This window comes from Urocitellus parryii, chromosome 12 (assembly GCF_045843805.1).
Source record: "Urocitellus parryii isolate mUroPar1 chromosome 12, mUroPar1.hap1, whole genome shotgun sequence".
Lineage (NCBI taxonomy): Eukaryota > Metazoa > Chordata > Mammalia > Rodentia > Sciuridae > Urocitellus > Urocitellus parryii.
The window spans coordinates 22,310,751-22,599,108 of record NC_135542.1 but is presented as its reverse complement, the minus strand read 5'-3'; positions in this window follow the sequence as shown (position 1 = coordinate 22,599,108).

The window sequence follows — 288,358 nt, the reverse complement described above, 5'->3', positions numbered from 1 at the left end:
ATCTTTAACTTCCACATTCTGCTGAGTTGTCAACTGTGCCAGAGAATCTAGTACAGTTATTTTTTTTTCTTTTTTGCTCAGGTAAGCTCAGCCTGTCTTTCGTCTACTTCTATCATGGTAGTTTTGTCTTCTATTAAAAGTCCAATGTTCTTTTTGCCTTTCTAATAGGCTTTTTCCTGGGACAGGATTTTGCACAGTTGGCTTTTAGCAGGATGACTGGCCGACTGTTATAGGTCCAGGCAGATTTGATTCGCACAGTGAGCTCCTGGTTTTGAGCAAGGAGAAGTACCGGTGACTGTAGAAGCAGGGCAAGAAATAAGAAATAAATGCAGGAGAATGGCACTCTTTACATTTCTTTGAATTTTTAGCTCTTGCTCTCTCCTGTTCCTGTTTTGAGTCACAGACTCAGCAGTTTCCAGCACCCAGAATCATATTTGAGGCCAAACACTAGGCCAGTAAGAATCAGAAGAAGCTGAGGAGGGTTCCTGGGGTGACAAAGTCAAGAGCATAAACCAAGGTGAGACAGCCACTTCCTATAACCAGGTGGGGAGTATCCAAGAGAATGAAGAAAGCTGAGAGGCCAAGTTAGAAATAAAGGAGGGAACGGTAACATGCTGGATTTATAAAAGCAAAAGTTACTGGTTGAGGAGTAATGGGTGACTCTTATTGCCCCCTGGACTCAGTCACTATGCATAGAATATATATTGATTTTTAATAGATTATATTGAACATCTAAGAATAATTAAGATTATCGATATAGACATATTATTATGAGACATGTTAACCTACAGGTCACTAATGCCTCAATGAAGCATACCACCATAGGCAAGACAACTGGACATGTAACTGGGTGGTAACTGTAGGCAGATGGGACATGTTTCTGGCTCTATGAGCTAAGCTGGATTCTTTGAATCAGCCATAGCCTTCACCCCTGTGCCACCTATAAACCTAGATGCAAGAAGACATCTTCTCTCTCCTTGGTTCTTTCCTGCTGTGTTACTTGAGTAATTTATCTTCCAAAGACTTAGTTTTCTATTTCAGAGAGTATTCTTTAAGTGTATGTCCTACAAATAACAAAAATTAGTTAACACATAAGTGAATTGTCAATAAGATGGGAATGTTTGTTCAAAGAACATGCGAGGGCTACCTCTATAGAGTCATTTAAGAATGAAGTTAATCGGGGCTGGGGTTGTAGCTCAGTGGTAGAGTGCTCACCTAGCAGGTGCGAGGCCCTGGGTTCAATCCTCAGCACCCCATAAAAATAAATACAAGGGCTAGGATTGTGGCTCAGAGGCAGAGTGCTCACCTAGCATGTAGTGAAGCACTGGGTTCAATCCTCAACACCACATAAAAATAAAATAAAGATATTGTGTCCACCTATAACTAGAAAATAAATGTTTTAAAAAAAGAATGAAGTTAATCAATAATAATGTATTAACATTGAGTCACTAATTATAAAACTACCGTAATAATACATACAAGATGCTTATAAGTGGAGAAACAGGGATAGTAAATAGCATAAACACAGATGTATTCTCTTAGGAATAATCTTGGATGATCTACTATATGATACTGCTGTATGACACTGGAAAGATATGCCCCCAACTTTTGCGTCTTTTGCAGCATTTTAAAGTTTTTGACACATTTTCTTAAGATTTTTCTCTTTGACACACTACCAAGCATGCTATTAAAACCTTACATCATGGAAACTATAATCAGTGATGCGATTCCATTCATAATGTGTTTTTTTTTTTAATCTTCACATCTTGCTGATGAGGGGAGACTGTAGGTCTTCTGTCCCTACTGTTCTTATGTTGTGGAGGAAGGAACTGAGAATCTAAGTGCCTTGTTCAAGGTCAAACAGGTGTTACATGGCAGCAAAGGGGCTTAGACCCACCCCCACCTGACGCCTGAATCAAGATACACGTCATGGCACAAAATAACAACTGAGCAACATGCATGCACACACGAAAGACCCAGTTCCTGACATCAATATGTTTTGATCCTTAGACATCAGATCTAAGGAATAAGAATAGAGGTTACCAAACGTTATCAGGATAGTGCAGTGTGTGGGCTGAAGGCTAGAATGCTCAGGAGAAAAGCTTTCTTCTGAACGCAGAACTCTTCAACCAAACTTTGAAAGACAGATAGCATTTGGAGAGGGAAAGAAAAGAAAATTATGGCTAGAAAAGTCTTAGCCATAGGGATTTAGTTAATCTTTAGAAATATCCCCCAAACCTCTTTGGAACCACTTGCTGATTTAGTCCACTGGTGACTTAGCACTTCTCTATTTTACAACCGTTTCCTAAATTGTCTCAATTTTCGTAACAACACAAATTTCCAGCCTTTTGAAGAAGAAACCGCTTTTGCCTTTCTACGTTCGTATTTGTCACGATACAAAAGCATTTGCTTCCAATTTGGGTAATGTCATTCTTCCCAGGCTCCCGAATGGAGATAAGAACGTCTGTCTCTAGTATGAAATCCAAATCCTAAGCTTATTTAGAAATTTAGTACCAAGCTTTACTCTAATCTTCCCTAAATACCAAAATGTAGTTGAAAATATTTTTAGACCACCAAGTTCATATCCCTTAAGTTCTGCTCCAATTTTTCATGTTGTCCAACATGGTCAAATTATTTTATGGTGTTGAATATGAACAGCCTAGAATTCATTTATAGCATAAGCTTTCTGGACATAGCAAGGATGTGTCGGCTGGAGATGTGGCCCAGTGCACAGTGCCCAAGTGGGATATAGGAAGCCCTGGGTTCAATCCTTAGAACTAGGATAAAAAAGTGTATGTACAGAGAGATGTGGTTTGAGCCCCAAAGTCCCATACTATATCATCATCGGGATATCAAATCCAAACAATTTTTTGAGGGTAGTTTATTTATTAGTGTGTCATGAACCATTTATATTAGAATTTGGGGGGAGAATCTTATGCTTTAGGGGAAAATTGACTTAATTTTTTAAAGTGATGTCTAAATAAAAAAGAATGAGATGTAGTAAAGAAGAATTGAGCTGCTAAAATACTTCCCTGGGCATGGATGTACAATTTTATTTTATTTAAAAAAATTCTGTAACCTACTTCTTTCTATGTCTTATTCCTATAGATCTGTGTTCTCAGGGAATTTCTAATGTGTCCTTAATTGTTAATCCAGGTGTGTTAGTCAGCTTTTTCATCACAGTGACCCTAAAACCTGAGATGAACAACTTAAAGGATGAGGAGTTCATTTTGGACTCATGGTTGGCTGGCTGCATTGCCTTGGGCCTGAGGTGAGGCAGAGCATCTTGGTGGAAGGATGTGGAAGAAGAAAGCAGCTGAGTTCATGGAGCCAGAAACGAAATAGAAATCCCAAGGGCATGTCCCCAGGGATCTATGCCATGCCCCATCGGCCTACAGTTACCACCCAGTAATACATTTAAATTATGAATGCACGAAATGGAGTAATCCACCCATTGGGTTACAGTTCTCATAATCTGATCATTTCATTTCTGAACATTTCTGCAATGCCACATGAGCTATTTACGGGAGATCTCATATCCAAACCATAATACCAGGTGCCAACTGACACGGGTTAATCCCTTACAAAAACAAGTGAACTTATATGTTAACTTTAAGGACACAAAACCTTAAATTCAAACAAATGAATATACAATTGATTGAAATTACATGTGGTGGGGCTAACATTGTGTAATATGGGGTTTTGCCCAGTGCTCCATCAAATTAAATTATTAAATGAATACATACCCTATTGATATCTATGGCCAGCTGTGCTGCAGAGATGTTAACATGTGAAATTCGAATTCAATGTAACCAGCAGCCTTATGTTTAGAAAAGATTAAAGTAGAGCTTTAGAGCAAGACTTTGAAATAAGCTTAGACTTTGGACTTTGAACAGAATACAAAATTACTGTTTAGAAATAGAAATGCTCTTAACTTGGAAACATTGCTTTTTATTGTAAAAGAAAAAAGATAGAAAAGAGAGAGGGAGAGACAAGAATAAGAAGACATATACCCTTGCTCTGATGTAAAGAAAATGACTACCACAGTAAAGTTCAGAGTATTAGTGTGTTGGGAAAGGTGTAGTAATTAAGCACAAAGCATTCCTGGGAAGAATGTGAAAGTAATCTAGCAGATTTGCTGATTCAAGTATCTTATTAAGAGCTGCCTGTAGCCTTTAATGATTCACTTGTAGTGTTTATCTAATTTCAATGATGAGACAGTTATTATAATTCTTGCTGATAAATAAAATAGGATTGAGGTTAGAAAACATTTACAAAAGAGAAGTAAGCAAACCATAACTCAACATTTGGTGAATGATAAACATAACTTCCCCAATTGTAGGACTGCTAATTCATACTTATTTGGATTTTGAAGGTTGTACCTACCTGCAAAAGTTAAGAACAGATACACCTATGAGCTTATTTGTTGGTCAGGATCATATTTGAATCTCTGTTTGTAAGAGAACACTTTGTAATTTGATTTCCAGATAATAAGTAGAAGTTCAAATAAAACTGGGGACTGGGACAGTCCCATGAGGATTTCTCTAGGAAGAAGACAATTATCTTCTACTTTCCCAAATACTATTTCTTATGATTTCTAATTAAGTTTATATATGACATGTCTTGAAAACCTCTGTCTCTTCATTCCCAAAAGTATGTTTCTAAAGATGTTAAATTACGGGTTTAGTGCAATAAATCAAGGTCAAGTCATTTTAGAAATAATTGTTAAAATTAAGTTGTATCAGTTACCTATTTCTGATCAGTTATCGATCTCTAATGTGTAGTGGTATAAGACAACAAATTATGTATTTGCTTCTAGTTTATGAATCAGCAATTTCTGCTCATCTTGTCTGTGGCCATTCTGCATCGCAGCCATCTGTTGGCTTGACTGGGACTGAGTGGTCTAAGATGGCCTTGTTCATCTCTCTGGTGGTTGGTGCTGGAGAGCAGCTGGGCCTGTATCCACATGACCTTTCCTCCTCAAGGAGATCAGCCCAAATTTTCATCTGGTATCAAAAGATTCCAAGAGGGTAAGAGGGGAAGATCAATAAAACTTGCATATCATTTTAAATATGTTTAATTAAAATACCTATCAAGAATCAAGGTCCTATTCTTTCTTTATTTTTTGGTACTGGGAATTGAATGCAGGGATGCTAAACCACTGAGCCACATCCCAAGCCTTTTAATTTTTATTTTGAGAAAGGGTCTTGCTAAATTGATGAGGCTGGTTTTGAAATCATGATCCTAGTGCCAAGTCACTGAGATTATTAAGTTCCTACTCTTTTTTTCCCCCAGAGCTCTGTAGCTACACACAATAGTTGGGTTCATCTTCACAAACTCCTATTTACAAACCCTTGCAAATTGTTGGGGAAAATGTAAATTGGTATAGTCTTTATAGAAAAAAGTATGGAGGTTCCTCAAAAAATCAAAAATACAACTCCCATATGATCCAACAATCAAACTACTGGAGATATATATATAGAGAGAGAGAGAGAGAGAGGATAATGAAATAATTATGTCAGAGAAATCTGAATTCCCATGTTCATTGCAGCATTATTCACAATAGCTAAGATATGGATAATCAACCCAAGTCTCCATTGAAGAATGGATTAATAAAGAAAATGTGGTATATGTATATAATGAGATGGTATTTGACCTTAAGAATGATGAAAATTCCACATAAATACAGTTATACTAGGCAAAGGTGCCAAAAACATACATTGGAGAAAAGGTAGCCTTTTCAACAAATAGTGCTGGGAAAACTGAAAATCCATATGTAGTAGAATGAAATTTGACCTGTCTCTCACCTTACACAAAAGTCAACTCAAATAAATCAAAGACCTAGGCAATTGCCAAAAGAAAATGCAGGCCCAACACTCTAATATGTTGAAACAGAAACCAACTTTCTTAATAAGACTCCTAAAATACAAGATATAAATCCCAAAATTTGATGAATGGCATCAAATTAAAAAGCTTCATCACAACAAAGGAAACAATTAAGAGCATGAAAAGAGAGCTTACAGTATGGGAGAATCTTTGCCCTCTGCTCCTCAGATAGGGTATTAATATATAGTATGTAAAAAGCATTAAAAAATAACCCAATTAAATGGACAAAATAACTCAACAGACAATTCTCAAAAGAAGAAATACAAATGGTCAACTAATATATGAAAAAAAAAACGTTCGACATTTCTACAAGTTAAGGAAATGCAAATCAAAACTACACTGATATTTTATCTCACCCCAATCAGGAAGGCAATTATCAAGAATACAAATAACAATAAGTGTTGGCAAGAATATGGGGGAAAAGATACTCATACACTTCTGGTAGAACTACAAATTAGTGCAACCACTCTGGAAAGCACTATGGAGATTCCTTGAAAAGCTAGAAATGAAACTACTACATGCCTGTATCTCTCCTTGGTATACATCCCAAATCTCTACAAATCGAGTGTTACAGAGATGCAACCACATCAATGTTTATAGCAGCATAATTCACAATAGCCAAGCTATGGAATCAAGCTAGGTGCCCTTCAACAGATGAATGGATAAGGAAAATGTCACACACACACACACACACAAACACACATACATACTGGATTATTACTTAGTCATAGAGAAGAATGAAATTATGGCATTTGCTGTTAAATGAATGGAGCTGGACGCTGTCATGTTAAGTGAAATAAGCCAGTCCCCCAAAAGTCAAAGGTTGAATGTTTTCTCCGATACATGCAAACTAGTCCAAAATAATGAGAGAGAGAGAGAGAGAGAGAGAGAGAGAGAGAGAGAGAGAGAGAGAGAGAGAGAGAAGGGGAAAGAGAAAGGGCTGGGAATTCCATCAAAATAGATGAAAGCTTAGTGGAGTAGACAAAGGGAATCGAGGAGAAGGGAACAGGGATGGAATAAGGAAAGAAGAGTGGAATGAATCTGACCTAACCACAGTGAATCTCACCATCATGTATGGCCATAAGACACAAGTTAAAAAAATGTTTAAATAAATAGCAGAAAAATCAGTAGGGTGGAAGGAAGGGAACAGGGGGTGGAAGGAAGGGACTGAATTAGAACAAATTATTTTCTATGCTTTATACTAAGACAAAATGAATCCTAATGTTATGGATAATTAAAAGACTCTATTAAAAGAAAATGATGAAAATTCTGTTATGTGTGACAACATGTGTGTGTCTGGAAGACTTTATTTTGAAATAAACCAGGTACAGAAAGACAAAATACTATATGATTTCACTCATCATTGGAAATTAAAAAGTCATAGAAACAGAGAGTAAATTGGTGTTAACCAGTGGCTGGAGTGGAGATATTAGGGGAAAAATACACACACACACACACACAAAAAAAAAAAAATACACACACCCTGGCTCTGGATGTTATTTGCTGAAAGACTTAAGACAAATGAAGAGATTTTTAGTCTTAGTTTCCTCATTTGTAAAATGCAGTAAATAAAACATATTCCAAAGTGTAGTTATAAGTATAAAATGAAATACACTCATAGACTGGTTAGCCTAAAGCAACCAAGTGTAAATGGAAGCTGCTACTATCATACTAATAATCATTTGAACCTAGAGGTGTGACCCCAATTCTCTCCATTTTTTCATGCCATTCTTTTAGAATAGGTGGCTTATCCTTGCTCTCTCATCCCTTTACACTTTAGCTTCCCCTCTATAACTTAACACTTTGTGTTCTAAATCTCTATGAAAGTCACTTTCTCAAAATTCATCACATGTTAAATGTCTAAGTCCCAGAACTAACCTTGGGGTATGGACAAGGAAGTAAATATTTCAGAATCTCAAGTCATCCATAAATGAGGCTTAATGAAAGACAATGTGAGGGACTCTCAGAATGAGATAGATGATAGTTTAGCAAATAAACAACTGACTACAAGATGAAACTGATTAGTCCTGCGTTACAGAATCCAAGATGAAACTGATTGCCTGGAATTTCTAGCAAAAACTCCAAGTCCACAACCCAAGGCCAGGAGTTAGTGCCAAATGAAAATAGATGGAGCACTAAAATAGGTTCATAGCAAATGACATCCTGAACACTACGTATTGCACACAAAACTCTTCACATACATGGTTTGGCATATGCCTGTTGGGTTGGGAGCATTTCCTTAAGGCAGAGAAACTGAGACAGGCACAGATCTTTTCTGCTAGTTTGATTAAGGCAATTGCTTTCTGTATGCTCCCAGTGGAAGGTTTTATCTTGGTCTGGAATGTGCTGGAAAAAAGTCTTTAACTGCCTGGGTGTACCTTAGATCTAGAATCCTTCTTCTCCCATTGCCAAACCTTAAGCAAGGTCTATTTTGTTGTTGCTATTACTATTAGACAGAAGAACACCAGAAGGAGTGTAAAATCATGATAGATTTCCTGCAGGGAGGGGATGTGAAATAGTGTGTGCATGTATGTTGAGTGTGTATGTGAATATGTATGTAGTATGTATGTATATGAAGTTGGGCATCTTGAGAGAAAAATGAAAAAGGTCTATGATTTCTTTTCTTAGTTCCTGGGATTAGACAAGAAATTGCCCGCGGGGATGTGTTCAAGTGTCTTCACCTTATAACTTACCTAAACCCCCTTCTACATTTTCTGTCTTTTATAATTCTCGACTAGAGTGGGATTGATGTGAAATAACCATACAATTTTTTTTCAGCAAACATCCAAGCATCTTCAGTAGTGGTGACATGATTTTGCAAAGTTGGTCATAATAATATCATTTTCATGTATAAGACCACATTTGTAATATGACTGTGTGTCACGAATCCTACTCATTTTATCATCTTAACTAGCCTGTGAAGGCTAGGGTACAGAGTTATACACTGGGATGGAATAAACAATAAATAAATGAGTTGAACCAAGAGACTGGGCACTTTGTGTAGGTTAAGGGAGATGGAATGAGATAAGAGAAAATCCTACCCGTGAAGATGGGATTTGCAGATTGGAGTAGTGATCCAGGTGAGATCATGGAGATAAAGGCAAATCAGAGAGCACAGGAGAAGAGAGGAGAAGAGAGGAGAGAACGATGCTGATATAAAATAAACAGCAGTGGAAAGGTGAAGAGAGTAGATTGCTGAGAGCCACAGCCAAGTCTGTATGGACCCTGGCATTTTGCCAACAGTATTGATTGACAGGCAAGGCGTTAATATCCGCCTCTGCCGCTACTTTTGAGTTCTAGCGCTATTTTTGAGTTCTCGCGCTATTTTTTAGTTCTCATGGGATTTCCCGGGAGAGATATTTCCGGCTGGGGGTTCCTGGAGGAGCCTCGTGGCTTTTCGGGAGGATTCCCCAGGAGCGTGTGTGAGGTTTTTTCTTGCAGTAGAAAAAATAAAATTTGTTCCTGCTTCAGTGGCTCGTGATTTGTGCCCAGCCAGACTGCGGCAGTAGATGAAGTGAGGATTCCTCATAATACGAGGTTACCTTAGAGTTCTATCTACTGCCATCCTAAAAGCACTCTCTGTGTTGATGACTCCAAAATTGGCATTTCCACTGAGATCAAGAACCACACTTCCAAACACTAGATTCTGGTTTAAAATAGTTCCAGTTGGCAGCTTTTGTCACAGCATCTCTCAACTTTCTTTGGAAGTGTGTATGTATAAAATCCATAAAAATAAAAAAACCCAAAAACTCTTAATAGTAACATCCAATAGCTGAAAACAGCAATAATGAAAGAGTTCAGGGAGAATTTCTACTTGAGTTCAAAGCCACTAGAGCATTGGCTTGTTGAATGTAAATACCAACATGCAATGGATTTCAGAGATCTAGAAAAATCATTGTATCTGCTCTTATGAAAAAAGTAGAACGTATCCCCTATAAATAGCCTCTTTAGGAACCCCAAATTTAAGACAACTGAAGAACATGGTGACTGTCCTTAAACACTTATGTTCTCCTTTTTTTGGAGGGAGTAACCACTGACCAACACCCCTAGCCCCCCCTTTTTTAAAAATTCTATTTTGAGTTAGGGTCTTGCTAAGTTGCTGAGGCTGGCTTTGAACTTGCCTCCTGAGCTGCTGAGATTACAGGTGCACACCACTGTGCTCAGCACCTTTTGGCTTTGATGTTGCCAATATATGTCATTACGTTTTTCTATGTTTATTTAGAAAAAAACAAGGCAAGGTTTTTGATGGCACAGCATATCCTGAAAGTAATTGTTGCATAAGTAAAATACTTCAAAAAGAGAACAAGAGAGCAAGTATCCTAGTGGCAATGTGAATGGGAGGTGGTGGTGGCTTCAATTTAACATTAGCAAGCCAGGGACTTGATAGAAGAGCCCACCCAAATCTGGCTAGATCAATAAATGCATGGCAGGCATTGGAAACTGGTCTTACAATAATGACTACAACCCTGTCTTAGTGTTTTGGGTCTGGGAAGAGGCTGTTCCTAGACAAAGTACGGTACTCTATCTTTTGCCAAATGTAAGGAGCAAGGGACAGTCCTGAAAGCGTATGTCAAAGCATAATGTATCATGAGGTAAAGCTTCTATGTTCCCCAAGACTTAGGGAAAAATAAACTCTGGAGAATGTTGCTCTGGAGAAATCAAAATATTCAGAAGGCTGCTTGGTTTCCTCACATGCAGGTGAGAAGGCATGATTATATAAATATCTTCCAAGCCAGTTTTCATTTTTCTCTTTTGATATAATTTAACATTTGTGTATCTCACCCAGTTTTCTTCTCATCAACGTTCCTGCCTTTGCTTCTCATCTGGTAGTTGTCCTACTTGAGCTCGTTCTCTTTCTATAGTTAACTCTGCCAATAAAACAACTAATTAAACCATCTAGAGTGGATGAAATTCTCCATTTGCATGTGTTTCAAAGTATAATTCCTTTTATAATAAAAATTGTGCTCTCATTTCTCCTAGGGTCCTGTATCAGCACCCTATGTGTTTTTAATCCAATTATCTCTACTTACTCACATCTCTATCATTGTAAATGGTGCTACTCTTTTCCTAGTTACTTTAAAACACACAAGATGAAATGTTAGACCCTTCTTTGATTATCCTCTATGCCATTCACTTGATTCTTTTATTAAGTATTGTTAAGCTGTTGTAAAAACAATTATTTCTTCCATCCATGTATTTGGATATCTCATGAGCAGGTAGTTGAGCTTTTAATACTCTTCATATTATCATGTCATTAGAGGCAAAAACCTCTTTTTTTGTTTTACTTATTTTTTCCCTCTGTTGAATATATTCTGTTTTCTTTATCCTACTTATTAGCATGAGTTATATATACTTGCTCTAAAATGTTTGATTTCTTAATATGCTTACAGTCACATAAAATATGCTGTATTGTGTATATAAATTTAACATATGTAAGTAATCATGACCTGCAGAACTCATTTTGCTTATTAGCTTTTTGACTCCATACTATTTTTAAGATCCTCTCTCCCCATGTGGAGTGGAGCATAAATATTCTTTCATTCTCTTTAGTTATCTCCCTACAGTGGGTGTGTGTTTTTGTTGCTTTAGCAATTACAAAGCATTTCATACACATAATCCTATTTAACTCTTACCTGAACTTACCATAGAAGAGGTTGAATAGGGATTGCTGGGTTCATTTGCACAAATGAGGAAATTAAGCCTTAGGATGGTCAAATATCTTAACTATTCATACATGACAGAGTTGGCATCAAGACTCATATTTAAACTCATCTCCCCCCACCCCCAGCTAAACTAGGGTATTTCCTGAGGAAATCCAGTTGTGCCCTAAACTTTGCTCCCAAAGGCAACCTCAAAATGTGCTCCATGGTGCATTTCTTCAAGGTGGATTTTGCATGGTGTCTTTCTGAATTCTTAAATCTAATCAGCATACAGATAAAACAATACCTTCAGGTAGGGAGGGGTGGTAGAAATTCAAGCCCTTAAGCCCTTCTGAATTCTCGATCTAATCAGTGTGCATAGGTAGAACAATCAACACCTTTATAGAGGCAAGGGAAATTTAAACCCTGAAAATAATTCTATTCCTTTTCATAATTCAAGAATTATGAAAAATTCTTAGGGATCCTCTTGCCTACTTTTACTGAATGCCTAATTATTTCCTAGCAAAGAAAGCAAACATTTAAGTAATTTAAGTTCCAAGGATACCAACAAACATCAAAAGTCCTGATTGTATGTTCTGCATGCAGCTATGTGTCAGGCAGCAAGTTGAGGAACCAATCTCTGAAAAACAAAGTAGAAGAACATCATAAGGGTAGGAGCTGCCAGAGGAGAAGAGAGAGGCTGGGAGAAAGAGGAGAGTCAGATGTCAGCTTTGGCCCAGCCACTGGGCCCAGCATCAGCACCAGCCAAGCTGCATGATGGGGATGCAGAGATGCTCACAGCCAAGAGCCAGACAGACAGGAGACAGAACAGGAGCCAGTGCTCCTTACTGGATGCAGGGAAGACTTCACAAGGAAGAAGGAAGGAAGCTACATACGCAAAAGCCTAAAGATCTGGAAAACCACTAGGGCTTAGGGCGATCACAGTGGGCTAGCTTGGCTGAAGCAGCGTGAGTCTGCAGGAATAGAGAAATGATAAAGAACCAACAAGCAGGAATGAGAGGCTAAGAGCTTGAATGTTCTTCAAGTGGAGGGACAGCTCACTCTCGACCACAGAGAACCCCACCCCCACCCAACACACACATTCAGCTGGTTATTGATCCAGGTCTCCATCAAAGCACATTGTTCAGAGCATGACGTGTTCAATGAGCATTTGCAGTTGTAGCCCACATAGCTCAGTTACTAGATACTTGACTTTTCCTTCCGATATATTTTTTTCACATCTCTATAAAAGGGAAACACAGTCTTTAGCATTCCTTCTTAGAATGGTTTTTCTCTTCACACCTGCTTTCACTGTATCTTGCAGCTTTTTCTCAAATCTTTTTTCCAAACTCTGCCAACAGTTCCTCCTCAGTTCTATCTGCATGACCCTTGTCATTCAGTCGGTGCCCCCATACGTGTCCGCTCTGTCCTGCACCACACCTGGAGTCCTAGGCCATTCCTACTGCTATAACAAAATGCCCAAGACTGGTAACCTATAAATAATGGAAATGTATTTCAAACCGTTTTGGAGTCTGGGAAGTCGAAGATCAAGACACTGGCGTTCAGTGTCTGATGAGGGCCTTCTTGCTGCTTTCACACTGTGAAAAGTGAAGGATAAAAGGCTGTGAATGCTTTTATCTACCACTAAATCCATGCATGAGGTCAGAACTCTCATGGTTTAATCATCTCCTGTTTTAGTCAGCTTTTTTGCTGCTATGACCAAAAGACCTGACTATAACAATTTTAGAGGAGGAAAAGCTTACTTGATGTTCACAGTTTCAGAGGTATCAGCCTTAGATGGTCAACTCCATTGCTTGTGCCTGAGGTGAGGCAGAACTTCATGGTGGGAGGGTGTGAGTGGGGAAAGCAGCTCAGGACATGGGGCAATACAGAAACAGAGAGCTCTCACTTACCAGGGACAAAATATATTCCCCCAAGGCATACATGTGCCCAAAGCCCCAATTCCTCCAGCCACACCCTACCTGTGTCTGCTTAACCCCCAGTTAATCCATTCAAGTCTATTAATGTGCTGATCAGATAAAGTCTCTTGTAACTTCATTATTTTACCTCTAAGTTTTCTGTCATTGTCTCATCCAGAGTTTTTTTTTTTTTTTTTTTTTTAGGTATCATACCTAAACTATAACATCTCCTAAATGCTCCATCTCTTTTTCTTTTTAATATTTTTAGTTGAAGATGGACCCAGCACTTTTATTTTTAGTTTAGTTTATCATGTGGTGCTAAGGATCAAACCCAGTAGCTCACACGTGCTAGGCAAGTTCTCTACCACTGAGCTACAACCCCAGCCCTCCACCTCTTAATAGTATCACGTTAGTGGTGACAGTGCAACCTATGAATTCTGTGCAACACATTCAGACCATAGCACCTGCCCAGCACTAGAGTACTCTTCAGGAAGCAAAGTGGGAGAAATTAAGCAGACAAGGCCAGAATGTTCTTTAGTTGGCTAGATGCGTGCGTGCAAAGTTTCTTCTTACCATGCTGGCTGTAAACAGAAGAGCTCCTTGTTCCACTGGCATTTGAGGGTCTCTTGTCATTTTTTTAATTATTTATACACTGCAGATTATCTGCTACCTATAGGTGGCTAACTCAGTAGTAGGATTTGGAGTGACAAAGAGGCAGAGGGTGACCAGGATACTTCAAATTTAAAAACAAGTAGCATTATGTTTTTTTTTTTTTTTTAAAAAAAAACTATGTAATCTCATTTAATCCTTATAATGACTTGTGAGGCCAAAGCCTAGTCTCTGTTCACAAAAGTTTAAATGAAATTGGAGGAGATAAATCCAACCATAAATGATCATAATAGAGGTCCAAAGTAAAAGACTAAAAAATAATTAAAATGTATCTATAGCTGCAGTGGGAAAAAGGAGTGGTGCTTTGGTTCACATGTATGTGTATTCCAAAATTCATATGTTGAAACTTGTCAATGTAAGAGGCATTAAGCGGTGGGGACTTTGGAAGATGACTAATTCACAAGGGTAGAGCTCTCATAGATAGGATTAGTGACTTTGTAAAGGAGGTGCAAGGGAGCCTCCTTTTTAGTTCCTTCCATCATGTGAGGACAGAGTTTGTTTTCTTGGAGGATGCAACAGTCAAGGTATCATCTTGGAAGCAGAGCTGAGATGGGGCCTCACCAGACACTGAAACTCCTGCTGCCTTTATTTGGATTTCCTCAGCCTCTGTAACCATGAGCAATAAATTTACACCATTTACAAAGCACCCAATGTAAGATATTTTGCTACAGCAGGAACAAATTGAAACATATGGAAAGGAATTCTGTTTGGTGTAGAACCTGGCATTAGGGAAGAGTTGGAACTGAGCCTGAATCTAGAGCAATGATCTTGATAGGGGAGAGGCATTTCAAGCAACAGAACAAGAACAAAGGAACAAAGCCAGGAATCAGCTGGAGACATGGTGCAGTGGGGGTGAGATACAAAGCAATGAGTTGGGTACTGCTTATAAAGGACTGGAACATCACACTAAGGAGTTGGACTTAGCAGACACCTTTATTTAACTCATTCTGTCAGGACATGTGACGATGATGCATTTCTTCCCTGAAAATTCATAAAATGATAACATGTCTCTTAGCTTTTGCCTGGTTCCTGGGTGCACTCCTGCCCTCTGGACATTTTATACTCTAATGATGGGGGAGTTCGATGCTGCAATTGATTAGAGCAGTGTGGCTCAGTTGGCTAAGAACCTCTGGAGGGGAATTCTCTGGGGACTTAAGGTGAAGGAGAAGGGGTTTAGGGTTACAGAAGGAGAGAGTTGAGGCTGGAGGGGTGAGAAGGGAGCAGCAAGCAGAGCATTCCTGGACCTGGACAGTAGGGTGAACCAGAGGCCAGAAGAAGTGCTGAGAAGGGAAAGGTAGGCCCTTTGAAAACTCTGTAAAACTAGTGCAAAGGCACCATTTCCAAATTCGGATAGGTCCCAGAGCACTGGTGTTCTGGGATGTTCACTGCCGTGCCTAGCTGCCATCTGACATTTCCAGCAAGTCTATGAGGTAGGCATCATCAGCCCACTTTACATATGAGAAAACAGGCTCAGAGAGGTGCCAGGTTTCCTGGGGCTGTGCATAGTCAGGGGCTGCTAGATCACAGAGCTTCTTCATCAACTGCAGTGGATTTCAAAGAATCTGAAACTCTCCACTGATGACTCCATATGACAAATGATTCCTTAGAAGGCTTCTGAGCACAGGTATTGTCAGTGATTAGCACTTAAAAATGATAAAGCCCAGCAGTTGGAGAGGGACAAATTTATTTCTCCATTCACAGGAAGGCAAATGCTTCCTCCTTGTGACCTGCTTTCTCATTTGATTGGCGACCCTTTTAAAGATCCCAGAGGTTTAAATATGGAAGAAACAACAGTTTACTTCAACCCAATAAAATGCTCCCATTACTTCCTGTAGTCTCTAGCCCTTGAAATGGAGGCCCTTCCAGTCTTTCCTACTCAGTGTTCCCCTGGCCACCCCTTGCTGGGGCAGGTGAGCAGGGGGGTGAGCTAGGGCGGGGCTTTTAACTGTGTGAACAGGAAGGAGGAATCCCAGGGCGCCCCAGGGAGCCTGAGCAATGAGGAACCTTCCTCACCCAGGGCTCTACTTAAAAGGCACAAAATGTGCCAAGGAAACTCTAGAGCCTTGTTTTTGTTTGTTTGTTGTGTATTTTACACACCGGGAAGTAATAACTAAGTTCTCACTTCTGAGCCCAAGTCTGTCTGGTCTAATAAACCTGAAGCCCCCTTAGCAATTGCGTACCCACCCCGAATTGTCTTTGGGGACGCAGTTCCCCGAAGCAGATGCTATTTCCAGGCCCCTGCTCGTTCTATTCGAGAACAGAGGCCACCAGGCACACCCTGGCAGGCTCCAGGCCTCGCTGTCCCTGGGTGCTCTACCCGGAGCAGAGGGGCCCGGGATGCTGCAACCCTGCAACCCGCTCAGCTGCGCTTCCGCGCGGCCTCAGGCGCCCCCTGCAGGCCTCCCATCCAACTGCAGGGGACTCGAGACCAGGGAGGCTGGGTCCCGGGAACCTGAGAACCTGGAGCCAGGTCTCACTTCTGGGCTAACAGGTAACCACCTCCAGGTGGTCCCCGCGCACTGCGGAAAGGAGAGATCTGAGAGCAGGAGTGACACAGAGGATGCTCAAGCGCCTGGCATTCCTGGGCTCTGCAATTTCACGTTAGAGAATTGGATATCCTGAGAAATTCCGGTGCCTTGGTGAAGAGGGTGCTTTTGGAGTTAACTGAGCAAGATCACCCAAAGCACAATGTTCATTAACTCTAGATAAGGGTCCTTTTCTGCAAAACAGAGACCTCACAGGCCAGATGTGACGATTATATGAGAAAGTGGAATTAAGCAGCTCTTGATGAAGTAAATTCAATTTCCTTCTCAAATTAAGGAATTGGGGCAAATTATCTTATTTTTCCCTCAAAATATTAAGTCAGTAAGCTTAGCCAAAGATAGTGAGCAGTACATGAATTTCTTTTCCACACTGAGGAGTCCAAGGAAGCAGGAAGCAACGAGGTGTTGGACTTCTTTCAGACATTACATCTCCTAATTATTTCTAACTTTTTTACACTGGTATGATTTATAATAAATTTGTCCTTTAATTACAGTTACTTCTGTATAGTTACCAGCTGAACATAAAAACTAAAAACTGATAAATAGCACTTACAACATTCAGTAATTTTTATACAGTGAATTCTCCGTGATAGAATTCATCGAGACTGTGTTTAAAGCCTTATGAAAGCAGAGTATCTATAAGTTAGCACAACGTACAGATTGAGGGTTTAATTTTGCACAATTTTAGGGCTTAATTATGAGTGGCCTGGGGATATCCAAGCCCAGAAACAGACATTAAAATTGGTTCTGGGCCAACAAATATTCCTTGATTATTTAGTGAAAGCAGATACAAACAGCCTGGAGGGACCTGCCTCAACCCAGGTCTCATGAGAATCTCAATACAAAGTTCTACAGGAGAACAAAATAATGAATGAAAACAAGCACACCATGAGCAAGAATCAGCAAGTACAATCAACAATGGAATTAGAAAATGGGATTAGATGGTCCAGAGCAATAACTGAACAAACCATTCCACATTTAAAATTTTAAAACATAAAGAAGAAACACAAGCAATAAAAAAATTGAAAAATTGATTATAACTTTTGAATGTGAAAAATATAGTTGGTGTGGTTTGTATGTGAAATGTCCCCCAAGAGCTCACGTGAGAGACAATTTAAGAAGGTTTAGAGGAAAATTATTGGGTTACTGCCCTACATAATCAGTGAATTAATCCCTGATGGGATTAGCCGGGCAGTAACTGGAGGCAGGTGGGGTGGGCCCTGGGAAGTGGTTCATTGGGGGTGTGGCTCTGGGGTGTATATTTGTCTTTGGTGTATCTGTCTCTCTGCTTTCTGGTCATGATATGAGCTGCTGTCCTCTGCCACACTCTTCTGTCATGATGTTCAGCCTCGTCTGGAGCCAGCCTTCTATGGACTAAGACCTCTGAAACTGTGAGCCCTCAAATAAACTTTTCCTCCCCTACAGTTGTTCTGGTGGGGTCATTTAGTCCCAGCAGCAAAAACGCTGACTGAAACAATAGTCATGTACAAATGTTCATAGGCAATGAGTGGATCAAACCCTAGAAAGAGAGAAAAACTGGATGACAGATGGGAGAAAATTACACAGAATAATCACAAAGGGTAGTAGGAAGGAAATCAGGAAAAGAGAAAAAGAGGCAGGGACAAACCAAGAGGAATGTCTTGCACATCTACCAGACTTCCACAAAGAGACACTCTAATGGTGTAGGACATTCAGAATTGATGACAATGATAAAGTTTCAGATTTGTGAAACATAGTAAGTCCTAAGTTAGGTAAAAGAATCCATACCTAGATACATTCTAGAAAGTGCATAAAACATTAAGGAAGAAGGGTGATCTCAACAACCGGAAAGGGAAGACAGATGATCTATACAGGAATGACAAAATAACACAATTCTCAGTTGCTGCAAAGGAAGCCAAGCTGGGATAATATCTCCCAAGTCTGACAGAAAATGATTATCAATGCATTATTGTACAATCACAGAAACTATCATTAAAGAATAAGTATTTTTAAGTGATTTTTTTTTCAAATTACTAAATTAACAATACCATTTTCAGACCACCATTAACATCAGGCTGCTATTAATGGTCTCTCAGTGCAAGAATTTCTATAGGACAGACTTCAGGAGAAGGAAAACGATGCCCCATGAACTGAGAGCCAAGGAAGAATGGTAAGTCAGGAGTGTAGTGGACATGGGGGTAAATCCAGCCCTCGTGGGTGAACACAGTACAGTTCGCGTAGGAATGAAGATGCTGGGTGGTGGCAGCAGCAGGAAGGAATGGGGTAGTTAAAGCTTCTGAGGTTTCTGTGTGTTTTCAGTCTTAAAAGTGAAACATGCACATCAGCAGTGTGAATACTAACATATAAGAATATCTCTGTGTAATACTAGAGGGGATTGCAAATAAAAACATAATTAACCCAAAAGAAGGAGGAAGGGGAAGGAGAAGAAAGCACACAAAAACAAACAATACAAAAATGGATAGGGGGCTGGGGTTGTGGCTCAGTGGTAGAGTGCTTGCCTTGCACATGTGTGGCACTGGGTTCGATCCTTAGCACCACATAAAAATGAATAAATAAAGTAAATATATTGTGTCCATGTGTAGCTAAAAATATTTTTAAAAAATGAATAGGAATGAATGCAAACAATGTCAGTAATAACACACGTAAACAGACTCAATTCTCCATTTATAGTGAACAAATTCTTTTTTTTTTCTATTCTTTTTTTTTTAATGTTGGTTGTTCAAAACATTACATAGTTCTTGATATATCATATTTCACATTTTGATTCAAGCGGGTTATGAATGACATACAAGAGGAAGTGAGGGGAAAGGGAAAAACAGTACAAGGGGGCGGAATGAATTACAGTAGTGGGGGTAGAGAGAGAAGAGGAGAGGGGAGGGGAGGGGAGGGGGAATAGTAGAGGATAGGAAAGGCAGCAGAATACAACAGACATGAGTTTATCAATATGTAAAGCAATGAAGTGTAACTGATGTGAACAAATTCTTACACCGCTTGTTTACCATCTCCCCACTACTAAGCAGGTAAGTGCTGTGGAGGTGATTTTATGTGTCAATTTGGCTGGACCATGGTGCCCAGATAAGTGGTAAACAATATTCAGGATGTTTCTGAGAAGGCCTTTTTGGATGAAATTAACATATAAACATTGAAATTGGTAAACTTTGAGCAAAGCAGATTGCCTTCTTTAACAGCAAATTAGTTGCTTTCATTCAATCCATTGAGGACCAGAATAAAACAGATAACTGGGAATCCTCAGCTTTTGCCTAACTTAGCAGGGGGGAAAAAGGCCTTCTCACTGTTAGAAAGACCCTAAGGGGAGCTTTTATTCAATGAGCTTGTTGTGAGGTGAGATGGTGGGTGGAGGCTGCATGGAACAATAGGGTGGAGTTTCAAAACTTACTCTACTGCTTTCTGGTATTCTTCCTCTGATTAAAGCAACCAGTGCTTCATTGACAGCAGCGTCAATGGAGACATGTTGAAAACATCTGCATTGTGATGGTAGATAAGTAATGTGTAGAGGAGGTTTGTGAACATCACATTTTACTTCATTATCATTGGAGCTCTGGTGAAGCCTACTAATTAATGGTAGGGTAGAAGAGGAGAAGTTTACTAGAAAAAAGGGGCGAATTGAATGACTTGTCTCTCATATATATTTAATTGAAGAATTTCTCCCTGGATATTTGTACTAAAACATATAAAACACATAAAAAAGTCAAAACACGTTAGTTAACAGGAGATTATTCTGATCCATGCAGTAAAGGGCAATTGAAAGCATTGTTTCTAAATTGATTGCACCACATACATTTAAATCCAGCATATTGCTCTGCACTCCTTTCATGGTCTTGCAATTTGTATTACATTTGATCCTACAGGACTTGACATTTTGGGTTTCATAGAAAATAGGAACTGGGATCATTGGGATCAACCTGAACATGCTGGAAACTAAGGAGAGGCTGAATGTAATAACATTCACTCCATGAATTGGAGTGAATAGTGGAACCAGGATGAACTGTTTGTTGGAAAATAGACAGCAAATTTTGGGCAAACTGGTCAGCAACAATTTCCAACTAACAATAGCTGGTTGATGGACGGTATCTAAGATACCACAAACTCATATTTCCTTCTCCTGAGAATGGCCACAATGATACTTGATTATGTGACTAAAGCAAGACATTACAATCTTCAAGTACTGACCTGCACACCAAGCTGTACCAAATGGAATTCAAAGTAATGCTTCCACACTTCCAGACAAAAATTGTAGATATCGACCATAGCGGGGCTGAAATTCCAGTAAGAGCAGAAGTTTCAATTGAAGAATTCGACTTTCAGGGACAAATGGTTCAACTAATCTGCAAACAGCTCCTATAACACAAAGGAAAAACTACACCGATTCTCCGAGGTGTAGGACAGTGATGCTGAACAAAGGACAGGGCCCTGCAGGTCTGGTCCCCATCCCCACCATTCTCATCTCATCTTCCTACCTTACCTACCCCAGATCCACTGGCGTCCTAGCTGTCTCCTTAAAATGCTGATCATGCTTGGCATAGTCTTCCAGATACCGGCTCGCTGCCTGCCCTTCAGAGCTCTCCCCTGCAAGACTCTATCACAAAGGCTTGCCTCATGGTCCTGCCTAAGATGCCCCACCACTCTCATCCTTATTGATTTTTTTCCCATAGTCATCAGATTTTATTGATTCTGTGCATCTGATAGGAAAGTGGCAGCTGATTATTACAAAGTTGGGCAGTAAGCCTTATGATCCAATTTGTATTTTGTGACTTAAGTGTATGTCATACCACAAAAATAGAAGAGCAAGGAAACACTATGAGGCATTAAAAAACAGCTTAAAACTTTCAATGGTTCCACCATTGCCCACAGTGGCTTTGCATCAGATTGGTCCACAGAGCTTTGAACTTTTCCCCTTGAATACAGTGGTGCATTATGTCTTCCCTGCTAGTGTGTGAGCTCCCATGATTTTCATCTCTTCAGATACTTTGCTCTGATTTACTTCTTTATGACATACTTAATCCTTTATTTTCTTCCAGTTAAAATATAAGTCTCATGAGAGTAGGGGCTTTGTCTCTTCTTTATTGCTACATACCCAAAAGTCACAGTGTAAGGATATAAATGAGCAAATAAAATGAGCTAAAAGCAGGGTGCCTGGGTTTCAGCCTTCCACACTGTGCTAACACAGACAAGTCTGTTGATTATTTTTGCATTTCATTTTTCTCACTTGTGAGGGATGATATCAGTAGTTGTGAAGATTTGTAGAAGACACTACTATTTATGAACCCTTTGGCATGCATTGCTGCTAGTAATTTACATACATTATCTAACTCCATAGCAATGAGATAAATGGATTCCCATTTTACAGGTTAAGAAATCATGCTTGAAATAGTTGGTAACTCTTTAAAAATTCAGTATTATAGAGATATGTGAATAAATATTAAAGACATAACTCATCCAGAGAAAAGTTATATTTTGTGCAATCAAACTAGTAATGAAATTAATGAAGAACCTTTAACAAATGATCCTATAATTTTTTACATAAAAAATACTGCACAGTCAGCTGGGGTTGTGGTGCAGTGGCAGAGCACTTACCTAGCATGTATGAGGCATTGGGTTCAATTCTCCCAGCACTGCATATAAATAAATAAATAAATAAAGATCCATTGACAACTAAAAAAACCCCTACTGTTTGCCCTATGAATTCATGGACTCTGCATCTGTGGACCCCACCAACAGCAGATCAAAATTATTAGGAAAATACAAAGTGTCTGTGCTATGCAGAATTTTTTCTTATCATTTCCTAAACAATACTGCATAACATGTATATTTCATAGCATTTACATACCAAGGCATCTGAGAAGATTTAAGTACAGGGAGGATTTTAAAGGACTTGACTGGTGAGTTTTGGTATCCATAGGGTAGGGGTGTCTTGAAATCAATCAGAAGGAAACTGTGCATTTAGGTCAATTTTTTTCATTTTTATAACTTTTAGGTATGGACAAGGAACAAACATATCATTCGGATATATTATCATTGACACTGATTACTTAAAAGTTCAGATTTTTTTTGGCTGGGCTTGAGGCTCAGTGGCAGGTTCGAAGGAGTGACTCCTTAGAGGGCAATGTGAGTGCCCATTGGGAGGTAACCAGGGGAGAGCTGAAACCATTCTGCTGAATGAAGAAAGTAATAAAAAGTAACTGCATTACTTCATGTCAGTCACTGGCACTGTTTCTAGGGGTGGAAAAGGGGATTTATTTGGCAAGTCTTGTATCTCAGAGGTAAACAGGAATCTGGGGTCATTAAGGTGTGCATGATTTCCTATGGTGACATCACTACCCATGGCATTAGCTGTGGGGCCTTGGGCAAGCTCCTGAACTGAGCTTCTTTACCTGTAGTGTAGGCTGTTCTGTGCCCAAGGTTCCTGGGCACCTGGCAAATTAAGAGCAAAAACTGAGAGGGGTGTGCGAGAAACTCCTGCTTTCCTTCCACCCCTGACTCCTGCCTGGAAGAAAAAATTGTTCTCTAAAATCGTGTGTGTGTGTGTGTGTGTGTGTGTGTGTGTGTGTGTGTGTGTGGCGGGGGGGGGGGGGGGGACAAAAGAACTGTTTTGCAATAATTTCCTATATTAAAAAATGCCCGAGGGTGGTAAATTAACTCATCTGCATACTTACTGTGATCATAGACCGCCTCCTGGAAGTAAATGCGACAGGATGTAATATGCTGATTTCTGTGGGTAAGGATTATGATTTTCATTTTTGGACGCTGCAATCCCATGCAGATGCAATGGCAGAATTTGGCCACCTGGGGGAGTCAGTCACCCTCAAATGTTAAGCCAGGGCGGCTGAGAATCTGGTGCAGAGGCTGCGCTCTGGAGAATCTGGCTGGTCCCTGAAAAAGCCTTTTCTGAAATAGTTAAACTAAGTTCTCCTTTAACATTAGCTGGCCCCATATAGGGACGGCAGAGCCATATGGTTGGGTCTGAAGGAGGCCGTGATCTCCTCCACTTAGAGGTGCGGCTTTGTGACAAGCCACAGCGTCTCTGGCTTTCTTTGTTGGATTAAGTGGGCTTTTCCTTGCTGCACACAGATCACTAGAAACAAGAGTGAAAGGGGAAATGCCCTAGCACAGGGAAGGTGCCCATCACAAACTCCTTGAGTGGACACCTGCTGAGAAGTGACCTTGCAGACCTGCTGCCCCTGAGCCCTGAGCAAGAGGACTGGGGAGGGCTGGCAGCCGGAGGTGCAGGGTGCATTCTCTGCTCTTGGGTGTGAGGAGGAGGAGGAGGATGATGGCTTTTCCATGGACTATGATTAGTACAGAGGACCCTTAGGCATGAAGGTTTGCCCCAAGAGAACAAATGTCAGGGGAGAGGCCCTAATAACAAGAGGAAGTGGGGGATGGGGAGGGAATATCCTAGGACCTGGACCCAATGCCCACTTTAGTGCAGAGGTGTGTTCTGAAGGCTCTGTCAGGTCCTCTGAGGTCTGCCATGCCCGTAGCCGCTCACATTTCAGCCCTACAAAACAACCTGCATCAGGTGAGTGTCACGTAAGAACATCAATGGCAGTGGGTGGTGAACAGAGAACAGTGACAGTTACCAGGACCATAATAGTAGCCATTTCAGTAAAAATGAAAAACAAAACAAACAACAGATACCCCTACACATTCCACAAATGCTTGCTCTGCCGGCCACCCTCCCTGGCTCAGTATACTAACGGTATTGATCCCGAGAAGGAAAGGGCAGGAATGAGTCACCCGGTGCACCCCTAGGTGCTGCAAGAGAGAAACAGACCATGCCTGCTTCCCAATTGGAGGTTCCCTCTGCCACAGACCAGCCTGCAGCCAGGGAAGGGGAAGCTGTGAACGGCCGCTTGACTTTTGCCAATATGAAACTTTTTTTTTCAAATCAAACTGGACTTTGAACAAGCAAATCTTTTTGAGAAGTTGTAGAATGTGTCCAAGTACCAGGAAGGGCTAAAAAGAACCACTTGAGAGGATATGGTTGAAGTCAGTGACTGGAGGAAAAAATATCATTGTCAGAGTATTTTAGGTTTTCTGGGCCACATAATCTGTGTTGTAAATACCCCACTTTGCCTATGCACCCTGTGGTATTGGGGATTGGATTGAACCCAGAGTCACTCTACCATTGGGCTTTACATCCCTAGCCTTTTTTTTTTTTTTTTTTTTTTGACAGGGTCTTCTAAGTAACCCCGGCTGGCCTCGAATTTATGATCCTCTTTAGCCTCCCAACTCACTGGGATTATAGGCATGTGCCCCTGCCCCTGGCTCTGCCTGTACACCTTGAAAGAGAATAGATCATGCAGAGGAGAGGCTGTGGTTTTGTTCTAAATAATTGAAGGGCAGTGATATTTGAATTTCATGTAATTTCCATATGTGAGTAAGTAGTATTCTTCTTCTGATTGTTTTCCCCAACCCTTCTTAGCTTGCAGCTGTCTGTCTTAAATTGTTCCCTTTAGGATTATGTTGGTCAATAAATATAGCCTTGGGTGTTCCCTGGGGAGAAATTTCTCTTAAAATCCCCACCAATGGGAGGGCAGAATGTAAAGGCTCTTAGAACTCCTCCAACTCCCAGCTCCACACCGACTGGGCTCTCAGCAGGCAAAAGGGGCCGACTGCAGATGCCCTACCTGGGCATTTTGGCTCAGTTTTGTTCTTCCTGTTCTCTCTCTTTGTTGTGAAATTCTCAGAAGATAGCATTATCCCAGTGATGACTAACTGTGGTATCCCACAGAGACTGTGCGAATCCATACAAGTATCACCTATCAGAGGGAGAACAGCTCATCTGCATCAAGCAATGTTTTACAGAAGAGAATGAGGAGGCCCAAGAGGCAAGCGATTAACCCCAGACCATGCAGAAGTCCGGGTGTGATTATGGGAGCTGGTGTGTCATAGGGTTCACTTGACTATATCGCTGTGGCATTGAAACTTACATGTTTTCTTCTTTTTCCCAAACTTCTCCTCTCTGACCTTCTCCTCTCTGATCTTCTTTTCCCTAAACTTCTCCCTGATCTTCTTTTCCCTGATCTTCTTCCTGATCTCTCTTTCCTAATCTCATTTTTTCCCGAATCACCTCAATAAAAGCCCCTTGTTCCTGCTGATGGGCAGAATCATAGCCTTTGGGACAGGAGTCCCCCGTGTTTCTCCTCTGCTAACAAAGCAATGTACGTTCTTTTTCCTTTTTCTCAAAACTGTGTCCTTGTTATTGGATTGACATCAGGGACAAGGACCGAGCTTTCTGCAGCAGGCCTGCTTTTGTGAGCCCTCTGTGGCTCAGCACCCAGCTAGGTGCTGTGGAGACAGAGGGAAGGGTTTTCTGAGACCTTCTATTCGCCAGGTGTAAATGGAGACTATTCTTACAATCACTGTCCTCAAGGGGGATACTGCCCACTCTCCCTTTTCACACCTGAGCAGATTCTGCAGGTTTTGTTTAGTTACTTATTAAAATCAGTTCAGTCCACTTCAAAATGCTGACCTCAAATGTGATTCAAACCTGCTCTCCTTGGCCACTCTAAGTCCCTCCCATGCTCAAAGGGCTTAGGAAGGAGTGTGGTCCTCCTTGTCTCTCTGCCTCTCTCTTTTCCTTCTCCCCAGTGCAGCTGGACTCCATTAGTGTGTGGGATCAGGGGTGGGGGCAGAAGGCAGTGGTGTGCTGGCTCTCTGGGGGGAAAATGCCCTGATTTGTAGTGCTTTCAGATTTCTATGTGGCAATGGACCCATCATGACTGATTATCAACATGGAGTCCTTGACTGGGGAGTCAGGAAGAGGTGAGCAGTAACACACTCTTGCCTGTTGGTGGGAGCTGGTTGAGCTGAGTGTGCACAGGTAGTCTTCTCTGCTGTTATTGCTACTCTGGCTGGCACCAATGGCTCCTAGTGTCCTCTGGGATGGCTCCTTGGTGGGCTCCCAGGGCCTCCCCAATGCTTTGTCCCTACATGTGAGAGTCCTGACTCTTCTGCTCCTCCCCAGCTCCTGCCACCAGTGCCTAGTGAGGCCTCTTACTGATGGGTCCCTGTGCCTGGTGGACAATCTGCCAGACCTGACCCAAGGAAGGGTATCCATATCTCCTGCGACATATCTCAAGAAGGGGAAGATGTCAGTGTCTTGCACTTTTTGAATTTTATTTTTTTCCTATTACACCAAGAGCATACCAAGGGTGGAAACTGCACTTCTCATCTTTGTATTTCTGCTTCTTCTCTCCACTCCTCTGTATCTTGCCTCTTTGATGTTTTGGGGAATACACACACACACACACACACACACACACACATTATAGGAGCTTATGGGTGACTACTGAAATATGGCATTGACCTGCTGTCTCTGAATCCAGGTGTATCACAGAATTGAGGTGTGGAGGGTCTCATTATGGTACCTCAGCCAACTGAGGGGTGAAGGACTTCCAGGAGAGGGGTGTTTGTTTCAGTGCTAGAGTCATGTCGAGAATGGATGATTAATCCAGGAGCCAAGACTCAGCTTCCCTGTGTTAATTTGTCTGGCTGCTACCTACATGGGCTCTCCTACAGGGGAAAGTGAACTTTATGGATAACTTTATAAATGTGTGTTACTCAACATGGGATTTTTAGAGAAAGTTGGATTCCTTCAGGAGAGAGGATAAATCTTTAGTATACATACGCATATAAGTAATACATACATACACAAATATATACGTATGTCTGTGTGTGTGCACAGTTACATGTTCTTTTTCATATACGTCCGTCACATGCTAAAAGAATAATTGCCAGAGCAATGATTTCACGGAGCCATCAGAGACATCATATGAGTTTCAAAATTCATATATATCCCCACATGTATTGGAATGTAAAAAAATATGAAAAATTAAATTACATGTGAATTAAGGGACATTAAATGAATGAATTAACAATGACTCCAAGTTTGAAATACCCTAATCTGTGGTGTAGATGGTCACTGGTTTTCAGATTTATTTTATTTTTTATTAAAATATCTTTTATTTTAGAGTTGGACATAATGCTGGTCACTGGTTTTCAGATTTATTTTATTTTTTATTAAAATATCTTTTATTTTAGAGTTGGACATAATGCTGGGACTTGTTACATATTTTCACTTGCACAGAACATAATATAATTTGGCCACTATCAATCCCCATTATTTTCAGGTTTGAGTGAGATGTATTACTAGATAAATCTGTGCTTGAGGAAGAAAAGGAAGAAAGAGCCTTTATTCTTTTGGATGCTGCTGCTGCTGATGATGGTAATTTTTTTCATACTTGTCTCTCCAGAGGGACAGCTCTGTTCTAGAGGCTGGCTGAGTGAATGCTTGGGGATATGAATGTTTGTGGTATTTATTTATTTTATTTTATATAGAAGGAGTTGGTGGACTGCTAGAAACTGTTCTCTGAGTGCTAGACTGCTTCAAGGACACAGGACTTGTACTTCTCTGACAACTGAGAATTCTCCAGTCTCTGAGAATTAAGTGACAGATACTTTTCAGCCAGGAATGAGCTCTGATCTGTAAAGCTCTCGACCCCTCAGTGAGCGAACAGGGATCACAGAGTTAGGGAACCAGGTAACTTGGGAAGGGTGCTCAGAGGATAGGTTGGACAGCTTGAAAAGGGAAAACTAGGATTGCAAACACTGCTGGGGTGTCTACAGGCTGAGATGCATGGATGGATGTGTGGAAACTTTAATCTTGCTCTGGAGTAAGGTGAACTGGGGCCTGTGAGAAGCTACCTGGACTCCAATGGAACCACTAGGCAAGGATTCTACCTTGACTGAGCTCATCAAGCTTTCCACATGACATACTGATACCAGTTTCAAAGGCTTGGGGATTGAGTTCTATTAGGAGAAAGATGAGGAAAAGCATTTGTGGCATGTGCAGAATCTGTGGCACCATCTAAAGGCAAAGTCCAATACCCCATTCATAATGGGGGCGCTCTTAGGAATAAAGTAGGTTGCAGCTTTCTTCCTGGTCAAGTTGAAGTTGGGTGCTATGGGCTGCTCTGGGCTCTGGCTCTAGAGAACCTTGGTTTTAGCATTTATCTTTAGTCAGCACAGAGCACAGAGGTATTCTGTCCAGACAATCTCAGCCTCAGACCCCTGACATCAGGTCATATGAATGAAGGAGGTGGCATGGCTGATAGTCAGGGCATATCGGGAGGCAAGAGGCTAGACTCAGAGCGGTCACAAACAATGCTGCTCCATGTTGCCAAAACAAGGAGTTAAAGAGAGCTTGGCAGAGAGCTCGCAAGACTCAGACATGTTGGTAGCAACAGGAAAAAGAAATAAACCTTTCCAGTATCTGATTTGCTCAAATTCCTGGTTGCAAGTAATTGAAAAATAGCTGACAAATTTAATCAAAGGGTAATTTCTTGGGCACTCACAGAATCCATGAGAGTTAAGACGATCACCCTTGGGAATTGGCATGAATCAAAGGCAGTCTGAAAGGCACGAAGCCAAGAGCAAAAATGTAGCGACTCTATCAAACCTGTTGCCACAGACATGGCCATCACCACTCTGACCACTTGCCCATGTTACACCCCATGTTCCATTAGGAAGCCCCAGGAGAGAATGGCTGACCTGCCAGACACAGTCTTCAAGTCTTCGTTCCTTTTTTGTCTTCTTTCTTATGAGTTAAATCACTTCCTTTTCTTGACATTCTCCAATATCTACACATTTCTTTCTCTTCTTTCCCCCCTCTGATCAACCTTGTATATTCAGTGAATATGGAAAAGAAGTATTACTCTTAAAGCCAGGACTAAATACTTAGGATAAAGGAGCTGACCAAAAAAGTCTGTGCATTTCAGTTGGATTCTAGATGGAATAAACTTTTTCTACTCTGATAAGAAGGGGTTTGTATTTATGATATCTTTTGTTATATATGTTAGGTCCTTTTGGACTCTATTTTGAAAATTAGCATCTGCCTACCCAGGGTATAGGGGTTTCCTGTTAAGCCCACCCCAAAAGAGTCCCTAACTACCAAAGCCACAGCAAAGATGTCAAGTAACAATCACAGGAACAGACGGGTTATTTTTTTTAACTATTCCATTGTACTATATAGTTAAGAAGTTTTTTCAGCAGGCTGCTGTACCTTGTAGAAGGGCATTCTGGCAGGTATTGTCTATCAATGAACCTTTGCACCAGCTACCCTAACAATATAGAACCACCAAAGATTTTAACCTAAACATGGTTTCTGGATGGTAGGTAGCACATCTGAGAAAAAAAAATCTTTTGGTACATGAAGCCCTTCAACTACGCCTCATGGATAGATATCTTGGATGTGTGAGTTGAAATTTTCTTTAGGATGAATATGAGGCTCCCTTAGGCTCTTGGAAGGGACCACATTGAGAGGCAACAGGGTCTCCAAGGTGTCTGGGAACCTCTGTGTTTGCTCTTGTCCTGATTCCACAAGTGTCTGAGGTAGAGCTGAATCTATGGGTAACTTTGCAAACCAATTTTTGCTAAGCACAGCCAGTCTTTGAAATTCCTGTTATATCTGGTCAATTGATCTGACTCACCATTTGGTGAAAATTTCCCACTGACTGTGAACTTTTCAATGTAGGCACCATGTGTGGGTAATATGTAGTGAGATAATATTTCAAAACACTGATCAGAGCTCCCCCTTCCATATTTTTGGTACAATCTTCCCCCTAGTGAGAGGGAGGCATCCAGTTGCCTCAGGGAGAATGGAATTCCTGCCAAAAGGGGAATGCAAAGAGTAAGAAATGTCAGAGCTTTCACTTTTGGCTTGCAAAGTAGACTAGCCCATTTCGATGACTTTGAAAGAAAGGGATTAATTATTGAAGAGCAAAGTTCTGGTACCAATAACAGATGGGAAAGAGAATGGTTGAGGAATCAAGTTTTCCTACACAGAGCTTGCCCTGAGACAGTGAGCAGACCCGTGGGATTTAGGTCTGGTGGATTGTTGGAGGTTCTTGGAAGGGAAGGAAAATGGAATTACAGGTAAGTTTGGAAGGATCCCAAAGCAAAGCTTACAATTTCATTTTTATAACCATGTAGAGATATTTGCTTCCAGCATGCATTTGAGCCAAGAGTAGCTGAGTGAGCTGTTTGGAAGAAAGACACTAAGCAGAACTAATTTATAGGGTGCCCATGCAGTGCAGGGAAAAAGGCTGAATTCCAGAACCTTGCAGATGTATTTAAGAAGTGCTGTAAGTGGGGTGATGGACCAAAAGCAAAGGGTCAGGTCTGAGAGGGAACAGAATGCCTTCAATAAGCTACTGAGTGTCTGGAGAACTCATAGTGATGATTGACAGTGTGGGTTGTGGGAAGCCATTGTAAGGATTAAGTATTATCCCTGAGCACAGAGGATCCAAGGGCTCTCAGCAACAGGAGCCGCTGTGACTATTTCTCACCCTGAATCCTTATGTTAAAGTGCTAAGCACAAGAAACCCTCTAGACATTTCCTAAGCAGGACACCTGGCCTCTCCTATTTATTACCTGCTCACCTGGGCTCCCAGATTTTCCTTCCTGTGAGAAGAAAAATAAAACTAATTTTTTTTTAACAAAATTAGTTTTGTAATTTTGAAAGACTGATTTCTAGTGAGAGGATCAGAGTCTTCAGGAAAACTAACCCTAACCCTAACCCTAACCCTAACTCTAACCCTAACTCCTAATCTTGTTAGGAAGGCGGAGAGGGGAGAAGAGAGAAGAAAACATTTTTTAAAAAGATAAACTTAGAGCAACAAGGGCTATATTCAGAAGATGAAGGGGTTACACCAGCCTAAAGAGAGAGAGAGAGAGAGAGAGAGAGAGAGAGAGAGAGAGAGAGAGAGAGAGAATCTAAAGGGAAATAAAATAAGGACACACCAGCTAAGGTGATTTCTCAGAAAAAAAATATTATCTTTGCTAAGACCAGAGGATGAGTAGGGGTTACTTGGCAAGAACTGGGAAAGAACCAGGCTGAGTTCCTGAGGCTGAACTTGGTCCTTGACGGTATACTTGGTGTATTGCACACTCAGTGTGAATTCTTTTGAAATACCTCTTTTTTTCAGTCAAGGGTTATATGTTTTCTCTCTTATGTGGATGCTAGAGAGTTACAAGGAAAAGAAAGGTGAGGGGTCTCATGAAAACCGAAGAGAGATCAGTAGAATAGAGGAAAGGAAGCTGTGGAAGGAGGAGGAGAGGGAAAGGGGAAATAATGGGGAATGATATGGGCCAAATTATATTGTGTGCAACAAATCCAACCATTGTGTACAACTTCAATGTACCAATGAAAAAATGTATAAAAATCCCCTCTCTCTTCAACAAAATTATTTAGTAATAATCATAAGATAAAATGAAACAATGGCCCTAAAATGCAGATAATGAAAATTTGCTTTTATTTATCATATATATCATTGTGTGTGTTTGTGTGTGTGTGTGTGTATGTGTGTGTACGGTGTCATGGGAGAACTTTCATTTTTTCTCCCATGAACCTTCAATTTTTTCAGTTTTATAGAAAACTGTAAATAAATATGATTTGGAGTGCAGCTTAGTGATAAGAGTGCATGCTTAGCATGAGCAAGGCCCTGGTTTAAATTCCTAGCATTATGTACACACACACAAAATGTAAATTAAAATATATATTACAATAACACAGAAAAGTAATCAAATGACAATTTAAGTTCATAAATGTATTTTCTAAAAAAATGGTAAAAACTTGCACCTACTTATATAGGTCTGTGACTGAATGCATAATTACATGACAGTTTCTCTTTTTGAGATTTAAGCTCTCCATATTCATCAATGACCAGATCAAAACTGGTTTTTCTTTGAACTCCCATTCAACACTCAGTGTAGCCAGGTTTGTCAATACATCTTCACTCAGAGGTGATCAAAGTATATTTTTATTTTGTTTAAAATTGTGTTTCTTTGACTAAAATGCCATTGGTATTTTAAACCTACTGGCAAGAGAAGTTGGTATTTGGATGCTCTCTCCTCACACTAGACTATAGAATATAACATATATCCACAGATTACACTGTGGCAGGAGTCAAAAACTAGAGAGCAAGAATGACTCTAAACTGTCACAAGATTACTCTTCTTTTTTGTACTGGGGATTGAACCCAGGCACTCTTAACCACTGAGTCCCATCCCCAGCCCTTCTTATTTTTAAATTTGAGACAAGGTGTTTTAGTCAGCTTTTCTGCTGCTGGTATTAAAGGACCCAACCAGAACAATTGTAAAGGAGGAAAAGTTTATTTGGAGGGCTCACAGTTTCAGAGGGCTCAGTCCATAGAGCCTGTCTCCATTCCCCTGGGCTTGAGATGAGGCTGAACATCATGGCAGAGTGTGTGGCAGAAGGTAGCAGCTCACATTATGGTGATCAAGGAGCACAGAGAGAGACTCCACTTGCCAGATACAAATATATACCAAAAGCCACGCCCCAATTCCCACCTCCTCCAGCCACACCCTACCACCTCAGTTACCACGCAGTTAATTCCTATCAGGGGATTAAATCACTGATTGGGTTAAGACTCTTACAACCCACTCATTTCTCCTCTGAACCTTCCTGCATTGTCTCACAAGAAAGCTTTTGGGGGACACCTCACATCCAAACCATAACACAGTTTCTTGCTAAATTGTTTAGGGTCTCACTAAATTGACAGGCTGGCCACTAAATTGCAGTCCTCCTGCTTCAGCCTCCCAAATTGCTGGGATTACAGGTGTGAGCCACGTGACTCAGCCAAAATTAATTTTGACATGCAGAGTAATATACAGATATTCTTCTCCTCAAATACAAGCTTTGTGTCCTTAAGCCACTTATTAAATTTCTCATTTAATATCAAGCTGTCCTCTTAAAGAAAACGAAGAGATCAATGTTTCCCACATTTCCCTAATAACAGGAATCCCATATGGCATTTAATAAATTATAAATTCCAGGCCCCTCCCCAGGAGACCATGATTAGATGGGTCCAGGGTGGGTGCACTCTACTATACTGAGCTACACCCACAGCCCCTCTCCTGCTTTTTTTCAGACAAGTTCTAAGTGCTGAGGCTGACCGCAAATTTGCAATCCTCCTGCTCAGCCTCCAGAATAGCTGGGATTACATTCATGCATCACTATGCCCACCCAAACAATTCTTCTGGTCTGGAAGTTTGGCAAACATTGGAGTAGATTTTTCTCTGGATGTAAATAGAGCCATGCCACTAGAGACTGGGTCTTAACATTTCTTGAGGGGCCTGAGAATTTGCATTTCTCACAAATTCCTTGAGTTAAGGAACTCCATCTAAGCTTAACTCTCAGAGTTACAGCCTACTGATTAGATCCTTACTCTCTGCTTTATTTTTATACCACTCTCTGATATAATATTTGCATCTTTGTCAATACAGATAAAAATTATTTTTTTGTTCATTGCTGTATTACCATTAAGACCCTGGGTGCTATATAGTATAACAAATGCAGAAATAAAGTTGTTGAATCAATGAATGTTTCCCCAGTGAGGCAATATCTTCTGAGATTGACTGTTTCCCACTGTCTAGTAGATATTTCTACTTGAATGCCTCACGGGAACTTTAAACTTAATAAACCCCGGATTGAGCTCACCATGTCCCCCATGTTAGCCCAAACCCTGTCAGCAGCCAGCTCTCTAACTTCTTCTAAGACACTAATCCCCTTCTTGAGGGTGTCACTCAAATGACCTAATTGCTTCCCTTAAGCTCTACTTGCTAATACCATCACAATGAGATTAGAGTTTCAACCTATGAATTTTGGGTAAATGTAAACATTCAGTCCACTGCAATTAGTATGCAGTTCTAGAAGAGGACAGTGAAAAGAACATGAAGCATCTCCTAACATCTGGGAATAGATCTGACACTGCAGGCCCCATGTTAAGACAAAAGGGTTGGAAAACTGGATACCTAGAATTAAGCCATCGTATCCCCTCCTTCTTTTTTTGGGGGGGGGGGTAGTAGGGATTGAACCCAGAGTCACTTTACCATTGAACCACATCCCCATTTTTTTTTCTCCATTTTGAGACAGGGTCTCACTAAGTTGCTGAGGCTGGCCTCAAACTTGTGATCCTCCTGCCTCAGCCTCCAGCATATCTGGAATCACAGATGTGCACCCCTGAGATGGACAGTCCCCCTCTTTTAAATGATCTTTGCTATCTATGGCCTCTGTTGGCAGAAGTACACTTGCTGTGGGAGTGACATGGGGCTAGGAGGTAGCAGCAGCAGCAGTTTCTCCCCCATCTGGGTTGACCTATTTTCCCTTCTGGTCTTCAGAGACCTCCTTCTTAGAATGAGACCTCTCCTGTCATGGATGGAGGCCTCTTGGAAACAGATTCTGAAATGAAGTTTAGCAGGTGAGTTGATCTATCAGGGAGTGTTCTCATGGTCATTAACTAAGGAAGGGAGAAGAGGTCCGTGGGTGGAGGGAGAAGCTGAGCTGCAGTACCTTCCCAACAAAGGCCTCTGAGACACCACAGAGAACTCTGGCTCCAGGATGACCCCCCCGAGTTATCCCAAGTCTCCAAGTCAGGCCAGTGTTAATGCTCTGGGTCCATCAACAATAGGACGCCACCCACCACTGAAGGAAGTGTGGCCTTGGGGAGGCAGTTTCCCTCACTGAGGCAACCCCCTGGGGGCTAACAGCTGAGGGACGGCCAATCCCAGCAGCTGGGGGAATAACCAACCAGTATAGCATCACACCAACCAGTACAGCTCCCAAAGTTGTGAATGTCCAGCTGAACTTAAAACTTCAGTTCAAACGACTGGTGTCCCTTTCCATCCACTTCCCATGGTTACTAGTTCCTATTTGTGCATCTCATTTATCTTTCTCTCTCTCTCTCTCTCTCTCTCTCTCTCTCTTTTTTTGTAGTTATAGATAGACAGCACACCTTTATGTCATTTGTTTATTTTTACATAGTGCTGAGGATTGAACCCAGTGCCTCACACATGCTAGACAAGCGCTCTGCCACTGAGCCACAGTCCCAGCCCCCCAATACTTTTTTAATGATTTATTTTGAGATGGTCTCGCTAAGCTTAGGGCCTTGGTAAATTGCTGAGGCTGGCTTTGAACTTGCAATCCTCCTGCCTCAGCTTCTTGAGCTGCTGGGGTCACAGCCACTGCGCCTGGCTGTTGCTCATTTGATTTCAGAATAACCAGACTCTCTTCCACAATGATTGAAATGCAAAGAGGAGAGGTATTGTCTGGAAAGATGAGCCATCGTACTGGAGAGAAGGGTAAAAATAAGGGGACATTCTGCAAGATTGGTCCCATTGTTATGCTGGTTGGTCTGCAGTAGGGAAGACATCCATCCAGTGGATCCAGCAGGGTTAGGAAGGGGGTAAGAGGGAGCCATATTTATTCCGGGTCAGATTTAAAGGTCATGCTTGCACAGTTTCTCATCCAGCCACTACATGACTCTCTTAGACACGTTGAGATATTATTGGGGGAAAGCAAAAAAAGTGCCCTTACACTTTGACCAGTCCATTGTTCCAGATGGTTCTCAGAGTCCCACTGTTCTAACCACAAGGCCTCTGGTACAAGCTCAGAGATGAGAAAGAGAAAGAAAATATCTTTTTAAAATGATGATAATATCCCCAGTCTCTGCTCACCCTAGAGGCTTATTTTGAAAATCATAGTGATTTAACTTGTTAGCAGTTTAATTCACTTTTAAAAGATTAACCAGACTAATTATTCATCAGATTTCACCATCTTTGTCAGCCTCAATAAGGATCTTTTGTTACAATGATTAATGTGTTTTAATTGCAGCTTCTCTCAGAGCAATAATTCGATCGCACAGTATTTGCCGAATCTATGGAAATCTTGGAAATGCTTTGACAGTTGAGCTATTCTTGGGAAATGAAAGTAAAGGAATATATGTAACTAACAAAAAAGTGTTTTATAGCATATCATTAATATGGATTTTTCGCTCTCTGACAGATCTTGCTCTACTCCAGTCCACGAAGCTGCTTGCTGGGTAGTCAATTTCCCATCCAGAAGCATCAGGAGGTAGAGATCAATTAACCCAGGTGACCAGTCTTTCTCCAGTTGGTGTCCTCAGATGCACACTAGTCATAGTAATAATCATAGCAACTATACACAAGTCACAGGGAAAGCTCATCAATTAGCCAGGGTCCATAAATAATCATCCAATTAAGGGGCTGGATTTTGTGTTGTCCACTCTATTTTCTATATCCTTGTTTAAATCGGTGGCTGCTGTCCAATTTGAGGATTTTTACATCAAACGGGTATTTGTAAAAATAGATAGAGAGATAAAGTACATGTGGCCAACGCTGATTTCAATTTTATATTTGTTTTTATATGGTGCTGAGGATCGAACCCAATGTCTCACACATGCTATGAAAGTGCTCTACTACTGAGCCACAACCCCAGCCCACTGATTTCAATTTAAAATGTATTTTAATATTACTTTTTAAAGCACAGAGGTTCTAAGAGCTTTGGAGTTAGACCAATCTGAAGTTGATTCTTGGCTTTACCATTTATTAGTTATTAGACCTTGGGGGAAATTAGCAGACCATCACCTTCCTGAGCCTCATTTCCTCATCTGTAAAGTAGACATAATAAAAGCCACCTCACAGTGTGAATATGAGCCATTTCATGTAAGCCCTAGTACACTGCTTGGACTATAGTAAGCATATATACATATATTTTTAAAGCCGTAGGCCTTTATAAGAAAGTTATATGTACATGAGCAATATTTGATCTTCACAATAACCCCACAAACCGGTCAGGAAGGGGCACTGCCATTGGTTTGTTGTTCATTTTCAGAAAAGAAAACAAGGCACAGAAAGGTGTGGTAACTTTCTGAGTATGTCCTATATGCTCATCAACCAACTACTCAGGTGCCAATTTCCAGTCCAGTGCTTTTTCTAATGCAGATTTAGAGGAGAGGCCTCACAGTTCTGAATGAGTAGAGGGATTGAGAACAGAATAACTAATTCATTATTTGTTGAGAGACATTAGTGCTGCTGTTGGAATAGATGCATCAAATATAGCTAACAAAGCCAGGCATAACCTCATTTAATGCCCAAAGCAAACCCAGGAGGTAAATATTACTGTTGCCCCATTTTAAAACCAAAGACACCGAGGCTCACAGATCTTAAATAAGTTGCTTTGTTTGACAGATTCAAACCCAGGTCTGCTTGACTCTAATTATCTGTGTTTTTTTGTTTGTTTGTTTGTTTTGTTTTGTTTTCTCATACCAGGGATTAAACCCAGGGGCGCTTAACCACTGAGCCACATTCCCCTCCTGTTTTTATATTTTATTTAGAGAAAGGGTCTCGCTGAGTTGCTTAGGACCCCATTAAGTTGCTAAGGCTGGCTGTGAACTCGTGATCCTCCTGCCTCAGCCTCCCGAGCTTCTGGGATTATAGACGTGTGCCACTGCACCTGGCTTAATTTTAACCGTGTTTTAACCACATAGTATTCTGCTTCCTGACAGTTCCATGTAACAAAATTCTGTTTTTAAAAAGGAGATATTATAAGACCCGTAAGTGCTATACAGTAACTAATGACCATGCTTTAAATTGCTTTCCTTATGGCTCTGAGACCATGACTCAAAAACTTCTCTAAGTTCCAAGCCAAAGGTTGAGGCTCCTGTTGGTCCTTCACTTGGGCATAAGCACTGACTGATAAAAGATTTCTGTGATCAAATATCAGAATATCAACTCTTCCTTGGATATTCACATTGCATATTTACACAGTGAAGGAACAGATAAATACTACGTTCAAACAAATTGTTTGTGTTAAACCTAATTCCTCAACTTGACCACACAACCCTTCTTTTTAGTTATAATCATTGAGATCCTACGGGACCAGGTGTGGTGGCTCCCACCTATAATCCCAACCACTCAGGAGCCTGAGGCAGGAAGATCACAAGGTCAAGTACAGCCTCAACAAGAGACCCTACTTTAAAATAACATAAAAATATGTCGAAGGGGGCTGGGGATGTGGCTCAAGCGGTAGTGTGCTCGCCTGGCATTGGTGCAGCCCGGGTTTGATCCTCAGCACCACATACAAACAAAGATGTTGTGTCCACCAAAAAAACTAAAAAATAAATATTAAAATTAAAAAAAAATATGTCGAAGGACTGGGGATGTAACTTAGCAGTAGAGAGCCTACCTAGCATGTACAAGGTCCTGGGTTCCATCTCCACTACTGCAAAAAAAAGAAAAAAAAAAAGATGTTATTTTCTCTACTAAGACGGCGAAGGGCATGAAAATTTTCTTTTGTTCTTTTAATTACTTACCCTTTTCTTTTTTTCGATTCAGTTTTAGGTGGAGTGGAGATTTGTGAAAAGACAAAGTCCAGGGACTCATTCATTGAACTAAACTTACCCCAACCTAAAAGAAGAAGCTGGAGAAAAAGCAATACCCCAAAAGGTGTAGAAGGCCCCGAGCAAACTTTCAAGTAGGACCAGTGCCTTCTTTTTCTTTTGATCATCTCTCCCCATAGAGTGCCTTTTTTTTTTTTTAAAGCATACTTTTCCAAGTTGTTACATTAACAAATTTGCACTGGTTTCTTTATCCTTGTCATCTAAAGACTACCTTGTCAGTGGATGGTGAACTTTTCCTTCTTGCCAGGCCTGCTGCTCTGTCTAATGTCACAAGTGTCTGCTCACATTAGCTCCCAGAGACTGGAGAAGGTTCCGCATGGGGCCTTTCCAGCAAGTTGATTTGACAGAATGAGTCCCCATGCTAGCTCATGGCACTTATCAGTTAGTCAGCCTTCCTCAGGGACGGGAATTTAGAGCGCACCATATTCAGTTTCCAAATCAACTGCTGTCCCCTCAGGAAGCCGCATGTTGCATTATTAAAAGAGATGCCTTCAACCACAGCACCATACTTAAACATTCATCCACATTAAAAAAAAAAAAAAAAAAAGACAGAAGGGTTGGAGAGAAACAACACAACAGTGCCCCAAACCCTTCACTGTGTTAACTCTTTCCACTCCAGATTTCTAGCTGGGATTGTCCTGAAGTTTTCCTGATATATATGAACATATGAACACTTTAAAAAAAAAAAATCTTACCTTTATTCAAAAAATGGGTGCTTTTGCATGACTTTGGATGGCTATGATACATTCTCCTAAATTGTCAGATCTTTTCACTGAGCTCCCATTGCAAAGTTAAATTCAAATATGTAGTGCCAAAAAAAAATGTCCCTAACTTTGATTTGATGAGAGATGTTACCCGTCTCTCCCATGAGTTCAAACAAAGCGAAAGAATGACTTCTTCAGCGAACATGAACAGATTGGAAGTTCACACTTTCATAACTTCAGATATTCCTAATTTTTAAAAAGTAAAACATGTCCAATTTATCTTTATCCTCCCAAACGAGAAATTGACAAGATTGCTGGAGAAAAGGAGATATCCTTTTTAAAGCTGCATGTTGATATAAATATGAAAATGGATTAAACTCTGCTTCCAATTTCCGAACATGTGTACTTCAATGAATATTAAATGGTGGCCCCTATCACCATCATATGACTTATTTACTCACCAGAGTTTTTATCAAAAAGGGCCTGGAGTCGCCTGTGGAGCGTGAAAGTCTCCTGTAATTGAGTTTAGAGTGGCAAATCCACTAAACAGGCCACGGCCCCAGAGACACCCCCGAAACCCACCTGTCAGCTGGTGTTAGATCACAGCTCAAGCAAGGCATGGCTCCCTGCTCCTGCTAAACACTGCTGTGGTCAGAAACAAAAAAAAAGAGAAGTCATTCCCTAGGGGGTCAGGGAGGACTGGGGGGCAAATCGTGGGGGTTGGGAGGGCAAGCGAAAACCTCTCCTCTAACAGCTGCCCAATGTCAGCTGGAATCATGATCTGAAACTCAGCTTGGGAGGGGAACCGGCCAGGGCCTCCATTGGTAAGGTGTCACTTGTTTAGTTCAGCACACGCCATGTAGCAGCGTAATGGAGTGGACAAGCAGCATTTCATCACGGTTGAGACATGGAAATCAGAGCCCGGAATTTCAGCCAGGATAAAGAGGTAGCAGGCTTAAGATAGGTGCCGAAACATCCACATCTGGAAATAAAGGGAAGCTTTCAGGTAGGGCTGGATCAACCAGGGGCAGGAGGAGGAACATTTTAAACCAAAGAACCATTATTCATCCAATGAACTTCATTGTTTGCTCTCCTTGATGACTCTATCCATTTCTGGTTGTATAAAGATAAACAAAACCTAGTCATTGCCCTGAGGAACTTAAAATGTAACTGGAAAAACTTGTAGGTGAGTCAATTTGACAATACAGTGCTGAGGGTCATGGGAACAAAGATACAGGCTTAAGATGATCAATTAGGAAGGCTTCTCAGTTTAAGCTGGATTTGCAGAATGAGTGGGATTTTTGCCAGGCAAAGGAACAAATAGGGTTTGGGGTGGGGATAATGGTAGCAATGAGGAACTCTTGCCATATGGAAGACAAACCATCAAAAGGGATAGAGACCTGAATGTGGTGGCCCTGGTCTGTAATCCCAGCAACTCAGGAGGCTGAGGGAGGAGAATCACAAGTCTGAGACAAGTCTCGGCAAGTCCCTGTCTCAAAATAAAATGTTTAAAAGGACTGGGAGTGTAGCTCAGTAGTAGAGTACTTGTAAAGTATATGTGAGACCCTGGGTTCAAGCCCCAGTACCACCCCCCCACACACATACAAAGTATTGAGTATGGCGTGCACACAAGGTTCACAGAGAGCTTGATATGGTAGGGGCATGGGTGATGGGCATGTCTTAGAGCCTGAGGCAGAGGAGCTAGAGACACAGAGAGAAATAAAAAAGCCAAATGGCCAAAGCCTTTTTCAGCCTAGTAATAAGTTTGGTTTATCCTGGCAGGGGTGGGGAAGGCAATGGAAGGATTTTAAGTAGGCAAGGGATGTGGTCAGATTTACTTTTTCGGAAGACCAGTTTACCTGCTGTGTGTGGTTTAAATTAGAAGATGTAAGGCTAGATACAGGAAGGCCAGCAGGGAGGCAGTTCCAGAAGTCTTTGAGAGACAAGAGGATGGCCTGAACCAGGGTAGGCATACTGGAGATAGGACAGATTGAGGAATAGTACAGAGAAGAATCAGCAGAACTTGGGAGGCAATTGAAAATGGGAAAAGGGAGAGGAGTTCAGGGTTGCTCTAAGGTCTCTGGCTAGGGTGTAGGGTTGTTACATCTAGCAAATAAAAATAAATACAATGCATGGAACATACAAGTATTCCTTGTTTGTTTGAAATTCAAATTTAATGGGTGATCCTTTCTTTAAACTGGCAAACATTCATGGGTGACTGTGTAGATGGAGGGCCATCTGTAAACTGGGGATTAGGAAGTACGCTTGTGAGAGAAGGAGCCAAGAAGAGGTTTTTACTTTTGTTTATATCGAAATTGAGGTGTCCAAGGGACATAGCAGACTTCTGATTATGATCCAAAACCTTTTTGCCCTTTTTGTTCTGCAATTACAGTTTTATCTAGCATGTGTCCACTCAGCAAAAGATTTTATTTCCCAGCCTCCCTTGCAGAAGTTGTGGCCATGTGACCAAACTCTGGCCAATAGGATGTGAGAGGAAGTGATATGAGTTTTGCTCTGAGAAGCACTGAGCACAAATGCTCTTAACTTTTCTTCTTTCCACTGGCTGAGTGAAGAGTCAGAACTAAAGCAACCACCTTGATTTCAAAGATGAAGGTGAGGATGGCAGCACCATCTAACTTGTCCTGGCCAACCTGCTGCCAGATAGTTATATGAGAGGGAAGTAAGGTTAGCCATGTGCCCTAACTCATTAAGGATGCGTTGGGTACCGCGGACGGCGGGTGACGTCACAGCGGGCATTTAAATGGGCGGGGCCAGGCCGCTCTGCATGGAATCCTTTAAAAACATAAAAGAACTCCCTCCTTCCTTCTCTGTCTCTCCAGCTGTAACAACTTCACCAACTGTCTTGGTTCCACCCCGAGGATTTCACAGAGAGAACACGTTAGAGGGAATCAGGAAGCAGAGAAAAGGTCACAAATAAGCATCTCAGGAACAATGAAAGCTTTTCTCTATGCAGCAGTGGGAGAGTTGCTAGAAAAACTGGAAAGGTATTAATCAGAAGTGGCTATAAATCCTCTGGAGTTTTGCTCTTATAAAACTCCTCAGAGAAAGTCTTGAAGGAAATGCAGGTCAAAGCCCAAAAAAGCTCTTGATCAGAGATTGCTGGAGGAAAATCTTCCCAGACGCCGTTTAATAGGCAGCAATCACCCCAGGAGTGGGGAAGCCAAGTACGCTTGAAACATGGTTGCAATTCCTAATAGGTCTTGTCACACTTAAGGCACTGCAAGCTCCATCCAACGAACAGCTGAAGCTAGCTGGCGATTCATAAAGCCAACAGTTTAAAGTTTATTATGATGAAAGCACTTAATGACAGCCATCGCTAGGGGCCCATCATTTATAAAGCTGTGCTGAGTATTAGACATGTAGCATGACCACCAATTTTATGTCACAATTGCTACCATAAAATGACCTTTGGTGATTTTTGCTGCATGTGGTGGACAGCTCTTCCTTCACATTAGTGCTCTGTGGCTTTCTTTGCAGACTATTATGCTGTCTAAAGCTTATTTGGCACTGTCGTGAGCCTCAACCCTGGTTATTACCCCGAAGGCCTGTCTAAAAAAAAAAAAATCATGCTCTATTACGCCACTACAATAATTTACAGTTCTTACCAGCCTTGGGTAGTGTAATATTTTAATGCAAATATGCTTTACCATTGCATTGTATTAAAAAAAAATAGTTCCCATGCTTCTGGCTAGTGAAATATCTGTTTGATGGGAGTTCACGGAAATATGCCTCTTATTCCCTGGTCAGGTCTCATTGAATGGGCACTGTTTCCTCTGGTCGGTTAAAACATCGCCAGGAAAAAAAGAAAAAAAGGTTAATTAAACTTCCGTTGAGATTTTTTTTTTTAAAAAACAGATCCTATGTATGATAAACCCACCTCAAGCAAAAACATCAATTCTTATTTCCCTGCATCCAGTTCCAATGCAAATTTACATCTGAGTAACATTATTTAATTAGGCTTCCATTTGTCAGCCTGCTTTGTGTAGTTAGAAAGTGTTTGAATACATGGCCACTTTACTGCTCCAATGTAAACCGCTGCTGAGAAAGTGGCCTGTCCATGCTACACCACCTTTAAATTGTGTATATAATTTTATAAATGATATAAAATCTGCTTCTAGTCCCTGGGGAAAAAAAAAAACCCACAAGCATGGCACACTGCAATTTTGGAAGGATTTAAAATATGTGATTTCTGCTGGTACCTACTGTATTGGGTTTTATATAAAGCTTTTTTCAATAAGGTAAATTGTTACATGACAAACTCATCTTCCACCATTATCATCTGCTGTTTGTGTTTAACAACAGGAGTCCCGCTCTAACAAAACTGTTGTAATGGCTGTACAAATTACTCAGCTGAAAGCTTTTCACCAAACAAAACAGTATTAATCAGCAGTTCTTATGAAGGTGCTAATTAAAAACAATTTTCTTCCTCAGTTTGCAATACTAAAGCCATCTTCACTCGCACAGTTTCCAATATACAGCTACTGTATTTGCTCACACTTCAGGCCCTCCATTAACTATTGAATCTCCTATTAGCCATTTTATTACATTTCTGTTTACAAGCTTGTTGACATTTTAAAAGTCACAGTATGATCTGTTTTATCTATTTAAAAAATGTATTAATTGAAAAGTCAGGGAGACAAAAAAAGCAAAATACAGACTCCAAATGCACCGACTTCCAGAGCAGAGAACAGTGAGCGTTTAGCCATAGCCAGGGCAGTGGACTCTGGTTGAAATGAAATCTGAGAATTGAAAGTGTTGTTTCAGGCCTACTGGTTTGTTAAGCACCAATAGGCTCCTTCCTAATTTGGAAACAGTCCACTTAGAGAAAAATATTTGCTCTGCCTAAAATCAGTCTGACTTTCAAATACATCCTTTCTCTATAAAATACACTCAGCATAATTATGATGTTCCATGCAGTCTGAAGTCAGGAGATTTTTGATCTGGGTGGGGGTTACCTGGAATCTGGGAACTAGAGCCCAGGACTCAGGGCTAACTGCCCTGTGAGTGTGTATGTATGTGTGTGTGTCTCCATATACTTTGACTCCCGCCCCTGTGTGGGCATCCTGCCTCTCCCTCCAGACTTCAGTGAAAGGGTCTTGCCAAACAATGCTACCCAAGCATCTGGCATACCTGGAGCACAAATCAAATGCTGACTAAGCACAAGGACAAAATCTATGGAAGCTGGGTTGAAGGAAGACAACAGTCCACTCCTATTAAAACAAAAACACCTAACCCTTAAAATAAGGTATGCCCTACTTGGTAGTGGAGAGAAGGCAAAATAAAAACAAAAACAAACCACCACTACCTGCTGCCCATGGCAATAAAACCAGGTTCTTCACCTGTCAAAAGCAGTTAACTAGTTTAGGACAGACACCTGGCTGTTGAAATAGGGCTCCAGAGGGCCACTAATCCTTCCTTTCACTCAGTTAACTGCTGGATCCCCCAAATTGATTCAACAGGTATGCAGTGGTAAATTCAGCCCATACTGAAGCCAAAGGGAAAATCAGCAAGGGGCGGGCAGCTCTCCTCTGAAAACACCGGAGGAACCAGCCAGAAAAGCTTTTATGGCCCCGACAAGTTTTTTGCTGAATACTGAGCACCTAAATTACCCTTCCCTAATGGAAGTTACATTTTCATGCTCAGTCAAAAAGCCAACAAAATACACAATTTATACAAAATAGCATCAACCTCTTAGGTAGTCTTTTCTAGCATTTTTATCCCAATTCACAGCATATGTCTTGCTATAAAATAAAATATATTTCTTATAACCAACTTGTATGTGGCTGTTCATATCACTGTATTGGAACTGCCCATGGGCGATATCAGGAACATTCTTACTCCCAATCAAAGCTACTTAGTAGGACAAAGGAAAACCATGAATTTTATCAGAAGATAAAGACACACAAAGAAGAGGAATATCATCATTATACTTGTAGGTAGGCTTCCTTTTGAAACAAACACATGTATAATCACATAGACAGTAATGGAATGGGTCACTTCAATTGCAATTATATAACCCAATACTGATGCATAGGAATAATCACAAAGTTCAAAAGAAATGTAAGTGGATAAACTTTTTACAGCTGTCATATTTTTCTTTCTTAATATCAACATTCTATTAAAATGTGAGAAATAAGAACACTTTGTAATTATTCAATAATATATGACAACAGTTTTTTTTAAATAAACTTTTAAAGACCTAGACTAGAGATATTTCCAGTGAGAATTCCACAAAGAACTGACTTAATGAAATGGTAAACATTTGACAGGATATTCTCTAGGTTTTAATTACATGAGGCTAAGTATACTTCTTTGCTAGGTATCTCTTGGTACAAAAAAAAAGCTGCTTTTTTGTATTTTTTTTTTTTTTTGCACCAAGGATTGAATTCAGGGGCACTCAATCACTGAGCCACATCCCCAGCCCCATTTTGCATTTTATTTAGAGACAGGGTCTCGCTGAGTTGCTTAGCACCTAGCTTTTTGCTGAGGCTGGCTTTGAACTTGTGATCCTCATGTTTCACCCTCCCGAGCTGCTGGGATTACGGGTATGCCCCCACCATGCCCGGCTCAGATATATATATTTTAAATACATTACTAGTTTACTTTTTAAAATACAATTTCTCGGGGCTGGGATTGTGGCTAAGCTGTGGAACGCTCGCCTAGCACAGGAGGGACCTGGGTTCGATCCTCAGCACCACATAAAAATAAAGGCATTGTGTTGTGTCCATCTACACCTAAAAAATAAATATTAAAAAAATAAATAAATAAAATACAATTTCTCCCAGAGAAATAAGCCCTGGGTTTCTATATTCACAACACACAAATGCAAATTGAATTCTTGCCAATGAGAGAGAGGGAAAAAAAAAGAAATATTCTCAAGGGCCTGAGCCTGCTGTTCTACATTTAAGGAGGGGGAAAAAAATAGATCATCTTAGGTGCCACTACAGAGATGGGCTTCCTTTGACAGATTTAGTTGCAGGTTTTACAGAAGAAATAATTTTTTTTTTCTGTATTTTCATCAGGTTAAATGGAACTACTTGAGTTGCCTCTTAAAACATTCCAAATTCTAATTTTTAAACAAGAAAATATGAAGCCAGTGTGCAACCTATACAGTCACCAAAGGAGAGCTGCCACTAGCTGAACTACTCAGCTAAATGGCTGGTTTGCATTGCCCTGGTCTTTATCTAGCACTGAGAATAGACTGCTGTTTTATCCAAAGAGGAATAAATTGCTGTTATTGTGATGTTAGCCCATCACTTGGCATTGCAATTAAAGTTTTTGTGAGAAAGAAATGTATGATCTAACTGCGACTTGACCTATGCCTTCTGAGATCCATCTAGGTGCTCTAATGGAGCAGAAGAAGTGGGGAACACAAGGACATGCAAACTGATGGTGAAAATTTTGTTTGATGATAGAAGTGAGCAGAGAAGACATTTCAGAGTCGCTATTTTTATGACAGCTAAGTTGGTTTAACATGCAAAAGGATGCACCCCTCAGCACCCCCCCACACCACTTTAATTGTATCACACTGAAAACACACTTTGCTTCTGCTAAAGATATGAGGATATGTAGCTAACCTACCTAATGACATTACTGCCAAAGTGGGCACAGATGATTCCTTACAGATAAACATCTGAATTTCCACAAAAGGCATTAGAGCATCTTAGGGGTGCATTGGGCAGGGCAGGCTTGGGCTCCCTGTAGGAAAGTCCTTCTCTCCTCCTCCTAGGTAGCACCTATTAAATGTTTGCTACACTCTTGAATCACAACATCTAACAATATATATTTATTTTAAATAAGATAATTGTGTGATTGAGTTTTTTAAAACTCCCCCTGGTTGCAATCTAGTTTATCAACCATTGATTCAAAATTTCTCTGAAAGGGCCTGTTTTGAAAGAGGCCTGGAGAACAGCAGCAGTTAGATTTAAGCCCTGATAAAGGCTCACTTTTCATTCATAGCCAGAGCCTAAATGTGCTCTTCTTGTACCTAAACAGATAATAAGCACTCAGCACACTCCCCCTCCTTGACACAGCACACTGAGACTAATCACACATAATTGGAGAGGAGGAGCAGAGGGCTGGCCACGCTATTGTGTCCAGAGGACAAACGGTCAGTTTATGAGGCTTTGGGCTGATGTAGTCATTTCTTATACATCTATAGGGAAAAAAACATCCTGTTTAAAGGGGAAAAAAGAATGAGAGAGGAAGAGAGAGACAGAGAAAGAGATGGCAAATTTAATAGAATTTATTAGAGGGAGAGCAGAAAGATGTATTTTATTTCATTTTTAACCAGGAAGGAATCATGATGTTTGCTATGTTTACAGATTAAAAACTATCATCACCAAAACAGAACAAAAACCTGTTTTTGTTTTTTTTTTTTAAAGGGAGGGTGGGAGGGGGGGAATCATCAAAAGAAATTCTGTTTTAGAAGGAAAAATATTTAGGTTGCTCACAAGTCAAATTCAAATCTCAGACAGCCTGCTTATACATATTTAAAGACAAACAAAGGTTTGGTATAAGAAAAGCAACAAGCAGACTGTAAAAAGAGGAGGTGAAGGAGGGAGGCGGAGATGGCTGGAGATGATGTGGGTACGCCTGGGTAGTCCCTAACCCAAGCCCATGTGTGGAATGTAGAAGATTGGGTGGGGGCCCTGAGTCCTGGGGCCTCAAAAATCTCAGGGAACCATATTATATCCATTGCAGATTCCTGTTTTCATACATTATTATTCCCTGGGTAATAGATGTTTTCTTCATCTTCTGAGAAGCTTACTCTTCTATCCATTTTGGGTTAAAATAAGCAGAAGGGGGTAATGAAGATTTTCTTCATAGATATCTGGGTTTTCTTTTTTCAACTGTAAATAATAATAGAAAAAGAAGGTAAGAGGATTCAGATTAGGAATTTTTACCAGTTGATATTAATGTTGATTATAATATATTTAAGACTTTTTACCTAAATATATAGTTGTGGAAAAATTAATCACAAAAAAGCAACTCAAATTAGTTCTCAATAGCATTGGCATGACTACTATACACGAAGATGGGAGTCTTTTTTTCATAAAAATAGCAACTCTGAAATGTCTTCTCTGCTCACAGTATCCACAATTTCATTGTTTTGCTTTGTTTTAGGTGGGAGTAGGGTGTTTTTTCATGAATAATCAAACTGCATGTTTGTGATTGGAGGGAGAGTTGGGCTCCTTCATCTCCTCATACCAGTCACTGGGCATGGAAGTTTCTGCTCTAGATCCTCCCTTTCCCTGAGAAGCACCACACCATTCAGGCAGGCAGGCATTTCAGATCGCTGTTTGGAGACCTTGCAACACCTGGGCACAGGGACAGGCTTCTGGGGCCTGAGATATTTGGAAGGCTCTCCAGGTGCTCCTTAGGGTTTTAATATTAATGATGATTTAAAAATTCTTTTCTCTGAGGAGAAGAACATATTCCGACAATTAGAGCAGAAACATTTGATACTGCTCAGGTGAAGTTCTGAGCATAAGTGGTAACATTTTAAAAGCCAAAGTCCTCAAACCTAATGTGGACGTTTTTCTCCTCATTTGCCTAGAATAATTTTGACAGTGACATTTATATTTTCACAAATAGTAATTTGCTGTTTGTAAAGACAATATTTTTGAAGTTGGTGTTTTTAAGGCAACTGTTAATTCATTTTTTTTTAGCGTAAAAGGATCAGAAAATAAACATTTATTTTAATTATACATGGAACCAATTCCTTTATTGTTTCAAATCAGTCACAGATCCCCGCCCCTACCCTAAAGCTATATGAATGGCTCCAACATCATATTCTCCTGAGTTGGTCTGCCTGAATCTTTTTGAAGTGCATGTCTCTTCTAAGCCATGTTCCCAAACTGTGGCATGCCCTCACTGTTAAGGACAGGAGCCATGAGCCCACTTTTCCTTTCCTACTGGGGAACATAAAGCCAATCCAGTCTACTTTCTAATCCACTTTCCTAAGAACTGATGGTGGTACAATCACTAAAGTGCCTTCATTCTGTTTTCTTAGATGGCGTTTGTTCTGTTCACAGATGATTAGTTGTCTATTTAGAAAAGGCCTTGTGGATTTTGTGGCCGCCAAAGTATCGACAGTGTTAATCCTAAACACAGGTCCCTCACTCAGCATCCCTCTTTAATCTAATAATAGTTATTTTAAAATGCCGAGAAAAAGCCTTCACGGACTTCCCAATCCATGCCCACTTGCCAGGATCTACCAACTGTAAACACCTTTGTTGCCAGTCGCCCTAGAAATAGAGGGAACTCACTGAAATATTTTACAGAGAGAAGAGGGGGCCAAGCTAGCTACATTCTTTCCTTGGGGATTGGGGATAAGGAAAGTTGATTACTCAGTCTGAGTCAGCTGACCTGCTCACTCACAATGCACTAATATACGGAGACTCAAATGAGCTCTTCATAAAGTCCCTGAGGTAATATGTGGGATAAATAATTCTTCTGTAAATATGGGTTGGAAATCACTTTTAACTTGAATTCTATGCTGACCTCTGGAGGCTAAAGCGGAGGCTTGGTGGTGGAAGGGGCTGGGGGCCAGCCCTGTCTTGACTGTGAGCCCTTCCAGCAAGATGGGAGCCCACCAGCCTTAGAGGCGACAGTCTAACCCAGCACCAGGTCATTTCTGAATCACCAAGTGTGTTATGGGAGGGTACTTGAACAGCCACCATTTGATGGAAAATACCTGCTTTGATGGGGGGAATGTTATGAGGTTCAAGAATAATTCCATTTACCCAGCCTATACTTCTTTGCCCAATTAATAATTATAATTTTAAGAAATGAAAAAGCACCTGGAAAAAAAATGAACAAAAAGCAAATTGTGAATAAAACAATTTTTCAATTTCATAGGTTAAAACAGGGTCTTTGAGGACCGAACTAAATTATATAGCTGCTATTAGTAGCATTATGCTTTACTTCATAATTGGATGTAACACGCTCAGCCTTACTACCGCGGGAACAGGAGCAGCAGGAGTGGAGTTCAGACTGTTTACCCTTTCCCCATTTGGTGAGACCACATGCTCTGTCTCTGTTTTAGTTCGATTTTTCACTGCTAGGACTAAAAGATCTGACCAGAACAATTTTAGGGAAGGAAAAGTTTATTTAGGGGCTCACAGTTTCAGAGACCTCAATCCACAGATAGCAGACTCCATTCCTCAGGGCTCAAGCTGAGGCTGAACATTATGGCAAAAGAGTGTGGCAGAGGGAAGCAGCTAACAGGATGATAAGGAAGGCAGGAGTGGGGAGGGGGAGAGGGAGGGGAGGGGAGGAGAGAGAGAGGGAGAGGGAGAGAGAGACTCCACGCACCAGATTCAAATATATACCCCAAAGCCACGCCCCCAATGCCCCACCTCCTCCAACCACACCCTACTTACCTTCCCTCACCACTCAATTAATCCCATCAGGTGATTATTTCACTGATTGGGTTAAGGTCCTCATAACCCAATCATTTCTTCCCTGAATCTTCTTGCATTGTCTCACACTTTTGGGGGACACCTCACATCCAAACCATACCAGTCTCCAATGTGTTTATCATCTTTATTTTACTGCTGTCTCTGTAACTCAACAGCTAAACACTTTCTAACTCACACTTCCAATAACCATTTTTTAGATTAATTACTTAATTAGAATTAATTACCGCAGTATTTTTTTCACCTGTTAGAGAATTAACATCTTTTTTGCTCTGCTAATATTTTTATCAGGACTGCAACTGGTTTTCCATGTTCTAAAATGACAAAGCTGCCTAAGTTTGGGGTGATCTTTCTCTCACCCTATTTTCCCACAATCTCCCACACTGTTATTTCCAGTGTGTGGTTTTGCAGAATGCAGGGCTTTTCAAGAATTTTATATCACATCATGGCAGAATGGCATGCATAAGTGTTGTGGTTTAAAGGCGGTATCCCCCAAAAGTTCACATGTGAGACAATGCAAGAAGGTTCAAAGGAGAAAGAATTGGGTTATAAGAGTCTTAACTCAATATGTGAATTACTTCCCAGGTGATTAACTGAGCGGTAAAGTGGTCAGGTGTGGCTGAAGGAGGTGGGAATTGGGGTGTGGATTTGGGGTATATATTTGTAACTGACAAGTAAAGACTCTGCTTCCTGATTACCATATGAGTTGCTTCCCTCTGCCACACTCTTCCACCATGTTGTTCCTGTCTCACCTGGAGCCCTGGGGAATGGAGCCAGCCTTCTATGGACTAAGACCTCTGAAACTGTGAGCCCTCAAATAAACCTTTCCTCCTATAATTGTTCTGGTCAAATCCTTTAGTTGCAGTAGCGAAAAAGCTGACAAAGTGTCTGAATTGGCTTGTGGTTATCTTGTAAATATATGTCATTTAATCAACAAGAACCCTGGGCAGATTTGAGGGGTGGAGGTTAAGTTTTTACCGGACTCAAATGGCCAATGGGCCAATGTTTTCAGACTTTTTAATCAGGTCAGAAAATGGAACAAAATAAAATTCTGGGATGATTTCATATCCTTCTCCTATACCAGGTCTAATTCTGCCTTTGTGGGGTCTCACCACCCATACCCTTCAGAGGAAGGCATCTGATTAGCATAGGTTCCAGAACATTCACTGAATGGAAGGATGGAGGCACTGAGTTTTGAAGAGCTTCACTCACTTAACAGTCTTTCCTCCACTTGATGCGGAAGAATCAGACATCTTGTCAGTGTCAGGAGGAAACCTGATAGCTTCTCTTGTCTCTTCCTTCCTCCCACATGCAGCCAAGGGAGGAAGTGAAGTCCTAACCAGTGGATCTGTCCACATCAGCAGTCCCTCAGCATCTCTTTAGTTCTACTCTTCCATGTGGTCAACCAAAAGGTAGTAAAAATTCCAAAGTTTTGAAAGAGAAGGGAGAACCTACTTAGGTCTCAGGCCCATACAACATATTTCATTCCAACTTTTTCCAGAGAACCCTACATGGGTAGGTCTACCATTTGTGTTGTCCTGGGGAACAAGGGTTGATTGGCAGGGCAGAATATGGGCAAGCTTGGGTTTCTGGTCATAGCACCAACATTTGATCATGGCAACCAACATAAGGCACAAGTCTCCCCAGGTTTACATTACAGAGTGATATATATGTGTGTGTGTGTGTGTGTGTGTGTGTGTGTGTGTGTGTGTGTGTGTGTGTCCTTCTGCTAGGTTACCAAGCACAAGATCATATTTTTAAAGTCATAGGCTCTGCCACAACTTGCAGAAGCCTCACCATTTGTCTCCCTCACTACCTGTGTGAAGGCTGAACTTTACCCAAGATGCTTTTTCAACCCTGGAGAAAACATTTTTAAAAAGGAGCAATTCGTCTTCCTCACAGTTCAAATGATGTTATCGTCTTCATTCTGTCCTTCCAGAGACATTCCCCAGGAATCCACTGGGTGTTCACATTCGAACTTACATATGGGGAAAGGTTAAGAGGCTCTTTAATTCCAATTAAATAGTCAGCCAACTCCAAGTAGAAAACAACAGTGGAAGAAAGTGCAGTCTGTGGAAGGAAGACACTTAATGAAAGGAGTCCTCTAGAGGAAAATAATAATAAAAGAGGGCATGGACCGAGGCAACTGAAAAATCCTCTACAACAAAGCACCCTATTTTATTTGCCAGGCCAATCTCTTCGACTAGAGATACCCTCTTCTTAGTGGATGTGGACCTGTGGTGCTGTAAATCATGGGCACGCCCTCTGCCGTCCTCTCCAACCCCGGGGCTGGAAACCCAGGCTGATCAATCAGAATTTCCACCCATCCTCCAACCCACAGCAGAGATTTGTTCAGGGATGATCATGTTTTAGTTGGTTTTTCTCTGCTGTGAGCAAAAAGCCCAACAAGAACAACACGAAGGAGGAAAGTTGTTTTGGGGGCTCATCATTTCAAAAGTCTCAGTCCATAGATGGCTGACTCCATTGCTTTGGGTCCAAGATAAGGCAAAACATCATGGCAGAAGGATGTGGTTGAGGAAAGCTGCTCAGGACATGGCCACCAGGAAGCAGAGAGTCTGCTCCACTCACCAGAGACAAAATATATATGCCCTCATGGCCTTCCCTCCTCCAGCCACACCCTACCTGCTTATGGTTACCACCCAGTTAATCCATTCAACTAGATCAACGCACTGATTAGGTTAGGCTTTCATAACCCAATCATTTATCCTCCAAACGTTCTTGCATCATCTAATACATGAGCTTTGGGAAAGCCCTATATCTACACCATAACAGATCATGTGACCAATCAGATTCTTCACCAGAACTTTTTTTGGTAAAACAGTAAAAATGAATGTCTCTTACCTTATCTTGGAGCTGGGTAGGGGGGAGGGGGTGTTAGTGCTAAGAGAAGTAAGGCTGGAAAAGTCCAGGACCCATCTTCCTGGGTTAAGAAGGGAAAGTTGTCTATTATAATAAAGAAAAGAATGAGATCAAGAGAAAAAAAGCTAAGAAAATGCATCAAAGAAGATTGACAGCCATTGGTCACCAGCATCCAAGTGAGCCCAGTTTCAGATACCCATGGACGTCTCAATTAAATGGACCAATAAATTCCCCTGTTTATTTAAGCCAATCTTATTTTGCCTGCCCTCCCCCCATAACTGAAAGACTTCTGATTAATACAAAGAGCCTTTCTGCTATAAGTGCAAAGATGAACTTATCAGGATAAGAAGGATCCCACATCCAAGAATTTTCTGGATGAAGCATCCTATTGAAATAGCAATAAACCACATTTTACAGACGTCCAATACAACTCACCTAAATATCTTACAATCATCCATTATTCGTCACTCCTCGGTTCAAGGGTGAGATTTAAGACTGCATAAAATTAGAGAAAAAAAATGAGAAAGAATTCTAAAGGATCCCCAAGTGTTCTTCTGAAGGGTGTTCCAGAATGTCTCCTCTGCACTGAGCATCCAATCCTGCTTTCCCAAATGGACTGTTAAAAGAAAAAAGTGCTAGCACTCACTGGCGGCCATGCCAGACACCTCTGGGATGACATTTGGCAAACGTCACCTAATTTTTCCTGATAACTCTATAAGAGAATAATCTCCATTTTACAAATGAGGCAAGCAAGACTCATACAGGATATGTGACCTTGCCCAAGGCGACACAGCTAGCACATGGCAAATCCAAAAATTAGCACCTGCATCTCTGTAAGTATAAATTCCACAGCGTTTTTTGGTTCTGGAAGGTGAAATCTGCATCATCACCACCATTTCTTAGAGGACCCCAAAAGCACAGTGATGGGTGTGGAGGTAAAGTTTCAATTCAGTTCAACCATCATTTGTCCAGGTTGGTGTGAGGAAAGATACGTGCATCGGGATTATTATCCACATGGAGCTGGCAGTACTGTGGAGGAAACAGACTTTACACAAACTATTGGACTTCCAGAATGAATGAGGTTACGGTGGAAATTCATGGGGAACCCATAGGAGAGAAAGACAGATTCCAACTGGGTAAGGCATAGGAATGCTTTATGAAGGAGTGAATAACCTGAGCTTTAAGAGTACGAAGGATTTCAGTAGGCCAAGAGGGTGAGATATGAAGATGGTTAAGGTTCACACCATTAGAGTGGTACAAGGAAATAAAGGGGAGAAGACAATGTACTCACTAGAACGAACTAATTTATGCTATACAAAAAAAAAAACAATCCCCAAATCCCTGTAACTTACAACAGTAACACGGGTCTTGATCAACTCCGTGGTCACCACATCAGCTGGCGACTCTGTCTCTTTCACTGTGGGTGCAGGCTGTCTCTTCATGAGAGCAGGATAACTTGTATTTTCGCTTTCATTTAAACGGGTGCTGTTTTCCTTTCAAGTCAAGGTGTCAAGTTAAATGGAGTAGCTCTTGAGTAGTCTAGTTGCTTCTCAACTCTGTATTAGATCACCTGAAGAGTATTTCCAAAATACTGATATGGGAGCCCCACTCCAGACGAATTAAGTATTTGTGTGGGTGGAGCTGGGGGTTCTTAGTGGTTTTAAAAGTTTCCCAGGTGTTTTTAATATAAAGCCAGGGAATGGAGGTCTATAGTCAGTTTCCAAATTGTAAGGCATACTTGAATCCTTGAATCACCTGGGGAATTGTTAGAATGCAGATTCTGGTTCAGTAAATCAAGGAAGTCCTGAGAATCTCCATTTCTAGTAAGTTTTCCATGTTCTATTAATACTGTCTGTTCCTGGACCACACTTCCAGTAGCAGGTCCAGTTGGTGCTGAGATTTTGGTCAACCACTGGTACTTGTTACTCCACCCAGAGTCCTGGGAGTCACCTCTCTCCTGCTCTCTTTCAATCTCTCCACATCTCCACCCCGTAACAGTCCTTCCTCATCAGATATAGGATTCTACTGTACTGCCCTCCTTAGCTCCTATCCTTTCTTGATGGACTCGTCCTACAGTATTTTTCCCTGTTCCTCAAGATCATTCACAACCTTTGTCCTTTGCTGGTCTGCCTCCTGATGGGGCTCTTTCCCTCTTGCCTCTGCCCAGTCTATTTTCACTCAGCAGAAAGCTCACCCACTCCCCGACCCATGACAGCATCCGTGGGGATCTCATCTTCCCTGCATTTGTGACCTGTGATGATTGTCTAGGAACAGGATGCCCTCCCTCTGGTTTCGGTTCTGCATTTCCAACACCGGAGCTCGGCCCCATCAGATTCTTAATAAATACTTGTCGAATTTAACGAAGAAAACCTCAAACCTGAGTGAGCAAGGCCAAAGGCTTCAGCTGCTCTCTTTCCCATAAAAATGAGCATTCCTTCGAGATTATGCATCAGGCTGTAAACTCTTAACTCGGGGAAAAAAAATACAGTTGATCAAATTTAACAAAGTAAGTGGCTATTTCCTGACTGAGTTGGGTATTTTAATACGGTTCAAAGCAGGCGATAGGACAGAAATGGGAGGACGGATGCTGGCAAGAGCTTGGAGGTCTGCTTCCAAAACTGAGCTTGTCACAGAAGGGGGAACGGCTGGGAGGTTCGGGACAGGGTGGGGACAGCCGCTGGGGAGTCTCTTGGCTTTGGAGACGGTAGGAAGCGCGGGGAAGCAGGCAGGAGTTGGGAACGCAAACTAACTTGGCGCGGAGGGAGGCGCCGCGCGCCGCTGCGGTTCAGGTTTCTTGTCTTGCGAGATCCCACATGGGCCGCTGGCTTGGGGAAGGGGGCGGGGGAGAGGGAGGGCAGGTCCAGAGCCGAGGGGATGGAGGAGGGGAGAGACCGAAGGAAATGAGACAACCTTTTCCTCCCACGGACTCGGGCTCCTGCAGCGTTTGCGGGACTCAGCACAGTTGTCCGTGAGCCCCGAGGCCGGGACTCCGTGTGCCCAGCTCAGGCCCGACCCGTGCGGGTGGCCGGGATTTCTCTCCGAGACGCCGGTGCCAACCCAAACACTAGCGGCGCTTTGTCGCGCGTCCTTTCCTCGGTGATCGGCTCCGGGTGCCCCGGCTCGGCCCCCGAGCGCCGGGAGTGCAGCCCCCGGAAGTGCGCGCCTGCGGTCCTGGCGAAGGTAAGCGGCGCCCCAGAGCGCGCCCAGGGCGCAGGGGTGCCGGGCTTTCCCAGCGGGCCCCGGCTTCTCCCGAGCGCCCCCTCTTCGGAAACACCCAGAACACTTAGGACCTGAAACTGCTGCTTTGTTCTCGAACCCCTGCCCAGGTGTTGTAGGCTGAGTCCCCCAGGGATCACTTGCTTCCTAGCATTTTCTTTTTCTTTTTTTTCCTCCTCTTCCTACTATTACCCTGTTGCTCCCTTTGCTCCATACGGTTCTTTTTCGATATCAAACAACTCTTTGCTCCCCATCTCTGCAGCCTAGCTTCGGACTCCTGGTCCTTTCCAAATCTGGGCGACTCTCTCCTCCACCTCCGGGAGCAGGGCTGAGCCACCCGCCCCGCGACAGTGACTGGCTTTGACCTCGGGCCTGCCCGGGGTTTACCTGCATGAAATTTAAGTGTCGCCAAGTTGAACTATTTACCTGGCTTGTTTTGGAGGCACCCAGCTCCTGGCGCGCGTTGGGCGCCCCCCCACCCACCGACCCTGAAATCAGAGTTGCATTGAGGAGTGAAAAGGCTGTTGGCGCCCCCTAAAGCCTCAATGGGATGCTCTGCTAGTGGAGAGGGGTGCAGTCAGCTCCACACCGCTAATCTGCGGGTGAGGGGGTCTCACCGACTCGGGGGTGCCCACGATATGGGGCTCTATGGAACGCGGAGGTAAAGGTTCGGAAAGAGGGGGCAGAATCGATCATGTAGCGCTAACTTTCCATTTTGCTCTAACTGCCTGAGCTCTCACATCAAGCTTATGAATAGGGTCTCCTATTTCTTTTTACAAATGGGCGAAGTGAAATGCAGTGAGATTAAGTAGTCGCCCAGGGCCACACAGTTTGGAAAGGGCCCAGCCAGCATTTGGATCCCAGATCTTCTGTGCTATACACAAAACCTAGTCCAGCGGTAGAGGGTTCCTCTGTACCGTCTGAGCCGCCTCCTGCTTGCTCAGACCATGGGGGACCAGGCTTTTCCCTTTTTGAACAAGTATGTCTTGATGTTTTTTGTTCAAACTCAGACATCCTTGCAATTGAGTGGCCAGCTGAATCTCACTTTCTCATCCCTTCCTTCCCTGCCATCCAGCCTGTCACCAAATCTATAATTCTGCCACAGAAGGCTGGCTCAGGACAGGTCCTGGAGCCAGACCACCAGCCTTTAAATCCCAGCGGATGCTGATGCCTTCCTTCCTGTACTTTTTGTAACTGGATTTTCTCATCGGTAAAGTTGGGATGATAGGGTTTTAAAGCAATTGTTTCAACTGGGGTTTTGATTTGCCCCTCAAGAGACATCTGGTAATGAATGTCTGGAGACCATTTTAACCATAAAGTGGGGAGGATGCTATTCACATGGGGCGGGGAGAAATCAGGGGATGTTGCTAAGTATTCTATGTTGCAAAGGACAGCCCATCACCCCTCAAGGAAGAATTATCTGTTCCAAAATATTAATAGTGTGGGTTGAGAAACCCTAGCTTAATGTATCAGGTCAAAGAGTGCCATTATTTCCAGCTCTCCCCTTTCATCTGCTCCTGTTTGTCTGATTATACCAGTCTCTGTCCTCCTATCTCCCCTCATTCCAGAACCAGAATTTGTTGCTAAGCCAAATCAGAACATACTACTCTATTGCCTCATACTGTTTTCTGTTCATTTGTTTTGCTTTATTTACTTTAAGAAAATTTTCAATATTTTTATTGATGCATTATAATCCTACCCAATAGTGGAATTCATTATTATTATGTTTTTCATAATGCACACAATGTAACAATATAATTTGGTCAATATCTTTCCCCAGTATTTTCCTTTTCCCTTATCACATCTCTCCCCCTATCCTTTACTAGTCTCCCTTTAATTTTTATGAGATCCCCCACCTTTCTTTTTTCCTCACTAGCTTCTGCATAGAAGAGAAAATATATAATCCTTGACTTTCTGAGTTTGGCTTATTTTGCCTAACCTGATGCTCTCAAGTTCCCTTCATTTTCTTGCAAATGACATAATTTCATTCTTCTTTGTACTGTCTCGTATTCTTATTGGTCCGAAAGAACAGGGATTGGCAGGTGTTTTTTCAAGCATTAAAGGTGACTCCTCTGTCCAGGTTGGAAAATCATCATCTTTACAAAATAAAATATAACCTTTGACTTTGTACACATGGCTCTTTGAAATTAGCCAGCCCTCCCACCCTCACTTCTGCCACTTTCTCTGTGCTTCTGCCATATCTCCTAACTCACTGCTCTTTTGGCCTTACTTTCTGGGCTGTTCCTTTTTTCTCCTTGATTGGCAAATTCTTTACCATTCTTTGAGACGAGAACTCAAGTCTCCTTAAGGATGATGCTTTCTAAGACAATTCTGTTGCGCCCTGCTGCTCCACCCATTCCACCTTTTTTTCATTCAATAACTCTCTAATAGTGTGTACTCCACCATGTAGAGATCTCTTGCTTAGCTCTCAGCTGGTCTTTATATACCTTGAACCTTGCATAGTGCTGTGTTCCCAGTTGGGGGGCAGGGAGCACACTTTCAGGCTTTGGGGTCCATTTGCCTGCATTCATTTCCCAGCTCTGTCACTTGTTAACTCTGTGACCTTGAGCAAGTTAACTCAGTCTTTCAAAGGTTTATTGGTAAAATTTGAAGAAATATTCTGCCTTCTCTGTAGACTAGTATGACTAACTAATGGGATCATAATTGCTCATCTTGGTACTAAGTGCCTACTCTGTGGTTTAAGTTTAGCATTTTATGAGTTTTTACTCAATCCTTATAATGTCTCTTTAAAATTAGTATTGATATTGTCCTATTGGAAAAGAAATGGAGACACTGAGAAGCTAAGTAGCTTGTCCACCATCATACAATTCATTAATGGTGGGGTCAGGATTTGCATAGACATCTGGATTGTAGAACATTTACTCTTAACACTATTTTGGTAAAGGTCTTAACCCAGTGCTGGGTGTATAGTAAGCACTTGGTACATGTGAGCTGAGGTTTGTTGAGTGCATTAATGAGAGCCTAAGTTCTCTGGGTTTTCATCTATATCACACTTGTGATCTAAGGCTGTGCCATTCCATATATAACTCCTGTTCCTTTCCTCTCCTTGCCTTCCCCACAGCCACAGAGGGGCAGGACATTGAGGTAGTCTGTCACAGGCTGGGCCAGCACCACTGACCTCAATGCTAAATGAAGCCTAAGTGTGCTTAGGCAGAGCTAGAACAGCATTATCTCTTTGGGGGTAGAGGTGGAGTCAACACCCCTGCTTGGAGGAGAGAGGTGTGGACATGGGGTCAGGAACTTCATGACCCTGATTTTGTCTTTACCAAGCATGTGTCCTTTACAGTGCACATCGATTAAAGAGGGTGAAGCCAATCAGTGAGTGGGGGTGGATGAATAAGCCCCCCAGCTGTCTCACCTTGTACTTAATTAGATGCAAGAGAACAGCTTCTCACCAAGTGTTAGGAGGAATGTTGATCTCTTCAAGGTAAAACTTGTTCAAGGGATCTAATGACCCATATGGGGTATTGGAGAACCAGGTTTGGACCCTGTGTGAGTTATATGTGACACTGGATACTAGGTTACAGCTGATCACTTCACTGACTTAATCTTATTTTCCTAAAAGCAGCCTTGGCTTTGAAAGCTGAGCCCCCTCTTGCTATTCCCTGGGCCACTTGCTCTGTAGACTGGGCTGCCTTGCACAGATACCTGCACATCTGTGCACTCTGACCTTCTCTGAAGCTGTCTTACACAGCTGTAATTCCTCTGAATTTGCTTACTTTTGCAGATTTTTCCCCCCACACTTCAGTGGGATGAGGTCACCTGGTATATGCAAGGACTCACAGTTTTGTTATAGACAGTGGAAAGACTCCAGTTATGAACGTCTAGTGCATTTGGGTCCCTGGGTAAGGGTCGCAAAATCACTGGGACACAGGGGATGCAGAGCCAAGGCAGCAATTGCAACTGCATGCTGAGGTTTATTTGTAAGTTTTTTTTTATATTCTTCTTCTAACAAAGCAAGCAATTCTTCAGTAACATTTCATCTACATTGCACAAATATCATGTCTCAGTGGGTACACAGAACTAAATCCAAATTGTTCCTGTTCATTTTGATAAATACCCTCCCAAAGTTCTTTGTAGACATTATCTAATCCCCGAATGTACTGTTCCCAGGTCCAGTATGCAGGAAGCTTCTTCCTCTAGGCCAAACCATGCAGAAGCTTGTGTCTTGTGATAAGGGGAAAAGGACCTTTCCTTCTCCTAGTGAGGCATGCCTTCAGCTGACCTAAATCACAGCCACAGCTTCTTGCAAAGTGTCAGGCTGAGGGAGCTAAACTCTGCACACTTAAACCCCAACAATTCCTTCTTTTTTCTTTTGTTTTTCTAAAACAGCTTTTCACAAGGTTAATGTAGAGTTTTGAGATGGTCTTATACACATGTAGTATGTTATTACAAACAGGATAATAACTAAGCATAACACTATTTCCACTCCTCCAGCCGTATGGGTAAGACTTTGAGCAACTCCTTTGGGATTTAATCCCTCTAACTGTTTTAAAAACAATTCAGCTATTTGTGTAGCAACATCAGGTTGAAACCCTTTTCCAAAAATCTCAAATATATCCTTTTGTAAAGAATCAATCACTAATCGAGCTGTTTCATTACCATCGAGATAATTTTGTATGATACTCCATTCGTGTATGCTTTGATTATATTGTATATTAGTTATACAAAAAGAAGTTGAATTTCAGTTACATTTTAATCTAATTTCTTGTTCTAAGGTGAGTATCTTTTTTCCTAACCAATTAACTGTCTGTTTTAGAATATCTATTTGAGTTTGAAGTCTAGAATCAATTTGAACCTGGGATAGCCATAACTCATGTGAATCTTTATGCCATTCCTCAACAAAATGTTTTGTTTGTAAAGAAGTATGCAAAGCTATCCCTGAAATTGTAGCAACTGTAGCCACTACTATAAGACTTAGAATTACAGCAACCACAGCTCCCGCAAACCGTTTAGTACGTTTTAACAATCGTCTAAAAAATTCCAGAACCAAAGTATTTACAGGATCTTGGGACCATGGTCTTTGTAAGTTCACAGGAAGCCAAATGTGAGAGCGCTGTTGTAACAGCACAATGGAATAACCAGAAGGAATAGGAACAGATGTATTAATACAGGTATACAATTTACAAGTAACATTTCCAATTAAGAACAGATATGGCATGGGTGCACATGTGGTTATATTATATTCTTTAAATACAGTAAAATTATAAGAAGCAGCAGATTGACTAGTCCCAGAGAAAGAGCCATTAGACAAGATTACAGGTTTAGTTGCAGCAGCAATTTTCCATAAATGTGTTTGTAAATGATGAGGGTACTGCACTGAAACCAAGCATGGGTCAGCAATTCTGCCATCACCCCAGGCAATCAATTTGTCATTCCAAATGGTTTCATTCCATCTCTTTTTCGGCGGGATTCTGTATGTAGAAGATAAATCACAAGCAGTAATATTCCATTTTGAACAATTTTTTAAGAACATCCCATAAGGACCTCACATGATAATATCCTGAAATATCTTCCCTAATTTACCTAAACATTCCTGCCATATGAAAGGGGAGTATCTCAAGTCCTGATAAGTAAAATCAGGGCACTCAGGGAACATAGGGTATTTTTGTTCAGTTGTATTATCCCAGGTCATATTAATGGACCATGCAGACAGCCATTGTAAACGGGTTCGAGAACCATTACTCCAATTTCCAACTAGTATCTAATGTTGTCAATTTAATTGTAAGCAAGGAGGAACGCCCAAGCATATAGGTTTACTGTTATTATTTTTATAAGTGAAATTAAATGGTGTTCCATCATTTATATTTATATATGTGTTAAATTGTTCCAAGGGGAAGATAAAAGAGCAGGAGAATTATATAAGGTAATATCCATGTCATCCCAAGTAACAGGTTCCAGCAAAGGTGGATTGGGAATATAGGCCCAATAGTGAGTATTATTATTTTGTACCTCAGAAGCAGAAGACACTGTCAATAATGCACACATGGCCAGAAATAAATTTTCTGGGGTGCAACTCTTCCCCGTTCATTGCAGCACCTTTTGCCCTTCCCCACTCAGCTTTTTAATTTGACCCCACGTAGGTAAGGGAGAGAAAGTAGGACGTCGACAACGTCGGGCCCCAAGATGGAGACGCGCCATTGCTGCCACCGGAACATCAAGCTCAGGATCTTGATTCCTCAGCTGGGGTAGTGGATAGGGTGCCCCCCTTGGTGCTATTCTGATTGTGACGGGTCTGGGTCCACCGCCCTGGGAGCCATTGCCGGTGTCCATTGTCTGTTGAAACATAAGCATAGCCCTTTCCTCTACAAAGTAAAATCCCTGGTTACCATTTAGCATCTGTTGTAATTTTTTATCCAAATTGGTTCATGAACTGCTTCTAAGGTTTTTTGCTCAAAATGTCGTTCTGCTCTTGTCAATATTTCTCCTTGTGGAAGATTAAGGAAATTTAAAATAAATAAAGCTTGATGTAACAATGTTTTAGGTTGATTTTGTAAATGTCTAAACAAGTGCATATTTAAATCTGTCATTTTCCTCCTTTTTAATTTGTGTTTTATAATATTAACCTTTATGTAGATAGGGCTCTCATTAACTTAAAAAATACATTTAAATTGTACCTTAGTGTAAAAAATAATATAAAACTTTATATATCTTATTGATAATAGGCCCAGTTATAGAACATTAAAGGATATAAATAAATCTCCAATATATTATTTTTATAAGTCTAAAATTACCATGTAACCTTTTGGAGAACACCAGCTTGATAAAGGCTTTTTAAAGCTTTTATCTTAATGACTTATATATCTGGAAAATATGAACACATTTAATACACAAAGAAGAGTAATAGTACCATAATTACTATTGATGTTTTTATATTAATTAAGTTTAGCTCTTAAAGAAATAACATAATAGAATATTGCAAAATAACAGTTGTTATTTAACCATATTTGTATAATTTTTAATTTTTTTAAGATTATTTGTTCAAAAATTTACATATATAGCCAACGTACACAGACCTTCTTTATCACTTACTTAAAACTATATAGCCAACATACATAGACCTTCTTTATTTACACTTTGAGAATTAGAAAGTATTTGATTGTATTTTTACTTAAAAGTAAATTTATAGTAAACACATTTATCTCAAATATCTGTAACTGAAAAGGCAGAGTATCTGATAAATGTAAATATAAAACATAAATTATGGGTTTTCTGTTGAAGAAAAACAATTAGGCAAATATATATTAACTAATCAATTAGGCATGTGCTAATTAATTTATAGATTAACAAATATAGGTTATCTAATTATATATAAAAAGATATACATATATTAAGAATAAGAACATAACTTATAATTGTATTAATTTTATGTAACCACGTGGTCTTAAAATATTTGGATCCATTTTAATTTATTTTTAACTAGGAGTGCACTCTTCTATGTGACGTCACTTGATGTAACTGAAATAAGATCCTTGAGTATACATTTTGATTTTTATAGTTGGCACTGAGAATAAGGATTTCTTGGTCATCACAGGAACTTTGCCGGCTTGTTCCTGTGGTGAGCAAATGTATCCTCATAACTTCCAAAATTAAAAGTAAAATATAAAGAAGCATATTTAATATCTCTCATCAATAGAACATTATTTAGTAACACAACTATAGAGAAAAGTCAGGTTATTTAACTTAGAACTAGCTTAAATTTAGGACTGTAACATAGAAACCTGTGGAATTAAATTTTGTCTGAAAAAGATATCTTTCATTAGCATTTACAGGTAGGCATTTTTAAAAATACAGGCTCTGAGCAGCTCCGGTAGAAATCTGAAACACAGTAGTACAGGTTAGTGGTTGGAAGGTGGGACTAGAAGTCCTGTCTAAGTGACTGTGGAAGAACCAATTGGAAGCCCGCAAAAGTGTGGGAGGTGGGACCAGGAAGCCGCTCTTCTGGCCAGGCACCCCATGGTTACCATGGTGATGCAAACAACATGGAGTTCGCCGCCCATTTTGGGGGCAAAATTATTGTAATGAGTAGCAAAAGCATTAAGCAATTTTTTTACATAATGAGATTGAGGTCTGTACATTGTCACTGCCTTTTTTAATCTGTCAATATGATCAATCTCAATCCCCTCACACCGAGGTGGATGTGCCAGTCCATTAACTGGATCAGGCCTGATTATAGGAAAAGCAAAGAAGGGAGTTTCATCCTCATCGTCAGAAGGCTCTGAGTCCATTTCCTGGACAGCCTTTAAAGAAGCTGCCAAAAAAGGGTTAATGGCCGGAGGGGCAGAGGGCCTGGTTCCCGATAAAGGCCTAGAGTCCGCTTTAGCTTCTAATTTATTGAGACATCCCAGAACCTCCTCCATAACGAGTTTGAGATGGAACGATCATCAATCGTTGTTTTTACTTTCGTTTTCTTTTCTGTCACATTACCAATTAAATCAGCAGAATTTTGTGAAGAATTATGAGTCAATTGTTGCATATCTTTTATTATTTCCTCCTTTTCACTAATATCTAGAGGGAGATCTAGGATAGAAGGAGCTAGTTCCTTTTGCAAATTGCCAATTAATCTTTCTTCCTCCATAGCTTTAAACATTGTATATAAAATAGACCAGATAGACCAAAACCGAACCGGAATTTTTTCGCCTTGCCTCATGGCCTTTTCAACATTATGATGGACCCATTTCCAATTATGCACATCCATAGATCCTTCCTCCGGGAACCAGGGATTCCATTCCCTGACCACCTTAAGACACATCTCTATATCAGAATGAGAAATAGTAATACCATAGATGGCAAGTGAATGCCTAAGAATACGTAGAAAAGGAGAAGATGAAGATTGTCCCATCACCCTGTAATATAAAGAAAAATAACTCACCCTTCCTGACAATCCAGCAGGGTCCCTGTTCGGGCACCAATTGTGAACGTCTAGTGCGTTTGGGTCCCTGGGTAAGGGTTGCGAAATCACTGGGACACAGGGGATGCAGAGCCAAGGCAGCAATTGCAACTGCATGCTGAGGTTTATTTGTAAGTTTCTTTTATATTCTTCTTCTAACAAAGCAAGCAATTCTTCAGTAACATTTCATCTACATTGCACAAATATCATGTCTCAGCGGGTACACAGAACTAAATCCAAATTGTTCCTGTTCATTTTGATAAATACCCTCCCAAAGTTCTTTGTAGACATTATCTAATCCCCGAATGTACTGTTCCCAGGTCCAGTATGCAGGAAGCTTCTTCCTCTAGGCCAAACCATGCAGAAGCTTGTGTCTTGTGATAAGGGGAAAAGGACCTTTCCTTCTCCTAGTGAGGCATGCCTTCAGCTGACCTAAATCACAGCCACAGCTTCTTGCAAAGTGTCAGGCTGAGGGAGCTAAACTCTGCACACTTAAACCCCAACATCCAGTAAGGACTTTTTTTTTTTTTTTTTTTTTTGTGTGTGTGTGTGTGTGTGTGTATGGGCGCACGCACTGGTGAATGAACCTAGGAACACTTAACCACTGAGTTACCTCCCTTTTTATTTTTTACTTTGAGACAGGGTCTCAGTAAATTGCTGAAGGCCTCACTAAGTTGCTGAGGCTGGCCTTGAATTTGGAGTCCTGCCTCAGCCTCCTGAGTTGCTGGGTTTGTAGGCGTGCACTACGGCACTGGCAGGACCACTTTGAAGGGTGGAGAAGGGTGAAAACTAGTCCATGGATACATCTGAGGTTCTGCAGATGCCCCGTGTAGCATTGCCTTTCCCTTCAGGCCTCATACTCACTGTCTCCTGGTATTATCCCCTCCCCTTGGTCACCAGCTGGCCAATCTGAAAAACAAATTCCCCCAGGATGGTAGTGACTGGAGTGAAAGATCCAAAACCTTTGGGCATCACTTGTCTATAGACTGAGATTTTTTACAGTGTAGCTCAGAAAATGAACTGGTCACAGGTGACGGGGTGGGAGTATCAGGCTTGGTGCCTGGTCTGCAGGCCTCTGATGTCACACCTTGTTGGCTGCCAACTTGAGTGGCTCCACTTAACTGACCAGTAGGCAGATTTCTAATGAAAGCTGACTCCTGGTTCCAGGGAGATACCTTTGGCCCTTTTTTATGTTCTCTGTGAAATATATCTGCTGTTTGACTTGATGTGAAATCCTATTTGGTACAGTAAGGGGTATTTTGGTCTCAGGCTAGAGTGCTGGTAGAATCTTGAGGTGTTAGCATGACTTGATGTACAGTACAAACAATAGCTCTGCGCTGGATGCCTGCGACCATGAAGACATACCTGGTCCAGATCATCAAGGTCACAGTCCATGACATTCAATGGGCATGTGAACAGGTTATCAGAATGTCTTCAGTAGAGTGACAGAGCTGAGCAGAGACCTAAGAGCACAAAGGAACCAGCTAGCAGTCTGCTGGAGGAATCCAAAATGCCATCGCAAGAGGCTGTTTGAGCTGGGCCTTAATGCATAATTAGGAGCTTGCTGGGTTTTGTATGGCTGGTGGTCAAAGGGTGTGACAGACAAGAAACAGTATGTATGGAGGAGAAAAGTCTAGAAAGGGACTGGCAGAGGTTGAGGTATACTGGGGGACTGGAAGGCTGGAGGTGTGTCTGGGGAGGTGACTTGGACCATTCAGCAGTCCAAGAGTCTGTTCTTACCCTGTTGGGGACAGTGGAGGGGACATTTGCAGCTCAGGTGTGTTGAGCTCTTTGAGTCGCGCCTCTGCCTTCGGTCTCTGCTGGTCTTGTTTCCTCATAGGGCTGTGGGGCCAGAGTCCAGGGGCCAGGGAGGGACACTGTCTTCAGTAAGCAGAGAAGCCACAGTCAAAACAAAACTGTGGTTGTGGGTGGTGGTTTTGTTTCCTTTTCAAATCCCTGGCTGATGAACCATGCGGATAGCCCCTCCAGGGAGTAGGCTTTGGAACAATGACATTCGGAGCATGGAAAAGCCTGTATAAATTGCTAAGAAATTGCTGACTTTCTCCAGATTTAGAGAGGAAGAGAGGCAAACAGGGAGGGAGAAAAGAAGTGCAGGGGTGGGGGGTGGAGGAGAGAAAGAAAGACACGGAGAGGTAGAGGGAGAGGAGAGAGAGGAGGAAGAGAGATTCTGTTTGACATAAAATTCAGCCTGTGATCTAGCTGATCAGATGCTATCAGGACTGACATGTTTCCTGGGAATTGTGTTTGCATTGCAGTTCTTCTTTGAGCTTAAAACCTTTTGCAGGCACTTTCATTACATGAATTCCCCACAGATGATAGGTATCCGGGGTTGTTGATTGGATAACTGATGTGACATCACTCTGTTCACGGTGGGTGATCCTCAGGCACATAGGAGATGCTTCGTGATAGATGAGGGAGTGAATGTGTTAGCATGGAAGTCCCAGTCACCACCTTCAGCCTGCGTGGGGAGATAGACAAGAGAGACAGACAGACAGCACAGCACAGCACCCTAGGACCATGGGGAGAAGATTCAGATGGGTGCAGAAGAAGGCCTAGTCCAGCCAGGGATCAGGGAATGGAGGCAGAGAGAAGGGTGCTGTCTTCTGGGGACCAACTCCCCCAGAGAATGTGGTCCCATGGGTAGTTCCTAGTGGTCAGTTCTCATAGTGGCACTTGAGGTGGATGCCAAGGGCTTCCAGTGCCTTTGTTGGATTGATCCTTTAAGAAGGAAAGAGGGACAGACCCATGGCTAAAAGGCAGACCCACCCAGAATCAGAACCAGTCACTGATTCTGAGTCCTTCACCACTGCCCTGGGCAGTCTTGGGGCAAGGTATGATCATCAAAGAAGCTTTTCGAAAAGCTGTTTTCTAGACACCCAGGTTGAGGAGTCGGGGCTGCTGTGGTCAGGCAGGGGCAGCCACTTCATCCTTTATTCTCTCCCCTCCCTGCTGTCTAGGGCCAGTTAGAAGCTCTCCACTCTGGGGCTCTGTGACTTCTTCCTCCACTCACCCAGTCTTTGATCACCAGGGCTGCCTGCACTTTGTTCTCCACGTTGAGAGGAGGAGGAAATGCTCAGAAGAGAAGCTGCCATAAACTTGCCAGGAAACAGGGTTTTTCAGAACACCTGCTGTGGGCAAAGTGCCCCCCTCCCGCCCTGTACCTTCCTGCTTGTCACTAAGAAGGACAGTGGCTACAGGGAACAGACTTCAGGGGAGCTGATTCCTGCATGGACACCTGGGATCACGGGGGCTTCCTACCACTGTCTTTCCTGGGCACATACATGACCTCATGACCTCATCTAATCCTTATTACCTTCCCAAAGCCCCACTTGCAAATACTGCACAGCATGGCTCTCTGTCCTTTTGCTGGCTCATCTCAGGAGGACAGAGCTCCCCACAGCAGCCCAAAGAAGGGGTGGGTGGGGTCTCTTACTGGCAGACACTTTCCTGAGGTCCCCTACCAGGCATGCTCTCTGGCTGACCAACCTCTGACAGTGGCTCCTTTGCTGATCCCTGAGATGTGACGGTGAACCTGTGGATGGGTGCAAGGAACCTCAGGAGAGAGTCTGCACTGCCACTTGCCGGCTGTGAGGACTTGATCCCTCAATCTCTCACTAAGTCTGCCACAAGGGGCAGGAAGGGTTGGCCTGTGCATTCCCCAGCATTCCACCCTCAGAGCCTTAGGAAAGTTCAGGGTGAGGAGTGTCCTTGAGGGGACCCTTTGTACTTACAGCTCAATGTTTGCTAACACCCCCCAGCTGCCAGGCGTAGTTCTAGGCCCTTGGGGACACAGAGATGAACAAGGAGTTTTTTTACCCAAGGAGTGTAGCGATTCAGTGCAGAAGGACAAAGGGATTGGAGATGGTGCTGCAACAATGTTTTGCTGCTCATCTTTCTCACCAAAATAATTTATCTGAAAGGATAGTGTGTATCTTAATGATTCCCGAAATACCACGTGAACTCTGACATATAATAGGTGCCCAACCAAAGAACACTATCCTAGTCCATTTTCTGTTGCTATGACTGAATACCAGAGGCTGGGTATTTTATAAAGAAAAGAGGTTTATTTAGTTGATGGTTCTAAAAGCCCCCAGCTTGGCCTCTCGTGATGGTCTTCTGCTGGATCAGGACATGATAGAGAGAGAGCATGGGGGAGACACCAAGCTTGCCAATTCAGGTCTCCCTTCCCCTTCTTATAAAGCCACTAATGCAATCATAGGAGTCCCACCCTCATGACTCATCTAATCCTTATTATCAACCCCCCACACCTGCAAATACTATTAACTTGTGACTTTAGGGATTTAGTTTCCAACACATGAATTCTGGGGACATACCCAGATCATTGCAGTTGATCTGCCCTAAAATGCAGTACTAGAGGCAATCCCAGAATGCCATTGAGTGTCCCAAAGAGGGACCCCTAAACTCATGGACAGCAGGTGAGTATAAGAGGACATGAACTGAGGAGACGCTGACATCCAGGCTGATGAGAGGGAAGGAAGGTAGGCAGAGGGACTGGGGAGATAGGGTGGCCAGGTGAGTAGACAGAGTGTACTTCAAGAAAGGAAGTAGGTAGGTGTGGTAGGATAGAAGGATAGTGAATCCATAAAGGGGCAAATTAAGCCCAGCAGGAGGGGCCTTGCTAAAGACTCTACTCTGGAGGCACTGGGGAGCTACTGCAGGATTTCACACAGAGGAGAGACTGGGTCAGAATTTCATTGTAATAATAGGCCTATCTGGCAATAGAGTAGACACTGGAGAAGAAAAATGATGATCAGATACCACGGTGGCATAGGTGGCAGAAGCAGCCTGGGGTCTGGAGCCAGACATGCCTCAGTCTACTTCCCTGCCCCTTCGTATCTCTTCACAACTTGCTGCGTAGTACGCTTCTCTGAGCCTCTGTCTTCTCTGAGAACAGGGTCTCTAATTCTTCTCTTATGGATGGTTTGGCTGTTGGTCAGGGTCATACTGGGTGTAAGATGTGAAATGTCTACAATGTATCCATAATGGCCCATGATATTAGTGGCCAGCATTATTTTTAGTAATTAAAACGTTACTTATTATCATCCAGGTGAGAAATAATGAAGGTCTAAATAATAGACACTGGCAGTCAGGGTGGAGAATCGGGCACCCACTCAAGAAATACTTGGGCAATAAAGTCACTCAATTTGGTGACTGATTGGCTGGGGGAGTAAGGGAGGGGCAGGAATCTAAGATGACTATGGTATTTTGGCCTGGGCAGCTCACAGTGAGGATAGTGGAGCTATTCATTAGGAGAGGTGATGGAGGAGGAGGTGGGGGAAGGAGAAGGAAGCGTTTGTAGGAGAGGATGATGAACTCAGTCTCAGACATGCTGAGTTTGAAGCATTGAGGAGAGCCAGGGAGAGATGTCTGTGGGCAGATGGTTTTGTAGATTTTGATGTTCCAAGGAGTGGTCATGAAGAAGATTCATGAGCAAACTTAACAAAGAGGCAGGGGTGTCATGATGTAGATCAGTCTATGAAGGAGAGTCGTGGAGTGTGGTTAGAGGAATTATAATGGCTAATGCTAATTAAGTGTTCTGAATACTCTATGTATAATCATCTCTCACCAATAATTGCCAGGGAGGACTACTGTTATTTTACAGCTGAATGAACTAAGGCACAGAGATGGTAATTTGCCTGTGATACACAGCTACAACTTTGGATCTAGAATTATAGCCAAGAGGTCAGGATCTAGAGTCTGTGCTGGCCTCCTTTGAGAGTTGAGGGTCCTGGGGTCCCATGCTGTCCTCTGGAAAGGAGAGGACCTAGTGAAAGCAATGCATGAAGGGGACATGCAGAGAGGCAGGGGGAAATGGGAGATTGGAGTGTGGAAGAAGAGTCCTCAGGAGGGAGAGGTTAACAGCATCATGTCATGCGCTGTCCCTATGAACTGGAACGTCCATAGATCTGGGAATTAGGAAAGGGGAATTTGAGAGATGAATTGGGCTCACAAACAAATAAATGTAAGGTGAGACAGTGGAGATACTAAGCGTAGGCAATTATTTCCAGAGCTCCGCTATAGAAGTTAGAAGAGAGAGAAGACAATGGCTACATGTGTGAGGTAGAGGCAGGTTTTTAGAGGATGCCTGCACAAGTTGACACGGAGAGGAACCAGCCTGAGGAGGCCCTGCAGAGTGGCCACAAATGCTCTATGCACACTGGGAAAAGTATCTCCATGTTCGCCTTTCCTTTCCACATTTTTAATGTTCCTTCCCATGATCTGGATGGCTACCTTGTTGAGAGTTGGATATCACCGAAGAAGACCTGGACAGCGTTTCAGATCTTTGGCCACAGATAGGTGGTGCAGAGGAACTGTCTTTCGCCATGCCCAGTGGTGAATCATGACTTGTTCAATCCAGATATGATCAAATTCATGTATAGCCTGTCATTCACTGAATTTGCCTTTGAAAGAGTACCTGAGACAACAGTGTGCTGGGGCTCCATGTCCCGCTGGGGAATTGGTGTCTGCTCTGAAGACAGTGGGAAGGTCAGAATGACAGACTGATGGTGGGAGGCCATGGCCGGGGAAAAGAGGACCCAAAGCACAGTGAGGGTGTGGGGAGGGGACACCAGCTTTGGACTGGACACAGGATGACTAATCCTTTGAGCAAACAGAAAGGTGGTTGAGGACAAAGGCAAATCTGTGGGAGGAAGCAGGGTGGCTTATCTTGTAGGAAATGGAAGATATATTATAAGGAGGTTTGATTGAAACGACCCTGGATGATTTGACTGCTGCCATTTAAATTCTTACTGATGGGAAAGACGGGCATTCTCTTTTGAATGCTTTTAAAACCAGGTTTAGAGAATGCAGCTCTAACAGGCTCTGAGACAATATATTTATCTAGGAGCAAAGACAATCTCAGTGTTTTTGGATATCTAGGATTTTTTAAATTCAGACACAGGCAGATACCACAGAGGGTTAATAGCTTGACTTAAGAAATTCAGATTTGTGGTGGTTCATGGCACTGACATCCCTGAGGCTTGGGGCTAGATTTAGGGTTTGGCTGCCAACTTCCTAAAGTTGCCTTGGTTGAAATGGCATCTTTGCTCTTCTTGGAAACATCTCAGTGAAATGCAAACACCTTCACAGAGGGCCTTTTATGGTGATGCTCTCCCAAAGAGCCACTGTCCTGAATCAGAAAGGCCACACAGGAAATGGCCTCAGGATATGTGTGTGTGTGTGTGTGTGTACGTGTGTGTGCGCGTGCGTGCACGTGCGTGTATGCATATGCACACGTGTACACGCACACAGAGTTTTCATATGTAGCAAAAATTTAGATGAGTTATTGCTAAATCTTGAGCCTTCAGGTATCAGGAAAAGTAACAGACCATCTTTCAAGAGTCACATTTTAAGCTTGGCGGGTCCCTTGATCTTGGAGGACACTGGGGGAGGCAAGGAAGGACATTCCTTGCCAACCTTCTCCCCACCCCTTCCCAGCCAGGTTGATTACTGAGATGTGGGCATGCTCGGAGTGCCTTTGGCTGGGTGTGCATGTGATGGACAGACAAGGCTTTCTCCTTATGGACAGAGAGAGGGAGCTGAAGGTATCTTGTTGAACTTTTCCTTGGTAGACAAGTAGATTATCTGAGATACCCTATGGCTCAGCACAAATGTGCACTCCATGGAGATATATGATCCTGTGTGTGACGATTCCAATTCTACCAGGTATGGATTTCCTGTCATGGTTAAGGTCTATGTACATGCTCCACACTGATTGCAAGAAAGAGTCCAGAGGGCTGTCTCCATATTTCAAAAATCTTGGCTCACTTTTTTTTATCAGAACTTAATTCTTTAACATAAAATTATCATAGGAATCATTTGTTTTTAAATTTTAATCCAATGTAGTATATGAGCCACATTTCTAATATATGAGCATTTAATTTCATGAACCTACAATTGATAATATATAACATCATAGAGTGATTTTCATAATGAATATAATAGTTGTAACAACTTCCTACATTTTATCCTGCTCCCATATAGGTATGTGCATACATTAATTTACATAAATGGTAACATAACCAGTACTAGTCTTATGCTTACAAATAAATTTTTATTACCAAAAAAAATGCCTGCATAAAGAAGCTACTTCTCTATCCTTGAAGATGGTACTACTCTAGGATACAAATGCTCACACACAAAATGACCCTTCTCTTGGCCTCTACTAATCACTCTCTCTCAACTTCTTTGTGTTGTTTGTGAAGTCACCCTCCTTTTTTTTTAATGTACAGTTTGTATAATAGCTATGAACAAAGAAACATGATTTAAAATTTTTTTAATTGTTAATAGATCTTATTTATTTATATGTGGTGCTGAGAATCAAACCCAGTGCCTCACACTTGCCAGGCAAGTGTGCTATCGCTGAGCCCCAGCCCCAGCCCCTGAAACCACATTTCTTTTGATTATTAGAAATACGTGGCATAGACAAGCTGTTTTGTTTCTTTTCGTTAATGTAAATTAAAACTGTTTTGTTTTTGAAGATGTGGGAACTCCCTTGAGATATCTTTAAAAAGTACCTGATTCTGTGTTTTATGCAGAGTATTAATTTATTTTGAAAGATTAAAAAAAAAGTAAGAAATTAATGCTTCTCTTGTTTGGCCAATAGTGGTCTCCCATTACCAAAGAAGGCAACAGCCTCGCTGCTGCCTCCTATGGATCCTTCCAATCTTGTATGCATCCATTCAGTAGGGCACTCAGTGAGCACCTTTTATGTGCTAGGTATCTTGCTCGGCACTGTGGATACAGGAGTGAATGAAAGATATTTTCTTTCTTTTTTATTAATATTTATTTTTATAGTTGTAGGTGGACACAATACCTTTATTTCATTTTTATGTGGTGCTGAGGATCGAAACCAGTGCCTCACGCATGCTAGGCGAGCGCTCTACCACTGAGCCACAACCCCAGCCCAAAGTACATTTCCTACTGTGAAGGAACTTGGGTACTAAATACTTGCATAGCAATGACAATACCAGGAGACAAATGCTATGGTGAAAAACAGGAAGTACATTACATTTTAGGTAATGTAGTCTTCAATTATTTAAAAATTTAAAAATAAACTACATATGATACATGTTCAGTATAGGAAAATTAGGAAATTCTGATTTTCTTTAAAAAATAAATTACCTGAAAATTCATCAGCTAGGAACAATCATTATTAACACAGTTATGTCCCTCTAAATTTATTTATTTGTGTTTATTTCTCTCAATATGTGTGTGTATATCTCTTCCCACATATTGGGAAAAGATTTTTAACTGAAAACAGGGTCATGTTGATTTATTATGCATGCCTTACCATGTAGGTATATTTCTACATTGTCATTGCTAATAGCTGCATATTTTCCCAGTATGTGAATTACCATAGTCCATTTAGGCAGTCCCCTATTTTGGGACATCTAAGTTGTCCTAGCTTTATAGTTGAGTATAATACCAGTCAATAAATATCTTTACATACATAAATACCTTTACACACACACACACACACACACACACACACACACACACACACACACACACACACATATATATATATATATAGTGGGTTTTTGGCAATCCATGATATTCCAGACTATTTTCCTTGGCGCCCAGGGTTTCCTCCAGCAGAGCTTTCCCTGCTGTTCCTTTTTTGTCTGTTTTCTTACGAAGGATCATTTGTTTAAAAAAAAAAAAAATCCTTACTATACACACACACACACACACACAGATTCAAACCACTGAGCTGGTCTCTGGATAAGATTAAGGTTAAGTTTCATGGTTAGTGGCAAAGATTGGCCAGCACTTATATTTCCTGACTCCTAAAAAGAATTTAAAACAAGTACACCCTTTAGAATTAAAACAAACAAAATGTTCTAACCCAGTGTCTGAATTGCCTACTTAGAACATATTTGCAACATGTCCTTTATTTGTATGTTATCTTTTTTTTTAATTTCCACTTCAACAATTGGAATGAAAACATTTTAGAAGACACTAATCATCAGCTTAACCAGTAATTAGCATTGTTGAGTAGAGAGAAAATTTAAGACAGCTGCCAAGTTGACCACTAAAGTGAGGTATGATTTGCTAATATTTGTCATCTGTGGGGCCTTGTAATTATAATAATAGCAGTGTAGTTACACTGTGATGGAAAGTTGACAGTTAACTTTTTCTACTTATCAAACTATAGAACAATTCTGAAAGTTTCTAGTTTCCAGGTAATTTATCATTCAAGTGATTTAAAAAAAAAAGCTATTTTGAGCTGCAATTATGAATACTAATAAAATTTTACATATGGATGACATTAATACACAACAACAACAAAAACTTTTTGGACAAAATTTACTTTAAATTCATTGTCAGGTAGTTTTAATTGCTAATATGTAAAGAATTGTTTCAGTCACTTTATGAAAAGTATTCCTTGTGGCTCATCCAGTTTATATTTTGGGGGTTTTCCTATATAAATAAATTTCTTTGTTATACAGGAAGCCACTAAATATAAATTCATGTGTAAGCATGTAAGGAAAGATAGGTAGATAGAGAATAAAGTGCTGGATAGGTTGTGGAGCTACTTGAACTTGTAGAAGTTGGTGAAGAGAATGTAACATGGTGCAGCACCTTTGGTAATGGTTTGTTATTTCTCCCTAAACATAAAAGTAGAATTCCCAAATAAGCCAATGATTCCATGCCTAGGTAGATACCCAAGTAAAATGAGAACATACATGTAGGGAAAAATTTTACATATTTGGTCATTGCAAGGTTATTCTTAATGGCAAAATGGTGGAATCAACCAAATGGTCATCAACTAATGAGTAAACAAAATGCTCCTTATCTATTGTATCAGGCCATTTTCTGTTACTATAATGAAATCACTGAAGCTGGGAACTTTGTAAAAGAAAAGAGATTTGGCTCATAGTTCTGGAACTCAAGGCCTGGCATGGGCTTCTGCTCATGTCTGGAGATGATCTCATGGTGGATGGTGTCACAATGGGAGAAGAGATCCCATGGAAAGAAGGAAATCAGAGAATGGGAAGGGGCCAGTCTTGTGACCGCCCACTAGGTCCCCAAAGAGCTTTTAGTTGGTGTGTTATATCTATTGATATCTATCCCATTGAAAATCATAACAAAGTTTTTCAAGTATTCTTCAAGACCCCACCACCTCTCAGCTAGGGACTGAGCTTCCAATACATAAGTCCATGGAGAGAGAAACCACATCCAAACCATAGCAAGCCTTAAGTTATCCAAAATCCTCCTGTTGTTGGGGCAAATAGAACATTCTCACTGTATGCATTATAGGGTAGGATGGCCCTCAGCAAGCTGGGACAGTCCCAGAGTCTGGGGGACACGCTAACAGAAAAAAGTGAGGGTAAGCTAATCTTTGAAAAAGGGGAGAACAATCCCAAGAGGGGGTGCTGGCTGTGACCACAGAGTTTCTGGGAGCAACCTAGGAACAAACCCTTGCTGGAAGGAAGGAGGGCAGGTATGCAAAAGAAACTTCACCACCTCTTTTCTTTGGGAAGGAAACTGTTTCCTGGGCTCTCATGTCCTGAGAGTGGCTGACCCTGTTCAAGATTTCCACTATATACAAACCGCCACACCACACCCCAACACCCTCTTAACTTCAAAGGCCTGTTGGGGTATGGGGGGACTAACCACAGAAGGCCTTCCCTAGTCTGGGGAGTGGTCCAGTTTATTTCTGGCCTTCTGTGGGCATTTACATTAGCAGGACGTTAATACATCCAGAGGTAAGATCACTATCTTCTAATCTGGAGAGGAACCTGAGGTACAATGTGAACTTTCAAACTTTCATGACAGAGTTTTTCTGATATCAAATAGATATCAGAATCTTTAACCATTTGGGGAAAAAAGAATATGAAATGTCTATGCTATTACTACAACTCTGAAATCATGAAGTGAGTAAACAAGAAATAGAAAGAATGGCAAAGTGTTTGTTAAGGTAACAAGATGTCTTTTTCCTTTTTCCTTTTTTTCCCTTATCATATGCAGCCAGTGTGTCTCCTCAACAGTTCCTTGTCTACGCTCATGACGACCTATCAAGACAGACACTCTCCTCATTCTCAGGTGGGGGGGGGGGCGGGGGATGGAACCCTCTGTCTCCTGCAGGCTAGGCAAGTGCTCTACCACAGAGCCACACCCAGCAGCCAAGCCCAGTGAGGGGGAAGTCCCCCAGTGGCCAGTGGTGGTCACACAGGCTCAGCAACCAGGCTCTGCATGCTGGGCTGGCTGCCTTTCTCTGGGTCCCTGCACTGAGGTGGTATAGGTCACTAGGAAGTGCCTTCTACTTGGCTAAAATCAGTATCTTGGATCTTTGACTTCTGTCCCATATTTTAAACTGCAGTTATTTACATTGAAAGGGCAAAGAGGCAATAGCCCAGGGACACATGAAGGAGTGTAGAAGCAGATAGGCAGAGAGGGCTTTCACACCCTTCAAATTTAGTCCCCAAAGAGCTTCGAAATCATTACAAAGTTTTTCAAATATTTAAATCATTTGTAAGTAACAATAGGTCCATTAAGTGTGTCTGAAAATAACTATTTTCCAAAGCAAAACAAAAATAAAATATATTTCCCTTTAATGTCTGTCTTAACAGAGGCAGTTGGGGTGTCAGTCTCTGCTCCTGTGTTTAATTTGCTGGAAAACTATACATCATGTAGTCTCTGGAAGCTGCCACTGTACAATAGTTTAAGAATGAAACTGAAAAAAGCCAGTAACAAATGTAAAAATAACTTTGAATTTGTTGAACCTTCTTAAAGGGTCTTGTGTACCCGGTGGAAACTAGCAACGCACTTTGAGAACCATGACTTTAAAAACTATGTGTGGGGGGATTCCACCTCTTGGGTCCCCTTCTTCCTCCAGGAGAAGTCTTTTCTGCTGTCCCTTAATAAACTTCTAATTTCTACTCTGACCTTGCCTCGGCGTGCTTCTTTGGTGTTATTCTTCAACATCAGAGAAGCAAGGACTTGTCACCGGTCAACAGCGGTAACATATTGGAGGTCCCAGACCGAGATTCTACACCGAGGTAAGTGTACGCACCCCATGTCTGTTTGAGGTGCATCTTTCTCTTTCTTTCTGGAGGGTAAGGTGGGCACCCGAAGGCTACTTAAATGCAATGAGTGCAGCCGCCACTCTTCAAGACTTGGTTGAGAGGTTTCTCGGCCTAGGCAGCTCTCAATCACCTGTTCAATACAGAGCAGGCATGTTGGGTTCTGCCAAAGCCGCTTCCAACTTTTCTGTCTGGGCCCGGAGAGCAATTGGCGTGAGTACACAGTGTCCTGAATCCCGGTCTGACTCGGATGCGTGGAGGTGGAGGAAGGAGTTTGGAACAACTGCGGAATTCTGGTCTGGGCTACTCTCAGACGATTCTTAAGGTTCCTTTCTCTTGAGCCCCCTTCCGACAGCCCTCAGGGGTATCTAGGGTGATCAGTATATGAATGGCACTGAGGGAAAGCCCCAATCACATTTGCCTCCGTATGGGCTATGCAACACTCCCAACTCCGCATCCATTCCTCCTGGATGCTTCCCTTCCTTGGCAGGTCAGAAATGTTTAGCAATTCAGGTTGTAGGACTAAGAAAGGCATGGGATAATTAGTAAAATCTGCCCAGGTTCCCTAAGATGCATAGGTAACTTTTACTAGTCTGTTTTACCGCCCCAGTGTTTAAAATGAGCTGTGTTCCTTAAGCTGCTAAGAGAGGCATTTTTAGAATCAACTCCTCCAGTAATCTGCTAGTCTACAGAGCAAAGGCGACAAAAGAGCACACGATTTTCTTTTGCAATGGGTTTTTAGTGGCCGGGAGGAAAGCAGTAAGGCCCTTAAGTCTGAATCCTCCCAGGGTCTCTGGCACAGGGCAAACTGAGACCCTAGCACTTTGCTAAAGGGGACCAGAAACCCCTTGGCAAAAGCAAGGTGAGAGATGGGTTTTCTGGACCGTTTAGGAAGCTCAAGGTTAGGGAGACGTCCCTAATGAGAACAGTTTTCTCTGGCGCAGCGTGGGCGCCTGAATCCTGTTTTCTTCTCACTCATACGGGAGCTTCTCTCTCTCCAATATGCCAGGTGGACCACTAGCCTGCGTATTGAAAAATTGGGATAAATTTGAACCTCAGACGCTCAAGAAAAGGCGCCTCATTTTCTTGGCCTGGCCTCAATACAAACTCTCTGATGGAGAAACCTGGCCACCAGAGGAAAATATCAATTTTAATACAATTTTACAGTTTGATAAAATTTACAAAAAAGGAAATGGTGTGAGGTGCTGTATGTTCAGATTTTCTTTGCTCTAAGAGAAAATCCTAAATTATGCCAACAGTGTAAAGTAGACTTAGCTATGATATCTGCCATAAAGAGAAAAAATCTTGGACTCACTGAGGAAAAAGAATCAAGAGAAAAATTTGGGCCGATCAAAGTACATACTCCCTTCCCCCTTCAAGACCTAAGGCAGATAAATGTTTTTACCCTAGTTAGTTTTGTTTTGTAGTTTTCTTATGAATGGCTTAAAGATTGCCTGTTAATGTTTTGCAGAGGTACTGATTTAAGAACACACAACCTGGATTAATTTAAGATAATAAGTTATAATAAGTCATCACCTACAGGATAGAGAGATAGGTACTAAAGCCCAGTACCCTTAATATAAGGCTGTTAACTTATTTGCTAGATGTTTAAGATTAAGTTTTAAAACTAAAGTTAAATCAAAAGGGCCAAGAAAACCAATATTTGGCTCTTGCCCTCTGAGTCAGTCTGAATCAGGGAATAGGGGACTTCTCCAAAGAGCTCTGCAACTCTAGGCCACATAACCTCCTGTCTGAGAATCTCTTTTGTAGCCTCCAGTTTACTTATTTATGGAAGAGGGCAAGAGCCTATCATGGACCACTCGATAGACCCAATTTTTAAAGGGGACTCCAAACTGCTTGCCCCACACATCGTCCCTTTTCAGCCTGAAGAAGCCAGAAAGATCTTCTTCGCCCCCCTTCCTTACAGCAGTAAGGAGTTCCCAAATTAGAGGGGGGAATGAAGCCAGATTTAAAGTTAGGTAGTCAGTATAGTTAGGTAAATCGGGTCAGGCCATGCTGAGAATGACTCAGGGAAAACAGGACAACTCATGGAATGTTAATGAAGTCCCAGAAAGGCCCTAGGCCAAAGTCCACCTCAAAGAAATGTTAATGAACAGCCTCCAACAGATTTGGAGATAGCCCATCCCAGAGAAGTGATAAGCCCATCCCAAAAGTCCTTCCTGCCCATTTGGCCCACCTGTGTCCTAACCCTTCCCACCTACATTCCATCACCAAAACTATAAAAAGGGGAAACAACCGCACTTCCATGGATTCCACCTCTTGGGTCCCCTTCTTCCTCAGGGAGAAGTCTTTTCTGCTGTCCTTTAATAAACTTCTAATTTCTACTCTGAAAAAAAAAAAAACTGTGTGGGGAGACCCTCAAGGACATACTCACCCCACACCTCCCACTTTCAACTCCCTGAAACTCCCACCTCCTTTCTGGGTGACCCTCATGCAGGAACACATATTCCTCTCCAGGGACACGTTGACTTGTACTAAAGCCATCTCCTTCCCTCTCAGCCCAGCACTTTGTTATGTAAGGATCCGGCGAATCATTGGAGAAAGAGACCACAAGAGACCAGCTTCATGCAATGGGCAGGAGGGAGTTTATTGAAGAGGATCCTAATTCAGCGCGCTGAGGCTCAAGGCTCACTCAGGAAGGGAGAGCAGCCCAGAGCCCAGAGCAGAGGTCAAGCAGAGCTTAAGTCCACTTTTTGGGGAGGGAGGGTGGGGGGGGGCTTTGCATACATCAGAACAAATCATCATGAGGCTTGGGAAAATTGAACAACAACTCTGAGACGTGATTAGCACATTCATTGGTGGGAACAGGTCGGTCGGGGATGATTGGTTACTCCTAAGCAGGGTACACATTCAAACTGGTTCGGGCCCTGTGACAAACTGCACAGGGCCCTAGGCTAAATGGCCAGTAGGGCATTGTTTTAACTATCTCAGGAATTTCAGGTTCTGGGTGTAACAGAGGAACTTAATAATACCTAATCTTTTACATTTTAATTCAAGCTTTCCAGCTTAGAAACTTTACCCTTTCACTTAAGAGAGAACCTGTACATGGGCTAACTAGCCATGAGCCACTCAGCCAACACAGCGACCTGTCCAGTTTGGGTCAGTTAGAGCTGCCCAGTAGCGTGCATTTCACATATTCCTACATGCGTGGAATATAATTCGCTCCATTTGGACCCCTAGTTTCACTCTTCACCCTCATAGTGCCATTTGTTATGCTAAAACTCTTAAATGGCTCTAGCTGGTCTTTTCAGATCCCTGAAAGGAGCCAGCCCCCTCGCCCTATAGGACTCAGGAGAAAATAGAGCCCACAGGAGGCAGTGCCGAGTTCTGGCCCAGACCAGAACTTGCCAGTAACTGAGCCATTTTTTCCACCCAAAATGAATTGTACCAAACTTCCTGCCCACCTCTGGGGGCTGTGGTGGCATCAAATGACACTGTAGAACCTAACCTTATAACCAGAGTACACCTGCTGCTGTCCAGCTGCCCACTCTGCTCACAGTACTCCAGGGGGCACTGGGAGTCCTCAGCCCTTGACCCGAGGCACGCCCTGGCAGGGTCAGTCCATCCCTGCGGCCCACACCATCTCCTTTTCTTACCCCTGTGCTCACCAGGGGTAGGACACGCGGGGTGGGGACTCAGAAGCAGGTTTAGAATCCTTTAGGCCAATCCTTCCCTCCACTCAGCGGAGCGCCCGTCACTGTGGCGCGCGGCGCCCCCTTTCTCCCCCACTCTTCCCTGACACGTGGGGAAGGGAAGCCCCTCATCTGCAGAGGTGACGGTCAGGTCTGTCTCTCCTCACAGGCACACTTCAAGCCACCCTCGCGCGGAACTTCCCACTGGGACTCCCTGGGGACTGAGGGGACGCCCTGGGGACTGAGGGGACACAGCGCTGACAGGGGCTGCGATCACGGGCAGTACCTGTGCCGGAAGAGCGGGCAGCCGCCCAGAAGCCTGCGCAGCTCGTTCTTGAGGCTCCAGAACTCGCCATCCAGGTAGCGGTGCAGAGAGGAGTCCCCGAGTCCCAGGTCCTGTGCCGGCTCCATCCCGCTGGCTTCTGGCTCCGGGCTTCCTAGGAGCTCCCGGGTGTGGGAACTGGAGGGCACGCCCTCTGCGTCTCACCTCACCAGGCCCCTCTCCGCCCGCGCACTTGTCCTCTCCCTGCTCACCCGCTCACCCGACTGCTCCCTCCCTCCCCCGAATCGCCCTGCACGGAGCCCCTCCTTGGGTGCAAAACAAAGAACTTTCCTAGGTGCTCCTGCATTGCTCTCTATTCCCTTGTGCTGGGCTGGTCAGTTGTCCCCTCAGGTTTGTAGGTCACAAGAAACAATATGTGAGTCTTAGGAGGGGTGCTGGTCTGAGCCATCTCCCCCAATGAATGGCTCCCAAGATCCATGGCTCTGGGCCCAGCTCAGCTGCACCGTGGCTCCAATCCCTGCCACCACCAGCCGGGTATTATGTTTCCATGATTAGGAGGGGACCCAAGCCAACAGGACCACCATCCAAGAGCTGGGAACTGCAACTGGAATGCTCACCTCCTCTCCCAGAAACCTCCCTTTCTGTGGTTCTCATGGCCAGTGACAAATAAGTTCTAACTTAAGTGGAAAACGTTCCTTCCTATCTTCTGACTCTCATATGCTTTATTGACTCTGCATTTAAATACACAGGAAACATTAGCTGTTCCCCTTTTTCTAAACACTAGTTTGCTGGCCAGATGACCACTGTGGGTGTGATCTGCTGTCCTTAGGTTAGGGGATGCCATCTGTATGAGTTTGCTTTGGCTGCTGTAACAAATTACCACAAACCAATTTCCTTCAGACAACATAAGTATATTCTCTGGCAGTTCTGGAGGCCAGAAGTTCAAAATGGGTCTTCCAAGGCTATTCAAATCAAGGTGTTAGCAGGGCTGGTCACCCTCTGGGAGCTTCACAGGGAAATCAGTTTCCATGTCTTCTCCAGCTTCTAGAGGCTGTCTGCATTCTTGGCTCCAGGACCCTTCTTGTCTTTAATATACATCACTTCAACCTTTGCCTGCATGGTCCATCTTCTTTTGACTCTGATCTTCCTGCCTCCCTCTGATAAGGACCCATTTACATTGGTCCCACCCAGGTAATCCAAGATAGCCTTCCTGTCTCAACGTCCTTAAGAGCAGTAACATCACTTTTGCCATATAAACCAACACATTCCCAGGTTCCAAAACACTGGCTTTGAACCTGGGATGGAAGGAGCTTCATATTATATTTGACATTTAACAAAACTGTCACCACTCATGGCTAAAGAGCTCATGGCTCCAGGAGACACTGAAAGCACAAGGTGAATATTGCCATTGGCTGTGTCTGACAAGGCATTATAAGCTTTGTCACCAGCTTAGAAGAGACATCGTCAGTTTGCAAGCAGGAATGGAAAGTGCAGGGATTTTCAGAATTGGAAGAGGCAACTGTTTCCCAACTACTAGCAACAAAGATTAAACCTCAGAAGCATATTTGTGACAATAAAGACCAATTAAAACTCAAGACCCTGGGGCTGGGGTTGTGGGTTCAAGGATAGAGCTGCTTAGTATGTGTGAGGCCCTGGGTTGGATCTTCAGCACCATATAAAGAGAAGTAAATAAAGGTATTGTGTCCATCTACAACTAAAAAATATTAAAAAAAAAAACAAACCTCAAGACTCTCAAACTCTACACACTTGCCCCTGTGGTAAGAATAGAATCAAATGTCTGACATCAACCCTTGTTGATGGACTTCAGGGATGCCCAGCAAGCCACCTCTTCACTCCCAGGCCCTGTCTATCTGAGCAACCCCCATCTGAAGGATCACAGGCTGCTACATCAAAGTACAAGAGAATGGGTCAGATCCCCCACTAGCTGATAAAGGGCACCCCGAAGCAAGAAGCTTATTCTGGCCTATCCAGAAGATACTAGAAGAATCAGTGTGCCTTAAGACTACCACCTGTCCTGTGAATGTTTTGTAATAATAATAGCAAGGAAAAGTGGTCAAATAAATGATCCAGTAGAAATCCTTGGGTTGCCTTGGCTTATCTAGTTCCCATGGCCACTGGGTTAGTTTTGTAGGGTTGCCATACAAATGAGCACAAACCAGTTGCGGTAAACGGCAGAAATCTATTCTCTCATGGACATGGAGGCCAGAAGTCTGAAAAGAAAGTGTCAGCAGTGCTTTGATTCCAGGGAAGAACCTTCTCACCTCTGCCCAGATTCTGGTGGCTCCTGGCAATCTTGGCCATTCCTTGGCGTTAGCTCATCTCTCTGATCTCTGTCTCCATCTTCACAGGCCCTCATCCCTGCGGTCTGTGTGTCTTTAAGTCTCCTTCTTCTAAGATGTACACCAGTCCAACCTCAAGTTAATTACATCTGCAAAACCGTATTTCCAAATTTTTAGGCCACATTCTGAAATTCCACGTGGATGTTAACTTTTTTCGGTAACACTATTCAACCTAGTATACCCACCTCAAATTAATCACTGACCAACAAGGGAAGAAAAAAAAAACATAATTGGCTTAGAACTTGGGTTTGTTTCTATATCAACCATTCATCAGAGTAGCCTGCGATTTTTTTTTTAAATGCTCAGTAAGTGGCAAAACCCATATACCCCAACCAGTAAATCTAATTTCTAGAGATAGGTCCTAGACATCTGAATTTTTTTAAAAGTTCTTCTTCATCCCCAGTGATTCTATTGGGTAGCCAGGGCTGAGACATTGGTTCAGACTCTGATTCTCAACCCTGCTGCATAGTGGAGTCCTACACTGTTAGAACAATTGGTGAAATTTAAACAAAATGGATTACATAATATCACTTGAGCCAGTGTTGGTTTCTGATTTTGATCATTGTACTATGGGTCTTTAAATGAATGTTATTGTTTTTAGGAGCAAATTGAAGTGTTAAGGGGTAACAGGGTAAATTTCTCTAAAGGAGTCAGAAGAAAAGTGAGGGGGGGATGCACATGTGTACACAAGTGTATATGGAGAGGAAAAATCAAATATGGCTTCTCTAAACTAATATATTAACCAGAACTTTCTCAGTTATAAAGCAATTTGAATTCTCTTCAGCAAGATGAAAATATATTGGCTCATAAAACTCCAGAAAAACTTGGACATCATACTTGGGGAAGGTCAGAAGGTCACACTGAGACAGGAGCCTCAACTCTATCAGTCTCACTCTCCATCTCTGGATCTCTCTCCCTCTCTTGTCCCCCCTCCCCTAAATCAGGCTGGTCTCTGGGGAGACCTAAGTCCCCAGCAGATAGATACTAGAGGCTCACAGTTTCCCAGCCCCACATTCCTCAGCTTTCGACATCAGAAATACTTTTGTTTCTTCCTCATCTCCAATTGTGATAATTTGACTTTGATTGACTCAGTGTGGGTCGGGTACTGCACTAATCAGCCAGCTGCTGAAGGAGAGGAATGTCCCAAGCAACTATATGAGGACATGGCTACCCTGCTATGGCTGGTGAGTCTGGTGGGAAGTGTTGCCCACTCCACCACCCACCCAGCTGCTCTACACAGCAATATCCAAAAAAGCATTCTGCTAATAATTCTCCTTCTAGGCGGTCAGTAGCATATGAGCGGTCAAAGGACAACAGGCAGATGTGCCTGCTTCCCTTGGCCAGGCTCCGAGATCCTCCGTGAAAAATGCTGGGGAAGACCTGGGGAGAAAGGTGGAAGTAAGAACCCAGGAACAAAGGAAGTCAGTGGGCTTGTGCTGAGGATGGACTCGTCCACAGAGGCTGATATCTGGATGATATCCCTAGGGGCTGCCTGATAGTACAAGCCTGAGGCCATAATGCTGCCTTGGGCTTTGCTCTTTGGTGCTTCTGGGCCCTGAGGCAAGGCAGGGCACTCAGCTGGGAATTTACAGAGGAGCCTTCATGTAGCAGCTAAGTGGGTCTTGATGTGTATCTGGTGGGCAGGTTTCTTTTAAGCTGCACCCATAGATGAACGACCAGGAGTGCTGACTGACTTGCCCAAGAGCACACAGCTCTTGGTGACCTCCCAAGCACCCTATCCAGGGCTCACGCAACTCAACATCATGCCCTATGTCATACTGCTCTAACCTGAGGGGCCTCAGTAAACGTTCTGGATGCTGCTCTTATGGAGGCCTAGGGCACAAACACTACACACTACCTTTAGGACTCAGGGTTCTGTGGTCAGAAGTAGCCTGTTCCCAGGGGCACTTCAGTATGATTTGTAGAGGTCATGGAGCCATAAAATGTTAAGAGTTGGGGGCTGGGGTTGTGGCTCAGCGGTTTAGCACTCGCCTACCATGTGAGAGTGCTAGGTTTGATCGTCAGCACCACATAAAAATAAATAAATAAAGATATTGTGTCCAATTACAACTAAAAAAATGTTAAGAGTTCCGACCCCTGGGGCTTGTCCAACTAGTCCTTCTTTTCAGATGAGAGTGTGGCATCTTATGGGTCATCTGGCCACTGCACTGAGGTTTGAAGAGAGAAAAATGTGGATATCATAATGTCTGCCTAATTCCCAATACTGCCCAGCTAGAGTACTTCTGGAGTTCTAGTAAAGATATTTTACTACTCAGATTTACCTGGCCCCTGCCTATGCAGAGCTTAGCCCCTGACCAAGCCCTTCCATCCTTCTTCTCCAGGAACCTTGAGGGGCTTTTCCTATAGATCATGAGCACCTCTGCACCTCCCCACCCCACATGCAGCCCTGGGCTGGGATAGAAGGTACTGGGTGGGGAAAAGAACCAGAAAACACAGCTTTCCTTCATGTCATCACAAGGGACAACATTTGCAATGTCTTCCCCAGTGTTTTTATGTAAGTAAGCCTTTTACTTACTGTTCTCACTTATGCCAAGTGCTAGACAGGAATTCCGGGAGACGGAAGGGACAGATTCCTGAAACAGACACCATGTTGTCCTCAGGAATGAGCTCGCCTCCAAACAGCCATGGCTTCATTATGAGATCACCCCTGATACAACAGCCTCTTCTTCTCCCCAGGATGAGAGCCTTCCCGCAAGTGGACTCTGATGGACTCACTCTGGCCTCCATGAGGCCCACAGGCACAAGTGGCCTCCTGCTGGGAATACATGCTTATGCTCCTTAAAGTTCCCAGCAGGCAGGCTGGCATCAAGGGTTCCCATGCACTCCATTCTTGGAAACAATTAGGCTGTGAACTGTGATGGTTCTGGTCCTGACTCCACAGAGAAAGTCCACCCAGTTCTGGATTTATCTTAAATTTGAGTTGGAAATAGTATGACTTCACTGTTTGTTTTTCACTGACTTGCATGAGCTACTTCTGCTCATGAAAAAAATTCAGAAGCAATACCTACCCCACAGCAGTGAGCAACCAGCACCCAGATTCAGATCTCTAAATACCATTCCCTACTAGGGGAACCAGAGCTCCTGGAGAAAGGCTGATTCCAGGGCAAGGCAGGAATGTCTGAGATGAAACTTGAGTGTCTCTGCAGTGCCATAAAGCAAGGATGTCATCCTGGATGTTTTGTCAAAGGGACACAGGAGTCCTTCACCAGCCAAAATGCCCAATATGAGCAACAAGAAAAACATAAGCAGCTTAAGAAAGGATTTAAATCTCACACACACACACACACACACACACACACACACACACACACACACTCACACACACACGAAATTGAAAATAGCTTGCAAAATTCTTCAGCCCAGAAAAACATGAGGCCAGAGACCTGGGTCAACCAGATCATTCTGACACAGCAGAGCAGCCCTTTCCCATCTGTCACAATTCTCACCTGGAATATGTGATGTATATTTTATGAATATATTTCGGTAAATAAGTGTGAAAGAATAAAACTTTTGAAATCATTATCTGGCAAATTCCAGGAGATGATGGAGGTGGGTAGGTAGTGGTCATCAGGGCTACTAACACTGGCTAATGACAGGTTGGCCAGTATGTGGTAACCTAACACCAAGCCCCCTAGCCATGACAAAACCAGACACTCTGGCTCCTGTGGTGACACAATGGAAAGCACAGGACTCCACCTATTTAACTTTTCTGAGGGGGAAAATGTTGAACACACAAATCTAATCAAGCCTCTAGGTCAGGCAAATGATATATCAGAAATACAAGGGAGGGACCAGTGTTGTGGCTCAGCAGTAGAGCACTCACCTAGCATGTGAGAGGCCCTGGGTTCAATCCTCAGCACCACATAAGAACAAATAGATAAAATAAAGAGATTGTGTCCAACTACAAATATATATATATATATATATATATATATATATATATATATATATTTTTTTTTTAATTTATTTTTTATTTTTTTTAAGAAATACAAGGGAAAAAAGACATGTTAAGAGATCCCATAAAGATGAAATTAGCTAAAAGCTAAAAATGCATAGCAAATGGTCAAGTATTTCAACAACAACAAAATGGGCATAAGGAAAAGGAAAGAGAATTTTTAAAAAAATATTTTTAGTTGTAAATGGACATAAATCTTTATTTATTTTTTTATTTGGTAATGAGGATTGATTTGAATCCAATGCCTCCCACATGCTAGGCAAGCACTCTACCACTGAGATTCAACCCAGCCCAGGAGGGAGAATTTTTACAGTGAAAATATTAACAGCAAAGATTCAAAAGACCCATTGAACTGATGCACAGACCACGTTACATAAGAAGCATCCAGCTTTTACCAACTGCAAAACTTGATTTTTTTCCCCAACTGTAAAAATTTGAAACAACTGAGGAAAATTTCACACAAACAGGTATAAGAAGAGACTTGGGAACTGTTACTCTTTTGCTATCATATGGCATTGTTCTCCCATCCACTTTAGTCCTCTGCACATCTGTAAGTGTTTCAGGTGACATGATATGATGTCTGAGACTTGCTTTAAAATACTGATTGAAAACACAAAAGCAGCAAAGGGTGTGGCTCGGGAGTAGAGCACCTACCTGCCCAGCGTGTGCCAGCCCTGGACTCCCTCCCTAGCACTTCCCGGGGGAGGGGAGCAGCTAGTAGGGAGGAAACAATGAGTCAAAAGCAGCAGAACGTTGATAGCTTTGAAACAGGTAACGGTAGGACAGGTGCTAATTATATTAATCTACTTTTTTATTTCTATAATACTTAAACTTATAATACTTAAACATTTCTATAATACTTAAACTTATTTTACCACTGTCTCTTCTCAGTCTCCATACCAGTCTTCTGCACCAGAATTCCTGAGGAATAAGGCCTGGGCATGTGTTTTAAACAATTTTCCCCACATGATCTTTGTATCTGGCATTGAAACACCTAGTCTAAAGCAGGGTCCTGATGCTACAATCCCTGGAATTCAGCCCATCACTTATTTTTATAAATAAAGTTTTATTGGCACATAGCTATGCCCATACATTCACACACTGTCTATGGCAGCTTTTCATGCCACAACAGCTGAGCTGAGTGCTTGCAACAGATTCCATGTGGCCCACAGACCCAAAATATTTTCTATCTGGGTTTTTTTTTTAAAAAAACGGTTCATCAATCCTTGGTTTAAAGTATACTTCCTGTCTATATGGATATTTTCCTTATTGCAGCCTCTCTGGTTTTATGTTTAACTTCTATTTGTGGGTCTGGTTGTAGAAGCCCCATGTGAATATGAATATATGAGGGTTAGTCCATCTGATCCAAATTTGGGGACACTGAGGTATAAAGGTTAAAATTTAACCAAGCAAAAAGTGAGTAGGAGAGGCTGGGGTTGTAGTTCAGTGGTAGACCACTTGCCTGGCATGTGTGAGGCCCTGGGTTCGATCCTCAGCACCACATATAAATAAATAAAATAAAAGATCCATTGACAAATAAAAAATAAATTATTTTTTAAATTTAAAAACTGATGGGCTGGGGATGTGGCCCAAGCGGGAGCGCGCTCGCCTGGCATGCGTGCGGCCCGGGTTCGATCCTCAGCACCACATACAAACAAAGATCTTGTGTCCGCCGATAACTAAAAGAAATAAATATTAAAATTCTCCCTCTCTCTTAAAAAAAAAAAAAAAAAGATTAAATTTAAAAACTGGATAGGAACATGTTCCCAGCCATGAGATTGGCACAATCCAAATCCAAGAGGAAAAGCCAGGCCACCATGTATACTTGTAGTGGTTGTACACTTACAAGGACACCGTATCTAGAACAGGCTGCAGTAATTTATTAGGAAACACACAGGTGTGTTGTGAGATCCTGATCCTCCCCACTGTGAACATGATAGTGCACACACAGAACACATGCTAGGACAATGTGCACAGTGCTCAGTAGGCACTCACCAGAAACCTTCCCTGAGTGAGGCTGGGCTTATCCCTAGGTCACTCTCCTTCCTCACTTACCTCTCTTAGATACCAACTTCCACTCTCCATTAGGCCCTAAATCTGACACCGTCACCTCCTGCAGGAGTGAGTGGGAACAGGTAAAGTGAGAGAGTTGTGAGAGAGAGAAGGCCTTAGGGACGAGGCCTAAGTGGAGAAGCTCTGCTAAGGGATTTGAAAATGCTTTCCTGGAAATAGGACAGAAGCTAGACAGGCAAGTAGCAGTGTCCACACTCAACCAAGCGGCCACTGGCAAAGCCCAGCACAATGCCCCCAGCTCCTTCCCCTGGACAAAGGTCATAGTCTCCCTTTATATCTCTCTTACACTGCTATTCCTCTGAGTGCCACCTCTTTTTGGCCAAGGAGTTCCCAGGTGCCTGGACCTATCCTTGTTTTAGCACTGAAAGTCCCACATCCAGTCTTGGGCAAACCAGAATGCTTGGTCACCCAAGAGTCCCCTCCTTTTTTCTGCAGTTCATTCCACAAACTGGACAATGCTAGGAGGATGCCCATGCTCTACCACTTGGAGTCTCTGTAGAAGCATTCTACTGTCACAGCCCTGGTGACATTTTTCCAAGGCCATCTGTGCCTCATTTCCTCCATTGGCAATCCCCTCATTTGCACTGACAGTGCATTTCACAGGATCTGACTCTTGTTATTTGAGCCCTTGAACCCAATAACCAGTAGGTCGAGACAGCAAGCCAACTCATTTCCATTGCAATAGTGTCACTGGTGTGCCCTGGTGTCCTCTACAGTGTCACTGGTATGCACTGGTGCTCACTTCATTCTGAGGAGGCTCTGCCTTATACATCCAGAAGTCAGGAAAACGGACATGAGCATGTTGTGTCTTAGGATTTGGTGATGAGGCAAATCAAACCAAATAAATCATTGATTTACCCTTTATCCCAGACACAGGCATAAATCATCCCACTTACAACCACTGTATAGAATTTTTTAAAAAGTAAGCAAGCAGGCCTGCGGAGGCTGTGGTGCTCCTGAGACCACACAGGGGAGGAGAAATAGAGCCACTGTCCAGACTTGGTCCCTGTGACTCCACAGCCATGCCGCTTCCAGGACACCTAGAAAATGAAAGGGCATGTGCCCGTAGCCTCCCTGTTTCTCACCTGCACCCCACCCCATGGTCACCAAGAGGACAGGAAGTTTCCCTCCTGCCATTTTAATCTGACAGTTCAATGGTACCATGGTAGAGGTATACGGTTGCAAATCTTGGTAGACTGCATTCACAACTCTTAATGCATCTAGAAAGAAAACATTTGGGGAAACTGCCCATGGTTCCAGTATAATTTTCTCAAAGAAAAAAACCTATAAGTGTCATTGAAAATATGTATGAATCAGGATAGAAACTTGGTCCTTTAGATAATGCTGGACACTCCAGGAAAACTGATTCAGTGCTAAATAATTTTGTCAGCTTCTTGAAGTCAGTCAAATGGATTTATAGGAGGGTCTCCTTGGGAAAGGCTGCCACAGATCCCCTTTGGAACAGAAAGGACCAGAAAACTGAGAAAACACAAAATAAGTCCCTCCCAAAAGAGCTTTTTAAGTTAAAAACAAAACAGAAAAGTCATAAAGAAATCTGGGTGTTAGATTCTCGGGAGATTTGTTACTTAATGATGGCCAAGTGATGGAACAGGGGCAAATGTTATATCAAGTTTTAATCCAAATAAAAGATACACTTTTTTAAAGTACTTTTTTGTAGTTGTAGATGGACACAATACCTTTATTTTATTTATTTATCTTTATGTGGTGCTGAGGATGAACCCAGGGCCTCACTTGTGCTAGGCAAGCGCTCTACCACTGAGCCCCAGCCCCAGCCCCTGGCCTCAAACACTTTTCAAAGCTTACAAAATCTGTCTCTCTCCATGTCGCAACTCCTGTCCTACTTCAGTACCCTTACATATGCAATAAGGCAAATAAAATTACATAAAAACTTTTTTAAAAAATGAGAGAGAATTCCAGAAAGAACTACACCCCAAATAACAAAAGAATAAGAGCAAGGGAGCCCAGGAGGAAGAGTCTCACCAGCACCTGCAGGAGGCAGCAGGAGGGAATACGAAAGCAGACAATCAAACTGAACTATTCACTGGCCCCAGACCTGACGTAGGTGCCCTGCACAGTGCTGACTCCGTCTTGGCATGTCTCCTCTCGGCATTTCTGTGCAGCTGATTTTCTAGGTAGATTTTTAGTCCCTCCACCTAGGAAGGTCTGGAGTCCTTCAGACAAGAGTGTTCCAAGGCCAGGAGGCAATGAAGCCACTGAAGATCCTGTAGGCAAATCTGAGCAGTGTAGCATGGGTCGGGGAGACAACTACTTTGGGTATCTGAACTGTCAATGGCAGCAGTCCCCCCCCACCACCACAGTTCCCCTGTGATGCTACAAGAACAGCTGGGAAATACAGGAAGCATCGCAGCCAACCCCTGAAACCATATCACCAACACCTCTCCCCATCTGGGTAGAATGGTATCAGAGCACACAGTATGTCCTATGACCATATTGTGGTCAGAGTGAGCCATTTGCCACACCAGGCAAGTTAAAGGGCCCTTTTTCCCCAAGAGGGAACTTGCTCCACTGAAGAGGTAGAGAATGCCTCTGGGAGAACCATGGACTCTACTCCAAGACATGAGGGTGAGGAACTGGTTGATTTTGCTGGGGAGATAGCAGACCCAGCCCAAAGAAAATCAAGCAGAGGCTTTCAAAAGGATGTGTGTCCAGGCCCCACTAGATCTGAGTTAAGGGAGCTCCTGAGGAGGCTGCCTACATTCACAGTTCATGGCTATGGCCGGAGTCAAGACACTTAAGCTCCCTAAAGTTCTGCTTTCCTATCTTAAAAATTGAAGTGAGGGTCTCTCAAGCATGATGCTTCCAGGGTGGGGGAGGGGACATAAACCATCTCAGGTTCTGCATGGATTCTTGGAGAGAGAGGCAAGGTGGTAGAGACAGACTCCTCGTGACAGATTTGTTCTTGCCATCCAGCAGAGGCCGGATGCAGGGACCCTGTGATGGACCCAGCCCAGCTCTCAGAGTGGATGGGAGAACAGTCACAGCAGCACTGCCCCTGAAGAACAGAGAGGTGGCTTTCCCCTGAGTGAGGCATGTGGCCCAGGCATGAGGGCAGTGTTGTTGACAGGGAGGCAGAGATGACATGTGCCTGGCATGTGCAGCTGTGCTTGTCTTGAAGCAGCTGCACCTGGTTCAAGCTAGAGATGCAGGAAAGTGCCAAAGGAGCTTCAGAGTGGACCTGTCCTGTACCACTGCCATCACTGTCCTGTACCACTCAACCTCAGGAGATTTCCTTTGGAGTCTGGGTTCTTCTTTGCCTTCCCACTCATTTAACTCTCCCCAAAAGGCAAGCAGTGGGTAGAAAGCTCAGCTTTGCTACCACGAAGGAATCTGTAATATTGGTAATGAACAGCTGGCATGAGTTGTTTGATGCCTGGGAAATTCAATGGCTAAACCTACACATGTGCATAGATGACTCCATTTCAGTGTTCTTGGTCTTGAGGAATATTTGTTTAGTCATATTTGTACATTCTTCCTCTACGGCACTCATAAATTCTGCACAATCGTGAACTTACTTAAAGCAAGCACCCAATCTTCTATTTGTATGGTAACATCTCATAAGGAAAATGCTAATGCAATAAGGCCCCTTTCACGCACTCCTAGTTTTTCTCTGAGGATGTCTGGAGTCAAGATCTAAGAGGTAACCCTTGGCATGTTCACAAGCTGCATTATCCTGTGTGCCCAGAGCACTAAGGCAAGGTGTAGTAGATAATCAGGATCATTTTTAGTTAACATGGCCTTTATTTTATGTACCCACTGCCTGGTTTGAGGTCTATGGCATGGGTCACAGAGCAAATATGTACCAGGGATATGTCCAGGTGATCAGCTCTGTTTAAGAACTCAAGTAAGCTTCCCTGGGAAGAGACATTTTTCATGTGTCTCTAGTGAAATTAGAAGGATCATAAGAGAGCTCTCTGAACAACTATACACCAACACGATCGGTCACATGGATAAAATGGACAAATGCCTAGAAACCAACTAGCAAGGCTGACTCAAGAAAAAAAAATAAACAATCTGAATAAACTTACAAGTAAAAGGATTCAATCAATAATTTTTAAAAACTTTTCAACAAAGAAACACCCAAGACTAGATTGCTTCACAGCAGAATTCTACCAAACATTTAAAGAAGAATTATGCCAATCCTTAAACTCTCCGACATTCAGAAAAGAGTACTTCCCAACTCATTCTATGATGCCAGTATTCCCTGATACCAAAGCCAGATAAACACATCACAAAAATAAAAACTACCAACCAATAGCTCTAGAGAATATACAGACAAAAATCTTCAACAAAATACCAGAAAACTGAATTGAGCCTCATAGTAAAAGGACTATACACCATCACTAAGTGAAATTATCCCATGAATGCAAGAGAGAGTGAATGAATACACAACAGCAGCTCATGCAAATACATCGTTTTAATAGAATGCGGAAGAAACACATGATTATCCCAATCCATACAGAAAGAGAACTTACCTTTCATGATAAAAATCAAAACAAAATACTAAGCAAACTAGGAAATTTTCTCAATCCAATAAAGGGATATCTATCATCACACTTAATAATGAAAGACTGAAAGCTTTTCTCCTAAAATTAGGAACAAGACAAAGAGTCTGCTCTCACTACTGCTATTTAAAACTGCACTGGAATTTCTATTCAGAGCAATTAGGCAAGAAAAAGAAATGAAAGGCACCCAACTTGGAACAGAAGTAGTAAAACTTACTATTTTTAGATGACATGACCTAACATATAGGAAACATTGACGAGTCAACCACAAAACTATTAAGAGCTGATAAATTCAGTCAAGTTTCAGGTTACATGATCAATATATAAAAATCAATTGTATTTCTACACACTAGCAATGACTGATCAAGAAATGAAATTAAGAATGCAATTCCATTTACAATAGCATCAAAAAGAATATGATCCTTAGAAATAAATATAGCTAAGTAACAAGACTTGTTTACTGAAAACTATAAAATATTATTGAAAGAAATTAAAGACCTGAATATAGATACTCTGTGTTCTTGTTTGGAGACCAGTATTGATAAGATGGGAATATTCCTCAACTTGTTGTATATATTCAATGCAGTCACCATCAAAACAATGACTTTGTTTGTTTGTTTGGAGAAGTGGACAAGCTGATCCAAAATTCATGTGGTATTAGAAGAGAAGCAAAATAGCCAAAGCAACCTTGAAAAAGAACAAAGTTGGAGGACTCACACCCTGATCTCAAAATCTACTCCAAAGCTACAGTAACTAAAACAGCGTGGTATTGGCATAAAGATAGACATGTAGATCATGGAATGAGAGTCCAGAAAAAAGCCCACATATTTGTGGTTAACTGATTTTCAAAAGGGAAATTAAATTGAGAAAGATGAGTCTTTCAACAAATGGTGCTGGGGTTTGACCCTACTCCCTAGAAAATAACCCCATTTGTGGGACTGGTGTCAGAAGCTCAGACTAGCAGGTACACCAAGGCCCAGCATGAGGAATCCAGGGAAGAGTACCTGTAAAGTGTGGCAGCTGCAAGTTCACCTGCAGGGACTAGAAGAGAATCCTGGCTTCAGAAATGTAGGCTTCTAAGAGCAAGAAAGGGTTCCATGCTTATGCTGAAATATGCCATGAAGACCAAAGCAGGAGTCCAGTGCGGAATTTCAAATTGCATATAGTACAGGTGGCTCCAGTTCAGATGAGCAACAGGGAACACTCACTCTGAGAGCAGAAGCACTTGGGAAATTATGTGCGGGGACCACTCGGGTTGCATGGAAATACACGTTTCTCCATGTGAGCTGTGCATCTCTAAGGTGACCTAACACACCCTCTGGCCAGGGCACCATTGAGCTGTGAGCCCTGCTCTGTTAATGGGGCTCAGCAGGACCTTCTCATCTTGCTTCCCAAATCACTTGCTTCAGGTCACGTTTTGCCTCTTTGCTGGCTCCTGGTTCCATCCTGTCTTGCACAATTGAAGCTTTGTCCCTTACTTCATAGTCTCAGCTCCTTGGCAAGTTCTTTGACTTGGACCCTCTCCTCCAGCTCAGTTTGTACCATGCATTTCCTGAAGTAAGTAAAGGCAGAGGCATGGGGGACATCAACAGGCCCAGACATAGGGGTGGGTGGGGAGGCAGAGGGTAAGAGTCTCTTCCATAACCCAGCCCCTCTCCTAGCTTAGGGGTTCCCAGCTGTATTTAGGAAGAGGGAAACACTGAAGGGAGGCAAGGTTTCAAAAACTTTAACAGGATTAAAACCAGAGAAACATCCCACCATGTCTGAGTTTTCGTGATGATATGGGCTGCTCCACAAATTTCAGTGCAGCCAAGCATAATGAACACAATGAGTGGGCTCTGGTGCATCATTTCCACTTCTTCCTGGGGATGCTGATGCTGAGGTAGTTCAAGGAGTTATTCTGGGGGACCTTCTCTTGCTTGCTTTTGGGAACTTTATTACTGCTGCCTTTATTACTCTCCACCCCCACCCCTACTTGTTTTGCTCTTCCTCTGGCTTCTTTCTAATGCTGCACTTACTCAGAAAGTTTAGTAAGTGTTGATAATTTCCATTTTCCTTCCCTATTTCTATTTTCTTCTTTACACACCTCTGTCCTTTTCCTAGTAAACCAACTATTTACAAAACTAATAACAATACCCTTTCTTATCTGTACCTCTGTTATATAATCATGTGGAAATATGCATTTTTCACCTTTGTTTTACAATATTGGAATTATTTTCCTGCCTCTGCCTCTTGCTTTTTGGGCAGAACCGAACATAAGATCATCGCCGCAAACCAGAGTCGATCCTTCTAGTGTGTGTAAGATTCCAGGTTGACTGCTTTGCAGCTCACACTGCCGTCCCGTGTCTGAGCACACGCCTCACTCCAGTGGTGGGCTGCTGGGCATTAGGCACTGGGTGTCCTCTACACACCCCTTATCCCCAACTGTGCTTCACCCCATGGCTTCTCTTCCTGGGAGTGAGCTGGGTAGGCTTGTCGTTGATAGATATTGATAGCACTTCCCAAAAGAACTGTAATCATTGTGAATTCCACTGGCAAGGGATGACTTGAGAGGGCCATTTTTCCCATGGGGGACCCTAGTTTTGCAGTACTCAGGCTGATGGGGCCTGATAAAAATGGATAAAAATGCTAGCCCATTAGGAGCTCACATAAAACCCTAAAAAGCATCAAGAATGATATTTAAACCAACACATACAAAAGTTACCTTGGGAATAAAGGGTTATTTACAAGAGCTCATCCCTGACCTCTTATGTTTGTAGACAAGAGGATTATGTTTATTCCATTCTTGTAGGCAGCTGACTAAACTCAAAAACTTAAAAGTTAAAATGAAACTCTAATCATAAAGAGTTTTTAAAAAATTTATCACAATTATAAATCTAAAATGGAACCCTCCTCCTATACTACATTCTATATTAAGAAAATCCAAGCTAGGACTGGGGTTGGGGCTCAGTGGCAGAGCGCTTGCCTGGCACACATCAGACACTGGGTTCAATCCTCTGCACCATATAAAAATAAATAAAATAAAGGTATTGTGTCTGTCTACAACTAAATATTTTTAAAAAAATTCCATGTGAAACAAAGGGAAAAATTCAATAATAAAATCAGTACAAAAGCTATTAATGTAATGATAGTAAAAACAAGTTAGTGTTGTATAATGGCATTAAACTGTATAAAATGACCTGGTTGGGTGGGGTAGAGTAGGGCGGAGGTACCCCAATGACTCAGGTGTATATAAAACAAAGTCAGAATGGTTCTTGTTTATTAAAGACAACCAGAAAGCATGTTAGGTTTATTAGTTCATTGCCACAAGGGAGACAGTTTGCTAAGGGGAACACATCTCCTAAAGAAAGTGTCAGAAGGACTTACAAGATCTGGTCTTGTGTTTGGTGATTATGTGGGCAGGGATGTGGGGTTCAAGGATTGGGTGCTGCCAAGAGCAGGTACAATCCAGTGAGTGTTCTGCTGAGAACATTCAGTGCAGTTGCTCATGTTCAGCACAACAGCCCAGGTCAGCGGCTGGTGCCAGGCCAACTCTGGCTTGCCAGGAGCTGCTTTTTCTTCCTCCTGCTGAAGGTGATTTGACAGCTGTTAACTTCCATCAGATGTCCTACCTGTCAGACATCACCCCCTACCTCTGCTGGTTCAACTGGCATTTAGAGGGAAGAGAAACAGGCCAGATTGGGACATACGTTGGAGGTCAGTATTAGTTTGCTGGAGCAAACTACCCTAACAAAGCACCCTAGCCTGGGTGGCTTAAACAATAGTAATTTATTTTCTTATAGCTCTGGAGGCTCGAAGTCCAAGACCAAGGTATCAGCAGGGTTGGTTCCTTCCAGGGACCACTAAGGATCTGTTCCAGGTCTCTGTCCCAGGCTGGCAGATGACCACCTTCTCCCTGTTTCTCCATACTGTCCTCCCTTTCAGGTGTCAGTGTTCAAATTTTCCCTTCTTATAAGATAGCATATTAAAAGAGGTACATTTTGAGGTGGCTGGGGCTAGAACTTCTATATTTCAGTTTCAGAGGAGGGACACAATTCTCTCTAAAAGAGGGTTTACAAGAAAAGCTAATCCAAATAGAACAGGGCATTGTGTTTTCTGAAATCTCTTTTTTTCTTTTCCAAATGCCATGGAAGTCCAGAGAACACGGGACAGGGGACACCATCTTCCAGCCCCCCAGCCTGCCCTCTACTGGGCTTGTAAGCAGGCCCTGTGGTTTTTGGCCTCTCATTAGCAATGTGACGGTCTCATAGCAATGTGATGGTCAAGGCTGTCTTCGGAAGAAAATGAAGAGCAGTCACCCACTAATGACCAAAGCAACTGTGGGTCAGTAGTTTAAAGTTAGCCAGAGTTACCCATTTATTTCCAGTGGTTTTTAAATTTCTTCTTCAACGTGACACAGTGTCAAGATCCATCTTTGGTCTGTATGTGGACAATGGGCACCACAGCCAGTGAGGGGCATCACAGCCCAGTGAGGGGACAGGTCTGGCACTGGGAACTTCCCATGGCACCCCCACAGGTAGAGACCTCCTGATGCAGGTGAACTTCAGCTCTGCCCAAGGTCCCACTCAGCACCAGAGATGGGGTGCCCTGCTATAGCTGCACAGCCCTCTGAAATGGGTGGAACCTGCCAAGATGCCAATCAAGCTGCTGACTATAAGACATCACATCACAAGGCAAGACTCCATCCCTGAAACCTTATCCCTGCCTTTGATGTGCCCCTTAAATAAACCACAGGAGCCACCTTCTAGCTGTCCAGCTCCAGCTGCTGTGTGGACTGGACCTATCAAGGCTCCACCTTTTTGAAACTCTTTCCAACTTTGTCTTTTGTTCTTCAATAATTACTCTAGACTTCTATTTCTTAGATGGTGGATACCCTCCTTGGCAGGAAGAAGAGCCCCCTAACAAGGCACGGGCCACCTCCCCATAAAGGAGAACTGTGATTATAAGGAGACTGCTGTATACCTGAAAGGGCCTCCCCAGCACAAGTTTCCCATTTCAGTTCCCAAAGCCCCAGATTTTCCGAGGGCATATAACTATTCCTGAGGAGGCTTCATGGGAAGGAAAGTAATCTAACTAGTTAGGAGTGACATAGAGGGCATTTGGGACTGTACAGTAAGTAGTTTTTGTTTTGCTGCCACGAAGAAAGTCAGCCTGAGGACAAAACCAATAGAGGAAATAGAACTGAGAAAACTGAAGAGAAAGGGAGTTAAGAGTCCTGATCAAACTACCTGAAGCCCACCCACCAGTCAGAATTATTGTGTTATTAAGTAAGTTTATTGTGTTATTAAGTAAGTTTACTTTATGGTGAATAAATTATCTCAAGCTGGGTTTCTTGTTCCTTGAAACTAAAATATCTGGAAAGATTTATCAGTCTTTGAAATGCCACTGGTGTTCTTCCAAATATGTACCAATTACTGTATCATGACATAAATTAATGAAAAAGTTGAGGGATACTGATAAAAATGCACCGTAGATTTTAGAAAAACCAAAGAGGCTAACAAAATGGGGAAAACTGATCTCTGTGGGTTCTGAGTGATTTCAAATTTTAATATCATCCAAACCTTCACCAAGCCAACTGGGTCTGAATAGGAAAATGTTTATTCAGTGATAGACATGCAGCTAGACTGAGAAAATAATGATAAGAGCAGAACAGAATGAAAGCTTGAAGTTTTTAAGAGGATACCACAGGAAATACTTAATACAAATACAAGAAATGATCATAAAGGGGGTCTACTACTTCTTGGAGAATTGATTTTTCCATCTCTTATTTCTTTTGGCCCTAGTCAGCTTTCCATTGCTATAATGAACTGCCTGAGATTATAAACTCATAAAGAGGTTTATTTTGGCTCACAGATTTGAAGGTTCCAGTCCATGATCTATTGGCCCCATTGCTTTAGGCCTGTGGTGAAGCAGTACATTATAGTGGGAGCATCTTGTGGTGTAAAACTGAAGGGGAGGAAGGGACTGGGGTTTTACAGCCCCCCTAAGGATCTTCCACTCGACCCTGACTCTTAACAGTTCTAATGGCATCACTTTGGGGACCAAGAGTTTAACACGTGGACCTTTGGGGGATACCTACCCCAAACATAGCAGCCTCCAAGTGTCTCACATTTGGGTTCACCCAAATAAAAAGGCCAAATTATTATTTTCAATACTTACTCTGATTATGCTTTCAATGATCAGAAAGCCTCTCAGCAAGTCTCATCTCAAAGTGAAGACTTACATGAATGAAGGTCTCATTACCTCCCCACTTCTCTGACCTCCCCTGGCAGATACAGTCTGAATTCTCACCTGGCTCTTAATATACACATACACCACTTTTAGACATTTTCTTTGTATCTTCATGTCCCAGATAAAACCACTAGTTCCTTAATTTTAAGTTCTAAGGTTGTAATTAGGTATAAGTCTAATGGCACCTACTTCACGAAGATGGTGAATATCAGCATTTCCTGATTACTGAGCCACTATCAGATGCTTGAGTTGGTAGAATGAAAAATGTCTCAGTTCTAGTGATGGTTAGTAGAAACTAGCACTTGTTTAAAGACTTCAAAGTGAGCATTCTCTGAGTAATAAACTCCGTCAATCAGACACTTTATAGCTCCAAAGTAATGGGTCTGCTGGAAGAAATTCCAGACTCAGTACCTGGATTTCCAGAAGCTGCTATATATATATATATATATATATATATATATATATATATATATATATATATATTATATATATATATATAGTTTTTGGAATTTAACTTGAGAAGCCTAAGGGAGCTAGAACATTCACAAGACCTCTTTCTTAAAGGAAGGTAATCACATGAACAGTACTTTATATTCCACTTACATTGTCAAGTAGTCTTTGAACAACCTTGAGAGGTAGAGTGGTAAGTTATTAAAGACCAAGGGGCAGAGAAGATTAACTTTTTTCCACTCACTCTCAATTAAGGAACATCACATATTTTCTCTTTCTTCTTGGATACCTGGACACTGATCATAGGATTTTATAATACCTGAGAACTCGGTCTCCAGAATGCCTAGACCTAACAAAAAACAACAACAACAAAAAGCTGAAAACTTCCTCCCTGGCATTCTGTAACCTCTCCAAAGCCCTCGTTCTCTCCTGGGCACCCAGTCTATTACATCAGCCAAGTCCAGAGGTCTCAAGGGTCCCAAACCACCACCTTCACATGCCATGCATAATTAACGCTGCCAACCAGAAAATTACCTAAAAGCATGCGTGCCCTTATGCTACAGTTAGTAAACCAAGACCACTCAGGTTTTTCCAGTGCACAGCACTTTAGGATCCGCGAGGAGGCCTTCATTGGCTGGGTCATTTGGAGCTTTCCCGACAGCCCGGGACGCGGGATGGAAAGTCGCCCCTACAAGGGGAGGCCTCCACCCCGACGGCTTCCTTTCCTTCAGCCGGCCGGAAGTGGGAAGGGGCCGCCGGCGCGCAGGGGGCAAAACTTGGTCTTCCGGAAACGGCCTCGGCGATTGGCCAGACCGTCTGCTGCCACAGCCAATGGCCAGGCGCTTCGCCAACGCTCGGCACCGCGACTGCGGCTGCGCGGGAGATTCAAATCGGCGGTGCTACTAGCTTTCGTTGTCTGTGGTCCTGCAGCCGGCCTGCGTCCTCTCGCCATGGATAACCCGGAAAATGTCTTTCAGTGAGTGTCCGGCTAGTGGAGTGTGGGCGCCGCGAGCTCATGATCCCCGACTCTGGGCCCCTGAGGGGGCTGGGACAGTTAGGGCTCTGGCCTTCCGCCCCTGGGCCCTCGGCACGGACCTGCCTGCGTTCCTGGTCTGGGCCCCCCCTCGCCTCAAGGCTGCGGGCCACTTCCGAGTCACCGAATAGAGGGTGGTCCCACTGAGACCCTGGCTACTCGAGATCTGCGGCCACGCCGACCGTTTAGGGGCATTGCGGCAGCTTGGGAGGCCCTTGGAGGTCTTGCTCTTCCTTAAGGAAACCTATCCGTGGGCATGGGGCGCCGCTGTGGGAGGAGTGTCCAGTCAACCAAAACCCCGCCCTGCGTGTCTTAAGTCACTCATTTAAAAATTATACTATAGAGGGAGAGAATTTACAATAGCTCTCTTACTCATAATCCCACTGCTCTTTTAAAAAGTATTTAGTACACAGCACTTAAATGAAAAAAGTGCCTTGCTTATTGTCGACTCATCTATTCCGTCCCGCCAACGGTTGACAAGTTCCCATAGCCTGTGTGACTTGCCCAGCCGGTGATTAAAAAAAAAAAAAAAAATTGATACGGTTAAATCATATGTGGCAGAAGTAAAACGGATTAGTTTACCAGATATTTGGGGATCACAAGACCGAGGTTGTCAATATACTCAAAACAAAAATCTTGTAAGACTTTTTCTTTGGAAGTCCTATCCCTCTACCCCCATTTTTAAAGGGAAATCTGTATTTCAGCCCTTATTTTGACTTTCTAAAGACTAATTTGCTCTAATGAACGGGTTGATTTATTATTAGTGTATTTAAGCCATTTTCCTGGAGAATGTGGTTGGTGTGAACATGAATTACTTTGGGCAAAGGTTATGTTTATTACACATTTTGGAGGAAGAGTTCTGGCATTATAGGGATTTGTTCCTCTGTTATGAGGCATGAGAAAGATTCAAGTTTACAAATAATCATTTTTAAGGTTTAAAAATAGATAATATATTTGTATGGTTTTAGAAAGATTTGGAAAGTATTCACTGACAATTCCTGTACCTGTCTACTCTCACCCTATAATATGTATCCTTTGTTTATTTATTAGTTTTTTCAAGTGATTCTTCTTAGACATATAAATACTTAACGTTATTAAAGTGTATGTATATGTATGTGTCTGTATGTGTACATTTCCTGCCTTCATCTCACATGAAATGTAGCAGAGCAACTCCGTTCTTTTTTTGCCTAAGATATCCTTGGAGATTTCTATCAATACATAGCACTCTTTTTTAAAAAAATTTTTTTAGACAACTGTTTAATATTGTATATGCCATAATTGATCCAAAAATCCTCAATGACAGACACTTGGGTTGCTGACAATATCTTGCTGTTACAAACAGTGTTGTAGTTAAAAAAAAAAAACAAACATGTACATAATGGCAATGGTATTTTGCATATACCCAGATGTATCAGTTTTCTAGATTCCTGAAAGTGTTTTTCCTGGATGAAGAGCAAATCCATCTGAGCAAGATTTGAGTGTGCCTGCTTCCATTTCTTACCTGTGTACTTTTGTTGTGTTTAAAATTTTTGTTTGCAAAATCTATTGATTAAGTTGTATCTTATTGACAGTGAATTTCTCTTATGAGAGAGGTTTAACATCTTTTCAAGTTTAAGAGTCATTTGTATTTCTTTGTGAATTTGTATTTTTTAATCCCTTTGCTCATTTAAAAAATTGGGTTTATAACTTTGCTTCTCAATTTTTAGAAGTCCTTTTGTTTTTTCAGTTTATCATTTCTCTTTTGACTTGGAAAGTTTTAAAAAATTTTGTTTATTTGACATGTAGAAGCATTTCATTACTATATAGTTGAACTTTTCTGGCTTTTCCTATCATGGCTTCTGGATTTTTAGTCTTAAGACACAATGATTTCATTTGTCTGTGGATGTGATAGCTAGAATACAGTATAGTTTAAGATTTTCTACTTTCCGAGGGTCCTTAATTGAGTGTGTGGTTTAAATTGACAATAGATTAATAAGGGGAAAGGTATACAGATTTTATCCTGTGCAAGACCCTGGGAGCATCAAAATAAAAAACAGAAGGGAAATGAGGAGTTAAGGTGGACTTAGAGAAAATCTGTTTATCTTGCTAATATGAATTGATGAAAGTTTTTCTTAGAATAGTTTTTCAGAGCCATTTCTGCCTGCAATTCTCTGACTATCCACCTTGAAATATGTCAAAGAAGTATTTTGAGGTGGGTGTTCTTGTCTCTTACCAAAGTATTGCTTTAAAATCCCTTTTTCAAAAAAAAATCTAATGATTTCTCAGATAGCAAACCTAGGAGACCTTCTCATCTTGACTCATACCCAGAACACAGTCCCATCAGGAAGTCCTTTCCTTGCCCTAAGAGAGGTGCCAGATTCCCCACATGTAGTCCAACTCACCACCAGTCACGGGGGTGTTTCAGTAGCTTCCTATCCCTACCATCTTCACATGGAGGAAGGAAGACTTTTAAAATGCAAATTAGAACTTCCCCAGCTTATCACACTAAAGCCACACTGGCTCACTTTCTGTTCCTGGAAGAGGCTGGTTCCTGAAGTTCTCTCAGCCTTGACCATTTTCCCCCAAGATAGCTCTATGGCTTTCTGGTGGTATCCTGTCAGTGCCCTCAGAGGCAGGCCTTCCCTGACCACCCTACCTGAAAATAGTAACTCTTACCCCTTCTATTTGGTTTGTTTTTTCTTTTTGTTACTTAATGTAACCTGATACTATTTAATTTCTTTTTGCTTGTTTGCCCCACTAGCACCTGAACTGCCACAAGAGTTTTGCTTTGCTTGGTTGATTTTTTTTTTCTTTTTAAGATGTGTTTGGGTATTTGGAAGTCAGGGAAATAGTTCTATGGGAATTCTAGTGACTGATTCATGAAAACTGCCAATCACCTTTTCTTCCTCAGGAACTTTGTGTTACATTGGGGCCCAGGAAATGAACTCTATCTGGAGTGTCCAGTTGTGGAATCTTGTCTATCCACCTGCTGGCAAGCCCTTATTGGATCTTATTCCAACTCAGTCTCCACTGTGCTCCTGGAAAGCAAGAGAAGGGATCTGAGCAGGGTCTAGCTTATATCCCACTGTTAGGAGAAGGGGCAGCAAGTTTCCAGGCACTGACCCTCAGGGTGGTTAGCAACCCTGGGGACCAGGGACAGAAGCAGGAGACTCTGGGATAGAGCTAGGGATGAACTTTCCTCTGGAAAAATACTGTTTTGAGTTTTTTGACCACCTCTGAGAGCTCTTTTAAATTTTATATAGCTTTTAGGTTGGTATTTAAGGTTTCTATTTTAAGGTATATAAATCACATATATATTATATTATATTATATAATACAATATATAGATATATGATAAATATTTAATATAAACATAATATATGATATAAATCATATATAATTAAATATTTTGCTCTTATAAATTATTCATAATTTTCATGTGCATTCTTTTATTTGTTCTAGAATGTTTGAAGCCCATATGCAGAGCTACAAAGGAAATGACCCACTTGGTGAATGGGAAAGTTTAGCATTTGGATTTGGGGGGTAGGGGCATTGTTTTTGTTTTTTCCTTTAAACCAACTATATGTTGTACTATGGAAAGTTAACATTACCCATATTTTTCTAGCTATATGCAGTGGGTAGAAGAGAATTTTCCTGATAATAAAGACTACTTGATAATGCTACTAGAACATTTAATGAAGGAATTTTTAGTTACGAAGAGATACCACAATGACCCAAGATTCATCAATTATTGTTTAAAATTTGTGAGTATACTTTCATATCGATAATCAAATCTGTAATCATGTTGAACTTTTGTTTTTTGACCTATATTTTAAGATCTTTTAGACTGCCTTTTATTTTAATTCCTTGTTTCCAGTCATAAATTTTTAAAAGTTGGATTACTAGAGATGTGTATAGCCTTGGCTATATATAGTATATATATAGTGAATCATTGATTCACTATATATATATAGTGAATCATTGATTCAGTTTTTAAATTCTCCTTTATATATATTCTCCTATATATATAGTGAATCATTGATTCAGTTTTTAAATTCTCCTTTATTTCAAGTTTGCACATGTTCCAACATGGAATAGAAACCAAAAAGTAAAAGAGGGTTTGTTGGGTAGGAAATGTGATGAGCAGGAAACTCCCAGGTGCCAGGAGAGCTCTAGGGAGTAAACAGTGGGGAGCATTCTGGCTCTCAGAAACTACACTTAGTACTAAGGGGAGAATGAAGATTCAGGCCTGAAGATTGCATCTCTTTGACCTGGAAGTCAAAGGCTTGGAGATATAAAAAATCACGAGTGGAGTGGATAAGGCAAACATGAATTCGTTCACTGAATTACAGAGTACTGGTTGGAGGCACCTATGGACCTTGAGCAAGCTCAGAGCAAGACACAAGTAGTACTTCATGTGATGGGTTTTTATAGACTTACTGTCTAAAGAAATAGTTTGGGTAATTTTGGGGATATTGAATGTCAAGGAAAGGAATGATCCTAACTTAGGCTTGTGACCAGAGAACCATACACACCTTCGCCTACATAGTATATCCTCAAGCCTCCACAAATATAGAAAGGTGGAGGGCCAGCTAGATTCTGGGCTGGCCCAAATTAGCAGTTCTGTGTTTTATTTTTTTTTTTTGTTTTTTAATTTATTTTGGTATTTATATATTTTTAAAATTTTTAGTTGACACATAATAATTGTTCACATTTATGGGATACAGTATCCATCACCTCATATATTTATCATTTCTTTGTGTTGGGAACATTCATTCATAAATGCCAGTTTGGCTCTGTCTCCTGCATGCACCCCTCTATTTTGAAATATTATTTGCCAACCATAGTTACCCTACTATGCTCTAAAACATTAGAAATTATTCTTCTTATCCAACTGCACCCCTGTAGCTCTTAACATTTTTTTTTTTAATATTTATTTTTTAGTTATTGGTGGACACAATGTCTTTATTTTACTTTATGTAGTGCTGAGGATGGAGCCCAGGGCCTCACACATGCTAGGCAAGCGCTCTACCTCTGAGCCACAGCCCCAGCCCAGCTCTTAACATCTTTCCTCCACCCTTGCCTCATTGTTCTTCTGCACAGACTGAAACCTAAAAATTAAAACTGTTACTGGAAACGAACGCTTCAACATAGAAGAACGAACTTTGGGGAACCAACTGGGCTTAGTGTGCTGATCATTATCTGAAACTATCATCAAGTTTGGGTGAAAAAATATTTTCTGAGATTTCAAAAACTCATAATTTTTGGAAGCTTGGCAAACCCTTTCAATGAAAGGGTTTCCCGCAAGTCACTGCTTAGGGCTACATCAAGAGGAAAAAAATCATAGAGAACTTGAAACTACTTTATTGTGTCAAGTTTCAAGAAGGTAGCAAATACCGTGTTTGAGTTAGAGTTCCCAATTCATCTATCAATATACCAGAAAACAGAGGGAAACCTAAAATTTAAAACTGTTACTGGAAACAAAGGCTTCAACATAGAAGAACGAAATTCGGGGAACCAAGTGGGCTTAGTGTGCTCATCATTACCTGAAAGAATCATCAAGATTGGGTGAAAAAACATTTGCTGAGATTTCAGGAAACTCGTAATTTTTGGATACTTGGCAACCCCATTCAAAGAAAGTGTTTCTCACCAGTAATTGCTTAGGGCTACATCAAGAGGAAACAAAACAGAGATAGAACTTGAAACTACTTTACTGTGTCACGTTTCAAGAAGCTAGCACAAACCTTGTTTCAGTTAGCGTTCCAAATTCATCTATGAATATAGCAGAAAACAGCGTGAAACCTAAAATTTAAAACTGTTACTGGAAACGAACGCTTCAACATAGAAGAACGAAATTTGGGGAACCAACTGGGCTTAGTGTGCTGATCATTACGTGAAACTATCATCAGGTTTGGGTGAAAAAATATTTTCTGAGATTTCAGGAAACTCGTAATTTTTGGAAGCTTGGGTTTGTGTCCTATTGAAGTAGCCCCAAGCAGAGACTGACGAGAATCACTTTCATTGAAATGGGTTGCCAAGCTTCCAAAAAACTACGAGTTTCCTGAAATCTCAGCAAACATTTTTTCACCCAATCTTGATGATACTTGCAGGTAATGATCAGTACACCAATCCCACTTGGCTCACCAAATTTCGTTCTTCTAGGTTAAACCGTTCCTTTGCAGTAACCGTTTTCATGTTTAGGTTTCACTCTGTTTTCTCCTATATGGATACATGTTGTTGGAACTCTAAATGAAACACGGTTTGTGCTAGCTCTTTGAAACTTGGCACAATAATGTAGTTCCAAGTTCTATCGCTATGGTTTGTGTCCTATTGAAGTAGCCCCAAGCAGAGACTGACGAGAATCACTTTCATTGAAAGGGGTTGCCAAGCTTCCTAAAAACTACGAGTTTCCTGAAATCTCAGCAAACATTTTTTCACCCAATCTTGATGATATTTGCAGGTAATGATCAGTACACCAATCCCACTTGGCTCACCAAATTTCGTTCTTCTAGGTTAAACCGTTCCTTTGCAGGAACCGTTTTCATGTTTAGGTTTCACTCTGTTTTCTCCTATATGGATACATGTAGTTGGAACTCTAAATCAAACACGGTTTGTGCTAGCTCTTTGACACTTGGCACAATAATGTAGTTCCAAGTTCTATCGCTATGGTTTGTGTCCTATTGAAGTAGCCCCAAGCAGAGACTGACGAGAATCACTTTCATTGAAAGGGGTTGCCAAGCTTCCAAAAAACTACGAGTTTCCTGAAATCTCAGCAAACATTTTTTCACCCAATCTTGATGATACTTCCATTTAATGATCAGTACTCCAATCCCACTTGGCTCACCAAATTACGTTCTTCTAGGTTAAACATTTCCTTTGCAGGAACCGTTTTCGTGTTTAGGGGCTTGTTACTGAGGCTTACAGAATGCATTCTGTAAAAGAGGGGTGTAACCACTGTGGTAACTTGAACTTAAGACGTTTTGTGAGTGCTTGTGGGATGCAGGTTTATGAGTTTAATAGCAGTTTGTTGTTTTGTCTAAGCATAATATTTGGAATTCATTGTGAGAGTAATTTTTAATTTGTTTGAACTAAACATATTGCTTGCATTTATAGGGATTCCATTCTGGTGAAGCATCAATCAAGTGTGCCATTAAAGTAAGGTGTTGCCGTGTTTGGTTGTATTAAGCAGGGACAGGTTTGGTTTGTTTCTCAGCTTTAAAATTCTAGCGTGAATGGGAGGGCAGAGGGAGGAGAGGAGTGAGTCAGGTGTCATATTTGCAATTGCAATTAAATGATGGCAGGAGATTTTTAAAACTAAAGAATACTCCTAGGCCTGAATAGGGGAAGAAATCAGGAAGCACTGTTATTTAAAACAAAACATGATAGTCTTTTAGGCAAATCACAAAGCCAACCAGATTGAACTGGATTATTCATGGATTTCTTCTCTGTAGAATCCAGGATCCTGAGAAAAATTTGAGGTAGCCTTTCTGGCTTCTGAATTGAGATTCATTCATTCATCTATAAGGATTTTCTTTCATGCAGTTTAGAAACATTTATTAAAATTAAAAAAAATCACATGCTAGAAAGGGTCATTCCTTTATAAGGAAACAGGAATCTTTGCACTTGTACTTTGGTCAGTATTGGAAATAACAAGAAAATTTTCCTGGTTGGAATTCTGTGAATGCCTTTAATTAGCTGATACAGAATGAATTCTTTACTCGGCATTTGGAAATTTTGCTTTGAAGCAACTGTTCTGAGTATGATTATGAGGATGGTTTCCTCTCTGAATTTTTTCTTTTTTTGAGCTAGGTTTATTGGACTTTGCCTCAAAAGCATTTTAAGAAGTGTACTTTGTAGTGTCTAGGCAAGTGGTTCCATCCAGATGTAAAATAAAATAAAATGAATCATGGCAGAACTTTAGAACTCACAGGTTACAATAGTGTGCAATTATTCCAGCACACGCCTGAGGGTAAGGCCAAGTGGAAGATGTCTCTGATTGGACAAGGGAGATACTTGGCAGCTGAAGAAAGCTTAGCTTGGTAGTCAAACTTGCATCTTGTGAAACGGGTTTCAAGCACTCGTGTTTGTTTAGCCACATTTGTGCTGTCACTTGAATTAGTGTTTCATTCTCAATTTTGGGGGGAGGGAGGAAACAAGTTCTTTTGCTTCCTCCACCCTGCCACTCTCAAGAAACAATAAGCTCCTCTATAGAACACTCTTTGATGGCTTTTCACCTTAACCCTCCTTCTAGGTCCTTCCTGGAAATTCCATCTACGGTGGCTTTCTAACTCTGTCATTTCAACCAGTTTTGCTACTTATAAACAAAAGCAAAAAGCTCTGACTCTGACCTGATGTTATTGGTAGTGACTCAAGTTACCCTGAGTAGACTTTTCAAGCCGTGTGGAGGCCTTCAAGTTCAGGTTTCTTGCAATGGCAGCTCTCTACAATTAGTTAGTACAGTGGAATCTCCACGTTCATTATACACTTTATCTTTAGCATTTTAATTTTAGTGGAAAAAATCTTTAATTATAAGTTTTGATTGGCAGCCAGCTTGCCTGCCAGTCTCCTTTATGACCCACTTCCTCACCTGTCCTGTTCCGTACCCTGTGATGATGGAATGTGGTCTGTGTTTGCCTTGTGTCACACCTGCATCTAGTTCTGCATATTTCAGAGCACGTATTCAACTTATTTGGGACAACAGGTGCCAAATCACTGTACCTGCCAAGTGTCCTTAAGTTCACCAGGTCTTGTGCGTGGGATGGGACAGAGAGAAGAGCAGCACGCAGGTACCTCTGAATGTTTTCTTCTCGTCTCTTTTTATCTGTGTGACTTTTTCCCTGGCTCTCTGTGCTCTGCAGAAACCAAAACACATGTGGGCGGTGTGGGAAGGCCGCTGTGGCAACAGCCAGGCTGCTGACTAGGGCCTTGTTTTCCCTGGGGAGCCGCCCGCTGAGCCGTGGGAAGAGGAGTGAGCAAGAGGAGTGAGCGCCTTCCTCCCCACCTCACGGGCAGTCCTACCTGCCCCTGCCTGCCCCTTCCTTGCCTTTTTTCTTGGTGGTCATTTGATAGTCTGAGAAGTGCTAGCGGCTCAGTTGGTCTTTTGGTTCTCGGTGGCATTCTGTAGTGGGATATTTCAGTCACCTCCCCTCGTCAGAGGAGCGAGGAAGTGTGACGTGCTGGGATTATCTGACAATCAGTAGTGGAACTGGATTCGCTTCTGAGTCTGTGACTCAGTCTCTGATGCCTTCTCGGGCTTCACTCATTAATGAGCTCCGCCTGTGGCCTGGGCAGTAGGGGCTGCAAGGCTCAGCCAGGACTGAGCAGCAGGCTTGTCTGTTTGTTTGGGTTGGGTGTGGACAGCACTGTGCATTATGATTAAGTGTCTGCGTGTAATGCCCAATAAACGTTCCTGGCTAATGAGACCTCATCAGAGAATTGGATCTTGATTTCTTAGTAAAAACGGTTTCTCCCTCCATTGGCTTCAGTTCACATTTTTAACTTTATAAAGGTATTGGGAAAACATTGATTGTGTTCTCTTTAATTAGTGCTGTTGAAGTGGGGTGAGAAAAAACTACATTATTGACTTTAAGTCTTAATTTTGGTTGTCAGGAGATTTCTACCTATGAAGAAATACTTTGAATTGTCTTAGAGCCCATGTTTTAGACTGACTTTTAGAATTCAATTAAAATTATTCTAGGGCTTTTACATTTGATTTACAGATCTGTTGCATTGTAGGAACGGCGTTATGCACATTATATCTGTATTTGACTACGCTGAATTTTGACACATGAATGAATTAAAATGATAAAGACTCCCAGAAGCTCCTGGGACTGGCACAACTGCACCTGTGTCTCAGGGAGCCACGTGGTCATCACTGAGTCCTGTGACTTCAGTTGAAACGAGCAGGAAGCTTGGCACGGATTGGACGTTGGTTGAAACACAGGGACTTCAGTTTCACGCCTTCTGCTCGGCCCTTTGGGAGTCACTTCCCTGCTGCTTCCCCTGGCTTGCCAAACAGTTTTTCCACAGGAGCTTCTCCAGCTCTGCACTCTCCCTGTGGCAGTGTGGTTTCCAGAAAAGGACAAGGAGGTTGGAGTCAGAAACATGGGTCCTGCAGGGCTCTGTCGTCTGATTAGTGTGCGTCTTTTCCGTCTGTCTTTGGAGCCCTGGGCCTTCGCCATAGCTTGGCCGCCCATCTCTAGAGAGGAGACGGTCAGAGCCAGGGCTTGGGAACAGGGTTTATGTAATGGCAACTTACTTTCCTCTTTCCTTTTCTCCCTCCAGCAGATCTGTATTTGTTATGTTTACCAGGCAGCTAGAGCTCAGTTCTGTGTGTCATAATGCACAAATGACACCCATCACCGGACGTAGGAAAGGAGGCATGCTCTCAGCTCTGAGACTTGAGCCTCTTCCATACGTCTGCTTTGTACAGTCTGAAGTGCAAGAGCAAAACATCATTCTCTCTCCAAGTTCTGTTGACCAGTTTGACTCATTTCTAACGTCCTTCCAGGGAATTCTGTGTGAGATAATCAATGTATGGCTGCTATGTGGAAGAACTGGCTTGAGATGTCGTGATGCAGAGAGCCAGCTTCCCTTCCTGTGTGTTCATTCATTCAGCAAATCATTCACTGTAGTTCTTCTGGCAAGCACTGGGAGGGAATGAAAAAGTGATTCAAATGTTAAGCCTGTCCTCAGGCGATTGCACTTTCTTTATAATCATACATGTCATCAGTGAGGTTAAAAATTGTAAAGAGTTAGGTTGGGTCAGGTGTAGTAGTGCACACTGTAATCCCAGCGACTTGGGAGGCTGAGGCAGGAGGATGCAAGTTCAAGGCCAGCCTGGACTAAGTGAGGCCCTAAGCAACTTAGCAAGACCCTGTCTCAAAATTTAAAAAAAAGGGCTAGGGATTTACTAGCACTCTTGGGTTCAATCCCCAGTATAAAAAACAAATAAAAATGAGGTTAGGGGCTGGGGTTGAGCTCAGTGGTAGTGTCCTTGCCTAGCACGTGTGAGGCACTGGGTTTGTTTCTCAACACCACATATAAATTTAAAAAAAAGATCCATTGACAACTAAAAACATATTTTTAAAAAATGAGGTTAGGATTTTCAAGGGAAAAGTGTTTCAGCTAAACGAATCCCAGAAGATGTTACTGGGAACTACAGCATATTTTTGTAAAGGATACTTGATTGGACCTTTTTCCTTTCTCCATCTTTTGCCCCCAGTATGTCTTGTGGTTTTAGGTGGGAGAGAGGCAATTGAAGAGGTTGGTCTAAAGAGAGGCTTTGATGTAGTGGGGTACAGCCCTTGCATAGGGCAGAAAGTAAGTTATGAACTTGTGTTCTGCAATATCAAGGCCACACTGGAACCTCGGGAGCTATAGACTTTACCCTGTAAATGTAACATGAAGCTCCAAACCAAGGGATAACTGATAGGTAATTATCAAATTAAAAATTGCTCACTAGGTACCTGAAGTTTCTTAACAAAAAGATGGTCACCAGAGATAGCATTTTAAAGTACAGAAGCAATATACATAGTAGGAAATTATGACCTGGCCCATGACGTGGGTTTACACTTACCTTATGTATCTTAGCTTATTTCAGGGAGCCTCTTAATAGCCTGGTCTTTTCCAAAGTAACTCCCGGGGTATATGTAGTGAATATTTAATTATTCATTCAATAGATATTTATTTAATGTCATATATGCACAAAACTGCTTGGCATTCTGGGTTCTACAGAGATGACCCAGGAATTCAAATCCATTTAGAGGAGAGATTTGAATGTGAATAGCGTGTGATCCTGGGCAACAAGTTTATCTAGTCTCTGAGCCTTGGTTTTCTCATCTATAAATTGAGACCAGAATAGTTCCAATTTCAAAGGTTATTTTTGATACACTGTGAGAATGGAATGTGGCTCAGATACCTTAGTAGCATGTGATTTTGTGTGGCTGGAGTTTAGGAATTTGAGGGCATTTCATTCCATAAACATGTTGGCCAGGTCCTGCCATGGTGCTCGGAGGGTACAAAGATGGATCACATATGACCCAGTTCTCATGAAATCCAAAAATTGGAGGCAGGGGAGTTTGCCACCGTCGTAGGTTCGGTAAGTACAGTTCAGATGAATACAAAGGAGGGGGACCTCACGTGGGACAGGAAAGTCAGCCAGGTTCCTCAGTCACACCTAAGGACAGTGATTGCCCACCTGGCTTTGACGCTAGAGCTTTATCAGTCACCTAAGGACAGTGATTGCCCACCTGGCTTTGACGCTAGAGCTTTATCAGTCGGGAAGTGTCTACAGAGAGTGGAGTGGAGATTATTTAAAATTGAGGGGCGGAGAAAATGAAGATCTCCAAGTGTTAAAGTACCTAGAAAGGAGATGAGAAGCCAGAGTGGGAGAGTGAGCTAGACTGTGGGGGGCCTTGAGGTTTGACAGCCGTTGGTGGTACAGCATTGGTGGTGGCTTTTCTAACCACTTTAGTCTTCCTGGGCACAGGCAGGCCCCTGTGACATGGCACTTGTGCTCATGAGAACACGTTGTTACTCTGTTTTCATTGAAGAATTGGATCTCTTCAAAAGAAACCTTTATCCCTTAAAAAGAAAACCACATCTCCCTGTCATAAAAGTGGTTCATGTTGTTCTTAGTCTCCGGGTTCATGCTTTGAGAAATTCCTTTACTGCTTGTTTGAGCAACCACACTCGGAAAACCGTAAGGCAACACAGTCCCTTATGGTAGCAGCGTGGCATGCACGGCATCCGCCTAAAGCTCTCTGAGGAAGGGTTGAGACTGTGTCATTTAAGCATTGGGTTCTTTCTGTATGGGAATAATGACATAGAACGGATGTTACTGTCACTGTGGTAAATTTTTTTAAAGGAACAACCTCCTTGCTAATTCATGAAAAATATCGTGGAATAGTGAACATGAATTAATCTGGTTCATCATTTAGCTTCTGACTCAACAGCTTATAACTTTTATAACTTTTGACTGATGCATTCTAGGTGTTTTGTTGATGCTTTCTTTTCTGCAGATTAGGTGAGTGAAAAATATTTCTTCAGTTTTCCCCCCCCAGAGTAAATCCACTTATTAAAATTCACGTATCTGACCTCTCTTTACACAGTCAGCAAGTTCTTACTAGATTGGTGCCTTGGTTTGTAATGGTGAAACTTAAAAAGAAGGCCGGATATGGAGGCTCACGCCTATAATCCCAACAGTTTGGGAGGCTGAGGCAGGAGGATTGTGAGTTCAAAGCCAGCCTCAGCAACAGCGAGGCACTAAGCAACTCAGTGAGACCCTGTCTCTAAATAAAATACAAAATAGGGCTGGGAATGGGGCTCGGTGGCCTAGTGCCCCTGAGTTCAGTCCCCAGTACCAAAAAAAACAAGAACAACAACAACAAAAATACCCTAAAAAGAGTGTATCAGTCGGGGTTTCTCACACTTATTCTTCTTTATTCTTTGCTTCCACCTCACAGGCTGGGCAGTGACCCTCGGGTCGCCCCTGGTGTGAGCAGCCTTTCCCTGTGGCTCCTCCCCTTCCTCCCCTTCAATGATGTGCAGCACTTATTTTGTTGTCTTCCTCTCATTTTCTAACTGATGTTTGAGAACAAAATTAAATCTTCTGCAGTATCCTACGTGCATGAGTTCTCAGCCCAGAATGAGAACCGTCTCTGGGGTAAAGTGGATGCTTTGAAGAGCCTTGCAGAGCGTCCCACCGTTAGTGGTTTATTTTGGGGGTTAGTTTTTTCCTGATCTAATAATTTTTTGGGGGTGGATGGGAACTTAAGTTGCTCTTGTTTTGAGATTAATGTTCTATTTGAATAACATCTTACTTTTCCTTTTCCTCAAATTAAGTGGCAAGGAAGTGTGAGAACAGAGAATGGGTCCGAGCTCTTTTAGAGGTCTTTGCCTCCTTCTGAAGACAGGAGCAGCCAGGTGTGCTGTCTCCTGTGCTCTCCGAGACGCCCTGGAGTGTTTGTCATGGTGGGGGTGGGCTGCACATTTGTTTTTCTGGACGTGGGTGACCCGCCCCATGGTCTTACTTATTCAGGGTTCACCCAACGTGAAGTGTTTAAACTGTGAGGAGCAGAACATGCCTGTCTCGTCGCTTCCACAGGATCCCAGGAGAGCCCCACCTCACATTCCACACTAGCCTCTTGCCTGTACTGGGGCCACCAACTAAAGACTGCCACCTTTCTTGGGGTAAATGATCCCTAGAAGCTGAGCTTGTCCCTCCACACTTGCCCAGTCCCCTCCACGAGTGTAGCTTGCATTGACAGAGAGTGTTCCTGTGGGTGATTGTGTGGCTGAGAAGCACACACCACCTGCCTTGTCAGAAAGTAGAAATACTGAATTATGAAAAGGCAGATCCTCTCCCTCCCTGCTTAACCACATCATGATGCACGGACAGGTCCAAGAAACCTAGAGAATGGTTGGGTCAGTGTCAGCAAATGACAGCTCCTGGTTCACAGGCCGGCCAGTTTCGTGTTTGTGGAAATAAAGCGTTATTGAAAGCCCATCCATTTACTCCCTTTCTGTCTGTGGCTGCCTTTACACTGTTAGGCAGGGGACGAGTTGCACACGGCCCACAGCCTGGTCACTGCTGGGCCCCTTACAGAGACAGTCACCTCCTGGTTTAGATGAATGCATGGAAATGGATTTCCTCATCCATATCCATTCACTATTCCCTCTGCCTTTCTCCTTTAATTGAACTCATATGTGCTAAGCATGTGCCATGTCCCAGGCACCAGGAACAGAGAAACGACTGGGGTATGATCTCATGGAAGTCACAGTGTGGTGAGGAGGGCACCACAAGTCATGCCTTGCTGTGGAGGTGAAAATTACAACAAAAACGTAAATCCCTGCTCATATAACAGGAGTCATAAAAGCAAGAAGTGGAGTTTTTATAGGGTTGGGTTTTTTTTTTTTTTTTTTTTTTGGTGGTGTTTGTTTTTGCAGTGCTGGGGATCAAACCCAGGGCCTCACACGTGCCAGGCATGTGCTCTATCACTAAGCCACATCCCTAGCCCCAAGTTCTATAGGTCTTCAGTAGGTTTTTTTCTAGTCAACATGTTGTAAACTATGAGAATTCGCATGACTTTATTGTGTAGCATGGTTGAACAGAATCCTTCAATTCTTTGTATTTTGTCCTCCTAATTATTTATTTAGGAGTGCTAGAGATCGAACCCAGGAGCATCCTACCTCTAAGCTACACCCCTAGCCCTTTTTATTTTACTTTGAGACAGGGTCTCACTAAGTTGCCCAGACTGTTCTTGAACTTGGGATCTTCCTGCCTCAGCCTCCCTGGTAACTGGCATTCCAGGCATGTACCACTGGGCCCAGCTTATTTTCTAATTATTAAATAACATTTTTATTTGATAAGGTTCTGCCTCAGTAAAATTTTTTATTTTATTTTATTTATTTTTTTTTAGAGAGAATTTTTAATATTTATTTTTTAGTTCTCGGCGGACACAACATCTTTGTTGGTATGTGGTGCCGAGGATGGAACCCAGGCCGCACACATGCCAGGCGAGCGCCCTACCGCTTGAGCCACATCCCCAGCCCCCCAAATTTTTTATTTTAAAAGTACCTGCTGGGGGGCTAGGGCCGTAGCTCAGTGTTTGAGCGCTTGCCTCGCATGCATGAGGCACTGGGTTCGAGCCTCAGCACCAATTTAAATAAATAAATAAATAAAACGAAGATATTGTGTCCATCTACAACTAAAAACTATTTTTTTTTAAAAAAGAGTACCTGCTGGGATACATATAGATGCATATAAAATTGTCTGAACTCTTTAAAGAAAGGGAATCATGTACTGAGACTTTAAGAATCTTAGTTTTAGGGCCAAAAGGAGAACTTTTTTAGAGTGAAGTGTTCAGAGAGAGGACACAGTGGTGGCTTTTGTCCTGGTTGGTCACTGGAATTACCTGGGAGTACCAAAAAGTCAGTCCTAGTGTCTGCAACACCCCTCCCACTGCCACTAAGGCCAGGAAGATCTGCGTCTCCGGCTGTGTGGCCAGGCTTCCAGGTGACACGGGCCACCAGGATCCTGGTGCAGTCGGGTCATAAACACTATTTGACCCATGAGCTCCCCTGAAGAGCTCATGAGCTTCCCACCCTCGAGTTTCTGATTCAAGGGGTCTAGGCAGGCAGGGATTTGACTTTTCTAGCAAGTTCTCGTGCCGTGTTGTGTGAGAATCTTCATTTCCCATAAGTGGTTACTCTCATTACTTCAAATGGCACCTTGCTTAGTGCCTTTAAAATAGTAGGATAAACAGAGTTGACTGGCAGTAAGAGTCTGGAGTGGGAGGTGATCTAGGTCCTCTAGACGGGGTGGACCCCTGCCCAGCGTTGCAGGGCAGTGATTGGCAGAGCTGGGACTGAACTTCGCTGCCTTGGTTTGCTTACTTCTGCTTGTGCGGCTTCTGTCCTGCATACCGCCTTCCACTAGAAAACGCAGGGGCCCTTCTCCCTTGCCAGCCTTGGGCTGAGACCCAGCCTGTCCCTCCTCGGTCCTGTGTGTCCTTGCCTTGGATCCTGCTGTGTGAGGCTTCGCCATCCCGGTTTCCTTTTTGGGGTCTTCAGTCCACTGTCTTCCCCTCGTGGACTGGGCTTCGGCTTTACACCTTTGTCCTGTTTATTGGTATAGTTGTGTATTTATCTACAATTTTTTTTAAAATGCTGAGTTAGGAATGCTTTAAATTTTCTTCTATAAATTTAGAGGCCTGCTAAGTTTAGAAATCATTTTTACAAATAGAAGGAAAATATGTATGAGTAAGAGATTGTGATTGGAAATACCTTTCTGAAGTCCACATGTTTATACTTATCCTGGGATTTGACTCCTGCTTATTTCTGCTTTGCATAGAAATGTGGAACCAGGAGGCAAAGGGAGGTGAGGCTGGGCAGGATGACCACGAAATCCTCTGGTCAGGGAATGGCTCTCAGGGTCAGAGGCTTCCTGGGATTGCCGAGTGTAACTTTCCCAGGTGTCTGTTTCTGACTTAGGAATCGAGCTACATGACCTAAGATGACAGAGAAAAGGGTAAATTTTCTACTTGATTGTAAAATGAAGTGTACAGTGGTTTGGAGACCTGATGTGCTCAGTTTACATCCCCTGGACTGCTTCCCCCAGTACTAGAGATTGAAACCAGGAGTGCTCTGTCACTGAGCTACACCCCAGTCCTTTTGTTTTTATGTCCATGTCACTTTTCACTTTTACAATTAGACCTAGGTCTTTTAAAAATTAATTTTGCTTTTTTTTTTACTGGAAATAAGTGGAAAGAGAAATCTTAGCAGGCAAGATACAGCAGTGCTAGAGAAGGCCTGTGCTGGGAACGTAGACCTGGGAGTATTCACAGTCTATTCTGGGGAACGAAACACATCCGAATGGCTCTTCATCGAAGGTCTTGAACCAAAGCCAGGGATTTGTCGGGGGGAAAAGTTGATTTGTAAAAAAAGAGAGCAAGCAGGTATGGAGGGGGAAGCCCTTGCTATAAATACACATTCTTTGCTTTCTGCCTGGAACAGCTTTCAAAAGCACCCTGGTTCCATCTGTGACAGGGCAGTACCCTCTCCCAGGCACAGTGACGGCTCAGTAGTGTCTGAAGAGCCCAGCCCCCAAGGGGGTGGCCCTCCTGCTGCTGGCTCCCGGTCCTGACAGAAGTCTGTGTGGACAGAGCTCTGTGAGGTGGGAGCCAGCCTGACCTTGCAGAGTAAGCAGGTGGAGCTGTGGGTGGCCTGAGCAGACCAGAGAATCCGGGAAGGGCTGGGGAAGGACAGATGAGAGGTGACTTTTAAATCTGTTAATTTAGATATGTTCTCTTTCTTTTTAGGATGTTCTGGTCTTACCCCACTCAGAAGCAGTACATAGACCAGAGTAAGGAAAACCCTCTTTCTGCATTTTGCCTCCTGTGCAGAGAACGTTCTGTGTAATTATGGGTCCTTTCTCTGTAAATTTTCTTCCTGTCTTCCCTGTCAATGTTCTCATAGGTGTTTCTCCCTTTTATAACTTAGTCATCCCCGCCTGTCTCAGTTCAGCCAGTGACACTGGGTGTTGCTTGTGGTTACCTGCTCTTTTTGTAAAAAAATTATTTATTTATTCTAATTTCTTATAAATGGTGGCAGAATGCAATCCATTTCATATTACACATATAGAGCACAATTTTTTCAAGTCACTGATTGTACACAAAGTATTTTTACACCATTCGTGTCTTCATACATGTACTTAGGGTAATGAAGTCTAACTCATTCCACACCCCTTGCCCCTCCTTTCCCCTGCCTCCCCTTTGTCCTATCTAAAGTTCCTCCATTCCTCCCATGCTCCCCCCCATCACCATTATCAATCAGCATCCTCATATCAAAGAAAAATTCAGCCTTTGGATTTTTGGGATTGGCTTGCTTCATTTCGCATTATAATCTCCAACTTTATACATTTACCTGAAAATGCCATGATTTTATTTTCTTTTAATGCTGAATAATGTTCTATTGTGTACGTATACCCAAAGTTTCCCTATCCATTCATCTACTGAAGGGAATCTAGGTTGGTTCCATAATTTAGCCATTGTGAATTGTGCTGCTATAAACATTGATAATGGCTGTGTCTCTGTAGTACACAGTTTTTAAGTTCTTTGGGTATAAACTGGGGAGTGGGATTGGTTACCTCCCCTTGACTGTTGAGGCTGAAGGGTTGACCGAATGGTCCTTCATAAATCTAGCTTCTTTGAAATGTAGCAGGTAGTTTTAAAGGCTGTGGTTCCAGGAATATCCACTACATGGCGCTCATGCGTTAGAAATAAATTCTAAAGCCAGTTGCAGGGGAGATGGAGAGCATTGTGACCATGTACAGACAGGTTAAGATCCAGAACCGCAAGAGGAGGAGGAAATCCGAGGTGTTCATTTGCACTGCAGACTCATCTGGCTTCCCTAACAACAGCCTCCAGTACCATGATAATATGTCAAAATTTTGTTTTAAATTTTGAGACAATTTACTGGAAGATGAAAAAATCTTAATTGAATGGTAAAAGGCATGTCCTCAGACTTTCCTGTAAAGCTGGAAAGCTTCCCTCTAACCAGTGCCTGGGTGGGGTGCATGCCAGCTGCCACAGAGAAAATAGCTAACGCTAACCCTGTTGTCCTTGGAGACGCAGAAGCTGATGTGTGCAGGGCAGTGGTTACGTGGGTGCCTGTGAGCCTCAGCGACAGCCTCAACACCGCAGTTTCCTCCAGAGTAGTTTTGTGACTGACTGCTGGAGCCCGTCTCCAGTGCTTAGAGAATCAGGTTTTCTTTTTTTTCTTATGGACATGGAGCCACCAGCATCACATCTTCCTGAGTTCTTGTCCCAGGATGTTCTGCCCACATCTTTGTGGAGCTCCCTTAACTAAGGAATGCTTTAGTGCTTGCTTTTTGATTCTTGGTCTTGGTGCTCACTAAGTTCTTGGTCTGTGAATATACTTTAACATTTTTGTCTTGGTTTTCATCTGGGCATGTAAAGGAAAATTATATTTTAAAAATGAAAGAGCCTCAAGCTGATGGTCACTCCCTGAAAGAAGATATGATAGATATTATTTTCTGAATACCAGAACCAATAAGAACAACCTGGGAAAAAAGACATTTCTGTCTAGACAGGGATTGAGAGAACTTCATTGATACTTTATAATCATGGTCGAGGAATCCTGATTTCATAAGGCCCAGCGTATTAGGATGTGGGGTGCTGTAGGTTATGCCTCGGTGACATGGCCACCGTAAGTGATGGCCATACTCTTGTGTTTATCACAGCTGATACTGAAGAGCTGCTCTGGAAGGGAGGTGAACAGAGCTTTTGAGCTGCTCCTTTCCCCCCTCATTCGTGTGAGCAGAGGCAGTGTCCAAACGAACACTTCGTGGCCTCTGGAAGGTTGGCACGGAGCTGAGCTTGGCTCTGCCTGTCGTACATGCTGCGCTGAGCTGGCTGTGGGCCAGCTGTTGACAGCCTTCTCTCCCTTCCCAGGTGTTCATCTCTGTGAACTGCCTGAGCACTGATTTCTCGTCCCAGAAGGGTGTGAAGGGATTGCCTCTTAACATCAAAATCGACACCTACAGCTACAACAACCGCAGCAACAAACCCGTGCACCGGGCCTACTGCCAGATCAAAGTCTTCTGTGACAAGGTGAGAGCAGGTCGGGGCTGGGGGTAGAGCATGGAGACAACTCTCCTCCTGGAAAAACTGCACTGTGCACACAGCGCTGCCAGTGGAAATGGCTTCTCTTAAATGAGCAATTGTTGTTTGGGCCTTGCCAAGAAGTGCTACCTAGTGACGAAGAGAACCTTATTCTAGCTAAAAAAAAAAAAAAAAAAATTGGAAGGTTTGCTCCGCCCCGCAAAAAGAAATCAGCAAGACTATAAAGAATCTGAAGAAAACTATAACCATTTGACCAAACTGACATTTATGGAATCTTACTTTCAGTAATTGCAGAATATACATTTAAATGCCCATGGTATATTCAACAAAGATAGGCTATATGATAGGCCTAAATGAATCTTAATAAATTTCTAAAGACTTAAATTCAAAAGAGTACATAATATAATGACATAGAATTAAATCATAAATTAATAATAATTAGATTTTAGAGGAATCCCAAAGCACTTGTAAATATCAGACAATGTGGTCTTTAAGGTAAAATCATTTTGGAGACTAAGAGAGACATAGTCATTGGGCCAAGCAATTTTCACGTTTTAGAACAGATATCTAGTTAAACCTCCAGCTCTAACTACAAGTTATTAGTAAATACAGGGGTAACATAATGTTATCCTTTTAATATAATAATTAAAATCTAAACTAGGAGATACTCCTAAGAAAAATGACTAGCTTTCTTTAAAAATAGATTACAAGGGAAAAAAACTGAACCTATTCAATTACATGGTCACTGTTATCATATATGGACCTTAACTGGACACTGATTCAAAGAAACAAAGTTTTAAAATATTAAAATGTTAATAAAGGGTGAATCTGAGAGGGATCCAACATGGCGGCCGGCGAGGAAGCAGCGATTCCAACGTCTCCACTTTAACGGGATAAGAAAGACCCACCTGAACAGATGCAGCCTACTTACGGAGGAACTTCTAGCATAATTCCCTTAAGAGAAGAGCAGCCGTGAACTGGTAGGTTTATTGGAAGTGACAGTTCGTCCCAGAGAAGTGGATCTTGGACAGCCTCTTGGGCACAGAGGTATAGTCCCCCAGCCATCAGCTGCTCGGCAAGCGGCTCCCCCGGGAGGCCTAGAGCTCGCTCTGGGAACAGCCACTTCACCTGCCCGGTTACTAATCACGCGGCCACAGTTAACTGGCTCCACAGGTGGCCCAGCGGCGGGTGCAGAAGTCGAGTCCTGAGGCCAGCGGCCACTTTTGCAAGCGGCTGACACCCGAGCGGTTTGGCCCGCCCTGCCAGAAACGGCAGTCAGCCTCCGCCATCAGGGCTCCCCTGGGAGGCCTAGAGCTCGCTCTGGGAGCAGCCACTTCACCTGCCCGGGTCCTAACCACGTGGCCACAGCTACCTGGCTCCACAGGTGGCCCCACGGAGGGTGCAGAAGTCGAGTCCTGAGGCCAGCGGCCACTTTTGCAAGCGGCTGACACCCGAGCGGTTTGGCCCGCCCCACCCGAACCGGTAGTCAGCCTCCGCCATCAGGGCTCCCCTGGGAGGCACAACCTCATTTGGAGTAGGGGCTGTGCAGAGCTGCCATCTGAGCAAGCAGGGCAGGCAGACTTGCGGCCCACTGGAAAGACAGGCCAGGTAGCTTGCCAGCGTGGTAGACACGCAACACCGAGGCAGTCGCGTCACACTGGTTGGAGTGGGGGTGGAGCAGGGTCGCCGCCAGGGTATGGAGGGGGTCAGCGACCCGTTGGAGAGGTAGTCAGGTACCCCCATTGGGAGTGGGGGCTGTGCAGAACTGCAACCCACCGGCCTAGAGGCCTGCCAGCGCGGTAGACACGTCACACCAATTGGAGTGGGGACCCAGCAGAGCCGCCACCCACATCCAGTCCAGGACCAACGACCCCAGGGCGTGTTACGTCACCACAATTGGAGTGGGGGCAGAGCAGAGCCGCCACCCGTGCCTGCAGGGGGGGCAGACCTGCGACCGATTATCGGGGTAGACAGATCACCCTAATTAGAGGAGGAGCAGAGCCACTACCCGCCCTGCAAGGGAGACTTCCCAACTATACAAGAGCAATATAAATAAATAGGGGGTAAAAATCAAAAACACAACAGTTGCACCAAGCAGAAAGAAACGCGAGCAGTATGAAAAGACAAGGAAAAAAAGGACCACAAGCAATGCAGGTCAACTCAACTTTAGAAGAGGTAATAGCTGCAACAGATGGAATGTAAGATAAAGAGTTGAGGATATATATGCTTCAGATGATCTGGAGTATCAAGGAAGACATGAGACAGCAAAATCAGACAATGAAAGATCACATCGACAAACAAATCCAGGAAGTAAAAGATCAATTTCACAGGGAGATAGAGGTAATAAAAAACAAACAAATCGAAATCCTAGAAATGCAGGAAACAGTAAACCAACTTAAAAACTCAGTTGAGAATACTACCAGCAGAGTAGATCACTTAGAAGAGAGAACATCAGACAATGAAGACAAAGTATTTCAACTGGAAAAGAGCATAGACAGCTCAGCAAGACTGCTAAGAAACCATGAGCAGAACATCCAAGAGTTATGGGACAATATCAAAAGACCAAATTTAAGATTCATTGGGATACAGGAAGGCACAGAGCTCCATACCAAAGGAATAAACAGTCTATTCAGTGAAATAATACGAGAAAACTTCCCAGACTTGAAGAATGAGACAGAATCCCAAATCCTAGAAGCCTACAGGACACCAAATGAGCAAAATCATAAGAGATCCACACCTAGACACATTATAATGAAGATGTCCAACATACAGAATAAGGAGAGAATTTTAAAAGCTGCAAGAGAAAGAAAGCAGATTACATTTAGGGGTAAACCAATCAGGATAACAGCTGATCTCTCAACACAGACTCTGAAAGCTAGAAGATCCTGGAATAACATATTTCAAACTCTGAAAGAAAATGGGTTCCAACCAAGAATCGTGTATCCGGCGAAATTAAGCTTCAGGATAGAAGATGAAATTAAAACCTTCCACGATAAACAAAAGTTAAGAGAATTCACAGCTAGAAAACCATCTCTTCAAAAAATCCTTGGCAAAACATTACAGGAAGAGGAAATGGAAAATAACATTGAAAACCAACAATGGGAGGTAGGACAGTAAAGGGGGGAAAGTAGTCAAAGTGGATAATAAATCAGGTTTAGTAACATCAATAAACAAACTATGGATGGAAGAACAAACCATATCTCAATAATAACCCTAAATGTTAATGGCTTAAACTCACCAATTAAGAGACACAGGCTGAGAACGTCTAGTGCGTTCGGGTCCCTGGGTAAGGGTCGCGAAATCACCGGGACACAGGGGATGCAGAGCCAAGGCAGCAATTGCAACTGCATGCTGAGGTTTATTTGCATGTTTCTTTTATAATCTTTTCTAACAAAGCAAGCAATTCTTCAGTAACACTTCGTCCACATAGCCCAAATATCATGCCTCAGCGGGTACACAGAGCTAAATTCAAGTTGTTCCTGTTCCTTTTGATAAGTACCCTCCCAAAGTTCTTTGTAGACATTATCTAATCCCCGAATGTACTGTTCCCAGGTCCAGTATGCAGGAAGCTTCTTCCTCTAGGCCAAACCATGCAGAAGCTTGTGTCTTGTGATAAGGGGAAAAGGACCTTTCCTCCTCCTAGCGAGGCATGCCTTCAGCTGACCTAAATCACAGCCACAGCTTCTTGCAAAGTGTCAGGCTGAGGGAGCTAAACTCTGCACACTTAAACCCCAACAACAGGCTAGTAGAATGGATCACAAAACAAGACCCAACAATATGCTGCCTACAGGAGACGCATCTGATAGGAAAAGATATTCATAGACTGAAGGTGAAAGGTTGGGAAAAATCATACCACTCATATGGACTGCGGAAACAAGCAGGAGTGGCCATACTCATATCTAATAAAATAGATTTCAAGCCAAAGTTAATCAAAAGGGATAAAGAAGGACACTTCATACTGCTCAAGGGAACCATACACCAACAAGACATAACAATCATAAATATATATGCCCCAAATAATGGTGCAGCTGTGTTCATCAAGCAAACTCTTCTCAAGTTCAAGAGTCTAATAGACCACCATACAATAATCATGGGAGACTTCAACACACCTCTCTCACCACTGGACAGATCTTCCAAACAAAAGTTAAATAAGGAAACTATAGAACTCAATAACACAATTAACAACCTAGACCTAATTGACATATATAGACTATACCACCCAACATCAAGTAGTTACACTTTTTTCTCAGCAGCTCATGGAACCTTCTCAAAAATAGACCATATACTATGTCACAGGGCAACTCTTAGACAATATAAAGGGGTAGAGATAATACCATGCATCTTATCTGACCACAATGGAATGAAACTGAAAATCAATGATAAAGGAAGGAAGGAAAAATCAAGCATCACTTGGAGAATGAACAATAGGTTGCTGAATGATCAATGGGTTTTAGAAGACATCAAGGAAGAAATTAAAAACTTAATAGAGTTAAATGAAAACACAGACACAACATATCGGAATCTATGGGACACACTGAAAGCAGTTCTAAGAGGAAAATTCATTGCTTGGAGCTCATTCCTCAAAAAAAGAAAAAAAAACAACAAATAAATGATCTCATACTTCATCTCAAAATCCTAGATAAAGAGCAAAACAACAGCAAAAGAAGTAGAAGGCAAGAAATAATTAAAATCAGAGCTGAAATTAATGAAATTGAAACAAAAGAAACAATTGAAAAAATTGACAAAACTAAAAGTTGGTTCTTTGAAAAAATAAATAAAATTGACAGACCCTTAGCCATGCTAAGGGAGAGAAGAAGAGAGAGAACTCAAATTACTAGCATACGGGATGAAAAAGGCAATATCACAACAGACACTTCAGAAATACAGAAGATAATCAGAAATTATTTTGAATCATTATACTCCAATAAAATAGAAGATAGTGAAGGCATAGATAATTTTCTTAAGTCATAATCTGCCCAGATTGAGGCAGGAGGATATAGACAATCTAAACAGACCAATAACAATAGAGGAAATAGAAGAAACCATCAAAAGATTACCAACTAAGAAAAGCCCAGGAACGGATGGGTATACAGCAGAGTTTTACAAAACCTTTAAAGAGGAACTAACACCAATACTTTTCAAGCTATTTCAGGAAATAGAAAAAGAGGGAGAACTTCCAAATTCATTCTACGAGGCCAACATCACCCTGATTCCGAAACCAGACAACGACACTTCAAAGAAAGAAAACTACAGACCAATATCTCTAATGAACATTGACGCAAAAATCCTCAATAAAATTTTGGCGAATCGGATTCAAATACATATCAAAAAAATTATACACCATGATCAAGTAGGATTCATCCCTGGTATGCAAGGTTGGTTCAATATACGGAAATCAATAAATGTTATCCACCACATCAATAGACTTAAAAACAAGAACCATATGATCATCTCGATAGATGCAGAAAAAGCTTTCGACAAAGTACAGCATCCCTTTATGTTCAAAACTCTAGAAAAATTAGGGATAACTGGATCATACCTCAACATTGTAAAAGCAATCTATGATAAGCCACAGGCCAGCATCATTCTGAATGGAGAAAAATTGAAGGCATTCCCTCTAAGATCTGGTACAAGACAGGGATGCCCTTTCTCACCACTTCTGTTCAACATAGTCCTCGAAACACTGGCCAGAGCAATTAGACAAACTAAAGAAATTAAAGGCATAAAAATAGGAAAAGAAGAACTTAAATTATCACTATTTGCAGATGATATGATTCTATACCTAGCAGACCCAAAAGGGTCTACAAAGAAGCTATTAGAGCTAATAAATGAATTCAGCAAAGTGGCAGGATATAAGATCAACACGCATAAATCAAAGGCATTCCTGTATATCAGCGACAAATCCTCTGAAAAGGAAATGAGGACAACTACTCCATTCACAATATCCCCCCAAAAAATAAAATACTTGGGAATCAACCTAACAAAAGAGGTGAAAGATTTATACAATGAAAATTACAGAACCCTAAAGAAAGATATAGAAGACCTGAGAAGATGGAAAAATATACCCTGCTCATGGATAGGCAGAACTAACATCATCAAAATGGCGATATTACCAAAAGTTCTCTATAAGTTCAATGCAATGCCAATCAAAATCCCAACAGCATATCTTGTAGAAATCGATAAAAGAATCATGAAATTCATATGGAATAATAAAAGACCCAGAATAGCAAAAACTATGCTAAGCAGAAAGTGTGAATCAGGCGGTATAGCGATACCAGACTTCAAACTATACTACAGAGCAATAGTAACAAAAACAGCATGGTACTGGTACCAAAACAGGTGGGTGGACCAATGGTACAGAATAGAGGACACAGTAACCAATCCACAAAACTACAACTATCTTATATTTGATAAAGGGGCTAAAAGCATGCAATGGAGGAAGGATAGCATCTTCAACAAATGGTGCTGGGAAAACTGGAAATCCATTTGCATCAAAATGAATCTGAATCCCTATCTCTCGCCATGCACAAAAGTTAACTCAAAATGGATCAAGGAGCTTGATATTAAATCAGAGACAAGGTATCTGATAGAAGAAAAAGTTGGTTATGATCTACATGCTGTGGGATCGGGCCCCAAATTCCTCAATAGGACACCCATAGTGCTAGAGTTAACAACTAGAATCAACAAATGGGACTTACTCAAACTAAAAAGTTTTTTCTCAGCAATAGATACAGTAAGAGAGAAACAGGGAGCCTACATCCTGGGAACAAATCTTTACTCCACACACTTCAGATAGAGCCCTAATAACCAGAATATACAAAGAACTCAAAAAATTAGACAATAAGATAACAAATAACCCAATCAATAAATGGGCCAAGGACCTGAACAGACACTTCTCAGAGGAGGACATACAATCAATTAATAAATACATGAAAAAATGCTCACCATCGCTAGCAGTCAGAGAAATGCAAATCAAAACCACCCTAAGATACCATCTCACTCCAGTAAGATTGGCAGCCATTAGGAAGTCAAACAACAATAAGTGCTGGAGAGGATGCGGGGAAAAGGGCACTCTTGTTCATTGCTGGTGGGACTGCAAACTGGTGCAGCCAATTTGGAAAGCAGTATGGAGATTTCTTGGAAAGCTGGGAATGGAACCACCATTTGACCCAGCTATTCCCCTTCTCGGTCTATTCCCTAAAGACCTAATAAGAGCATGCTACAGGGACACTGCTACATCGATGTTCATAGCAGCTCAATTCACGATAGCAAGACTGTGGAATCAGCCTAGATGCCCTTCAATAGATGAATAGATAAAAAAAATGTGGCATTTATACACTATGGAGTATTACTCTGCATTAAAAAATGACAAAATCATAGAATTTGGAGGGAAATGGATGGCATTAGAGCAGATTATGCTAAGTGAAGCTAGTCAATCTTTAAAAAACAAATACCAAATGACTCCTTTGATATAAGGGGAGTCAACAAGGACAGGGTAGGGACGAAGAGCTTGAGAAGAAGATTTACATTAAACAGGGATGAGAGGTGGGAGGGAAAGGGAGTGAGAAGGGGAATCGCATGGAAATGGAAGGCGATCCCCAGGGTTATACAAAATGACATATAAGAGGAAAGGAGGGGTAAGACAAGATAATACAAATGGAAGAAATGATTTACAGTAGAAGGGGTAGAGAGAGAAAAGGGGAGGGGAGGGGAGGGGAAGGGGGATAATAGAAAATAGGACAGACAGCAGAATACATCAGACACTAGAAAGGCAATATGTCAATCAATGGAAGGGTAACTGATGTGATTCAGCAATCTGTATACGGGGTAAAATTGGGAGTTCATAACCCACTTGAACCAAACCGTGTAATATGATGTATTAAGAACTATGTAATATTTTGAAAGACCAATAATAAAAAAATAATAATAAATAAATAAATAAAATGTTAATAAAGGAATTTAGATATTAGATAGGATATTAAATGATTTTAAAGATTTACTTAATAATGGTGTTATATGTGTTTAGAGATATATGCAAAGATACCTATGGATAAAATGGAATAAAAACATGAGCTCAAGAGATTTGCTTCAAAATAATATAAGGGCAGGAGTTAGCAAGTAATGTGTAAGGGGAGGTGAAATAATTGCCAGTTTCAGTTCGTCACTTATTGAAAATGTGTGATAGATTCATTGGAATTTATTCTACATTCTCTATATTTATGTGCATATAAAAAATTCTCTATTACAAAAATTTCTTTAAAAATGAAAAGTCATATCAATGTAGGGTCATAAATTATGACATGAGCTGTAAAAAACCATTTGGAACAAAAAATGCAAATATATTAACTATATCATGAAACAATTCCCTCAATACTTAAAGTTCCATTGCTTTTTTTCTCTTTGTTCCAGTCTTATTACTTCATCTTTGTGCCCACATTGCACAGTTTTAATCACCATAAGGTATAACAAGTCCTGCCACTGTTCTTCATTATTTAAGATTGTCATGGCTATTTTTCATTCCTGTACACAACTGTAAAAGTTTTAGAATCACATTATACATTTTTACACAAAGAGCACTGTGATATTGAATGAATCTGCATAGAAATCAATTTGAGGAAAACTTTCATCTTAACAATACTGAATCTTTGAATCACAAACACTTTCATCTTTGTAATTGCTTGGGTATTTCTGAAAATTTTTTCTCATTGAAGTGTTATAGTTTTCTCCAAAGAGGTTTTCAACTTTGTATTATATTTATTCCTAAGAACTTAATATTTTTTGATGTTCACATAAATTTTACCTTTAAATTTTTTTCAATTTTCTAACTGGTTGGCATTGGTAAATAGAAATAACATTGATCTTGAATATTGCTCTCTTTATCCAAAAGCCTTCCTAAACCATTATTAATATTTATAACTCATCAGTAGGCAATTTTGTATTTCCTATGTCTACAATAATACCATCTGTGAATATCAGTGTTGTTTCTTCCTTTCTAATTCTTACCTACTTTTATTTTCCTGTCTTACTACACTGCTTTGAATTTCCAGGACAATGATGAATTAAAGTAACAAAAATAGGCATTTTTGTCACATTTTTTATTTCAGAAAAGAAATTTTTAATATTTTAATTTTAAGTATGATATTTGCTATAATTTTTTGTAGATATTCTTTATATTAAAGATGTTCCCTTTTGTCCCTATTTTGTAGTGAATTTTGATCACAAGTGAATGCTGAAGTTTTTCAGAATTTTTTTTAAATCACATAATTACTGGGATCACCATATAACTTTTCTACTTATTTTAATGACAATGGCAAATTACATTATTTTTAAATGTGAAATGAAACATTTATTCCTAAGACAAATCCCATTTGGTTGTATTAAATTTTCTTTTTGATTTAATGCTTGACTCAATTTTTTTAGAAAACAGAGCTACATTCAAAAGTAATGTGTCCTTCTTTTACTATTCTTACTGGGTTTTGGTAGCAACTCTTAAGATGAGCTGGGGAATATACTCTTTTGTCTTGTTTTGGAATAGTTTATGTAAAAACTTGACTTTCTTCTTTAAATATTTGGTAGAATTTGCCTTTAAAGCTACATGGATATATCAGTTCTTTGGAAGGATTTTAATTACGTATTGTTTCTTTAATGCAATAGGATTATTTCAATTTCCTTTTTTTCTTATGTTTTTTCTTATGTCTGCTTCTTAAGTTTTGTTCTTCTAGGAATTTGTTCATCTCTTAAATTTTAACTTTCTTGGCAAGGTTGATCATAAGATCCCCTTACTCTTTGCAGGATATTGTTTTTGCTGGAAGGGAGAACTTATTTTTCATATGATAAAATGTAAACCTTTTGGTTATTCTTTCCAGACTCAGAAGCCTGTTTTGACATCTTACTGAAAAGCACAATCACCAAAATTGGAACAACTTCTGGGTGTGCATGATTATGAATAATGAAAGACAGGGAGTACAGGGGTGAGGCGGCTCTGTGGAAGCACTTCTGGGGAGGAAGGGAGATGTATCCAGTGTGAGGAGATCAGTAGGAAGCAAAGTAGGTAGAATGGGAGAGAGATGTGGGAAGTTTAAAAGAATCAGGAGTAAAGCTCTCAAAACCATGTGGCGACCTTACCTACCAGAAGAGTCTGTACGTCCCGTCTACTTGTTAGCAGGGGCAGAGACTTTGCAGGAGGCGAGAGCTCCCTCATACTGAGAGATCACTGGAGACCAGAGGAGGTCAACTAAGCAGATCAAAGAAATGAAGTGTTCAAGTTCATCTCACCCTAAGGATGAAAAGAAACTAATCTGAACTCAACTCAACCTTGCAAAGTTCACCTACAGGCGAAATGTCAGACATCCATAATTAGCGAAATAATTTAATTTAGACGTACAGAAAATCTAGTTATAATATGATTTGTAGCATCGTGAGTAAATTCTTCTCAAACTCTCTGGCTGGTATTAAAATCTCCTTTTTTAGAATCCAAAGAAGCTACATTTTTGTATCTGAAAACATCTGATGCCAGGTGAACTTGGCCAACCATCTGTTTATTTAATATTTACCCAGTGGGGAGATATTCTGCCCAGCCTACTTGGCAGAGAGAGGGGAAGGGATACAGAAACAGAGCTTCTTGTTGGAAGAGGAGAGAAGGAAACACAGAATTAAACATTTAGAGCAGGAGGAAGCCATAAATATCCTCCATGTGAACTTCCTCCACCTGCCATTTTATAGATTAAAAAAACTGGTCTCAAAAGAATTAAGAACTCCCATCCTTTCACAAATACTAGAATTCAGGTCTCTGTATTCCCGGAATGCTCCTGTCTAGACAGGCTAAATTGCCAGAATCACATCCAATTCTCTGCTCCACTAATCTGAACGATTAACAGGTACTTGGGCTCTTGCAGGTACAAAGATTCAAGGTTGGAAAGGATGTCCATGTTAGTTCAGTTCACGTTTTAGCATGGGCATAATGTTAGCATTTCTTCAGAGTAAGTTTACCCAGGACACAACTTTTCATTACACCAAGAAAAGTCAAGTTTATTGCAAAGTCACCAATAGAGCTTTCTTCTGGATTTCTACACACAAATACAAGTGTCTCAGCTCCAGCCTGGCCCCTTTCTTGAAAACACTTAGTTAACTTGTTTACAAGTAGATATCATTCTGTGAATTAAGATGACACTTATTGGACTATCTTCTCATTACATGGAAACAGATTCCAAAATAGCCATTGGGAAGGAAAGCCATTTTCACTGGGAGGTTTATGCTGTTTTGGATCTAGAATGTTCCCAAGAGTCCATGTGATTAAGATTTGGTCCCCAGTAAGGTGCTTTTGCAGGTGGTAGAAAGTTCAAGAGGTCAGGCTGGGTGGGAGATCTAGTCACTGGAGGCATGCCCTTGAAAGGGATAGAGGGACTCAAGCCCCTTCCTCTTTTATGCTTCTTGATCATGAGGTGAGCAATTTTGCTCTACCACTTGATCTTACTGTGCTATGCAGCAGGGTCAGGTAATTATGGACTGAAACCTAAAACTTTGAGCCAAAATAAACCTTATAAGTTGATAATCTCAAGTATTCGTCAATCTCAGAAAGCTGACTAACACGGTTTATGAGTTAGTTTCCCCACAATTCATTTACTGGCCTTCTCCTGCTCTCTGTGGCACCTCCCGTGGACTCCCTCATTCACCTCTAGGAAGGGAAGTTATTTGCTCCATGTGTTCTGACTGCATGCTGGGACCACTGGAGACGGTGGATAGATAGAGCTATTCAAAAAGGACCCAACTGAAAACTCTTATATTTGGGATTCCTGGGTTTTCCCCAAGCAAAAAGAACAATTTTGGAGAAAACCCCATCTCTTTGCACTCATTAAGTACAAAGTCTGAAATTTATGAATACCATAGGCTATGCTGCCAAAATTCGTCTGCATGAACCAGGTGTTCCTGAGGGTGCGAATAGTGATAACAGGCCTACTGGTGGGGTCTAGGATCAAATACCCAGGCAAAAACTTACGATTGTATAAGGGTCAGGAATCTGCCTGAAGAGTGAGGTCATGGTACGGAGAAATGAGTTCAGAGGTAGATATAAAACACAGAAATCAACCCTTATGGAAAAAGAGGTCTGATTTTAATAAAGCTATCCCAAATGCCAAAGAGTCTAAAAGCTATTCTCTGTCTCAGGAATCAAGGTCAGAGATTGCTGAAAACAGTGATTATGGATGACTATAGAAAATGGCAGCAGATATAAGAACCTTTGCCAAGGGAGGGCTCTGTACTTCACACACTCCTGGCTAGGAAAGAGGAAGACTAGAGTATACCTACTGCTTTTTCCACTTTATACTTTCTTAGTCTTCTTCTGTGAATCCAAATCTGTTCAGACAAGTATTGATTACTGGATTCCATAGATTAGGAAACCAAGACCAATGAGGCAAAGCAATTTTCTTACAGCCTCTCAGCTACAGAGTGGCTTCTCTTGAACTGCAGCCAAAGTCTCCTAATGGCAATGAGGCTGAAAGAGCATAGGATAAGAAATTTAAATTTTTGTCCAGATTCTGCTGGCTGTGTTAACCCTTTGCCTCCCTGATAGCCACTCTATTTTGTATATGAGGCTCTCAACTATTTCACAGGATATTGGCAAGTTAGGTCAGGTAAAGTAATATGTGCATAAGCTGTAGAGCATTACGTATGTAAATACATATCATTATGTCTCCCTTATCACCATCATTTTCCAGAAGTCTTTAGTAAACAAAACTAAGCTGAAACTTTGATAGGTTGAAGCAGTTAACCAATAATTACACATGTAATTAATTTCAAAATAATGTTATTTTTGAGAGAAAAAAAATAAAAACATTGACTGTCTACATGTAAGTCTACCATATGCTTTCCAAGCTCAGGTAATGACTGAATGTCGAATGATTTCCTCATTCTTTCCAACAACCAAGATATGGCCACAACAGAAACAGTGACAGCAATATACCATTTTATCTCTAGAAGAAATGAGAATGTTTCTCAGAGTAGTGAGAATTAGTCTTTTTATACTTTACCAGGATCCTATGACTCCTGTGATATCAGGCAGATACCTATGACATTGTCACAGGTGTCTGATGAGCTGGACTTAGTCCAGCAGGGTATCTGTCAAGTTTCAAAAGGCTTAAACAAGGAATCTAAATACCACACAAATCTAAAGTCTAATCAACGTTTTATATCCGCCTCAAGCCACATTGTCACCATCACTATTCATCACTGGCATAGTACCGAGATAGGCTTTCATTGGCATGGCCAGCTTACATATTCCTGGTCACCAGGGAGCAAAAAACCAAAAGTGGCTTTGGTGTACCCTGCAGTTTATCTAGCAATATGACTTTACTATTAGTTTGAGGATCTAAGGACCAGCTAGTGCAAATCCCCCTGCCTATCCTTATAGATTAGTAATCTCAGCACTAGATGCTCAATTTAATAACAAAAAAAATGTTCTTGGGAGTCAAAGAAGTAATTGGATAATATGTACAAAAGGGAAAGGTCAGAAGAGACATCAGTGGGCCACCTTTTTGTCCTGCAAGCCTGGTCCCCATATTGGGGGCACCTGGATGATCTAAGCACTCTCCATGTACAGAAGGTGGAGGCGGTAATGATGACTCCCTGGATGGCAACCAGGTGGCTTCTGCACTGCCATATGTTAGGCTGCCGATTTCCCAAGTGAAGCTATCAGAGGTCCACTTGCACCCCTCATGTCACACATGCAGATGGAGACTTAAGTCTTCCCCACAACACCACCTGCTCCTACTGCATCTAGCTGCCACTGGATTCTTTTTCAAGGCTCTGGCAGAAGAGGAGAATCTAATCAGAAATGGCTCAATTGCTTTTTCTTACCTAAGGAGACAGTTTGCTTTCAGTGAGAATTACAAAGGAAAACATTCTTCTGGTTGGGTCTTAGGAACAGCCAAAAAATTATCTCTAATGTGTCATATTTTAAACACAGAATGCAGCAAACTTTTAATTTTCTTCCAGAGGTATAATCTTAATAGTAGTCTGTAGAAATTTTTCCTACACAGATTAAGTACTGTTTCCCCAACCAATCAGTATCCTGCAAGATAGAGTTTTATAAAATTCCATTTATCGCCAAGAAAAAAAAAAGCCAGTCCTTACTCCTGCCCTAAACAAGCAAACAAAACAATGCCCTGAATTAGCCAACTCCTTATCCTTTTGTTGCAGGTCTGTGTAAACAGTCTGTGGGTCCCAGCTGCAAATTCTCAGAGCCTGGTAGAAAGTGAGCACTCCAGCAATGATACAGAGGGAGAAGCCCTGGAATGCGGTGGGAGCGGGGAGGGGCTTTTCCCAAAGGGATCTCTGATCAGAATGTTTCAAATGGAAGCCAAGCCCAGAGGACCAGGGTGCAGCAGCGACTCAGACACCTTAGAGCACAACCAAGGGGGAAGAGCCAGAATCGGACCAGGATTCTCACTTTAAGCTCAAGAATGGTCTCTTAAAATTCACCCACAGACTTTTCTGGACTTATGTCCAGAGGGATGCCCAGAGGACCTCACTGAGGATGCCGGCAGTGCACCCGACAGGTTGTGAGGCCCCCAGGCTCCCTGCCCGACATTCCTTGCTCCGCTCAGCCACTGCTCTGATCAGTCCTTCCAGACAGAAGATGAGGAACACAAGAGGAAAGGAAGGTAAGGCTCCTCAGGAGCAGAATGCTTTTTCTTCAAATTTAGTGGAGGTCAGGGCCAGCCATATGCAGCCCACCCTGGTTAGTTTCCAGGAATATCCTATTTCCATCTAGGAAGCCAGACTGCAGAGTTGTATTCTCTCCAACCAAAGGCTGAAAGGGATGCAGCTGCTCTGGTGTCAGTGTCCAAGCCCTGCCAATCAGCTGGTACTCCTTCCCCCACCTTTCTCTCCTCCACTCCCAACCTGTGGAGCCAAATGGGAAGTTTACCTGGTGGGGACCATTCCAGTGACCACTTGAGAGCAGACCAACATCCTTCACTTTGACATGGGAGCAAACAAATCTCTTTTCTGGGAGTCTACAATTTGATTGAAATATGGTAAAGTAGGCTAAAAATGTCATCGGATTCACAAGACCCTGGGTTCAATCCTCAGTATAGGGAGAAAAAATGATGAGACATTTTTAAGTGTCTGATAACTAAACCAGAAATGAGACAGAAAGCTGGAGAAATGTTTTCCAAATGCCCACACATTTAAATCCCAGGGGCTCTCTCCACATCTTTCCTATCTCGGCTAATCTGCCCTGATCTGTGGGTTACAGCAGCCACTGGCTTTTTACAGATAAGCGCAGAGTGGCACCAAGTTGGGGGACTGCTCTGCCCAAGGTCACAGAGCAGGTGGGTGGCAGACAGTGCACTGCTCTCTGTTCTCCCGACTAGCTCTGTCCACCACAGTATGATACCACTGGAGGGGAATAAAGGACTCAGCTCTGCAGAACAGTTTTTTCCTCCCAAGTAATTTAATAGCAATAATGGTTTCCATTATTACAAGACATAAATAATCTTCCGCTAGCTCCTTCAGTTATTACTATTTTTCCTATAAACTTCCTCATGTCCTTGTCTTCCAGATTACATATTAATATCTAATAAAATACTGTGGTGAAACATGGAATATACCAACATTTTGTATAAATTTTACATTGACAGCCAGATGGTCTCAATTTGGGGGAACATTATTATTTCCTGTACTTAGATATAAAATACTTGGAAATAGACATCGCATACCTGTAACTATTTTCTGTCAATAACAGTGATGTGTTAAAATGATTGCTAAGTGGATTTAGGTTTGTAGCTCCCTAGGACTGTTCAAATAAGCCAATTCACAAATCAGAAACATTATCCTTTACTAGACAGTGAGTTCTAGCCTGTGATCTGGAGAAAAATAACAACTTTGACAATTTTTTCTCTTCTCCCTTCAATTTAACCTTCCCTTTACAAATAATTATATTCTCAATATAGATGGGAAAAAAATTCTGTGAAAACCAAGATTTCCAAAGGAAAGGTTGACAGTAATGTACATTTTAGCTTCTACGGTGGCTTAATAGAGGCTGGGATCACATAGAACCTGGGAAGATCTCACCCTGGTATCAAAGACAAAGTCCCAAAAGCTGATAACACCAGGGACCACATTTTCTGTACTCTTCATTCTAGCATCAAGTGAGATTAGGTGCAACTGCACAAAAAAGAAAAAAACACACACATCCCCAATATGATAGTGGTTTAAACAAATGAAGCAATAATGTCTTAAACAAAATGATAGTGATTCAAATAAAAAAATAGGTGGTTAAGAACTTTGGCAGGCAAAAAATAAAAGAAAAAAGATCATCTAAGCAATGTAATAAATATAACTAATCCACATATTTAGAGCTCTGTCCCCAGTACCTGCAGTTCTGTTTCAAATGTTGATGGAACATTTACTAAAACTAACCATGTTAAGTCACGAAAGCACCACCAATAATTTCAAAGATTAAAATCTTTCAGTGTGTTTTGTCCCTACAATTAAATTGAGGTAGAAATAAAAAGAATGTAGGAAGAAAATTTCTAAGTTTTGAAAAATGTAACACTTCTAAGCAACTCATGGGTCAAAAAGAAATCACAAAAAATACAAAATTACCTTGAGTTATAATGAAAATCAGAATACATGAAGGTTGAGGGTGTGCCAAAATTTATAGTTTTAATTGTATATATTGAGACACTAAACTAAAAAAATTAATGATCTAAGCACTTAAAATCAAAAGATCAGAGAATAAAAAACAGAAATTAGTAAGATATAATACCAAAATACATATATATATAACTTATAAAACCCAAAGATGATTTTCTCCAAAATACTAATATAATTGACAAACTCTCAGCAAAAATTATCAATAAAAAAGAAAAAATACAAATTAACAGAAAGGGAATAAATAAGGACACAAATTACAGTTTGCAGGATATAGTAAGAGAATAAGAAGATCAAAAAGTCATATAAAAATAAATTTGGAAATTCCTTTAAAAACAGCTTACTGGGGGCTGAGGATATAGCTCAGTTGGTAGCGTTTTCCTCAAATGCATGGATATAAAAATAGATCAGTGATATATACCTACTTAAAATTGAATCTATAATTAAAACCATTTCTTTTAAAAATCCTAAAAGAAAATTTCAAGACAAGTGGGTTTTGCTGGCGATTTGCTTTTTTCCCAAACATTTAAGGATGAACAATGAACTAAATGAAAACAATCTCACATTCTTTCAGAGACTAGCAAGAGGGAATAAATAGTTCCAAACTGATTTCATGGAGACCAGAATAACCTTGTTATAAAAAAAACTAATAAGAAATTGAAATAAAGGGAAACTAAGTTATAGCAAATAATTATAGACTCCGAAAATTAGAAAACAAAGAGCACTTTCTTAAATTAGTCAAAAACTTTTTCAAAAAACTATACACATTATGATTTTGAGTAGAGAGTACTGAAGGTTTTCTCCGGAGATTAGGAATGATAAGAACTCCACTTTTATCACTTCCATTCAGCAGTGTATTTGATAATCCTAGCATCAGCAAACAGGCAAGCAAAAGAAATAGAAGGCGTAAGAATCAGGATGATACAAGTCTGTCACTGTTCACCGTCTGATTTTCTACATGAAAAATCTAAAAGAAACTATTAGAAATATTAGATATGGTATGTATTTCTGTATGTTAACAATTATAAAATTCATTTAAAAAATCTATTATAATAAACTTTTAAATACCTAAGGATGTATCTACACTGAAACTATAGTATAAAGACTAGCTAAAGAAAAGTAACATTGGAAGATCCAATGTTGTGAAGATACCAATTCTCCCTAGGATAATAAGTAGACTTCAACTAATTCAAATAAAAATCCCAGAAGTTTTTTGTGAAAATTGATAATTCTATGATTGTGGGTTGATATTTAAAAGACAAAATAATAATGTATTGAAACACTACATGGGATGATAACTTTACAGATGATTTGGGCAAAGCTTTCCTTAAAAGGACATAAAAATCAATAAAACTTGGAAGTAAAACAGATGATTTGGACTTTAATTAAACTTAAAGTCATTAAGTCCAAGAGTAGAAAATGTTTGCAATATACAGTGAGTTAACCTAGGAGATATATTCAAAATATATAAAGATCCCTTATTATCAAAAAGACAAAGTTAATACAATTTTTTCAAACTCAAAATGGTTTTAGCCAGACATTTTACTTTGAAATATATTCAAATAATTAGAATATCAAATGGTATTCAACATTATTAATCAGTAGGAAAATGCAAATGAAGGCTGCAGTAAGACACCCCACTGCTGTTACTAAAGTGATTATAGAGACCAACCCCCATAAATTAAAAAAAAAAGGAAAGAAGTCTATATACCACTATACCAGAGACTACAAGTGTGAAATTTCTCAAAAAATTAACATATTTGGGAAACAGGAGAATAGCAAGTCAAAGCTAGCCTGAGCATGTGTGTGCATATATGCACACACCCGGTACATACATGAACACACACAATGGTATACTATTTAGCCATAAAAAAATGAAATCCTGTCATTTGTGACAATATAGATGAACCTGGAGGATATTTGTGTTGTGAAATAGGACAGATAATGAGAAACACCACATGTATAATCCCATATGTGGTATCTTAAAAAGTTGATTTAGATAGGAATAAGTTCTGATGTTCTGTTGCACAATAAGGTAACTATTGTTAATAATGCTTTGTATATTTCAACATAGCTTGAAGAAAGGATTTTTGAATGTGATCAGAGAAATGGTAAATGTTTGAGGTAATGGATACACTGATTACCCTGATTTGATCATTACACCATGTATACAAGTATCAAAACATCATCTGTACCCCATGAATGTGCAATTATGAATTTAAAATAAAATATTTAAAGAGACAATACAGTGCATAGCTGAGTAAAAGTCAATCATCTGTTTTAGGGGTACTGAAGGTGAAAACTTATCAGATCCTATGACAGTTAATATGTCTAGGCACATACCCAATAGAAATTTATGATCATGTAAGTGTATATACAAGAGTGTTCACAGCAGCATACAGTACAAAACTGAAAAACCCAAATGTTCAACAGAAATGTTGACTGTATGCATAAAAGTCTTCAACAGTGAAAAATGGAACCTATTGTTAGATGCATTAACAAAACTCTCAAAAAAGTTGTGCAAATAGTCAGAACATACAATTTTATTTCATTTACATAAGATTCAAGAAACAAACAAAATTAACCACAGTATTGAAAGAGTGGTGGTGGGTGTCTTGCAGAAGAATCATGGGAAAGAGTCCTGGGAAACTTCACTTCTCTGGTGCAGAAGCTGCTCCTCCTGAAGAGGATTGTCAACACTGCCTTTAGTCATCCACTGATTTGTGTGCACTTTTATGCTTCAATTAAGATTTTTATTAAAAGAAAAATGCATAAATATATAGAATGTACATGTTACTCTGGAAAGTAAAAATATTTGTGTATATAATACGCCAACACAGGACCTTACACAGAGCACACAGATATGAATCAGACACTGTTCCTCCTCCCAAGGAGGTTGTAACCTATAACCTTAAGAACAAGGCTGGGAAGTGAGAGCCTTAGTTGAATTTCATAACCCAGCAATGATTCTGCCTTCAAGTGGGAAGGTCAAACCTGGGTGCAGGGCCAAGCTCTATTTCCCAGAAACTCTTCATCACAGCTGATCACTTGAACTAAAAAACAACGACCTTTTTCCACATGACCTTCACAAAAGCACCCTGCCAGGTGGAAGTGATCTTGGCTTCTGTTTAGAAAAGGCCCTGAAGTTGGATCTGTATCTGGCATGCCCCAACAAACTCGGGAGCCTGCTTCCCACTTGGAGGGCCCCGAGGTTCCTGGAGCTAGGCTGCCCCTGAGAATCCCAGAACTTTGGAAGACTTCGAGGTTATATCTAGTTCCCCCTCCAGCTTACAGAAGGGAAGCTGAAGCCCAGGGATGTAAAGAACCTTAATGAGGATCCCACAATCACTACTGGTACGATATTACCATTGTCTCCTCTCGGACACATTTCCCATTTGCAGTGAAACAAAAATCATAAAGTTGAACTACATGGCAATGCTTTCAGTTGCAATCTGTGGTTAAAAAAAATAGCCTATTCAGTGTTTTATGTTTCAGTTTTTTTGTGTACTAATAAAAGTGCATAACTGCAGAGACTTTCTATTGCTATACGTGGAAATAAGATTTATGGTCTATGAGAGAAATACCAAGATTCCCCGATAGAAAAATCCACAAACTAAAAGAGCACCATCAAAATCAAAGAAGTCCAACCTATCAGAAGTTGAGATATTTCTTCATTCTATTTTTTTCCTAATTGCTTAATCCTGGACCTTAGGAAGACATTTATGAAAACTTGGACCACTCCCTATCCTGTTGTCACATAGCCCTGGAAGAGCTCTCCATGGACATGGATTTGTGCAGTTGAACTTGCACTCTGGCATTCTCGTCTCAGGGTTTTCCATGTTGGAAACCATTCTGGAAGAACCTAGTAGGTTGTGATTGACAGGGTGGAGAATAGTGGCCAGATGTCATCTCACTTCTGAGTCTACGGCAGGGTTTCTCGGCGTCAGCACTGTTGATAGGGGACTGGATAATTCTTTGCTGTGCAGACTTATCCTGTGCATCCGGTCCCCAAGACGCCAACAGCACCCTTCCCCTAGATGTGACAACCCAAAATCCTCCCAAACATTACCCAATGCCTCCTTGTGGGGCAAATCATCCAGGACTGAGATCCCTGGTCTGAAAACATGTAGTTGAGATTTGACTTCTGTTCATCATGTACCCAAGAGACATTGACACAAGGGACCAGTAACTAAATATTATGAGCTACTACTTGGTTAGAGCTAACTACATATAAAACACATATAAAACATAGTATTAGATACTATATACACATGATTTTTTATCCCCGTAATATTCTGAGGCAGTAGTTTAGTCGACGTTGTCAGTGGCTACAACATTATATATTTTAGGCAGTTTAAGCAGAAGTGAAATTCAATTTATGATAGACAAAGTAAGGTAGCTCACTGAGCCTCCAGGCCAGAATGTCAGGTCAGAGTTTGGCACCTAGGAACAAAACCCAAACCGCACTCCAGTGGCAACCCTGGCCACAGGCACACAAACACATCATAATACGTATGAACTACATTGTTCATGCTGGGCTGGGGTCAGAAGGAGGGGTCTCCCCCAGCCAAAGCCTCTGCCACCACAATCCCCAGAAAATCCACTGCTCCTCCCGTCTTGTTGCTCATGAGTGCACTTTAAATTCAAACATCTCAGATACTGTTCTAGAAATAGTGGTGACACGGTGGGAAGATGCAGGAATAGAGAAGTCCTGTTTCTGGCTGCTCTGTGGCATGAAACCAAAAAAGCAGACAGGCAGCTCCTCCACAAGGTCTCACCTAGACGGAATACAACATCTCAGAGTGTGAGAAGCCCCCTATACAGCGGATTTTCGCAGAAATCACCAGCGCTGCGTCTATCAGCACAGAAATCAGAGCCCCTGGGCTCCAGTAAGTCTCCAGACTCCGGACCCAAAGCCCTCAGTTCTAGCGCACCCAGGGCTCACAAGCAGCTTAGCAGAAACACCTACCAGCACCAGCACCTCTGCAGAGCTCCAGACTGCGCCGCTCCCACGCAGGTCACTCAGCCGCTACCTATCCACAGCACAAGGCCATCGCCCAGCTCCCCCCACATCACCAGACACCCTGGCACTGGAAGCAGACCAACTCCATCTTGGAAAACCTTCCTCGCCATTTCTTTGGTGGGCATGGCTATCAGATCAGATCACCATTGGAGCAGGTACCCGATTTCCCAACCCTACCTCCTCCCCCAACGGGCGTTAACTTGGCACAGTGGCCCCCCAACACAAGAACAGCCCTCAGTTGGGCAGGAGCGCAGTGCCAACAGGGTGCCACCCACCTGGTGTGAGCCTGCAGGGGAGAGCCGATCCACAGTGGGGACCTGATAAATAAGAAAGTCTACAGCATAACAGAATACTTGAGGCTGAGTAATTTATAGATGACAAATGCACTTTTCACAGATCTGGAGGCTAAGTCCAAGGTTAAAACTCTTACCGGCTCAGTTGACGGGGGAGGGCTGCTCAGCTCCCAAGATGGCACCTGTTGCCGCACTCTCCAGCGAAGACAGCGCAAGGGTGGAACAGCAAAGAAGCCAACGCTCCATCTGGCCCCTTTTATCAGATCCTCAATCCTTTCTACAGAGCAAGCCTCGTGGCCCTCGGGTCCTCAATCCTTTCCACCTGAGCAAGACCTCGTGGCCCTCAGATCCTCAGTCCTTTCCATAGAGCAAGCCTCGTGGCCCTCACGTCCTCAATCCTTTCCACCTGAGCAAGACCTCGTGGCCCTCACGTCCTCTATCCTTTCCACCATTCCACCAGAGCAAGACCTCGTAGCCCTCACGTCCTCTATCCTTTCCACCATTCCACCAGAGCAAGACCTCGTAGCCCTCACGTCCTCAATCTTTTCCACCAGAGCAAGACCTCGTGGCCCTCACGTCCTCAATCCTTTCCACCAGAGCAAGACCTCGTGGCCCTCATGTCCTCTATCCTTTCCACCTGAGCAAGACCTCGTGGCCCATTCAGCTCCTGAAACTACCATATTGGCAACACCAGAATTTTAGAGGACCCCACTCAAACCACAGGTGGACCCCCAGCTCCAAGATAACAATCTCAGAAGTAAATAGATTTGTAAAACAATGTCAACCACAAGAACACAGAAAAAGAGGAAGGAGATGATGATTTACAGAATTGTGAAATCTGAATCCTAAGGCAATAGATGGGAAAACGAACTGATTTGTGTGACAGCTTTTTCAAAAGGCTCTGTTTGTGAAGAGGCAAGAGGGGAGAGAGCCAGGGGGGGAATTACAGAGAAACTACTTGAGACCCTCCCACACCTGGAGGAGGAATGAAGGTTTAAACTCTAAACTGTGGTCTGTGATCTTGAGAACACCAGGTGCAGGTAATTTGAACTCTAGCAGAAGAAATTCTGATGTTTCGCTGCAAGGAAGAACACTGAGCAAATGAGAACTCTCCTAGACGTTATTTAAATGAAGTGATCTGAGGTTTCACTACAACCATGTGACCAAAATCTCTTTGATTCTATTGTGCCTATTTATACATTTGCTCCTTGCTAAAAGACTAATGGAATTTAGTTACTCCTTACTTCCACATGGGGAATACATTTGAAGTAAGCATAAAGTCCAACTTACATCAACTAGTTTACAATCTTTGAAGACATGAGTTAGTGGTTCTTACCTTATTGTAGTATTTCCTTTGCCTGGAATCCTGCCTTCATTATCTTTATGCCTAGAAATACCATATACTTCTGTCCAATCCAATTCAAGACCACAGCCTTTATTTTCAATCATATTTATTCTCTTGTCTTCTACTGGAAGCTCCCTGTCCATACAATGGGTGTGCGTATAGGTAGAATGATTCATCTACTTATGTGTATCAATTAATTTTATTCTGTCTGAGCTTATTCTTTATTCCACATGTATTATTATTTGGTTCTCTATCAAAGAAAAACTGCATGAATCCAGGAATCACATTTCACGTGTCCTGTTTTTCCCATCGTGGTAGCAACACTCAATGCTCACAGGACATCAGTGTTTCACAAATAAGCTGGGAATTCTCTGCCTCAAAATCACCAAGCTGTTGTTTAAAAAGTGTTATTATTTAGTTCTGGTGGTGGAGAGTGATGATGGCTACACAGCAATGCCAGTGCACTTCATTAAACTGTACACTTCGAGTGTTTAGATGGTAACCTTTAGGCTATGCATACTATACCACAATAAAAAAATATACTTGGCAAAATAAATAAATAAACTCAAACATCTCTCACCAGCCCTCTGACTGGCAGACCTACATCAAAGGTCCATACCAGAACTACAGAGGAAGCTGATAATGGTTTCCTGGAAATTAGGGAAATTTCCCTGTCGTGGGAAGTGTGTTCAGAATCTCCTGGATGACCACAAAGCATATTAAATGACCACACTACCCATTTCATAGATGAGGAAATGGACTCAGAGTTTAACCTCTTAAAGCAATATCTACCATATTGAATTGAAACACAAGTTTCCCCTATTCTTTAGCAATATTCTTTCACATTTAAATGAAAGATTTCTACTTTCCCTTTTTAAATTTGTTCTAATTAGTTATATATGACGGTAGAATGCATTTTGACACCTCATACCTAAATGGAGTATAACTTCTCATTCGTCTGGTTGTACATGATGTAGAATCACACCGGTTGTGTAGTTGGGTAATATGTCCGATTCATTCTAGTATATTTTCTACCCCCATGCCCCCTCCCCTCCTTTCACTCCCCTCTGCCTATTCCAAGGTACCTCTATTCTTCCCTAGGCCTCCCCCTTATTGTGTCTACCTCTCCTTTTATTTCTGGTCTTGATTACTGATTCCTAGGAAGTCCCTAATCTGAAATGTTAGAAACATTTTTTCTGCCAGGGCAAAATGGACTCTGGTTGGTACCTCCCTAAATGTGAGGTAAGTCACACAAACTGGTAGAGCTGGTCGTCCCTGGAGGAATGTGGGTGGGCTATGTCTATGTCCTTTGCGTGGGGGTCTTCATAGTAGTCCTTCCCCCTGCAGTATGGAAGGAAAAGGGACCAACTGATCCCCCAACTGTGATAGGCAGCCTCTGCTTCCTCTGGTATGCACACCTTTGTACTGTCCTTCTCTCTAATGTGGGCTGGACCTGGTGGCTTATTCCTAACAGGATATAGCAAAGGTGAAGGAATGTCACTTCCAAGATTTAAGATACAAAAGACTGTGGTTTCTACCTTGTTCTTTGGCTTCCTCTCAAACTCTCTAAGAGAATCCAACTGCTACATTGCCCTCTGGACAAACTGATGTGGACAGGAGCTGAGGGCAACCTCTAGTCCACCCCCAGTAAGAGGTGGAGGCTTCAGTAAAACTGTCCTTGAGAAAGTGAGTCCTGCCAACAGCTGCATGGGTGACCTTTAAGCAGATTCCCCTTCCCCAATGAGCCTGGAAATAATGATATCTTCAGCTAATGCCCTGAGCAGCCTCATAAAAGATGGGGACTCAGCTGGCCATAGTGGTGCACACCTGTAACCCCAGCAATTTGAAAGGATGGGGAAGGTCCACCAAAAATTTGAAGCCAGTCTCTGCAATTTAACAAGGCCCTTGGCAACTTAGCAAAACTATCTCAAAATAAAAAATAAAAAAGACTGAGGTGTAGCTTAATGATAAAGCACCTCCGGGCTCGATCCCCAATATCCACACACACACACACACACACACACAAAGGGAAAAGAACTGACCCAGGAGCATCAGCTAAGCCATGCTTGGATTCCTCCTCACAGAAACAGACAGTAGATGGTTTTTGTTTTAAGTTGCTAAGTTTGGAGACCATTTGCTTCGCAGCAATGAATAACCAATACAGCAGCTGAAAAAGCAATTTGTGCCCTCATCTGTGAGTAATATTCCTGATGACATATTTGTATGTGTTTAATTTGTATGTGTTTAATTAACTGCAAACCAATATTTACTGAAATCTACTAACATGTACTAGATACTGGACAAGTCCTTGGCTTTCATATGTTCCCACTAAGCTACTGGTTCCTTCAGAGTAGGGAAAATGCCGTTTCCTTCTCAGTTCCCGGCGCTGGTAACCATGACACGGCACATAAACCACTACATTGATTCCACGTTACTGGCCTGCTTCATTCCCATTCCACATTTAAACTCCACCCAAGTCACTGTTTTCATCTATTTCTGTCCTTTCTAACCACCTAAATCTGTTTTGTCCCTTGCTTGAAAAGTCCTTGTGTCACCATCATCACCCTGATTGGTCTTCAAGGCCCAGATCCATGCCTCCAACCTCCAAGAAGGACCTCTTGCCTCACTCCAGCTTCCTCTTGAGGTGTGCGGCACTCACAGCTTCGGGCTCATTATTTCTCTTTTCCTCCATGTACTGGGTTGGAAGCTCCTCAAGAAAGTGACCTTGACTTGTATCCCTCTGTACCTCGTCAGTACTTGGCCCTGTGCTGGGCTCGTCTTAAAGCCTCAAGATGAAAAAAAAAAAATGAATGCCATTGAGTCGTCTAAGAGATGTACTTGACCAAAATCTCAAATTCTCCATTCTTCCTTCCTTCCTTACTTCATTTCTTTCTTTTCCTTCCTTTCTTCTCCCTCCCTTCATAAAACCTTGACTGAACTCATACATGTACCCATCACTCTGCAGAAAATTGAGAATAGAAAGATAAATCAGACATAGTTTATTCACATATTACAACAAATTCCAACCCCTTCAGTAGATAGAAAAATGCAAATTTATTATCTTACCATTGTGTAGCTGAGTAGTCTGACATGGGTCTCAGTAGGCTAATACCAAGGCATTGGGGGAGGGGGTTACATTTTTTCTAAAAGCTTTTTAGCTTTTTCTGGTGTCTGCCTGTTCCTTGGCTCCACCTTCAAAGCCAGCAATGGCAAATAGAGTCTCTCTTCTACTTCTGTCTCTCTGGTTCTCAGAAACTTGAAAATGTTCCTCATTGTTTAGGATTCAAGTGATTATACTGCGCACACGTGGATAATCCTGGATAATGTCCCCCTCTTCAGTCCTCAACTATAATCACATCTACAGAGTCTTTTTTGACAAATAAATAACATAGTCACAGGTTCCAGGGACTAGGGCACGGCCCTGTGAGCGGGTTCCCTTGTTTTTAAATGGGTAGCAGGGGATGTGCTGGTTCTTAAATGCGCATTTGCCATTATGGGGAAAGCAGAGGAAACTGGAACTTAGCATAAGAGTCATGTAAGAGGCAGATTTTAAGCTTAACGAAAGCTGGAATTTATTGTATTGTTCCTGGGGTAGCTGACTTTCGCTTGTTTTATTTTGCCTCCTTTGAAAGGAGTGGATATTTATACCTGCTGTGCAGCACCATTCTCTCCTGACACCATCACTCTTTTGCTTTTCTATACCTTAAAATATTTTGTTGGATCAGTTCAAATATTATGTAGGAATCTGCTTGGTACATAAATCCCTGAGCTCCAGTAAGGCCAAAGTCTTAAAGAAGAATATCCAGGGAATCCCTTAAACTGAACCCTGCCTGGATGCCCTGGTGGGGTCTGGAGTGCAGTGTTTATATGCAGTAGAAGGACATTTTTGCAGTCCAGCCCACCTGCCACTGCTGTTCTTCAGGACAGGGCTCTCACTTTATGGTATTGCTACCAGGAATACCAGGCCTCCCATATCTTGGCTACCTCTCTGACATCCCTGGGGGGGAAAAAATTGTCAGCTGCTCCGGAAAAGGGGGATGCTTCTTATATGTGCTTAAAAAAAATCAAGATCCCATTAGTTCTTCTCAATCCTGATCCCCGAAAAGTTTCCTCAGTTGTAATAACCTTCCCTTTGTGATTGTGTCCACTGGTTCAAACTTGGGTCTCCTCCCATTGAGCTCACACCTCTTCTTTTCTAACAAAACAACTGAAATTTGTTTATCCCACACTTAACTGTGGTTGATGCTTCTCTCCCCCTTTCGCATCACCCCGCCTCAATTTTACTCCACATTGTTCTTAGACACTCATTAGACTTTGATACCTTCTTAATTAAAATTGCATGTAATCCTAGGTGTCTGTAGGGTTTGGAATTTGGGAAAGACAGAATCTGAAAGCAGTTTTGATATTATTTCTTTTTATCTCCTCATGGAGAGGCTGTAGGCATTTTATTTTAGTAGCTTCCAATAGCCGAAAACCTGAGCCTTCCAAGTTCTAGGACCTGCACATCCCTTATTATATTACTCAAGCTGCTTATATGTTACAACAACGTTGCCAGGTTAAGTCCTGTCCATTCTGTGAATTGACCCAGTGTCAGTCCCCTAAGCACATAGATTTCCTGTACAAAGACAGAGCAGCCTAGAGGACTTTGAATCAGGCTAGTGTTGCCCCCGTGTCGTAAACCCCTCTCTCTTATTCAATCAGATGGCTATTTTGGCACAGTAGAAAGAGCCAGACTTTCATACTCTTAGTTCGAGTCTCACCTCCACCACACCAGCTGTGAGACGTAGGGTCATTTCACCTCTCGGAGCTGCAGCTTCCTCTCTTGTCAGGTGGGGTTAGAGATATTCATCTCACTTGGCTACTGTGATGGTTAAAGTAGATCACGTGCAGAAAGCTGCTTCAGTGAAGTCACACACTGGGCACTCACTAGATGGCAGCTGTCCTCCATATTGATGACTTGCTTGTGTGGTGCTGCAGAAACCCATGAAGCAGCTCTGGAAGAGCTGTAGCAGAGACCCAAAGAAGAACTCTCCTGACTGCTTTCCACAAGCCTCTGAGGACTTTGGGCAAGGCAAAATCCACAGAAACATCGCCATGAAGAATGGGGCCCTCTGCATCCACCCCCCAAATCGGATGAGTCCCACTGGGCCAATCAATGGGGTGGGCAGGAAAAAGGGAGAAAATGGTGAAACAAGAGAGCAGCAGGGTTGGTGGGTCCCAGAGAGGGAGGACAAGACAGAAAAGGTCCAAGTGACAGGAAGGAAGAGCCTCAGCCAAGGCCACAGTGAAAGTTTGAGAGCCCGTACTGCTAGTGCAGTCTCCCCTTGAACTGTCTCCAGATGAAGGGCCTGGATATTCACCAGCTAGTATTCCCAAGGACTTCTGGGCAGTGTAGGAAAGAAGACGTGGGCCTGTAGCGCTCCAAGACCCAGGAGAGGGCACTGGGAGCCAGCGCTATGAATCTTCCACAAAGATCCCCTCCTAAGAGAGAAAATCACTTGTCATGAAGATGGCTCACTCATTTCACGCCAGAGTTGAGCAGGACAAACTAGAATTAACCCAATTCATGACTGCAAGCTTCAAAAAGAAATTTAAAAAATAGTCTTTGTTTTCCTAAGCATTAGCCTTTGAGAATCATACCTGTGGCTTTGGAAAAGGTACCCAACCTCCTTATGACTCACTTTGGATAGGCTATATGTGTCCAGGAATTTTATCTACTTCTTCCAGGTTTTGCAATTTGTTAGCACATAGTTGTCCATATAATAGACACATAATCCTTTGTGCTTCTGTGACATTGGTTGTTATTTCTCTTTGTCTACCTATGATTATCTCTGATTTTATTTGAGTCTTTGTCCTTAATCTAGCCAAAATTTTGTTTCATTGATCTTTTGAATATTTTTATTATCTATTTTGTTTGTTTCTACTCTGATCTTCATTATTTCTTCCCTTCTACTGATGTTGGCTTTACTTTATTCTAATTTCTCATCAAGTTTATAGCAGGATGGCAAAGTAATGCTCCGATAAGGAGGGCTATCTAGTGTCAGCAACAACACATACACACACACACATATACACACATACCACAAACACACACATACCATAAACACACACACACACCACAAATACACACACACCACAAATATACACACACCACAAATACACACACACCACAAACACACATACACACACACCACACACCACAAACACACACACACACACACACACACACACACACATTACAGTGCCATTCACTCCCTGGCAGGATTACCTCCTCAGCTCCATCCCCTGGGCCACCTTGGCCACTGCTAGTCTGGAGGTAAAAAGCAGGGCTAGTTCAAAGATGGAGCAGTAGCCAAACCACAGCCCAGAGATAGTGAAGAGGACTTTTGGGGAAGCCCCACTGAGAATCTGCACATCTTCAAAGTGTTTCCCATTCTGCTGAGAAGGTTGTCAGGAGTGTCTTCCAGGATAGCCATAATTATCTTTATTTTTTTTTTACTTTTAAAAAATTAACTTACTAATTGTTAATTATTTCTAATGAACTTTCCAAATCACCTTGAGCAAGTTATTCCCCTTTCTGGGCTCATGGAGTTAGAGTAGAAGGTGTAAGCCTTCCACCTGTGATGGCACAGGGTTCACCCAGTCCCACAGCCCACTACCCACTTCATTAGTAGCTGTCCCTCCAGCCAAATTAAACCTCCTCTGGGATTCCAACTCTGGCCTCTGTTTAAGGGCCACACTCCACTTATCTTACTCAAAAATTTGATAAAACTAATGGCACACCAAGCCAACCTTCCTGTCATTTTGACAGCAGATATGTCTCTCCATCTGCCCTTCCTCTCCATCTCCAAACCATCGTCATGTCCATAATCCATAGTCTCCTAATTGGCCTTTCTGCCTCCAGGCTCACTCACTCAATCCATTCTCTATCTAAGCATCCAGAGGGATATTTCTAGAACAGTAATTTAATTATATATAATTTTTCTGCTTATAAGCACCATATAAATAACTATTAACTACAGAATCAAGTCCAAGCATACTCTCCACAAGCCTTCCCAGCATCTAATTCTCCAGTCTCCCTCTTCTTGTTCTATAACTGTACCTTAGACTCTGACCATCTGCATCTTTTCCCCATTCTCAAACAAGTAGGAGGACTTATCTACTGATCCCTTTGGCCCCAAATAACCTAAAAAAAAATTACAGAGCAGAGCCAATATCTCTCTTTCTATACCAACTGGTTAAAAAGTTAATGCTGAAGGCCACCTTACTAACATTACAAACCTGAGAATAGTTCCAGTGCTCCCTTTTTTCCCCACCTGCCTCCTAATGTATTTTCCTATTATTCCCTGATACCTAAAGCCAGAATTGGAGGCCTCTTGCAAGGCTCTAAAATCTACCTACTGGCCAGTACAGGCTTAATCTTAAAGAACTTCAGATATTTCTCAGTTGTGACCCTCATTAGAGAGGAAAGACACAATGAGAGAAAACAGAACAAAAGTGGGGTAGGCATCACAGATAAAGTAACCCAGTGGAAGGGCTGGACAGCAACCATCATAATGTGCAGGCTCAGAAAACATTACACTCAATCCTCAGCCACAGAGCCAAAGCCGAGATACGTGACAGGAAGGAATCAAGGTCACAAGGCCACATCCTGGATCCCAAGCCCCTGCAAACAAATCTCACTGCCATCTTTAGCATCCCTCTTGCATGCCTTCCAAATGCCAGGAGCTACTAAAACTTCCAGAGGAACAGTTCTTCATAGAAAAGGAATGGGACCAAACACCCACTGAAGAGTCAATTTTGGCCACTCACCAAATCAGCACTTACCTGATGTCTACCACAGCTCCCCTACGCATGCATTCCCTGGGGTCCCTTGCTCTGATGAGGAAACAAACGCTCAGAGAGGACAGGCAGCTCATTTTTGCCTGTCAAGCTAGCAGCGGTAGAGCTGAGACACTGTCTCACTTACACCCTCTCAAGCACGTATGCTGTCTTCTCTTCCTGCCAGTCTCAGTCCTTGCCCTATCCTTGTGAAGCCCCCACTCACAAACAGCTCAGGCTCCACCCACTCCATGCTCTCCCACCTTCTCCTTTTAAAGCTCTAAATTTGAAAGTCAGAAGACATGAGACCAAGCTGCACCCTGACCAGCCATGAGTGGAGACTCTTCATCCCACCATTTGAAAGAACAGTCACATCTATGCTGTGGGTGATTGAGAACAAGAATTGAGATGGCTCAAGATAGAACTGCTGCACTGGGAATTTAGCAGATGGAAACTGGGACCCTACTAGCTCATGTCAGCACCCCCAGAGATTCACACCAAGTAAAAGACTGAAACAAGACTTTTGAGCAGCAGGTGTAGACATGGGTTTCAGACCAGCATTGTAGGCATCAGGCCAGAGAGAGGCCAGCACAGCCTGATCCCAGGACATTGCCCTCAGACCTGGAGAGAGAGATGCTCCGCCTTCATAAATCTGTCTCAAGAAATTCTTCTCACAAGAATACCTTTCTCATGAGTCCATTTGCTCTCACTAGGCAGTAGAGAGGAAGGTATCCCTGCAGTTGCACAGAGAGGGCCAGACCTTGGGTGCTCCTTTGCAGAAAACCTTCCCTTTGCCAGGGTCTGCTGCCTCCTCTGGTTCCTCTGATGTAGAGAATTCTGGGTGGCTGGCCTTACTGGTATCTCCCAGCTTCCTGGTAGATGATGCTGCCTGGCCTGGTCTAGGTGTCAGACAATAGCTAAACCCAGCCCCTGACCTAGCAGGAAACAGACTCCCTGCATAGCTATCAGTCCCCTGACGCCTGGCAAGATGGTGGACAGTCTGGGTTGGTTGTTTGTCCCACAAGTGACCAGTACACAACATACAATCAGAAGTCAATGAACCCATCATCTTGCTCATTAATTAATCATAGAACATTATACAAATGCAGTTATCTCAAAGTCCATTACCTCTGGACTATTTCCTTTTGCATGGATGAAATTTCATCTTTGGAGAACAAATCTACAATATTCAAGGTCCAAAGATTTCCTAGTAACCACTCTGTTTCTTCAAAGAAAGGGAAGTCAAACCCTTGCAATGAATTCTCACAATGACTATCTTGAATCACCAAATACACCATAAATTACCTTCCCCCAAACCCACTCTTTCTTTTACAGATTGATCTTAAAATTTATTATGCAAAAATTCATCTTTAGTTCAGTCTTTGTCTCGAGTTACAGAGTAAGAACAACAAGAGCAGTGAGCATTTTCAGAGGCTGCACTTAACCTCTGTGAGAAGCAGACCTGTATCTGACCCATGGAAAGTAAAACATTTGCCTCATTTTCAAGAAAATCATTTGCAGTGAACTTCCCCAGTTCCAGTTTTGCCATCTTGTCCAAATCCCTTCAGCAAACTGTCAGAGCACAATGAAGAAAAAGCTGTCCAGCCAGACCATATTCGGCCAAGGCCCGGAAACTGGGCCCTGAGCCCTGGAGAGAGATGGGCAAGAGGCCATCTCACCATGGGCTGGACAGCACATCTCCAGGAAGCCCAAACTGAAGCATCTCCAGCCAGACACAGACTGGATGGAACACAGCTTACCTGGTGCCTACATCCTCAGAGTGGGAGAGGGTCTTGGGAAAGCTGACAAGTTCAAGTCCACTCACATGGAGACAAGCCTTTGAACCCAATTTACCTTTAATTTAGGGTCACTTAATGCCTTTCATCAACTCCCATTGTCTTAGTTTAACAAATGGAATCATAAATTATGCAATCGAAAGCAATGGCACTTATTTGCAATTAGAATTTGTCAGTGCTCTTCTATGAATAATTAATACTAGGATAACCTTGATGGGGCAAATGTACTTTGGAGGGGAGTACTAGATATTTAGGAAGTCTCCATTTTGATATCCATCTTGAATTGAAATGACCAGGCAGTAAATTTCTCTCCGAATAGCATTCACCCCAGCTAGAAAAGAGAGGCAAAGTACAAATAATTCCAAGGTTTATTTTTGTGTGTGTGGCTAGAATTATAGTAAACAGAAGTATTAGGTTCTTGTGAATTTCTACAGAATGCAAACTATCTATGTGTTGGAGGAACTGCCATTGAGATTGCATTTTCCCCATCTGTAAAATAAGAATGTAGGAATTTGGGACTCTCAAGTTTACTTTCAGATTTTAAGCTTTTAAGGCATTCTCAGAATTTTTAACTGCAGTTATAAGTCCTCAGGGCATCTATAGGTAGAACTATATTTCAACATAATTATTCTTGGTCATCTTATTGCTTTATTTTATGCATTCAAAAATATTATTTTGTAAAAGGAATTCATTGCTTTCACAAGAGTATCAAAAAGATTCATATTGTGAGAAAAATTAAGAGTCCAAGATGGAGTATCACAGATGTACATATGTACCAAACACAAAATTTAATTTTGGTCAAACAAAGAGAAAATACGGGAAACAATAAATCCTTTAATTCATTGTTGTAAAGTATGGGAAGGTTCTATTGTTCTTTTTAGCCTCCAAACCTCCTCATCTCCAGAGCAGAAATTCCTCCACAGCCTATTCTACAGGCTAGAAAGTCTATTCACAACCAACTACCTCAATTCTCTGACAGCCCTATAAAGTAAGCACATCCCTATTCTCAATTCTTCAAATGAAAATAAACTTTGCAGAGGGTGAAAGACACCCAAGGTCATATGCCTCAAACCAAAGTCGCCTGACTATAACAGCAAGTATGTGCCAAGCACTGAGCTCAGCTTCCTGAAAGGGTAGTAAATAAGATATAAAGACAAGGGCCAGGAGGGAGATAAACCCATAAAAAAATAATTACAATAGGAGACAGGATATGCCAAGCCATAACGCGGTAACACACTAAAGAAACAGGAATTAATTTTAACTGGTGAAATATGTGGAGGAGGATTCATGAGAAGATGGATTTAGGACTTGGGAAACATTCCTCAATTATTTCTGTCTCATCCCCACCAACAGGTAAGGTACAGAAAGGGAAAATGGCAAGGTCAAAGGAAGGTCCAAGAAAGATGGGACGTGGAGTGAGGGGAGGAGTTGTAGTCAGGCCTAAAGACATCAGCCTGGTTAAGTCACACAAGACCTTGAACAGCAAGAAAAAGAGTTTCAACCAATTGTTGACAAAGGACCAATTGATTTTTAAGTAAAAGATTCACAAAATCCAATTTGGGGGGGAAAAATCACTCTTGGGCTAGGGATGGAGGGAAGTGCAGACTGAAGAATTAGAAGCATAAAAGCCAGTTACAAAGCATAAAGCCAAGACCTGAGATTCAGCAGGGACTCTTACAGAATTCTTACCTTGAGTCCAAAGCTGCCTCTTGATAACTTTAATGAAGGTCTTTTAAAGAAATTTTATTTAGTCAGCAAAAAAAGAAATCTAACATGTTGTTGGGTTATAATCTAATACTCTTTGGACAGGTCCTTATACAGAAGAGTAATACAAACTATGAAGCATAGAATGAAATTAATAATCTGGAAAGTTTAAGCCCCCAAATATGCTTATAGCAGTAGACTTTTTATATGGAAAATGGATTCCAGCCTGAAATACACCTGATGTGTTTCATCTCCACTGGAGCCAGGCCTGGGTCGTTGTTCTGCAGGATGCTGCACCTCTGTATCTCCATCATGCTACTCCATCTTTGGTTTCTCACTGTACAAAAATGAAAGAGAAAATGTGGGGGAATGGTAAAGGAGGAGGAGGAGAAATCGTGGAGAGTGAGAGAGAGGACCAGGATATTAACATAAGAACCCAAGTCATCAGAAGAAGGCAGATGGTGAGGGTTTATGGGGTGCAGAGAAACGGCCATCTGCAGGGACAATGCCAGAAAGGCAAGATAGCTTCCCCCTTTTCATCCCTGTGGTAAGCACTCTATTGAGATTTATTATGGTCCAGGCATGAAAGCAGTCTTTGGGAATAAAAATAAAAGAATGAACAAAATTACTCACCTTCCATACCCAATATTGGTTTTGCTTTGGTTCCATTGTGCGTCATGGACAAGGAAAAAAATCTCTGTCCAAGCAGAAAACAACAGATGAATTGCCTGAGCTCCAACTCTCCATCTCCTTTCATTTCTTCTCCTCCTTCTCCGGCCCCAGCCCTTTGTCTTTCTCTCCATTTCGTGTGGCCTTAGATAAGTAACCTAAATCTTCAGGCTGCATTTCCTCATTTGTAAAATAGAGATAAGGAAACTTTCCAGTTCACCTCCTAAGGTTATTGGAAGGACAAACTGGGATCATTAGATACTAAAGTACTTTTCACTTGCTAGAATAAAAGTATGGGATACTATTAGAATAAAGGATACATCTTAAAGTTTAATTTGTGAACACTGAACAATTTAAATTAAAGGTTTGATGATCACCTTGTATTCTTTGAAGTGTCAGTTAAATTAATAATGTAAACAAGATGAAGGAGGGGGAGCAGGCCCTTAAGCCACTTAATTGTTTTTAACCACAATCGGTATGCTAATTATGGATTTTACTTGTCTATTCACCAAAGCAAGGTCCTTAAGGACATTGCTATTCGTCTTACACTAGGTAGTTTGCATATTTGAAGAAAATAAAACTGAATTTCTTTTAAAAATAGACTTCAGTTCAGATTTCTTTTATTTTAGGATCATTCACTCAAGATCCTTCATCTCCTACCTTCACATGGGTAGATTAGTGAGGACTGGCAGGTAGGAGTTTAGAAATAAAGATGGATGACCATCAACTGATTGACTCTACAAGAAAAACTATTCTGAGGATGGGGAGCTCAAGCAGGAATTCTGGATCATGAAATCTTTGACCAAAATTTTACTTGGGAGCAAGATGGCAAAAGCAAATGGCGGGATCCCCTCTTAAGGAAAAAGGTACATTTAGCCTGTGGAAGCTCAACCCTGGGGCTCTGGCTGGGTGGAGACCAGAGACTTGCTGCCTCCACCAAAGGCCATTCTCTAACCCTATGAATCTAACACTCAGTCCTAGGAACAGGCCTGGAATCTTGAAATCACAGCCAAAAAGGTAGAAACAGGGCTGGAGGAGCTGCTGATCTTCCTGCTGTACCCCTCCCTGAGCTACAAGCAAAATACATTAGTCAATTGCATGCCAGTGGTATTTGTAGACAGTGCAGCACTTTCCCTTCATTATCTCATTTGATTCTGACGGGCCTCTGAGGTAGGTAGCATTAGTAAACATGACGCTCAGAAAAATTAAATGATTTGCCATAATTCACGTAACTATTAGTAGAACCAGACATGACCCTAGCTTCTCAGCCTGCCTCCATCAACTACACTCTCTTCTGAGTCATTAGTCTGTCCTCTCTATTCTCTCCTCTGTCCCCTAATCCTAAAATAGATTCAGTTTTCTACCTCTTTAAATTTTTCAAGCATTACTAAATTATTAGTTGATAAACATGTCACACAGTGTTCTCTATTTATTTACATCCCACTTCTTTTCCAGAAGGTTGAAGAGGTCTTTACACAATAAGAAAATAAAGATGCCCAATAACATCAGGATGGAAGAAAGAAATTAGGATGAAGCAAATATGCTAATCATAAATTGCTTTGATCCAATGAAGCACCTCTCCTTTTATAATACATACATGTGTTTCTGCTTTGGAGAAATGTCTCTTCAAATCCTTAGCCCACTGTTTTAATCAGGTTATTTGCTTTCACACTAACTTTTTAAAGTTCATTGACTACAGATTTTATTATATATGTTATTTCAAGGTCTTATTTCTATCGATCGCTTTTTCCCACCATTATGTGTTACAGCTTCTCACATCTTTCAAAGTTTGGCAAATTTTAATTGGGTGAAAAACATTGGGAATTTGACCTTGTTTGGTACTGGCTATTCATTAATTTTAAAAATATTCTTGAGCTTCATTTTGAGATGTAATTATCTGGCATCAATTTGATCTATCAAGTCTTGCTTTTAACCTTGTTAGTCAGAGCCAGAGCAGCATTCTGTCTAGGGCCAATTTGGTCCCATGACTAAGACACACACATCTGATATTCTCCCCAAAGCTCTGGAAACCCTGAGGTTTTCTACTCTTAACTGGTGGGAACAAGAACTCTTTCCATCTTTTTGCAAATTCTTAGGATAATTCTCCCTGCCTTTTTTTTGGTTGATTCTTCTTTTGCCACTCATAGTTTCCTCACAGGCACCTAATAATCTGCCTGCACCTCTGAAGTCCTCCAGAGCACTGTGTCTATGTAGATCTTTTCCTTTTTGGAGGTCTACCAGCTGCATAGGTGTCTCCAGACCCCCAGAACTGTCCTGCCTCCTCAGGGAGATAAATGCCCTCCAGAGACCATCCTCCCACACCACAGACTGAACTTCTCTCTGTTTTTCAAGCTGAGCAATTGTGGGGCTCCATTGTTTGTTTGCTGGGTCTTAGTGATCACTCTCCTGCATGGCCTGATGCTCATTGTAGGATTACTGTTGTTCCATACACTTTCCTAGATTTTTTTTCTTTTTCGTTGCTTCAAATGTGCAAGGAAATCCTATCTCATTACTCCATTTTGGCCAGAAGCATAAGTCTTTATTGATTTTTTTAGGTACATGTCTTGTTGATTTATTTCATCAGTTGCTTTAGATATTACAACATAGATACTTAAGCTTTGCGGTTAACCTTCAAGTAAAATCATACTTTCAAATGAACCTTACAACTATGCTTCCACTCAGCCTTTGTTTTGTGTTCTTATTATCTTACATATTTTCTCTACATTATGCTAGGCTCTAACATATTACTATTAATATTTTAAATACTGATAGCCATTAAAGCATTTCAAAATGCTAGCAAAAAAGACAACTTTCATATTTGCTTAGATATTTGCCTTTTCCATACTATTTATTCTTTCCTTTAGATCTAGAGTTTTACCTGGTTTGTTTATCCATCAGTCTGAGAAAATTTTTACCTTTTTTTTATTTAAGGTTAATTCTTTTAGACCTTGTATAAATAAAAAAGCTCACGTGTCTTTACTTTTGAAGGATATTTTCATTATATATAGAATTCTAAGTTGAAGCTAGGCACAGTGGCGCGCTCCTGTAATCCCAGCAGCTCAGGAGCCTGAGGCAGGAGGATCAAGAGTCCAAAGCCTGCCTCAGCAACAGTGTGGTGGTAAGGAAATCAGTGAGACTGAGACCCTGTCTCTAAGTAAAATTTAAAATAGGGTCGGGAATGTGGTTCAGTGGTGGAGTATTCCTGAGTTCAATCCCAGGTACCCCCCCGACCCCTGGGGGAAAAAAAAAGATTTCTAAATTGACAACTTTTTCTTCTGACAAAATTATTGTTCCTTTGATCTCTTTCTCTGCTGTTTCTGATATTGTTCATCTCATGGTTCTTTTTTATAGCTTTGTCTTCATTGGGGATTTTTTTTCTTTACTTTTGATTTCACATGTTTTCATACGATGTCTTGGTATACTTTGTATTTATCAGGGTTGGGGTTGACGTTTTGAATCTGTGGATCAATGTCCTTCATCAGTTTTGAGATGATCTTTGTCACTTTGTTTTTCAATATGTCTTCTGTACTATTCTTTTCCCTCTGCTCCCGAAACTCCATGGCATGGTGCTAGAACCTTTCGTATTGCCTTACAGATTTCAGATTTTGTGTTCTTTTGTTTGTTTGGGGGCATTGGTTGGCTGTTTGTTTAATTTTTATCTTTGACTCTTATTTTGTTTTGTTTACATTAATCTGTCTTCAGATTCATTGGTTTCTTCACTCTGCTATGTCGCTTTTGCTCTTGAAGCCATCTAATGAATTTTTTGTTTATAATATTTATATATAATATTATAATATTTATATATAATATTATAATATTTATATATAATATTATAATATTTCTCATTCCTGAGAGTTCCATTTGGTTTTAAAAGTGTTTTATTCGTTTATTTGTTTGTTTGATTATTCTGTAGTTATTTAGCTCTTAGTCACTTAGCACTGAAGGAGCTGTACTGGACCCTTTAGTATTTTTATACCAAATACCTTCAAGACAGCCTAACATTTAATCATCTGGGTAATTGCTGATTCTGCTTTAATTGACTGTTTCTTCTCTTGTCAATGGGCCACATTTTATTGCTTCTTCACGTGTCTTGTAATTTTTCATTATATGGCAGGCATTTATTTTTATAGTAAAGACTGAAACAAAGGAATTTGCCTCCAGAAAAGAACACATATTTCCTTCTAACAATCTTTTAAAGTGAAAATTTAAGCTTGTTGCAGCTTTAGCTTTATTTAGTTTCACTCCCTACAGGCTTAAGTTGAATTCTAGTGGCTTAGAACTCTCCCTTCAGCAAGATTTATGCTCTGAAACTGCACAATTCTGGAATTCCTTATGAGTTACTACTGAATTGACAGCTTCCAAACTGAGAAAACTCTTTGTTTTATAGCTTGTCTGCCAGATTTATGAGGTTTTGGGGGGGTTCTCTTTGCTCTCCAATCTAGCCTCTTGGGTTTTGTGGCTTAGGAGTTTATTTTGCCCTGAAGGCCTGCCCAAGCCTTTTGAGGGCAGCTTCACTGCACTCTAGGAAGGCTGGAAGTGTCCTGTGTTTCTTTTAGATGTCATGTACTTTCTCCAGCCTTTGGTGCCTGGGAGTACATAGTGCCTCTGATGAGCTTCTCTTAGCTTTTCTTGTGGTCCTTCCCCCTGGAGAGCACTCTGTTGTACCTCAGGGAGACATTGTGTACCTCATGGGTGATCTCTCTCAGTGTTCCCACCTGCCCCAAACTATTGGCACAGTGCTTCTGAGCACTCAGTGAAGACGCATTGGAAATACTTGGCAGGTGAATTCAATGTCATTCCATGCCTGCAGTTCCTTTGGTTATTAATCTCTCATGTCTGCCAATAGACTAAAATTTTGTTAAAATTTGAGATGGGTTATCCTTAACCCCGCAAGAAAAAGTATTTTTAATGTTTTTATTAGTGCATTGTTATTATACATAATAGAGTTCATTGTGACATATTCATACATATACATAGTATAACTGGTTCCATTCATTCCTCAATTCTACCCTTTTTCTTTCCCACCTCCCTCCACCTATTCTTCCTCTACTTTTCTGTTCTTCCTTCTATTTATGTACAGTATTTTTCATTGGTTCATTATAATTATACACAAATTATCTTGTATTTTTTGTGATATATCAATATAAGAATATAGCATAATTTGATATTAACCCCCAGTTCATCCTCATTTTTAATCTTCTCAGAACTCTTTCAGGACTGTGGACAGTTGGGGGTCTGTTCTCTCTTAGGAAGGACTTGTTCTGGAATTTAATTTATTTAGATTTCTTTGTGTCTTCAACTGATACATATACATTTGGGGGATAGATATAGATATATTAAATGTTGTTACACACTTCCCTAATTTGTTTTATTAAAATGAGAACAGCACTTTCCTGTGGCTTTCTATATCCTAAGATGTTGAGCCTTATATATTTGATTTGGTTTGGTTTGGTTTTTTGTTCCTGATTTACTCAGCATGCCTGGCAATTTTAGCAGTTACAATATCATAGAAAAATTCTAAAGAGGATATTTCTCATATAGTTTTTCTAGATTAAAAAGAACATTTTTTTTCACTTCTCTAAGTTCATTCCTTTATTCCATTCTGGATTTTCTCTGGCTCCTAACTTTAACCAGCTCGAGGACAGGTAAAGTCCTATTGTATTGATTTCTCAATAAATCCTCCTAATTTTTTAAACCACACTCATGTGGTATGTCTATAAAGATCCAATTGTATTTACTGCTGTGTCCTCAATCCTAGAACAATATGTGGCAGAAAGCAAACATTCAACAAACCTTTTTCAAAATGACTCGAATCCTTAAATTACGTTTATGGATAGACCAGAAAGGGAAAAATTTACTTAAATAAAATAAAAGTCTGCTTTGTGTAACTGCTACACATGTTTTCCACTCACATTTTTTTTCCACTTAATCCTTAAGATAGCCGTCTTATGCATTTTAATAAAAAATTTAGAAGACTAGAAAACTAAAATTTCAAGCTTACCATTGGGAAGTCAGCTTCACTAAGACCCAAATTGACTCTTGGTTCTTAACTTTTCCATGTTCTATCACCTTGTCTCTCAGAAAATGGCTCTCCCTGTTTGAGAAAGTGAGGGACACAGGGTCTCCAGAAATCCTTCCCCCTATATAGTTGAGACATTCTCAATTATAACCAAAGTTCAAATATCTGCATCAGGAAAGAAAAGAGACACATGTACACATGTGTATTCTTTTAATTTGCTTAGCATCTAAGACAATAATATATTTTTTCAATAACACATTCTGCCTCTGTAAGAACATTAATGCACTTGAGTAAATGAAAACCTTACTAAAATTTCAATACCATGTGTTTTTTGAAGCACTTTAGGCATTCGAATAAGTTCTGAGATCAGCCCACACACCCATGTGTAGTTTTACTATGTTTAATAGAAGCTTCTGGTTTTATTAAATCAACCAAGAAGTATCTTTTGCTCTAGAAGTGAATTTAAATCATTAGTTCCCCAATTTACTAATTTTTCTTGACTTTTGTGTAGACCAATAATGAGTTTGCATTAACATAATGTTAAAAAGTTGAACTTTGCTATATTTGTAGAAAATAACTTATTGAAAGAAGTGATATTTAATAAAGTGTTAAATAACTATAGAATTCCTCATTTTCTCTAAATGAATGCATTTTCAAATTAATATAGTATTATAACTTTTTTAAATTTATTTTTTGGAAGTCTTAAATTCAAATCTCCTGATTTTTCTTTCAAATACTTTAAATTTGAGTAAATTGATTTTCATTTGAGTATTCTTATTTTGCATAGTAGTTTACCCACATCTTCAGAGGTACCAGAAAATGATGATATCAAGAGATGCTGAAAGAGTTTGAATCTCTAAGAGATGAAAGGGAGATGTGGAATCAACACTCAGTTGCAGGGCACTATGTTTTCCAAAGTACATCTTTTGGGGACCCTTACAAAAGAGTTCCATAACCAAAATATCAAGAGGTTCTTATTTGTGGACTGAAGATGCTGCGGGAGACTCAATCTGTATAACATAATGTGAGAAATACCTTTTATATATTACTACTGAGAAGTATTTTGTTTCTACCAAGGTGCTAATCAGCTTTCTCCACTCCCATAATAAAAGTTGTACAATTTACCATGCTTCACCTTTGCTTTGACTCTTTGATTCTTCATTAGCAAATTATACAAAGAGCTTACCAGTATGCCAAGCACTGCCCTACATCCACACACACATGAATATTACACATTGAAATACACATTTATGCACACATAAATACATATATTAAAATACATATCTGCATATAGGTATACAAATGACCAACAAGGCATGAAAAGATGTTCAATGTGATTAGTCATTAAGGAAATGTCCATCAAAATGACAATGAATATGAAATAAGAATCAATTCACAATCATTAAGCTGGCCATAATCTTGGGGAAAATATGGCAGATAATAAACAAGTGTGGGGATTTCAAACATCCACACACCAATGGTAGAAATGTAAAATAGTGCAGACATTCTGCAAAACCATTCAGTATTCCCTCATAAGTTAACCTTAGAGTTGTTGTATGTGGTAATTATGTCCACACAAATATGTGTATATATGGAATGTTCATAGCATCATTATTCATACTAACCAAAAAGTAGGAATAACTGATCATCTGCTAATGAATGGGTAAACAAAATGTGTATATTCATTCAAAGGAATATTACATGGTCATTCAAAAGAATGAAATACGGATATGTGCTATAATATAGATGAACCTTGAAAACATTATGCCAGGGGAAAGTAGCAACATACAAGATAAAATGTTTTGTATAATTTTATCTATATGGGATGCCCAAAATATGCAAATACCCCAAAATATAAATCCCCCCCCAAAATATGCTCAAAATATGGAGACAGAAAATAAGTAGTGGTTGCTAGAGGATAAATAAGGGGTAGTGTGTAAATCACTAATGGGTACACAATTTCTTTGGTGGGTAATGAAAATATTCTAGAATTAGACAATGATGGCGGTTGAACAAACTTGTGATCATATTAAAAACCACTGAACTACACACTTCCCTAAGGTGTAGTTCAATTTTACCTCAACTTATTTAAATATTTAAAATCATGTCCAAAGTGAGTCCCTGAGGCGAGTAAATAACCTTCCTTTTAAAACTCAACTTTGTATTGGAAAATGAATCACTTGCAAATAGTTTAAAATAAGGCTGCACCATCACAGTATTCAGCCAGCAGTAATTAAATCATCCAGTTCGGGAATTCACACTGAGATCTAACGGACAATGAATGAGATTCAATCATATGGACAGAGACCAATTCGGTATCTGTTTAAATGTTGTTGTCACAAATATGTAGAAAACTAAATGGATCTTAAACATGCATTAAATTTCTGATCTAACTTTAAAAATGGTAGCATGTAAGTAGGACAACACAGTCACCATAAACTTGTGATTTACCTCTCACTCACCTCCCAGATGAAGTGGAAGGAATGCAGAACTCAGAGCTGGAGAATGCAGAAGGGAGATAGGGAAGCTGGAGACGCAAAACACACTACAGTAGGACCTGTCATTTAGATGGAACCTCCTTTCTTTAAGAAGGCAATAGTGTAGCATCAGTAAATAATGTCAGTGGGATTAACTGTAGAAGCTATTACAAATCTATTCCATATTTTCAAGAAATCAGAGATGAGCACATAAGAAAAATGAGACAAGAAAATATTTGTGAACAAAAAGAAAAGGAAATTGCTAGAAATGGGAAATATGCGAGCAAATGCAATCTATTCTTCCTTGAAACTGTTTCAGATATAATCAAGTATTTAAAATAAAAGTAACAATAATATAATATGGAATTTACCTAAAATTAAAATGTCATGTTCAAGAGAGGGCGTGCCCGTGTAGCTTTTAAGGATCTTGCGCTCCACCTGAACTATAGCATTGCTTAAAGGTAAACTGTGAAAAGTAAAAGATGTAGGACTCCTAAGAAACAATAGAAAGAAAGAAGGAAAAAAGAGACAGAAGAAATGAAGGAGGAAGGGGCCCAGGGGAGGAGGAAAAGGGATGGAGAGAGGGAGAAAATACTGCAAATAGTGCAAGAAAAGAAAGAAAAATGGAGTCATATAGTATGCTCAATTATTCCAAAAGATGGTAGAAAAAGTGAACAGGTATTGGGAAATAAAGATCAAATAACACAAGTTTGTATAAATTTAAATATAAATATAATCATAATTTCTTTTGAGTCAAGTATTTCTTTAAATATTTTCTTCAGTCCCAGGCTAGTGCTCATGAATCCTTTTGTTTTCTACTTATCTTGGAAAGTTTTTATTTCCTCTTTTCTGAAGGATAGCTTTGCTGGATATAGCAATCTTGGTTGACAATTATTTTCTTTCAAGTCTCAAAATGGGCTTGGAACACATCATTCCAAGCTCTCCTAAATTTTAGAGTTTGTGTTTAGAAATTGGATGTAATTCTGATTCGCTGGCCTCTAAGTGTGAATTAATAATTTTCTCTTAAAACTTTAAAATTCTACCCTCTTCTGTATGTTAGACATTTTAATTATGTGCGGTGGGGTAGTTCTTTTTTTTTCATCTTGTCTATCTGGGGTTCTGAATAAATCCTGTATCTGGATGTTCATCTCATTCCTAAAGTTTGGAAATTTTTCTATTATTATTTCCCTGATGAAATTATCCATGCCATGAGCCTGCATCTTACAACCCACTTCAAATCCAATGATTCTTAAATTAGTCTCTTGATGTTGTCCCATAGTTCTTGTATATTCTGCTCATAGTTATTTATTTTCTTTTTTTTTAATACTGTCTGAATGTTTAAGGCTGACCACTTCATTTTCCAATCATGAGATTCTGTCTTCAGCATGGTCTACTCTAATAGAGAGACTTACAACTGAATATTTTATTTGATTTATTGTGTCAAATACATTTCCAAGATTTTTGTTTGATTCTTTTCAATCTATCTCCTTATTAAGTTTCTCATTCGTAACGTATACTGACTTCCTTAATTTATTCAGTTATTTTTCTGTGCTATCTTGAAATTCATTGATCATTTTTATAATTATTCTTTTGAATTCTTTATCTGATATTTCATCCACTTAAAGATCTTTGGAGTCAGTTGCTAATAAATTATGAACTTTGGGAGGTACTGTGTCACCTTGTTTTTTTCATGTTTATTATATTCTTACATTAATTTTGATGCATCTGTTTTGAAAGATTTCTCTTTCACTCTTACATGTGGGTCTTTTAAAGGCACAACCCTCTCTTGCAAAAGTGTCCTAGATTTTTCTAGATTGAAACTCCACATAGATATAGTATCCACCACCTTTATGCTAATTCTGTTTTGCTATAGGAGTGAATGTCCATGAGTGGGACCTGAGGTTCCTCCCAACCAACTCTTCCTACTTGGGCCTTGTCATTAGTTTGGGGGTTTTGTTTCTTCTATTCTTTGTATTAAAGTATAACTAATGTTTGAGCTTGGTGAGTTTGTCTATGAAGCAAGTTGAACTGTCATTTGGCTGGGTTTAGTCCAGCGAGAGTCTCCACCCATAAACTTGTAGTGTACCTGTAGATTCCCAGCACCTCACAGAAAAGAAGGAAATAAACAATAGCAACAACCAAAGCAAACAACACAAAAAGTTAAAGTAAATACCCAGTGCCTACTGTGACATCTACAACACTAATTAACACGGAAATAAGAATAAGGGGGGGTCAGCTATTGCCAGCAGCAAAAACAATAGTCATGAACTAGATCTGATTTCCAAGTAAACAGAAGGTGTCCACGATGTCATCCACAGTACTAATAACTGCAACAACATGACTGGTGGGGGCAGGAGTTATAAAAACCAAACAATTCTAAAATATTGTAAAAGTACACTTAAGAGAAAAGAAAAATGTGATAGGGAAGTGGAATAGTGTTTATAATGTTCAAAATCTGAACAGAGCATGCCAAAGAGATGTAACAAGTGATGGTTATAAATAAGGAGAGAAAATAGAAAAAACTAAAGAAGGAGAAAAAAGAAATAAGAAAATTTGGCTGTTAGCAGGAAAATAAATGAGAGCATGAGAAATAAGAGAAACCAACCAACAAACAAAAATAAAACAAAACAAAGATAAATCAAAAACCCTAATTCTCAAAAGGCAAGAAAAAAAATAACTATCATAAATGTGCTAAAAATGAAAAAAAATATGTGTATATGTATACATTTCCATGCACCAATCAGCATAGTAAGAACATATAAATAAATTTTAAAATATTCTTAATGAAAAAAGAAAGAGTTGACTCCATTGAGGTGATCAAAAGAGTGGATGAGGATGTAAGGTCACTGCCAATGCCCAACTGTCCGTCTTTCTATTTCTTCTAGGGTTGAGAGAAAAAAAGCACTCAAGGGCTGGGAGTTGTGAATCCCTGCCTCTTTTTTGTGTTGCTCAACAAGCTGCCAGCTGGAGTGGCCTAAAAGTGAAGCTTATTGAAATAGTTCTCAGCTTCCCTTCTCACCAGCACGAGATAGAATGGACTGGGAAGGACTGTCGGTTAGAATTTCGTTGATGCACTCCCAGCCTAGGGCTGCAGCAGAGTTCTATGAGGGAAGTTTTGAAACCGAGGCTTAGGTCTAAACAGGCCTTAAAGAATTTGCTGGATGCTTATTGCTCTGGGGAGATTAGATCAACACATCCTAGGGCCAGGCAGGCACAAATCTATGCTGGGAGTCAGAGAGCTCAGGAGATTCCCAAGAGTTCTACCCACAGGGCAAGAGGGTCAACCCTCCACAGGTCTCACATGTTCCACTGCCAAGGCTTAGTCCCTGAGTGTATTCACGCCCACCGGCCTGTTAAGTTTCCCAACCCTCTTCAGCTGGTCATGTGAACCATGACAGGGCCTACCATGTACCCTAGGGTGTACCTAGCAGAATGTGAGTGAAACAGGCACAGAGCAGATTGTACCCAGGGGAACTCAAGTCAGAAAAACACAAGAGAGTGCAACGTATTTCCCCTGAGTTTGATGGTTCACGTGCTATGATCGCCTGGACTCTTGTCACAGAGTGGACTCCTTGGAATGGCTCCTGCCTCAGCTCTACAATTGCCAGTTAAGAAAAACAGAGCCCTTTCAAACACCATAATTATTGTGAAAACTAGTAAAGACGGTGACCAGCACTCCAGGTCAGCACTCTTTCAGGCCCGTGGTCAAGTAGGATTGAGCGACAAGAAATGGGAAGCTTAACTACATTGAACTCTTTTGTAGAGATTTTTTTTGCTGATGGTCCTAAGATCAATCATGGTCTGGATTTCTGGAAAAGCTGAAGTAAGATTTTCTGTGGAGAAATTAGGAAAACTACCTTATTCACAAATAGCCTCAGAAAAATAAAATACTTGGGAATCAATCTAACAAAAGAGGTGAAAGATCTCTACAAGGAAAACTACAGAACATTAAAGAGAGAAATAGAAGACCTAAAGAAGATGGAAAGATCTCCCATGTACACAGGATCTTGCAAGGAGCCTGTTCAGATGAGGGATCTCAGAGCTTAGGCTTTATTAATTTTTTGAAATATTTTTAAAAGTAAGAACTAATATGCATGATAATTTGGGGGAGGAAAACCGAATACCAGATGTAGATAAGTGTGCCTATGATTTCAAAGAAGTAAGTAATTCAAAAAGAGATGTTTTTCCCTCAATTTAACTATTAATATCTTAGAAACATTTTCCTTAATCATCTCAGGAAAAAAAAAAAGTACTTTTGTTTGTGCTCTGGATTTCATTCCTGCTCACCTCAAAGCAAACAGTCGCAGGAAAGCAATGCAGCCCATCAGCAGGAAAGCAGGCCCTGGGCTTGGCTGTCTCCCAGATGCTGGCAGCCTTTAAAACAGCCTTGGCCTGGGCCATCATCTCATCTGCAATAGTGAGATGGTAATGATCATAAGAAGGTTCTGAAGGTGAAACAGCATACAATAAACAAGGAGTAAATGTTTCCTATTATACTAAAATGTGTGTGTGTGTGTGTGTGTGTGTGTGTGTGTGTATTTTTTCCCTGTGGAGGAGGGGTGCCACTATACCTCTAAGATTAAAGGAGGCAAAATGTCCACTCACCACTTCTAATCAACATTGTACAAGGAGTCCTAGTTCCTGAAATGAGACAAGAAAAAAAAGTATAAAAGATACATTATTTAGAACAGAAGAAGTAAAGCCATATTCACAGGTAATGTCACTTTGTTAAACAGAAAATATCACAGTCTTGTATATATTTATATTTATCATAATATAATAAAACTAATAAGTTCGCATAGCAAGGTTTTAGTAAAAATGTCTAAGCACCAGCAATAACCAGAAATTAAAGCTATAGAATTTAATTTACCACAACATTTTTTAAAAATTCAAGAACCTGGACTAAATCCAGTGAAATTATGGGAGACTCTTATATTGAAAACTACAAAAATGTTGCTCAAAGAAATAAAAAACGACCTAAATAAATGGATAATGTTCATACACTTAAAAACTAAATTCTCTCTCAATTGGACTACATGGTCAATATAATCCCTATGAAGATTCAAGCAGATTTTTAGTAGAAATCGATAAGATGATTAAAGACTTTTATGAAACAAAACACCAGAATAGCCAATGTAACCTTGAAAGTCAAAGAACATAGCCATAGAATTTATAGTACCTGATTATATAACCAACTATAAAACTAAAATCATCAAAATGAGAAGTCTTCTGACTTTAACCACCCTTGATGAAAACTTTTCCTCTGCATTAGAAAAAGAGAACTAAAAGCGTAAGCTGAGCTTTTCTGAATGTGGTCATTAAGGATGATTTACCTTGCACATTTCCCCCTTGCATGAGGGTGAACGCGAGAAGGAGCTATGAAGAAGGTACGCCCTGAAGAGCCCCAGGCTCCTGATTTTTTCATTTACTCACTAAACAAATTTCTACTGAGTGCCTTCACTGAGGGAGGCGTCTCTATGGGGCAAGATACAGAAGAGGGGATAAATAATTTAAGCATATGGTGCCTGTCCAGTACTAGAGAGTGTGCACATTTCTCATCCTTGCAACAACTTCATTTGGTAAATATTACTCTCCCCATTTCACAGAAGAGCCTGCAACTCAGAGAGCTTACCTACTTTAAGGCTTCACTGATAGAAATGCATGGAGGGAAAAATGGAATCCAAGACTCCTGAATTCTTGCTTTTTCCACTGTACTACACTGCTTCCCAATGAGGGAGGCGGATAACAAGGAAATGCAATGCTATGTGGTGAAGGTTACCCCAGGAACACATCCTGTCGGAATTTATTTTCCCTGGGGGAGCCTTGGAAGTCTCTAGGAAGAGGTGACATTGGAATCGGGTATTATTCTTGTAAACCTGCGAAATGGACTTTAGGATGGTACAGAGAGTGACAGGGAGTTAGATTGAGCTTGTATGCTTTTTAATTTTGAGATAAGAGTGAAAAGGCCATTTGAGGACTAGATTGTGAAATTATACATATTTCCAACTAAGAAGTATTTATTTAATTTGATAAGCAGCAGGGAGTCATTGAAATGCTTGAACAATGGCTGGAGAAAGAGTCTGGCTCGTGTTCATTTTCTATTTCTGATCATTTTTATTGAAGTATAAGCTACATGGAGAAAAGTGCCCAGCTCTGAAATGTGCAGCTCAAACTGAACACTGTTACGTGCATCAGCAATTGGATGGAGGAAAAGAGCATCCCTGCCCCAGCGGTCCCTGGGCTTCCTTCCCATCACAACATCCGGGTGGGATTCTCTCTCGTGACACGAGCTTCATCTTATTTGCATCTGAACTTTGTGGGTTTTTTTTTTTTTTAATTTTAATATTTATTTATTTTTTAGTTTTCGGCGGACACAACATCATTGTTTGTATGTGGTGCTGAGGATCGAACCCGGGCCGCACACATGCCAGGCGAGCGCGCTACCGCTTGAGCCACATCCCCAGCGCTGCATCTGAACTTTGTATAAATGGAAACTCTGTGTATTCTTCTTTATCTAGCTCATGTTTTTTTCCCCCAGTGTTCTGTTTGTGTGATTCCACATAGTTTGCATATCATTGTTGCTGTATGGAATTTCATTGTATAAATAAACCGATTTATGTATGCATTCTATAGTTAGTACACCCCAGGGCTAGCATTCGATTTGGGAATATTACCAATAACGTGGATATACACATTTTCTTGTAATATTCTTTGGTGACTACATGTCCGCCTTTCTGTCGGCTGGCTACCAAGAAGTAGAATTTTGGGGTCATATACAGTTCAATTTTAGTAGAAGTGATTGAACTCTTCACAAAGTGGCTATACCAATTCCATGTTCTTTATATTTAGACACCCTGCAAATGGCCCCAGAACCAGGAAAATGCTGTGTTAATATGAGTGCACACTGAGATACCTGTGTGAGAGCAAAGGGAAATTTTCTAAAAATGGTTGACTCCAAGGACCTGAGTGAGGCTCTGGAGGAAGACCTAACCTGGGTGCACCCATCAGTAGCAAGACGACAGAGGGAGTCAAGGGGCCAGCTGGGATGATTTAAGGAGAGTGTGAGGCATAAAGAGTAAGGAAGACCATCAGCAAGACCTGGGGTTCAAGAGGGAGGCAGGGACAGAGACGCCAGGTCAGGAGAGAGACTAAGAAGCACCTTAGCTCACAGGGAGCAGGGAGGCCTGTGGGAGAACCGGGTTCACTCTGTGCTCTTTGGAAACTGACAGGGTATTTAAGGAGATGGATTGTATTACATTCTCCAAAATTTACTTTCAACAAAACTTTCTCCAGACTGTGTACTTACTCTGGCTTCATTACTAATTCCCTTGGTTCTTTCCTGCACATTTACTATAAGAAGGGACTATCCATAGAGAAGAAATAGCTTCTGGCACTATTTCTTTTAAAAATAACTCAAACACCTCATTACACTGGAGTTGACTTTGGAGTGTTCCCTTCGACAGCTTGACTTACTGCAATGGGGTTCAGCCTCTTTCTGATCCAGGCTGCTTGAAAACCTACAACCTGAGCATTTAGGCTGATCTCTCTCTCTAACCTTTGTGAGTTTCTCTGTAACTTGGCCTGTGGAATCCATTAGTTCAGGCACTTAAATGGTGAAAATCCTTCTATTACTGAAGGAGGGGTGGATACTACCCACAAGATTGCTGTCTCCCCTGGGAGCTGCAATAATCAGAGAAAGGGGAAAAAAAAAACAAATAAAAGGATGTGTAATTACTGGGGCTGCCACGATGAAACTCAATCCTTTGGAGAATCCAGAGATTATTGAAATATGGCCCCTTCCCTCATGGGTTTAGCATTTAAATGAGAGAGAGGGCAAACACACAATTAGCTCCAGCATGACACATAATGGTACAAATACCAAACTAGAAGATAAGCACCATGCTGAGGATGTAAACATGAGTCAGTGCTTCCTCCTGATGTGCCTGAGAGGTCAACAGGAGCTTTCTAAAGAACAGAGAACCTCTACCAACAGTAGGAGCCCAAGGAAAGAGCATGAGAAAATGCCCAGGTGTCCAAGGACACCAGATATATCCCTTAAGAACTAGAGGTCTGTGTGATTACAGCAATGGTTCTTCAAGTGTTATCCCCAGATAAGCAGCATCAGGGTCAACAGGGCCTTTGTTAGAAATGCAAATTATCCAGGACTCACCGAAGTCTCATTGACTCAGAGCATGGGGCACTGCACGGGGCCAGAAGGGTGGCCTTGAGCAAGCCACACAGGTGACTCTAAAGCACCCTTAGATTTGAGAACACTGGGGTGGAGGGCAATGTGCAAGGAGTGATGTGATGTGAGAAGATGAGGATGTAAAAGCACATGGGTCTGAATCACCGTGAGCTTATACAGGGGATGGGGTTTTGTTTGTAAGCAGTAGGGAGCCACTGCAGAGGTTGAGCAAGGAGCAACATAATCACAACTGTGCACTAGGAAGAAAACTGACACAGGTAGATGACGCTCTGCAAAGGGAGTATTGGATGCTGGAGGAAAACAATTAAAAGTCTGTACTTTGAAATCTCTGGGAAAACAGAATACATACTTCAGTACCAGAAAGCAAAAATAAAAGTCATCATAGAGAATAATTCTAAAGTAACAGGTGTTCACGGTTTGGCCCTACAATTAAAAAATTCCATTGTGTGTTTAAATTATGCATAAAAGGGGGATACACTGTGGTATATTCATGCATGTATTTAGCATAATTCAGTTGATTTTATTTCCCAGTTCTTCTCCTATCCCTCCCTTCTGCCTTCCTCCTTGACCCTGAACTTCTCCTCTACTGAAACACATTCTATTTTCATGAGATCTCCATCCTTTTTAAATTATCATCCCATCCTTTTTTTAAATTATGATCCATTTAGCCACAGTGACATAATTTCAATTTTCCTTATTGCTGAGTAGAACTACCCTGTGTATATGTACCACATTTTCTTTATTCATTCATCTGTTGACAGACACCTAGACTGATTCTATAACTTGGCTATTGTGAATCACACTATTATAAACATTGAAATGCATATATGACTATAGTATGTTGATCTCATTTCCTTTGGAAAAATAAATGTGTAAATAAATAAAAGGAAGACCAGAAGAATAGAAGAAGGGGAACAGGAGAAGGAGGTGGGAAAGGAATGCGGAAATTCTGGGGCATGAATTAGAGTGTCACAATGAACCCTACTATCATGTAGGGTTATCCTATTATGTATAATTATAATGCACTAAGAAAAACATAAAAAAAGAAAATGCTAGATCATGGTACTTTTACGTCAGAAAGAAAATAAATTGACATTCTAGAATTTTCTCAGTGTCATGCATTACATTAAGTATTGACATTTATTATCTCACATACTCTGTGCATCAATTGCTATCTGAAGATGTTGTACACTTCCCAACCTCATACACATTAAAAATAAGAAAGGGAGACCTCAGAGAGCTAACAATGAGTGGGGCAGAGAAATATCAACTCCAGGACTATCACAAAGCTTTCCTCTTCCTGATGCCCTATGCAGGCAACATTAAGCCTGACTTCCAATTTTGTGCTCATTTTGACTACAGCCCACTGCTATGATAGTACACACATAGAGAAATAGACCCAATTCTCACCAGTAATTTTTTCAGGGCTTTTCCATTCACCTTCCACCCATTTTCCCACACCCCCTTCAAAAACCATTAAGAATACACTCTACCCATTATGCCAGAAACATACGAAGCTTCCTCAACCTGTTCCTATATTGAACTTAATGTGTCAAACTCCTCCCATGTTGAAATCGCCTTTGCAAAGTTTCATTTTTCAGTCACCCAGTGGACCTAGATGACAGATGTAAGGGACCCTGGAAAACATGTAGTCCAATCCCATCATCTCCATTTCTCACACATGCAAACAGAGAGGGCAAAGAATTGCCCAAGGAATTCACAGAATTAAAATCAGATTTCCTTGTTCAGAGCTCTTTCTACCTCACCATGATGTTGTGTAATATCATCTTGTATCATTATTCAGCAGAGCAGCAGAGTCAACTTCTAAAACAGTGGCTGACACATAGTAGGTAGTCAATAAATATTTCTGATTGACTGAATGCAGTCTTAGCCAATGAATTCCACACAGTTCTCTCCTACTCACAAAAAGACAATTATATTATCTGCTCTTTAACTGATGTTACACCCAATAGGACATAATTTGATTCTTTAAATTAAAAAATAACTCATGCACTTATTTCTATGTATTAAAAAAAACTATCTCTGCTTTGAATAACTATGGAGAATGTGCATGGATTTCTATTATTTCTTAAAGAAAAGCAATTTTGTTATTTACTAGTGCCTACAGCAAAATACAACATGCTGTGATAAACAAGTGCCCTGGGAGGCACATTGAGAAATACTGTGTTTATCAATTTGATTACTTGTAAATGGATGTTTCTAAAGGGCCTCAAAACTAAGTTTCCTTCAGGGAGATTAAACATCTTTGTTGGCAGCAGCTTAAATACTTCTTTACACAACTACATTTATTAGACCTACATTCATAACATTAACCTGTTAACTGAAATGTTAAAAATATTCTCACATACCCTATTTTCTGAAGAAACTAAAGTCCTTCTGTGATTTTAAGTCTCTTCTTCTCAGCCTGGAAGTTGGTTTGAATATTTCGGTATGATTAGAATCTAATAAGCAATACTTTGAGTTTTTCTTCAGGGATTCGAGACTCTATGAGGTCTTTGTGTCCTCGTTCTGCATCTCTCTTGGCTTTTTCCATCTTTCTTTCTTTCTGGTCATTCAGGCAAACAACCTTCTGGTCATTTCTAGGGGCCAGATCATGAAGGGCCTTATAGGGCATGGTACACAGGATTGAATTTTACTCCAGTTGCACATTGGAACCCTGTCAGAAATTTTTAAGTGAGTAATTGATGTATGGGTACCATATGTTTATTCTGGTTGATGTGTTAAACTGTTAGTATGTGCTCACTAAAGGCAGGAGTAAAGACAGAGCAGCTAGGAAGCTGCTGACATAGAGAAGTAAAGGTTTGGACTAGTGTTTTCGTGAAGAGATGATAAAAGGAGGTCAGATACAGTGAGATTTTGGTGAGAGAACTTTCAGATGAAATTGAAAAAGATGAGTATAAAACATGACCTTGAATTTGGCAAAATGGAAGTCATTAGTGACCTTGATAAGAACCACATGAGTATAAGGGAGAGGATGAAAGCTGAATTGGAGCAGGTTAAGAGAAAAAAAAATGGATGGAAATGATGAGTATAAACAACTTTTTCAAGAGTGTTAAAGGAAACAGAGAAATGGGGCAAAAGCTGGAGGAGGATGTGGATTTGTATTATGCTAAGGGCTGTCACTAAGAACCTCAATCGCAACAGGTTAACATAAATTCACAGTCCAGTGTGAACTAGATGGTTTTCTTCCAGGAGTGACTCAGGGACCCCAGCATCTTTCAAGCTGCCTTGCAAAAGGAAAGAGTAGATCACTAATAAGAGATTTGTATGAACCAGGCCTAAAGGTGGAATACATTCCTCTGAACACAGACTGTTTTTCACAGGACCTCCAAAGGGGGGCTGAGAAATATAATTTGAGAAATGTGATTTAGCTGTGCAACCAAGAAAAAGACAAAAATGGATATAACTGAACACTAGCAATTTCTTGCATAAAATTTTTATTTTTTAGAGGGGTGATAGTAAGGCATATCTAACTCTGTGGTGAAGGAGAAATTAATGATGGAGAGAAGGGAGTAAGTATACAAGTGAAGAGGGAGAAAGGTAGGACTTCAGAGCAGAGACAGTGGGGTTGGTCATAGACTAGAATAGGGATATCTCAGTAATAATAAGAAGGAAGGCAGAGTGGATAGAGCAAGCCTGGTGGATTTGATGCTATAGATGAGGTGATCAGTTGTCATTTTGTTTTTCTTTAGTGAAGTAAAGTCCACCTGAGAGTAGATGATGAAGAGGGAATAGAAGGTTTGAGGAAGAGGAAAAACTGAAGACAAGGTCTGAGAGTAGAACTTTAGAAGGTTTATCCAACTATACTGATTGCCTATATGAAATTTGTGACCTACACATAATGTTGACTAGTAAACAGTATTTCTGATATGGTTTTAGCCAAGGGATATCAATGGGCCATACTATCCTTAAAAAGAAGATAATCTAATAAAATTTAAGTATGAGAGTGTTCAGGAAAGATTCATAATATCTGTTAAGCCTCCTGGATGAGCCCATCTATTCACATTATTTTATCAATGATTGCAGGATCATATTTAGCTTGGATCTTTCACAGGACTTCAGACTTATATGTCTAGTTGTCTGTTAGCCACCTCTAGTGGGACATCCCAAGCATCCCATACTTAACCTACATAACATCTTCTCTCCCACATTTAATATTCTTCTCAATATCTCTGTACCACTATATATCCAGACACAGGCTAGAAACTTGGGATCCATCTTTGACTCTCTTTCTCACAGTCCCCACAACATCCAATCACTATATCCTGTTGATCTTGCCAATCAAATAAGTACCCATTCTACCACTGAGCTACACCCCAGCTCTCTTCTTCATTTGACTGCCACTGCCCTTGGTTAAGTCTTCATTATAATTCATCTAAATTACTGGAATGGGCTCCTAACTATTTTGCCTATCTACAGTTTTGTCCCCTTTAAAAATCATTAAGACTTATTGCTTCTAGAGTCATCTTTATGAATGCTTAACAGGCCATACCTCTCTTATGCCTTAAAACCATCAATTGCGCCCAGTTCACTTGCACATGAACTACAAACTACTCCCCAAAATCTGGCCACTGCCTTTCCTCAGCCTCCTCTTGCACTCCACACTTTGCACTTTACCCCTTGCTGAACTGCTTCAGAGCTCCTCGTACCTATAAAAGCAGGTCTTTTCTTGTCATTCTGCCTTTTCCTAGAATGTTCCTTCCCAGAGACATGCCATGCTTGTGTATCAAAAGATTTAATATTATTAAATTGTCAGTTCTTCCCAAACTGATCTGTTGATCTAATGAATTCCAATTGAAATCACCATGTGTTATTGATGAAATATAAAGGAGTGATTATTAAGTATATATAAAAATGCAAATGTTCTCAAATAGCCCTGGAAATATTGAAGAATAAAGCCAAGAATCTACACTACCAAACATCCAAATATGTTATAAAACTACAGAAATTGAGATTGTGTGGTATTGGTACAAAGTTATACAAATAGAATGATGGGCTGAGTTAGAGATTGCAGAAATAGGCCCACACACATATAGTCACTTGTTTACAACAGTCTCCACTGTAATAAGGGGGTGGGGGAAGAAGATGTATATTTTAAAGAACTATTTCTGGAAAAAAATTGATATCTATATGGAAAATAATGAAATCTGACCCCAACTTCACACCATATAAATCTAAATGTGAAAGTAAACTAATAAAACTTATAGAATAAAACATACCTTGGGATAGGCAAAGAGTTCTTGAACATTATGCAAAAAAAAAAAAGAAAGAAAGAAAGAAAGAAAGAAAGAAAGAAAGAAAAATTGTACTTAATTAGGTAAAAATGCCCCTAAGATAATGAAAAGGCAAGTCACATATTGGGAGAAAAATACAATACATATATCTGATAAAGAACTTTATGAAGCATCCATGTGGTACTCTGCTCAGATCTCTTCTAGAGAGGACCTGCCTCAGCTTTCAAGGCAAAGCCACACAGTTCCTTATAGCACATCTGGGACACAAGGACTCACTATCTCCAGCCCGCACAGGACTTCTCTATGTGCAAGGTTTGTGTCAGAACTCCCCACTGGACTGGCTAAGATTGTCTCAGAGATGCACTCCAGTCTAATGCTCTTTCTACTCAATTCTCCTTTTCCCCCAACTTTCTTGTCATGGGTATCAGACCTGCATCTTAACAGTTTCCCTGCCTATTCTTTCTTTCTTTACCTTTTATCTTTCATAGGTGTTACCCCATAAAATTTTTACACTGTTAACTTCATACTGTTATCTGCTTCCCATAGGACCCAACTGGTACACTCATATCCAGAATATATAAAGAATGTCTATAGATCAGTAAGAAAAATGTGGACAATCCAGTTTTTTAAAACAGGCAAAAGACAAACTGGTACTTTTCAAGGGGACTAGCCAAATAATAAGCATTTAAAAAAGCATTTCAGCATTACTAGTTATCAGGGAAAAGTATATAAAAACCACAATGAGATATTGCTACTATTCCATCGGGAGTTGGCTAAACTCAAAAGGACAATATAGAGTGTTGGTAAGGATGTAGAAAAACTGGAATTCTTAAATTTGTTTGTGGTTGTATCATTTGGACCAACAATCTGGGAAAATTGGCACAACTTACTAAAACTGAAATACACACCTATGACCCAGCATACTACTTTTGGGTATTTGTTTAATATAAATAATTGCTTATATCTGCCAAAATATGAACAAGACTACTTAAGACATCTTTATTCATATTGTCCCTAAATTGGAAACATCTAAATATTCATCAACAATAGAATGGCTAAATTCCTACAATGGATTTCTCCCCAATAACAATATATTACTGCCACACGTGTGTCTTTGTACAGGTAAAGTGAAAAAACTATACAAAAGAGTATATACTGCATGAGTTCACTTATATCAATTCAAAACCAGATATCATTTATTCTGTAAGATAGATCAGAATATTGAGTATCTGTTGTTCAATAGACCAGCCTCTTGAGTTGCTGGAAATGTTCTTTATATATCTTGATCTGGGTGATAAGTTACAAAGACTATCATTGACCAAAATGGTCAGGCTCCTCTAAGGTCTCTTCTCAGCCATGCCTCAGCCTTGGCCTATAACAACTGCAGATTCTGAGCACAAATGATTTCACTGCGCCCATCCCACTAAGAGACACATACAACACTGCACCCATTTCACAAAGAGACACAAATAATGCTGGAATAGTTTCTCACAGCTCAATACCACATCTCTAGGACAATGACTTAGGGCCTCTTAAGTCACTTCCCAGGAAAGCCCAAGGCTACCAGAAGAAAGTAGTTTGTTCCTGCCAACATCTAAAGACAGGACCCAGTACCCCCCCATCCCCCCCACCCCAGTCTATATAGGAGGGGAGGACCCTACAAATCCAGTTGGCCCAGTCACATTGACCAACTCCTCTAACCACATTTGTAAATTTCTACTCTCCTGACTGCTTGTTCCCCCTCCCTACTCCCTCAGTCTCCATTTAAAATGCCTAGTCACTTCTGCATAAATCAAAGTTGAGCTCAGCTTTCACTGGGCTCTTTCCTATAGTTATTACTGAGTAGTCTGTCTTTACTATTTTAACTAGTGTCTGGCTTTGTTTTTGACATGGTTTACATATATTTAAGACTTAATTGAGCTCTACTAGTACAAAGACTTGTGAACTTTAAGATAATGTTTTAAAAGTTTGGAAAGATCTTTAAGACTAGGGCCACTCCCTTTGAGGTACAGCTCCCTACCTACATTTTTTCCATCTCCTAAAAGCACACTTCTTCCCTAGGTTCATTCTTACTCAATTTACAGGAGGCCTTAATAGATTGCCCTGACTAGGTAGACTGCTCCTTCTCTGTGCAAAATAATAGTCAGCAAATTGTCTATCATCTTGCTTAACACACTGCATTGTGCTAGCTGGTCTTGTGCCTCACTCACCTACTAATTTAAACTACTTAAGTCCTTGAAAGCAGGGGAACTCTTGTTTCCAGTGGCTGGGATGCTCAATATTGGTTGAAAGATTTAACCTGACAAGAGATCAATACCTTTGTTCTTTAGGGCTGGTTAGTTTATTAATGTCCCACCATGTCTGATCTTCAGTGTCTGGTATACTGTATACCTTGCATTTGAATGGCTCTTCTGAGCTTTGGGGGGATTATCATGTTTAATTTTATTCTGAAACTTTGTTGTAACATCTATTCGGTTTAATGACAGGCATGTCTTCTTTCAATAACAAAAGTCTCTTGGGGCAATTTTACTTTTTCTCTCTTACTCTCAATTTCTCATATTTTTCTGGGAATATAGACCCAGGAAGCATCAATTTGCTAGTCCAGGTTTTTAGTTTTATTAAGGATTGTGAATTCTTTATTGCTGCATTACTAAAAAAAAAAAAAAAAGAAAAGATGAGAAATTTATTTGTTTAAATTTTCCTCAGTATCAAAAGCAGTAGTTTAGAGCTCTTGCCTAGTACCTGTGAGGCACTGGGTTCAATTCTCAGCACCACATAAAAATAAATAAAGGTATTGTGTCTATCTACAAGTAAAAAGTAATAATAATAATAATTTAAAAAGCAGTGGTTCTCTACCTTATTAGGTCTATACCCCTTGTTTTGTAACATGTGCATAACATTATTTACTAGCCTAAAGTGAAATTCACAAATGTAACCTAACTTACATATATATGTGTGTGTATATATATATGTGTGTGTATATATGTGTTTATATATATACATATATATATATATATTCTAATAAATACAAATAATACTCTAATAGCAATATCAAGAAGAAATAAAGCTGGGCGTGGTAGTGCATCCCTGTAATCCTAGCAGCTTGGGAGGCTGAGGCAAGAAGATCAAGGAGTTCAAAGCCAGCCTCAGCAACTTAGTGAGGCCCTATGCAATTTAGTGAGAGCCTGTCTCAAAAAATAAAAAGGGCTAGAGATGTGGCTCAGTGATTTAATGCCCCTGGGTTTAATTCCTGGTTAAAAAAAAAAAAAAAAGAAGAAGAAGAAGAGGAAGAGGAGAAAGAGGAAATAAAAAGAAAACAATTTATAAAAGACAACATTGTCTTCAATATGTAAATGCTTGGGCATGACTACATTAAAAGACATAATGAAGTTGTCAGATGTTTACATCCACATATAGAATAACTGTAATGTATTTGCAGGCTGATACTATTGTGTTGTATTGGTGACCTGTCAGTTGTGATTTTTTCTTAATTTTTTTTTGAAAAAATTTCTTCCCTTACTTAATACAGTATTTGCATTCCTGATAAATTCAGTCTATATTAAACCCATACACAAAAATATATTATGTTTATGTATAAAAGAAAGTTGTGTTATTCCAGGCTTGTATTATTATAAAAGGCTTTCTACCTAGATGAATGGAAATAGTGAAACGGGAAAATCGTGAGAATGGGGCAGTTTTTGACTCTGCTGAATTATCCCTTGCAGGACATCTAGTATCCCTCACCATCCCAGCTGTAAATGCTAGAGGTGCCCCCAAATTATTGTGCCAGCCAATGTGGTCACAGATTTCCAAAATAATCTGGTTTTGAAACAGTTGTTCTTAAGTGATAATTTGGGAATGCAGATTTCTTGGCCTCTCTTTCAGGAATTCTGAATTAGATGTAGGGGTCTGGCTTAGAATCTACATTTACAGAATGGATATGAGGTGTTCCCCCAAACCTCCTGTTACTGCAGGAATAATCAAAAGTAAAATGATTAGATTATGAGAACTGTAACCTAATCATTCCATCCTAGTTTGAATAGACTGAGTGGTAACTGTAGACAGATGGGCATGGCTGTAGGAGGTGGGTCACTGGGGCATGCCATAGAAGAGTATATCTTCCCTGGGGCCTCTGTCCCACCCTCCTCTCTCTCTGCTTCTATGCTGCTACCAGCTGAGCAAATTCCTTCTGGCATGCGGTTCCCCCATGATGTGCTGCCTCACCTTGGGTCCAGAGCAATGGAGTCAGCAGTCGATGGACTGAGACCTCTGAAACTGTGAGCCCCACATAAACTGTTCCTCCTCTAAGTTGTTGTTGTCAGCTATTTTGGTCACAGCGAAACAAAAGTTGACTAAAACACTACTTTTTTTTTCTTTGACTACTCTAGGAGTTCTATCCTTCAGAATTCACCTTGACAAGCTTTGCTCTAGACTATAGCCATGACTCTCAACTTACCATACTAAATAATCTCAACAGAGACCAATTTACTTTTAAGAAGTTTTATATTTAGAGCTATTTGTTTAGTATATTTATGTTTTAAGCCCATAAAAATTATAGCAGCAGTATTGCAGTACATTTTATTGCTGTCACTTTTGGACAAGGGCAAAAAAATTCTATTAGTAGTTGAGAATTGTAATGATACTATTGAGTAAATTTTTGCCACTCTAATAACTACACAACAGAGAAGAAAAATTTAAAACATAAGTGGAAATTGGGATAATGAAGAGTAAAAGACGAGGGTCAGAAAATATAGTGAATTGGGCTGGGAATGTGGCTCAAGCGGTAGCGCGCTCACCTGGCATGTGTGCGGCCTGGGTTCAATCCTCAGCACCACATACAAAGATGTTGTGTCCGGCGATAATTTTAAAAAATAAATAAATATTTTAAAATCTCTCTCTCTCTCTCTCTCTCTCTCTCTCTCTCTCTCTCAAAAAAGAAAGAAAGAAAGAAAGAAAATATAGTAAATAATGAGTTTAAGGAAAGTAGTTGAAGGTGACAGGGAGCCCCAGGTTAATCATAGCCTATCAATGAGTCCAAATGGACAGCAGAGCAGAGAGGAAATGGTACCCTTCATGATATCCCGACCAGATGACATCTATCTTTCACTACCGGTTGAGAACCAAGCACAGCTTTGATGTTTGATCAAAGGCTCTTTGTGTGTGTGTGTGTGTGTGTGTGTGTGTGTTTGTGTGTGCGCACGCATGCATGCACACAGAATATGTAGTTTATTCACTGAGCCTGTTGTGCAAGTTGTTTCTGAATAAATAGTCAGGCACAGTAAGAGAGTCTTGAATAATATTCAATGGAGGTTGTAGAAAAAAAAGTCTGTTGAATTATCCCTGTGGCCCATAACTAAGGGCTTTACAAATACACAGAGCTGGCTTTCAATCTCAGCTCAGCTGAGATTATTACCTGTGGGACATTACTGTAGGAAAGTCACCTGCCCTCTCCAGGTATAAACTTGGAGTAATAATAATAATACTTATTTCACAAGCTTGTGATCACAAGAATGAGACCACAAATGCAAAGTGCCCAATACATGAAAAGCACTAAAAAATATTAGTAGTGTTTTCTTTTTCTGTTTTATTATAAACATTTTCAAACATTCAACCAAATTGAAAGAATTTTGCTGGGAATATCTGTGTATCTACCAACTACATTCTACCATTAATATTTTGTCACACTTACCTTATCACCCACTTAGTCATTTTTCCAACTCTGTCCACCAAATTCACCTCTCTGATTTTAAAAAATATATTTAAAAGTTAGTTGGAGACACTGGGACACTGTCTCCTAAATATTTCAGCATGTATAGATAGTTATTCTTACATTTCACTAATAATTCATTCTTTTCATCAGATTTATTGTGTCTCTGCCTCAAAGCATTATAGATAAACACTGCCACATTACCTATCTTTCATGCATTCTTCATCTGGGTTAACTTTGTTACTCAGTTTTATGCAGATATTTTACATCAATTTAAACCACACGTTTCTTATATGAAAAAAAGGCTTTATCAGAATTACACTCTGGTAACAATTGGAGTACTATAAGTATTACCAACTGGCTGTTGTGTTCCCTCCACCACTCAGGACAAATAACTGCAGTAGCCAGACTCAACCATCACTACTGGATTTGTGCCATTTACCACCCCTATTCCTGCTGTCCTGTTTACTTACTTGCTACATGAATATTGTTTGAGATCTCTGAAATTTACTTCCATGAATTTAAGAGATGTAAAGGATAAAAGTAAGAGAAGGAAGGTGGATACCTCATAAAGAATGGGAATTCAGGGCTGGGGTTGTGGCTCCAAATAGAGTGCCTCGCATATGTGAGGCACTGGGTTCAATCCTCAGCACCACATAAAAATAAATAACTAAATAAAACAAAGTAAAAAAAAAAGAATGGGAATTCAGGTCTTTCTACACTCTTGGAACCATTTCCACTTTCTTGAACACACAGAAATAGTCTTTGAAAATTTCTGCAATGCTAGCTGAAGGAGGTAATACTTTATGATGGATGCCATTTGTTTAAGTGGACAGAAGGAGAGGAAAGAGAGAAATAAAAAATGATTGTCGCACGCAGCCACATCAATGTTTATATCAGCTCAATTCACAATAGCTAAACTATGGAACCAGCCTAGGTGCCCTTCGGCAGATCAATGGATAAAGAAACTGTGATATATATAAAATAGAATGTTACTTGGCCTTATAGAAGAACAAAAGTATGGAATTTGTCAGTAAATGGATGGAACTGGAGAATATTACGCTAAGCAAAATAAACTAATCCCAAAGAACCAAAGACAGAATGTTTTCTCTGTTATTCAGAAGCTAATTCACAATAAGGGTGGTGGGAGAATAGTGATATTTTGGATTAAACAGAGGGGAGTAAAGGGAGAGGAGGGGGTATGGGGGTAAGAATGATAGTAGAATGAATTGAACATTATTACTCTATGTGCATATATGATTATATAACCTGTGTAACTCTACATCATGTACAACCAGACAAATGAGGAATTATACTCCAGTGTCAAAATGTATTCTACCATCATGTATAACTAATTACAACAACTTAAAAAATGAGTGCTGGAGAGACAAGGGCAAGCAAAGTGGAGGGCATATGACAGGTCCAGCTCACTTCTCTTCTTTTCTTTTATTAATTGTAGCCTGACAGATGGTTGCTCAACTGCACTCTGTCTCCCAGTCCCTGATCCATATTCAACTCTACTGTTGAGAACAATACCCTAGAGCTTATGGCTGCAAAACAAGATGGAAGCAACCTGAGTGACTGCACAGATTGGCCTGGAATGCAGATGATTAAGAAGTGAATTACTGTCTTTTTTTAAGTCATTGCATTTGTTATAGCAGCTAATATTAATTAACTAATGTGGATATTCATAAGACATAAAAGAAAATAATTTGGTAGTAGGGGGTCAGAACGCCAGGTGGAGTATTTTGGTTTATCTCATAGTCAATGGAGAAAAACATGGCAAGTTCTTAAACTAGGGAGAGTTGTAGTGGGGGCTGTTCAAGGAAAATGAGACCAGAACCACTCAAAATTTCCACTAAGAGGTTTTTGCAGTGAAACAAATGTGAGCCTCAAATAGACCAGGATATGGAGTCTGAAAATGAAGTAAAAATAAAGTGAAAGGAATACATTCAAGAAACATCACAGAGATATTGCAGGCCTTGATGACCAATTGGATTTAGGAGAACCAGGAATCAAAGACAAGTTCCACGTTTCTAAACCAAAATGCTCTGATACAGAAGGAATTCCTGTCAAGAAAATGGAACTCTATAGACTAACTTCAAAAATTCATAAATAATTTGCAATATGGCCCCAAAGGCAGATCCTGTCAACAATTTTGTCTTTTCACCCTACCATCCAATGCGAGTGTGCATGCCACCATTTTTAAAGCAAACTAGGGGGAAGGGGTAGTCCCTAAAATAAGAAGAGCTCTAAAGAAACCTGCCCCACTCACCCACTTTATGAGGAACTGAAACGTAGGGTAAGTGAACTCCCAGAGAAATGAAATCTTAGTACATGAGAGCTTCAAAATGAAGTCATAGAATATTCATTCTTAAACAGCTTCTCTCTTTTATGTTTATGATCGGCAGGCCCTATAGAATTATATCCTAGTTTTGCATATACAGCACTTCTTGGAAGTATGACACAAGCATGAGATCCAATAATTACTTGTTCAGATTTAGAATTAGCATTTTCAGAAGTGGTAACAAAGTCAAGCATGAGATCCAATAATTACTTGTTCAGAGTTAGAATTAGCATTTTCAGAAGTGGTAACAAAGTCATTATTACCTAAAGTCATATGATGTCTCTAATATGTGTCAAAAGAAAATAGCTGAAGGTTTAGGTTGGAAAGAACTCTGTAAATCACATTCTCACTTCACACTTGCGGACACAAGCACTGAAGATTTTAGGCGCTTTGCCCATGTCTATGCAGACAGTTACTGAGTGGAACTTGAAACCAGACTTCCAGATTCTTGGATCTGTTTCCACTATTTCACAATTGCCTTTCAAAATATGACCTATAACAAAAAGCAATATAAAATTATTTGTTAGCTAACTAGCAGTAGTAATCTTTTCTTTCCACATTTTTATTGGTGCATTATAGTTGATGGGATTTATTGTTACATATTTGTACAAGCACACAATATAACAATATAACAATATAATTTGGCCAATATCACTCCCCAGCATTTCCCCTCTCTCCTTGTCTCCTACCCCTTCATCCCTTCTACTGATCTCCCTTTGATTTTTAGGAGATCTACCCACACATTTGTTTTCCTTTTTCCTCTGTAGCTTCGCACATTAGAGAAAACATAAGACCTTAACCTTCTTTCTGAGTTTGACTTATTTCACTTAACACAATGGTCTCTAGTTCTATCCATTTTCCTGCAAATGCTAAAATTTCATTTTTATTTATAGCTGAATAAAATTCCACATGTATATATACCACATTTTCTTTATCCATTCATTTGTTGATGGACACCCAGGCTGGTTCCATAGTTTGGCTATTGTGAATTGAGCTGTAATAGAGGCTCATGTTGGATGGTAGGGTGAAAAGATAAAATTGCTGACAGGATCTGCCTTTGGGGCCACACTGCAAATTATTTATGAATTTTTGAGATTAGTCTATATAGTTCCATTTTTTTAATATTTATTTTTTAGTATTTGGCGGACACAACATCTTTGTTTGTATGTGGTGCTGAGGATCGAACCCGGGCCACACGCATGCCAGGTGAGCGCGCCACCGCTTGAGCCACATCTCCAGCCCCTATAGTTCCATTTTCTTGACAGGAATTCCTTCTGTATCAGCTCAATATGGGTATGCATGTATCACTGTAGTAAGATGACTTTAATTCTTCTGGGTAAATACTGAGAAGTGGTATAGCTGGGTCATATGGTGGTTCCATGCCTACTCTTTGAGGAGCCTCCAAACTGATTTCCCTAGTCGTATAGTCCCACCAACAGTGTAAAAGTGTTTCTATTTCTTTACCTCCTCTCCAGCATTTATTATTATTTACATTCTTGATGATTGCCATTCTGACTGGTGTGAGGTAAAATATCAGTGTAGTTTTGATTTGCATTTCCCTAAGTACTAATTATGTAGAACATTTTTTCACATATTTGTTGGCCATTTATGTTTCTTCTTTTGAGAAGTGTCTGTTTAGATCATTTATTAATTGAGCTATTTGATTTTTTTCATGTAAAGTTTTTTGTGCTCTTTATATATTCTGGATATTAATCCTTTGTCAGAAGATAGTCATTGTAATCTTACTTATAAAAAAGAGAACATATGAGGCTTGGTGTCATTGAAAAGGACTATATATTTTAAGACTCTCATGGTCTTTACCCCAAAATTCTCAACATCTCTGTAGGAACAGTAAAATTCAAAGTTTTTATCTCTCCACGTATCTGGTACTAGTGATCGAACCAGGGACACTCTACCAATGAGCTACATCCCCAGCCATTTTTAAAAATTTTGTTTTTATTTTGAGATAGAGTCTCGCTCAATTGCCCAGGCTGGCCTTGAACTTGTGATCCTTCTGCCACAGCTCCTGAATAGCTGGGATTACAGGTGTGTGCCACCAGGCTTGGCTTTAAAACTTTTGCTTTTTAAAGGAAATACATTGGGTGTATCTTATCCACTCTTAATTCCTTAGAGTGATTATAGTGCCCTGGTATAGTAGGTGTCTAATGAAATATAAATTATTACACATTGAATTGCACCATTATTGATCTGAATGATAATGTGTCAGCATTATTTTCCACTAAGGAAAAACAAAGAATTTAAAAGAAGCATGGGTGGAATGTAGCTCAGTGCGAGAGCACTTGCCTAGCATGTGGGAGACTCTGAGTTAGATCCCTAACCTGCAAAAAATAAAATAAAACAGAAAATAAGAGACATAGGCTTAACTCCTGCCCAAAGTCGTGACTATTCCTGCAGAGGGTGAAATAGCAATTATACAAAGGTGAGAACTGAAATCATGGATTAAATATCATGAAAGTGACTTGGGCCAACTAGTTACCAACTTCTTTAATATTGTTTAGAATAATTATTTTTTTGCTGATATTGTTATTTATTTTAAATTTAAATCCTAAAAATACACATGTAAAAGTCACCTATATTTTTACCTAATACAGATATCATCTACATGCATGCCTAAGTGTGGGTGTATCTGTTCCCTTCCAGAACTTTTTTTCATCTGTAGGCTTTGATTTATTTCTTCTGTTCTTTCTTGATCCTGGTAAAATATTAAAGCAGAGAAAGCAAGTCAAATGAGTCAACTAAAGTGACCTCACCCCTACTCCCGTGCCAAAAATACCAAACAGTAATGATTTAGAGTATATCCTCATGTAACTTATTGCCTATTTTACTTAGCTCTAGTCATGAATACATGTTTATATAAAATTTGATAGACCCCCTTTTTTTCTCTATGTGTTATCTTGTATTTTTGCAATGTTGCCACATGGATTTCACACTAAGCTCTCTAAGGAAGAAAGTTGCCAGGCGAATGGATATGTGAGGAAACTGGGAATTCTTTCAAGGTTTGTGGGTCCTAATCAGGTTAAAGATTTTGTGTGACCATGAAGTAGAAAAATTGGAAAAATAAGAAACAGTGAGCAGAAGGTTGCATTTTCTGTTATTGCATAAAAAGGAAAGGCTTATATTTAGATATCGAACAACTGAAATTGAGGACAAGCATAACTTTCATCCAAGAATAATATTCAAAGCAAACTATCAAAAACTCTGAGCTTCAGAATATATTAAACCTAATTTTGGATATTCCAGGCAAAACATTTTCATTTTCACGGTAAACATATGCACATTTATTTTTAAGTTAGTGCTGTGTTTAAAGTGATAGTATAAATGATAAAATTATACTTACATATTATAAGGTATATTTTGAATACATTTTTTGGAACCAGGGATTGAACCCAGGGTCACTTAACCACTGAGTCACATCCCCAGCCCTTTTTATTTTTATTTTGAGACAGGGTCTCTCTAAGTCCCATCTGTCTCTTGAATGCTTCTTGCACCAGAACTCTTTGACATTTTGTAACCACAAATCACTATTGTCCATATAATTAACTCATGTTAGACGAAGGAGAGCAGTAATAGTGATACTTCAGTCCTTTTTTCCAGGATCTGACCCTAAGGAGAACATCCTGATAATCCATTAAAGAAAGTTCACCCTCTCAACAGCATGGAACATGTATTGGGAGAAGAGCAAGACTAGAGACAGGATGACTAGTAGGGAAAATAATTGCAATAATGAAGGGGAGAGAAGATATAATTACTTACATTTAGAGGGTTGCGTTGAGGAATAGGTACTTGGGGAAAAACGTAAAGAGAACTTCTGGATTTCTTCTTTGGGCAGTTGTATTTGACTGTGGTGACATTCTGTGATGTAGGAATTCCAGAATTGAGGGATTTCTCCCTTTACATTGGAGTAAATTTAAGTATTACAAGATATCTTATTATTCTTTCTTTTTTTTTTACGGAAGCTTGATTTTATTTGAGTAATTTTTCCTGCTATAAATGCCATATGTCATTTATGTCTCTAAGTCAATCATGCTAACCCCATTGTTGAGCTGGAAGTTGGCTTGGGAATGGACAAATGAGACAGTTCTGACCAATGTAACATGAAGTGAAATTTACTGTAGAGCTTCTGGAATAGGTTTTTTCTATGATTTGAATATGTCCCCCAAGCTTCATGTATTGGAAACCTAATTTTAATAATGTTAAGATAATGTTAAGAGGTGGGGTCTTTAAAGGGTGATTAAACATGGGGGTGGAACTCTTCGTGGATGGGACTAAAACACTTTCAAAAGGCTTAAAGTTGCCCTTTTAGCTTCTGCCATATGAAAATGGAACAAGATGACCCTCACCAGATGCCAGCTGGCATCTATAACTAGGAGAAAATTAATTTCTGTTTAGATATTTAAACCTTGTCTCAGATAGTTTATTCTAATAGCACAGAGGAAGATAGTTTTTTTCTCACTCATAAAAAGAGACAACCAATAATTCATTGGACTTTATTGTGTCTGCATGTGACAAGTAAACTGTAGACACAATTTTAAGATCATGTGATGACCTTAGAGCTGATGACCTCAGAGCAGAAAGATCTAGAAGGAATCTGAGTTTTTTGATGGGCAAAGTTAGCTGCTGAGCTGGGACCATTTCACCTGAGATTTCTTGTTTTATGGTAATAAATGTTTCTATATGATTCAATCCAGGTGAGGTTCCTGTTATATGTATACCAAAACAACTTAAGAGATACAGAACAGGACTATCCCTAAAATTCCTATCCAGACTTATAGCCACTTGGAAATAAGACCTTGGGGACTGGATTTTCAGTGGTCCAACCAATGACCCAGAGCAGTTTACCATGAGAAGGTGAACTGATTGAGATCTGAACTCTTGGAAAATGGTGTCCACTATTGTAAGGGTCTGGCAAACGTCGGAGGAAGAGACCACCAAGAGACTGGCTCATGCAACAGCAAAAGGGGTTTATTGAGGATCCAATCCAGCGCACTGGGGCTCCAGGCTCACTCAAGAAGGGAGAGCGGCCAAGAGCCCCGAGCAGGGGTTGAGCAGTGCTTAAGTACACTTTTTTAGGGAGGGCAGGGACTTTACATACATCACAGTCTCCTTTAACAAATCACCATACACCTCGGGAAAATCAAACAACAATTCTCAAACATGATTAGCACATTCATTGGCGGGAACAGGTCGGGCGGGGGTGATAGGTCATTCCTAAGGAGGGGATACATTCAAATTGATTGGTTTGGGCCCTGAATGCCTACGTGCCAAACTGCACAGGGTCCAGGTTATTTAACAACTAAATGGTCAGTACCGGGCATTGTCTTAACTGCCTCAGGAATTTCAGGTTCTGTGTGCAGTTCAGAAACTTTACAATACCTAGTCCTTTACATTTTAACTCGGGCTTTGCAGCTTAGAAACTTTACCCTTTCACTATGTGTTATTGTAAACTGGCCATTTAATTCTATCAATATTAAGGCATAGAATTTCTTTTTCTTTTCTTTTTTCTTTTTTTTTTTTTTTTTGGTACTTAGGATTGAACTTAGGGGTACTCAACCACTGAGCTGCATCCCTCGCATTATTTTGTATTTTATTTAGAGGTAGGGTATCACTGAGTTCTTAGTGCCTCACTTTTGCTGAGGCTGTCTTTGAACTTGCAATCCTTCTGTCTCAGCCTCCCAAGCCACTGGGATTATAGGCGTGCTCCATAAAATCTTAATAGTCACTTCCTGTATTATATTTAACTGTTACTTCATGCCTGTTGTTGCTCAAGACAACTGGTAGACCTAAGACATAGTGCTTAGGTCATGATGGAAGTTTACAACTTTGACAAAGCCCCTTGACAGAGTACAGGAAATAACAGTCAACCAAACAGGAAGTAGGCAGAACAGCCAGAAATATTTGAGCCTATTGCAAAAAATTGTCTAGCTACAGAACATATAATACTAAACAATATTCTGAACTGATATCTTCCATTTGTAAACATTTAATGGGGATCATGAGAGAGAGAAAAAACAAAGGAAGTAAATAATATTTCTCACTGGAGTAATTATTACACAAACCAAAGAATACCATCTGCCCAGTTTTAAAACATTTCTGAAGATTCCTTGACTGTTCTCCCATGATTAAATGAATTCTGTGGCTCCTCTCTTTGAACTTAGAACAAACTATAGTGACTGACCTATAGATCATGGTAGAAGTGATGCTATGCGATTTTTCAAGGCCAGGTTATAAAAGGTGGTACAGATTCTCCCTCGTTGTCTAGACCCTGCTTTAGAGCCTTGAGCCACTGTGTAAGAAGCATTACTACCCTGAGACCCCAATGCTGTGAGGAAGCACAACTAACCCATGTAGACCTGGGAAAAGGGAGTTGCCTAGTCATCCCATGCTTTCCCAGTGCTTCTCTTCCATTTCCTGCCACTGGCTGACTGCAACTGCTAAGAGATCGTAAGCCAGAAACATCCACAACAGCTCTTCCTGCATTCTTGACCCACAGAAATTACAAGAGATCATTAAAGGACTGTTGCTTTTTATCCAGTATGCTTTGGGGTGGTTTGTTATGCAGCAATGGCTAACTGGAACAAATAGATGAGGTGATTTAAATGCTGTGATTCTTTATTAGGTAGAGTAAGAAACTAAGGGCCCATTAGAAGCCATTATACCTAATTACTATGACAAAGAAAGGTGAATTGATGGTTCCTGTCAGAGGAGCCATTGACAATAATAAAAGCAAATAATTAGTTGGTGAGTCCAAGGATGGTTTTTAAAACATCCTTATCCTGAAAGAGTATGTTAGTTAAAATTAAATGTTCAAATGTGATGTCTTATTTCTTGGAGGTAATTTGTATGAATAATTTTTTTTAACCACTGCTTCTTCCTATTTTATTTTACCAACAAACTACAGCAGATATTTGGGCTGATCCCTGACATGTCATATCTCAAAATTCAAAAAGCCCCAAACTGGGAGGTTTAAGACTTATATGAACTGGGGACCAGTTTGTTGGCCTTAGGATATTAAATATTCATTTAACATTTCTGAAAGGGAAACATAGCCAGTCAGGCCATATCTGTGGGCTAAATTTTTAGGATGGAAAAGATGGATGTCAGAGAAGTTAAAGGCTCCTAAGACTTGCACTTATCATATTAATTCTTTCTATTCTGTTTTAAAGTGTTGAAAAAAATATTAAAAAATTTCAAGATCAACAAAACAAAATGCAAAATAGTAACATGGATAATGCATATGAAATGTTCAGAGTAGGAAAAATTAACAAAGACAGAAAGCAGATTAGAGGTGTCCTAGGACTGGAGGTTACATAGGGATTGGTACTGATGAGTAACATGAGTATAGGATTTCTTTAGGGAATGCTGAAAATCCTCTAAAATTGATTGTAGTAGTGGTTGCAAAACCAAGTAGATGGGTTGAGCATCCCTAATAAGAAGATCCAAAATCCAAAACGGTCCAAATTCTGAAACTTTTGAGCATTGGGTTGTTGCCACAGGTAAAAATTTCACACCTGGCCTCATGTCAAAACAGAGGGACAGTAAAAATATTTTATAAAATTACCTTCAGGCAATGTATAGAATACACACATAAAACAATGAATTTTCACATTTAGACTTTGGTCCCATCCTCAAGATATCATTATGAATATGCAAACATTCCCAATATAAAAAAATACAAAGTCCAAAACACTTCTGATCTCAAGAATTTCCGATAAGAAATACTCAACCTGTATTAAGAACCAATGCATGGTAAGTGTGGTGGCATATGCTTTTAACCCCAGCTACTGGTAGGTCAAGACAGGAAAATCCAAGTTCCAGGACAGCCTGGGCAACTTAGTGAGACCCTGTCTCAAAATAAAAAAAATTAAAAGGACTGGTGGTAGAGTGGAAGAATGTGTGTGTTTGATCCCCAGTACCATAAAAACAAAACAAAAACCATTGCATCATACTCTAAAGGGGTAAATCATGTGAAATGTGAACACTGTATCATACAATTTGCTTAATAAAGCTGTTAGAAAAGAAATAACATGGGGAAAAAGTGTAAGTAAGATGAAAACAGATAAAACTTAAGCCTCTTTATCATAATTAAGATCTTTTCACCAATACTTAGAAATTCCCTTGTAAAAAAAGAGAATGTGATGCTGAGATTCTTCTAAAGCAGACTTCAGCAAACTTTTCCTATAATAGGTCAGATAGACAAAATTTTAGGCTTCGTTGATTAAAAGTCAGAATTGCATTCATTATATAGGTATAGGTATTCATATACCAAGAAAGAATAAATTTTTGCACGCTGTTAATTAATGGAATTAAAAATACCCCATAATAATTGAGTACCATTTTTTTTTTTTGCAATACAAGTCTTCCCATGAGAAGAATGGAATTCTTTTTTTAGGAGATAACATTTTGCTTAATTGAAATTCAAAGTTAGCATTCCCTATCATTAAATTAATTGTAAATGTCCTTCTTAAAAAAAATTCTTAGCTCATGGGTCATATAAAACAAATAGCAGGCTGTATTTGGCCTATGGATCATAGTTGGCCAACCTCTAAAAGGAATAAATTCTTGAAGGTTGATGTGTTGGTTTCCATGGGGCTTCTGTAACAAAGTACCTCAAGCTGGGTGACTTAAAACAAAGCAGTGCTTTATATTAGAGAGTCATGTTCACATTGGAAGAAGCCACACTGGGCTGGGCCCTGGGCAAGACAAGACAGAGTGAAGAGGCTGGACTGAAGCTGTGGGGCCTGAAGGATCACTTTGGGCAGATGGAACCAAATGTTCAATGTTCTGAGATGGAGCCGATCAAAGCATTTTCAAGGAACACAGAGAAGGTCAATATATTTGGAATGCCATGTGTGCCAACAGTTTAGTTCTGTTTTGGGTGGTGTTGGGATTGAACCCAGGGCCTTGTGCATGCTAGGCAAGCACTCTACCAACTGAGCTATATCCCCAGCCCCCTACAGTTTAGTTCTTGATAAGGTAGAAAGGACAAGCTGGGGTCAGATCTTATAGGACCTTTTAAACCATGGTGAGATTGGGAATTTGTCCTAAGAATACCAGGACCCCTAATTGCTTCTATGCAGGAGAATATCATGATCTGATTTGATTTCAAAACATAAAAAGTCTTGGATGCTAAGTAACAAATGATTTAGAGAGCAGGGCAAAAGTGAGGTGAAGCCATATGTCTTGAAGCTATAACAATTATCCAGGCAAGCGTTGAAGGTGACTGGTACAAGGTTTAGCCATGCTAATGGAGAGAAGTAAGTAGATTAATGATCTCTTCTTCTTAGACAAGATCTACAGTATTGGAAAATTCGTGAATATAAGGGTGAAGAAGACAGTGTTAAGAATGGCTTTCAGGTTTCTGCCATCAGTACCTGGGTGGAGAGTGGGACCATGGAACAAAATATGGAACACTGGAATAGCCCCAGGTTTGGCAGTAGAAAGAGGAAGATTATGAGTTTGGTATGAGTATGTTCAATCTGAGCAACTAGCGAAACGGCAAGAGGGCTGTCTAAAACTGGAGATATAAATCTAAGGGTGGTTATTATGTTTCGAAGGGACCAGTGAATAAATCTCCTTACCTTCTGAGTTCAGAGGCAATTGAAAAATAAATACTGACCTTAAGGGATCAAAATCTCAACTTCTTTATTGTGTAAACTGGATGTGTGGAATATGGCTTTGATCTGTAGACAAAGTTGAGCTTTTCAATCTTTTTTCCTGAATTTCACTTATTAGCCCCCAAATTTCAGACCTCCCTGCTTATTTCAGAATGGAGTTCATGGTGTAGGAGGGAGAACTGGACACTGGTCCAGAGAAGGAGGGAAAGGTACCCACTGTCAGTGAGTCATCCCTGTCAGAAGGATGGTGGATTCTAGCAGGAAACAGGTGCAGTTAAAGCTGTAATTGTTGATGAGAGGTTAGCACAGGGATGATTTGCAGAGGTGTGGGCAAGGTCAAAGCTACCAACAAGGGATGTAAATGCATCCAGGAACTAGGTACTGGGAGGTTCCAGTAGGAACAAAGGGAGGGAGCTGTTACCAGAACTGTGGATGAGGCGGAGGCAGTGCCTGACAGTGAGGAGGCAGAGGAAAGAATCCAGGGCCCAAACTGTGGCCCTCACTAGTCCCGTGAAGGTGGCTGTACGGCAGGGCAGGGGATAAATTTCCTACCTACTCATTTTTTCCATTTCTGAACTCCCTCCCATTGATGAAACCCATCAGAAGCCAGAGGACTGTATCAACCAAGGAATGCATTGGCAGCACTCATCCGAGGGTACAAGGGTGGAAAAATGGGCCACCAGAAAATAACCAAGATGGGCAGGGGTTGGAGGAGAGGGCAAGAGGTGTGGTTCTGCTGTCTTGGCAGTGAGCATCTTTGAGGTAAGGATGCAGCCTTGCTCCTACCTTTATGAAGCTCACCTCCACCTCACATCAACTCTTCCTGTGAGTTCATCCTTCAACTACTACTGGGTAGATTAGCCTTTGCTCCAAGATGACTCTGAAATAGTAACCAAACAATTCTTTAACTAAATGATCAGTGTTTGCAGCGCCCTGGAATGGAAACTCAGTACTATTCTATTTCATAAGCTCACATTTTCTCAACTGTATTATTCCACTGGCTCATCAGAAGATATGCAATGGAATCAGATGATATAGAAATGTATGACGATATGATGTTTGATAATGATACGATGCCCATAAAACTGAAATGTCACAAATAACCTTTCATTAGAGTGTTCCATTGTTTCTAACACGTAGATTTTTGAAATTGGGATTCATATTCCAGTCTCCTCAGCCAAGCTGCAGTTCTGACAGAATTGTCATTGTCCATGCATGTGCATAAAAACTGGCACGATGGGTATCAGCAACATGGAAGAAAGCCCTACAGGCAGAGAACACTGTTATAAAATGCTTTGTCACCAGTGCTCTGGGTTATGCAAAGGATGACACTATTTGAGATTCATACAGTTCATTCTGAGTTAAAAAGTGAGTTTGTCATAGACACGGAAAATAAGTTAGTGGTTGCAGGCGCTGGGGGAGTAGGAGCAGTGGAAGGGGGAGTGGCAGCTACTGGATACTGGGTTTCTTTGGGGGGGGGTGATAGAAATGTTCTGAGATAGGTAGCAGTGATGGTTGTTTAACTTTATACACTAAAAACCATTGAATTTTTTGCTTTAAAACGGCAAATTTTATGGTAGGTGAATTATATCTCAATTTTTTAAAAAAGGGATTAAGAACATAAAGGGAAGCTATTTGTGATTTAAAGGGACCAGTGAATAAATCTCCTTCCTTTCTGAGTTCAGTGCTACCTGAGAAAGAACTATTGATAGAGAACTCTACTATTTTTGCAACTTATCTGCCTCTAAAACGATTTCAAAATAAAAAATTTAACAAATGGGACTGGGGTTGTGGCTCAGTGGTAGAGTGCTTGCCTCGCATGTGTGAGGTACTGGGTTTGATCTCAGCACCACATAAAAATAAATAAACAAAATAAAGGTATTAAAAAACACATTAAAAATTAAGTACTTTTGGGGAATACCATCCAAACTTGAGGTTTTGTGTAGAAAAATCTGTATTCAGAGTAGTTATAGACTTGTGTGAGCTCTCTTAATGAGGAAAAATGATATTCAATAAAAAAATTTTCCAATTTTGAAAGCAAAGATGATTGGGAATGTTTGAATTTTTAATATAAAGAACTTCTAAGAATATTTTAGGTTGTTTTGCTTATATTTTCCTTTTTATGGATGTAGAAGATCAACATGTGATTGAAAATCTGTTGCTACTAAGTCTAAAAAATCTTGTTGACTAAGTATAAAATAAACATTTTAGGTGGCAAAGAAAATCACCTTGTCAAAGTTTAGTTAGCTTTTATTCCTCTTATGGGTACTATGTTAGATGTTGTGAAATACAGTATTACCTATCCAATGAGGAATTCTTCCCAAACCCCAAATTCCCTTACTTTTATACGGTAAAGACCACAGACATTATAGTACACCATTATCTCCTGCACAAACTCCCATCCTAATTAATCACAATCTAGGGTCTTCACTCAGTGCCTGGGAAAAGTGAGGTTCTTTCAGTGATTGCAGCCAAAGTCTCCTGTGTATTCTACTTTTAGAGCCCAAAGGGTTAACAGGATGTGGATAATTATCCCAGCACCAGCCCAAGAAACTTAAAAAGCTTAAGCAAATCTGCTGCTCCTCACAGCAGTTAAACCAGTTGTGTCAGTCCTGATTCTAGACTGTGAGCTGCAGAAGCCACTGAGTTAAGCAAAGAAGGAATTTATGCATAGCCCACTAGGTAAGAGGGAAATTACAGGGAAGACTGGAACCCCTGGCTTTGAGTGGTGTGACCTATAAATTAGGCTGGAGAAGACACTGCTGTTGGGACCTGAGCTGTGGACTCACCATCATGAAAGGTTCTCCTTGGGCCTTATCTGCCCATCACTGACTCCTCACTCACAGTGGGTGCATCTCACTGGCTGAGCCTTGGTCACATGGCTGCCTCATGATCACATGGCTGCAAGGGAAGTTGGGAAAATGAGTGACATTTTTTGCTTCCATAAAAGGAGGCAATCTGCCTCACAAAAAGACTCTTTTAAAAAAATATTTATTCTTCAGTTTTCGATGGACACAACATCTTTATTTTATTTTTATGTAGTGCTGAGGATCGAACCCAGCACCCTGCGCATGCCAGGTGAGCCTGCTACTACTTGAGCCACATCCCCAGCCCACACAAAGACCCTTAAGGAGTGGGCAGAAGGTTAGTTGGTGTACAGACAAAAATCACATGAATATCCAATTTACCAATCAAAATAAAGTCCTCAAAATCTCAGGAAGTTACATATTGTGCTGGCACCAGCTAATGACCCTAGCAGAAGCCCTGCAGTATCTGAAGGAAGGAGGGGAGACAAAAATAAATAAATAAATAAAGAAAGAAAGAAAGAAAGAAAGAAAGAAAGAAAGAAAGAAAGAAAAGAAAACATAGATATCATCTGTGTTGGTTTTCCAGTTCTTGACCTATGAACTTTATACTGTGTTGGAAGAAGTCTTTCATTAAGAGGTTAATTATTGCCTAAGTTTACCATATCCCACCTGGAAATTGAAATCCTCCTATTCTCTTGCAAAAGTGAGAAATTTTCAATGGTGTTCCAGATCTTACTGAAGACTCCCTGCTTTTCTATTCTGTATATTTAAAATAATTTAATTTCCATTTCTTAGTCTGTTTTCTATTTCTATATAACTGAATAGCACAGACTGTATAATTTATAAAGAGAAATTTATATCTTACAGTTCTTCAGCTGGCAAATCCCAAAGTTGAGGGGCTGCTTTTGATAAGGGCCTTCTTGCTGGTGGGGAACACTCGGCAGAGTCGAAAGATGGCACAGGGAATTACATGGTGAGACAGAACAAGCTTGCCAGAGGAGCTCACCTTTATAACAAAACCATTCCAGTAATAACTCATCCATCCATTAATCCATGAATGGGTTAATTCAATCAAGAGGGCAGAATCCTCATGACCCAATTATCCCAAGAATGTCCCATCTCTCAAGTACCAGTAACATATAACTTTGGGGGTTAAGTTTTCAACACCTGAAAATTGCGGGAACATAGTCAAAACCATAGCACCCTATATCCCTGTCAAGTCAAGGACACATCCCTACCTCCTCTTGTGAACCACCATTGCAGTTGGTATGCTGGAAAATTGGCTCTCTTTAGTCATGATTTGTACCATTTGCCAATTCCCATGGTGGAAGATTTTAAGCTGCCAAAGTTGTGACTTGCAAAAATCTCTGAACATTTATTGCCTCTTTTGGGTCTCTGCAAACATCATATTTTGCCTAGAATTTCTTAGGCTGGTGACATCTGTCTCCTGAAGCATTTGTCTCAGTTCTTTAATCTGTAGAATGAATAATGTTCCATTAGGGAAGAGTCCTCTGGTTTGTTCATGGCTGTATTCCCAGTGCCTAGAACACTATCTGGCACATGGAAGACCCCAGAGTACCTCTTTGTCTTGGTGGTGGTTCTAAGGCTCTTCTCTGGAGCCTGGTGAGGACCAACACCTTTTTCATGTGCCCATCCATGGGGCAATGCCTTTCTCTGCCTTGGCATTAGAGTTTTCCTTAATGTCCTGTGTTTATCAGGGAAGTGGAACCTGCTTCTGATCATCTATTTGCCCCTGTTGTTCCACTTCTCTTTTCTGGAAACTCAACCAAGTTTCTAACATTTTACCTTACTTCTTTTTTATTTTTAGGCACTGGGAATTGAACTCAGGTGCACTCAACCACTGAGCCACATTCCCCAGCCCTATTTTGTATTTCATTTAGAGGTAGGGTCCCACTGAGTTGCTTAGGGCCTCACTTTTGCTGAGGCTGGCTTTGAACTCACGATTCTTCTGGCTCAGCCTCCTGAGCTACTGGCATTACAGGCGAGTGCCACTGTGCCTGGCTTATCTTGCTTCTTGAGTTTATCATTTCCTTCTTCATCCCATGTCAATCCACACTGTTAATTGTAACTAGTAGTGTTTTTCTTTTTATTTCCCTTTCTAGCCAAGATGATTACTTTTCTGATAAACACCTTAGAATCTATCTTGTGGGGTCCACCACAGTGAACACCATGAAATAAAATTTTGAGCCTGACAAAACACATGGCTGGTGAAAGAAATTTTATATTCCTTTTTCTTTTCTGCATGATGTTGTCATATTGGGCTAATATTGAACCAGGCCTGGATTCTATCACTGTCCTGCCTGGTCACCTGTAGCCCATTTCAAAGCTTTGCCTTCCCTGAAAAATCCCCTCCACAAGTTCGACAGGTATGTTTCCTCAAGGCATCTGCCATGCCTGTGTTCTGACCTGTAATCATGGAGCCATCTAGAAACTCACTGGTAATACTAGAATTGTTCCATGCTCATCTTTCCAGACATCCTGCCTCAAATTAGATCGAGATTGTGTGACTACCTGGTATAACTGTCATGGTCTTTAAAGGGTCATTCCCCCAATTAAACCTATTGTCTGACCTTTTAAGAGGGCACTTCTCAAGAGCTTCCTGGAAATACACTCCTTGGTTGCATGGGGAGAGGGTGTGTAGATTACTCCGGTCTCTTCTCTGAAATTCCTCCTCCCTCTATTAGAGCCCTTTGGACTTCACTCAGCCTTTCTGATCTAGTAATAACGACAACAAATGAGTTTCTAGTATCTTCTTTGAGAGTGGTCAGCTCCAAGCACATCTCCCTTCTCTTCTCCCTAGTCCTTTCACATGGGCCTAGCTTGACCTCCAGGATCAAAAGCTTTCTCCTGGAGCTAGAGGTATAGCTCAGTGGTAGAGAACTTTCCTAGTATGTATGAGACCTTGGGTTTGATCCCAACCTCTGAAAGAAGCACAACGAAACAACAGCAATAGCAGCAAAACCTTCCTCCCAAGGAAACCCTTCTCTCCCCACAGCAGTGGTGGTAAGGCCCACTGCTAGCTAACCAGAACAGATACTGGCTGCAAACAACCAGCACATGTCTCTGGCCGAACCCAAGTTTCCCTTGCTGTCCTCCCTTCCCCCATTATCAATCCCCACCCAGCTCCTTTATTTATCTTTCTATCTTTATTTGCTCTTATTCTATCTTCAAGTTCAAAGTTTCTAAACCAATCCAGCTCCTCTTGATTCCTAGAGACAGCACATTCCTGGCACAGGCCTTTTCTTATCCTTCTTAGTCTTTAATTTTACTAATAGTTTCATTGTGTCCCAAAAGGTGACCTGCCACCTATAAAAATAAAGGTCTCTGGCTTGGGATATAGCTCAGTTGGTAGAGTGCTTGCTTAGCATGCACAAGGCTCTGGGTTTAATTCCCAGTACCACAAAAGGGGGGAGAGGGTCCCTATTCCTCTTTCTGTTCACTGATAAAAACCTACCACTGGGGCTGGGGATGTGGCTCAAGTGGTAGCGCGCTCGCCTGGCATGCGTGCGGCCCGGGTTCGATCCTCAGCACCACATACAAACAAAGATGTTGTGTCTGCTGAGAACTAACTAACTAAATAAATAAATATTAAAAATATCTCTCCCTCTCTCTAAAAAGAAAAAAAAGAAATCTACCACCCTCTGTGACTGAGCCTCCAAATCAAGAGTCTCTGATCAAAACTTTGGCCTGATTTGAGTAACAAATCTAGGAGAGGACTTGCATCTATGTGGTAGAGATTGAGCATGACTCTAGGACTCTGTAAGTAAGTCATATGGAGTCAGGGGTTGATTCCACCATGGGTCTCTCCTTGGCCCTAAAACAGTTCATCATGGCATAAAGAAGAGAATTTGAGGCAGTTGACTTAATGCACCTAAGGCTAGAATCTCACGTGCTAGTATACTCTTACCCAGTTTTCTCAAACGGTCCTCAAACCAACAGCATCAGCATCACCTGGTGACTTGTTAGAAATTCAAATTCATAGGCTTTAACCCAGACCTACTGGCTTAGAAGTAGGAGCCCAGGATATTTTAATAGGCTCACTAGGTGATTATAATACATGTTAGGATTTGAAAAACCACCATTCTAACCCACATGAAGTATAGTTTCCTTTGACCTTTTCCTGCCTGAGAAACATGGTGGGAACAGTAAAAAAAAATGATCCCATCCACGAATACTTAAAGAACTTGTTCACAGAAATTCTGTTTTAAGGGTGTCACCATATTGGGTGTACCTGCTTAGATTTATCAGTTGCAAAAGTCTGTATGGCCTGAGTACACTGAGGTTGCAAAGGCTTGGGTTTGCCATGCTCCTGTGACATCAGTCTTATTAAAATGTTCTATGCTAATGGAAAACAGTATGGAGATTCCTCAGAAAATTTGGAATGGAATCACCATTAGACCCAATTATCCCATTCCTTGGTTTATACTTAAAGGACTTAAAACAGCTTACTACAGTGATGCAGGCACATCAATGTTTATAGCAGCTCGATTCACAATAGCTAAACTATGGAACCAACCTAGATGCCATTCAACAGATGAATGGATGAAGAAAACTTGGTGCATATAAACAATAGAATATTACTCAGGCTTAAAGAAAAATGAAATTATGGCATTTGCATGTAAATGGATGGAGCTGGGGAATATCATGCTAAGTGAACTAAGCCAAACCTAAAAAACCAAAGGCTGAATGTTTTCTCTGATAAGTGGATACTAATCCATAATGGGGGTGGGCTGGGGAAGAATGAAGGAACTTTGGATTGTGCAGAGGGGACTGAAGGGAGAGTAGGGGGTGTGGAATTGGAAAGGATGGTGGAATGAGATGGACATTATTACCCTATATACATGTATGATGACACTACTGGTGTGACTCTACACCATGTTCATCCAGAGGAAGAAGTGCTCCATTTGTATACAATGGGTCAAAATGCATTCTACTGTTGTGTATAACTAATTAGAACAAATTTAAAAAGAAAAGAAAAAATGCTCTATGCTAAAGAAGTTGACACCTGGAAGTCCTGTGCTTATTAAAGTGCAGGGACCTCCTGCCCCAGCTGTACCTGAAACATATTTTTCTTGGCAGATCTTGAGTCCCTAAGCCCTGTCCTTGTGCCTGTTTTGTGGGCCATGGGTGGAGATATATATATATATATATATGATGTTGTTGGACACAATACTTACCTTTATTTTATTTATTTATGTTTATGTGGTGCTGAGGATCAAACCAGCACCTCGCACATGCTAGGTGAGCGCTCTACTGCTGAGGGTGGTGGTAGAGATACAAACCATCTACCCTCCACTAAGTTTAAACAAAATGAGGAATATAGGTATCGAAATATCAACTTCATTGCTGATAAAGTGAAATTGGAAAGGAGCTGGGAGTCTGCAGCCACCCCTGGATTTTTAAATACCTCCCTCTCTGAATTGAATCTCCCAAGCCCAGTTGAAGGCCCCCTCAACGGAGGCAGGGTCTGGTCTGGTCCACACGTGTGGGCTAGTTTGGCTCCCTAGAGCTGTGCAGCCTCCCCCCAATGTCTCCCATCAGGCTCATTTACTTGGTATTTGGAGAAGAGTGGTAAGCCAGGAAAGGAGAGATGACCAGGGCAGGTGCTCTAGAACCATTCTCTCCTGGAATAGATGCAAGGATGGAAGAATCCATTTTCCCTGGCTGTGTGGAGAGTATTTGAGGTCATTGGAAAAGCCCAGAATAAGAAAGAGGAGAGTCAGGACTGAGATTTGAGGAAAGCTCGCATTGAACTTGGTTTCAAGGAGGAAGCCCTAGCCAAAGAAACTGAGAAGAGAGGCAAGAGAGTGGGAGGAAGGATCCAGGAGTATCTAGTGTCACCGAGGCCAGGGGAACACCATTTGAAGGAGAGAGTGATCAGCAGGGTCAGGGTTTCTTCTGTGGGCACACCATATGAGGAACAAAAACCATTCCTAGGGTGTAGCCACCTGGAACCACTGGTGATCTCATTGAAGAGTGGGAAGGGGAACTGAGCTTTAGGGTAGTCGATGGAAGTCCATGTGGTGTCCTGGAAGATGGTTTTTAAAGAATGAGGGAGTTAATGCTTATTTGGAAACTGATGGGGAAGGAAAGCAGACTTTGCTTGGAAAGGTTCAAGGGCCAAGTGTCCCAGGACCTGTGCTGTAGGCCAGGTGCCTTGGGTGAATACCTGTCTGAAAGACCTTTCTCTCATCTGCACAAAGATGCAGTGTGAACTCACAACAGCCCTGAATGGGAAAGATTGGGCACACAAAATAGGGGATAAATGAGAGTAGATCACAGTTATCTGCAAAACCGAGGGCTCCTGGCTCCGAGTTCAGACAAAGCTTCCAAGGCTATTAAGGGCAGAAGCAATGTCAGTGCTTTTTCACTTTAAAAATTTCCATGTATTCCTGTATTTTTTGGCAGGCCCTAATTATTTGAGCACCAACTGACTAAGTATTTAAGTCCGAACCTGGTAAAAATGGCCAGAATCCAATGGTCTTAACCCTCCCTTAGTGACAATCCATTAGCTCCCTAAGAACTCGTCCTTTAGATTGGTGGTGAGGTGACTTCAATGGCAACAGCAGCCCTGACTCGGGATGGAAGAGTGTCTCCCTGGACCAATTAGTGGTCTCTTTCCCCTCACTATTCTCAGAGCCCATCTTCTCTAAGAGCTGGTCTTCAGGCAGTTTTTATAACCATGGATTGAATTCTTACTTATAATATCCCACCTTTTTAAATAACTTTCAACTACGAGATCATAGAAATATCACCACTAGAAAATTTTTAATGATAAACTTCCCCCTGCTGACACCACCCTCTTCCAAGTTCCTAAACCATTTATTGTAAGCTCACATGTCTGGAAAACCAAAATAAATGAACCAGGAAGAAATTGTTGGGCAATTTTTCTAAGTATCTCATAGATCCCTTAGTATTTGTTTTCTTGAGGCCACTGAGTCACACCCCAACCCACATGTTGTCATATTTCTTAATAAATTAATTTTCTTGAAAAAACAGGTTCCATTTCACTTCCAGTCACACGTTTCACTTTCCATTTCACATAGTATAAAGTTTATCGCTCTAATTGGCCTTTTTTCTTTTTAAAAGACTTATTTTTATTTAATCAACCATCTTGAGCATTTTATCTGATTTTTCCCCACTATAGATAGTGATGCAAGGAATATTCTCTCATGAATTTTATCTTTGTCCTTTTTTTTTTAAAAAAATTGTTTTTTAGTTGTAGTTAGATACAATACCTTTATTTTATTTATTTATCTTTATGTGGTGCTAAGGATCGAACCTAGGACCTCGCACATGTGAGGTGAGCACTCTACCACTGAGCCATAACCCCAGCCCCTGTCCATGTTTTTATGATTATTGAAAGGGAGATACTGAACTGAAGAATATAAACATTCCATGAAACTAATAGCCAAGTTTCTTTTAACTGATACCAATTAACACATTTACCAGCATGTGCAATCTTCCTAGTACTAAAATTAAGCATTTAAAAACATTTTTATTTTTTTTAGTTTTAGGTGGACACAGTATTTTTATTTTACATTTATGTGGTACTGAGGATCGAACCCAGTGCCTCATGCATGCTAGGAGAGCACTCTACCATTAAGCCACAACCCTAGCCCGAGAAATAAGTATTTTTTAATGCAAATTTCAGGGAATGTGAGAAGGAAAAGACCTTGGTGTTTCATTGCTTTTATTTACATTGCTTTTATTACTAGGGAGGCTGAACATTTGCTCAAGTTATTTGTTGGTTAATTGCATTTTCTTCAGCTTTGCTTTCAAGGCCCTCTATAATTTAGACCATCCCTTTTCACCTTATCTCGCATTATTCAAACTTACAAATATTTATTAAACTCCTGCCAACTACCTTCTTCCATTCCAAACATATACCCACACACTAATCAAGCTAATCTCCCTATTGTTCCTTTGAATGTTAAGCTTTTACTTTGAGTGCTTTGTTCATGGTTTTTCTGCTCCTATATGCCTGCCTCTCCCTTCTTCTTAAGCTATGCTGATTCCCATCCTTGGGTTCAGCCCAATCATCTTCCTAAAACTGGTTTTCTGGAGAACAGGCTCTGGGACTGCAGCTCTTTAGTAGTCCACACTGCCTTCTTCAGGCTCTGCCCTAGGAGCAGGCAAAGAAGATGAATGTAGAAATAGTCATGTCTACATTTGATTTCTGGTGTAAGTGACTTAGTCCCCTGAGCCTCCATTTCTTTGTCTCAGCATCCTCATAAAATGTGAATGACCATAGAGCCTGCCTCTGGAATTGTGAGGAGCAAATGTGATAAAGCTTGTAGAGGGCCTAAGGCTGGTGCTTGGTAACTCTAGGAAACTCTCCTTTAGTGCCCATTGTTTTAATTGAACAAATATACCTGTCATCTTAGCATTTGTTGTTTTTTTGTTCCATAGGACTCCCCTGTACCACCCTAGAGGCTGTGTACTGTCTCTTTCTTGTAAATTAGTTATGTACTCTCAAGTGAACACAAGGTTCTAAAGGGGAGGGATTGCATTTTAAGTCTTTTGTATGTCCTAATGCACTATGCTGCTTGAGTGTAGTTGGGTAGCTTTGGTAGTGGTGGAAATTAGAGGAAGGCAGTGATAAGGACCTCATTTTCAGCTTTTTATAAGACTTTTACTAGGAGAACTTTCTCCTAGGGCCTTTAAAAAAATGTTAGCTTTTGTTGCTTATTCAGCCAACTGGAGTTACTCAGTAGAAAATGTTTAAGAGATCCAGATTATACCACCAGATTTCACTTTTCCATATAGTGTTTCAAAGTGTTGTATTCATTAATATTTGTGAGAAACCTATGGTTAATACCACAAGAAGCCATAAACTAAACCAGATTCTTTCCCCTTTTAACTTTCACATGCCTTGGATTAACGGCAGTGTTACTCCCTCATTTACACCTGGGATTTCCTAGCATTCTCAAAAAGCTGAAACAATGACTCATGTTTAGTCACCATGTAACTGGCTATTTTCATTTATTTAAAATATAAATAACAAAAAATATCCTGGGTAAAGATCTCCACGTATTTTAACTAGTGACAGATGCTCTGATCAGTATTTCTACTTAAGTCAGGCATTTTTTACATACACCTCAAGCCTTGCAATTAAGCTTTATGCCTTTCCAAGCATAACAGTTAACCAATAAACCAAAATATCAGCCTGGTCTGGCTTAGCTCAGCGGTCTTTTGATTTCTTCCAGTCTGTTTGATGTGGAGGCTTATTGAGATTTATCTACTGAGCTGTTCATAGTTTGTAGGGCTGGGAGCATTGACTATATTATATAAGATTCCATTAGTGACAGAAGAGTGTGGACAGTCTCTGCAGTGTAGATAGTCTAGCCGGTTGTACTGGTCATGATTTTGTTGAAACTTTTAAGACTGTTGTCGAGCTTTTTATTAAATACTCAATGGTTTTTCTTATTTCCCAGTTTATACTCCAAGCCTCAAAGCAGATGTGCTTTGATTGGTTCAATTTAGTAGAAAGTTTCTTAACTTTCAGTATGCAGATTTGAAAACTTTTCCAGTTATTTGGACTAGTTTATCGTCAAGGGTAGTAAAAATAGAAATATACAGTAATCAGTCATAAGTATTGCTAGATGGGGAGGTAAACATGCCATTACATTGTTCAAGGTAGAAACAGCATTGGCATATCCAACTTTATAACAAAGCCTTAGAGGGCTTTCTTATACTTATCTTATGAATTCCTAATAGGAATGTCCAATATGGTAAGTATTATTGTCCTCATTCTAGATGACACACTTGGAGTTTAGATGATTAATTTGCTACATGCCTCATACCTAGTGTGAAGCAGAGCTGGTGTTTGAATTCAAATGTGACTCCTAACCCAGTTATTTTTCCATTACATCAAAGTTTTTTTGTTCAATAATATACAGTATTTCTAAAAGTAACAAGAGTTTTGCCAAGCAGTTTTCCAGTGGTTTAATCATGTCCTCTTTCCTGAGAAGTTGAGTAGAATTACTCATGTGTACCCTGCAGGAGATAAAAAAAAAGTGTCATATTAGAGGAATAATGAAACTTATCCATCTTTTTCTCCTTTAGTTGCTTCATGTACAGAATTGGGAAACTACCTGTAGGGCTTTTGTGTGATTGAGTAAGTTAGGAGTTGGCACGAGCAAATGCATGTTAGCATTCATTTGCTCATTTAGGTTAATTGACGTACTCCTGTGTACCAACAATGTGCTAAGCATTAAAAGGCACATAAGTGGAAAATCTTTGCTCTTAAGCATCTCAGAATCCAGCAGAGTAGATATGTTCCAAACTACATGACCATAGTAAGGTATAGAGATGGCAAGAAGAAATTTAAAAGCTTGAAATGGAGATAAATGGTATCTCTCAGACAGGCTTCCTGTAAGAGTCAGGGTCTGAGCTTGAAGGATGAGTAGAGATTAGCTAGATAAAGAAAAACTGTGTGGAGAAAGGGAGCCAGGAGAACAGGTGTGGCATAGATGGGTTGGTGTGAATGTGTATCTTCAACCCAGGCTTTCTTGAGCACTTTAATGTGAGTACTCATTTAAAATATTGAGTCATGGGCTGGGGATGTGGCTCAAGCGGTAGCGCGCTCGCCTGGCATGCATGCGGCCCGGGTTCGATCCTCAGCACCACATACAAACGAAGATGTTGTGTCCGCCGAAAACTAGAAAATAAATATTGAAAAATTCTCTCTCTCTCTCTCTCTAAAAAAAAAAAATATTGAGTCATGGAATTCTTCTTGTGGGATATTTTGCAAAGAACTGTGTTTTAAAGAACCCATTTTGGAAAACTGGATGGACCAAGTGGTGAGAAAAGAAAGTTGTGCTTTGGGGAAAAAATGAGGCAGGCAAGGAGGATGGAGAGGGATATTGATTACAAGAGAGAGTATAATAGTAGATTTGACAGGACTTGATGGAAAATGAGGGGACCAGGGAAGAGGAAAGATAGTGGAGTTTTGGCTTGGATAGTTTCTGGGACCATTTGTAAAGGTGAAGATTTAGAAAGAAGAACAGATTGTTGAGGGAAGATTTCAAGTTCAGTTTTGCAGCTGTGTTTTGAGATGCTGAGGCATGTGGAGTGGGTCATATCCATTTGGCAGTTAGATATGTGAGTGGAGTCTGGGCTAGATGAAGGAGTCATCTGTATGGAGATGGTATACCATACCAGGAGTGAATGAGATCACCAGAGGGGTGAGGATAGACACCAGGAGACATCAGTAAGTAAGTGATGTGTGCAGGAAGAGGATCTGTCAGCTCACAAGCATTTCAATAATCTAAAATTGTTTGGGATATGCTTTTCTGTTTCAAGATCCATTAGTTGTGTTTTATTTTGTTACAAAGTGCCTGAATCCACCCATGAAGGAAGTCTATTCTGTGGATTTGCCCTCTCAAGATTCAGGGTAGTCGTGGAGGAGGTGCTTCACCCACACCCTAAGCTCGCCAAGGAGCACAGTGTGATTCCTACCCAGCCCTTCTGAATTCAGTGGGAAAGGTGGAGCCATCTTGCATTGTTAAGTTTTTGAGTGTTGGGTTCCTTAAATGTAACTGGAGAAATAATGAAAGAGAAGTAAGTATTCTACTGGATTAAATGAATTCAATGGATTTTAATTTTCTCGATAAACTGTTATTAAGAAATTGTTTTGGAGATTTACTCCCTGAGTAGGATTAGCTAACCTACATTTTTCATTTGGATAAGTAGTTCTTTAATTAGAAAGCAAGATTGGAGTAATAGTTTCTCCTTGCTTTATATAGTGTAGAGAAGATATGTGAAACTGCCAAATGAAGGTTTTCCTCACAGTGGTGTGAAGCAGGGAAAACAAGAGGAAATTTTAATGTTAGGGGAAAGGATTCTCTTCATCCAGTGTACCTGCTTTTATCTTAAATTCTGGAAGTCTCGCTGGAACGGTTTTTTACCCCCTTATTCTTGTCATGCTAAGAGTTGCATATTTTCTGGCAAAACGTTCATTACTGGCTAGGAGTGCACAAGAAATCCTTTGCCAGAGAATTAAGCAAGCAGAAGTCTGTCAAAACAAATATTCTAGTTTGAAAATATAGTCCTGCAGGAGGGGCGGGGATGTGTGGGTAGTGGAGGAGGCCAGGGCATGTTCTAAGACTGAGTATTTATTTCATAAGAATTCTGTGTTCTGAAGGACTGTTGTTTGTAGGAACTCTGGAGGAATCAGGATTGTGCTGCATTAAATATACTGATGAGCACGGATAGCTTTTCTGGGATTTGGGGTTTGCTCTTGTGTTTAGTGTGCAGCTCATATGATGACAGCCTTTACTATGAGCGAAACATTTTGATAATAAATAGCCTTTTAAATTTAATTCAAGAGGCATTTAACAAAACTTTTGTTTACATGGAAAAACTCTGAGGCTTGAGAATATTAAACACACATAAACAAACATGCACATAAACACCAGTCCACTTCATAAGCATTTATTTGGCTAGGAAATGCCAACTTTATGTAACTCCAATCTATTTGTTGATTGATTCTAAAAAGCAAAACCTTGTTTTTCCTTCTAACTTTTCCTTCTACCTTTTCCTTGTTACTTTAAAAATATCATCATATAAATGAATAAGAGCAGAGACTGGGTAAATAGAAGTTTTTTAAGACTTCCTTGTTATATAGTTGTTCTAAACAACTAGTAGAGAAGTCACTTTTCAAATTGGAGAAACATTTTTGTAAGTTAGCTGACTTTTTTTTTTGTCAGTACCCACTGTGGGTGTGGGCGCTAACCATGTTAAGTAAGTTTCAAGATAAAAGTTATTGCTTGCAGAAATGGACTCGAGTTCTTCTACAGGATTTCCTGACTGTATATTTACCTGCAGCTGACATTATTTTCTGAGAGAATTTTTAAAATAAAATATACTGCCTTGTAGTATTGCAATAAGTGGTCACACATGATAGAATGTATAGATAAAAATAAGCCCTCAAAATAATATTAATAAAATACAGACCCTTTATTCTTTTCTCCTTCTGGCAGATTCTAGACCTGTTGCCATAAGCAGTCCAAGGAACACATGCTTGCATCCAGAGTACTGGGAGGAAGTCTGCCTGCACTTTGATTCCCTGATTTGATACACGTTAGTTACTGGAAGAAAGATAGATGAATTAATGTAAATTTCTTTAGTTTTACTAATTCGGAAGAGTAAAAATTTGTTGAGGGCTTGAAAAGATCATGGTGCACCATTGGAATTTGACTTTAGTAAATGTAACATTTGTTTTCTAAAGAATTATAACAACATACTTAAATTCCAGAACAGTAAGCAAAATAGCTTAAGTTCACTGACTTGAAAAAACATTCTTTTATACTGCACGGTTCTAAAATAAATACTTAAAAGAAACAGAGAGCAAGCCATTCTATCTTGGATTTCATTTTCCTTCAGATAGAACAGCTAGAACAAACATTCTTGCTAGTTAACATTGCCTGTGTTTTTATGAAGTTAATAACTGACCTGTCAATCACGCCCTATATAAATACGGTAGTTGAATGCTTTCTGCTTTAGAAGCACTTTTATTTACAAGAGCTGCCAGCCAAGGTTTCCAAAGGACTCCATGGGCTGTTTGCTTTGATCTGTTTTGAGGGCTGGTCTCTTTATACCTGTTGGTTTGTTCTTTATGATACCTTTGTGTAATCAGGTATGGGGAGAGCAGATGTGCAGAATAAACACATCTTAAGGAAACCAAAGCTCAAGAGAAATCATGTAATTATGAACCAACAGCTCTAGAAAAGAGAGAGAGAATATTTTCTTAAATCAACTTAGTTGCTATTATGAGAAGAGAACAGATGTCATGATATTCACCCCAGAGAAGCCTCAGCTTTTCTTTTAAATCTCAGCTTCTAATGGATGGAGGTTGTGTGTGTCCCTTACCCCTTAAACTGTTGCTTTTCTTAAATTTGTAACTTGCTGAGATGTTGCAGCTCTTCTTAGTTGACTTTTACCTTTGACCTTTTTTCATTTCCCTAGGAAATGTTTACCACATGTCTCTATCCAAATAATCGTTGCTCAGTGGGAATCATTACCTTTGCATTTTGAACTGGAAATGCCTTTTAATGTTTAAGGGAGGTTTCAAAACAGGAGAGCGTTGGATTAGTTGTTTTAAAATTTTGATTTTTACTTCCCCAGCACATGAGTGTATTGAATGCTTGATTCCATTTTTTTTTAATCCTTCAGAATGCCATACATATTAGTCAGTGAATGAAAGAATGATGGAAATGAAGAGAAACCAGAGTTCTTGGTTCCAGAATAACCTATTCCAGAATAACCTATTCACCTTTCAATTAAATGTAGCCCTAACAATTCCTATGTATTATATTCACATATTACTTTTCTTTAGGAATCTGAATGTTTGGACATGTTAATTTGATTATTTTAGTTAGATTAAAACAGTTTTCCCCTACTTTTTATAAACTAGGAATTTTATCATCTGGGCTTTAGGAGGAAACGAGATTTCCAGGCATTCAGAGCCATGTGCTCCACTACTTTGGGAGGTTCTCTTGATGCATTTTGTGTTGATTTCGCTGACATTTTTTGGTCAGCACTTTTAGCCTTTTGTGATACTGGCATCAACTTTAGATTTCCTGTGGAAGTAAAAAGCAGGTTTTTTATTAATCAGTTTTCTCCTTTCTTGCTCAGAAAACTTTCAAACTCTAAAGTCTTTTAACTGTTATTGCATTTTATTTTGTTTCTAGTTCATATTTTTTGAATACTGGTTTCTCTAGGATAACAAAGTATAAAATGCAGCCCCAAATACCCTTGGTTCAGCAGCTTTCCTCAGATAATCACTTGCCAGAGTCAAAGTATTTGGTGAATGTTGAGGTGCGTTAAAGCCAGGTTTTAAACTCTTGTTTCCTCTGCAAAGCCTTTGGGGTCAAAGGTGGGAAAGCTCTGAGGTTGCCTGGAGCCAGTGCACAGGGGCGCAGTCCTAGTTGTGCTGCCTGCATTGAGGCAGAAGGGTGTATAAAACTCTAAAGGGTATAAAACTGCCAAAATTATGGTTTAGCATCTTTGGGCCATTGGTTGCAGAACACTTTGTCAAATATGGTTGTTGTAGGACAGCCAGAGATCAGGCCAGAGAAGCAAATTAGGAGTAAACTAGGGCCGGCCATGCTACAGACAACAGGGAAGAAACTGCCTCTACAATGCACCCAGGGACGCTCCTGAAGGCGCATGGGTCCACTTAGTTGGCAGATTAGCTGAGAGTCCCCTCCAGTGTTTTCCTTTTGCATTCATCCAAGGTTCAAACCTATAATTAAATTTTCTGAACAAAGACCCTATTAACCCACACCATCCAGATTGATGACTAACAGCTCTTCCTTCCAGGTACATAAAGAAACCTGTAATGCTTAAAGGAAAATAAAGACCCTAGTCAGGTTTGTGGGGGAGGGTGAAGTGAGGGAATGGGTATAGGAGGATTAGATTTGCCTTTCAGAAGTCATTTTTTAGTGCTGCTTAAAATAGATCTTTCAGTAGTTACAGCTCTTATTTAGGTATGTGTGATTTACTGCATGATCTAAAACTTAGTCACAGTGATATGACTTTATTTAAATATCTATGAAAATATGTTGGTTTTTCAATTTTTAACACATTAAAAAAAATTCGCTCTACTTCTTTCGTGTGGGCAGTGTAGACTTACATGAAACTGTTTAGGGCAGACCCAAACACACTTCATTGTGATACTTCTGGGCCACAACATCAAGTATCTTACCAGTAATTGGACATAATTCATTAGTTTGGAGTTTGAGGTCTCCACGGTCTGGCCTGCTCTCCACCAGAGCCTTTTGCTGCAGCCTTCCCCACCTTCCCTGGCTGCCTTACACATCTCTGCCTTAGCAGTGTTCTCAGGCTCTCCCTTCTCCACACATTCTCTTCTTCCTCCTTCAGCCTTTGCATGGCCCAGGGAGAGGTGATTCCCAACTGTCCTTTAAGACTGAAGGGCACCTAGAACAGTGTAGGACCTCTTCTCTGCTTTTCTCAGTCTGTAAACATCCTGGTGAGTCCCACTCCTTGTGAAACCAGCCTTGCTGAGCATTCCTCTTTGGGCTCTCCCCAATTGATTTGGCCTCCAGAGCAACAATCTACCACTTCTCTGGCTCTTAGCATGCCAGTCTTTCAATCTGGTTTGCATTTTTTTTTGTTTTTCCATTCATTTCTGTCTTATTTTGTAAACTTGATTTAAAGTTCCTTAAGGCCTAGAATGATGTCTTTCTTATATGTGTGACTATGCTTCAGAGCACTTAGCATAGTACATAATACTGGCTTGTCAGTTGGTTGATGGATTGGTGCGTGTCTCAGTCCCAAGGCTTGATGTATTTGCTGTCTGTAAAGACAGTGAGCTATTTTCAGAACCACGGGTACCTTTGTACCAGGTTTATTTTTTGGCTTTGAACTTGGTAGTGGAGATGTTAGGCCCCAGTTCTGCCCAGAAAATCTGTTTTCCAAATCTTTGCATGAACAGAATGGTGTTACAGTCACATCCTGGAGCAGTTTCACCTGGGCACTGCCAACTCTTTCTTATGCTGACTGGCTGACCTGTGTTGAGTGTTCCTCAGATCTTATTTCAGCTTTCTGGGTTATTTTTATTTTTAATTAAAGGAAAGCTTATTTCTAAGACCTTTCTTGGACCAAAGGCAAGTGAATATTCATTAAATGTTTACTTTCTTGACTTTAATTTACTTCAGCAGGTGATAACTTAGGTAGGATTAGGCCTTGACAGTGATCTGACAGGGTCCTTGTTCATGGTAGTTATTGACTTTTCCAGTATTAACCTTTTATATATAGCATGAAGCCAACATTCTGGTGTCCAAACCATATAAGGAACTGGCTTTCTTTTAATTTCGTGTTTTGAGTTTGAGGAAGATGCACAATATGCCAAGTTGGGACTTTCGAGACTTCAGTGCTTAACTCATTTGATCTGAAAATTACTGGTAAAATTATGACTTTTGCCAACTGTAAAACCAAGTCTAAGTAGTGAATGGCCTGGTATGACTGACACAGCATGCTTTAGGCCTCTGAAAGCTTAGACCAGACTCTGAGAAGAGGTTTTCATAGGCCATACAGTAGACAATACTTCACATTCACATAGCACCTTTTCACACTGCTGTATTTATTCATTCAGTAAGTATTTTTTTGAGCACTGGCTAGGAGCCAGGCATTGTCATAGGTTCGTGGGATATAATGATGAGCAATCACCAGATATTCTACTTCTTTGTTATTATTTTGACGTTAATTTCTAGTCTGCTTCCTCTTACTAGAATGTCATCAGCTCCATGGGGAGGAGTTCTTTGTCTTATTCCCTGTTGTATCTCAAGCACCAAGGGCCGGGTCTGATAGAGCAGAAGCTCAGTATTTGTCAAATGTATGAATGAAGGTCTTCAAGGAAGGATTTAACTGTTGCCATGAGAGCATGTGGGAAAGTATGTTAGAGCACATGGGAATGGTCTGGGGCATCAAGGAAAACACCCAGAGAAAGAAGTAGATAATGGCAGAGAGGAAGGCCTGGAAATGTTTGACTGGGAAAGAGAGTGAAGATGGGGGTGACCGCTTCTGTGTAAAAGCCTGGGGATGAGGTGTGCACAATGCAAGGAGGGACAGCCCGAGGTGAACAGAGGATCTTGTCAGCTAGCTGAGAGCAAAGAAAGTATTTCAAAGCACAGGTGTAACAGGATTAACTTTGTTTAGTATAATAATTTTGACCACTGCATGGATGATATACTGTAGCTGGATGAGAAGTAAAAGCTGAAGACTGGAGACATCCATTTGTTTACATGGATGGTTTTGTTAGAACAGTATTGAGTAAGGTACTCAGATTTTGGAATTTTGTGCATCAGTATTTTTTTTTTAATTTTGAAGATCAACTTTTTTGTTAAGTAAGGACAGTAAAAACTGTCAGAGTCAGAGCTGGGGGTGTGGCTTAGCGGTGGATCACTTGCCTAGCATGTGCGAGGCCCTGGGTTCGATCCTCAGCATCACATAAAAATAAATAAATAAAATAAAGGTATTGTGTCCAACTACAACCAAAAAATAAATATTTTTTAAAAAATCTGTCAGTCATTTCACAAAATAAAGGACACAACTTATCTATACCTACAAACTTACTCCTTCCCTTCTGAGTCTCAAATAAACATTAGGTATCCAAGTGGAAATACTTTTAGCTTTATACAAAATTTACTACATTGCCCTTTTTTTCCTATTTTCCTCATAAATGGGTGCTGACATGTGGCCAGATATTTGTAAATCAGTGATGTAGGTTAGGATAAACATCATGGTGTTTGGAATTAGCATAGTTGACAGTGGGGACCAGAAGAAATGAATAGAATTTGAAAGATGGAAAGCAGATTTGGTAGAATTTGGTTGATTTCAGAGTTCCTTCTGGTCTCTTACCTCATCTGATACTTCAAAAGGGGTAGTTACATTAGCACACTTATTGCTGTTTAACAGACAGGAAACAGACTCAGAACTTAGGTGACTTATATAAGTCACAGCCCTGATGAATAGCAGAATTGAAACACCGTTCACATGGTGTTAGACTCTAGATATGGGGCACCCTCACCTTTTATTTATTTATTTATTTTTTAATTTGTTAGCATTTCAGGGAAGAAAGGAAAGGGAATCCTGGACTCTGTGAGTCATGTCTTTTAGGTCAAAACATAGGATATAGCCTGTCCTTAAACTAAAATAATATTTTAATGATGACTTTGTTGATTCATCCTTATCTTGCAACATTTTTTGTTACCAATCCACGAACTTGAGTAACCTTATGTAAATTAAGCCAGAGGATTCAGAGAAGCTTCTTCAGCTGTATTTTCAACTGCACTGTGCTTTCTATAAATAAACCTTGGCTGTCTTATTTTTCTGTTTTTGTTGGGAGGAAGGCAGAGAGGAGTGAGGCTTTGTGTGTATGTAAGGGTATTTATCTCCTATTACTGCTTTCTTTTATTTTTGTTTCTTTTCCTTCCATTCTCTTCCTAGTATACTTGGAGATTAAGGTAATTTGGTTGTATATAAATTCCAGAAAGAATGGAATGGACTATAATTGTCTACCCCTTGTAGAAGGGCAAAGGAAAGAAGTGGAAAGGAATTAGAATAAAATTGGACTTAAGAAAGGAAAAAATGAAGTAATAACAATTTGAATTGGACAAAAGGAAAAAATGTGTTAGAAAATATTTGTGGGCAGTTCCCTGTAAATGGCTTTATAAACAACATTTTTGGTGTATAGTCATAAAATCCTCTGACCTATGAAACACCAGTTTAATGGAATTAATTTAAAATGAGATGGATGCCAAAATTTGCATGTGAAAACTATCAGTAACTGTTCCCTCAATTAGTTATTTTTGTTTAGTCTTTATATCAATCATTTTTGTAGGCTCCTGTTTTCTGGCAAATTTGAAGACATTTTTAGAAAAATGTTAAGAGTGACTTTAAATTGTTTCAGTATAGACTCAACCACTAGTCAATCCATTGTAATTACAAATAATTATGAGAAGTCACCCAATCTTGATGATACTTGCAGGTAATGATCAGTACTCCAATACCACTTGGCTCACCAAATTTCGTTCTTCTAGGTTAAACCGTTCCTTTGCAGTAACCGTTTTCATTTTTAGGTTTCACTCTGTTTTCTCCTATATGGATACATGTAGTTGGAACTCTAAATCAAACACGGTTTGTGCTAGCTCTTTGACACTTGGAACAATAATGTAGTTCCAAGTTCTATTACTATGGTTTGTTTCCTATTGAAGTAGCCCCAAGCAGAGACTGACGAGAATCACTTTCATTGAAAGGGGTTGCCAAGCTTCCAAAAAACTACGAGTTTCCTGAAATCTCAGGAAACATTTTTTCACCCAATCTTGATGATACTTGCAGGTAATGATCAGTACACCAGTCCCACATGGCTCTCCAAATTTCATTCTTCTAGGTTAAAGCATTCCTTTGCAGAAACCGTTTTCATGTTTAGGTTTCACTCTGTTTTATCCTATATGGATACATGTAGTTGGAACTCTAAATCAAACACGGTTTGTGCTACCTCTTTGAAACTTGGCACAATAATGTAGTTCCAAGTCCTATCGCTATGGTTTGTGTCCTATTGAAGTAGCCCCAAGCAGAGACTGACGAGAATCACTTTCATTGAAAGGGGTTGCCAAGCTTCCAAAAAACTACGAGTTTCCTGCAATACAGCAAACATTTTTTCACCCAATCTTGATGATACTTGCAGGTAATGACCAGTACACCAATCCCACTTGGCTCACCAAATTTCGTTCTTCTAGGTTAAACCGTTCCTTTGCAGGAACCATTTTCATGTTTAGGTTTCACTCTGTTTTATCCTATATGGATACATGTAGTTGGAAATCTCAATCAAACACGGTTTGTGCTAGCTCTTTGAAACTTGGGGATGTGGCTCAGTGGTCAAATGCCCCTGAGTTCAATCCCTGGTACCAAAAAAAAAAAAAGTGGGGTATATGGGAATTATTATTTGTTTCCGATCATCTCTTTATGCCTCTATTTATGCAGTACACATATAAATTTTAATAATTGAAATGTCACAAGTTTTTTTCTTTTTAAATTTAATTTTTTGTGGGGTCAAACCCAGGGGCTCTTTACCACTGAGCTACATCCTCAGCACTTTTTCTTTGCAGGGGAGGGACATACCAGAGATTGAACTCGGGTACTCGACCACTGAGCCATATCCCGAGCCCTATTTTCTATTTTATTTAGAGACAGGGTCTCACTGAGTTGCTTGGCACCTCATTTTTGCTGAGGCTGGTTTTGAACTTGTGATCCTCCTGCCTTAGCCTCCAGAGCTACAGGGATTACAGGTATGTGCCACCATGCCCAGATCAACACTTTTTATTTGTGTTTTGAAACAGGGTCTCATTAAAGTTGCTGAGAGTCTTTCTAAGTTATGGAGATTGGCCTAAAGCTGTGATCCTCCTGCCTCAGCCTCCCAAATAACTGGGATTACAAGCATGCACCACCATGCCCAGCTATCATATGCGTTAAAAAACACAGTCATCTTAGAAAATCTTTGCTAGCTACTCTTCTGACAGAGGATTAATATCTAGAGTATATAAAGAACTAAAAAAAAAACTTAATACCAAGAAAACAATAATCCAATTAATAAGTGGGCAAATGAATTAAACTGAAACTTCTTAAAAGAAGAAATAAAAATGGTCAACAAATATATGAAAAAAATATTCATCTAATATTAGCCATTAGGGAAACACAAATCAAAACTACACAAATCAAAATCATAATCATTCATGAGATTTTATCTCATGCTAGTCAGAATGGCAGTAGTCAAGGATACAAATGATAATAAGTGCTGGAGAGGATATGAAGAAAAAAAAACACTTTTACACTGTTGGCGGTATTGTAAATTATATAACCACTCTGGAAATCAGTATGGAGGTTCCTCAAAAGACTAGGCATGGAACCACTATATGACTCTGTTATACCACTGCTAAAAATGTAAAGTTATCCCACTGTACCAATACATGCATTCTCATGTTTATAGCACTATAATTTACAATAGCCAAACTAGGGAACCAGCCTAGGTGTTCATCAACAGATGCATGAATAAAGATGTAGTATATATGTACAATGGAATTCCATTCAGCTATAAAGAAGAATGAAATTGTGTCATTTGCAGGAAAATGGATGAAACTTAAGCATTATGGTAAGCAAAACTTAGTTCAAGGGTCATGTGTTTTCTCTCATAAGTGGAAGCTAGAGAGTAAAAAGGAAAAAAGGTGATGGTGGAGAATCTCATGAAAATCAAAAGGAGATGGGTAGAATAGAAAGAGAATGGGAGGAGGGAAGGGAGGGGAGGGGAGGGGAGTGATATGGGCCAAATTATATTGTTATATTGTGTGCATGTACAAATACGTAACAACAAATCCCATGATTATGTACCAGTATAATATACCAATAAAAATGTAAAAGAGAAAAAAATCATAGGCATCTTTAAAATTCAAAATTTATGTCTTAACTTCTCTTCTCCACTTTAACTGTATCATTTCCCTTCACAAATATCTAATATTAGTAATCTGGTGGATAACCTTCTGCTTTTCTCTCCAGTCTATATATATATATAATAGCCCCCTTTATTCTTGGGTGATATGTTCTAAGAACCATAGTGAATGCCTAACACTAAGGATGATATTGAATCCTATCTATATTATGTTTTTTTCTATACATATATTCTTATGATAAAATTTAATTTGTAAATTAGGTGTAGTAAGGAACTGAAAGCAGTAACTAATAAAGTAGAACAATTATGCCAACATTCTGTAAGAAAAGTTATCTAAAACTTATAAATTATTTCTGGAATTTCCTATGTATTATTTTTAGATCATGGTGGATAATGGGTAATTGAAACTGAGGAAGGTGAAACTGGGCATAGAGAGGGACTACTGTAGTCATTTTTAACTTCTTAAATTGCATAGTAAGTGATAGGGAGAAATAAATAAATATATATATATATATATAATTTATTTTATGTATATATACACATCTTGATTTTTCTCAATAGGGCATAAAAATCTGCCACAGTCCGGCTGCAGCAAAATAACCGGGGAGGGGGGGGGAGGGGGTGATGAGCAACTTGTGTACATTGATACAGCAGGAGTGGGAGCCGTTTATTGTAGGACAGGAGGAGTATATATACATTCCACACAGCTTATCTTAATTAACATAAACTAGATACAGCAGTCAACCAATAATGGCTTGCTGGCACCACCTCACAAACCACTCCCTCTGGCAAAATGCCAGGCGCCATCTTGACTTGTTTACAGACCCTAACATTTCCTCCTTTTGTTTAATTTAAATAACGACCATAGTGGTTTTTACACAAACACCATAAATAATCTGCTACAAGCAGAAGGGGAGGATACAAAATGCCACAATACCAAGCCAATTGATGGCTCCATGCAAGAAGCCCTTGGAAAAATTATACCAGCAATGACACTGTTAGCAAAGATACCGAGGATATTGATCAAATTTATTTTTAGTGGTTACAAAATCTTTTATTTTGTAAATGTGCTGATTTATTGAGTCATTCTTTTTATTTTTATTTATTTATCTATTTTTTTAAAGAGAGAGAGAATTTTTTAATATTTATTTTTTAGTTTTTGGTGGATACAACATCTTTATTTTATTTTTATGTGGTGCTGATGATTGAACCCAGCACCCTGCGCATGCCAGGCTAGTGCGCTACTGCTTGAGCCACATACCCAGTCCAAGTCATTCTTTTTTTTAAAAAAATTATTTGTTTATTTTTTTAGTTGTAGTTGGACACAATACCCTTATTTTATTTATTCTTATGTGGTGCTGAGGATTGAACCCAGAGCCTCTCATAAGCCAGGCGAGCGCTCCACTACTGAGCCACAATCCCAGACCTTGAATCATTCTTCTAATAAACATTCAGCTTATTTCTGATAATTTAAAAAATTTATTACAAATAATGATTCAGTAAATTTTTAAAAAATGTATGTCACATCCAGGACTTTTATTTTCTTAGATTATAAGGAATGTGGTCATTAGGTCCATAGATGTGCATTATTTGAATTTAAGTTTTTGAGTTTGGTTTTCAAACTCAAAATTTCTATTTTTACTAGGAATCTCTAAGAATGTACTTCTACTTTACAGCCCTGTCAGCATACTTCTTCTTCTTCTTTTTTTTCCCCCTTTAAGCTTTAGCAAAGTGGATACAAGGTAAGATTGTCAGGTTTATATTTTCTGGAGTACTGATGTGGTTGGGCACCTTTTCACGTATCAGGATTGTTTGGATTTATTCTTGAATGAGTCACACATTTGTGTCCTTTGTCCATCTTCCTGAGCCTCCTTTGGGTTACCCATTTGATTTCTTATCAATTTGTAAAATACTTGTGTATGCCTTTATTTTTCATGGGCATTGTAGATACTTTCTTCTAATCTGTCATTCAGCTCTTAACTTCATAGTGTGGTTTTTATACACCAACCTTTTTTATTTTACCCATCCAAAGGCAAATTTGAATGATTTGCTTAGCAATTACAATGCAAAAAAAGGGCAACTAGTGTCAGAACAAGCTTTGCTATTGTAGATGGAAACCAGAGGCACTGCTTTCACCATGCTCTGAACAGCAGACCTACCAAACTTGGGCTTAAATCTTACATACCTAATCAAAGTTAGGTTATGAGCCCTATTGTGTTGGTATAGGAGCATCCAGTATGGGAAGATTTCTCTGCTGCTCTTATAGTTTCATACTTATTGCACTCGAGAGACAACTGAAATAAGCCATAGTTTTTTCACCAACTATATTGGCTTTAGGAAAAAAATATAACATTTCTAGCAGTGTTATAGGATCTTGCAGGTCCTGTAGGGTAGTGGATATTTTCTTTCAGCTGGATCAAGCCCTGAAAGAGGATTGGAACAGATGTTTGAATTTGGTTAAGTGCTTTCAATATTTATTACTTAGGTGACCTAGTTTAGCTGCAATTGTAATAGAAAGAAAAAAAGAAAACAAGGCCATTTGGGAAAAACAGAGTTTATTGCATTCACCTTAAAAAATTGAAAGAATTTTCCCTATTTATTTAGTTTATTCTATTTAGCTTGACTGTGGGAAAATAAAACCCTGAGGTATTTTCTTCCTACTTTGCAGAGATATCTACATGTATATTACATTTAAAAATGTTTTCCCATATGAAATAGTTTTTAGTGTGACTGGAGAACAGTTTTGAGGCAGGAATTCTTGATGTGCTGGTTTAACTTTGAAAACAGGGACTTTGGAGGTCATGTCCTAGAGCCCTACACTTTATACATTAGGAAACTGAAACTTGAAGGGATTTGGTAATGTTTGGATCGGGGCTCTCAGAAGTTCAGTGGCACAGGCAGAAATATGATTTGAATTTCCTAGATCCTGCTTTGAACTGTTCACCTTCACCTTGAGCACCCTGCTGCTACATACCCTGTCCTGGAGATGGGGTTATGTTATGGGAGATCTAAATATTCACCGTTGACTCTTAGTATGTTTATAATAGTGCTTAATGCAAGGAAGATGCTAGCTGTTAAGAGGGAAAATTGTGAAAGAACAACTTTTATGATATGTTCACTCTACCCTTTTCATTCTTCCAGTTCACTAGGAGCGAGAGGGAATGCGGAGTTAGCATCCAAAGCCCAGATCCATGCTTGTCTCTTCCTGCCTCCCTTAGGGTGTGGGATGGAGAGTTTATTAACATGTTCATGGAATACAGTAGCTATAGCAGTGCAGTGGGAGGAGATTTTGGAGAATGAGCAAAGTTGGATATGAAGGGCCTTCCAGGCGAGTGGATACAGGTTAACTCACACATCTGGCAAACGGGATGTTAGGTCCTCAGCAGAACCCTGAGAAGGGGGAGGCAGGTCACAGGAGCAGAATGTGTTTTGGCCACAGAGGCTGAAATCTCATAATGTGGTTCAGGGAACAGCTGACTGAGTGAAGAGCATAGGACGAGGGATGAAAATATCCAAGTGGTAATGCAGGAGATGGAACCATACACTCGCTATTGCTGGAGAACTGGCATCTGACACAAATAATGGCCCAACAGGGGACAAAATGTATGTGAAATGTGTGGAGATAAACAAGTCTTACACTGTGTCATCCAGAAACATGGAAGGATGGAGTAAGGAGGTAATAAACCTGCCCACTTCCTCTCTCATTTACTGTAGTGTGTTTTCTTTTCTTTTAAAAAACTAACTTTTTAACTTCACATATAAAAATTGTCTATATTTATGGAATTCCATGTGATATTTTAATGTCTATATGTATTCATGGTATAATATTCAAATCAGGGTAAGCACATCTATCTTTTCAAACATTTATTATTTCTTTATGGCAAAACATTCAAAATCCCTTCTGCTAGATGTATTTTTTGGTTTTTGTCGTACGAGATATTTGGGTCTAAATTTTTAAATGTAATTTTAAAAAATTGTGGTTAAAGCATATACCATAAAATTTGTGATTTTAACTACTTTAATAGTTGATTACATTCATTACTCAATTACTGTTGTGAAATCATCACCACTGTTTACAAATTTTTTCCATTTCCCCCATCCCAAACCTTCTATTTATTTATTTATTATTATTTTAAAAATTTATTTATGACAGCAGAATGCATTACAATTCTTATTTCACATATAGAGCACAATTTTTCATATCTCTGGTTGTATACCAAGTATATTCACACCAATTTGTGTCTTTATACATATACTTTGGATAATAATGTCCATCACATTCCACCATCATATCTAAACTCATAACTCTTCCCCTCTCACTCCACCCTATCTAGAGTTTGTCTAGTCCTTCCATCCCCCCCTCCCTACCCCACTATGAATCAGCCTCCTTATATCAGAGAAAACATTTGACATTTGTTTTTTTGGGATTGGCTAAACTTCACCTAGCATTATCTTTTCTAATTCCATCCATTTACCTGCAAATGCCATGATTTTATTCTCTTTTATTGCTGAGTAATATTCCATTGTGTATATATGCCACATTTTTTTTTATCCATTCATCTATTGAAGGGCATCTAGGTTGGTTCTACAGTTTAGCTATTGTGAATTGTGCTGCTATAAACATTGATGTGGCTGTGTCCCTGTAGTATGCTGTTTTTGAGTCTTTTGGATATAGACTGAGGAGAGGGATAGCTGGGTCAAATGGTGGTTTCATTCCCAATTTTCCAAGAAATCTCCATACTGCTTTCCATATTGGCTGCACCAATTTGCAGTCCCACCAGCAGCATATGAGTGTACCTTTTTCCCCACATCCTCCCCAACACTTATTTGTCTTTATAATAGCTGCCATTCTGACTGGAGTGAGATGAAATCTTAGAGTAGTTTTGATTTGCATTTTTCTAATTGCTAGTGATGATGAACATATTTTCATATATTTGTTGATTGGTTAAATATCGTCTTCTGAGAAGCATCTGTTCAGGTCGTTGGCCCATTTATTAGTTGGGTTATTTGTTTTTTTGGTACTTGGCTTTTTGAGTTCTTTATATACCCTTGAGATTAGTGATCTAACTGATGTGTGAGGGGTAAAGGTTTGTTCCCACGATGTAGGCTCTCTGTTCACCTCACAGATTGTTTCTTTGCCTGAGAAGAAACTTTTTGGTTTGAGTCCATCCCATTTATTGATTCTTGATTTTAATTCTTGCGCCAAAGGAGTCTTGTTAAGGAAGTTGGAGCCTAATTCCACATGATGGAGATTAGGGCCTACTTTTTCCTTCCATTAGACGCAGGGTCTCTAGTTTTATTCCTAAGTCCTTGATCCATTTTGAGTTGAATTTTGTGCGTGGTGAGAGATAGGGGTTTAAATGACTTAACATTACATCTCAAAGCCCTAGAAAAATCAGTAGACAACAGGAAATAATTAAAATCAGAGCTGAAATCAATGAAATGGAAACAAAAGAAACAATTGAAAAAGTTGACAGAACAAAAATTTGGTTCTTTGAAAAACTAAGTAAAATTGGCAGACCCTTAGTCATGCTAACGAAGAGAAGGAGAGAGAAAAACTCAAGTTACTAACATACGTGATAAAAAAGGAAATATCGCGACAGGCACCACAGAAATACAGAAAGTAATTAGAAATTATTTTGAAAACTCATACTCCAATAAAATAGAAAATATCGAAGGCATCGACAAATTTCTAGAGTCATATAATTTGCCCAAATTAAATCAGGATTTTATACACAATTTAAATAGATCAATTTCAAATGACAAAATAGAAGACGCCATCAGAAGTCTACCAACCAAGAAAAGCCCAGGACTGGGTGGATACACAGCCGAGTTCTACAAGACCTTTAAAGAAGAACTAATACGAATACTCTCCAATTTATTTCAGGAAATAGAAAAAGAGGGAGCACTTCCAAACTCATTCTATGAGGCCAATATCACCCTGATTCCAAAACCAGGCAAAGACACACCAAACCTTCTATTTCTCAAAAAAAAAAAAAAAAACAAAAAAAAAAACAAAAAAAACAAGTACCTCTCCCGCAACCTGCAATAACTGGTGTTCTTTTTTCTGTCTATGAATTCATATGGTCTAGGGACATATCTTCATGTCTTCCTATAAATGGAGTCATACAATATTCTCCATATATTCTCCATTTTTTGTCTGTCTGATTCACTTAGCATGTTTTCAGGGCTCCTGTATATTGTGGCATGTATTGATGTTTTGTTCCTTTTTGAGGTTGAATACTATTCCGCTGTATGTACACATCACATTTTATTTATCCATTTATTTGTCCAGGGGTATTTATGTCATTCTTAGCTTTTGGGCTGATATAAATAAAAATATAGTGAAAATTGGAGTACAAGTATGTTGGGTCCCTACTTTCAGGGTTTTTGGGTGTATTTCTCAATGTAGAATTAGGGGATCATATGGTAATTCTGTGTTTAGCTTTTGTGGAGTTGTGAGATGATTTCCCACAGTGTCTGTGGTGCTGGGTTGTTTGACTTGCAAAACGTGTAGGGGTAACAGTATGAACCACTGGCCTGGAGACCATGCATATTTTGAACTCCTTGTTTATAAAATGCACTAAAAATTTTTCAAGTTTTGATTAATAAGACTTTAAAACAATAAGCTTTGCTTTTAACGGTACAAGTTCAGGCAGTTTTTGAATACAAACTCTAATATTATCAAAGAAGTAAAATTCTGTTTTGGTGTTGTCCTTATGGGAAGAGGGCAGTGAGAGGGTTTAACACCCTGTGTATCAGGTATTGTGTTAGATGTTTGCACAACTTTTCTAAAATAATCACATCTCAAGACTGTTTCCACATTAACATGGTGACACAGACACAGATGCCCTTATATTGCAAGGAAATTAAGGTAATTCTCCCTTTCCCCTCCCCAGGATAAGTGGTTGAGCTAAGATTCCATTTAAAAGCTTTGCAATTGGCATTTCCCCAGTAGGCTAGGGGCCTTCAATATTTGTTAAACTGTCCACATTTTAAATTCATTTTTTATTAGTTAGGTTTCCTTTGAACCCTCTGAATTAGATAAATAGGAGGACATGGCTGCAATTTCTTTTCCATTTGAGTTCAGGGAAGCTGACCCAAGTAACCAAATGTAGCAGCCCTTGTTTGATAAAAGCAGGACATTAGTTATTAACAACATTCCCTTCGTGGTTACTTGTTAAATAACAATTTGGTTCAAGAATTTGATGATTTCAGTCTTCTGTGTTTTTCAGATCTTTTGAAAACAGTTACCTCATCCTTTGCAGATAGGATATGTTTCATTAGCATGTGGCTTTGATAATTAAAACAAGGAGAGACAGGGTGGCATGGCTGGAATTTTCTTGCCTTTTCTTATTTTTTTCCTCATTGGTTGTTTATTTGATTTCTTTTTTTCTCTGTGTAATATTGCTATCTTACATATGTAATGTTTTATACTTTGCAAAGTACTTTTTAAAAGTATTATTTGAAAATGGCAAAAGGTAGTGACATGATAATCATATTTTGTGAGCTGTTATAGAATAGTTTATGAAAATGTAAAGAAATGTAAAATGTGAATATAAAAATGTAAAGAAATATGCAAGTGTAAAGAAAATAGTAGAAAGAAACTGCAAAATAAGCATTTTGCATCATAAATAATCATCAATGCACAGCCAGTTGTATTTCTTATATATTCTCTTCAGCTTCTCTTCTCCCAAGTTTATCTTGAAGCCAGTCTGTAAATCTTTCAACATGCATCTATAAAAGATAAGAGCTCTTAATAACTTCAAGGCCATTCTACTGTCTAAAATAACAATAATTACTCAGAATTGTTAAAAATTGAAGGATTCAAATCTCCCTTAAGAAATTTTAACGGCTTATTTGTTTGTATCAGGATCAAAATAATGTTCACCCATTACAAATAGGGTGGTGTCTCCTAAGTCTCTTTTAGTCCCCCTCTCTCTTTTTCCCTGACATTTCTTCACTGAACAATCTATGGATTTTTCTAGTGACATGCCTATATTATCAATACATTCTCTATCCTCTGAATTTCCTGTATATACGTTTGATCAGATTCAGTTTTAATTTTTGCTTTAATTTTCCTTCATAATATTGCTGTGTTCTTCTGTTAAGGTGTACACAATGTCTTGTCTGGCTTTTTGTGATGTTGGTGGCCATTGATGATCATTGTCTGGATCTTTTAGGGGTTACAATGAATCCCAGGGTTCCTGATTATGCAGATAAAGCCCAAAAGTGGTCTGCTAGAGAACTCGCTTGCTCAGGGAGGCTGCTTTTCCTTCCCTTCTCTCCCTTCCCCTCCTTCCTTCTGATTGGATGAGGCTCATCACATTTATGGAGGGCAGTCTGTTTACTCAGAAAAATTTAGATATTGATCTTACCCAGAAACACCCTCCAAGTTGACATTGCAAATTTAACCATCACAGAGGTGGATAATATGCTTGATTCTTTCCTTTTATTGATCAATTTTTAAAATAATAAAGTATTTAATATCTCCCAGAGGTCTTTATGATATTTTTGAAGAACCGGATGGATTTAAATGTATAAGAAAGACCTTAGAAAGACAGTTCTTCTCACTGATACTAAAGTTGTTCTATCTTTTGGCCTGTGGGAGTGTCTTCAGGTTGGTCCATTAGACCTATGACCCTCTTTGTCTTCAGAGATGTTACTTTTCTTATTCTGATATATTTTTTTATCAGTTTAGCTGGATATTTATCAGTTTTACTGATTTTAAAGAAACAGTCTATGGTTTTATTGTTTTTATTTTCCTCTGAATTAGTTTTGTTATTTTATTGATCTCCACTTTGATCTTTATTGTTATTATTCTTTTTGTGCTTACTTTGAGTTTCCATTTTACTTTTTCCCCCTCATTTTCTATGGAAGCTGATGTCATTGATTTGAGATCTTTCTTCTTTTCTAATAATATTGGTATTCAGCGCTACAGATTTGTATCTTGGTATTGATTTAGTGGCATTCCATAAATTTTGATATGTTGTGTTTTTAGTTTTCATTGAATTCAGAATAATTCCTAATTCCCAATGTGATTTCTTCTCTGATTCACTGGATATTTATGGTATTTATAGTTTTCAAATATTTGTGGATTTTCCAGAGATTTTTGTCATTGATTCCTAGCTTAATTCTATTATGGCCTGAAAATATACTTTGTGTTTCACATCCTTTAAAATTTATTGAAACTTGTTATATGTCCCAGTGCCGCAGTCTGACTGGGCACAATTCAGGAGCCACTTATCAAAAGAAACAAACTTTATTTTTAAAACTACAAACGCCAAACAAAACAGCTCCTCAGGAAAACCCTCAGAGCCCAACTGCCACCACCGGCTTCCAGAAGCCTCTCTCCACACCAACCACACCACCTCCCACCATCCTCCTGCTCTTGAGGCCGATTGGCTGGGTCGCGTGGGCGGAGCCAAAGAAGTCCCCCAATGAGCAGTTCCGTAGTCTGAAGGGCAGGGAAACAGCCCAATGAATATCACCGCAGAGGAGCCAATCAGCTAGATGTTGCTGGGGCCGCTGTGAGCCAATCATCAGCTGGCAGTCTGAAGTTTGCTGGCAGCTGGAAGTTTTCTGGGGCCCCTTTGGCTGTGGCTCTCAACATCTCCCCCTCTCTGTTTAAACAACAAGCATGTGGCTTAGGGACCGTGCCTGTCTTAGGTTGTCCAATACTACATATGGTCCTTACCCGTCTTCGGATGAGCTGACCTCAGGGCGTCAGCCTCCTGTCTTAGGTTGGTACCATTGTAATTGGATCTTACCCGTCATTGACTACCGGTCCAGTATACAGCCACACCTGTGGAGAGGTACCAGCGGGGGGGTGAGGTTCTTTGCCTCACCTCTGTTGGCCCCCAAATAGCTGAACGATCATGACAAGCAGAAGAGAGGAAGATATACCAAGCCAATTGACAGCTCTTGTTGGAAAAATTGTACCACCGATGACATCATCAGCAAAAATACTCCAACACTACCACAAGTCGCTGCACCAACAGATAGTTCACAATGCATACAAGTGAGTTAAGCGGTTCAGTGATGGCTATTGCAGAGACTGTAGATTAGTTTTATCTTTGTCTTCACCGGCACAGGGATGAAGATAGGAATTCTGGCAATAATGGCTAAAGAAAAAATTATATAACATTCTAGAAGGTACTAAAAGAAAACAATTTTCTTAACAATTTACATTGTCTTCACTGGCACTGGGATGAAGATAGAAATTCTGGCAATAATAGCTAAAGAAAACATTGTGTAACATTCCAGAAGGCACTAAAAGAAAACAATTTTCTTAACAATTTACATTGTCTTCACTGGCACTGGGATGAAGATAGAAATTTTGGCAATAATAGCTAAAGAAAACATTGTGTAACATTCCAGAAGGCACTAAAAGAAAACAATTTTTTTAACAATTTACATTATCTCCACCGGCACTGGGATGAAGATAAGAATTTTGTCAATAATGGTTAATATTAATAATTGTGTAACATTCTAGAAGGCACTAAAAGAAAACAATTTTCTTAACAATTTACATTATCTTGAAAAGAATTATTAAATATAATGAAAAGGATAGGTGAAAGTAAACAAACAGATCTGTTAACCTTTTTTTGTTTACATATTAAAACAATTCTTAACAGTTATTTACCCAATTTAAATTAAACCATTTAAATCACGTGAATAAAAAAAAAATTTTTGGATCCATTTTTTTTTTTTTAATGAGCGCTCATCATATATGATATATGGACATATGCACATTCAAACATATAACACAAAACACAAGTGTGCACACATAATATAATACATACAACACATAACATAATAGTAAAGGCCTTATAACTTTTTACAGGTGAAATCTCCATTGCAATGTTTAAAAACTCTATAGTAAAAAAAAAAAAAAATATATATATATATATAGAACTGATCAGCAAAACATTAACCTAGGTCTATATGAGCTCAAAAAACAAAATAGAATAAAATAGATATTGAAAAAAGCATCCTGGTTCTGTTGCAGATGTAAGGATAGCCAAATTGGAGTTTTGGATATCAGCTGTTATGGATTTGAGCCAAATCATCTTCTTTTTGGTCTGTAGAAATTGCTTTAGTTAATCTCTCTGGAATCCAAATCGGCTGCTGTTCTCCCTGTGGAAACACAAAAACAGACCCCCGACTCCAGACAATTACTGGGTCAGGACCTTTCCACTGTCCTGTTAGAATATCTTTCCAAAGTACCTTGGGCTTATGTACATTTTTTGGACACATATGCCTTTCTGCAGCACTAAGTCCTGATGAATCCAAATTTAAAAAGTTTAGAGTAAAAAGGGTTATTTTAAGTTTATCTTTGGGGAATATATACCCCTTCCCAATTCCGTCTTTTTGCTTTAATAAGTACATTTTAATAGTTTGATGAGCTCTTTCAACTATGCCTTGTCCCTGTGGATTGTATGGGATTCCTGTTATATGAGTAATGCCAAATGATGAACAAAATTGTTTAAAAGAAGTAGACGTATAACCAGGGGCATTATCTGTTTTTAACTGTTTTGGAATGCCCACAGTGGCAAAATTTTTTAAGCAATGAGCTATAACATCTTTAGTTTTTTCTCCGGCATGAAGGGAGCCCATCAAAAATCCAGAAGAAGTATCAACTGTAACATGCAAATATTTTAATTTTCCAAATTCTGGCAAGTGTGTGACGTCCATCTGCCAAATATGGTTAGGTATCAATCCTCTAGGATTGACTCCAAGATTAACTTGTGGTAAAAAGGTCACACAATTTTGACATTGTTTTATTATTTGTCTAGCTTGTTCCTTAGTTATTTTAAAACGCTTTTGTAAAGTATTAGCATTGACATGGAACCTTTTATGAAAATTTATAGCTTCTTCTAGTATAGAGAAAATATGAATGTCATGTGTAGTTTTATCTGCTAAATCATTGCCCAAACTAAGGGCTCCAGGCAATCCTGTATGTGCCCTGATATGTCCTATAAAGAATGGATCTTTTCTGTCCCAGATTAAACTTTGTATAGTGGAAAACAAAGAGAAAACAGTAGAAGAAGGGGAAATCCTACCAGCATCTTCAAGGGATACTATAGCATTAACTATATACTGACTATCAGAAAATAAATTAAATACAGAATCTTTAAACATCACAAAAGTTTGTAATACTGCATTAAGCTCTACCTTTTGAGCTGATTGTTTGGGTACTAAAAATGTAAAAGTTCGATCAGGGGTAACTATTGCTGCTGTACCATTATTTGATCCATCAGTGAATATATTTGGAGCATTCATGATAGGTGTTTCTACTTGTATCTTTTCTTTAGTCAAGGGCCACTGAGGGACCCATACTGGTCTTTCTGATTTCCAGGTAATTTTTATTGTCTCAGTGGCCCTTTGTGAAAATCCAACCCATGTCTGTCTGTTCCTTGATTTATTTGTATTGGTGCTGCTATACCTTGTTCTTGTTTTTCTAATCTTTTTCCTTTCCTAAAACCTTGTCTAGCCATAATAGTGGGTGCATTTTGATTGATATTATTTGTTAATGTCAAACCTAATTGATCTAAGACATCTCGTCCCCATAAATTTACAGGAAGATGATCCAATACATATGGCTGTATAGTTCCTTCACATCCTTCAGGATCCTTCCAATCTAATACCATTGCACTTTTATCGGGATTATTCGCCACTCCTAGGCCTCGAAGCGTTTGAGTGGCTTGTTGTAATGGCCAATGTTTTGGCCATTCTTGACGAGAGATAATGCTAAGGTCTGCACCTGTATCTAGTAGCCCATTAAATTCATGTCCTTGAATATTTAGTTTTAGCATGGGGCGAGAATCTAAATTTAAAGAAAGCATAGCCCAATCTACACCTGTGGAGCCTAATCCCTTGGAACCTCTTTCTACAACATGACTGGAAAATTTATCATGTAGGCTTGGTATTATTAGTAATTGTGCTATTCTATCTCCTGGTGAAATTACTGATATACCCTTTGGAGAACTGGCTATAATTTTTATTTCACCTTCATAATCAGGATCAATTACCCCAGGACTTATCAAAAGTCCTTTTAGAGTAGAAGAGCTGCGTCCCAATAATAAGCCTACTGTTCCTTTGGGAAGAGGTCCTTTCACCCCTGTGGGAATGATTTGAACTCCCATCTCTGGAGTTAGTACTGCTCTGGCAGAGGCACAGATGTCCAACCCTGCGCTCCCTCTGGTTTGTCTGATGAGGGATCTGATGCCCTGGGCACTACCCTGATGGGGTTGCTGGGGTTGCTGGGTTCCTCCAGAGCTCCGTATATTTGTGGTTTGGGGCCCCGGAGCATTGGGGCCCCCTGTCCGTTTTTTGGCAACGGAGCCCGATGCCTTTGTCCACGATATTGTGGATAAAAACCTTGTCCTTGTTCGTTTTTTGATAATGGAGTACCCTCTATGGTGGTTTGAGAACGGCATTCATTAGCCCAATGTCTCCCTCTACGGCATCGTGGGCAAATACCCGGTATTCTATTCCTTTGATACCTAGTATTGTTAAACCCTCCTCCTATGGGGCAATTCCTTTTAAAATGTCCTGCTTGTTGACAATTGTAGCATGTTCTTAGCCCGGCATCTAAAGCCTGTTTTACTGCAGCTGCCACAATTTGCCCTTGTTCATTAATGTCTCTGGCATCTAAAGCCTGTTTTACTGCAGCTGCCATGACTTGCTCTTGTTCATTAATGTCTCTACACAATTTAATATATTTGTTTAAATCTTCCTGTTTCCATGGTCTAATGATATCTCTGCACCAACGATTCGCTTGGTCATAAGCCAGTTGTTTTATTAATGGCATTGCTTGTTCTGTATTCCCAAAAACTCTGGTAGCTGTTTGAATAAGCCTATCTACAAATTCAGCATAAGGTTCATTAGCTCCTTGTATTATCTTAGATAATTGACCTTGTAAACCTCCATGTCCTTGTAAAGTCTTCCATGCCTTAAGTGCATCTATAGCAATTTGTGCGTATACACCAGGATCATATGCAAGTTGTTGCTGCCGATCCTCATAAGGTCCCTTTCCTAACAACATATCTAGATTTCTCTGAGGATAACCAGCTGCTGCATTTCCCATAGCTGTCTCCTTGCAAAATTCCTCATTAGCAACCTTCCATAACAGGTATTGTCCTCCAGTTAGCACAGCTTTACACATATTAGCCCAATCTGCTGGCGTCATGTTTAAGTTGGTAATGGATTCGATCAAGCTTACAGTGAAGGGTGCTTGAGGACCATAGGTTGTTACAGCCTCTTTTAGCTCCTTCACTGTTTTGTAAAATAAACCCTGGTGAATTCGCTGCCCTCCTACCTCAAATACAGGGCATACTTGAGATCCTGTCTCAGGATCCCAACTATCAACTGCGGGGGTTGGGAGTCTCTTAGCATATGGAGGTGGTGCTGTTGATTGGACCCTTATGCCCTCTGGTGATAGAATGCTGTTAGTAGCAGTCTCCTGTAGAGGTGGTGCTGTTGGTTGGAGACTTTCGCTCTCTGATAGAAAGGTGTTATTAGCAGTCTCCTGTTGTAACTTTTCCCCTGATGGCTTTTTCTGCTCTAAACTTCCTTCCTCTGTCTCACTAGCTTGAAAGACCTTCTCTTGTACTTGAATCTTTTCCTCATTCTGACTAACCTGAGAGACCTCTTTTACTTGAATCAATATGTCTTCTCCTTCCTCTACCTTTGTCTGATCTGAAGGCTTTGGACTAAGCAAACCAGATACGTTCGCCCACAATGTCAATGTGCCAACTGGCAGAGTCCCTGGGTTGTTCTTTTCTATTCTTTTTAAATCTTCACCATGATGGTTCCATTGTGATATATCTAACAACTCCTCCTTAAAAAGCCATGGGCTGTATTTTTGTATTGTATCAACGTATGCCCTGACTGCTCTTGATTTTACTGGGATGCCTCCTTCGTCTAACAATTTACTTAACACTCTTTCGGTTTGTTTTTTACTAATTGCTGATCCCGTATTTCTACTATAATACAACCCAGCAAGATAACACCAAACCAAACCGAGACAGAATCCAATAAAAATGGAACAACAAAATTTCATTATAGCCTTTCTATCCTCCTGACATGTGCATCCGTCCTTTCTCCCTATCTGTTCCTCAGACGTAAATAGTTTTTCCTCAGATGTGAGCGGTTTTTCTTCCGTCTCACTCATCTCCAGGGACAGGCAACTTAAAACAAAAATGAAGCAAAACAAAAGAGTAAACTTAGAATGGCTACCCATCCTCTCGCCCTGCCCTCAGGGGCGAGCAGTTTACTTACCCTCAGTCGCTCCCCGTGCGAGCCACCAAATGCCGCAGTCTGACTGGGCACAATTCAGGAGCCACTTATCAAAAGAAACAAACTTTATTTTTAAAACTACAAACGCCAAACAAAACAGCTCCTCAGGAAAACCCTCAGAGCCCAACTGCCACCACTGGCTTCCAGAAGCCTCTCTCCACACCAACCACACCACCTCCCACCATCCTCCTGCTCTTGAGGCCGATTGGCTGGGTCGCGTGGGCGGAGCCAAAGAAGTCCCCCAATGAGCAGTTCCGTAGTCTGAAGGGCAGGGAAACAGCCCAATGAATATCACCGCAGAGGAGCCAATCAGCTAGATGTTGCTGGGGCCGCTGTGAGCCAATCATCAGCTGGCAGTCTGAAGTTTGCTGGCAGCTGGAAGTTTTCTGGGGCCCCTTTGGCTGTGGCTCTCAACATCCCAGAATATGCTATCTTGTTAAATACTCGGTTGCCAGCTGCAAATATGATTTTTTATAAATACTCTACATTTATTTCATTAGATTTTTTCAGATGGGACTGTTTTATTCTAAGATCAGTCTGGAGTGAATAAATACCTTCCTCTCCACACTGTTGTCTCTGGGAGCAGTTTGAAGCTCAGCTTGTAAACTTTGTCTTTTTCTTCTAACAAATAACAAAACTCCTGCTTTTTATCCTGTGTGTGTGTGTGAACTTGAACATATCCCTTATTCCATGACACTTCCAAGTACAAGGTCACTCCAGAGAGATGCTCCCTGAGGTCAGGTGGCTTCACAGTGCCCAGCTCACACCACCTAGTGAGCTACAGCTTTGCCCACCCTAACATGAGAAGAGACCTAAAGAAACCTCCCCCTAATGGCAGCACCAGCACCAGGACCAGAGTCTACAGCAGCACCCGAGTCCACCAATGCCAAGTGTTCCCTGCACTCTCCAGCTTTCCACCATTATCCAGACATTGTTCAGACACCTTCTCATGCAGTGTCATCCAGGGATCCCTGAACAGCAGCAGGATCTGAAGGTGACCTTGAAACAGCAGTGCTCACCCTTGCCCTCTGCTGGCCCTGCCCACACATTGCATGTTCCCCTGAAGGTTACTCTTTTCCCAGGAAGTTTCCTTCCTCTTTCTGAGGCCTCCTGTGATGCTCAGCCAAGCTACAGAGCTGCTTCAGCATCTCAGGGTATTGAGCAATGAAGAGCCAGACCCCCTAGCCTCTCCTTTGTCTGGTCCTGCATGTAGGAAACAGCTCACACAGAACATGTGTGTGCAGGATGTGGGCCTGATTCATCCTACAAGATTCTTAGGGCTCTGGCCTCATGGGGGACCCACTCCTAAAGGCCGACAGCAGACAGCGCCACACACAGGTGGCTCTGAGCACTGCAGAGGCTGTGCTGTCTGCACTGAGATGGCCTTTAACTTCCACCTTCCAGTCCTCCCACCCTCCTGCCAGTGCTGTGACACACACACACACAAAAAAAAAAAAAAAAAAAAAAAAGAAAAAGAAAATTTATACACGGAAGTGTTTTCACAACCAAAATGCCACAGCATAAAACTTTCCTTGTTGGTATGTGTTTATGTTCAAGAGAGATCCTGTGTCTGTATTTGTTTGTATGTTTATTTTTTTTGACTCTTACTTTTTTCAATATTGAAATATTTACATTCATTCAATTTTTAAAAATTTAGTAATATTGCATTAAGATATAATTTATGCCAATATCCACATTGGGGACCTCCTTAAACTTGTCCTCCAAGGCCAATGCCTCCCTGGCCTTAGCCTAGTGCAGAGCATGTGCCCGGATAGCAAGGACACAGGTGACTTCTAAACCCCAGAGACCCCTGTCTCAATGTAGAGCAGATAGAAATAGTGCCACCCACGTGGTGGTTCAGGACTTCCTGTTCCGTGGGGAGAGACCTTGGGGGTTGAAGCCCCACCATCCCAATTCCCCAGGAGAGAGCTCAGGGCTCTGAGCACGTCCAGAGCACAGGGAAACCAGAGGAAGGAAGGCAGCAGCCAGTTCTGCAAGAGGAGGCTGAGGCCTTGAGAGGGGAGGACTCAGGCCATTGGAAGGCCAAAGAGGAGGCAAGGCAGAGGCTCCAGGGATGGGGCCCATGTGGGGAAGGTGCTTCTTACAAACACCACCAGGCAGCAGAATGGTTCAGGACTGATCCTTGGAGCCACCTGCAGCACTCACCTGCATCCCAATTCTGAGGCTGTGGCTGGTAGGGGCCTGCTTAGCATATGGGAGAGTCTGAACCCCAAACAAAATAGGAGAGGATTTCATACCTACCCTCACCACAGCATTCCTCTCTCTCTGGGATGAAACTCAGGAACAGGAGTTGACAGAGCTCCCGTGAGGTTCCAAACCCACAGGCCAAGTGTGGGTACCACAGATAATGCCCCAAAGAAGGACAATAAGATTCTAAGCTTAGTGAGAAATCATCAAGGAGTTCCACAGGGGAGAATGTGACCTGTTTGGGGTTTGTTATTTCTTTTGTTTTGATTAGGGTCTGGTAAGTTGTATGAGCTGGCTTCTAACTTGGAATCCTCCTGCCTCAGCTCCATGAGTCCCTGGGACCACAGGTGTTCACCACCAAGCTCAGCTGCTTAGTGTTTTAGAATGACACTGGCTACTATATGAAGGAGAATATGGAAAGTAGTTCAGCATCAACCACCTCTCTGTACATTGGCTTTCATGAAAGTGGATCTAATGAACCAAAATTAGTATTTACTAAGAATGAAGTATGTACCCAGGCACTAAGCAGCACAATAATTCACATGTGCTACTTAGTTACTTCCCTGGCAATGTTATCAGAGAGATGTTATCACTGCTATGGATCAGAATAGAGAATGAGGCTTGAGGAAAGTGAAGGACCTGACTCAAAGTCACACTCAATCCTTAGGGTGCAGAGCTGAGATTCTAATCACCTCCAAGTGGGTATTGCATTGACCATGACATGACCCCTCCAGCTGCGATGAAAACTTGGAGCCAGAGGAGGCCACCAAACTGTCTCTCAAGGAAGGCTAGGTGTCTGGTTTCCATGATGACATCACCATGTGACAACAGGATGGATCCACTGGGCTCTGAAATAGCACCAAGGGGCTATGAGCCTGCAGTGCAAGGTGGGACTCCCTGGGTGAATTCTCCAAAATTGAAGACTGTGAGGCCAGTCTGTGAGGCCACTGCAGGGCTTGTCCCCACGTTCTCAGGCTGCACACCAGCCTTGCTCAGGGCTGGAAGAGGGTTGGGCTGGTCCTCTGGAAAGCAGACACAGAGTCAGTGTGTTGAGGCAGACAGGACCTGAGGCTGGGAGGCCATGGAGCTCTGCCAGGGAGCCTGAGGCCTTTGCTGAGGGCAGTGAGCACCCATGAGTCCAAGAGAGAAGCAGGCCATGTGTTCCTGAGTATTTAGTGCCTGGTGCAGCTGATACACAGGAAGACTGGGGAAGCCATTGTCATTCCTGTGCCAACTGCAGGTTACCTCTTTATCCTCTGCTTACCTGGAATCACCTGATCTTAATAAAACTGATTCCTCCAAACAGCACCCACTTCTGAATATCCAATAGGGATCCAGTCATTATGGTAAGTGAAAAAAAATGGTAGTATGTGGACAGGATTCCAAGTTGTTGGTGCCAAACCCCAGCCTTGTACCATACCATTCCCCAGGTTCTAAAACAAGAATTTCAATAAAATTTCTTATGAAGGATTTTGGACACATGATCAAATAAGTTGAATCTAAGAAAGGGAGAGAATACACACCAGATCTGTCTCCATCATTGAAGCCTATCCATCTGCAGCAGAAGAAGGAGGATCTCAGGACATGAAGACTGGATGTGAGGAGATGCTCTAATGCTGCCCTTGGAGGTGACAATTAGGGCAGTGTCCAGCAGCTCTGTGCTGATGGTCACAAGGATATTGGTACCTCACCCTACAACTGTGGAAAGATGACTCTGCCTCAGCCACTGGAGCTGGATGAAGACCCTGAACTTCAGCAAGGAGAGCTGCCCACTGACTGCCCCATTTCAGTCTTCTCAGGCTGAGCTGAGGACCCAGCCTGGACTCCTGAGGGACAGGCCTGGGAAGGAACACACTGCTCAATAGGGGGAATTTGTTGCTCAGCCACAGAAAACTAGGAGGGACATCACACTGCCATATCTCATCAGAAGGATCAGAAAATTAAACACAAGGAGCAATTTTCCCACATGGCTCATGGCTGAGGGGCCCCTCAACTCTCTGCTCTCTCTGCAGTGTGGTCAGGTTCTGCCTTCTTCTGCCACAGAGATCCTCCTGATCTGTCCACACCCACACAATCCAGGCTGAACACGGGGCCTTAAAGTAGAAGGAAATGGTGGCATTTCAGGTAAATGGATGGAAGTGGAGAACATCATGATAAGTGAAAGAGCCAGACTCTGGAAGGTGAGGGTCCAATGTCACCCTCCTGTGCCAAAGCTAGAGCAAAGGAAGGGGAAAGGGGGTGATGTGTCATAAGGAGTGAAGGATGACCAGTGACAAAGGAGACAGAGATGGAGGGTCAGTGGACTGGGACAGGGAGAAAATATGGAAGGAATGCACCACATGACACCATCTGCTTGGGCACATACACCACAGAACAGCAGTGATCCCAGCTCCACAGAGGTCTAGAGCCCACCAATGACGAAGGAGCAGATAAAGAAACAGAAGGAGGACAGGAGAGAAGAGGGAGGGAAATGGGGATGCAAGAAGGGGAAAGAGGAGGCATCAGGGACTGAGGTGGAGCACAGTGTATCCCCTGCCTGCAGATTGTGCCCAGGGAACCATCTGTTTTGCAGAACTCCAATGCACCAATAGGAGCATTTACAATAGTAAATAGGGCACTGAAGAATAGTCATGGAAAAGGGAAATCTACTTACCTAGAAAATACCTTCATAAGTAAATCAGGCATAAAATATGGAAGTCAGTTGAGATAATCAGATCTAAACTGCACCTGAGATGGCTCAGGGCCATCATGAGATCCCCAGGAAACACCCTGAGGATGTCCTTAGGGCAAGGAGAACACAGAGGAGTTATCTGCCCACCACTTTTTCCCAAGGGGTCCTGTGCTCTGGAACTTTCTGACTCTGCACTTTTCCTGTTCCTGATCAGTGAGTTCCAACCCATTCTCCTTCATATCCTTTCCTTCTGCTCATTCAGAAAAAGTACAGGAAGACCGCAGCCTGGAAAAACTGCAAACAGGCACATTTCACAGGTTCAGAGGATGCTGCCCACTTAGTGCAGGACAGCCACAGAGGTTCAGTTAAACTAAGAGACACATGGCAGGGTCCTCACTGCTGATGGCCCACATTCCACACAGTGGAGAGGGTATGTCAGAGGTCCTGGGCTGGGGAGAAAAGCAGCACAGTTGGCCAACACAATACAGGCTCACTCTGTACAACCTGTGGATGAGGAAGGCTGAAATCAATGTCCCTGTGCAGGGAAAAGGACCTTCTCCCCAAGACACCTTGGGGCAAGACCCAGGAGAACAGTAGTGCACACGGAACATCCTGAACATGGAGACAGTGCCTGGGTGCAGTTCTGACCTAGGGAATCTACTTTAAAACCCAGGGTGGTGGCACCTGCTCCCTAGTTTCCCTGGCAAGGATGAGCACATGGGGAGGGATGTCTCTCTCATATATGAGAAGGAACTAATGCAGAATCCTACTTGTCCACACTGTCCAGGGGTTTAGGGGTCCATCTCCTGAGAAATGTTTGGTGGCTCTAGTGTCAAATGCATGGAGATGATGAGGAAAGGATGGCCACCAGTTGCAGACCTCACCACAGGTTCTTCACATTGACTACCTCAGGGCACAGGCTCCTTGTCCTCTTCCCTTGAGCAGGACTACTTGTTCTTCAGATGAAACAAGATTTATCTTCCCACCAGCTTCTTGTCACACTTGTGCATTCTTTCATTCACTGGGCGAAGAAAATGTGACATCTAAACTGTCCCTGATGCTCTTGTATTTCTGCAGTATCATCAGACACCCGAAGCTCTTGGCTGGAAGAAATTTCAAAGATCAACACTCATGAGGTGGCACTTGTCACCTTCTCTTCTTAGCTGAGAGGAAGACAGCAGGATGGTCATTTCCTAACAGAGGCTGACCTGAAGGCCACCTCACTATCTGTGCATCTGTGCTGTCTTAGGAGGGCCGGCTCTGGGCACAATGATCCCTCACAAAGTTAGGATTGCATGATGGGTCCTCCTCCCCAAACCACAGTCACCTAGGGCTATGTCTCTGCTCTATTTCCTCCAACTGTAGAAAACATCTGATGTTGCTGGGCTCACAAGGAGGCCCTGCCCTACCTCACTCTACCCACCCAGCACCCACCAGGGCATTTGCATGCTGCTCCCTGGGGAGGACCTTCCTGCAAGGCTGACATAAAAGCTCAGCTCTAACCTGCCCTTGACTCACCAGGACTCCTCAGCTCAGCTTCTCAAAATGAGGCTCCCTGCTCAGCTCCTGGGGCTGATCCCTGGTGAGGAAAGAGGGAATGAGGAGGGAGAAGGGGGAGGGAGGGGAGCCCTGTGGCCCCCATTCAGCCCAAGTGTGCTGTGTCCACATGAGGGATGAGCAGGTATGCCCTCCAGGATGAGGCAGCTGAGGTCAATCAATGTGAGAGAGTATTCCAGAAGGAACAATTGACTAGCTCTATGTGCAGAAAATATGATTCTATACCTAGAAGATCCAAAAAACTCCACTATCTTAATAAGACCACATTCCCAGATCACAGGGTAAGCAAGTGCTTTTTGCCCATATGCATGACTTCAGTGACTAATATAACACCATTGCTCAAGTCCATGCCAACTTAATAATAAAATGTGGGATTTCATTATTTTCATCTGAATATTTTTTGAGAGGTTCTTACATTACATACATTTAATATTCACATATTAATTTAGTTATATTTTATTTTTCTTATACTTAGAAAGGGGATTAGGATTTTTGTCCATCTTTGCAGAGGAACGTATTATATAATAAGTCTTCTGTCTTACATAATTATTGCAAAAAGTTTACCTCATTATGTTATTTTCTTTCAATTTTGTTTTTTATTATGAACATAACTATTGGACTTTTTACGTAGTTTATCCTCATGATGTCTTTCCAACTTCTCTGTTTTTATAGCCCTCATGATTCCATAACTTCCCAGAAGCCCCACCTTTGAACATTGCTCCTTTGAATACAAAGCCTTCAACACATGAGAATATGGGAAATGTCCCAGATTTAAACCATAATAATTTCAATATTGTAAAGCAACTTTCCTAAGATGATTCATGGTCAGCCATTTGCTGTTTTGGAAATTTGTGATACATGTGCCACGTTCAAAATTCCCACAGATATGAGTCTGGCGATGGCTATCTAGTTAACTCCATGCATGTATCTATCTGCTTTTTTTACACTGTTTGGATTGTTTTAATTTAGTAGTAGATTTCATTGTCAATTAGAAAATTGACAGCTTTACAAAGTGTTTTGTGTATTTTGGACTCTCATGGTACTTTCTAAATGAATTTTACATTGATTATTATAAATATAATAATCTCCTTTGGGACCTGCACTAAATTATAAAAATAATTTGGATATATTGACATCTTTACAATAATTAATCTTGCAATTGGTAAATGAATTATACCTTTAATTATTTAATACCTTTCCATAAAATTTTATGGTTTAACTCATTTAGTTTTTACCTTTATCCTGTTCTCTTTTGAAATACCAATATCTAGCAAATTCCTAGCCCATAAAACTCACACAGTATTTTTTTGGTTGAAGAAAGTAACTATTTTCTATGCACTTCTACCATTCATTGTCTCTGTCACCATGAACGAGTGCCCTAACATCTCATATTCTCAGTTTCCTCACCTGTAAAAGAGTGCAACAATTGCATCAACCTAATGATGCTGGGAAAATTGAGATTAATTTACAGCAATATACATATATATTTGACCTTTTATCTATATTAGGGTTCCATAAACATTAGTGAATATCATCATTATTTGGGCTTGTGTCAAAGAAAGAATCAATGGAACACAGAATCAGAGATGTATGCATAGGGAAAATGGAGCCCCTACCATCGCTTCCAAATTTTAAGGCTGATTCAAATAGAAATTTTTATTTTATTTTATTTTGTTTAATTTTTATTGTTGGTTGTTCAAAACATTACATAGTTCTTGACATATCATATTTCACACTTTGATTCAAGTGGGTTATGAACTTCCATTTTTACCCCGTATACAGATTGCAGCATCACATTGGTTACACATCCACTGTTTTACATATTGCTATACTAGTGTCTGTTGTATTCTGCTGCCTTTCTTTTCCTCTACTATCCCCCATCCCCTCCCCTCCCATCTTCTCTCTCTACCCTATTTACTGTAATTCATTTCTACCCCTTGTTTTTTTCCCCTTTCCCCTCACTTCTTCTTGTATGTAATTTTGAAATTGCATGGAAATGGAAGGAGACCCTCAAATAGAAATTTTTAAAACAAAAACTACTGATAGTGACAGAGAAATACTTACTTTGGGATTCTGTTAGGTCTAGAACCTGGCTTAGAAGCAAACCCTCTGCACCTAGGGGGACTGTAGCATTGGGGAAGAGTTTGGTGTGACCACAGCATAAGATGGTGCTAGGCCATGGGGAACCTTGTCGTTAAAGTAACAGCAACAACCCTAAACCAAATGGAAGAAGAGAATATTTTAAACTCATACTTAGCTCAAATATAGACCTCATTTACCCCATAAATAAAGTAGGAAATTATCCAAATAATTCACTTTCTCTTAAGGGGAAAAAAAAAATCCCACTATTTGGCCTGCAATGATTTGAGTATCCTTAGATATTTGAGCCCGGCGCCCAAGCTGGAAAATAGTTTCCATTTCACTTCAGTGTTCACGTAGACCCAGCCACAGTGCCTTAAAAAAGCCAAAGACTAACTTTAGCCACTGGTCCTGCTTTCAATAAAGCCTTATTTTAATAGAAACATTGTGTCTCTCTTCCAAGTCCCCACCTTTTTTAGGCAGCTTGCCAACTGAAGGCAAGAAGAGAATTCTAGCACATTGTCCCCAAATTCCAGGCAGATCACAAAAATAAACTGTCCCAGAATGTGTTCCTTTTAAGAAAAATTGCTTATTCAAGGCTTGCTTTTCTTGTTTGCCTTTCCTTCTTCCCTTCCCAAACACTTTTTCTTCTAACATCATGCTGTAAAGTTGCCATCTGTCTGAAACACATATACACACACAAAAGGGAAATCCACTTACAATGAATACTGGAAAAAAAGAAAAATAAGTTGGATCCCAGTGGGTTTTCTAAAGTATCTGACTTTTCCAACCCAATGGCCCAACTCTGAATTACTTCTCAGCCAATTATCTCCCAGTTTGGCCCTAAAGACAGAGGAAAATAAATAAATAAATTTACCCTTGCTCACAATTCCCAAGGGAAGCCTTGATTTTTTTTTTTTTTTTTTTTTTGCAATTCTGCAATGTGGGGATGGTTGGGAATTAAATTTTATAGATAAGTAAAATGCAACCCCAAAAGACAAATCATTACTGAGGACTCCAGGTTAATTGAAGATTTCCAAGTGTGTGTTCAAGTCAGAAGCATCTGAGTCAGAATCTCTTTGGAGAGTTGTTATAAATGCATCTCTTTAGATCAAAAATTGAATTGTATCATTCCCTTCCATAACTGTGTACTGCAACGAAAGGGGATCCACTGCTCACCATAGCACAGAGCACAGGACATGCTCCCAGCAGCTCTAGGACCTCACGGGCAGCCCTCTTCCCTCAGCTGCTCATTGTCTACTGAGCCTTTCTTTGCAGGCCTCATTCAAATGAAGGTTGTGCACAAGGTCTTCCTTTTTTCTACAATGGCTTTTTGTTGTTGTTGTTGTTTGTTTGTTTGATTGATTGTTTCCTTTTGGGTGCCCTCTATTGAACCCAGAAGCACTTATTCACAGAGCCATACCTCCAGCCCTTTTATTTTATTTTATTTTTATTTTGAGACATTGTCTCACTAAGTTACCTATGGCCTGGCCAAGTACTGAGGCTGGCCTTGAACTTTCGATTCTCCTGCTTCAGCATACTGAGCTACTGGGATTACAGGCCTGTGCCACCATGTCTGGCTCTTACTCGAGTCTTCTTAAGCCATCTCTGTGCATACAAGAAAATACAATTCCATACAACTAAGTACCCTCTTATTATATCTTATTTTTATATGACTTAATCAACATATTTACAAATGTAGTTATGTATGTTTATTGGCTACTTCCTCTCACCCCTTCAAACACAATAGAAATGTTCCTAGCATCGAGATGATAAAGCATGGAGTAACACTATAACCTATTGGTCAATCGATTGCAGCTGACCAGGCACCACCTCAGACCTATGGAGTCCCTGTCAAGGAGCAGCAGTCTGGAGTCTGCATCTTAAATAGTTCTCTAGATGACTTCAGTGCACCATAATATCTCAAAAGTCCACTGAATAAACACCCCTGCTCTCTCCCGGCATCATGTTCTCCAGGGCAAGCTGCAGTTTTTAAGGGACTGAACTATTTCAAATGGCTGCTCTATCAGGAAAGTTATTCAGGGACTCATACTGGGGCTTTCCTTGTGGATGCAGATTAAACACATCCTTAAACTGCTTCCCAAATTTCCACATTTCTGTCTCTAGCGCGGACCTGGGTTTCAATGGGAAGCTTATAAAGCAGCTGCGCAGATGGAGGGAGAGACTAATTTGCAGGGAGATGGGTTCCATCCACTGTGGATTCACTGATGGGTTATGGAATCTTGGGCAATTCAATTAAATTCTCTGGGTCTCATTTTCCTCATCTGCAAATTGAAGGTGTTGAGTTAGATGATCTCTGCAGTCCCTTTGCACTAAAAATGTTGGGTGCCAAGTCATTCCTGTTACTCAAGAGTCTTCGCTATTGTATTCCGTGTTATGAAAGGAGCTGTGAACAGCCCAGCATTCGTGCCTTTTGGCTCAGCGCAATCACAATCACCCAATCCCTGCCTAATGGTGAGCACCTTGCCCCCTGTCAGAAAGACAAGGAAATATACCATTCATATGGAAACAAAATGCATTTGTGCTGAATCCATTTCATTCCACTTAAATGCCAGCAAGGGATGTTTTGGTTGAGCACCTGGTAGTATATTCAGTTGTTCTGTTTGTTAGAAAATTCTAACATCTGTCAATGTCCCAAATAGAATACTCCCCTGCCCTTCACCTTACACACACACATGCATGCACACGCTCACTCCCTTATAAGCATTTCAGGAAAATCTACTAAAATGAATTTCCAGTTGTTCTTTTGAGGGTCTCTAGAGCCAGAGAGTCAAGCTTTATGTGTGAACTTGAAAATAACTTGGAATAAAATCATCTCCATGTTGCTAAAGGACAGTCTTTTATTTGCTAGAAATGGCACTAGGCAGTCTCTGATAACCACTGCCAGACAGTTCTTTAAAAAAGAGCCAATCAGTGTGCAGCGGGCATGCCAGGGTGCTGGGTGGCAGGTGGGTGGGGAGTCTGTGAACAAGGGAAGATATGATGATCGGTCATATTCAAACAGCAGGCGGAAGAGGTCATTGTAATACTGTATGCCAAAAGAAAGGAGTGGGAAAGATGGAAGAGCCAAATGTACCAATGCGAGAGAGTTTTTCTTAACTAAATTTTTAGAAATTGACTTCTCAATGTTGGTTGAAATTCTTTTTGGCCTTTAGTACTTATTTTCATCTAGATTACATAAGGTCCCTTCAACTTAGAAGCAAACTATATCACCTAATGGAACTACAAACCCACCTCTTTTCAGCAGCACTCTATATTTACATGAGTTCAGATTATTTAGATTTACAAATGCAAACACAAGATGCACAAAGTCAGAGTATTCAGTAGACTCCCATATTCCTGAAGCCTCAAACACAAATCATTTTCCCTTTTTGTATGTCTAACCTCCTGTATAAAAGACAACTGATGATGCCACATTTATATGTTTAAAAAAGTATATGGATTATCAACCACTTATATGAGTGCTTCTGTCTACCTGTTGATTCTTGTTGGGAAAAAGAAAGAAGGACTTGCCAAAACGTAGAAACAGAGTCCCATTAGGCCTTTGTGGGCTTCCCAATTTCAACAACTTCCATGGTAGATGTGATCAAAAGAGTCCGATAAATGCTATTTAAAAGGTGAATTGCACTACACAACAGTGTAAAATGTTATCCAAGGAGAAGCGACTACAAATATTTGAAGGAGAACTATATTCAAAGGCTAGTTGAATTTTTGTAACCTAAATAAGCGAAGAACAGAACATCCATCGCTCATTAATACAAAGTAGATTAGTTCCCCATCAATCTGATAGGGTGAACTACTAATATTTAAAATATTGAGTTAAAACTGCGCAAAGATGTCATAGTTCCTCTTCAGAATATTCACAGCAGAGGCCTTGAACGGAATCGCCCTCACCGAGCTCCTTTCTGTGGAAGCTGCATGTTACCCGTGATACGTGTAGGTGGACCTCACTTATTCACTGGGTCTTCCTGAGAACCACTTCTTTGGGTTGAAAGGAGACCATCTAAGGAGCCACAGGGCTCTGATTTCTGAGAGTTGTTCTTTGTGATTTAGTAATGCCAGAGTGTGGGAGGGAGAAGATAGGTCATAAACAGATCCAGAATTTTCTAGGAAGCCAGTCTAAACAAGGCTCTAAGAAAAGTCACTGAAAATGTCAGCCTAGCCAACAGAGAAAGGTTCAGAGAGCAGCAAAGGCCTGGCATATACTTTTTCATCTATTCAGCCTGACCCTGGGCCTAACGCCATAATCTTTTTTAAGGTTAGTGGTGGGAAGGCTGCTGCCTGGCTGTTTGCAGAGGTCTCTAACATCCTCTGCTGGGGAACCTTAAACCTCAGGCACTATTTCAGAGGAATTGGGCAGCACAAAACACAGAAAATGAACCACATAAGACCCTGAGCCTAAATAAGTTCCCCTAGCCTTTCTGAAATCACTTATGGGTTGAGGCTATTGAAGGCAATAGGAGAGGTGAATGGTGTGTGTGTGTGTGTGTGTGTGTGTGTGTGTGTGTGTGTGTGTGTGTGTGTATGTGTGTGTGTGTGCGCGTGCACGCTTTCCCAACTTGGACCCTGGCCCAAACATTTTAATAGGTACGGCACCAAGAAGAGAAAAAAAAAATAAAAGAGGAAAAAAATTTTTTAAAAGCCATTTTAGCTAAGCAATTTAAAAATTCTTTGTAAAAAAAAATAATAAAAAGAAAGACTTTAACAAAATTGCAGTTATAGCAGGTCTGTGAGGGTAACTTAGTAAAATGCTCTGTGGATGGCTGCAAACCTCTAATGGAAAGTTGTATAAGTGGCTGAGGCCAAAGTAGGCATTAATTACAATGAAAAATCAGTTTAGAGTAGGCCACAACTAAATTGGAAGTTGGTCCTCTAGGTAAAACAAAGAAAGTGAACAGCAGCCTCAGATTTGATTACATGGCAATACAAGAAAAATGTGCTGTATGTTGTCTATTATTAAAGCTGCTTTGGGGCCCTGTGTTGGGTGCCTCAGGGATTTTAATAAAAAATTAGTGATAGGTCTGCTGCCCTGGCTCACTGTGGCTTTTTGGAGTATTTGTGGGTTCAGGGCTGGTCCTACAGTGCAAATTAAGTCATTTCAGACAAGCAGCCTTGGAAAGTGTTATGGGATATCAAAGTTCAAATACTGCATTTTGGCTCTAAAAGGACATAGCCCCCCACTGGAGGCTGATTCAGTTTCAAAAAAAAAATAGTTATAATAAAATTTTATCTAAAAGAAGAAGAAGAAGAAATGAAAAGTAGAAAAAAGAAAAGAAGAAGAAAAAAAGGAGGAGCAATTGGTTGTTTTTGTGTGTCTTTGGTTATTCTTGCCATACCGTCCCTGATATATCAACTTTGTGAGTACATAAAATATTGCCAGTGAGTTAATGGCAGGAAAGGCAACTGTTAACCTGGGATTTTTTTTTCTTACAAATGTTAACTCTATAACTCTTTTTATATTGATGTGGTGATATTAATGATATTGTCTTTATTACTAATATCACCATTGGGTCCATGGTATGATGGTATATATGTGAGCCATGAAACATTAACAAAAGTTCACTCTGATTAAGAAATTAAACCTATACATCTACATTCTTTCAAAGACGAAAATGTCTGGGACAAATTTTTTTTTTTTTGGTCTACAGAAAAGTTATGTGAGGAAAATATTTCCCAGCTTTTTCTATGTAGGCAGAAGACCTGAAGGTTGATATATGTTCCCTGGTCTGATCCAAGTCCAGACAAACAGATGATTAGCTCCCAATTCTGAAAAATGCAGTGTGGCTTCAATAAGTTATGGATGATTGCATAGGAGACACATTATTATTCTGGACCTTTGCCCAAATGTTGAAAATGCTCAACAGGGAGACCAAACAAAATGTTGGTATATGCTATCGACAGGAAGTGTGTGCCTGTGAGCACAGAAGGGCAGATTGGGGTTCATGAGTCAAAAGAATGAATCCAAAGAAAAATAAACTGTTGTATAAGTAATTTTAAAAAGTATTTGTTATTACCACTTTTAGAAGTGTAATAAATAAGGGAAAGCCCAACCCAAGTCCTTGATCAATATCAAATAATATCCAGTTTCAGGGCTTACTTAATCTATTGGCAGAGGATGTGGCTGCTTGACTGACTTCAAGAGGTCCTAGGGTGTCTCTGTTGGATTCAAATACCTTCTTCTCCTATATGATGAACAATACCTGAAATTATATGAGTTCGAGAACTCCTCCTTCGTGTAAAGCAGTACCTATTCTGAAAAATCTAATTAACTGCCATAGTTCAATGTGTCCCCTCCAAAATTTAAGTCCTGCTGATATGAGTAGTATTAAGAGGTGTGGCTTTTAAGAGGTGATTAATATATGAAGGCTCTTTCCTCATGAATGAGATTATGAGTCCTTCTGAAAGGATCTGGCTGAAGGTATTGGTTCTTTCTTGCCCTTCCTCCTTCTGCCATATGAGGACCTGATCCATGTGAGGGCTATTATCAGTTGCTGATAATTGAAGCTTGATCTTGCAATTCCCAGACTCTAAAATTGTAGGAAATTTAAAAATCCATTATTTTTCAATTACTCAACCTGTGGTATTGTGTTTTAAAGGAGAAGAGAATGGATTAAGATCTTGGAGTGAATAATGAAACAGAAACAGAGGAAAAGAACGGGGAGGTCAGGTGGGTGGGGGAATCATCTGATGTCAATCAAGACCCCAAACCAGCAATGTGTCATGGTGGGTCCATAAAACACAGAATTCAACATAGAAGATTAAAGGCAACAAACCACTAAGTGATCAAAGGAGCAGTTTAGTTTTCAATCAAAAATATGTTTTCATTCATTGAGTTTCACAGAATTAAAAGACTTGTTACCTCAGGTAAACAAACAGGAGAATTAATAAAACACACTAGAGAAAAATTAAAAAGAATGACAGGGAAAGAGAGGGAAGAAGGGAAGGAGACAGGGAGACAAAAACAAGTGACAACCTTGGGGCCACATTCCATCCTTTGTGATCAGGACAGGACTGAACTGCGGCCACCTTGGCCCTGAGGCTTTGACAGCACTGGCCACACCAGGGCTCAGGATCTGGCTCTGCAGCCACAGCCAGAAGGCAGCCCAGAACCCACTCCTGGGAGCCCTGCAGGGCCTCATTCAAGCCAGGGGTTGGGGCTCTCTGCTAGAGTCAATGTGACAAGGACCCTAGACATCATCCTCCCAGGACTGCCAGGACTCAGCAGGCTCTGAGTAAGCAGGGAGGGGGAGGGAGAAGCAGGATCCCCTGGGAAGTGGGGCTACCTCCCACCCTGTCAAGGCTGCTATTCCAAGGTGCATGTTGGAGAGGGGAAGGGCCACCAGCCTGCCTCAGTTACAGCCTAACCGCTGAGAGGACATGTGGAGCCTCTGGGGAGGCAAGGCCACCCCAAGTCCTCTTGAATCCTCACACATGGTCTTGTAAGGCCCAAAAGGTCACAGAGTTGGAGACTCCTGCATCCATAATCAGAAGGACAACTTGAGTAAGAATGAAAATAATAGAAATATGGAGAGGAGAGTCCTCCCAGATGTCAGATTGGGAATTGCAAAATCTTATTGAAAAAATAAATTATAAAATGGACATGAGAGGTCACAGACATGAAACCAACATTTGAAACACATTAAAAACTAAATATTATTGACACCTGGGGCTATTTCATATCGAAAGTGAATTATTTAATTTACTGTGAAGTTTTGGCATTAAATCAGAAATATTATAAACAATAAAATAAAATTTAATTTTTTCATTTAATCAATGTGATCATCCATTTTTATATCCCATAGAAGTAATAAGGTGAGATCATGTTCTCAGTAATAAAAGATTAAAATAAATACCTATGATCAGATTCTTACTTCATGCAGGACTGCTCCATACAGCAACATGAGCACCTCTCAGTCCAAGGCTTGAGGAGGTTCCTAATTTTTCAGAAAAAGAATATTACAAGTCACCAAATCTCCCCTGCCCACTTCTAGCAAGTTGTCCAACTCCAGACTTCTGCATTCTCCCTCCTGAGATGAGCTCCACCTCATTTCCTTTCATCTCAGTTACTTCTGCTCCTTCAGATGAGGCAGATGGAAAACTGAGACTTGAGAGTCCAGAACCACCACCATGCCAACTCGCCTGACCCTCCACAAGATCAGAGGGAGGCTGCTCACTCAGGACAGGAGGACAGCCACAGAGGTTCACTTAGACTAAGAGAAACCATGGCAGGGTCCCATCTGCTCCTTAGCACACCCCAAGGTCCCACACAGTGCAGAGGGTGTGTTTGATGACCTGGGCTCTCTGGAAAAGCAGCTCAGCCTAGTTGGCCAAAACAACACAGCTCACACTCTCTAGCTGGGAGAGGAAGTCTGTCATTAGTGTCCCTGTGCAGTGAATCCAGCCTCCTCTCCCCAGTGACCTACTTGGACCAAGGCCCAGGAGAAAGTCAGGGCAGATGGAATCACTGTGAGATAGGCAGAGCCTGGACGCAGTCCTGTTCTAGAAAGGCAATAATCCCCTGTTAAGCCCAGGACTGTGACATTTGCTGCCCAGTTTAACTGACATGGTATAGCACAGGGTGGAGGAAATTCTCTCATCAATAAAAAAGGACTAACAGACTCATCCATTCTGTCCAGTGGCCTCAAGGGGTTCTTCTCTTGGGAAAAGTTTGGATGACTCTGACACGTCACATACACGGAGAGAACTAGGACAGCATTTCCACCATGTAATAAATCTTGCACCAGGGAATTTCACACTCACTGCCTCAAGTGGACATGTCCCTTCTCCTCTGTCCTTGAGCAGGGTAATGGGCTCAGCTGAAACACAGCTTTCTTTCCCCATCATCTTGTTTTGACCCATGGGCTCTGATTTCATTTACTAGGACAGAAACACATCAACATCTAACACAGTTCCTGACATTCTGCTATTTCTCCAGGTCACAGCAGACACCAGAACCCCTTGAACTACCTGCACACTACATTGTGGTTGATAGAAATTTAAATATCAATATTGTGAGGTGGAATTTGTCACCAAGCTGGGAGGGAGCCAGCAGGGTGACTGTTCCCTTCTCAGAAGCTGACTTGCAGGCAGCCTCCATACCCTGTGTCTGTGCTGACTTTGGATGGCAGGCATTGGTCACCATGGCCCTCCACAGAGCAAGGCTCCCATGATGAAGCATAATGCCCATGCCACAGGCACCCTAGCTGTTTCTCAATTAAATTTCTTCCAAATGTAGAAGACATCTGATGTCCCTGGGCTCACAAGGAGGTCCTTCCCTCCCTCACTCTCCGAACCCAGCACCCACCAGGGTATTTGCATGCTGCTCCCTGGTGAGGACCTTCCTGCAAGGCTGACATAAAAGGTCAGTTCTAACCTGCCCTTGACTCACCAGGACTCCTCAGCTCAGCTTCTCAAAATTAGGCTACCTGCACAGCTCCTGGGACTGCTGCTGCTCTGGATTCCTGGTGAGGACAGAGGGGAACTGGAGGGAGAATGGGGAGAGAGGGGAGCCCTGTGGCCCTCCTTCTGCCCATGTGTTCTCTGTCCACATGAGAGATGTGCAGGTCTGTCCTCCAGGATGAGGCAGTTGAGGTCAATTGATGTGAGAGAATATTCCAGAAGGAGCAAGCAACAGGGCTCTGATGGAATTGTCACATAATATAGGAGGATGGTGTAGGTAAATTCTAGAGAGGTTCTTAGAGCTTACAACATTTAAAGTGTTTTTAAATATGACTAATTTTTATTGTATAAACCCGAACAACAAAAATAATTTAGCCTGAAATATACAATAAAGAAAAATGCAAAATTTTTTCTAAAGTATTTACATAACCCTTCATTGAACTGTGATTTTTTCAGAATCCAGTGGGGATGTTGTGCTGACCCAGACTCCTCTCTCCAAGCCCGTCACCCCTGGTCAGCCAGCCTCCATCTCTTGCAGCTCCAGTCAGAGCCTCCTACACAGTAATGGAAACACATATTTTCACTGGGTTATGCACAAGCCCGGCCAGGGTCCATGAGGCCTAATATATAAGGTTTCCAAACAGTTACACTGGGGTCTCAGGCAGGTTCAGTGGGTCAGGGACCGAGTTCACACCGAGAATCAGCAGGGTAGAGCCTGATGATGCTGGGGTTATTACTGTTGTCAAGGTACACAACATCCTTCCACAGTGGTGCAGCCCGGAACAAAAACCTCCCTGCCTGGGTGGCCCAGCTGCCACATGAGCTGCTGGTCTGGGAAGCAGCTCAGCAGATTCTTTGCCTGTGAGAGGAAGGTGCTGGGAACTCAGGGAACAGGTGCAGCTGAGGGCTGTGGACCATGACTGGCTGGGCCACAGCTCACCACACCCATGAGTGGCCCTGTCAGCTGCAGCAGCCTGGCCTGGCATGTAGAGGACAAGCACAGAGGTGTCCAGGGACCTTCTGAATGAGCAGACAGGATGAGTGTGGACTCTGCAGAGGGAGCAGGACCTAGGTCCTGGGCAAGATTCTGGTAAAGAATCAAAGGACTTCAACTGGAGTGGAAATTCATCCTTTGCCCAGAAATTTATTTTATGCACTTTGGTAATAAACTATGGAACTAAAAAGGAAACTGTGATAACTGCTGACAGAAGTTAGAGCAGAGGACCACAAAATGAGGGAGAGCAGAGGACCACCTAAAATGGACTTCACCAGAAAGGCTCCTCAGAAGGCAGGTTCTGAAACAGGATGAGAACAGAGGGGTAGATAATAATAGAGAGAGTTAACAAGAGAGAGAGAGAGAGAGATGAGAGAGAGAGAGAGAGAGAGAGAGAGAGAGAGAGAGAGAGAGAAAGAGAGAAAGAGAGAAAGAGAGAGAGTATGTGTATCTGTATGCGAGAGGGATTGAACTGCTGGGTGAAGAGTCTCTTACTGGAGGGACCCAGGTAGAAGGAGATTGCATGTCATGAAAGAGGCCAGAAGGACAAGGAATAAAAATTGGTACCTTCTATATTGTACAAGGCACAGGGAAGTACTAGTCATAAGAGTGTGGAAGTCACCAGATTCTCCTTTGAGGTGATGACTAATATTGGCTCAGTCACGTGATTTGTCCATGGAAACACACAGATTCCTGTCACCTGAAAATGCTTGTTCTGTCCCCAGGAGACCTGCCCAGCCTTGGGCTTGGTAACTCTCATGAGATGAACAAGCAGATACATGGCCAATAAAGGATCCGTTCTTGATTTTCTCCTGAGCCCTGCAAATCCTCCAAGAAATCAATCAAAATATATGGCCTGTGAGGGGAGAGGAACCAGGAAAGCTCAGGGCCTTATGAGGGGGAAGCAGCTGAGCAAAGGCTCCCTGACCCTCAGCCTGGTGGAGGCTTGTTTCTGAGGCTAAGGCTCTTGGGAGGAGCACTGTCGTGCTGCTACAGGAACATCCTGCCATGTCTGCAACTTGGGGCTGCTGACGGGGAGACTAAAATCTGCCCCTGACCCACTGCCCCTGAAGCTGCATGGGATTCAAGCTGTCCATGTGGATGCCCAGGAGAGGAACCTGGTAGCCTGTCCTGGCTTCTGCTGGGGCCAGGCCACATAGTCCTTGTAGTTGGATAAGAGACTCTGGCTACACTTGCAGCTGATGGTGACATGTCTCATGTAGACAGCCAGAGAGCCTGGAGACTGGGACATTATGTTGTCCCCATAGGCTCCTTGAATCAAGAAAATCAGGAGTGGACCCTGACATCATATACTCACACACACACACACACACACACTCACACAAACACACACACAAGTGCACATTTCATAATATGTACTTTGAAATATTATTTAACAACCATTCTCCAGGAATATGTGATCAGTTCGTAATTAGTCCTATAATAGAATTCACCATAATTTCACAGCACATGTTTTAATGGCTTTTCCAACTCTCAGATTATGAAGACATTGAAGTCCCAGAGCCACAGAAACATAAACAATGGTGTCTAGGATATCATCTTGCTTCCCCTGCCTGCCTGAGTCAGCTCAGGTCTCATGGCAATGACTTTATTTATAAAATGTGGCAGCTGGGCTTGTACAAGGCCCATGCAAAGCCCTCAGCAGACAGGGAGGCCAATTGCCTGGATGATGGGTTCTGAGCAGAGACTAAATCTGTAACAAGCAGATGAATTAATGAAGAGCTTCTGTTTTACCTCAAATATAACTCAGAGTGGATTCATTACTCAAAAAATGTTAAGCCAATTAATATAGACTAATAATTCTGGTGAAATAATAAAACCTGTGGCAAAATAACACATTGTATGGACAAGAGAGGAGAGGGAGAAGGAGGGCCAGGAAGGGAGGGAGAGAAGGAGGGAGGAAAAGGGGAAAGGAAGGAGGCAGTGGAAGAAAAGGAACAGAAAAAAACATCTTCAAATACTAAAAAATAACTTTAAACCCAAGTTTCTGTAGCTAGAAAATTGAGATTTTTAGATTGAGGACAATGTAGAAACCTTTTCACACAGAATCTGCAGCACACATTCTCGGTCTTTGCACAGGACAGGAAATGCCCACATGACACATCCAGGCAAAGGTCTCACTTGTACAAAGATAGAAAACAGGAATGAATTTTAAAAACGTTCCTTTCTTACTTAAATGTCTGTGATAGCTGATGGAACCCGTCCTCAAAATTATAAGGAGGCATCCTGGGGTGTATAACTTACGACAGTCAAATGCCTGAGGACAGCACAGTTGACAACTGTTTCCTGCAGAATCCTGCTGCTAGGAAAGCTGGGAGGATCCTCCAGGCAGGAGGCCTCCAGGGGGAGACTCAGGAACAGGCTCAGCCACCAGAAGGCCCCAGTGCCCTTTCTCCTGAGTACCCCCAGCTGTTCAACACTCTCCCCTCCACACAGGACAGGGCTGGCCTGTTACCAATCCAGGACCAGGAAGTGGCAGTGAGTGACTCCAGAGGCCAGAACACTGAGACTCCTGCCTGCTGACCACTCTGGGAGGAGAACTGCTCCAGAGGAAGCCAGAGGACCCCTGTTGAGGACCCCCAGACACCCCAGGGCAGGGCCACAGTGAGAACCCCATGCCCTTTCCAATGGCACCATCAGCTGGCCAACATAGGGGAGGACCCTGGAGACCCACCAGAGAAGTTGATAAGGACAAATTTTATGTCAGTTGATATATATATATAAATCACTCCATTGAATCTTGATTATGAATCTTAGAGTGGATAGGACTTCTATCCAAAGTCACATATTCAGTTTTTTCTATGTATTATACATATTTCTGGGTGTTTTGCATTGTTTAACACTCATCACAACATGCTAATAATATTGCTCTTATAATACAGAGGCAAAGATCATGTCCCATTGTTGAGATAAAGTTTTATCTTCTAACTGGTTTATTTCAAACTCATATTATTAATCAAAGGAATAAATGTGAATGCAACAAATTTGCTGATATAAAGTTCACAAGATAAATAGTTCACATGGGTAACTTTTAAGTAGGATATTGAGAGAGTTTTCTGAGTTTAGCTGAAAGAGTATTACCTATGTCTGGACTGGGTAAGAAAGAAGTACTTGAGTTCAAGGTGATAAATATAGATAGGTTTTGTTGGGGTGGGTAAATTTTGGAATCACTTATGGGAGATCACTCTTCATAGAAAATTTGGTCAATTTAGGCACGTAATTTTATTAAACATTCTGGAAGGTATAAGGGAAATGAATTAATAAAGGAAATTAAAATTCCATAAAAAAGTTATTTAGAACCAAAGGGAAGAAATAGGAAGTTTGAATAAAGGAATTCAGACAAAGATTAATAATTTTTGAAAGGCTTAAAGGACACTAGGAGTCTATACATGCTTTTATAAAAAGGCATACCTTTATTAATATAACAAAATGTCATTATTATGATCAATGCAAAAGATTAAAATATTTTCTACAGTTATTTTTCTAATATGTTACCTAAAGGCAAGTAGAGTGGATAAAATGAAGTAGAATTGATAAATGTGGCTTAATTTCAATTTCTTTGATTAGTTGCTCAAACTTACGTTCATAATAAAATAAAGAGGAACATTATTATGCATAAAATGTATTTTATTTTAAGGTTAATAATTTAATAAATATGGCATCAATTTTTAAGTATTGGCTGAATGATACACAGATGACTATTTCAATATAGCCGACTTTGAAGTTTATCACTATAGCTATTTGAGTGCTATTGAGTAAAAGGGCCCTAGCCAATTTTTACAATAAGAATTTTCTTATTCTTGTTACTTATACCTGGTTTAATGGTTTCATTATACAAAAGATAATGTTGGAGAAGGTTTTTTTTTGAGAGGCCTTTTGCAGATCTAAATACTTTTTCTAAAGATAAAGAAGAATGACTCTTTTCTTTCTAAAGATCCTCATGTTTCTATCAGACATTGAAACTGTTACAGAAATTATACCAACAATATGACCTTTGAAATACTACCAACATTAGCAACCATGTTAGGATATGAAGATTGAGTAGAATAAAAAATATTTTTATCAAAAGAAACCTGAAGTAGAACTAGAGTCAACTTTTTAAATGCATACCCTACTCTTGACTTCAGTCTTAACTTGTTTTTAAGAGTGAACAACATTTTTTTCTTTCAACATATTCATAGATCCAACCCACATTATTTTTGTGACAAAATTCTTTGCCCACTGTTTTCTATTTTTTAATTTTAATTCCTCCAGAGCTTTGATTACAGCAGCTACAATTAGTAGAATTGCAAGACATTTCAAAAGAGTATCATATTCACCTTCTAGGGAAGAACTCGTTCAAATTGTAATTATTCCTGGAACACGTAGACATACCAGAACAGATAAGCCCTAGCTGACACATTTCATTTTTTAGATGTCTTTGTTTCCATCTTCAGTAAAGTCATTGTAGGTTTACCAGCTGGCAACCTCAAATGTAAACTACCTATGATTTCACTTGTCTAATGTGGCCAAGATTGTGCCAGCAGATAGCACAGATCAACTTCACAAATCTTCACCAGCTACCACTACACACAGCCTCCAAGTAAAAACCAAGTTCAAAAGAAATGCAGCCTCTAAAAATGTTCTTTAGCCTACCTAATTGGTTTCTACTACATAGAAGGTCTGGACTTTCTCCCAATGTGTGTGTGTGTGTGTGTGTGTGTGTGTGTGTGTGTGTATTCATAAACACTTTGCTGTAACGTTCAATATTTTTTTCTGATCACCATTTCTAAGGATTAAAGAAGATTATGTAAAAGCTTTTATATAACCAAGAACTTTATGTAAAACAAATATATTTTTCTGGTTGTATGTATATTAGTAGTAGTATTAGCAGTATATTTTTTATGGCATTGGGATCAAACTGGGGACCTTGCACATTGTAGGCAAGCACTCTACCACTAAACTATATCCTTACCCTAATTGATCTGTTTTAATTTTTAAATGTCTTTGTGTTCTTAATGGCACTATTCTCTACCTTTCCTGATCTTATATATCATCTAATCCTGGCAGATTCTACAGCATTGGTATCTTTCATGTCTGTTTCTGTATTTCCTTTGCCGTATCCTGTGTTAACATACCTGTCATTTTTCTTTTGAAATAAGGAAGAACCCTCCTAAATTGCCTGGGTGTAATTTTAGCCTCACACCTCTGCCAAATATACATTAAAATGGCTCCTCCTCCACCGGGCTGCAAATCTGATCATGTCATTTTCATTAGGATCTTTCTAAAGCTCAGTCAGGATTTCCTTCATAACAGAATCATGAGGCACAGTCCCTTTAAGACCTGGAACCTGTTCACATCAGCTTCCTCTCATGTTTTATGTCTGCAAACTACTCATGTCATTCTCTTTTTTTCCCTGAAATGTGCTTCTCTCCTCCATCCTTTTCATCTTTCAATTTCTACTAAAAGTTAGCTGAACACAGATTTCAATAGACAGTCTTCCATAAGCCCCCATCAAGTTGTCGTGCTCTTGCCTGCATAAGTTTTTACATGATGGTTGACACACTTCAGTATGTCTATTATTCACCGGCCTGTCCCCTTTATGTCATTAGCTCAGGGAGGGCAGAAGTGCTGTAGTTTTTTTTTTCATTTTGCATCCTCAACACCTATTACTGTGTTCAGTAAATGTTAGATAGTATATAGCTGAGACAAGGTAGAATTACTAACAATTTCACAGAAAAAAAACCCAAAAGCTTGTCTTTCATGTTCTTGGAAAAAAGGAGTTTCTTTTTATTACTCCCTCATTTCTATTGTTGCCATTTCAATTAATCTTATTAAAGCAAGGATTCATCCTAATAATAATAATAATATTAATATTAAAATAGGTGTTTCTGGATTCTCTCAATATCTAGATATTTAAAATTATTATGATTTCATGGAAAATATAGGCTGAGTTATGCATCCTCAAGAGATAGCTGAGCTCCCAAGGGAATGAAGTTAAGGATCTGAGTGGGGACTGAATTCTCCAGGAGATAATACAAAGCCTGTTTTTCCAACAAAGAGGCTAGAGAATGAGTTGCTTATGGAGTCATTAGGGAAGGAGAAAGCCAACTGTCACTTTTCTAAGAGGCACCCTTAGCAAATTTTAACTTTTTTTTCCCCTTTACATTGTATAGCTCATAAAAACAGGTATGGCACTATTTAGAATTTGTTTGTGGTGAGGGGCAACAGTCCTTCATGGAGTTATGATCATTTTTAGTTTTACAGAATCCCTCTGGAACCTGTAAAGTACCTGTACTTTATATTAATTGCTAGCCTTGTTTTGATTATTTAAAAATTTAGTTCTAAATCCCTGTAAATAAGCACAAATGTCCAAATATGTATATGGATACCACTTTATCTTTATTTGATTCAACTTACTGATATTAACACATATGGATTATAAATTGAAATTAAGTAAATCACTAAGGGTGTAGGCATGAATCTATACTAAAGAAACTTTAAATTTTGGGGGATGTGGGATAGAGACAGGAAAGATATGCAGACCCAGCATGAAATAGGCTAAATTTCCAAATATTTGGTCTTTAAATATATTGTTCACTAAAGGAGTCTATCCCCAACTTTATTTTCTGACTGCCATGGTAACTGGGTTGTTATAAATATTCTATTATTCTGAATTGCAATCCTCATGGATTCCTTTAGATTAAGAAATGTGCCTAACAATACATAGTTTATCATGAAAAATATCTTATTGTTAAAACAACATGAACTTGAGGTTTCTCATGACAATAAATAAATAAGTATGATGGAATATTTTCTGATATAGTCCCTGCAAGTAAATATCATTTGAACTCAGAATAATTGTGTGCCAAATAGCCTGGGCCTATCCATTGTGAGGGTAATTGCACTTCTAAAGACTTTCCTAAGGAAAACACCTGGAGTATATTAAAAGAAATAGGTTCATGCAAATTAGGTTTAAATTAATTTTATAATGGTAAACATAGTATATAATCACAGAAGCAAACAATAAGATTTTTAGGCAAAGATTAGGCATTAATGCAGCCAGTAGGATAAATTCTTCTCTAAATTTATGCTATCAAAAGTGCTTTGTTATAATAAAACAGAGATTCAGGAATCAGAATTATATTTATGCTATCAGTATGTGAAATTAAGCAAAACATGAATTGATATATTAAACATTTAGGTGGATTTCTCTGAGAACTATCCTAGTTTCTACACTCTTATTCTACTTTTAGGTATTATATATTTTAAAAGTATAGACATTAAAATTATACTGATAAAATAAATTTTATTTTAACAATCATGTAGAAACACATGATATTTCATTAAAATTTATAAAGTCTATCAACAATTCCTCTTTTCTGATTTCAGGAATGAAAATTTCTGGTTTTCTCTGGGCCTTCTATGCTTAATTGAGCAATTCAAATGTCAGAAATTTGACCACATAGGATTTAATTTACCAATAAAAGTTGATTATAATTTATTAAAAACCCCTAAAATTTCTAAATAAAATATTATATAAAATGATGACTTAAATGATTATCACATGTTAATACCTACTGATTTTTCCCTTTTTGGCAAATATGCACCAACTCCATATATCCCAACATTAGTAGATTTATAGAAAATGAAAATGAAAATTTCAGACAGTACTGACCCAGTATTTAATTTTCTAGATAACAACACTAAACCTGAGAAGAATCTTGCGGCTAATGTGCACCTAAAATATGGACTTAATATTTGACTGCCAATGTTGAAGTAGTAAATCCTGCTATTAACAGAGGAGTTAAAAACTATTCTATTTTTGCTCAAATAAACTATATGCCACCTAAATTTTAATATACTTTTTAAAATGTTTCCAACATCTACAATTGCAGAAAACATTTAATATGATATTGAGATAAAAGGAAATGTGTGTACTCAATTTCTTATAGAGTTCTTATGAAGGTTAATTAACAACTGCAAGATCATCTGTGAGATCATAGGGGCCAGAGTCTGAGTGCCCCAGTTCTACTACATGTCTTAACCAAAGTCACAAGGACAAGACCATTTCCTTCTATAAAAATAATCTTGGGTTTCCATCTTTATCAAATTTGTCGAATATAAGCTTGAGTTGGAGTAACGAAAAGTTTGTACTTTTTTTTTTTTAGTATAAATAACAGTTGTGTCATTATAGAATTTGGAGGGAAATGGATGGCATTAGAGCAGATTATGCTAAGTGAAGCTAGTCAATCTTTAAAAAACAAATACCAAATGACTCCTTTGATATAAGGGGTGTAAACAAGGACAGGGTAGGGACGAAGAGCTTGAGAAGAATATTTACCGTAAACAGGGATGAGAGGTGGGAGGGAAAGGGAGTGAGAAGGGAAATTGCATGGAAATGGAAGGCGATCCTCAGGGTTATACAAAATGTCATATAAGAGGTAAGGAGGGGTAAGTCAAGAGAATACAAATGGAAGACATGATTTACAGTAGAAGGGGTAGAGAGAGAAAAGGGGAGGGGAGGGGAGGGGAGGGGAGGGGGGATAGTAGACAATAGGACAGACAGCAGAATACATCAGACACTAGAAAGGCAATATGTCAATCAATGGAAGGGTAACTGATGTGATACAGCAATTTGTATACGGGGTAAAAGCGGGAGTTCATAATCCACTTGAATCAAACCGTGTAATATGATGTATTAAGAACTATGTAATGTTATGAACGACCAATAAAAAAAAAAATAACAGTTGTGTCAACAGTTCATGTCTCGAAAATCAGACTAAATATTTTAAGGTGAATGGAAAAAAACCTATAAGGTAATGGAAATATACTGCCCTGTCAATATAAGGCAAAGAAAGCCAAGAAGGTGAAATGAAAATGAACAAATTTCTCTTATGGAAATGAAGTTAGAAAAGAGATCTCTCTCTAGCTGCTATACAGAAAACAATGTAAGTCATGTAAAGTGAAGGTCACATAAAGAAGGAAAGTATTAGCCATGTATTCACAGTGGGCTTCAGCAAATCTCAACATTTCTTTGCTGTGAAATTTTAGGCTATTCAATCCGATATTCGTAATGTGACTACCCACAAATTTTATTCTGATGTTGACAAATACATCAGTAACTAAACAAATGAGTAAATAATGCTGTGAAGATAAATGTTATAAAAATAATAATAACTTGCCCTAATATCTGTAGATTTGGAAAAACAGTAGCTCATCTGGCTACATCAACCCTGCCTGCTTACCTATGAGTGGAGTTCCCAGCCTCCGTGAGAGAGCAGATGAGTTGGAGTGGATGAGGATCTAAAGGGAAAGAGATGGAGGAAAGAAATAAAAACGAATATTTCCAAGTGACTTCCCCATGCACACGCTGCCTACCTGGGTAGAGTTCTAAGTGGGGGAAAAGCAAGACGTGAGAGAACAGATTGGGAAACATGGATCACAACCGGTTGTTCCTGACCTCTCCTCCCAGGGGTGCATTTGCTTCCTTGGAGTTTAGAATCTATCTTTTTGCTTTAGACATGAGGCCTGGAGTACCCACTGCTTCCCACAGGCCTTTCTGCAGCGCAGCCCACACCTCAGGGTTCCCCTGAGACCACGCCCCTTCAGAGGGAGAATCCCAGGTCCTGGCTGTGTTGAGGTCTAGGAGGCCTCTGAGGCTTGCCACAAGCTTTTGGCTGGAACCAGGGGGAAAAGCAGCTGTGACCTGAAACTGGGACCCGAGGGTGAGACGAGAGGAGCTGCCCTGCCGAGGTGCCTGAACCAAAGGGAAAGGAGGTTGAGGCACCTGCTTTAAAACTGAGCCTTATGGCAAGAGGTAGGGGACAGCCAGGCCAGCTTTGCAGGTGGCAGGGTCATCGTACCACAGGTGTTCTCTGAAATGTAGGAGTAGGACTCTCTCAAAAAAAGATTTTAGTCCAGCAGGTGGGGAAATCCTGCGGTGGATCAATATGGTGGTCACATGGCTTTAGCTCAGCTTGTCAATGTCCCCCAAAGCCCGCATATTAAAGGCTCAGTCCCCATCCTGTGGAACGATGGGAAGATGGTGGAGCCTTTAAGAGGTGGGTAAGGGGGAGGAAGTTAGGTCACTGGAGCATGCACCTGGAAGGAGAATCTGAACCTCAGCCCTTTCCGTTCTCACTGCTTCTCAGCTGCCATGACACGAGCAGCTCACTCCACCACAGACTCCTCACCATGACGTGCTGCTTCACCACAGGCCCTGAGCGACAAGGCCAAACAGTCACAAGCTGGAATCTCTGAAATGGTGGGCCCCAATAAACCTTTCCTTCTTAACAGCTGAGTATCTCAGGTATTTTGTCATAGTGACGGAAAGCTGACCAATACACATACTACTAAATGCAAACAGAAAAGAGAGAGAGAGAAAAAAAAAGACATCATCAGCTATAAGTTTGGTTCAAGACCACAAAAATCTTGGGTGCACTCAAGGACAGCCCAGCCCTGTTTTGGAGTCTTCCAGGGGAAAAGTGAACCTGTGAGCAATGCCAGGACATAGTTCTCTATTTGTCAGAGTTTATGGAAAACATTTTGACAGGATCATGTCTATATGACTTGGTACTAGCTGCATTCACCACAGGGCCATGAGCAGATTTTCCTGGGCTACCAATCTAGGGGGTTTTGAGGAGGGCTAACACTTCTATATGGAAAGGAGTAAGGAGGTTACCAGGCACAGTGGTGCACATCTGTAAACCCAGTGACTCAGGAGGCTGAGGCAAGAACACAAGTTCAAAGTCAGCCTCAGTAACTTAGCAAGGCCCTAAGCAAACTTAGCAAGACCCTGTCTCAAAAAATAAAAAGGCCTGGGATGTTGCTCAGTGGTTGAGTTCTCCTGGGTTTAATCCCTAGTACTGAAGAAGAAGGGGGAAGAGGAGGAAGGGGAGGTGGAGGAGGAGGAGAAGGAGGAGGAGGATCAGCAGCAGCAGCAGGAGGAGGGGAAGGAGAGGAAAAAAGAGAGAGGATGCATAATATCATGGAGACTTTCAATTAGGAATTTTCATCTCCATCAGATGTGACAATAGTGAGCTGAATGATTAACAAAAAGCCTCTTCAAATATTAGAAATGAGGTCACTTTGATTCTAAATTATAGCACATCACCTGTGACAGAGAGAAACACATTTTTTTCCCCATCATTAGTGTCTGTTCTTTCTTGGAGGGGAGATTCAAAAACTGCTAGGCCTGGGCTGACAAGTCTCTGAGGATTTAGTCAGAGGTCAAAGGAGACAGATATTCCAGCTGCTGGACCCATTTACTCACGTGCTAAGTGTGAACTGTGTTTCGCCACTGAAAACTGGGAACATAGCCAGCTAAAGCCGGAATGAATTAATCCTGTGCAAAATGCTCTATTAGGAAAGTGCTCTCACCCAGGGTGAGCATGCCAAGAGAAGTGAAATGAGAAGAGCATAGGCTTGGGAGGGCTCTCGCTGCAGAGAGGCAGACAGACAAGAGTCTCCAGAAATTTGACGTATGGGTCATCCCCAACTTAAGAAAGTTTGACTTCTAATTTTTCAATTTTATCATGGAGCCAAAAGGATCTACTTGGATTTCTGCATTATGATCTTTTCCTGGGCTAGTGTCATGCAATAAAATCCTCTGTCTTAATGCTAGGAAGCAGTGGGGAGCCACAGGTGCCAATCATCCGTGGGATCTTTAGGGGAAACAAGTGACACACTCCAGTGTGCTGTGTTGCTGAGCTAGAGTGTGTGGTAGGCTGGGTGTACTGAATTCACTTGCAAGTAAGGATACAATGCATTTCTAAATTAATGATATTTTTAACTTAGATGGGTTTACAGGGACACAACCCCAGTGTCATTCAAGGAACTATATCTAGAGCAAGCAATGCCAAGGTGGAGAAGACTTCAATGAGCTGGAGAAGCATCCAGGAATGCTTCATGGAGGGCTCTCTCTGCAGTGCTGAGAATTGGCTCTTCATCCTGCAAACATCGAGGAGCAGCAAAAGGGAGTCCCCTTAACGTTGAGCAGGGAGGTCAGCTGTTTGGTTGCATGATCTTCCCCTGCAGTAATCTCAGATCCAGATGTGCAGGAGTTGCAATGATTTCATTTGTCCCCTGCATCTATGGCTATAATTTTGCACAATATTAAATAAATGTTACAGATGTACCCTTTTATACATCATGTGATATTGATTGAGTTGGAAAGACAAACCACAAACAAATAGAATTCCATTCACTGTCTAGCCAGTTACAATACAGTTAAAGCTAGAAAATATTTTTAAAAGTATCTGATAATCAGAAAATTGAAATCTGCATTAAACATTCTACATTATTTTAATGGAGAGAAAAAAATCCAAAACTTAAGGAAAGGATATGCTAAAACTCAGAAAATAAGTTTATTAAATAAGACTAGTGGGCTGGGGTTATGGCTCAGTGGTAGAGAGTGCGCTTAGCACATGCAAGGCCCTGGGTTCGATCCTCAGCACCACATAAAAATAAATAAAATAAAGATATTGTGTCAAACTGCAACTAAAAAATAAATATTAAAAACGACTAAAATTTGCAATTGAAGTATTTCCAAAATAAAAGAAAAATAAGCAAATTCTAATTTGTATGTGATCCCTTGCAAAGATTTTTGCTACAATTTGGGGAATTTCACATGTTAGAGTGTAACACTTTCCGAGAATTGTGTTGAAAAATAAAATGGTAAAAAAGTTCAAAGCAGACACAGAGTAATTTGTTTTGGTAAATTCTATTCTTCCATGTATTTAATAATATATATTTTTAATGACCATATTTACATAATATCAAAGAACCATAATCTTCACATGGTATAATACATTCATCAATAAATTATTACTTAGATTAATTATATGCATATTTTTATTTACCTATATAGGTAATATATTTTATGTAGCTTCCATTATAAATGCTATAAAGTATTTCTTTGAAGCATTTGTAATTATTTGTCATACATCATCTGTTTCTGAAAATACCTATCCTTGTATATTTATATTTACTTGTACGTATGTGTACATTCATACCCGAGGCAAAATTTAATTAATTATTTATCCTGACCTAAAGATTTTATTTTTGTATTTATTATTTTTAGATTCTATAAACACGTGTAAGTGATTTTATTTAAATTACTGTCATTTGGGGTATAGAAAAAATAAATTGATTTTAGATTTCCCAAGAGAACATTACAATTGTATTACATTAGAGATTATCTTCAGAAACAATAAGAGACAATTTTAGTAAAGCTTTGGGTATTTTTCTCAGGAAATTTGCTAATGTATATAATCTGGCCAAATAATGAGCAGTGAGCATGCTGTTTTGTTTGAAAGGTATTCAAATGCACTCTTGCTATGTATTTCATATGTAGTCAGAAAATTAGCCATAATTCAAGAAAGAAAATTGAATAAGAGATGCCCCTGTGTGGCATAAATCTCTTTTCTTTCTAAAACCTTTGCATAAAGACACTACATACACACACACACACACGTAACACAAATATGCAGGATACACACATACACACTTGCACAACTTAGGGAGTAGAAACCTATAAATACTATGTCGTGGAGGCACAAGGTTAGAGTGAGCAGAGTTTTTTTTTCAAGCATGATAGTAGAAATGTGAATTTTTTTTATTGAAGGTTTCCTTCCATATCAACTAGGAAAAAAGAAAACTATTTCTGAAGCACACGGCCTCATGTTTAGAGCCCCAGTTTATACTATGCTCACATTAAATTTTGTATGTCTTTTCTATCAAGAAAAATATCTTCCTAAATAGAAAGAACAGAAATACATTGTGAGAGAAGAACTATTCTTTCAGGGGTAGTGGAATGACGGTAACAGATTGACCCTCCCATTTTAAATAACTAAGACACAGGCAAAATATATGGTACAAGTTTACATCCACTTGACAACAGGTAAAACAGATGAGTGATCCCTGAGATCAAGGAAATGAAGAAAGTGAGCATCCTAATCCATGCATCTGCTACTTGAGAAGAACCTTTAGGGTGGGGTGCATAGATGGAGCACCCACACAGAGCCTGAAGCTCTTCAAGAGTTGAAAGAAATAAGCCATACTGCAAATAGGCCAAGGTGGTTAGATTTTGCCGAGGAAATTAAAAGAGAAGGGAACATTGCAAAGAAAGTATAGAGGATTTGCAAATGGTTGCTCCTCCTAGAGATGCATTTCCACAAAGAAATTTGGATTTGTACCCTAGTGTTCAGAAGAGCTCTTTTTTTCTTCAATAGCCATAAATTGGAAATAACCCAAATGTCCATCAAAAGACTAATGGATAAACAGATAGTGGTATATCCACTCAGTGGAATAGTACTCAGCACTGACACAAAGTGAATGATTGTTATAAAAAAAGGAGAAGAAAGGGTAGGTACAGTGAGTTTAACGGTGTCCCCACACACACAAAAAAAGTTGTACCCATATCTTAGTGCCCCAAACCTGTAAAATGTAACCTTATTTGGAAAAATGACTTTTCAGATAAAAGTAAACTAAGAAATGATCATTTTCAATTATTCAAGTGAATTTTAAATTTTATGTCAGGTAATCTTTCAAGAGACAGAAAAAGAAAAGTTACACAGTTACACAGAGACAGGGACAAAGATGAGTGTTACGCACTCCAAATCCAACAAAAGACTGGGACCACCAGAATCTGAAAGAGGTGCGGAAAAAATTTTCCTCTACCCAGCCTCCAGTAACTGCAGCATGCATTGTTCCTTAATACAGCACCTCACATAGTGTGACGTATGATCGAAGATTCTATTTTACTGAAAAATGAGTGTGAAGTGTGACATTATATTAAACGTGGGTCAATTATGTTGCTAGGTAATCTCCTCCTGTGGATAGAAAGCCCAGTGAAGATGCTCTTAGCTGGGATAAAGTAAATTCCACCAATTGGAATGGAGGACCCTTACCTATTTGGAATACAAGTTTAGCTCACCGTGTCGTACTAAATCATCTTCGCTACTGAAATGCAGATTGAGGGTAAAAGGAATGTTTGACAGAAAGCAGAAAACTGAAGATATGAATAGTAAGTGTCACTGTGTGTAATGTGGGACTCCTGTAAACCAACTACTCAGGAGGCTGAGGCTGGAGGATCACAAGTTCAAGGCCAGCATGAGAAATTTAATGAGATTCTGAGTCCACCTAAAACAGGGCTGGGGATGTAGCTCAGTGGCCAAGCACCCCTGGGTTCAATCTCAAGTGCTGCTAAAAAAAAAAAAAAACTATTTAATTAAATAAAAAATAATAACAATAAAAGATTAAATCCAGAGCTAACATCTTACTGATCATATTGTCAGCATTTTACATTGCAATTTCTCACTTCGAGAAAAAGAGCAACCTCAGAGCTCTCTCAGGATGGCGAGATCGATGTCTCAAATTTACTTTTCACCCTTGCAGTTTTACCTGTCTGTCTCTGGACTCTGGGGTGGGTGAGCAGTTCTCACACAACAAATCCACTCTAACATTTCAATCTCCCTGAGACTGGAGGTACCATCCTCTATAGTGTATGGAGGCCGCTTTAGCATTTCAACTTCATTTTGTGTAGGTCATTTTTTTGGTTCAGGTTTCAGTCAACCAAACAAGCAAATGGTTAGAGCCCCTTCTAACCCCTCAGACTTTATTAAACTTAGAATCCCTGCTTAGTGGGCTCACATCAATTAATTCACCCTGATCTAACATAATGTCCATCCATCATCATCCCCACATCCTTAATATCCATTCCCATATATATTCCCTTTTTTTCTTTCTTTGTATATTGAAAAAATAATGAAGTTACCTTGGAGTGGGCACTTTCTCATGGGTGGCTTATACTTTGCAATTCAACTTTAGGGGCCCTTTAAGACATGAATCTGGTTGTAATACTAGGAGCAAAGAAGGGTGAATGGTGGGTCCCCAGGGAGTTCAGCATTGTCTTGCCTAGAAGCTGTGTCAGGAGAGGCCTTTGAACTTCCCTGGGCAAAGCAGTGTGATCCTTCAGATGAGATGAAAGGCTGCTTTTTATTGGTAAAGTATCAAAAGAATTTAGGGGTTCCATGTCCTCCTCTTCTTCAGGAACTTCATATAGGTGCTCTCTTAAATTTTTGAGATCTCATCCTTTCCCAACAAATGTCCTCATTTTAATAGCAGATACACCAAAAGGCTGAGAATTCAACTGGCCCTTTAGTTCATCAACTTGCTAGATAAGACTCTGTGTTTAGTTTTCAGCATAGTAAGCTCCGAAGCTACAGGAGACAGGATTGATTTTAGGGAAGATAGAGGAATTTTAAGTTCTTTATGCAGCACCAGAGCTAGAACCTCTGAGCTCATCCTTTTCTTTCACCACTTTTCTTGGTGCAATTATGAACAATCGGTCCATCTCATTATGCTGTTAGTTTGAGAAAAATGCTATGAGGTATCAAATATGTGGTCATTAACATCTTCACCCTTTACAAAGATGTGGTTAGAAATATCTGATGGTAATTTTGTGTATCTCTACTGCCTTTACTAACAAAAGCAGTCATGCACTCTCAATCCTCTCCTGGCTACTGGAAATAGTCATTGGTGCCTTTAAATCTGAAATGAGAGAACCAAGTCAAGAAGCTGGGGAATCAACTCATAAAGCCTCAGTGTTTGCTTTTATGGTCTTGCAATGATTGAATGACACCCGGACATATTATGGTAGGTGATCTTCTGTACCTTTTATTGGTTATAAATATGAATCCCACTTTAGAAAACTATCTTCATAGCAATATCTAGACAAGTTTTTGACATGACAACTGGACACCACACTCTGGTCAAGCAGATGCATAAAATTAGTCATCACATGCTACCTTGAAGACCAGTGCTTCTTTCTGTTGTGGGTAATCTGGAAATTCACAAGTGAGTAGTCATGAACATCTCAGTGGGGGAAAACTGTTGTTGAAGCCACATATAAACATAGACTCAGTAAGAGGGCATCATGTCAGCCCTCAGACTAAGACTCCCTCTAGAGGGAATCTCTGAATGAGCATGGGGGTGAGACAAATGACCACACTCTAGGCCAGTTTTGTGGGTATTTTTGTTTGTTTGTTTTGGTTCTGGGGATTGAACCCAGGCCCTTGTACATGTGAGGCGAGCACTCTACCAACTGAGCTATATTCCCAGCCCTTCTGGGCCAGTTTTGAAATGCCCACTTCCCAAGTTGAGAAAGATTTCTGTTATCACTCACCCAATCTTTTTTTTATTGAGTTTTTAAAAATAAATGACAGTGGAATGCATTCAATTCTTATTACATGTATACCGCACAATATTTCATATCTCTGGTTGTATATAAAGTATCTTGACACCAATTTGTGTCTTCACACATGTACTTTGGATAATGATGTCCATCACATTCCACCATCCTTGCTAATTCCCTGCCCCCTCCTTTTTCTTCCCATCCCTCTGCCCTATCTAGAATTCATCTATTCCTCCCATGCTCCCCCTCCCTACCCCACTGTGAGTCGGTCACCTTATATCAGAGAAAACATTCGGCATTTGTTTTTTTTTGAGACTGGTTAGCTTCACTTAGCAATATCTTCTCCAAAGCCATCCATTTACCTGCAAATGCCATGATATTGTTTTCTTTTATTGCTGAGTAATATTCCATTGTGTATATATGCCACATTTTTTTTATGCATTCATCCACTGAAGGACATCTAGGTTGGCTCCACAGTTTAGCTATTGTGAATTGTGCTGCTATAAACATTGATGTGGCTGTGTCCCTGTAATATGCTGTTTTAAAGTCCTTTGGGTATAGACCAAGGAGAGAGATAGTTGGGTCAAATGGTGGTTCCATTCCCAGTTTTCCAAGGAATCTCCATACTGCTTTCCATATTGGCTGCACCAATTTGCGGTCCCACCAGCAATGTATGAGTGTGCCTTTTCCCCCCGCATCTTCGCCAACAGTTATTGTTGTTTGTCTTCATAATAGCTGCCATTCTGACTGGAGTGAGATGATATCTTAGATATTTTTTTATTTGAATTTCTCTAATTGCTAGAGATGATGAACATTTTTTCATATATTTGTTGATTGATTGAATATCCTCTTCTGAGAAGTGTCTGTTCAGGTCCTTGGCCCATTTGTTGATTGAGTTATTTGTTGGATTTTTTTTTTTTTGGTTTTGTTTTGTTTTGTTTTTGATGCTTAGGTTTTGGAGTTCTTTATATACCCTAGAAATTAGTGCTCTATCTGATGTGTGAGGGGTAAAAATTTGCTCCCAGGATGTAGGCTCTCTGTTCACCTCACAGATTGTTTCTTTTGCTGAGAAAAAACTTTTTAGTTTGATTCCATCGCATTTATTGATTCTTGGTTTTAATTCTTGTGCTATAGGAGTCTTATTAAGGAAGTTGGGGCCTAACCCCACATGATGAAGATTAGGGCCTACTTTTTCTTCTATTAGACAAAGAGTCTCTGGTTTTATTCCTAGGTCCTTGGTGGTCCACTTTGAGTTGAGTTTTGCTCATCGTGAGAGGTAGGGGTTTAATCTCATTTTGTTGCATATGGATTTCTGGGTCTCCCAGCACCATTTGTTGAAGAGGCTATCTTTTCTCCAAAGCATGTTTTTGGCACCTTTGTCTAATATAAGATAATTGTAATTTTTTGGTTTAGTCTCTGTGTCCTCTATTCTGTACCGTTGGCCTACCAGTCTGTTTTGGTGCCAATACCATGCTGTTTTTATTACTATTGCTCTATAGTATAGTTTAAGGTCTGGTATAGTGATGCCACCTGCTTCACTCTTCCTGCTAAGGATTGCTTTAGGTATTCTGGGTCTCTTACTTTCCCAGATTAATTTAGTGATTGCTTTTTCTATTTCTATGAGGAATGCCATTGGGATTTTGATTGGAATTGCATTAAATCTGTATAGTGCTTTTGGTAGTATGGTCATTTTAATAATATTAATTCTGTCCATCGAAGAGCAAGATAGATCTTTCCATCTTCTAAGGTCTTCTTTAATTTCTTTCTTTAGGGTTCTGTAGTTTTCATTAAATAGCTCTTTCACCTCTTACGTTAAGTTGATTCCCAAGTATTTTTTTGAGGTTATTGTAAATGGGGTAGTTTTCTCATTTCCTTCTCAGAGGATTTGTCACTGATATAAGGAAATGCCTTTGATTTATGGGTGTTGATTTTATATCCTGCTACTTTGCTGAATTCATTTACTATAGTTCTAGAAATCTTAAAATTTTCTCTGATCACTAAGCCAAAACATGAGGCAAGATGCATCAAATAGTGTAATTCTATACCTCTCCTACAGGAAAGGTGGGTTGCTACCTTCTGCCAACTGGGGGACATTTCTTCCCATTGTCCTGTGGAGCCACCTTAACTATGGCTTGAATATTGGAAAAATCCAATTCTACAATGTAAAATCTATGTTAAAAGAGACATTTCATTTTCATTATCAAGCAACTTGTCAGGGGGAAAGTCTATGTATGGGTGAGACTAAGGAGTATAGTTTCCAACTGTGAAGCCACCATTCCAGGCAATTGACTTCTGCTTGTGGGAACTCTTTGGGTGCAATCTTATTTATGTCACTTCTCTTTGATTATGAATGTTATTGTGGAGATGTCCACCACTAGGACTTGATGGATGATAAAACACTAATTCATGAAGAAAAATCTGGGCCACTGGTGTAGATGACCAGGTAGTCATTCTCAACCAGGACCCAGTAGCAAAGCTAAGGAATATTGTTTTAGAGGGAAATGATTATTTTCCATGAAAAGCAAGATTTTGTTCCAAAAAATCATAGGGCTCTAACAGCACAATGGATCTGTTGGGTTATAGAGCCAAGAGATCTAACCAGTTGATCTGAAGCCTATACCAGCTGAAGTCTAAAGTAGTCTCTTGTCCTGGTCCCCCTATGAGCTGACTCCTTTAAGGTTACTCCAAAAAAGAGTGCAACAAACCCAACCAGTGCAAACTAAATTGCCTTCAAAATTTAGAGGCCACTAAGCATAGTCCTCTTTTTAGAAGTAAATAGTATATGATACAGTAACTTATCTGTATGTCCCAGATTATGATATCCTCTAATACTTCAGTAGATTTTCAGGAATCTTCCACTCTATACTCTTGTGACCCTATGTCCCTTATCAGAACAGCTAGGATACTTGTACTTCATCTTCACCAGATCGTATTATCATGATCCTATCAATAAATGGATCAGTGCGATATTCTGTGGCAGGATGAGGAGATTCTGATTTTAAAACAGATTTAATTATGATAGAGGTGGAGAATTGGGTTGGGTTGGAGTGAATGCAGGAAAGACGTATACCTGTTCTTTTCTGGTAAAAAAAAAAAAAAAGAATGTCTCTGATATTCTATGTTTAATAGAATACATAAGAATCTATTTTAAAAAATGAGAACTCTGAGATTGGGCTGATTTTCTCCAAAAAGGGCAATATATTTTGAATAATAACTGAAACTTAAGCCTCTACCTATTATTACATAAGAACATTTACTATCAGGTCTGGCCCGAAATCAATGTTAGCGGATAGTGACACAAGCAGAATAGTAGAACTGAACGTTCCTACCAGCATCCCCCAGCAGAAGCACCAATTCTAACCATCACTGATGGACATGAGTAATCTGTGCTGCCCCAACAGTTCAGCTAAGAAGTTCTAGCACACTGTTGTAACTAAATATGTGAGAGATGCATCGAAGAGGGTTAGAAGAACAGTTTCACTTTACTTGCTTCACAACTTTCCCAAGGAAGAACAGGTCAGTGCCAAGAGAGACTCCTTGGTTCCCAGTCTCTTCTCCAAGAGAAAACAAGAGCCTAGGGAGAGAGCTTAGAGAGTGGATCCATCCAGATATTGAGGTCATTGTCACAGATGAGGGACTGGGTAAGACAGCTCTGTGCACCCCCATTAATAAGTCTGCCCCTGAACCATGTGAGAGACGTCTTGCCTGAACACTCCACAGTTGGCCTGTGGACACTCCACAGTTGGCTTCACGTGCCTCACTCCTCACTCCCAGATTGTCTCTCTGTAGGAAGTGAATGAAAATGTTTCTTGAAGACCAGCCAACTTTACAATGCAGGAGGGGAAGAGACACAAAAATCTGAACATCTCAGCATCATCCTGTTAAAAACAAATGGTAGGAGCTGATAAATTCTTTAGGATTTGGAATAAGCGTACAGTCTCAAGAATGGTCTTCTCATAGAAAGCAAGAGATATAGAGCTGGTAAATAATCACATAAAGTTTGAGAGAGCTTCAGATCTCCCTAGTCAGGCTATTTGGTGAAGGTGCTTCTCTCTTGTAAATAGTAGAAAGTGGAAGAGGTGCCTTTTCCTTCAAATGCAAAAATAATAAAGCAAAGTTTTGAAGAACACAACCTATCAAGAGTATTTTTGTAACCAACCGTAAAGAAAGGGAGATCGACACATTGTTCTACAAAACATTCAAAATGATTGTCTTGAGGAAGCTTAGCTAGCTATGAGAAGATAGACAACTCAATAAAATCAGGAAAACATAATCAGAAAAAAGTCAGAAGAGAAATCCTTAAAAAAAAAAAAAGCAAACAACTTCTAGAGGTGAGGAATGTAATGAATGAAGCAAAAATTTCCATAGAAAGCATCAATAGTAGACTTGATCAAGCCTAAGAAATAACATGTGAACTCAAAGTTCATCTGAAAATATTCAGAGGAGAAATCACAATGCACAAAAAGTAACAAAGCAATGTCACATAATTTGTGAGAATCCATCAAGAGAAATGGTATTCACATTAAGAGTAGCGAAAGTATAAAAGAGAGAGAAGAATAAAGAAGCTGAAAATTTCAGAGATCTAAGGAAAGATGTATATTCATGTACACAAATTAAAACCTCTCAAATCGGGTTCAAGTCAAAGAAGATTGATGCAAGACATATAAATTGTCAAAAAATCAAAGAAAAAAATCTTACAAACACCAGGAGAAAAGAGGTTGTTCACATAAGGAATCACTGATAAGGTTATCACTGAGTTGTTCAACAAACACTTTTTAGGTCAACAGAAAGTGAGGTGATATGCCAAATTTTGGGGAATAAAAAGTAATTGCCAACCACAAATACTTTGCCTGACAAAGCTGTCCTTCAGAAAATAAAGAAAGATGAAAACTTGCTTAGACCAACAAAAATTAAAAGTGTATATTAACAGTAGACCTGATATACGAGAAATACTCAAGGGAGTTCTTATAGCTAAAAAAGAGGACACTAAAAAATAACATTAAAATATATGAAAATAAAAAACCTTGTGGCTTGGGAGGCTGAGGCAGGAGGATTGTGAGTTCAAAGCCAGTCTGAGCAACTGATGGTGGCACTAAGCAACTCAGCCAGGTTCTGTCTCTAAATAAAATATTTTTTTAAAAAAAGCATTGGGGATGAGGCTCAGTGGTTCAATTCCCAGTATCAAAATAAATAAATAAATAAAATAAGAATTAAATAAGTTTGTCAAAGTTAGAATATTCTAATGCTGTAATAACAGTGGTATGAATGTCACATTCATAGCTGGTAAAAAGATCAAAGATAATACTATCAAAAATAATGCCATGCTGGGTGCTGTGGCACACACCTGAAATTCCAGTGACTCTGGAGGCTGAGGCAAGAGGATCGTAAATAAAGGTCAGCTTCAACAACTTAGTGAGGCCCTCAGCTGCTTAGCAAGACCCTGTGTCAAAATAAAAAATTAAAAGCCTGGGTATGTGGCTCAGTGGTTAATTCCCCTGGGTTTAATCCCTGGTACCAAAAATAAAAAAAAATAGTGATGATAAGTTGTTAATGGATATGCAATATAAAAATGCAAGTTTTAACACAAAATCTTGAGTAAAATAAATGTTAAATTTTCTATGTGGTCAAAATAAAGTTGTTATCAGCTTTAAATGGACAGTTATTACCGTGAGAGCTTTTGTGTAAGACCCACAATAACCACAGAGCAATTTCCCTTTAGTAATACACAAAAGACAATATGAGCGGAACCAAAGCCCACCACTACAGAAGATCATCAGATCACAAAGGAAGAAGCATAGAGGGGGAAAGGAACAAAGGAGCTACAAAGTAGCTGGAAACCAGTTAACTCTAAGATGCCCATTATTTCAGCTCTAAAAATATGCATAGATTGAAACCGAAGGGTTGGACATTCCATGCAAATGGAAACCAGAAGAGAGCAGAAGTTGCTGTACTTATACTATAGTTCAAATGTCAAATCTTTTCCAGAGGCCCCTGTGTTAAAGATTGGTCCACAGCGTTCCATTATTAAGAGGTGATGGAACCTTGAAGAGATAGGGCTGAGGAGGTATGGCTCAGGTCATTAGGGACATGCCTTCAAAGGAGAAAGCAGAGCATAAGCCTCTTCCTATATCTCTTGCTATACCCAGGCATGAGTTAGTGGCTTTGCTTGACCACGTATGTCCTGACATGATGTGCTGCCTTGCCACTGGCCCAAAACGACAAGGACAATGATCATGGACTAGAACCTCTACACATTTTCTCTTCATAATTTTATTACCCCATTTATTTGATACAGTGATGAAAAGCTGACGAATGCAACTTTTATCAGACAAAATGGCATTTCAATCAAAAACTGTAAAAAAAAAACCCAAAGAAGTATATTAAACACATTTTCTAACTACAGCATCATGAAAACAGAAATTAACAACAGGAGGAAAATTGGAAAATTCAAAGATAGGCAGAAATTTAGCAACCCATTCCTGAACAACCAAATGGGTCAAAGAATTCAAAGGGGAATTTGTGATGTAAAATGAAGAAAAATTAAAATGGATGTACAGATACCAAAATTTATAGGAGGCAGTAAAAGCAGTTCAAAAGGGAAGTTTGCAATAATAAACTTAAGCTGTTGATGCATCTCAAAAAGCTACAAAAAGAAGAAAATAAACTCAAACCTGGTAGAAGGAAGGAAATAACAGAAATTCAAGCAAGAAGAAACAAAATGGAGATGACAAAAACAATAGAAAATAAACAGAATTTAACTTTTTTATGAAAAGATGAACAAAATTGACAAGTTTAGCTCTGCTAAGAGAAAACTCAAATAAATAAACTCAGAAATAAAAGAGGTACTGGGGACTGAATTAGAACAAATTATATTCCATGCTTATGTTAAAATGAATCCTTTTGTTATGTATGACCTAAAGAGCCAATAAAAGAAGAAATGAAGGAAAAGTCATTAAAATTGATACCATCTAATATAAAGGATTAGAGAGATTACTGTGAACAATTACATAACAGCAAAGGGATATCTAGAAGATATAAATTCCTAGACTCAGAATATAGCATAACTGAATCATGAAGAAATGGGAAATCAGAATAGGCTATGGGTAGAGGTTGAATCAGTAATTTAAAATCTCCCTTCAAGGAAAAGTCAAGGACCTGTTGGTTTCACTGATGCTTCCTAACAACAATTTAAGAAGCTAATACTAATTAATACAAAACCTTCTGAAATCCTTCCAGAAAAAAAAGGAGGGAAGGAAATAAATAAATAGGAAGGAATAATTCTAAACACTTCAAAAAGTGATAATTCAGTGATATTCTGATACCAAAGCTAGACATAGATAGATATTATAAAAAAAGAAAGTCACAGGCAAATATCCCTGATGAATGTAGATGAAAAAAATCTTCAAAAAATATTAGAAAACTGAATTCAACAGTACATTAAAAGGATTGTATAACGTGATCAAGTGACTTTTAACCCTGACATGTAAAGATGGTTAAACATATAGAAATCAATAAATGTGATATACCGCTTTAGCAGAATGAAGGTCAAAAATGACATGATACGATTCTCTCAATAGATTGCAGAAAATGCATTTAATGAAATGTAATACCTTTCCTTCATCAAAACTCTTGACAAATTAGATATAGAAGAAATTTATCTCAAAACAATAAGAGCCCTATATTACAAGCTCACAGGTAGCAGTAGTGAAAAGTTGCAAGTTTTCCTCTAAGATTTAAGAGAAATACAAGAATGCCTACTCTTGCCACGTCTAGTCAACATGGTACTGACAGTCTAGAAGCAATTAGGCAAGGAAAGAAATATAAAGCATTAAAAACTGGAAAGGAAGAAGTAACTTATCTCTGTTGCAAATGATATGATTTTACACATAGAAAACCCCATTAATAATTTACATTCCTACCAACAATACATGAGTGGGACTACATCAAACTACAAAATAAGAAATTCTGACAGCAAAGCAAACAATCAACAGAATGAAAAGACAATCTATGAAACTGAAGAAAATATTTGCAAACACTCTCTGATAAGGGGTTAATATTCAAAGTTTAGAAGACACTTATAAAACTCAATAGCAGAAAACAAATAACCTGATTAAAAATTGGAGAAAAAAATCCTGAATAGACATTTTCCCCAAAGAAATACAAATGCTCAACAAGTATATTAAAAGGTGCTCAAATCACTAATTATCAGGGGCTGCAAATCAAAACTTCAATGAGATATCACCTCATTATCACCTATTATCCAAAGTCAAAAGATGAGAAATGTTGGCAAGAAGAATGTGAAGGAAAGGGGGCCCTTCCCTGGGTGGGAATGTAAATTTGTGCTGCCATTATGAAAACCAGTATGGAGGACTAAAAAAATCCTCAAAATAGAGCTGACATATAATCCAGCCGTCCCACTGCGCAGACAGGTCCAAAAGAAATAAAAATCACTCTCTCAACAAGACATCTGTGCTTCTATCTTCTTAGCAGCATTGTTCACAATAGCCAAGATAGGAAAACCACCTAGGTGTCTATCAGTGGATGATTGAAATACAAAAACTCATTGTGGTGTGTATGTCTGTGTGTGCACGCACATGCAATGAAAAATGTCCAGTCTTAGAAAGAAGAGAATCCTACTTTTGTGACAACAGAAATGAACCTGACAGCCATTACCCTAAGTCATAAGTGCAACAAGCCAGACATAGAAAGATGCCGTGGAGTCTCTCAAGTGGACCTGGCTTATCTTTCCTCCAAGGATTTCACACAGATCCAGGGTCTGAAATCGAATGAGGGACCATATTTTCTGTAACTGTCTGAACACGTGTGTCCTTCCAAAATTCTGATGCTACAACCTGACATCCCAAGTGATAATATCAAGAGGTGAGGCATTTTGAATAATGATTATATCATGATCTTATGCACGAGATTAGTGCTTTTATAGAACAACTAGCTTCAGGGAACTGCCTTGCTTCTTCCACCAGGAAGATGTAGCAAGGGGCATCAACTACGAAGCAGAGAGCAAATCTTCACAACACACAGAATCTGCTGGTAGACCTTGATCTTGGATTGCCAAGTCTCCAGAACTGTGACAAAGAAATTTCTATTATTTGTAAATCTGAACAGATGAAGATGTCTTCTATCATGGTGACAAATAGAGCCTTCATTCCTGAATGCTAGAGTTGGCTCAGTTTGTTCCAGGGTGGGATGTTTATGAATAGACATTGGTGAAGCTCCTCCCAGTCATGAAGATTTTCCAATCAACTAGCCATTGCCTCAGACAGTCCTTTGCAGGTGCTAGATGTTGTTGACTACTTCAGACTTACTGCAGTCTGTGCTAACTACGTCTACCTTGGTTCAGCCTTGTCACTTAACCTGGGTCTTTTAGTATTCTTATTCTCCACTGAGATAAAGGAACCCATTGAAAGGACAACATCTCCCACTGTAGCCTGAGTCTTCAGGAGACAAGCATGATGTACCTTTTTCTGGCATTCCTGTGTGTGTGTGTGTGTGTGTGTGTGTGTGTGTGTGTGGGTGTGTGTGTGTTTTCTGATAAATTTCTCAGTCTCCTTGGATGGCGTACTTTTGAGAACTTCAGTAGATTTCATCTACTATGGTGGCTGGAGGAGAGACAGCCCATTTCTCAAAGGAGGGCCAAGGGAGAATTTCATGGCAGAGATGAAACCTGTGCTAGTCTTAAAAATTAGGCAGCATATAGATGTATGTTGAAGCAGAGAGGACATTTATGAGGAACAGGAAATACGCCACGGAGAGGAAGTCCAGGGACGTTCTGTTAGTGAACTGCCCCACTTGGCTGAAGGGCAAGGACCAGAACAGTTGAGTTTGAAGAAGAAGATAACTTCAAAATTACTTGGAAACCAGATGTCTGGTGTCCAAATATTTGTTTAGAGAATGATTCAAGAGACTTCTGAATCATGGGAATGTGAAATAAATTTTTTTAAATAACCATAAAAGGGAATAGATGTAAAGTCATTCAAAATACTACTAGAAAGTCTTAGCTGGATATACTGTAGGTTCACAGTCAGTTTTTATTATGGCTGTTTTAGGTTCTTAATCTGTAACAGACTTGGGATCTATATCAAGCGTGTGGTTTCCAGGCCTCCTTGTCTCTACATTTTATTGTTACCTTTTTCATTCAAGTTAGCGTCTCTTTACTGACAGTGAATTGTTCTTTCACTCGATTATCAATATTCTGTCTTCAGATCTGACTGATGGCATCTTTCAAGAGAAAAAAAAAATCTATTACTTAAGTGAGTGACAGAGATCAGGTATCATTTAGACAAATGTGTGCTTTTTGCAATCATCAAGCCTATTTATAGGGGAAGATAACATACTGACAACTTCATGAAACATTTGGCTTATGCTCACTGGTGAAATTATTCTTTCTTCTCTTTCAAATTTTAAAGTTATGCGTTTCCAACTTACTTTCTAGTGTAATACATCAGTGACTAGGTGAAATTAATTTCCCTCATCTTCCAAAGCAATACTTGCCAGGTTTTTAGATAACTTTGATACCATTAAAGGTAAGTACTTTGGAAGAAATATAGTTTTGCCTTGAAGATTCCATTGTCTGGTATTCAAGGGTGTTTTGTTCTGATTATTCTTTCCTAAAGAATACTTTGAGGTTAAATTAAATGTTTCTTTAAACATCTTAGGCATAATGTTTTTTTGCTTGCTTTTTTTCTTGCTTTTTTTTGCATAATGTTGTTTTTATGAAGCACACCTAATTTTCTTACTTTTACTTACAGTATAATTTTAGCGAGGTTCTCTGGGGCAGGCATAAATACCAAGGGATCTTCAGGTTTTCTCTGACTCATGCAAAGGAAAGGAAATTTTTCATTCTATCAATAGACTTTTTTTTAAAAATCCTAAAGTGAAAATATTTGTCTTAAATTTCATGTCAGTATCTAAATGCATAAGGAATTACTACAGGAAGTAAACAAATTATTAAACATTTTACAAGGTAGTTTACCAAATATAAGAGTAAGGAATCAATAGAAACAGAATATTTGGAAACACATGTTAGAGAAAGTAAAATAAAGCATTGATATGCATGCACAAACTGAGAAGCCCATCAGTATGAAATAAAATGAAACTAAATCCGGAGCGGCTCCATATGCCCTGCAATAATTTAGCATTCTTATTTTCCACACAAATTTCTGGTTTTGATCTGGTTGCTGCTAATTTATGAACTATACCACAAAAAAAACCAATTAGCTAACTATTTAATTCCCACTTTTACTTATCCAACTCTATTCCGACTTTTCAGCCAAGATTTTAATTGATTTTTGTAGTAGCCAGTTGTTAATAGGATAATTTGTCAATACAATAATAAAACAATTGTCTCAATGACTGTAGGAACTCAGTTAATCAGATAACAAAGTTGAGTTTTGTTTCATTAATTGAACGCAGGTATAGGATTTGTTGGATGAAAGATCCAAATCCCTGTGGAACTGTGGAAATCTGGGTCAGAGATCACTGAAAAATCAGCGAAGCATGATAGGTCAACAGTGGCCCAGACAGGTGTCTCCCTGGGCTTTGCTTCTCTGGATCACTTCCTGTGCTGGTATTTAAACACTGGTCTGTTGAGCTTGGGCATGAAGGTCAACACATGGATTTCTGAGTCTGCGGTAAATTAGAAGTCGGGTAGGATTCCTTAACTCGCAAACACATGATCCCAAACACCCTGCCAGTATTAACTTCTCAGGGCAAAATATTTCCCTATGTGTTTTCACTGTGCCAAAGACACTAATGAGAAATTTTACCCAGTCTTGAGATATGGATGATAATCTCAAAAGAGATGCAAATAAGTTATTTTTCTAGAAAGGAAAAATAAAATAAAACATAAGACACAAAAGGGGCATAGAATTGTTGAGAAAAGGAGATGATGCTAGTCAAAATATATTTGCTCTTCTTAAGAGCATATTGAAAATTTCAAACACATTTTTTCCTCTCTAGCGAATCTGTAGACATGACACTTGCAATTCTTTTTTTTTCTGTCATTTTTACTATACTGTTAAAGAGTCACTACTTTGAATTTGTGTTTTGGTCTCATTACTATTCTCAGTGATGCCACAATAGAATTATTCTTAAGTATCTACACAACAGTTAGTACAAGACACAGATTGGATACAGACCATAATATATGACACTGCAGGAGTGCGCTGTTGTAAGGACTCCTTCAGGGCACACAAACCCCTTAAATGAGCAGGCACTCACAGAAACCGTAGCTTAACTGTGTCCTTTTTAATGCTTTGACACCCTACAGCACATATGTGCACACACATACATGCAAACACCAAACATTTTTTTCCTTACTAAGTAAGAACTTTAAAAAAAAAATAAGTTTAAGAATTCTTTATCCAATGCTCCCAACTGAAAAGCAAAGAGCTATGTGAACCCATCTGACACTTTGAACTTTTATATACCTATGTTTTATTGTGTTGCAGGAATTACTTATGCTACTTAAGAGATGCTCATCTGCCAAGTAATTCTTTGATAGTACTCTTTTGGGTAGATGTATATTCATTTTTTCTTATTTTCTATATTTTGTAGATTCTAAAATGTATACTTTTTCATAGTTAACATCTTTAAATATTAGACTGATTCTTAAAAATCACTATTTTATCAGAGTTTATGGTAACGTTGTGGTTTCAGGTCCCATTGGGTCATGCAGTAATGATGTATATTGTGCAATCATGGCAGTTTAGATTTAAAGAAATACTGATGCAAACTAGCCTTCATTTCTATGATAATAATATTGCATTTGTTCAACACCTGCTAATGTGCTCACTCATGATCACACCCAATGAGAATAAATAATGTTAACAGAGAATAATAATCAACCATTGCTGGGGGCTGGGAGAAAGGCTCAGTGGAGACAGTGAAGATAGAACACGGTGCAGTTGTGTGTGCTGATCTCTTCAGACTAGAGGGCGGACATGTTCCTCTTTAGTGACCCACAAAGAAAATTACCTGGAAAGGCCCACAGTTACATCAGAAAAACACTAAGGGAAACCTTTCTGTTCACCCCAAACTCTAGCATGTCAGTCTTAAGACAAAAGGTGGTAGCTGTTATTTCCTGGATTTTAGAAGCAGGAACTTCACAGGGCACACGCTTAGTTTCTATTTTACAGATGTGCAAATCAAGTCACATCAGAGTGCTGGAACAAAGAGGTCGTTTTACTCCAAACTTACCACTCTTTCTAATTCACTTCTGTCTGCATATTACCTATTCAATCTTGCT